The sequence below is a fragment of the Heptranchias perlo genome, chromosome 31 (assembly GCF_035084215.1).
Source record: "Heptranchias perlo isolate sHepPer1 chromosome 31, sHepPer1.hap1, whole genome shotgun sequence".
Taxonomy (NCBI): Eukaryota; Metazoa; Chordata; class Chondrichthyes; order Hexanchiformes; family Hexanchidae; genus Heptranchias; species Heptranchias perlo.
The window spans coordinates 35,249,880-35,509,879 of NC_090355.1; the positions used below are offsets into that span (position 1 = coordinate 35,249,880).

At 51.2% G+C, this 260,000-nt stretch overlaps 8 protein-coding genes and 1 non-coding gene across 13 annotated transcripts in view; 2 read left to right on the plus strand and 7 right to left on the minus strand.

Annotated features, from left to right (window-relative positions):
• Positions 1-13,278: 13,278 nt before the first annotated feature.
• On the plus strand, positions 13,279-37,390 carry LOC137300721 (paired mesoderm homeobox protein 2-like). Its single transcript, XM_067969990.1, has 4 exons — positions 13,279-13,518; positions 31,906-32,090; positions 33,773-33,951; positions 36,509-37,390. Exons 1-4 carry the CDS (start codon positions 13,296-13,298, stop codon positions 36,639-36,641), a joined length of 720 nt encoding a protein of 239 aa, XP_067826091.1. The 5' UTR covers positions 13,279-13,295; the 3' UTR covers positions 36,642-37,390.
• Positions 37,391-45,794: 8,404 nt separating this feature from the next.
• Positions 45,795-66,715, minus strand: card9 (caspase recruitment domain family, member 9). 3 transcript variants are annotated; one of them, XM_067969987.1, is made up of 13 exons: positions 66,617-66,712; positions 64,028-64,221; positions 63,119-63,256; positions 62,290-62,615; positions 59,154-59,333; positions 58,215-58,358; positions 56,238-56,363; positions 53,409-53,600; positions 53,189-53,230; positions 52,492-52,537; positions 51,251-51,336; positions 46,614-46,696; positions 45,795-46,094 (listed from the first exon to the last, which is right to left on the minus strand). In XM_067969987.1, exons 2-13 carry the CDS (start codon positions 64,209-64,211, stop codon positions 45,965-45,967), a joined length of 1,677 nt encoding a protein of 558 aa, XP_067826088.1. In that variant the 5' UTR covers positions 64,212-64,221; positions 66,617-66,712; the 3' UTR covers positions 45,795-45,964. The 3 variants fall into 3 exon arrangements, with proteins under 3 accessions (XP_067826088.1, XP_067826089.1, XP_067826090.1); XM_067969988.1 differs by lacking the exon at positions 53,189-53,230; XM_067969989.1 differs by lacking the exon at positions 46,614-46,696 and having other exon boundaries at positions 45,982-46,094; positions 66,617-66,715.
• Positions 66,716-67,210: 495 nt separating this feature from the next.
• On the minus strand, positions 67,211-111,593 carry snapc4 (small nuclear RNA activating complex, polypeptide 4). 3 transcript variants are annotated; one of them, XM_067969985.1, is made up of 23 exons: positions 111,504-111,593; positions 108,982-109,031; positions 104,165-104,343; positions 102,608-102,733; positions 100,369-100,447; positions 97,585-97,666; positions 95,405-95,509; positions 92,703-92,775; positions 91,961-92,125; positions 91,498-91,642; positions 89,715-89,821; positions 88,379-88,473; positions 87,689-87,783; positions 85,967-86,052; positions 83,957-84,424; positions 82,809-83,040; positions 81,980-82,050; positions 81,135-81,182; positions 80,452-80,479; positions 76,464-78,355; positions 71,606-71,729; positions 69,405-69,759; positions 67,211-67,298 (listed from the first exon to the last, which is right to left on the minus strand). In XM_067969985.1, exons 2-21 carry the CDS (start codon positions 108,992-108,994, stop codon positions 71,625-71,627), a joined length of 4,194 nt encoding a protein of 1,397 aa, XP_067826086.1. In that variant the 5' UTR covers positions 108,995-109,031; positions 111,504-111,593; the 3' UTR covers positions 67,211-67,298; positions 69,405-69,759; positions 71,606-71,624. The 3 variants fall into 3 exon arrangements, with proteins under 3 accessions (XP_067826086.1, XP_067826085.1, XP_067826087.1); XM_067969984.1 differs by having other exon boundaries at positions 71,606-71,732; XM_067969986.1 differs by lacking the exons at positions 97,585-97,666; positions 100,369-100,447; positions 102,608-102,733; ... (1 more) ...; positions 108,982-109,031; positions 111,504-111,593 and having other exon boundaries at positions 71,606-71,732; positions 95,367-95,455.
• Positions 109,517-109,612, minus strand: LOC137300759 (Z30 small nucleolar RNA). Its single transcript, XR_010958155.1, has one exon. It is a non-coding gene; the product is annotated as a Z30 small nucleolar RNA (small nucleolar RNA).
• A 4,518-nt stretch (positions 111,594-116,111) lies between the features above and the next one.
• Positions 116,112-125,630, minus strand: entr1 (endosome associated trafficking regulator 1). The gene is made up of 8 exons (XM_067969993.1): positions 125,553-125,630; positions 124,036-124,157; positions 122,902-123,324; positions 122,168-122,241; positions 120,953-121,064; positions 119,339-119,401; positions 118,401-118,540; positions 116,112-117,790 (listed from the first exon to the last, which is right to left on the minus strand). The coding sequence occupies exons 1-8, from the start codon at positions 125,572-125,574 to the stop codon at positions 117,682-117,684; spliced, it is 1,065 nt and encodes a 354-aa protein (XP_067826094.1). The 5' UTR covers positions 125,575-125,630; the 3' UTR covers positions 116,112-117,681.
• Positions 125,631-125,668: 38 nt separating this feature from the next.
• On the plus strand, positions 125,669-144,518 carry pmpca (peptidase, mitochondrial processing subunit alpha). The gene is made up of 14 exons (XM_067969992.1): positions 125,669-125,771; positions 125,921-126,120; positions 129,141-129,220; positions 129,902-129,984; positions 131,016-131,110; positions 132,107-132,207; positions 133,065-133,248; positions 134,969-135,048; positions 135,869-135,961; positions 138,935-139,053; positions 140,238-140,328; positions 140,480-140,542; positions 141,402-141,546; positions 142,443-144,518. The coding sequence occupies exons 1-14, from the start codon at positions 125,725-125,727 to the stop codon at positions 142,610-142,612; spliced, it is 1,551 nt and encodes a 516-aa protein (XP_067826093.1). The 5' UTR covers positions 125,669-125,724; the 3' UTR covers positions 142,613-144,518.
• inpp5e (inositol polyphosphate-5-phosphatase E) lies at positions 143,900-173,441 on the minus strand. Its single transcript, XM_067969991.1, has 12 exons — positions 173,286-173,441; positions 165,941-166,091; positions 164,187-165,224; positions 162,254-162,377; positions 158,042-158,139; positions 157,030-157,154; positions 155,675-155,794; positions 154,088-154,195; positions 152,760-152,921; positions 150,682-150,797; positions 147,140-147,276; positions 143,900-145,803 (listed from the first exon to the last, which is right to left on the minus strand). Exons 3-12 carry the CDS (start codon positions 164,996-164,998, stop codon positions 145,683-145,685), a joined length of 1,923 nt encoding a protein of 640 aa, XP_067826092.1. The 5' UTR covers positions 164,999-165,224; positions 165,941-166,091; positions 173,286-173,441; the 3' UTR covers positions 143,900-145,682.
• A 2,010-nt stretch (positions 173,442-175,451) lies between these two features.
• Positions 175,452-241,259, minus strand: LOC137300725 (protein transport protein Sec16A-like). Its single transcript, XM_067969994.1, is given in 32 exon segments — positions 175,452-176,640; positions 177,051-177,125; positions 178,316-178,381; positions 179,351-179,439; positions 181,167-181,248; positions 181,250-181,302; positions 182,587-182,704; positions 184,577-184,633; positions 186,512-186,583; positions 187,412-187,597; positions 189,276-189,323; positions 190,826-190,917; positions 192,805-193,056; positions 193,558-193,771; positions 193,862-193,975; positions 195,662-195,802; positions 195,958-196,063; positions 198,057-198,168; positions 200,449-200,566; positions 201,469-201,550; positions 203,870-203,967; positions 204,086-204,325; positions 205,688-205,826; positions 207,054-207,115; positions 209,554-209,696; positions 210,289-210,454; positions 210,972-211,164; positions 214,092-214,224; positions 221,245-221,342; positions 222,854-222,990; positions 225,163-228,703; positions 241,152-241,259. Coding segments are annotated over 31 exon segments (7,029 nt in total). The 5' UTR covers positions 228,637-228,703; positions 241,152-241,259; the 3' UTR covers positions 175,452-176,571.
• A 7,364-nt stretch (positions 241,260-248,623) lies between these two features.
• LOC137300726 (neurogenic locus notch homolog protein 1-like) overlaps positions 248,624-260,000 on the minus strand; it is a 17,384-nt gene continuing 6,007 nt past the window's right edge. Inside the window, 5 exon segments of the mRNA XM_067969995.1 lie at positions 248,624-251,956; positions 252,533-252,630; positions 253,246-253,393; positions 253,632-253,933; positions 257,888-258,052. Coding sequence (XP_067826096.1) covers positions 250,538-251,956; positions 252,533-252,630; positions 253,246-253,393; positions 253,632-253,933; positions 257,888-258,052 — 2,132 coding nt within the window. The 3' untranslated portion in view covers positions 248,624-250,537.

Here is a 260,000-nt window from a genome sequence, read left to right on the forward strand (position 1 = left end):
GGGGACATAATTAGCTCAACTGCCAATGTAGTTTTGTACATTGAAAGGCTCATGGCCCACTCCAGGGCATCAGGGGAAGGGCCCAGTCCCACAGGGCAGGACACCAGGGGAAGGGCCCAGTCCCACAGGGCAGGACACCAGGGGAAGGGCCCAGTTCCACAGGGCACCAGGGGAAGGGCCCAGTCCCACAGGGCAGGACACCAGGGGAAGGGCCCAGTCCCACAGGGCACCAGGGGAAGGGCCCAGTCCCACAGGGCAGGGCACCAGGGGAAGGGCCCAGTCCCACAGGGCACCAGGGGAAGGGCCCAGTCCCACAGGGCAGGACACCAGGGGAAGGGCCCAGTTCCACAGGGCACCAGGGGAAGGGCCCAGTCCCACAGGGCAGGGCACCAGGGGAAGGGCCCAGTCCCACAGGGCAGGGCACCAGGGGAAGGGCCCAGTCCCACAGGGCAGGACACCAGGGGAAGGGCCCAGTTCCACAGGGCACCAGGGGAAGGGCCCAGTCCCACAGGGCAGGGCACCAGGGGAAGGGCCCAGTCCCACAGGGCACCAGGGGAAGGGCCCAGTCCCACAGGGCACCAGGGGAAGGGCCCAGTCCCACAGGGCACCAGGGGAAGGGCCCAGTCCCACAGGGCAGGGCAGCAGGTGAATTGTCCTGTGAATGCATCCTAGTATCCTGTTCACTTTAGCTATAGCTTCACAGCATTGGTTATGAACCTTTAGAGAGTGATGGACTATAAAGCCCAGATCTCTTTCTTTCACCATTGGCTTTAAGTTCTTGTCTCTGAAGGTGTAATGTATGTTCAGGATTTGACCTGCCCTAACGCCTCTTATCTAAAGTTAAAGGACATTTGCCAATGGCGGGCCCAATCCTCCAGCTCACCGAGTAAGTCAAGCATCCTTTACAGTCCTGACTCTCGGTACATATCCAGCCACCATGTGCTACTCTCAGTATCTTCCCACTGATTGTTGCTTTCAGTTCGTTCCTCAGAGCGTTTTCCTAAAAAAGACGGAAGTGCCTCGGCCTGAATGCTACTCTCTCCCAGAATTCAGCTTGAAAAATCAGAGAATCGTAGGATCTTACAGCACAGGAGGAGCCCACAGGATGCTCTTAACTCCTCACCCTCTAACACCCATTCTTCATGAGTGAGTGTCAGCGGACTCTTCTCCCCAGCCTGATCATTACATGGAATTTACAGCACGATTTATGCTCCACACGAGCCTCCTCCCTCCCGACTTCATCTCACCCTATCAGCATATTCCTTTCTCCCTCATTTATCTAGTTTCCCCTTAAATCCATCTACACTATTCACCTCAACTACTCCCTGTGGGAGTGAGTTCCACATTCTCACCGCTCTCTGGGTAAAGAAGTTTCTCCTGAATTCCCGATTGGATTGATTAATGACTATTTATATTTATGACCCCTAGTTTTGGTCTCCTCTACATGCGGAACCATCTTCTCTACCCTATCGAACCCCTTCATAATTTTAAAGTCCTCCATCAGGTCACCTCTCAGCCTTTTCTAGTGAAAAGAGCCCCAGCCTGTTCAGCCTTTCCTGATAGTTATAACCTCTCAGTTCTGGTATCATCCGTGTAAATATTTTTTGCAACTTCTCCAGTGCCTCTATGTCCTATTTGTAATATGGAGACCGGGACTGTGCACAGTGCTCTTAAGTGTGGTCTAACCAAGGCTCTGTACACGTTTAACATAACCTGTCTGCTTTTCAATTCTGTTCCTCTAGAAATGAACCCCAGTGCTTTGCATTTTTTATGGCCTTGTTAACCTGCATTGCTACTTTTAATGATTTGTGTATCTGTAGCCCAGATCCCTCTGCTCCTCCACCCCATTTAGACTCTCATTTTCCAAGGAGTATGAGGCCTCCTTATTCCTCCTTATTCTCCTTATTCCTCCTTAACAAAATGCTCCACCTCACACTGATCAATATTGAAATCATTTGCCAATTACACGCCCATTCTGCAAGTTTATTCATGTCTTCTTGTATTTTGTCGCAGTCCTCCTCAGTATTAACTATAACACTCAATTTGGTGTCATCCACAAATTTTGAAATTGTACTTCCGATTCCCGAGTCCAAATCGTTTATGTAAATGGTGAACAGCAGTGGTCCCAGCTCCGATCCTGTGGAACACCACTCCCCACCTTCCGCCAGTCTGAGTAACTACCTTTAACCCTTACCCTGTTTTCTGTTTTGTAGCCAGCTTGCTATCCATTCTGCTCCCTGTCCCCTGACTCCACACGCTCTGACCTTAGTCGTGAGTCTACCATGCGGTACCTTACCGAAAATCCAGGTATATCACATCGACTGCATTACCCTTGTCTACCCTTTCTGTTACTTTTTCAAGGTATTCAATAAGTTTGGTCAATCATGACCTTGTTTTTTGAACTCCTGACCACACTCATTGTCCACACACGTCCCCAGCAGAGGTTGCCAAAGAGCGATCAGTAAGCTGGAGCCCCAGCTGACTGCTCTATTTCCCATCCCAGCTCGAGCCCAGGACTGTTGGACCAGGTGAGACCTGCCCAGGCCACAAATCAAATCCGGGCCCTTCCTGGTCTGAGATAAAAACGGAAAATGCTGGAGAAGCTCAGCAAGTGAGGCAGCATCTGTGGAGAAAGAAACGGAGTTAACGTTTCAGGTCGAAGACCTATCGTCCGAACCGGTCTGTATGATTCAGTGCTGCACCGGGCCGCAGATATACTGACCCTCGCAACCTGGCTTCAGCTCTATATAAAGAAAGGACTCCCATTTATATAGCGCCTTTCATGACCTCAGGACGCCCCTGAGTGCTTGACAACCAATTAAGTACTTTTGAAGTGAAGTCACTGTTGTAATGTAGGAAATGTGATAGCCAATTTGCGCACAGCAAGATCCCACAAACAGCAATGTGATAATGACCAGATAATCTGTCTTTTTTAAGTGATGTTGGCTGAGGGATAAATATTGGCCCCAGGACACCGGGGAGAACTCCCCCCTGCTCCTTGGGAGATCCACTGGTGTAACATACGTCTGTGATCCTCCCTGATCCCTGAGATCGGCTAACTCGGCTCAGGCCGGGGATCGAACCATGGGATTTTCCTGAAGAGTGGATTCAATGAAAAGATTGGATGACAGTGAGCGGAGTACGAGTCCCCGTGTTTATACAATGGATTATCACATTGAGTAGTCTCAAATATCCCACGCAGCGACTCACGTTTGCAATGCAATGACTCTTTTTACACAGGTTACCAGACTGCTCCCCTCTTCCAACATTGAGGCATTGGATTAACGTAGGCCCCACAGTCAAGTTCTTGAGGAATCTTTAAAGAAAGAAAGACTTGCATTTATATCGCGCCTTTTACCACTTCAGGACGTTCCAAAGCATTTAATTGAAGTGTAGTCACTGTTGCAATGTAGAGAAACAGCAAGATCCCACAAACAGCAATAAGATAATGACCAGATCATCTTTTTTGGTGATGTAGGTTGATATTGGCCCAAGGACGCCGGGGAGAACCACCCTGCTCTTTTACATCCACCTGAGAGGGCAGATGGAGCCTCGGTTTAACATCTCATCCAAAAGGCAGCACCTCCGACAGTGCAGCACTCCCTCAGTACTGCACTGGGAGTTACAGGCTCAAGTTTCCTGGAGTGGGATTTGAACCCACAACCCTCTTACTTAGAGGTGAGAGTGCTGCCCACTGAGCCACAGCTGACTACTACAATTTCTCCTATACCAGTGGTTTTCAAACTTTTCTGTACGGGGACCCCCTGTAAATACTGACACGCTCCCAGGGACCTCTGTAAATACTCATTAGGGACCAAAAAGGAGATCTTTTTGTAGAGGCAGAGTGCATGGCTGAGGTGCTAAATGAATACTTTGCATCTGTCTTCACTAAAGAAGAGGATGTCACAGCAAAAGAGGAGGTCGTAGAGAAATAGGATAGAATAAAAATAGACAAAGAGGAGGTACTTAAAAGGTTAGCAGCGCTCAAAGTAAAAAGTCACCAGGTCCAGATGGGATGCATCCTTGGTTGCTGAATCATAGAAAGTTACGGCACAGAAGGAGGCCATTTGGCCCATCATGTCCGTGCTGGCCGAGAAAGAGCTATCCAGCTTAATCCCACTTTCCAGCTCTTGGTCCGTGGCCCTGTAGGTTATGGCACTTCAGGTGCACATCCAGGTACTTTTTAAATGCGATGAGGGTTTCTGCCTCTACCACCCTCTCAGGCAGTGAGTTCCAGACCCCCACCACCCTCTGGGTGAAAACATTTCTCCTCAGCTCCCCTCTAATCCTTCTACCAATTACTTTAAATCTATGCCCCCTGGTCACTGACCCCTCTGCTAAGGGAAATAGGTCCTCTCTATCCTCTCTATCTAGACCCCTCATAATTTTATACACCTCAGTTAAATCTCCCCTCAGCCTCCTCTGTTCCAAAGAAAACAACCCCAGCCTATCCAATCTTTCCTCATAGCTAAAATTCTCCAGTCCTGGCAACATCCTCGTAAATCTCCTCTGCACCCTCTCTAGTGCAATCACATCTTTCCTATAATGTGGTGACCAGAACTGTACACAGTACTCAAGCTGTGGCCTAACTAATGTTTTATACAGTTCTAGTATAACCTCCCTGCTCTTATATTCTGTGCCTCAGCTAATAAAGGAAAGTATCCCGTATGTCTTTTTAACCACCTTATCTACCTGTCCTGTGACCTTCAGGGATCTGTGGACATGCACTCCAAGGTCCCTCTGTTCCTCTACACCTCTCAGTATCCTCCCATTTATTGTGTACTCCCTTGCCTTGTTTGCCCTCCCCAAATGCATTACCTCACACTTCTCCGGATTGAATTCCATTTGCCACTTTTCTGCCCACCTGACCAGTCCATTGATATCTTCCTGCAGTCTACAGCTTTCCTCCTCATTATCAACCACACAGCCAATTTTTGTATCATCTGCAAACTTCTTAATCATGCCCCTTACATTGGAGGGGAAGTAAGGGTGGAGATAGCGGAGGCTCTGGCCACAATCTTCCAATCCTCCTGAGATATGGGAGCAGTGCCAGAGGACTGGAGGATTGCAAATGTTACACCCCTGTTCAAAAAAGGGGAGAGTGATAAACCCGGCAATCACAGGCCAGTCAGCCTAGCGTCGGTGGTGGGGAAACTTTTAGAGACAATAATCCAAAACAAAATTAATTGACACTTGGAAAAATTTGAGTTCATACATGACGGGCAACACGGATTTGTTAAAGGCAATCGTGTTTGACTAACTTGATTGAGTTCTTTGATGATGTAACAGAGAGGGTTGATGTTGTGTATTTTTACTTTCAAAAGGCGTTTGATGAAGTGCCACATAATAGACCTGTTAGCAAAATTCAATCCATGGGATTAAAGGGACAGTGGCAGTGTGGATAGAAAATTGGCTCAGGGACAGAAAGCAAAGAGTAGTGGTGAACAGTTGTTTTTCAGACTGGAGGGAAGTATACAGTGGTGTTCCCCAGGGGTCGGTATTTGGACCACTGCTCTTTTTGATATATATTAATGAGCTGGACTTGGGTATAGAGGGTATAATTTCAAAGTTTGCAGATGACACGAAACTCAGTAATGTAGTAAACAGCAAGGAGGATAGTAACAGACTTCAGGAGGACATAGACGGACTGGTAAAATGGGCAGACACATGACAGATGCAATTTCATGCAGAGAAGTGTGAAGTGATGCATTTTGGTAGCAAGAATGAGGAGAAGCAATATAAACTAAATGGTACAATTTTTAAAGGCGGTGCAGGAACAGAGAGACCTGGGGTTTACGTATACCAATCTTTGAAGGTGGCAGGACAAGTTGAGAAGGTTGTTAAAAAGGCATACAGGATCCTGGGCTTTATAAACAGAGGCATGGAGTATAAAAGCAAGGAAGTTATGCTAAATCTTTATAAATCACTAGTTAGTCCCCAACTGGAGTATTGTGTCCAATTCTGGGCACCGCACTTTAGGAAGGATGTCAAGGCCTTAGAGAGGGTGCAAAGGAGATTTACCAGAATGATACCAGGGATGAGGGACTTCAGTTATAGAGTCATAGAATCATAGAAGTTTACAACATGGAAACAGGCCCTTCGGCCCAACATGTCCATGTCGCCCAGTTTATACCACTAAGCTACTCCCAATTGCCTGCACTTGGCCCATATCCCTCTATACCCATCTTACCCATGTAACTGTCCAAATGCTTTTTAAAAGACAAAATTGTACCCGCCTCTACTACTGCCTCTGGCAGCTCGTTCCAGACACTCACCACCCTTTGAGTGAAAAAATTGCCCCTCTGGACCCTTTTGTATCTCTCCCCTCTCACCTTAAATCTATTCCCACCTCGTTATAGACTCCCCTACCTTTGGGAAAAGATTTTGACTATCTACCTTATCTCGAAACAGTGAATGATATTTTACACAGTGAATGTGGCTTTGTGATGTTACAGCTCTCACTGATAAAATTAATCTTAACCTGCATCGCACTAAAGTTGAATTGTCCTTTTTAAAAAAAAAACTTATAAAATGAACTTGTATAATTGTTTCCCTGTACTAAACTAGGTTAGCCAATGGGGACTGAGTGCTGCGTGCCAGAAGACTATCCTTTCACCTATAGGACCGTGGTTTTAATCTAGCCCAGGCTGAAAGTTGACTGTGAAATCAATTCAAGTCTCAATCCAGTCCCCAGTTGCTTCACATTTACAGCACAAATTAGCAGTTTAACTCGAGAAGGTAACTAGTGTGTGACCTGGAAAGTTTCACACTGGTTCAAAGTGTCCAACCTGTGGTCCTCGAGTCACTTGTGGCCCCTTGGGCTCTGGCAATCTGGCAGTCTAAGCCCAGGCAACTCAGTCCTGTGTGCATTTATTGTTATTTTATGTGCTGAGGTTTGGAGAAGGCTGTTTTTTTTTTATGTGGAGAGACTGGAGAAGCTGGGATTGTTCACCTTAGAGCAGAGAAGGTTAAGGGGAGATTTAACAGAGGTGTTCAAAATTATGAAGAGATTTGACAGGGTAAATAGGGAGAAACTGTTTCCAGTGGCAAAAAGGTCGGTGACCAGAGGACACAGATTTACGGTAATCAGCAAAAGAACCAGAGGGTGAGATACATTTTGGCAGGAAGAATGAGGCGAGGCAATATAAATGGTACAATTCTAAAGGGGGTGCAGGAACAGAGAGACCTGGGGGTGTAGGTACACAAGACTTTGAAGGTGGCAGGACAAGTTGAGAAGGCTGTTAAAAAAGCATATGGGATCCTGGGCTTTATTAATAGAGGCATAGAGTACAAAAGCAAGGAAGTTATGTTGAACCTTTATAAAACTCTGGTTCGGCCACAACTGGAGTATTGTGTCCAGTTCCGGGCACCGCACTTTGGGAAAGGGTATGAAGGCCTTAGAGAGGGAGCAGAAAAGATTTACTAGAATGGCTCCAGGGATGATGGACTTCAGTTACGTGGAGAGACTGGAGAAGCTGGGATTGTTCTCCTTGGAGCAGAGATGGTTAAGAGGAGATTTGATAGAGGTGTTCAAAATTATGGAGGGTTTAGATAAAATAAATAAAGAGAAACCCTTCCCATTGGCAGAAGGGTCAAGAACCAGAGGACACAGATTTCAGTTGATTGTCAAAAGAACCATAGGCAACATGAGGATAAACTTTTTTATGCAGCGAGTGGTTATGATCTGGAATGCGCTGCCTGCGGTGGAAGCAGATTCAATCGTGGCTTTCAAAGAGGAATTGGATAAATACTTGAAGGGAAAAAATTTGCAAGGGCTACGGGGAAAGAGCGGGGGAGTGGGACTAATTGGATAGCTCTTTCAAAGAGCCAGCACAGGCACGATGGGCCGAATGGCCTCCTCCTGTGCTGTATGTACTTTGATACTATGATGTGCTTATCGAGCTTCCCCTTAAATGCATCCATGGTATTCGCCTGAACCACTCCATGTGGGAGCGAGTTCCACATTCTCACCACTCTCGGGGTAAAGAAATTTCTCCTGAATTCCTTATTATATTTATTAGTGACTATCTTAGATTTATGACCCCTAGTTTTGGTCTCTCCCACAAGTGGAAACATCTTCTCTAAATCTACCCTATCGAACCCTTTCATAATTTTAAAGACTTCTATCAGGTCACCTCTCATCCTCTTTTCCAGTTCTGTTCAGTCTTTCTGATAGTTATAACCTCTCCGTTCTGGTATCGTCCTTATAAATCTGTTTTGCACCTTCTCCAGTGCCTCTATATCTTTTTATAATATGGAGACCAGAACTCTGCACAGTTCTCTTAACGTTTCTTTCAAACTTTGACCAGAGAAACAGTTGGAAGAATGTCAGTGAATATACAACAGGAACACGGGCCAGGTTAGAATGGGAGCCAGAGAAATTCGATCATTTTATTTTTTAAAAAAAGTTCTGGGCGTCTGGGGGATTTAATTAAATTTGTGCTGTTCTTGTGTAGCTCACACACATGGTTTCAATATGTGAAACTTTGATGCCTTTTCTCTTTCCTATCTCATAGCATTTGGGAAGCTGTGGAGCTGCAGTGCATTTAATTCATTCAGATCTCTGAATTCCTGCCTCGTTTAACTAGCTGTTGGCTGGAATCTATTCCCATGTGTCCCCTCCTGACCGCCCCCCCACCCCACCAGCTCCAAAGGCAGGTTGGGACCAGCACTGACTGCTTTGAACTGCCGCAAACTATTGGGACAAGTAACAATGAGACGAGGAATCAGAGGGTGTCAGGGCCTGACGTGATGTATTGCAAGATCTACGTCTTAATGTGAGAAGTAGCTGCTTATCATGTGGTTGTGCGTATTTGTTTGCGTGTGTTTGCGTGTGTTTGCGTTTGTTTGCGTGTGTTTGCGTGTGTATTTCATTCATTCATAGGGTGGAAGCTTGGAGGTGGACGGTGGGAGGGGGAGGGGTGGACAGTGGGGGGGGGAGGGGGTGGACGGGGGAGGGGGTGGATGGTGGGAGGGGGAGGGGTGGACGGTGGGAGGGGGAGGGGGAGGGGTGGATGGTGGGAGGGGGAGGGGTGGAAGCTGGGAGGGGGAGGGGTGGACGGTGGGAGGGGGAGGGGTGGACGGTGGGAGGGGTGGACGGTGGGAGGGGGAGGGGTGGATGGTGGGAGGGGGAGGGGTGGAAGCTGGGAGGGGGAGGGGGTGGATGGTGGGAGGGGGAGGGGGTGGATGGTGGGAGGGGGAGGGGGTGGGTGGTGGGAGGGGGAGGGGGAGCGGGAGGGGGAAGGGGAGTGGAGCCTCCCTGGTCTGCCCATGATTCAGGTACAAACTGCATCAGCACAGAGCCACAGTGACTGGGGGTCTCGTTTATATCACCCTCTTAAGGAATATAGTTTGAGTAAATGTTTCTTCATTCATTTAGTAACTTTGAGAATGTTTGGTGATTGTGGAATGAACAAGCACGGGGAACAGGCCAAACCCTGATTCCATCTTTAATTGTGTGTTCTGGGGAGCTCTCGGTTGGGAAATGCCTCTGGATAGTAAACTGTGTATTTTCTTTAAATCACTGCCATCGCTGACCCTTTGATCAGCCAGGAGATCACGTTTCACCAGCATATCCGCAATCAAAGGGATCGGGATATGGAGACGGGCGGGGGCAGGGTCTTGGATCCCTGGGAGTCTTTACTTTAATTATAAGGCCGGCCGTGGTTAATTATCGGACAGGTCCCCTGTGCTCCAGGTACCGGACAGGCTCCAAAATATTGCCTTAATTAAAATTACTGAGCAAATTGATCAATCGCTCACATGGCCAATCAGCACTTTCATGAGCTGGGTCTATATCCCAGACCAGGGTACTGTTTACAGCGAGCTAGCAGCAAACTACGAACAAGGAGGGGTTTTTATATTAATACCTCCATGTGGATGGGGCTTTGCTCTGTTAGTTGCCCTCAGATTTCCCCGAGATAGAAAGGACCAAAATCAGCTCCAGACCCTTGCTGGAAAGGTCAGGTCAGGACAGAGTTCATTCCAGCCTGTAACTCACTCCCGGGTATCTGTAATTCTATATATAAACCCCCCGAACCCCTCGATTAGATTCCAGTCTGTAACTCACTCCCGGGTATCTGTTATTCTATATATAAACCCCCCGAACCCCTCAATTAGATTCCAGTCTGTAACTCACTCCCGGGTATCTGTTATTCTATATATAAACCCCCCGAACCCCTCAATTAGATTCCAGTCTGTAACTCACTCCCGGGTATCTGTTATTCTATATATAAACCCCCCGAACCCCTCAATTAGATTCCAGTCTGTAACTCACTCCCGGGTATCTGTTATTCTATATATAAACCACCCAAGCCCCTCGATTAGATTCCAGCCTGTAACTCACTCCCGGGTATCTGTTATTCTATATATAAACCCCCCGAACCCCTCAATTAGATTCCAGCCTGTAACTCACTCCTGGGTATCTGTTATTCTATATATAAACCCCCCAAACCCCACGATTAGATTCCAGTCTGTAACTCACTCCCGGGTATCTGTAATTCTACATATAAACCCCCCGAACCCCTCGATTAGATTCCAGCCTGTAACTCACTCCCGGGTATCTGTAATTCTAAATATAAACCCCCCGAACCCCTCGATTAGATTCCAGCCTGTAACTCACTCCCGGGTATCTGTTATTCTATATATAAACCCCCCGAACCCCTCAATTAGATTCCAGCCTGTAACTCACTCCTGGGTATCTGTTATTCTATATATAAACCCCCCGAACCCCTCGATTAGATTCCAGCCTGTAACTCACTCCCGGGTATCTGTAATTCTACATATAAACCCCCCGAACCCCTCGATTAGATTCCAGCCTGTAACTCACTCCCGGGTATCTGTAATTCTATATATAAACCCCCCGAACCCCTCAATTAGATTCCAGCCTGTAACTCACTCCTGGGTATCTGTTATTCTATATATAAACCACCCAAGCCCCTCGATTAGATTCCAGTCTGTAACTCACTCCCGGGTATCTGTTATTCTATATATAAACCCCCCGAACCCCTCAATTAGATTCCAGCCTGTAACTCACTCCTGGGTATCTGTTATTCTATATATAAACCCCCCGAACCCCTCGATTAGATTCCAGTCTGTAACTCACTCCCGGGTATCTGTTATTCTATATATAAACCCCCCGAACCCCTCAATTAGATTCCAGTCTGTAACTCACTCCCGGGTATCTGTTATTCTATATATAAACCACCCAAGCCCCTCGATTAGATTCCAGCCTGTAACTCACTCCCGGGTATCTGTTATTCTATATATAAACCCCCCAAACCCCTCGATTAGATTCCAGCCTGTAACTCACTCTCGGGTATCTGTTATTCTATATATAAACACCCCGAACCCCTCGATTAGATTCCAGCCTGTAACTCACTCCCGGGTATCTGTTATTCTATATATAAACACCCCGAACCCCTCGATTAGATTCCAGCCTGTAACTCACTCCCGGGTATCTGTTATTCTATATATAAACCACCTGAACCCCTTGATTAGATTCCAGCCTGTAACTAAGAAAAATTTATACTTTGGTTTAAAAGTAGCAATGCAGAACTGTCGAATCATCAGATAATCCAAGAATCAGGTAGGTGACAAAATAATAGTCCACCGTAATTCAGGTTAGAGAACTGAGGTGAGAGGAGATGGTCGAATGATGGAGAGGAGGAGAGATGGGGGTTGGATGAGATGTAAACACAGAGCAGGTCACTCAGTGTCTGTAAAAAAAAACTCGATGTTGAGGTCTTTAAAATTATGAAAGGGTTCGATGGGGTAGATGTGGAGAAGATGTTTCCACTTGTGGGGGAGACCAGAACCATGAATATAAAAAGATAGCCACCTAATAAATCCAATCGGGAATTCAGGAGAAACTTCTTTACCCAGAGAGTGGTGAGAATGTGGAACTCACTCCCACAAGGAGTAGTTGAGGTGAATAGTGTAGATACATTCAAGGGGAAACTAGATAAACACATGAGGGAGAAAGGAATAGAGGGAGATGCTGATAGGGTGAGATGAAGTAAGGAGGGAGGAGGCTCGTGTGGAGCATAAACACCAACACAGACCAGTTGGGCCAAATGGCCTGTTTCTGTGCTGTGATATGAATCATAGAATCATAGAAAGTTATGGCACAGAAGGAGGCCATTTGGCCCATTGTGTCCATGCTGGCCGAAAAAGAGTTAGCCAGCTTAATCCCACTTTCCAGCCCTTGGTCCGTGGCCCTGTGGGTTTCGGCACTTCAGGTGCACATCCAGGTACCTTTTAAATGAGTTGAGGGTTTCTGCCTCTCCCACCCTTTCAGGCAGTGAGTTCCAGACCCCCACCACCCTCTGGGTGAAAAAATTTCTCCTCAGCTCCCCTCTAATCCTTCTACCAATTACTTTAAATCTATGTCCCCTGGTCACTGACCCCTCTACTCAGGGAAATAGGTCCTCCCTATCCACTCTATCTAGACCCCCTCATAATTTTATACACCTCAATTAAATCTCCCCTCAGCCCTCTCTGTGATGTGCCCGACGGGAATCTTTCATTAGAACTCACCTGGTGCACTATCCTGGCCTTTCTTTTCACCAGTTGCTGACAGTCTGTGTAATTACAACATTTTATGTATTTTCATATAGAAACTTACTCCCTTCAGTAATTTGATGTCCAGGGAGATGGGGAAATCTCAGCAACTAAACCCAGAGGTTTGAAAGCTGAGATCGGGGCAGGATTCGCTGACGGGCGGGCTGGGATTCTGACACATCACACTGGGTCAGAATGATAAACTCAGCGGCTTCAGAACAGAAAGACTTCTTTAAAACTTTGTGTTTTTTTCAGCTTCGATTTTTTTTATTCATTGTCTTGGAGGCTCTGAGTGGAATTTAAAATCAAGTATTGTTCTTGCTCGAGTGGGGCGGGAGTTTCTGTATATTTAGACCCTTGTTAAACGCAGGCTGATTCGGGGCAGCGTTTAAAGTGGGCGGCTGAGCTGATCGTTCTTTTTCTCCCAAAAAATCCTTTTTTTCATGTGAGTTGTGTAAGAGTCCCGGGAGGAGAGAGAGAGTGAGAGTGAGCTGGGAGGGCAGGAACTGGCAAAACCCTCGAAAGGTTTTCTTCTATATACGTCAGCAAGACGGGTGTGTTTTGCAGCAAGAAAAAAAAGTTTTGGAAACTTTTGAAAAGTTTGAAAAAGTTTGAAAAAGTTTTTCCAAAGTTTTTGTGGGGAGTTGTGAGGGGCGGGGGTGGTCTCTGGTGGGTCCGAGAGTGGGACAGGCTGTGGGATTTTCTGGGAGGGGGGCGGGGGTCTGTCTAAACTGATGGAAAAGGCCGGCTCCCCGCGATCGGCCGGGTTCGACACGCCAGAAGCTGCTCAGAGCAGGAAGAGTTTTTCGGTCAGTCATCTGCTGGACCTGGGAGAGGCGGCTGGCATGAACGGAGTGACGGAGCCGGCCGGAGTGGCGAGGGAGGCCGGCAGGAGGCTGAGGGATCAGCCCGGGATCAGCAGCGGCGGAGGCGGAGGGGAAAGGGCTCGGCAGGATGGTGAGTGATGGAAAGAGGGAGCTCGGCTCGGTCTGAGGCTATTCCTGGAACCCGGGCTAAACCCAGGTTTACTTTGATAAAAACCTAATTTACTAGAAATCAGACAGTGTGAAACCAACTCCAAAATATTCAAACTCACTCATTTAGTTCGCTCAATAATAATTATAATGAAATAATTGATGTATATTAAACAATTGTTGAATTATGACAGAAATACAATAATTACTACATTGATTAAATATGACAGGGATCCAACTAAAATATCATCAATATAATTGAAATTATATAAATTTATTAAAGTAATTCCTGTATATTTATACATAAACATGGAATCAATATGTTTTAGATTCATAAATGTAAAAGTGAATTTACAGCCAGTTATCTGCTTGAGATCTGGTGAAGTGATTTTCTAGAATTTAGAATCTAGAATAGGTTTGTTTTCTAGAATTAGAATCACTCCGGACAGGTTTGCGATTTCTATTTAAGTTGTGTGATTTCTGAACACCCGATTATTTTATTGTTGGGAGAGGTTTAGGATAAATGAGGATAAATCTGTCCCACCCCCCCCACTGCTGTCCTGTCCTCCGCACCCCCCCCTCCGCCCCCCCCCCTCCGCCCCCCTCCGCACCCCCCCCCTCCGCGCCCCCCCTCCGCCCCGCCCCCCCTCCGCCCCGCCCCCCCTCCGCCGCGCCCCCCCTCCGCGCCCCCCCCCTCCGCGCCCCCCCCCTCCGCGCCCCCCCCCCTCCGCGCCCCCCCCCCCCTCCGCGCCCCCCCCCCTCCGCGCCCCCCCCCCCTCCGCGCCCCCCCCCCTCCGCGCCCCCCCTCCGCCCCCCCCCCCCTCCGCCCCCCCCTCCGCCCCCCCCCTCCGCCCCCCCCCCCCCCCGCCCCCCGTCCCGTCCCGCCGCGCCCCGTCCTCCTCCCCTCCGTGTACCTCTCCCACTTTCCTGTCCTTCTCTAACCAAGAGGCTGGGGGGAATAAGCGAACATCGGGATAAACAAATTCCTTGGTCGGGGCAATCCGGATAAAAACAGAGGGATTTGGGAAAAATAAACACAGAGGATCGGGATAACAACAGTTGGAATTGGGATTAAACGCACCAAAAATCAGGGAAAACAACAGGTTCACGAAAATCACCACAAATCGGGATAATTAGATGGAATTGGGATAAAGATACCAGGAATAGGGGATTCCTCAGCCTGTCTCTGTGGGGATTTACTTCATGCTGTTAATCGACTTCCATCCCTCATAATTTCAATTTTAAGGAGGATGCTCTGAAGATTAACTTGTCAGACTTGGGATAAACAGTCCTTGTTCATGGAGAACCTCTCCGATATACTTGGGGCAGGTTTGTGGTCTATTAAAGTTTTAATAAATGGTAGGATTGTTTCTGAAAGTTTAGAATAATTTCTTTTAAAGGTTTTAAAATTTACTAAAGACATTGAAACAATCCTAAAACTTTTTTAAAAACTAACTTTCTTAAAAACCTTTCTTAAACAAAATCAGATTGCTGTTTTTAACCCTTTATATAAATTGATTACAAGAATTCTACCCAGTAAAATGAAGAACTTTCATTTCTATAGTGCCTTTCACGATCTCAAGACATCCCAAACACTTTACAGCCAATGAAGTACTATTGTAATGTAGAAAACACAGCAGCCAATTTGTGCACAGAAAGCTCCCACAAACACACAAATGTGATAAATGACCAAATAATCAGTTTTAATGATGTTGATTGAGGGATAAATATTGGCCAGGACATACGTCCACCTGAGAGGGCAGACTGGGCCTCGGTTTAATGTCTCATCCGAAAGACGGCCCCTCCGATAGTGCAGTGCTCCCTCTGTGCTGCACTAGGAGTGTCAGCCTGGATTATGGGCTCAAGTCTCTGAAGTGGGGCTTAAACCCATGACCTCCTGACTCCGAGGCGAGACAGTGCTACTCACTGAGCCCTGGCTGACACATAGGGCATGGCTTCAGGCTACTCTGGAGAAGGGCCTGGAAACAGACTGCTAGCAGGGGCTTGGGGCTTGTACAGTCAATCCCTCATCCATCCTCTATAGGAGGGTCTCCTTCACAGACATTTTTTTTAACTACTTTTTATTGATCCTGTTCTGAACAGAGGAGATTACCAGTGAAAACTCTGCTGCCCCGTTTCCTAACTCGCACCGGGTCCCGTTCACCCATCACCCCTGGGCTCGCTGACTTACATTGGTTCCCTGTCCAGCAACACCTCGATTTTAAAATTCTCATCCTTGTATTCAAATCCCTCCATGGCCTCGCCCCCCTCCCTATCTCTGTAACCCTCTCTAACCCTATAACCCTCCGAGATCCCTGCACTCCTCCAATTGTGGTTTCTTGCGCATCCCCAATTTTAATCGCTCCACCATTGGTGGCCGTGCCTTCAGCTCTGGAATTCTCTCCGCCTCTCTCTCCTCCTTTAAGATGCTGCTTAATATCTACCTCTTTGACCAAGCTTTTGGTCACCTGTCCTAATATCTCCTGATGTGGCTCGGTGTTAATTTTTGTCTGATTAATACTCCTGTGAAGCGCCTTGGGACGTTTTACTACGTTATAGGTGCTATATAAATGCAAGTTGTTGTTCTGGAGGTGTTTAAAATTATGAAGGGGTGGGACAGAGTTGTGAGAAACAGATTGTTTCCAGTGATTGATGGGTCTAGAACGAGGGGTCATGGATTTAAGATTAAATGTAAGAGATTTAGGACAGGGAGCAGGAGAAACCTTTTTATGCAGAGGTTTGAGAGGCTGTAGAATTCACTGCCAGAGTTAGTGATTGAAGCAGAGAGATTTCAACATTTAATAGGTCAGGTAGGTGATTGAAGGGAAAGGGGTGATAAAGGAAAATGGGAGCAGGGCGGGTACATGGGATTAGGACACTGCTCTCGTGGAGGATGAACACCAGCACGGACTGGATGGACTCGGACGTGTTGTACATTCTCTGTGATTCTGCGTAATGAGTCGCCACTTTTTAATAGACCGCAGCAATTCTGTTAGAGAGTAAATACTAACAGTAACGCCGAGGGAGGAGCCTTCATGATGTTCTGCTGATGTGTACAGAGGTTATCTAGCGTAGAATCATAGAATTGAAGAATGATATAGCACTGAAGGAGGCCATTTGGCCGATCAGAAATAAAAGAGTGGGCAAATTAACCTCTTGTTGTTCCAGATCGGGTGGTTTCATTTGCATTGAATAAGTTCATTGTTTCAGTTCAAAAATATTTTCAGCCTGGAAGGAGGGAGGATTCATTTCAAAAACCAGCAATGTAGAAAAGTTTTAAATTCTGAACCGTGCAAACTATCCAGATTACATCCCTGTGTTACAAATACCAAAAACCCCACAAGACCCCCTGTTAGAAGAAATTGTTTCTTTTTTATTATTTACTCTTGGGATGTGGGTGTTGCAGAAATGGTAATAAAAGCTCATGGACAGGTACAAAAAATAATTTAAAAGGCTAATGGAATGTTGGCCTTTATCCCAAGGGGGCTGGAATACAAAAGGGTGGAAGTTATATTACAGTTTATATAAAGCTCTGGTCAGAGCCCCATCTGGAGACTGTGTTCAGTTCTGGGCACCGCCCCTCAGGAAGGATATATTGGCCTTGGAGGGGGGGCAGCACAGATTCACCAGAATGATACCGGGGCTAAAAGGGTTAAATTACGAGGACAGGTTGCACAGACTGGGCTTGTATTCCCTCGAGTGTAGAATATTAAGGGGTGATCTAATCGAGGTGTTTAAGATGATTAAAGGATTTGGTAGGGGAGATAGAGAGAAACTATTTCCTCTGGTGGGGGGAGTCCAGAACAAGGGGGCAGAACCTTAAAATTAGAGCCAGGCCGTTCAGGGGTGATGTCAGGAAGCACTTCTTCACACAAAGGGGAGTGGGAATCTGGAACTCTCTTCCCCCAAAAAGCTGCTGAGGCTGGAGGTCAATTGAAAATATCAAAACTGAGCGATAGATTTTTGTTGGGTAAGGGTATTAAGGGTTACAGAACCAGGGCAGGTAAATGGAGTTAAGATACAGATCAGTCATGATCTAATTGAACGGCGGAACAGGCTCGAGGGGCTGAATGGCCTCCTCCTGTTCCTATGTTCCTAAGGCATTTATTGCCCATCCCTAGTTGCCCTGAGAAGGTGATAGTGGGACAACTGAGTGTCTTGCTAGGCCATTTCAGAGGGCAGTTACGAGTCAACCACGTTGGTGTAGGACTGGAGTCACATATAGGCCCAGACCGGGTAAGGACGGCAGGTTTCCTTCCCTAAAGGACATCAGTGAACCAGTTGGGTTTTTACGACAATCCAACAGCTTCACGGTCACTTTTACTGATCCCAGCTTTTTATTTCCAGATTATAAAAGACTGAATTCAGATTCTCAAACTGCTCACGGTGAGAGTTGACTTCACGTTCTCCTGGATTATTAGTCTAGGCCTCTGGATTACTAGTTCAGTGATATAACCACTGCACTGCCATGGCCCTGGATTACTGACAGCTAATCCGATTGGTCTCCACCACTCACATTTTCCACTATCAGACTGAAAGAAGCCAAAAAGCATCAGTGAAATTTCTAAAGTTAGAGTGAAGCTCCAATCAGAAATATCCATTCATTTTAATGTAATGGGAATAAAGGACTTTTTGTAAAACTAACATGATGGGATGTTGTCCCTAATAGTTTGATTTAATCCACCTGTGTTAGTTTAATCCCACTCCAGGGATTTGAGCACAAATCCAGGCTGACACTCCCAGTGCAGTACTGAGGGAGTGCTGCACTGTCAGAGATGCCGTCTTTCTCATGAAACATTAAACCGAGGCCCCGTCTGCCCTCTCAGGTGGACGTAAAAGATCCCACGGCCACTATTTCAAAGAAGAGCAGGGGAGTTCTCCCCGGTATCCTGGGCCAATATTTATTTCTCAACCAACATCATTAAAACACATTATCTGGTCATTATCACATTGCAGTTTGTGGGATCTTGCTGTGCGCAAATTGGCTGCTGCGTTTCCCGACATTACAACAGTGACTACACCTCAGAAAGTACTTAATTGACATCAACATCCTGGGGGTCCCCATTGACCAGAAACTTAACTGGACCAGCCACAAAAATACTGTGGCTACAAGAGCAGGTCAGAGGCTGGGTATTCTGCAGCGAGTGACTCACCTCCTGACTCCCCAAAGCCTTTCCACCATCTACAAGGCACAAGTCAGGAGTGTGATGGAATACTCTCCACTTGCCTGGATGAGTGCAGCTCCAACAACACTCAAGAAGCTCGACACCATCCAGGACAAACCAGCCCGCTTGATTGGTACCCCATCCACCACCCTAAACATTCACTCCCTTCACCACCGGCGCACCGTGGCTGCAGTGTGTACCATCCACAGGATGCACTGCAGCAACTCGCCAAGGCTTCTTCGACAGCACCTCCAAAACCCGCGACCTCTACCACCTAGAAGGACAAGGACAGCAGGTACATGGGAACAACACCACCTGCACGTTCCCCTCCAAGTCACACACCATCCTGACTTGGAAATATATTGCCGTTCCTTCATCGTCGCTGGGTCAAAATCCTGGAACTCCCTTCCTAACAGCACTGTGGGAGAACCTTCACCACACGGACTGCAGCGGTTCAAGAAGGCGGCTCACCACCACCTTCTCAAGGGCAATTAGGGATGGGCAATAAATGTCGGCCTCACCAGCGACGCCCACATCCCGTGAACGAATTTAAAAAAAGCACTTTGGGATATCCTGAGGTCGTGAAAGGCTTTATAGAAATGCAAATCTTAAATAATTTTTAACATGTAATGACAGTATTATTCTTTAATGATTAGTGATGATTAGCTGATGCCAAGGTTGGGTTTTTACAAGGCCATGGATTCCAAACTGGGGGGAGGTTAATGTTAAAAAAACAGAGAGCGAGAAGGCTGTGTTATAACGAAAATCAGACCCTGCCACAATTTGAGTGAAGTTCCTTTAAGCGAGCGCAAAATGAAGACGGGCCTGGAGTTTTCTGAAACGGTGCAACCGGTAAGTTACGCTGAAATTTCCTGAGAGTCTCGTTGGCATACGCTGCAACTTAAAACTCTGCCCCGTATCCTAACTCGCACCAAATCCCGTTCACCCATCACCCCCTGTGCTCGCTGACCCACATTGGCTCCCGGTCCGGGAACGCCTCAATTTTAAAATTCTCATCCTTGTTTTCAAATCCCTTCCAGGGCCCTCGCCCCTCCCTATCTCTGTAACCTCCTCCAGCCCTTCAACCCTCCGAGATCCCTGCGCTCCTCCAATTCAGGCCTCTTGTGCATCCCTGATTTCCATCGCTCCACCATTGGCGGCCGTGCCTTCAGCTGCCTGGGCCCTAAGCTCTGGAATTCCCTCCCTAAACCTCTCCGCCTCTCTCTCCTCCTTTTAAGACACTCCTTAAAACCTACCTCTTTGACCAAGCTTTTGGTCACCTGTCCTAATATCTCCTTATTTGGCTCAGTGTCAATTTTTGTCTGATTTACGCTCCTGTGAAGCGCCTTGGGACGTTTTACTACATTAAAGGCGCTGTATAAATGCAAGTTGTTGTTGTTTATAATCTAGGCCAATGTTGTCCAATACATTAGCCACTGTCCACATGTGGCTATTTGGTATTCCAGATGTGACTAATTGCATTCCTGATTAGTTAACAAAAAATGAATAACAGACACCATTGCTGGGACATGTGATCTCAATACTTATATCGGCTCCGTGTGCACACGTGAACTTTAACCTTTTGTGCGTTTGTCGGTAAAATGGAGAGACAAAGAGCAGAGTGTGGGAGTGATTTTTGATCGTTGAGTGTTTTACTTCCTTGGTTACTGAACGGTGGGAGATGTTTGTTAAGTGAATATCCACGTGTGACGTGCGTTTACCCTGTATTGTGCGTAAGGTGTTATTGACTAAAATCAGTGCATGTGGCTAAATCAGAGTCACCATCACCACACCTGTGACATAAAAGGAGGAGTAGGCCATTCAGACCTTTGAGCCTGTGAGAGTCAGCACCTTCAGGAGAGGAGGGGACCTGTACCCCAGTGAGAGTCAGCACCTTCAGGAGAGGAGGAGGTGGAATTGCATAAAATGTTTTGACCTCAAACAAAAATCTGCAAATATTTTTTTATTCGTTCATGGGATGTGGGCGTCGCTGGCGAGGCCGGCATTTATTGCCCATCCTTAATTGCCCTTGAGAAGGTGGTGGTGAGCCGCCTTCTTGAACTGCTGCAGTCCATGTGGTGAAGGTTCTCCCACAGTGCTGTTAGGAAGGGAGTTCCAGGATTTTGACCCAGTGACGATGAAGGAACGGCGATATATTTCCATGTCGAGATGGTGTGTGACTTGGAGGGGAACGTGCAGGTGGTGTTGTTCTCACATGCCTGCTGCCCTTGTCCTTCTAGGTGGTAGAGGTCGCGGGTTTGGGAGGTGCTGTCGAAGAAGCCTTGGCGAGTTGCTGCAGTGCACCCTGTAGATGGTACACACTGCAGCCACAGTGCACCGGTGTTAAAGTGAATGAATGTTTATGGTGGTGGATGGGGTGCCAATCAAGCAGGCTGCTTTGTCCTGGATGGTGTCGAGCTTCTTGAGTGTTGTTGGAGTTGCACTCATCCAAGCAAGTGGAGAGTATTCCATCACACTCCTGACTTGTGCCTTGTAGATGGTGGAAAGGCTTTGGGGAGTCAGGAGGTGAGTCATTCACTGCAGAATACCCAGCCTCTGACCTGCTTTTGTAGCCACAGTATTTATGTGGCTGGTCCAGTTGAGTTTCTGGTCAGTGGTGACCCCCAGGATGTTGATTGTGGGGGATTCGGCGATGGTAATGCTGTTGAATGTCAAGGGGAGGAGGTTAGACTCTCTCTTGATGGAGATGGTAATTGCCTGGTACTTGTCTGGTGTGAATGTTACTTGCCACTTATCAGCCCAAGCCTGGATGTTGTCCAGGTCTTGCTGCATGCAGGCTCGGACTGCTTCATTATCTGAGGGGTTGCGAATGGAACTGAACACTGTGCAATCATCAGCGAACATCCTCATTTCTGACCTTATGATGGAGGGAAGGTCATTGACGAAGCAGCTGAAGATGGTTGGGCCTGGGACACTGCCCTGAGGAACTCCTGCAGCAATGTCCTGGGGCTGAGATGATTGGCCTCCAACAACCACTACCATTTTCCTTTGTGCTAGGTATGACTCCAGCTACTGGAGAGTTTTACCCCGATTCCCATTGACTTCAATTTTACTAGGGCTCCTTGGTGCCACACTCTGTCAAATGCTGCCTTGATGTCAAGGGCAGTCACTCTCACCTCGCATCTGGAATTCAGCTCTTCTGTCCATGTTTGGACCAAGGCTGTAATGAGGTCTGGAGCCAAGTGATCCTGGCGGAACCCAAATTGAGCATCGGGGAGCAGGTTATTGGTGAGTAAATGCCGCATGATAGCACTGTTGATGACACCTTCCATCACTTTGCTGATGATTGAGAGTAGACTGATGGGGCGGTAATTGGCCAGATTGTATTTGTCCTGCTTTTTGTGGACAGGACATACCTGGGCAATTTTCCATATTGTCGGGTAGATGCCAGTGTTGTAGCTGTTTGGCTAGAGGCACAGCTAGTTCTGGAGCACAAGTCTTCAGCACTACAGCTGGGATGTTGTCGGGGCCCATAGCCTTTGCTGTATCCAGTGCACTCAGCCGTTTCTTGATATCACGTGGAGTGAATCGAATTGGCTGAAGACTGGCTTCCGTGATGGTGGGGATATCGGGAGGAGGCTGAGATGGATCATCCACTCGGCACTTCTGGCTGAAGATGGTTGCAAACGCTTCAGCCTTGTCTTTTGCACTCACGTGCTGGACTCTGCCGTCATTGAGAATGGGGATGTTTACAGAGCCTCCTCCTCCCGTTAGTTGTTTAATTGTCCACTGCCATTCACTGCTGGATATGGCAGGACTGCAGAGCTTTGATCTGATCCGTTGGTTGTGGAATTGCTTAGCTCTGTCTATAGCATGTTGCTTCCGCTGTTTAGGGTTCAAGAGTTAAGTTACGAGGAGAGATTACACAAATTGGGGTTGTATTCTCTAGAGTTTCGCAGGTTAAGGGGTGATCTGATCGAAGTTTATAAGATAATAAGGGGAACAGATAGGGTGGATAGAGAGAAACTATTTCCGCTGGTTGGGGATTTTAGGAGTAGGGGGCACAGTCTAAAAATTAGAGCCAGACCTTTCAGGAGCGAGATTAGAAAACATTTCTACACACAAAGGGTGGTAGAAGTTTGGAACTCTCTTCCGCAAACGGCAATTGATACTAGCTCAATTGCTAAATTTAAATGTGAGATAGATAGCTTTTTGGCAACCAAAGGTATTAAGGGATATGGGCCAAAGGCAGGTATATGGAGTTAGATCACAGATCAGCCATGATCTTCTCAAATGGCGGAGCAGGCACGAGGGGCTGAATGGCCTACTCCTGTTCCTATGTTGGCATGCATGTAGTCCTGTGTTGTAGCTTCACCGGGTTGGCACCTCATTTTTAGGTATGCCTGGTGCTGCTCCTGGCCTGCTCTTCTACACTCCTCATTGAACCAGGGTTGATCCCCTGGCTTGTTGGTAATGGTAGAGTGAGGAATATGCCGGGCCATGAGGTTACAGATTGTGCTGGAATACAATTCTGCTGCTGCTGATGGCCCACAGCGCCTCATGGATGCCCAGTTTTGAGCTGCTAGATCTGTTCTGAATCTATCCCATTTGGCACGGTGGTCGTGCCACACAACACGTTGGATGTGAGGATGGGACTTGGTCTCCATGAGGACTGTGCGGTGGTCACTCCTACCAATACTGTCATGGACAGATGCATCTGCAACAGGTAGATTGGTGAGGACGAGGTCAAGTAGGTTTCTCCCTCGTGTTGGTTCGCTCACCACCTGACGCAGGCCCAGTCCAGCAGCTATGCCCTTCAGCACTCGGCCAGCTCGGTCAGTAGTGGTGCTACCGAGCCACTCTTGGTGATGGACATTGAAGTCCCCCACCCAGAGTACATTCTGTGCCCTTGCTACCCTCAGTGCTTCCTCCAAGTGGTGCTCAACATGGAGGAGGACTGATTCATCAGCTGAGGGAGGGCGGTAGGTGGTAATCAGCAGGAGGTTTCCTTGCCCATGTTTGACCTGATGCCATGAGATTTCATGGGGTCCAGAGTCAATGTTGAGGACTCCCAGGGCCACTCCCTCCTGACTGTATATCACTGTACCGCCACCTCTGGTGGGTCTGTCCTGCCGGTGGGACAGGACATACCCAGGGATGGTGATGGAAGAGTCTGGGACATTGGCTGAAAGGTATGATTCTGTGAGTATGGCTATGTCAGGCTGTTGCTTGACTAGTCTGTGGGACAGCTCTCCCAATTTTGGCTCAAGTGCCCAGATGGTAGTGAGGAGGACCTTGCAGGGTCGACTGGGCTTGGATTGCCCTTTGTTGTGTCCGATGCCAGCTGGTCCGTCTGGTTTTATTCTTATTGTGACTTTCTGTAGCGAGATTGTACAACTGAGTGGCTTGCGAGGCCATTTCAGAGGACGATTAAGAATCGACCACATTGCTGTGGGTCTGGAGTCACATATAGGCCAGACCGGGTAAGGACGGCAGGTTTCTTTCCCTAAAGGGGATGAGTGAACCAGATGGGTCTTTACGACAATCCGGTAGTTTCATGACCACCATTACTGATAATAGTCTTTTTTTTGGTCCAGATTTTATTTAATTAATTGAATTTAATTCCCCAGCTACCGTGACAGGATTTGAACTCATGACTCTGGATTATTGTTAGTCCAGGCCTCTGGATTACTAGCCCAGTAACATAACCAATATGCTACCGGGCCCATATGGACCTTGTTGGGTACAAAGTGTTTTTGCAGCTTGCGTTGTTAACTCGAGACTCGTAAATGATTGATTGCGTTTTAATAAAAGACAGTGTGCAGAAGAACAAATGGATTCCTGGCCAACCTTCCAGTGGAGATGGTGGACGTCTTTGTCAGTGCGAACTGGTTAGGAGGAGGCTGAGAATCTTTTGAGAGGAGGTGTGTAGCAGTCAGTGGGCTGTGGGTTAGACAGACGCCAGGAATGAGACTCCACACCATATGTGTGAGAGGCCCACATGCCCCCGCTGACTCCCTTCACACGCAGTCTGTCATAGCACATGTTCACCCTGCTTCTGGGTCTGTGCCACTCTCAGCTGGGCTGCGTGGGAGAAGGGTGAATTTAATTTAATTTTTAACCCTGTTGCTCCTCAGCAGACTGTGTGTGTGTAGTAAGCACTCCCTCCCCAATTTTTATCCCTCAACCAACATCACTAAAAAAACAGATTATCTGCTCATTATCACATTGCTGTTTGTGGGATCTTGCTGTGCGCAAATTGGCTGCCGCGTTTCCTACATTACAACAGTGACTGCACTTCAAAAAAAAAGTACTTAATTGGCCGTAAAGCACTTTGGGACGTCCTGAGGCTGTGAAAGGCGCTGTAGATAATGCGAGACTTTCCTTTAGGATGAGAAAGGACGGAGGGTGAGACACAGTTTGGTGTCGTTGACAGTCGTTGTGGGGATTTTCCAGATTCCGACCATGTTGTGATGTGCGGAGGGGCAGGTGTCTCTTCCCCCAAAGAAGGGAAACGTCACCCCTCATTGGGCACGCCTGCCTTGGGACATTTTGAACGGGCTGGGTTGCAGCAAAGAAAGAAGGAAGGTCTTGTGTTTTTACAGCGCCTTTCACCACTCGGGACGTCCCAAAGCGTCTCACAGCCAATGAAGTACTTTTGAAGTGTAGTCACTGTTGAAATGTGGGAAACGTGCCCAGCCAATTAGTGCACAGCAAGATCCCACAAACAGCAATAAGATAAATGACCTGATCATCTGTTTTTTTACTGATGTTGGTCGAGGGATAAATATTGGCCCCAGGACACTGGGGAGAACTCCCCCTGCTCTTCTTCAAAATAGTGGCCGCGGGATCTTCCACATCCACCTGAGAGGACAGACGGGGCCTCGGTTTAACGTCTCATCCGAAAGACTGCACCTCCGACAGTGCAGCACTCCCTCAGTACTGGCACTGGGAGTGTCAGGCACTCGGTTGCTTTGACGGGAGAAGGCACAAGGCATCTGGAGACTTGGGGAGGAAATAAACTCTTCCGTTCGTTCTGTTTGCTTGTATTAAACATCAGGAATGGCTTGAGAAAGAAAAACGTTCACAGAAAATGCTGGAAGTAAACAGCAGGAGTCCGTCAGCATCTGACCCGGTGAACAGTTGGGGACCCGATGGCTTAGCGGGTGCATGTGCTTCCCAGTGTGATGCCAAACCATTCACTCCCAGAAGGGCCCAGGTCACATCCTTCCTCTTGCTGTCCATCAGCCCTGTGCTCGCTGACCTCCCAGTCCGGCAACGCCTCGATTTTAAAAAGTCTCATTCTCATGTTCAAATCCCTCCGTGGTCTCGTCCCCTCCCTACCTCTGTAACCCTCCTCCAGCCCCTCACCCCTCCGAGATCTCTGCCCTCCTCCAATCCTGGCCTCTTGCACATCCCCCGACTCCCTTCGCTCCACCATTGGCGGCCGTGCCTTCAGCTGCCTGGGCCCTAAGCTCTGGAATTCCCTCCCTAAACCTCTCCGCCTCTTCCCCCTCTCTCTCCTTTTAGATGCTCCTTAAAACCCACCTCTTTGACCAAACTCTTGGTCACCTGTCCTAATATCAAATTTTTGTCTGATTTGCGCTCCTGCGAAGCACCTCGGGATGTTAAAGGCACTGGTTGCTTTTTCTAGTCTCACAGTCAGCTAACTAGCTCCAAGCATTAGCTGTAAAGAACACTGGCTGTAACTAACTGCTCCATCCCCGTGCGGTACTGACACATTCAGACCAGGAAGTACCCAGTGTCAGTCTCCGACCCGTGCGGAGTTAGTTGGGGCAGAGGTAGGGGCTACAATGGGCCTCTGTGCCCCTGGATTAGGGAGGCGAAAATCAGCCAGGGTTCCCACTCCAGATCGCTGCCCAGTGGATGTTGGGTGAGGTCGGGGCCTGCTGTGCTGCCCTCTGCAGTTCAATAGCCGATCACTCAATGTTCAGGCCCACACATGAAGAATGAACACTTGGATGAGGAAACTGGAGGGAGGGAGGGAGGGAGGGAGGGAGGGGAAAGATTACCCAAAGCAGCCACCTGCACCTTGTAAGGGCTGGGCCAGAGCAGCACCGCGCGAGGCCTAGGATTAGGCCTCATTCCACTCCCATCAACCGGGGTGGGTGCAGCACATGGTGAGCAGAGCAGTCAGGGGATAATTTTTAACAGAAATAAAAAGTCTCACCGTCCGAAATAATATCCACAACGCATTTAACGATGAGCAGCTCACGTGCACTAATAAACACCTTGATCCTCAAGGGTCTCGTAAACCGATGGATTCCTGAATTTATTGCTTGATTCTTGCCGCGGATTGTCACCTAGACTCAAACACTGACCGGCCGCCAGGGACACTGACTCTATGTCTAGGGTTGGCCAACCCTGCAGGATCGGCCTCGAGTCTCCAGGAATTAAAGATTAAATCCCCAGGACATTGCTGCAAGAAAAAAAATCATAGGGGATTAAAAAAAATGGTATGTTTTGTTTTTCCATTTTCTTTGAAAACTTTGGTTCATTAGTTATAAAAGTAATGGAGATGGGAGGAGAAAAGGCTGTTTGAGCGGGCGGGGCGATTAGAGGCTGGCGGTCACGTGATGAAACCTCCAGGAATATGTCCAACCAGAGTTGGCAACTCCGAGCTGTGACGCGAATTTTAAAAAGTGCGACAGGACCACCGATTTCAAGAGACTCTCCGTTTTGTTTTGATGAAGTGGGTCGCAGCGTTGGGGCCTGTAAGCTGGGCCTCTCCCTGCCTGCTGGAGTTTTATTCCTTTTGTGACTAAGGTGGCAGCTTATGGACAGCTCGGCCCTACTTGTGTTTACAGGTGGGGCTGTTCAGAGAGGGACAGATAGAGAGAAAAAAAAGGCAAAACAGAGACTGAGACGGAGAGAGAAAGACAAAAAAAGAACACGAGAGACAGGCTGGAATCAGCTGGAAGTCATCAACAGGGACCTTGACGGAAGCACAGGAATTGGTGAACTATAGAAGACTGAGGTCCATCTAATCCTCCTTCTACCCGCCTGGTATCGCGTGATACAATAAAGGAATTTTTGACCAATCGATCTCTATCAATGAGTCTCCAACAGACCCAGACGTGAGGAGAGGAAAACCCCCAGTGGGGGAGAGATTTGGGAACCAGAGGTCCAAAATCACCTGTTCCTCCCGAGCCTGTCACACTCCCACAGGGCGTGTGGTAAATTACTCATACACTGTACCCCAAAATTATTTTCGGAAATAAATTATCTAATTTGCATTTGAATGAATCGATTCTAACTGCTTCCACCTTCTCCCTCGGGAGCCTTGTCCCATAGATTGACCACTCACTCGCTGAAATATTGTTTCCGCAGATTAGTTTTGAGTTTACCCCACTTCGAGCGCTGGCTGCGTCCTCGGGTTCTACTGTTCTGGACAAGGTGAAACAGCTGGTCATGGTCGACATTATCCAGTCGCTTTAGAATCCTAAACGCAGCAATCAGATCACCTCAGAACCCTCTCTTTTTAACAGCCACTTGCATTTATATAGCGCTTTTAATGCAGTGAAATGTCCCAAGGTGCTTCACAGGAGCGATTATCAAACAAAATTTGACAACATAAGGAGATATTCGGACAGGTGACCAAAAGCTTGGTCAAAGAGGTAGGTTTTAAGGAGCGACTTAGAGGAGGAGAGAGAGGCGGAGAGGTTTTTCCAGTGAGATCATGTCCAATTTACCTGATCACTCCTCATAATCCAATATCTCCATCCCGTCACCCATTCCAGCTGTTCTCTTCTGTATCCTCCCAACAACTGCACTATTGTTTAAGGATAAATGTTAGTCGCCATCGTGATAACACCTGGTGATGGAAGGGAAATAAACCTGCTGCAGCTCTTCCAAACCAAAGAGGTTGAACTGAGCTGGTCGAGGGCATCGTCAGCCGTGGTTCAGTGGCCAGCACTCTCGCCTCTGAGTTAGAAGGTTGTGGGTTTGAGCCCTACTCCAGCGGACCTGAGCACAAAATCCAGGCCGATATTCCCAGTGCAGTATTGAGGGAGCGCTGCACTGTCAGAGGTGCCGTCTTTTGTGTGAGACGTCAAACTGAGACCCCCATCTGCCTCCTCCGGTGGATGTAAAAGATCCGGCAACTGCTATTTCGAAGAAGAGCAGGGGGGAGTTCTCCCCTGTGTCCTGGGGCCAATATTTATCCCTCAACCAACATCACTAAAAAAACAGATTATCTGGTCGTTATCATATTGCTGCTTGTGGGAGCTGTGGCGTTTGAAGCCCCTTTAACAAAAGATATTTGAAGGAAAGGGTTAACTGAGCCCCTTTTAAACAAAGGCATTTGAAAACCTGCCAACACAGTAATGTGGCAAACTGTGTTCTCACCAATCGTGTTTCTCCCTCACTGACGCTGATGGCATTGGAGAAGTCTGAGTTTCAGGATCGAAGACATTGTACTGAGGATCAATATCTAGATTATTAAATACATTAGTTGGATGGATAATATTGAGCTTATGGTGTTGTCAAGCTTTCAAAACACATAGGCTGTTAGAAACACAAGCTTTTCAACACAGCAGGGGGTAATGTAAGAAAAGGCAACAAGGACATACTTCAAAGGGTTTGTTTACTAGAATGATACCCGGACTTCAAGGGTTAAGTTACGAGGAGAGATTACACAAATTGGGGTTGTATTCTCTAGAGTTTCGAAGGTTAAGGGGTGATCTGATCGAAGTTTATAAGATATTAAGGGGAACAGATAGGGTGGATAGAGAGAAACTATTTCCGCTGGTTGGGGATTCTAGGAGTAGGGGGCACAGTCTAAAAATTAGAGCCAGACCTTTCAGGAGTGAGATTAGAAAACATTTCTACACACAAAGGGTGGTAGAAGTTTGGAACTCTCTTCCGCAAACGGCAATTGATACTAGCTCAATTGCTAAATTTAAATGTGAGATAGATAGCTTTTTGGCAACCAAAGGTATTAAGGGATATGAACCAAAGGCAGGTATATGGAGTTAGATCACAGATCAGCCATGATCTTATCAAATGGCGGAGCAGGCACGAGGGGCTGAATGGCCTACTCCTGTTCCTATTTTCCTATGATCGGGAAAGCAATGATAGGTGAGAAAAAAACATTGGGCCTCTCATTCCTATCTGGTAATCTGTTCAAAAGAACTGGGATTTGTAAAACATCAAATAGTTTTGCACCCAGCATATGGTCAAATGGTATAAGGAATGGATTTGAGGCCAGTGAAGCATCAAAATTGGAGATGCAAGGACCATTAAGAATGTATGGGCGTAGAAATGTAAGGAGCTATCTCTACATGAAAGGCCATAAACAGAGGGTAAAGGGGCCTTTAATAATCCATCGTTCGAGCACATGGTCTTTTCTACATCAAAGGGTCTCCAGTCACATGATCAAAGCCTATAATGTTAATGATTGAGGTGTGTTAATGATTGAGGCATAGCAACAGGGAGCGATTGGACAAAAAGAATGACCCGCCCCAATCCTACATCCTATCGGTAAAAAAAACAAAATATAAAGAAGACTTTGGGAGAAGAAGAGTCTCGTCAGTCTCAAGGAACGCACACTGCAGTCGAACATCACGCAAGAAGAGCAGGACCTCAGGGACTGAAGAGCTGATCAACCTTCAGGCCCCATGAGCAAATTCTTTGGTTTAAAGGTTGTAAATGTATTAACGATTGGCCTGATGTGTGTATGAATTGTTAAGTCATTACATGATAACGTTGCGAATTATTAAGTGTATAGCGGGATTTTCCAGAGGAAAGTCATGTGCCTGGTTTGATTTTGCTTCATGAATGCTCATATGAATGATGACATCATTAAACAATTACTGTTGACTAACGAAACTACCATGAGTGAGGGTGACTTTCTTTGCTTGACTATTCATCCGGTGTCCAAGAACCACACAAAGTAAGGAATTCCCTGCAGATTTTGCTGTGCGCAAATTGGCTGCCACGTTCCCTACATTACAACAGTGACTACATTTAAAAAAAAAGTACTTCATGGGCTGTAAAGCGCTTTGGGATGTCCTGAGGTTGTGAAAGGCGCTATATAAATGCAAGTTCTTTTTTTCCGAGCAATCAGGCCAAAGTAAAATCTGCAGTTGTGGTTTGAGTCAGCAGAACGAGTGTTAATCCAGGCCCCGGCTGAAGTCAGCTCCTGATTGAAAGTGTCTCCTGGCTAATGAGAACAAGGCGGCCAAAGATATTTTAATTGAAAAGCAAGGCTGAAAGTGCGGTTAGTTAAATGTTTGGCCGATCCCTCGATGCTTAATTGAAAACACTTTGGCTCGTGAAACACTTCACGAAAAATAAAATCTGACAAGCAACGAATGAGAGAGAGAGAGAGAGTTCGCATCTTATTTACACCAGCCTCAATTTACTTCAGTTCAGGCTCACTCCAGGAGTCCGGAGTTTAAAAAAATGATCGTTAAACCTTCTGCTTTTTTTTAATGATATCACGACCAGTGCCCTCCCTCCCCTCTGAGGATTGGCAGGTGAGCCCGTGAGCTGCATATTTACAACAACAGCTTGCATTTATACAGAGCCTTTAATGTAGTAAAACGTCCCCAAAAGTGCTTCACAGGAGCGTAAATCAGACAAAAATTGATACCAAGCCACATAAGGAGATATTAGGACAGGTGACCAAAAGCTCGGTCAAAGAGGTAGGTTTTAAGGAGCGTCTTAAAGGAGGAGAGAGAGAGGCCGAGAGGTTTAGGGAGGGAATTCCTCTGGGGTACGGGTCCCACAGACACTGACTCTCACTGGGGTACGGGTCCCACAGACACTGACTCTCACTGGGGTACGGGTCCCACAGACACTGACTCTCACTGGGGTACGGGTTCCACAGACACTGACTCTCACTGGGGTACGGGTCCCACAGACACTGACTCTCACTGGGGTACGGGTCCCACAGACACTGACTCTCACTGGGGTACGGGTCCCACAGACACTGACTCTCACTGGGGTACGGGTCCCACAGACACTGACTCTCACTGGGGTACGGGTCCCACAGACACTGACTCTCACTGGGGTACGGGTCCCACAGACACTGACTCTCACTGGGGTACGGGTCCCACAGACACTGACTCTCACTGGGGTACGGGTCCCACAGACACTGACTCTCACTGGGGTACGGGTTCCACAGACACTGACTCTCACTGAGGTACAGGTTCTACAATGCGGTTTTTAAATCTGTTCAGGTGATGCTGATTAACTCCCTTCTCTCCCCCCTTCTGCAGTTGTGAGACGGAGTCTCAATGCGAACCTCCAGAAACAGAGGAAGAAACAGAGGAGAAATCGGACCACGTTTAACAGCTCACAGCTGCAGGCTCTGGAGAGGGTCTTCGAGAGGACGCACTACCCAGACGCATTCGTCAGAGAAGAGCTGGCCAGGAGGGTCAATCTGAGTGAGGCAAGAGTGCAGGTCAGAACAAAACACAGGCGGCAACATCGTTAAATAATGAGTTTGATGGAACAGTGTAGAGGGAGCTTTACTCTGTATCTAACCCTGTACCTGCCCTGGGAGTGTTTGATGGGACAGTGTCGAGCGAGAGTTATTTGGCACCATGGCTGTCCAAGGCATGATGGTCATTTTTATAGAAAACTGCCCCGCTCTTGGCAGGAGGTGGTTAATCTGGTCAATAGAAACCGAGTTTGTCCTGATTGTTGCCCTGTCACTATGCTACTGAACCACTCCAAGTCTGCATTGCCTCAGCTTCCATCTCTGGGTTAGCTGATTTCAGCTGTGACCGCTTTAGGGGGGTACAGTTGGCCCTCAGCACCCAGTGTTAAAAGAGGGGAACAACATCAGCCGGGGTCACTGCTTCCGATCAATGTCCACTGACTCCTGCTGGAGAATGTGTGCGTGTGGACCGTGCCTCCCCCACGGTCGACCATCCCAACAAAACTCACTGTCTGGGCTCACACGGGGACTGATCACATGTACCAGCTGCTGCTCTGTGCCTGTGGAACCAAAGCCCAGTGAGAGTGAGAAGAGCAGAGGAGCAAATCCTTCAAAAAAATGATCAGAGTATACCGAGACAGGGAACTCGTACGTGGAATTACATCGAATCTACAGCATAGAAACAGGTCGTTCAGCCTAACCGGTCGATGGCGGTGTTTATACTCCACACAAACCTCCTCCACCCTCTGAGTACCTCCTTCCACCCTGCACCCCCATCCCTCTATTCCCTTCTTCATCATGTACACATCAAGCCTCCCCTTAAATGCACCAATGCTCAACCACTCCAAGTGGCAGCAAGTTCCACTCTCTGCTTAAAGAAATTCCTCCTAAATTCCTTACTTGATCTGTGAACTCGCAGCTTCCCTTGGGTAGTTTGCCAGAACTTCAAACTCAATCTGATTCCTAACACCACCACCCTTAACTTCAATTCCTTGATCAAAGGCCAGCTGGGCAGCGAGAGGCTGGAACTCGGTCAGCCCGATCCATGGGAAATCTAACGAGGCCGTGGGTCGATTTGAGGAGTGTTTGCAGTGGGACTGGGAGGATTGGTGTTGGGTGACACAAGGCAACTGCATCTTGGGTTCATCCAAAACTCTGCTGCCCGTATCCTAACTCGCACCGAGTCCCGTTCACCCATCACCCCCTGTGCTCGCTGACCTACATTGGCTCCCGGTCCGGGAACGCCTCGATTTTAAAATTCTCATCCTTGTGTTTAAATCCCTCCATGGCCTCGCCCCTCCCTATCTCTGTAACCTCCTCCAGCCCTACAACCCTCCGAGATCTCTGCGCTCCTCCAATTCTGGCCTCTTGCGTATCCCCGATTTCCATCGCTCCACCATTGGCGGCCGTGCCTTCAGCTGCCTCGGCCCTAAGCTCTGGAATTCCCTCCCGAGACCTCTCCACCTCTCTCTCCTCCTTTAATACGCTCGTTAAAACCTTCCCCTTTGACTGAGCTTTTGGTCACCTGTCCTAATATCTCCTTATGTGGCTCGGTGTCAAACTCTGTCTGATTTACGCTCCTCTGAAGCTCCTTGGGACAATTTACTACATAAAGGCGCTATATAAATGCAGGTTGTGGTTGTTATTATCTCTCCCCCCTCTTTCTCTCTCTCTCCCTCCCTCCCTCCCTATTTCTCTCGTAGGTCTGGTTTCAGAATCGAAGGGCCAAATTTCGCAGGAACGAACGAACCATCTTAGCCAGCAGGACAGTCTCGCTGCTGAAATCCTACAGTACTGAAACAGCCATCGAGCAGCCTGTAGCCCCCAGACACACCCCACTGAGTGCTGAATATCTCTCGTGGTCAGCACCCTCATCCTACAGGTAAGATCAGTCGCACCCATAGAGGGGAATCCTTCAGGGAGAAGGAGAATGGAAGTCAAAATAACAAAACCCCACACACTGCATTAACTTTCTCTCTAAAACGATATTAATAAGAGCTGAGTCTGCCCTCTCAGGCGGATGTGAAAGATCCCACAGCCACTATTTGAAGAAGGGCAGGGGGGAGTTCTCCCCGCTGTCCTGGGACCAATATTTATCCCTCAACCAACATCACTTAAAAAAACATTATCTGTACATTATCACGTTGCTGTTTGTGGGATCTTGCTGTGCGCAAATTGGCTGCCGTGTTTTCCACATTACGATAGTGACTACACTTCAAAAAGTACTTTATTGGCTGGAAAGTGCTTTGGGACGACCTGAGATTGTGGAAGTCTTTCTCTCTGATCTTGTGCTGCACAGAGAGTTACTCCCACCACTTGGTCCCTGGAAAAATGACCCCATTTATGAGAGAAGAGGTCAACGCCTCATCGAGGGCCTTTCGCTGCACATGGAATGCTCGAGGTGATTAGCAGGGAGCATTTAAAGGGAAGCTAGATAAACACAGGAGGGAGAAAGGAATAGAAGGAGATGCTGATAGGGTGAGATGAAGTAGGGAGGGAGGAGGCTCGTGTGGAGCATAAACACCGGGATAGACCAGTTGGGCCGAATGGCCTGTTTCTGTGCTGTAAATTCTATGTAACATTAGTTTCAGAAACACTAGAGCAGTGTAGAGGGAGCTTTACTCTGTATCTAACCCTGTGCCTGCCCTGGGAGTGTTTGATGGGACAGTGTAGAGGGAGCTTTACTCTGTATCTAACCCTGTACCTGCCCTGGGAGTGTTTGATGGGACAGTGTAGAGGGAGCTTTACTCTGTATCTAACCCTGTACCTGCCCTGGGAGTGTTTGATGGGACAGTGTAGAGGGAGCTTTACTCTGTATCTAACCCGTGCTGTACCTGCCCTGGGAGTGTTTGATGGGACAGTGTAGAGGGAGCTTTACTCTGTATCTAACCCTGTACCTGCCCTGGGAGTGTTTGATGGGACAGTGTAGAGGGAGCTTTACTCTGTATCTAACCCTGTACCTGCCCTGGGAGTGTTTGATGGGACAGTGTAGAGGGAGCTTTACTCTGTATCTAACCCGTGCTGTACCTGCCCTGGGAGTGTTTGATGGGACAGTGTAGAGGGAGCTTTACTCTGTATCTAACCCTGTACCTGCCCTGGGAGTGTTTGATGGGACAGTGTAGAGGGAGCTTTACTCTGTATCTAACCCTGTGCCTGCCCTGGGAGTGTTTGATGGGACAGTGTAGAGGGAGCTTTACTCTGTATCTAACCCTGTACCTGCCCTGGGAGTGTTTGATGGGACAGTGTAGAGGGAGCTTTACTCTGTATCTAACCCTGTACCTGCCCTGGGAGTGTTTGATGGGACAGTGTAGAGGGAGCTTTACTCTGTATCTAACCCTGTACCTGCCCTGGGAGTGTTTGATGGGACAGTGTAGAGGGAGCTTTACTCTGTATCTAACCCTGTACCTGCCCTGGGAGTGTTTGATGGGACAGTGTAGAGGGAGCTTTACTCTGTATCTAACCCTGTACCTGCCCTGGGAGTGTTTGATGGGACAGTGTAGAGGGAGCTTTACTCTGTATCTAACCCGTGCTGTACCTGCCCTGGGAGTGTTTGATGGGACAGTGTAGAGGGAGCTTTACTCTGTATCTAACCCTGTACCTGCCCTGGGAGTGTTTGATGGGACAGTGTAGAGGGAGCTTTACTCTGTATCTAACCCGTGCTGTACCTGCCCTGGGAGTGTTTGATGGGACAGTGTAGAGGGAGCTTTACTCTGTATCTAACCCTGTACCTGCCCTGGGAGTGTTTGATGGGACAGTGTAGAGGGAGCTTTACTCTGTATCTAACCCTGTACCTGCCCTGGGAGTGTTTGATGGGACAGTGTAGAGGGAGCTTTACTCTGTATCTAACCCTGTACCTGCCCCGGGAGTGTTTGATGGGACAGTGTAGTGGGAGCTTTACTCTGTATCTAACCCTGTACCTGCCCTGGGAGTGTTTGATGGGACAGTGTAGAGGGAGCTTTACTCTGTATCTAACCCTGTACCTGCCCTGGGAGTGTTTGATGGGACAGTGTAGTGGGAGCTTTACTCTGTATCTAACCCTGTACCTGCCCTGGGAGTGTTTGATGGGACAGTGTGGAGGGAGCTTTACTCTGTATCTAACCCTGTACCTGCCCTGGGAGTGTTTGATGGGACAGTGTAGAGGGAGCTTTACTCTGTATCTAACCCTGTACCTGCCCTGGGAGTGTTTGATGGGACAGTGTAGAGGGAGCTTTACTCTGTATCTAACCCTGTACCTGCCCCGGGAGTGTTTGATGGGACAGTGTAGAGGGAGCTTTACTCTGTAACTAACCCTGTACCTGCCCTGGGAGTGATTGATGGGACAGTGTGGAGGGAGCTTTACTCTGGGTGGGGGGAGGTGTTGTGAGGCATTTACCCCAAAGCATTAAAAAGAAGTTGCAGATATTTGTGCACAGATTCTTTTCTCGTTTGTTTTTCGACAGCCCGGTGCCTTACAGCTCGACCGGATCGAGCCCGAGTGGCGCAGGAGTGACAATGGCGGACAGTATCGCCAGTCTGAGACTGAAGGCCAAGGAATTCAGCCTCCAGCGGAGTCACCCGCCCCCTATCAACTGACCCGGTGCTGACCCAGGACAAGGTGCACGGGACACACACTGACCCAGGACAAGGTGTACGGGACACACACTGACCCAGGACAAGGTGCACGGGACACACTGACCCAGGACAAGGTGCACGGGACACACTGACCCAGGACAAGGTGTACGGGATACACACTGACCCAGGACAAGGTGCACGGGACACACTGACCCAGGACAAGGTGCACGGGACACACACTGACCCAGGACAAGGTGCACGGGACACACTGACCCAGGACAAGGTGTACGGGATACACACTGACCCAGGACAAGGTGCACGGGACACACTGACCCAGGACAAGGTGCACGGGACACACTGACCCAGGACAAGGTGCACGGGACACACTGACCCAGGACAAGGTGCACGGGACACACTGACCCAGGACAAGGTGCATGGGACACACACTGACCCAGGACAAGGTGTACGGGACACACACTGACCCAGGACAAGGTGCACGGGACACACACTGACCCAGGACAAGGTGCACGGGACACACTGACCCAGGACAAGGTGCACGGGACACACTGACCCAGGACAAGGTGCATGGGACACACACTGACCCAGGACAAGGTGTACGGGACACACACTGACCCAGGACAAGGTGCACGGGACACACACTGACCCAGGACAAGGTGCACGGGACACACTGACCCAGGACAAGGTGCACGGGACACACTGACCCAGGACAAGGTGCACGGGACACACTGACCCAGGACAAGGTGCACGGGACACACTGACCCAGGACAAGGTGCACGGGACACACACTGACCCAGGACAAGGTGCACGGGACACACTGACCCAGGACAAGGTGCACGGGACACACTGACCCAGGACAAGGTGCACGGGACACACACTGACCCAGGACAAGGTGTACGGGACACACTCTGACCCAGGACAAGGTGCATGGGACACACACTGACCCAGGACAAGGTGCACGGGACACACTGACCCAGGACAAGGTGTACGGGACACACACTGACCCAGAACAAGGTGCATGGGACACTCTCTGACCCAGGACAAGGTGTACGGGACACACTCTGACCCAGGACAAGGTGTACGGGACACTCTCTGACCCAGGACAAGGTATACGGGACACACACTGACCCAGGACAAGGTGTACGGGACACAAACTGACCCAGGACAAGGTGTACGGGACACACACTGACCCAGAACAAGGTGCACGGGACACTCTCTGACCCAGGACAAGGTGTACGGGACACTCTCTGACCCAGGACAAGGTGTACGGGACACACACTGACCCAGGACAAGGTGTACGGGACACACTCTGACCCAGGACAAGGTGTACGGGACACTCTCTGACCCAGGACAAGGTGTACGGGACACACACTGACCCAGGACAAGGTGCACGGGACACACTGACCCAGGACAAGGTGCACGGGACACACTGACCCAGGACAAGGTGTACGGGATACACACTGACCCAGGACAAGGTGCACGGGACACACTGACCCAGGACAAGGTGCACGGGACACACACTGACCCAGGACAAGGTGCACGGGACACACTGACCCAGGACAAGGTGTACGGGATACACACTGACCCAGGACAAGGTGCACGGGACACACTGACCCAGGACAAGGTGCACGGGACACACTGACCCAGGACAAGGTGCACGGGACACACTGACCCAGGACAAGGTGCACGGGACACACTGACCCAGGACAAGGTGCACGGGACACACACTGACCCAGGACAAGGTGCACGGGACACTCTGACCCAGGACAAGGTGCATGGGACACACTCTGACCCAGGACAAGGTGTACGGGACACTCTCTGGCCCAGGACAAGGTGTACGGGACACTCTCTGACCCAGGACAAGGTGCACGGGACACACTCTGGGGGATTCGGCATTACCATCGCCGAATCCCCCACCATCAACATCCTGGGGGTCACCATTGACCAGAAACTTAACTGGACCAGCCATATAAATACTGTGGCTACGAGAGCAGGTCAGAGGCTGGGTTTTCTGCGGCGAGTGACTCACCTCCTGACTCCCCAAAGCCTTTCCACCATCTACAAGGCACAAGTCAGGAGTGTGATGGAATACTCTCCACTTGCCTGGATGAGTGCAGCTCCAACAACACTCAAGAAGCTCGACACCATCCAAGATAAAGCAGCCCGCTTGATTGGCACCCCATCCACCACCCTAAACATTCACTCCCTTCACCACCGGCGCACTGTGGCTGCAGTGTGTACCATCCACAGGATGCACTGCAGCAACTCGCCAAGGCTTCTTCGACAGCACCTCCCAAACCCGCGACCTCTACCACCTAGAAGGACAAGAGCAGCAGGCACATGGGAACAACACCACCTGCACGTTCCCCTCCAAGTCACACACCATCCTGACTTGGAAATATATCGCCGTTCCTTCATCGTCGCTGGGTCAAAATCCTGGAACTCCCTTCCTAACAGCACTGTGGGAGAACCGTCACCACACGGACTGCAGCGGTTCAAGAAGGCGGCTCACCACCACCTTCTCGAGGGCAATTAGGGATGGGCAATAAATGCCGGCCTCGCCAGCGACGCCCACATCCCGTGAACGAATAAAAAAAAAGGACAAGGTGCACGGGACACACTCTGACCCAGCACAAGGTGCACGGGACACACTCTGACCCAGGACAAGGTGCACGGGACACACACTGACCCAGGACAAGGTGCATGGGACACTCTGACCCAGGACAAGGTGCACGGGACACACACTGACCCAGGACAAGGTGTACGGGACACTCTGACCCAGGACAAGGTGCACGGGACACACACTGACCCAGGACAAGGTGCACGGGACACACACTGACCCAGGACAAGTTGCACGGGACACACACTGACCCAGGACAAGGTGCATGGGACACTCTGACCCAGGACAAGGTGCACGGGGCACACTCTGACCCAGGACAAGGTGCACGGGACACACACTGACCCAGGACAAGGTGCACGGGACACACTCTGACCCAGGACAAGGTGCACGGGACACACTCTGACCCAGGACAAGGTGCACGGGACACACACTGACCCAGGACAAGGTGTACGGGACACTCTGACCCAGGACAAGGTGCACGGGACACACACTGACCCAGGACAAGGTGCACGGGACACACACTGACCCAGGACAAGGTGCACGGGACACACACTGACCCAGGACAAGGTGCATGGGACACTCTGACCCAGGACAAGGTGCACGGGGCACACTCTGACCCAGGACAAGGTGCACGGGACACACACTGACCCAGGACAAGGTGCACGGGACACACTCTGACCCAGGACAAGGTGCACGGGACACACTCTGACCCAGGACAAGGTGCACGGGACACACTCTGACCCAGGACAAGGTGCACGGGACACACACTGACCCAGGACAAGGTGCAGGCAGCTGCTGAAGACTAGTCCAGGACCAGACCAAGCGACTCTCCAACGATTCAGGTCTCTCCTGGATCTCACTACATCTCCTTGGATACCGCAGGGGTTGTCATGACGGCCACCTTTGAGGAGGGAGTGACCTGTCGTCGTGTCCTGAGTTTCGGTGGTGACCAGAATGGAGAGAAGGATTCCAAACGTCACTTTCAATGTTCCTCTGAACGTGTTTTTTCAAAAAAACTGTGGGGTGAGTGTTGATTGGTCGCTGGGCTCCCGTTCAACAGCTCCCCACCTCTCCCGTTCACCCACCGCACTGGAATCCAATCCTGCTCCCCATTGATTTTGCACCGAGAGAGGCGGGTTATTATCCGGCAGCAATCTGGCGGTGAGGGGGGATTTCATACACGACTCAAACACCGTCCAACACAACGAGCAAAAAAGATTGATGCTGGGGTATGGGTCCCACAGACACTGACTCTCACTGGGGTACGGGTCCCACAGACACTGACTCTCACTGGGGTACGGGTCCCACAGACACTGACTCTCACTGGGGTACGGGTCCCACAGACACTGACTCTCACTGGGGTACGGGTCCCACAGACACTGACTCTCACTGGGGTACGGGTCCCACAGACACTGACTCTCACTGGGGTACGGGTCCCACAGACACTGACTCTCACTGGGGTACGGGTCCCACAGACACAGACTCTCACTGGGGTACGGGTCCCACAGACACTGACTCTCACTGGGGTACGGGTCCCACAGACACTGACTCTCACTGGGGTACGGGTCCCACAGACACAGACTCTCACTGGGGTACGGGTCCCACAGACACTGACTCTCACTGGGGTACGGGTCCCACAGACACCGACTCTCACTGGGGTACGGGTCCCACAGACACCGACTCTCACTGGGGTACGGGTCCCACGGACACTGACTCTCACTGGGGTACGGGTCCCGCGGACACTGACTCTCACTGGGGGACGGGTCCCACAGACACTGACTCTCACTGGGGTACGGGTCCCACAGACACTGACTCTCACTGGGGTACGGGTCCCACAGACACCGACTCTCACTGGGGTACGGGTCCCACAGACACTGACTCTCACTGGGGTACGGGTCCCACAGACACCGACTCTCACTGGGGTACGGGTTCCACAGACACTGACTCTCACTGGGGTACGGGTCCCACAGACACTGACTCTCACTGGGGTACGGGTCCCACTGGCGCTGGCCGCCCTCCGGTACCCTACCCCCAATCTTCGCTCTTCTGGGACCTGGGATGAGATTCACTTCAGATTCGACCCTCGCAGGCTTCAGGAAGAGACATTTGCCCCATCCGTTTGGGCTGGATTTGAACCTTGTTCCCACAGGTGAAAGGTCACTGGTTGTGTCAGGGGCCCAAGTCCAACACGGAATAAAAATGTTTTGCTCGGATCTGAAAAAGATCAGGACGGAGACTCTGAGAGCTGACGCTCGGACAGTGCATTATTTCGCAATGAATTCCTGCATGTGAGATTGAGTTGTTTTTGTAAAAACAAAATATTTGTTAAATAAATAAAATTGAAATATTTTTCTGAAAACCAATGACGGACACACAGAGCCCCCTCCTGTCACTGACCATCTATTGGGCCATCTTTCTATAATTTTACCCAGTTCTTCATCTGCCAAGACAGCCAGTAAACTCACCGAATCGTTCCCGTTTACCTGCTGTGTGCTGTACAATGTACAGGAGCTGACACTGAGACACACACGGGCTGAACAGTCCCAGACAGGAGTGAATCGTTCCCTTTTACCCCCTGTGTGCTGTACAATGTACAGGAGCTGACACTGAGACACACACGGGCCGTACAGTCCCAGGCGGGAGTGAACCGTTCCCTTTTACCCACTGTGTACTGTTCCTCTGCCCGAGATCTGGGCCTCTCTGTCTTACGTGGCTACTCTTTCCCAGTCCTGAAGATTTTACTTGTTTAATAACTTTTGGCCTTTGGTAAAGATTCCCAAAAATCATTATTAAATCCAGTATCGGGCCAAACATTAAACAAAGGACAATTTCAGTCAAGACCAAACCCCCAAGAGAACAGACTGCAGCCAGAAAGGAACCAATCCTCGCCAGACACACAGGAGGGGGTTCGGGATTGGGAAGTCCTCCCAAGCTTCTGCTACTTGTGTGTTCCAACGTTGGCAGGGACTCCCTGAAAAACAATTTGATAAATCCCAGCGTTACCCATATCATAGGACTGAGTTATAGTTTCATTCCCCCCTCCCCTAGTGACTTGAGCCCATGCCCCAGGCCGACACTCCCAGTGCAGTACTGAGGGAGCGCTGCACTGTCGGAGGGTCAGTACTGAGGGAGCGCTGCACTGTCGGAGAGTCAGCACTGAGGGAGCGCTGCACTGTCGGAGGGTCAGCACTGAGGGAGCGCTGCACTGTCGGAGGGTCAGCACTGAGGGAGCGCTGCACTGTCGGAGGGTCAGCACTGAGGGAGCGCTGCACTGTCGGAGGGTCAGCACTGAGGGAGCGCTGCACTGTCGGAGGGTCAGTACTGAGGGAGCGCTGCGCTGTTGGAGGGTTAGTACTGAGGGAGACCCGCACTGTCGGAGGGTCAGTACTGAGGGAGCGCTGCCCTGTAGGAGGGTCAGTACTGAGGGAGCGCTGCACTGTCGGAGGGTCAGGTCTGAGGGAGCGCTGCACTGTCGGAGGGTCAGCACTGAGGGAGTGCTGCACTGTCGGAGGTGCCGTCTTTCAGATGAGACATTAAATTGAGGCCCCGTCTGCCCTCTCAGGTGGATGTAAAAGATCCCATGGCCACTATTTCAAAGAAGAGCAGGGGAGTTCTCCCTGGTGTCCTGGGGCCAATATTTATCCCTCAACCAACATCACTAAAAAAAGATTATCCAGTCATTATCACATTATTGTTTGTGGGATCTTGCTGTGCGCAAATTGGCTGCCACGTTGCCTCCATTACAACAGTGACCACACTTCACAATGTACTTCATTGGCTGTAAAGCGCTTTGGGGCGTCCTGAGAATGTGAAAGGCACTGTATAAATGCAAGGGCTTTCAATTAATTTGTTTTGTGAGTTTCTCCCCTTTGTCTGGCCCTCCCCAGCTCCCTCCACTCCCCTCGTTCGCCTCCTTCCGCTCTCCTCTCCCCTCCCCTCCCTCCAGAGAACAGTCACTGCTCCTCTCCCTGCCCCGTCAAGCACAGAATCACGTGCCTGGAGTATTTGACCATCTCTCCGTGTAACGAACAACTCTCTTCCCAACCAGATGTTTATTCAGCTCCTATTTGAAGCAGTTGTGGTCTCATCCTCAGCCGCTGTTACTGGGAGTCTGGCCCACTGCTCTGTGGGAATAAAAGTTTCTTCTAATCTCCAGTCTCGTGAGGGGGCTCCTTAATGTTAGCCGCGTGTTAATTTTAGTTTTTCTGCTCACGGTCCAACGAAAATAGCCGTTTTCCAGCTACATTTTAAAGACCTGGATCAAGTTTCTAATGAAAACAAGGTCGTGTTACTGGACCAATAATCCGGAGAATGTCAGTCCAAATCCCACTGTGGGCAGTTTGAGGATTTTGAACTCAGTTTTTAAAAATTGGGAAATAAAAAGCTCCAGTCCTGCACCAACGTGGTTGACTCTTTAACTGTTCTCTGAAGTGGCCCAGCAAGACTCTCAGTTGTTATCAAACGCTCTACCTGGGGAGGGGCAATAAATGTCGGCCTTCCCAGCGACACCCACATCTCGAGAATTAATTTTAAAAAAAATTTAAACTAAGTCTGTGTTTACAATTTGGAGCCTGAATGTGTGAGATGAGTTTATTGTCACGTCATACGTTACTACACCAGAAGGTGGCAATGTCGCACCACATTCTTTAGAATACATTGAATTTATCATCAGTGAAAGATAAGACACAGTTATAAACATCACACCGTACACAGAATAACGGCAACTTAAACCAGACATTTTGTCAACAAACTAGGCCATAATTCTTCGCACAAACCCTCTGATGCTTCACACTGGCTCCCGGTCCGGCAACGCCTTGATTTTAAGATTCTCATCCTGGTTTTCCGGAGGGGGGACTCGAACCCACGACCTCCTGACTCAGAGGCGAGAGAATGACGAACTGAGGCACAGCCGACACTAGGGCAGGTGGGTCTCGCCTCGGTTACAGCCCACCCGAGATCAGACACTTGGTGCCAGGCCTCACCCATCTCCCTGCCTCACCTGGCTCCGACTGACATTCGACAGGGAGCATGGTCTCGGTACGAAACCTGGTGAACCATTAAACTTTCGGAAGAGTATTTTATTTGTCTGAATTTACAGATAGTGTAACAACATTGTAGAGCGAGAAGCAGCGCCCGGAATAAACTAAAAACCAAAAGGGGCTCTTCGAGTCTGTGCGGGTTCCATGTTGACACAAGCAAAAGGGAATAAGGATGAGAGCAGTGAGGGGGGGTCCCACAGCTTCATGATTGTGGGGGGGGGGGGGGGGGGGAGAAAAAGAGAGAGACAGAGACAGATACACATAGAGACAGCAAGAGAGACACACAGTGAGGGAGACAGACAGTGAGAGGGACAGACAGAAACAGAGAGACACAGAGAGGGAGACAGAGAGAGAGAAAAGGGGAGAGAGAGAGAGAGTGTGTGATTGACAGACAGAAACAGAGAGACAGAGAAAAGGAGACAGAGAGAGAGACACACACAGAGAAAGAGACAGAGAAAAGGAGAGAGACAAATAGAAAACAGAGAGGTGATATGGATAAGAAGCAGAGAAAAAGAGACAAAGACTTGCATTTATAAAGCACCTTTCATGACCTCAGGATGTCTCAAAGCGCTTTACAGCTTTTGAAGTGTAGTCACTGTTGTGATGTAGGAAACGCAGCAGCCAATTTGCGCACAGCAAGATCCCACAAACAGCAATGAGATAAATGATCAGATGATCTGTTTTTAGTGATGTTGGTTGAGGGATAAATATTGGCCCAGGACACCGGGGAGAACTCCCCCCTGCTCTTCTTCGAAACAGTGGCTGTGGGGATGGGGCTGGGGGGGGAGGGGGCTCGAGGAGGAGGGGGCTCGAGGAGGGTAATTCACTGCTGCTCCCAGTTACTGAGTTATTCAATCTCCAGCACCCAGCAGTGATCTGAGCAGCTTTTCATTTGACAATTCTGCCACCTGCTGCTCAGATCAGCGGAGCTGCAGGTTTTACACGCTGCCCCTCTGGGTCACTGGACATAGTCCCAATGTGGCTAATGGCCGAGTGAGGGACTCCCGCCCAAAAAATAAACCAGACAGGCCGTCACCAAGAGAAAAGAATAAAGCGAGGGACAGAGAGAACGAGGGGCAGAGACACAGAGAGGGAGGGAGGGAGAGATGGAGAAAAAAAGCGAGGGAGAAACAGACAGTGATGAAGAGAGAGAGAGAGAGAAAGGACAGAAAGAACAAAAGACAGACAGAGAGAGAGAGACGCAGATATTAAGGTCCTGAAGTTTTGCAGTGGGAGGCTGGTGCACAGATACTCAAATGGAATTCCTTCCTCTGCCGTTGTGACACGTTAAACCCTTTAATTAATTAATTAAGGGTTTATCTCCCACCTGTAACCCCCCCCCCCCCCCAATAGATGAACCCCGCACCTTTATGTCGGGTGTGAAATTCTGTTTGATTTACGCCCCTGTGAAGAGCCTTGGGACGTTTTACTACATTGAAGGCATTTTGTGAATGCAAGTTGTTGGCGCACAGCAAGATCCCACAAACAGCAACGTGATAATGACCGGATAATCTTTTTTTATTGATGTTTGCTGAGGGATAGACATTGGCTCCAGGACACCAGGGAGATCTCCCCTGCTCTTCTTCCAGTACTGGCCGTGGGATCTTCTACGTACACCTGAGAGGGCAGAGCGATGGGGGTTCCCGCGTCTCCAGGTTCCGGGCAGCTCATCTCCCGACCTCGCTCTTCCCTTCCCCCTCGGAGAAGTCCGAGTCGGTATTCTCGCTCCCCGTTGTGTTCTCCCAGTTTTCCTTCTCCCGATCTCTCTCCTGTTTATTCAGCCTGATCGCACGCTTCCTGTTCAAACAGGTTTTTTTGAAGAGACAAAAAGAATTTAGATTCAGGATTTGATGAGGACCCTTCTCATCATCAGTTTTAAACACATCCTCTCCCCAATGGACAAATATACAGACAGACACAGAGAGAGAGAGAGAGAGACAGACAGACAGACAGACAGAGACAGACAGACAGAGAGACACAGACAGACAGACACAGAGAGAGAGAGAGACAGAGAGAGACAGAGAGAGACAGAGAGAGACAGAGAGAGACAGAGAGACAGACAAAGAGACAGACAAAGAGACAGACGAAGAGACAGACGAAGAGACAGACGAAGAGACAGACGAAGAGACAGACGAAGAGACAGACGAAGAGACAGACGAAGAGACAGACGAAGAGACAGAAGGGTGAGTGGAGGAAATGCCCCAAGACATTTTTTTTTCGATATAAGAGACGGATGGACAGACGGGGAGAGGGTTCGGCGGGTCGATAAGATTCACCAAATTTCTAAACATTTTTATTTTTCACGGCAGAGACTACCTTCTGTAGTCTTCAAAGCTTTTCTTCATTCTCCACCTGCTGCTCTTCACCTCCGACTGCTCCTCGGAGGTAACTGCCAGCAGCTGTGAAAGGGGTGAAAAGGAGTCAAGGTCAGGTCAAGGAGCACGACCCCCTCCCCCAGTCACTCCCATCGGGCGAGGTTAACCAGCCTGCTAATGTGCACTCTCTGGGCTCACAAACCAAGGCGTGACCACGAGGGCGAGGCACAGGACGCACGGCAGCAACTCGCCAAGGCTCCTCCGACAGCACCTCCCAAACCCGCGACCTCTACCACCTAGAAGGACAAGAGCAGCAGGCGCATGGGAACAACACCACCTGCACGTTCCCCTCCAAGTCACACACCATCCCGACTTGGAAATATATCGCCGTTCCTTCATCGTCGCTGGGTCAAAATCCTGGAACTCCCTTCCTAACAGCACTGTGGGAGAACCTTCACCACACGGACTGCAGTGGTTCAAGAAGGCGGCTCACCACCACCTTCTCAAGGGCAATTAGGGATGGGCAATAAATGCCGGCCTCGCCAGTGACGCCCACATCCCATGAACGATATTTGTAAAAATTGGGGTGGGGAAATAAATAACTTTTTAAAAAAAAGTTGCAGAATTTACAAATTTATTAAAAGAATAGAAAAATAGAAATATAACTGGAGACAGAACTGTTCAAATTGTGTTCAATATGTGAGTATTAGGAACATAGGATCAGGAGGAGGCCATTCAGCCCCTCCAGCCTGTTCCGCCATTCAATTAGATCAGGGCTGACCTGCATCTTAACTCAATCATTCCGCCTTGGTTCCGTAACCCTTAATACCTTTGCCTATAAGTGTGAGCTGGAGGAATAAGGAGGCCACATACTCCTTGGAAAATAAGAGTCTAAATGGGGTAGAGGAGCAGAGGGATCTCGGGGTACAGATTCACAATTCATTAAAAGCCATAAAAAATGCAAACAAAGTACTGGGGTTCATTTCTAGAGGGATAGAATTGAAAAGCAAAGAAGTTATGTTAAACTTGTACAGAACCTTGGTTAGACCACACTTGGATCAGTGAACAGTTCTGGTCTCCATATTTTAAAAAGGATATAGAGGCACTGGAGAAGGTGCAAAAAAGATTTACTGGGATGATACCAGAACTGAGAGGTTACAACTATTGGGAAAGATTGAACAGGCTTAACGCGCATCAAGGTAGATAAATCTCCGGGACCTGATGAAATGTATCCCAGGACGTTATGGGAGGTTAGGGAGGAAATTGCGTGTCCCCTAGCAGAGATATTTGAATCATCGACAGCTACAGGTGAGGTGCCTGAAGATTGGAGGGTAGCAAATGTTGTGCCTTTGTTTAAGAAGGGCGGCAGGGAAAAGCCTGGGAACTACAGACCGGTGAGCCTGACATCTGTAGTGGGTAAGTTGTTAGAGGGTATTCTGAGAGACAGGATCTACAGGCATTTGGAGAGGCAGGGACTGATTAGGAACAGTCAGCATGGTTTTGTGAGTGGAAAATCATGTCTCACGAATTTGATTGAGTTTTTTGAAGGGGTAACCAAGAAGATAGATGAGGGCTGTGCAGTAGACGTGGTCTACATGGACTTTAGCAAAGCCTTTGACAAGGTACCGCATGGTAGGTTGTTACATAAGGTTAAATCTCATGGGATCCAAGGTGAGGTAGCCAATTGGATACAAAATTGGCTTGACGACAGAAGACAGAGTGTGGTTGTAGAGGGTTGTTTTTCAAACTGGAGGCCTGTGACCAGCGGTGTACCTCAGGGATCGGTGCTGGGTCCGCTGTTATTTGTTATTTATATTAATGATTTGGATGAGAATTTAGGAGGCATGGTTAGTAAGTTTGCAGATGACACCAAGATTGGTGGCATTGTGGACAGTGAAGAAGGTTATCTAGGATTGCAACGGGATCTTGATAAATTGGGCCAATGAATGGCAGATGGAGTTTAATTTAGATAAATGTGAGGTGATGCATTTTGGTAAATCGAATCGGGCCAGGACCTACTCCGTTAATGGTAGGGTGTTGGGGAGAGTTATAGAACAAAGAGATCGAGGAGTACAGGTTCATAGCTCCTTGAAAGTGGAGTCACAGGTGGATAGGGTGGTGAAGAAGGCATTCAGCATGCTTGGTTTCATTGGTCAGAACATTGAATACAGGAGTTGGGATGTCTTGTTGAAGTTGTACAAGACATTGGTAAGGCCACACTTGGAGTACTGTGTACAGTTCTGGTCACCCTATTATAGAAAGGATATTATTAAACCAGAAAGAGCGCAGAAAAGATTTACTAGGATGCTACCGGGACTTGATGGTTTGACTTATAGGGAGAGGTTGGATAGACTGAGACTTTTTTCCCTGGAGAGTAGGAGGTTTAGGGGTGATCTTATAGAAGTCTATAAAATAATGAGGGGCTTGGATAAGGTAGATAGTCAAAATCTTTTCCCAAAGGTAGGGGAGTCTATAAAGAGGGGGCATAGATTTAAGGTGAGAGGGGAGAGATACAAAAGGGTCCAGAGGGGCAATTTTTTCACTCAAAGGGTGGTGAGTGTCTGGAACGAGCTGCCAGAGGCAGTAGTAGAGGCGGGTACAATTTTGTCTTTTAAAAAGCATTTGGACAGTTACATGGGTAAGATGGGTATAGAGGGATATGGGCCAAGTGCAGGCAATTGGGACTAGCTTAGTGGTATAAACTGGGCGACATGGACATGTTGGGCCGAAGGGCCTGTTTCCATGTTGTAAATGTCTATGATTCTAGGCTGGGACTCTTTTCTCTAGAACCTGATCGAGGTCTTTAAAATTATGAAAGGGTTTGATAGGGTAGATGTGGAGAAGGTGTTTCCACTTGTGGGGGAGACCAGAACTAGGGGCCATAAATATAAGAGAGTCAGTAATAAATCCAATCGGGAATTCAGGAGAAACTTCTTTACCCAGAGAGCGGTGAGAATGTGGAACTCGCTCCCACAAGGAGTAGTTGAGGTGAATAGTGTAGATACATTTAAGGGGAAACTAGATAAACACGTGAGGGAGAAAGGAATAGAGGGAGATGCTGATAGGGTGAGATGAAGTAGGGAGGGAGGAGGCTCGTGTGGAGCATAAACACCGGGATAGACCAGTTGGGCCGAATGGCCTGTTTTTGTGCTGTAAATTCCATGCAATTCTAACAAATCCCAGTATTGAATGGACAGGAGAAATGAGGTGGGATAGGACGATGAGCAGGGTCATAGAATCATAGAAAGGTTGCAGTACAGAAGGTGTCCGTGCCGGCTCTCTGCAAGAGCAATCCAGCTAGTCCCACTCCCCCGCCCTATCCCCATAGCCCTGCAAGTCTTTTCCTTTCAAGTTCTTATCCAGTTCCCTTTTGAAGGCCATGATTGAATCTGCCTCCACCACCCCCTCGGGCAGTGCATTCCAGATCCTAACCACTCGCTGTGTAAAAAAGTTTTTCCTCATGTCACCTTTTGTTTCTTTTGCCAATCACCTTAAATCTGTGTCCTCTGGTTCTTGACCCTTCCGCCAATGGGAACAGTTTCTCTCTATCTACTCTGTCTAGACCCTTCATGATTTTGAATACCTCGATCAAATCTCCTCTCAACCGTCTCTGTTCCAAGGAGAACAACCCCAGCTTCTCCAGTCTATCCACGTAACTAAAGTCCCTCATTCCTGGAATCATTCTAGTAAATCTCTTCTGCATCCTCTCTAAGGCCTTCACATCTTTTCTAAAGTGCGGTGCCCAGGACTGGACACAATACTCCAGTTGTGGCCGAATCAGTGTTTTATAAAGGTTCACCATGACTTCCATACTTTTGTACTCTATGCCTCTATTTATAAAGCCCAGGATCCCGTATGCTTTTTTAACCGCTTTCTCAACCTGCCCTGCCACGTTCAATGATTTGTGCACATTTACCCCCAGATCTCTCTGTTCCTGTACCCCTTTTAGAGTTGTGCCCTCTAGTTTATTTTGCCTCTCCTCGTTCTTCCTACCGAAATGTATCACTTAGCATTTTACTACGTTAAATTTCATCTGCCACGTGTCTGCCCATTCCACCAGCCTGTCTATATCCTCTTGAAGTCTATCACTATCCTCCTCACTGTTCACTACACTTCCAAGTTTTGTGTCATCTGCAAATTTTGAAATTGTGCCCTGTACACCCAAGTCCAAGTCATTAATATATATCAAGAACAGCAGTGGTCCCAGCACTGACCCCTGGGGAACACCACTGTACACCTCCCTCCAGTCCGAAAAACAACCGTTCACCACTACTCTCTGTTTCCTGTCCCTTAGTCAATTCTGTATCCATGTTGCTACTGCCCCCTTTATTCCATGGGACGCAATCTTGATAAGCCTACCATGTGGCACTTTATCAAATGCTTTTTGAAAGTCCATATACACCACATCAACTGCATTGCCCTCATCAACCCTCTCTGTTACCTCATCAAAAAACTCTATCAAGTTAGTTAAACACGATTTGCCTTTAACAAATCCATGCTGGCTTTCCCTAATCAATCCACACTCGTCCAAGTGACTGTTAATTTTGTCCCAGATTATCGTTTCTAAAAGTTTCCCCACCACTGAGGTTAAACTGACTGGCCTGTAGTTGCTGGGTCAGTAAATACAAGGTAACTTACTGCCTTTGTCCCCATGTGTCCAGTAGTTGCTGAGGGTGGCTCTGTGCCCACGTCCTTCAGGTTCTCTGTGCTCCAAGTCCAACATCCTGAAAGGCACAGGCTAGAGTTTAGACAACACAACCAGAGTCAGTGCTCCTGCTTCTCTCTCCCAGTTTCTCCACCCCCCCCCCGTCTCCCCTCGTACTCTGAAGGTCCCGAGACTCTCCAGGGAGTGCAGGCAACTTACGGTACCTCACCGACGTACCCACTCTTCGTGTGTTTGAGCGAGCTCAGGCGGTGAGTGCCCGCGGGATATTCAACCGTGAGGGAGACACCACAGCCAATCGCACGTGGTCCACACTTTCCAGTAGGGGTCACTGTGCGGTGATCAGGAGCAGAAACAGCAGATTGTCCATCTCCCTAACCTGGGCGGGAGGGGGGCGGGGCACTGAGGCCAATTGCTGCCCCCCTCTCTCTCTTTGCTTTGCTGCGATGCTCCCACAGTGGAACAGCTCCCTGACAACGACAGTTGAGGCTCACACAGGACGAACGGCTACACAGTCGGAGCAGTGACTGACCTTAGCAGCAGCAGAACTGAACCCCAGCGAGAGACAGGAAGAAACTCACAAAAACAAATTCATTGAAAGAAAAAAAGGATTTGCATTTCTATAGAGCCTCTCCCCACCTCAGGACGTCCCAAAGCGCTTTACAGCCAATGAAGTACTTTTGAAGTGTAGACACTGTTGTAATGTAGGAAACGTGGCAGCCAATTTGCGCACAGCAAGATCCCACAAATAGCAATGAGATAATGACCCAGATCATCTGTTTTTTTTAAAAAAGTGATTTTGTTCGAGGGACAAATATTGGCCCAGGACATCGGGGAGAACTCCCCGGCTCTTCTTCCAATAGTGGCCGTAGGATCTTTTATGTCCACCTGAGAGGGCAGATGGGGCCTCGGTTTAACGTCCCATCCGAAAGATGGCACCCCGACAGTGCGGCGCTCCCTCAGCACTGACCCTCCGACAGTGCGGCGCTCCCTCAGTACTGACCCTCCGACAGTGCGGCGCTCCCTCAGCACTGACCCTCCGACAGTGCGGCGCTCCCTCAGCACTGACCCTCCGACAGTGCGGCGCTCCCTCAGCACTGACCCTCCGACAGTGCGGCGCTCCCTCAGCACTGACCCTCCGACAGTGCGGAGAGTTGGCCTGGCACTGTCTGTATTACATTGAATTTAAAAATGAAGCATTACTGATGTAACTCACGATCGGCAGATGCCTGATCTTCATCCTGGATTCCTGTAACAGTGATCTGATAAAAGAGAGAACGTCAGTGAAATACTGCTCGACCTGCCTGGTGCCTCACTGTAAAAGTAGACATGACATTACGGCACTAATGCTAAACACACAGCCCCATGTGAGACGGAGACACAGCAAGATCCCACCTTCCATTTCTGATCTGTTCCATTCCCACATTGGCTGGTTGAAGGGGTACTAGAATTGGCCTCAGTACCTCTGGGTTAGTGAGGGGGAATAAATCAGTCGGGGTTCCTGGTCCCGATCACTAACCAGGGAGCCCCCCCACTGGAAAATACGCACGTGTGTGTGGGTGTGAGTGTGTACATGTGTGTGGGAAAGTGTGCATCTGTGTGCACGTGCATGAGTGCGAGCGAACATGTATTGGGTCTTGGGTGAAGGTGGGATCCAGTTTCGGCTGGTCTGTGATGCCCTCACAGCTGAATATCCTGCTGAAACACACTGTCTGGGTTCACAGATGGAGAATGGGCACCAGGGGGCGGTGTCTGCCTGTGGAACTGCACCTCAGTGACAGTCAGCACCTTCGGGGGGGGGGGGTGGAGGGAGGGGGGTCACAAAGGAGAAACACACCCGTTTTAGGGCAGGACAATAAAATAACGTCTGATCAATTTCTGCACCAATTAATGAAATGAAAACAGAGACTCACATCCTCGGAACCTATGGGTGACAATTCATCAAAATCTGAAGTCTAAAATAAAACAAGAAAGGTCGAGGGAAATTAATCACCAAACGTGTTTCCAAATATTTCAACTCAACTTATTTTCATCGTCTCAATACACATTCAACAGAACGCCGCAGGCCGAGCCCCGCTCGAGCCGCAGGCTGAGCCCCGCAGGCCTGAATAGGAAAGGTAAGCTGGACGTTACCGAGATGACTGGCAGCTGATTGACCCTCTTGAGCTTGGCCTGCAGACTCAGGAGCTGCTCCTCGTTCCTGAACAGCTCGATCTGCAGCTCGTCGCCCCTCTCCCCCAGCTCACGGATCTGCCTGCGGTGCTCGTCCTTCTGTTGCACAGTCTGCGAGTACAGCTTGTGGCACTCCTCCCTCGACTTCAGAGCCTGTGAGCGAGAAGGGAGAGCAGATGGAGACGCTAAGTGAGAGCTCGCTGCGCGTACCAGTGAGACACACTGAATTTTAAAGGGGGTTCAGGAACAGAGAGACCTGGGGGTTCATCTACACAAATCTTTGAAGGCGGCAGGACTGATTGAGAAGGCTGCTTAAGAAAAAAGCACATGGGATTAATAGAGGCACCGAGTATAAAAGGAAGTTATGCTAAATCTTTATAAATCACTGGTCAGGCCTCAGCTGGATTGTGTCCAATTCTGGGCACCACATTTTAGGAAGGATGTCAAGGCCTTAGAGAGGGTGCAGAGGAGATTCACTAGAATGGTACCAGGGATGAACAAAGGAACAGGAGTAAACCTTTCAATTCCTCAATTTGATTGTGGTTGATCTGTATCTTAACTCCACTTTCCCGCCCTGGTTCTGTAACCCTGAATACCCTCGCCTAACAAAAATCCATCACTCAGTATTGACATTTCCTATTGACCCCCAGCCTCAACAGCTTTTCGGGGAAGAGAGTTTCAGATTCCCACTCCCCTTTGTGTGATGAAGTGCTTCCTGACATCACCCCTGAACAGCCTGGCTCTAATTTTAAGGTTCTGCCCCCTTGTTCTGGACTCCCCTCCCCCAGGGGAAATAGTTTCTCTCTATCGACCCTATCAAATCCTTTAATCATCTTAAACACCTCAATTAGATCACCCCTTAATCTTCGACACTCGAGGGAATACAAGCCCAGTCTATGCAACCTGTCCTCGTAATTTAACCCTTTTAGCCCCGGTATCATTCTGGTGAATCTGCGCTGCACCCCCTCCAAGGCCAATATATCCTTCCTGAGGTGCGGTGCCCAGAACTGAACACAGTCTCCAGATGGGGTCTGACCAGAGCTTTATATAAACTGGAACATCACTTCCACCCCTTTGTATTCCAGCCCCCTTGGGATAAAGGTTAACATTCCATTCGCTGTTTTAATTATTTTTTATGATGTGGAGATGCCGGTGATGGACTGGGGTTGACAATTGTAAACAATTTTACAACACCAAGTTATAGTCCAGCAATTTTATTTTATTTTAAATTCACAAGCTTTCGGAGGCTTCCTCCTTCGTCATGTGAAAATGACGAAGGAGGAAGCCTCGTTCACCTGACGAAGGAGGAAGCCTCCGAAAGCTTGTGAATTTAAAATAAAATAAAATTGCTGGACTATAACTTGGTGTTGTAAAATTGTTTATAATTATTTTTTGTACTTGTCCACTAGTTTTTAGTGATTTCTGTACACGGATCCCTAAATCTCTCGGCTCCTCCACAGTTCCGAGCTTCTCACCATTTAGAAAATACTCTGATTTCTCTTTCTTAGGCCCAGAGTGGGTGACCTCACACTTCCCCACATTGATCTCCATTTGCCCCAGTTTTGCCCCCTCACTGAATCCATCAATGTCCCTTTGCAACTTTCTGCTCCCATCGACACTATTTACTGGGTCACCTCACTCAGTGTCGTCAGCAAACTTGGATATATGGCTCTCTATTCCATCATCCAAGTCATTTATAAATACAGTGAGAAGCTGTGGGCCCAGTACAGATCCCCGGGGGACACCACTGGTCACATCCTGCCAATTTGAGAACATTCCCATTATCCCCACTCTCTGTCTCCTACCTCCTGACCAATTCCCTCTCCAAGACAATACGTTGCCTCCAATTCCATGTGATTTCATTTTTCCGAACAATCTCCTGTGTGGAATCTTATCGAATTCAAATCTACATTGTACAATTCTCACCAACCGCATTCCAAATCAGGCTCCCGGGACTGGGACCAAAGTGTTTGATCGATGGCCTACTCCTGCTCTTAATTCGTATGTTCATATGACCCAGATCCATAGCAACAAATCTAAGGGCAGGTACAGCACGGGTTAGATACAGAGTAAAGCTCCCTCTACACTGTCCCATCAAACACTCCCAGACCAGGTACAGGGTTAGATACAGAGTAAAGCTCCCTCTACACTGTCCCATCAAACACTCCCAGGGCAGGTACAGGGTTAGATACAGAGTAAAGCTCCCTCTACACTGTCCCATCAAACACTCTCAGGGCAGGTACAGGGTTAGATACAGAGTAAAGCTCCCTCTACACTGTCCCATCAAACACTCCCAGGGCAGGTACAGGGTTAGATACAGAGTAAAGCTCCCTCTACACTGTCCCATCAAACACTCCCAGGGCAGGTACAGGGTTAGATACAGAGTAAAGCTCCCTCTACACTGTCCCATCAAACACTCTCAGGGCAGGTACAGGGTTAGATACAGAGTAAAGCTCCCTCTACACTGTCCCATCAAACACTCTCAGGGCAGGTACAGGGTTAGATACAGAGTAAAGCTCCCTCTACACTGTCCACCCTGTCCTGCCCTTGGGACCGTGCCTGGTTTTGGTTGATTTGTGGGTGGGAGGGAAGACACAATCCCACATCTCATCGCTACTTGACGCGGCTCCTCAGCCTCAGTGACTGTTACACCACAGCACAGTATCCCCATGGAGCACTTCACAGGACCACAGCGGCTTCGTCTCCGCGCAGTTACCCTGTCCGGTAGCTGCCGAGCGAGATTATTATAATGAGCGTCAGTTTTCCAAGGTCAAAGTCTGTTCTCATCACCTGATCCCTCTCTGCCGCCACCTCCTGCATCTGCTGCAGGATCGCCTCGATGCGATCCCTGTACAACTGGGAGTCCTTCCTCAGAGTCGTGCACTGGAGCTCAAACACCTCCTTCTCCTCCAGGTACTGCACAAGAGAGAGAACAAGACGAGAGTTAGAATCAGGAAGGAACAGGGAACCTGCTGTGGGATTGCGTCCTGGAATACTATCCCTGGTCCCTGCTGGGTCATGGGATCAAAGGAAAAGGCCATTCAGCCCCGCGAGCCTGTTCCACCATTCAATCAGATCATGGCTGATGTGTGTATCCTAACTCCATTTACCCGCCTTGGCTTCGTGTCGTTTAATACCCTTGGCTCGCAAAAATCTACCGACCTCAGATTTAGTGCTGGGAGTGTTACAATCAGACTCCAGGAATGGGGGTTGGGTACGTTGGCCATGGCTCCAGGATCTGTCCAACGAGACCCGGGAAAGAGAATGTCAACTGGCTGTTCAGCCACAGGGAGTATCACAGCCAAGCCGACTCCATGCCCTCTCCCTAGGCGCAGGAGGCAGTTAACAAGGGGAGGGACCCTGGCTGATTATCCCTCTCCCAATCCATTCCTAGGGAGCAAACGGCCTTCCCATCCCAACCCAGGGCCAATGAGGCCGATTGTGGGCCATGTCCCACACAGTGCTTCACAGACGCACAATCAAACCATGGACACTAAGACAGGGAGGGGCGACCAAAGGCTCGGACAATGAGGTGGATTTTAATGGGGCTTTGAAAGAGGAGAGGGAGGGGGGAGGGGGTCAGAGAGGGAATTCCAGAGCTTGGGGCCTAGACAGCTGAAGGCACGGCCACCAATGGTGGGGGTGGGTGCTGCACGAGGCCAGAGTCAGAGGAATGGAGAGTTCCCAGCCGAGGACTGGAGGAGGCTGCAGGGACAGGGAGGGCGAGGCCATGGAGGGATTTAAACACCAGGCTGAAAGTTTTAATTTTGAGTTGTTGGGGGACCAAGAGCCAATATAGGTCACTGGGGCGACAGGTGATCGGGACTTTGCGCAATATGGTCGACAGGATTTTGGATGAAGTTTATGGAGGGTGGAGGATGGGAGGCCCAGGATAACAATGGAAGAGTCAAATCTGAGGCAGGGGCAGAGACGGGCGATATTACGGAGGTGGGAGTAGGTGACCTTGGTGACAGAGAGGATATTGGACCAGAACCTCAGCTCAGAGTCGTACAGGACGCCAAGTTGTGAGCAGTCCGGTTTGGCCTAGGTCTGATGGGAGGGGGGGGGGGGGATAGAATCAGTGGCGAGGGAACGGAGTTTGTGCCGGGGCAGAAGACAACGGCTTCGGGCTTCCCAACGTTTAACTAGAGGACATTGCAGCTCAAAGACTGAATGTCGGACAATCTGATAACGCGAAGCGAGTGGAGGGCGGCGAGGAGGTGGAGCTGGGTCTCTCCAACCATCCATGTGGAATCAGACCTCACGTCTGTGGATGTAGATCCCAACACTATCCAGGCAGACACCGGCCGGCTGCTCCATCACAGGCCCGATAGAACCAATGGGCTAGTGGACTGTGAATTTCCAATTTCTGGAATCTTCAGTGCCATGAATTCTGCCAATGATTGCGCGTGCGTGTGCGTGTGCACATCAGCCGTCGCTCAGTGGGTAGCTCTCTCGCCTCGGGAGTCAGAAGGTCGCAGGCTCGAGCCCCCACTCCAGAGACTTGACACTCCCAGTGCAGCACTGAGGGAAGGAAACCTGCCGTCCTTACCCGGTCTGGGCCTATACGTGACTCCAGTCCCCGCACCAACGTGGTTGACTCTTAACTGCTCACTCAAGTTGGCCACTCACTTGTATCAAACCCGCTAGCAGTGGTTCAAGAAGGCGGCTCACCACCACTTTCTCAGGGCAACTCGGGATGGGCCATAAATGTCGGCCTTGCCAGCGAAGCCCACATCTCGAGAACGAATAACGATACATGTCTACCTTATCCCGCAGTTCTTCTACGTCCCGGAGGTCTTTGCGTAGATTGTAAATGCTGTTGACAAGTTCTTGATGTTCCTCCAGTGCTGTCCTCCGATCATCTTCCAGGATCTGGATGTACATCTTGTTATCATCAACTTTGTCAACCTTTAGTTTGTGCGACGATCAAATAAAAGCAGATTAGATCTTTCGACAGGTATCGCAGTTCGTTCCTGCCTCTTGCTTACAATTTACAGGTTAAGCAAGTCTATGTGGAGTGAATTATATAGCAACTGATTACATGGAAGTATCAGAAAACGGGCTGCTGTTTTCTCCAGTAGTTTTTCCCAGAGCAGGACACCCTCCCTTCAGCTCTTTAACTCTAATAATGTTGTCGCCCCATAATACTTAAAGAATATTCTAGAGGCTCAGCAGGTAAATGCCCCACCCGGTGTGACGCTGAGAAATGGGAGACCAAGAATGGTCCGTCTCCGCTCTGTGCTGAGCTCAGCTAGGACAGGAATCGAGTTCCCACTGGGCTACGGAGGGGGAAATCAACTAGATTGTTTTCCAGTGACTCCGGCCAGGAAATGGATCTCAGGTGAGAACAGGACCGGGTCCTTCGAACCTTCACCGCACGGACTGCAGCGGCTCACCACCACCTTCTCAAGCGCAATTAGGGATGGGCAATAAATGCCGGCCTCGCCAGCGACGCCCACACCCCACGAAACAAATTTTTAAAAAAGCCATGACTCCCTCTGCATTTGACAGTCGCCGTCTGGAGTCACCCGTGAAGAACGCCATTTTGGGTAAGGCGACTAAGTGATGTCCCTGCCCATGGGACAGTACCTCGAGAGTCAGCACCTTCAGGAGGAGAGGAGCTAGAGGGTAAAATCAGCAGAAAGAAACAGAGGAAGAAAAGTAATGGAAGCAAGATCCCTTCTCGCCCCAGGCAGTGATTACCTGCACGGGGCTCTCCAGTTCCTGGATCCTTGCTTTGAGCAAGTCGTTTTCCCGCTGGATCTCCCAGATCAGCTCCTGCTTTGGTCTCTGCTCCATGGCGTGTTTGAGTTTCATGGTATGCGTCCGTTCCACCTTATATCCGTCCTCCGCCAGCATTAGACTGTGCTTCAATTTCTCGATCTGCAGCAATATTTACAATTCTTCAGCCCATACGATTCATTTTCACCGGGTCAAAGTCAGAAGGTGAGGGACAAGTGCCTCAGGGCAAGTCCCCCCTCTATTGGGAAGTCGTCTCGTTCATTGCCGGACGGGTTGCACTTACACGGAGCCGGGACCAACGTCCTCGCGGGGAAGTTCGCTAGTGCTGTGGGGGAGGGTTTAAACTAATTTAGCAGGGGGATGGGCACCAAGATGTAGCATTGGAAAGGAAAAACAAGAGGCACAAAGGATCGGGAGACAAAGATAGCACTAGAGCAAGTAATAGTACAGTATTAGCTGGGATCAGGCTAAGTGAGAGTACAAGAAAGTCTAAGACTGGTTTACGGTGCATGTGTGTAAACACACGAAGCCTAGTAAACAAGGTTGGCGAGCTGCAGGCGCAAATAGCCACATGGGAATATGATGTCATGGCGATAGTGGAGACCTGGCTCAAAAAAGGGCAGGATTGGGGTCTAAATATTCCTGGATACAAGGTGTTCAGGAAAGATAGGGAAGGAAAGAAAGGAGGGCGGGGGGCTGGCAGTATTGATTGAGGAGAATATTGCAGTGCTGGAGAGAGGGGATGTCCTGGAGGGGTCAAGGACAGAATCTATTTGGTTAAAGTTAAGAAATAAAAGAGGTGCCATTACACTACTGGGTGTATTCTACAGGCCACCAACTAGTGGGAAGGATATAAAGGAGCAAATTTGCAGGAAATTATAGAGAGGTACAAAAGCCATAGAGTAGTGATAACTGGGGAATTCAACTATCCTAATATAGACTGGGATAAGAGTAATAATATAAGGGGCATAGAGCGGGAGGAATTTTTGAAATGTGTTGAGGAGAACTTTATTAACCAGTATGTTTCTGGCCCAATGAGGAAGGAGGCATTGCTGGACTTGGTTCTAGGGAATGAGGTGGGCCAAGTGGAGCAAGTGTCAGTGGGGGAGCATTTAGGGAACAGCAATCATAGTATCATAAAGTTTAGAATAGCTATGGGAAAGGACACAGACCCTCTAAAGTAAAAATACTCAATTGGAGGAGGGCCAATTTCAATGGGATGAGAGCAGATCTGACTCGGGTAAATTGGAATCAAAGATTGGCAGGCAAAACTGTAACTGAACAGTGGGCGGCCTTTAAAGAGGAGATGGTTCGGGTACAGTCTGGATATATTCCCACGAGGCAGAAAGGGAGGGCAACTAAAGCCAGAGCTCCCTGGATGACAAAAGAGATAGAGTAAGATGAAATGGAAAAAAGGGGGTGTATGACAGATGTCAGGTTGATAATGCAAGTGAGAACCAGGCTGAATATAGAAAGTTCAGAGAGGAAGTGAAAAAGGAAGTAAGAGGGGCAAAGAGAGAGTATGAGAATAGACTGGTGTCCAACATAAAAGGGAATCCAAAAGTTTTCTACAGGCAAGTAAACAATAAACGAGTAGTAAGAGGAGGGATGGGGCCAATCAGGGACCATAAAGGAGATCTACTCATGAAGGCAGAGGGGATGGCCGAGGTACTAAATGAGTACTTTGCATCTGTCTTTACCAAGGAAGAAGATGCTGCCACAGTCTCAGTAAAAGGAAGATATAGTTGAGATACTGGATGGGCTAAAAATTGATAAAGAGGAGGTAATAGAAAGGCTAGCTGTACTTAAAGTAGATAAGTCACCCGGTCCGGATGGGATGCATCCTAGGTTGCTGAGGGAAGTGAGGGTGGAATTTATGGAGGTACTGGCCATAATCTTCCAATCATCCGTAGATACGGGAGTGGTGCCAGAGGAGAATTGCAAATTTTACACCCTTGTTCAAAAAAGGGTGTAAGGATAAACCCAGTAAACATAGACCAGTCAGTTTAACCTCAGTGGTGGGGAAACTTTTAGAAACGATAATCCGGGACAGAATCAACAGTCACTTGGATAAGTGTGGATTGATTAGGGAAAGCCAGCACGGATTTGTTAAAGGCAAATTGTGTTTAACTAACTTGATAGAGTTTTTTGATGAGGTAACAGAGAGGGTAGATGAGGGCAGTGCGGTTGATGTGGTGTATATGGACTTTCAAAAGGCGATTGATAAAGTGCCGCACTGTAGGCTTATCATCAAGATTGCGGCCCATGGAATAAAGGGGGCAGTAGCAACATGGATACAGAATTGACTAAGGGACAGGAAACAGAGAGTAGTGGTGAACGGTTGTTTTTCGGACTGGAGGGAGGTGTACAGTGGTGTTCCCCAGGGGTCAGTGCTGGGACCATTGCTTTTCTTGATATATATTAAGGACTTGGACTTGGGTGTACAGGGAACAATTTCAAAATTTGCAGATGACACAAAACTTGGAAGGGCAGTGAACAGTGAGGAGGATAGTGATAGACTTCAAGAGGATATAGACAGGCTGGTGGCATGGGCGGACACATGGCAGATGAAATTTAAGGCAGAAAAATGCGAAGTGATACATTTCGGTAGGAAGAACGAGGGAGAGGCAATATAAACTAAAGGGTACAACTCTAAAAGGGGTACAGGAACAGAGAGATCTGGGGGTATATGTTCAGAAATCGTTGACAGTGGCAGGGCAGGTTGAGAAAGCAGTTAAAAAAGCATACGGGATCCTGGGCTTTATAAATAGAGGCATAGAGTACAAAAGTATGGAAGGCACGATGAACCTTTATAAAACACTGGTTCGGCCACAACTGGAGTATTGTGTCCAGTTCTGGGCACCGCACTTCAGGAAAGATGTGAAGGCCTTAGATTAGGGTGCAGAAGGGATTTACTAGAATGATTCCAGTGCTGAGGGACAAGGAGGTAGGAGGAAGGAATTTATTGTTCTTAAAGTAAGAGATGAACAGTAAGGTGGCGGGGAGGGAGGGGGGTGAATCCGTGGGGATGGGGACGCTGGAAGGAGTGGGATTGATGGGAAATACACAACAGGCTCGTATCCAAGCTCCAACCCACCTCCAGCTGCAGATCCCTGTTCTTCATCAGTGCCACGTTCTTCGCTTCACTCTGCATCGCAAAGTCCTTGGCCCACTTGTAATTCTCCTCCTTGCAGGTCTTCAGCTCCTCGCAGTAGTTGTCCCGCTCCTCCCTCATCTTCCGGAAACGTTCCTGGTGCTTCCGCAGCTCGCTGACCTTAACCTGCAGCTGTTTGATGAGATCGTCCTTCTTCGTTGCCTCGATGGTCAAGTCTTGAACCCTCCTGTGGCCCTGGATCACTGCCTGCTGCTGTTTCTGGACCTCTGCCATCAAGAGCTGGGTTAGACTTGACTCTCCTCCAGCATCTGAGCAAACACATGGAAAGACCCCCGTTAAAGCTCGGTCCAAGAGGTAGATTTAAAAGAGTGTCTTAAAAGGAGAGGTAGAGAGACGGAGAGGTTTAGGGAGGGAATTCCAGAGCTTAGGGCTGAAGGCACAGCCAGCAATGGTGGGAATCAGGGATGCGCAAGAGGCCAGAATTGGAGGAATGAAGAGACCTCGGAGGGTTATAGGGCTGGAGGAGGTTACAGAGATAGGGAGGGGTGAGGCCATGGAGGGGATTTGAAAACAAGGATGAGAATGTTAAAATCGAGGTGTTCCCGGACCTGGAGCCAATGTAGGTCAGAGAGCGCAGGGGGTGATGGGTGACCGGGACTTGGTGCGAGTTAGGATACGGGGACGGAGTTTTGGATGAGCTGAAATTTACGGAGGGGGGGGGGGGGGGGGGGGGGGGGGAGATGGGAGGCCGGCCAGGGGAGCACTGGATAACCAGACGAGGTGGTGAAGTTTTAGGGGCATTCTATCTTACCGAGGATGACGGAGAAGGTGCGAGTGGGATCCTGTCCCGTTATCCTCTGGTAAAGCTCGGGATAGTACAGCTCCAGGCTCTCCAGGAAGGCAATGTATCCCTTGCGGCCGGTTCGTTGGAGAATATCGAGCAGCATGCCTGTAAACGCATCAAGGAGATGGTAAGCATTCCCCGCGGGCAGTGCCCACTCCCTCGGGGCCTAACCTTTCACCTCCAGGACCTGCCAATGAACATCTGCGACCAGCTGTAAGGCAGAGCTGGTGTCCACCTGCTTCTCGATGGGCACAAGGTCACGTCACCAAAACCACACCATCGGTTCAGGAGATTGTGGGTTCCAGCCCAGAATCGAAAAGGCTTGCATTTGTATAGCGACTATCACCGCCTCAGGACGTCCCAAAGCGGTTTGCTGGCAGTGAAGCGCTTTTTGAAGCGTAGTCACTGTTGTAATGTAGGAAACACAGCAGCCAATTTGTGCACAGCAAGATCCCACAAACAGCAACTTGATAATGACCAGATAAGCTGTTTTTTTTAGCAATGTTGGTTGACAGATAAATATTGGCCCCAGGACACTGGGGAGAACTCCCCTGCTCTTCTTCCAATAGTGGCCGTGGGATCTTTTACATCCACCTCAGAGGGCAGACGGGGCCTCGGTTTAACGTCTCATCCGAAAGACGGCACCTCCGACAGTGCAGCACTCCCTCAGTACCGGCACCGGGGAGTGTCGGCCTGGATTACGTGCTCAAGTCTCTGGAGTGGGACTTGAACCCATGACGTTCTGACTCTGAGACGAGAGTGCTGCCCACTGAGCCGCAGCTGACACACTGAGGGACACAGGAGGCTAAGGGGGGGGGGTGTGATAATGCAGCCGGGTTGGTGCAACAGGCTATTGACTCCCCTCGCAGCACCCACCTACTTTCCGTTTTCGAATGACGAGATTGGGGTCGTTAAAGATTTGTTCCTCATCATCATGATTGATGACTTTGCACTGTCTGAGGTAAGGAGTGATTCTGTAGGGTTCGATCACAGAGGTCAGCCTGGCACGGTAATTCCCCAGCGAATCCCACAACTCCTCATCTTCATCGTGATCCGACATTGTGGATTCCCTGTAAACACAGACCAGCATCATCTCAAGTTAGGAATTCCACAATAAAATGGCGCTCCAAGTACTTTACTGTAATGGCTCCTCCCCCGCACCAGCCCCCCCTCCCCCCCCAACCTCCCAGCGCCCTGTGTTACTGACTGTATCTCTACTGATGTTAATCCCTCTCCCTCACACTGTCACTCAGTAACCCCTCTCCCCCAGCGCCCTGTGTTACTGACTGTATCTCTACTGATGTTAATCCCTCTCCCTCACACTGTCTCTCAGTAACCCCTCTCCCCCAGCGCCCTGTGTTACTGACTGTATCTCTACTGATGTTAATCCCTCTCCCTCACACTGTCTCTCAGTAACCCCTCTCCCCCCAGCGCCCTGTGTCACTGACTGTATCTCTACTGATGTAAACCAGACAAACAAACAGTGGGGTGGTGGGGCGGGGAAGGCTGGACGGCTTTGGGTTGTGGCTGACAGTGGGATAAGATACACAGGGTGACGTTTATCACGTTTCCACCACTGATTTAGCCCACTTCATCAAAAATGAACAAACGTTTTCCCATTTGCTTACGGACAAACGACTCAACTCCCTCCCCTAAAAAAAACATTTTTAGTGAATTTGGGCACTTTAAAACATTCACTCTTTGTTGCTAATTACTAACTCGTCCCTGCAGCTCAGCTGGACCATGCACCGGCCTGTGTGGTCCAACCGCATCCAGGGAACTGAGCCAAGTCCACTGCTCTCAACCAGGTTAGAGGTACAATCCACAAATATCCCCAGTGACCCCAGGGTTAGAGAGAGGGGAAATCAGCCAGGGTTCCTGCCCCTAATCACCGTCCAGTGACCCTAGGGTTAGAGAGAGAGGAAATCAGCCAGGGTTCCTGCTCCTGATCACTGTCCAGTAAACCCTGCTGGAAAGTTTGTCCATATGTGAATACGTGTGAATGCGAGCGAGTGTGCGTGTGCATGTGTGTTTGTGTCGGGTGAGGAACAGGCAGGGCTCAGTCGTGGAGCCCCCTTCACAGTTGAACAGCTGACTGATACTCACGGTCCCGGTTCACACATGAAGAACGGACCCTTGAACAAAGTCCTGGAGGGGACCCGCACCCCAGTGAGAGTCGGTGTCCGTGGGACCCGCACCCCAGTGAGAGTCGGTATCCGTGGGACCCGCACCCCAGTGAGAGTCGCTGTCCGTGGGACCCGCACCCCAGTGAGAGTCGGTGTCCGTGGGACCCGCACCCCAGTGAGAGTCGGTGTCCGTGGGACCCGCACCCCAGTGAGAGTCGGTGTCCGTGGGACCCGCACCCCAGTGAGAGTCGGTGTCCGTGGGACCCGCACCCCAGTGAGAGTCGGTGTCCGTGGGACCCGCACCCCAGTGAGAGTCGGTGTCTGTGGGGCCCGTACCCCAGTGAGAGTCGGTGTCCGTGGGGCCCGTACCCCAGTGAGAGTCAGTGTCCGTGGGACCCGCACCCCAGTGAGAGTCGGTGTCCGTGGGACCCGCACCCCAGTGAGAGTCGGTGTCCGTGGGACCCGCACCCCAGTGAGAGTCGGTGTCCGTGGGACCCGCACCCCAGTGAGAGTCGGTGTCCGTGGGACCCGCACCCCAGTGAGAGTCGGTGTCCGTGGGACCCGCACCCCAGTGAGAGTCGGTGTCCGTGGGACCCGCACCCCAGTGAGAGTCGGTGTCTGTGGGGCCCGTACCATACATATCAGAACATTCATCAGAAGCACAAGAAAAGTCGTTGGATGAAAGTTCATTAATTGCAAGAGCTGCCATGACCTCTCGACCACTCCCCCAAATCCATTTAAATAAAAACGATCCCCACCCACCCCTCTTGGAAAACAGTTGAACATAACTTGCTCTTTAACGGGACGTAACGTGCAAAGAGGCTTCACCGACCTGTGCGGTGGAACGGTTCACCGAGCAGGGGTTAGGGGGGGAGTTTGAAAGAAAGACTTGCGTTTATATCGCACTTTTCACGACCTCAGGACGTCCCAAAACGCTTTACAGCCAATGAAGTATTTGTGAAGTGTAGTCAACTGTTGTAATGTTGGGAAATGTGGCAGCAATTTGCGCACAGCAAGATCCCAGGGTCTCGGTTGAACGTCTCATCTGAAAGACTTGAACCGACAACTTTCTGACTCGAGGCGAGAGTGCTACTCACTGAGCCACGGCTAGAGAATGTGAGGACAGTCGCACTGCTCACACACTCCAGCCTGCACTTGTTTTTGCTTTGGGTACTAAAGTGGCTGCTTTTCAAAAACAAAGTACACATCTGCCCTCCCCTTGTGGGTCAGTGCCTCAGAACTGGTGTTACACAGAAAGCTCTCAGCCCCCTTCCCCACCCCACAGCTTAGGCCACCCACGGAGGGAGAAGTTTTAGAAATGACCACAGAAGACGCTTACCTTACAGCTCGGAGCAAAGAGGAAACTGCAGGGAAGCTGAGAGACAGCAAACTCCAGAAAGAGGAAGAGTTTGGGTTAATCGTGAGCAGGAACGAAGTGGGTGTGGCCACCTCACAGAGCATTTACTGCTATTCCACTGTGATCTAATCATGGAGTTGTACAGAAGAAAAGGAGGCCAGTCGGCCCATCGTGCCTGTGCTGGCACTTTGAAAGAGCTGTCCATTTAATGTAACTTTAACATTAATATGGGTTTGGTAGTGTTACTGGACCAATAACCTATCGAGAGTTCAAATCCAGAGAACTTGAATTCATGAAAAAAAATTCGGTAATAAAAAGCTCGCATCAGTGAAAGTGACCACAAAGCTGTCAGATTGTCTTAATCCTGTTCCTCCCAAGCCTACTACACTTACCTCATGTCTCAAATTACTCACACTGTATCCCAAAATATCATTTTCTGAAAGAAATCTATCTAATCTGCATTTGAGTGAATCAATACTATCTGCTCTCGCCGTCCCCCTAGGGAGTCTGTTGCATCGATGGACCAGGCACTCACTGAAATACTGTTTCTGTAGATTAGTTTTGAATTTACCTCCTTCAGGCGCAGGCTGTGTCCTCTGGTTCCACTGTTCTGGACAAGGTGAAACAGCTTGTGACGGTCGACATTATTAGTCCATTTAGAATCCTAGAAACAGCAATCATGTTACAGTGTACAGCTTTACTCTGTATCTAACCTTGTACCTGCCCTGGGAGTGTTTGATGGGACAGTGTAGAGGGAGCTTTACTCTGTATCTAACCTTGTACCTGCCCTGGGAGTGTTTGATGGGACAGTGTAGAGGGAGCTTTACTCTGTATCTAACCTGTATTGTACCTACCCTGGGAGTGTGTGATGGGACAGTGTAGAGGGAGCTTTACTCTGTATCTAACCCTGTATCTGCCCTGGGAGTGTTTGACGGGACAGTGTAGAGGGAGCTTTACTCTGTATCTAACCTTGTACCTGCCCTGGGAGTGTTTGATGGGACAGTGTAGAGGGAGCTTTACTCTGTATCTAACCTTGTACCTGCCCTGGGAGTGTTTGATGGGACAGTGTAGAGGGAGCTTTACTCTGTATCTAACCTGTATTGTACCTACCCTGGGAGTGTGTGATGGGACAGTGTAGAGGGAGCTTTACTCTGTATCTAACCCTGTATCTGCCCTGGGAGTGTTTGACGGGACAGTGTAGAGGGAGCTTTACTCTGTATCTAACCTTGTACCTGCCCTGGGAGTGTTTGATGGGACAGTGTAGAGGGAGCTTTACTCTGTTTTTAACCCGTACTGTACCTACCCTGGGAGCAACAGTGTTTGATTCCCTGCTCTGATATTGAAGACAAAAATTTAACACAAACTCTATCCGCCCCTTTCTCGTGTCTATACTATTTCTGGTCGCGCGCTATTAAGGGTGAGCATGAGATTACAGATAATGAACACGTGCCTTCCAGTTCTCCATTTCTGTTTAGATCATTTACCCTCACAGCCTGCTTCATTTTAACCCTTTGATTACTGAATTTATTGGATTTTTTTTTTGAGATCCCTGAACTGGGTACAAATGATCTGGATATCGAGCAGGTAAAGGTGTACTCTGCTTTGAAGGGAGAGGTCAGAGACCGTGAATCATATCTGGAGCAAACATCAAATAAAAGCCCAGCCATGACTCCTTCTGGAGTGGGCCTTCCCTCTTGGGAGGACAGGGACGGGGCTCGACTGTAACGCTCTGACCTCCTGCCACGAGGACAGGCACAGGCAGCAAAGCGAGGAACTGAATCCAGGGCGTGCAGGAGAAGACGGGGTGGGAGTGGGAGATAATTGGAGGGGGAAGGGAGTGGAAAATGCTGCACCAAGATTACACAACACACCAACTTTCTTTTATTTGCTGGGGTTTGAGAATTTAAAAAAAATAAATAAATCTTGGGATGTGGGCGCCGCTGGCAAGGCCGGCATTTATTGCCCATCCCTAATTGCCCTTGAGAAGGTGGTGGTGAGCCGCCTTCTTGAACCGCTGCAGTCCGTGTGGTGAAGGTTCTCCCACAGTGCTGTTAGGGAGGGAGTTCCAGGATTGTGACCCAGCGACGATGAAGGAACGAGCGATATATTTCCAGGTCAGGATGGTGAGTGACTTGGAGGTGATGGTGCTCCCATGTGCCTGCTGCCCTTGTCCTTCTAGGTGGTGGAGGTGGCAGGTGCTGTCGAAAAGAGAGTCAGTCAGTCAGGAGCTCCTGGCCACGAACAGGACTCAGTGGACTCCTGCTGGAAAGTGTATACAGCGGAATTAGAACAGGTTTGAGCTGCACTGTGATGCTCTCCCATGTCAAGTAGCCCACCGACACGCACTGAGTTTGCACATGAAGAATGGTTGGGTACCGGAGGGGAAGCCGGCACCTCCTACCGTAGGAAGAGTCAGGACCTGGCAGGAAGAGCACTGTCCATTCTCAACGGCGCTGAAGTGTCAGAACTGCCATCACTTCGAGGACCAGCTCCTTCTGCAGACTCCACTCCTTGGGGTGGGGGTGGGGGGGGGGGGTGGGGAGGAAGACCATGATCCTGCTGAGAAAATTCGTCACAATGTTTTGAAGAGCGGGAGGCTCGACGGTTAGTGGTATCTTGTGCCCTATTCCAATGTCCCATCTTAAGGCATCCAAGACACAGTGCCCACCTTTTGATCTCAAACCCCCTGCCCTCTCTGGATCACCGCTGGGTGGGTCCAACACAAACCACATATAATTTTTAAAAAAAAATTTATTTTTTAATAAAATACCTGCTGTATTCTGCCGCAGATATTACACAGAAAGGAACAATTGGGTGCAGGGAGCCGCAGAATTCTGCAGTCACCTCACACCGAAACTCCCTAAACATCAATCGTTTACAGCTCCCAAAACTAGGCCACAGGAACACAATGTCGCAGCTGCAGAAGGTTTTAAATAGTCAGTTTGAACATTAAATGTGTTTCCCTTCCCTCCAGTTGTTTGCATTGTATCCGCGTCAATCAATGCAGAGATTGAGTTGTTGGGGAGAGGCTCCTTCGTATTGTTCCTCACGTTCCACCCCGCAGTCTCCAAAAAATACACGTATCCCGAAGCGAAGGGAATCCATGAGCCCAGGGACCACCATTCCTGAAATTAAGAGAGTTTTCATTACATTTTGGCAGGGGAGAGTGAGAAAACTTCAGCAGAAGGTGAATATATAGAAACGCCGGGGGGGGGCACGGACACACAGCGACTGACCTTCTGTAATCTCTGCCTCCAGTGGGGACCTGCCAACTCTCGCTGGCTCCACTGTTGAGAACTTCATTTCTTCACTCGGTCTCACTGCCTCCTCCCATCTCAAATGGATTGACTGTATTTTTATTACTAAAGCTGTGTCCAAAACCTTTAGCTTCCTCCCACTAACTCAGTAAGGGGGGGGTGGGGGGAGGAGAGAGAGAGAGAGAGAGAGAGAGAGAGAGAGAGAGAGAGAGAGAGAGAGAGAGAGAGAGAGAGAAAAAAAAAAAGTGGGGGGGATCCAAACCAAGACCGATGTGCTCACCAGTATCAACTGTTCCATTCAAAGGTATTCTGGGAACAGGAAACAGCGGAGCGACTTAAACTGGCCAGTAAAGCAAAAATTACACACGGATTAACTCTAATCTCTAAGGATGAATTACTTGTCAGAATTTGACAATTCTTGTGATTATCTGGCAGCACCTACTGGCCAGTGTAGCTATCGGGCAAGGACTGGGCTCAGCTGTGATGCTCCCCATGTTCAAATAGCCCACTGACGCTCAGATTCTCTCCACCCCACACTGGGGACTAATCGCCCGCTGCATACTCTCTGCTTCTTGCTGCTGAGTTCGTGAATATCTGCCTGCTAAATTCTGCCACTACATCTGCCCCCTCAGGTGGAAGTAAAAGATCCCACGGCCACCGTTTTGAAGAGCGGGGGAGTTCTCCCCGGTGTCCTGCGGCCAATATTTATCCCTCAACTGACATCGCTAAAAAAGATTATCTGGTCACTACCTCATTGCTGTTTGTGGGATCTTGCTGTGTGTAAATTGGCTGCCGCGTTTCCTACATTACAACAGTGACTGCACTTCACAGAATCATAGAAAGGTTACAGCACGGAAGGAGGCCATTCGGCCCATCGAGTCCGTGCCGGCTCTGTGCGAAAGCAATCCAGCTAGTCCCACTCCCCCACCCTAGCCCCGCAAGTTTTTTCCTTTCAAGTACTTATCCAGTTTGCTTTTGAAGGCCACGATTGAATCTGCCTCCACCACCCCCTCAGGCAGTGCATTCCAGATCCTAACCACTCGCTGAGTAAAACATTTTTTCCTCATGTCACCTTTGGTTCTTTTGCCAATCACCGTAATCTATACCCTCTGGTTCTTGGCCCTTCCGCCAATGGGAACAGTTTCTCTCTATCTACTCTGTCTAGACCCTTCATGATTTTGAATGCCTCTATCACATCCCCTCAGAACCCCAGCTTCTCCAGTCTTTCCGCATAACTAAAGCCCCTCATCCCTGGAATTATTCTAGTAAAATCTCCTCTGCACCCTCTCTAAGGCCTTCACATCCTTTCTAAAGTGCGGTGCCCAGAACTGGACACAATACTCCAGGTTGTGGCCGAACCAGTGTTTTATAAAAGGTTCATCAAAAGTACTTTGGGCCATCCTGAGGTCGTGAAAGATGCTATATAAATGCAAGCTCTTTCTGTACGCCTTGCTCTCTCCTCAGTGCCTCCTTGAGTTTATATCATCTGCTACTGACTACACTAATCTCCTATTTCAGTACTAAGAACTTTACTGAGCAGATACAAGACACAAACCTCTCCCCTGGATTGTCAAGACTTGAACCAAACTCCAGCACATACGACACTAACTTAAACTGCAATCTTTTCCAACCACACACAAAGCCACAGAAATATTGCAACATTTTAAATCAGTTTCACACTCAGTCACCAGAATTTCTGCTGACAAGTAAATACCCGGTGCATCCTCTGGTTTTCAGGGCTTTTTCCTCAGACGACTGCTCCGTCTGGTCGGCATTTCCGTCCCACTCTCGGGGGCACCGGAAGGTTCTGGGGCAGTTTGATCTTCAACAATCGTTTCCTGCTAGATTAGAAATACAAAAAAAAAGGGTTTAAATACAGTGAAAATCACATGTGGGCCGAGAGCCACAGGGGGCAGTTCTTCACCTGATCCTCAACAGTAGCTATCCAACTGTGGGGGCATCACATCCAATCCTATCCTCAATGCTGATTTACCAGGAGTCACTGGACGTTGATCAGAAGCAGGAACACTGCTCGATTTAGTTCTTTCCCACAGCCCTGTAGCACAGAGGCCAATTGTGGCTCCAAATTGGCTGAAATAAGCCAACTCAGCACTGACCTGGGGCCTCTGTGGCCTGTGTGCATGGTTCAGTACCATACTGGACAGTTCAATGACCCACTGGAGTCACCTTGAACAGAAAGAGGAATTGTTTCAGCAGAGGATCAGAGTATTAATGGTGCTGGTGGAACATGGGAACAGGAGGAGGCCATTCAGCCCCTCAAGCCTGTTCCGCCATTCAATTAGATCATGGCTGATCTGTACCTTAACTCCATCTACCGGCCTTGGTTCCGTAATCCTTATACACACTTGCTTAACAAAAATCTATCAATCTGAGTTTTGAAATTGTCAATTGACCCCCAGCCTCAACAGCTTTTTGGGGGAAAGAGTGTTCCAAATTCCCACTCTCCTTTGTCTGAAGTGCTTCCTGACATCACCCCGGAATGGCCTAGCTCTAATTTTAAGGTTATGCCTCAGCTGGAGTATTGTGTTCAATTCTGGGCACCGCACTTTAGGAAGGATGTGAAGGCCTTGGAGAGGGTGCAGAGGAGATTTACTAGAACGGTACCAGGGATGAGGGGCTTGAGTTATGTGGAGAGATTGTAGAAGCTGGGATTGTTCTGCTTAGAACAGAGAAGGTTAAGGGAAGATTTAACAGAGGTGTTCAAAATCATGAAGGGTTTTGATAGAGTAAATAAGGAGAAACTCTTTCCAGTGGCAGAAGGGTCGGTAACCAGAGGACACAGATTGAAGGTGATTGGCAAAAGAGCCAGAGGCAGCATGAGGAAACGTTTTTTTATGCAGTGAGTTCTGATCTGGAACGTGCTGCCTGAAAGGGCGGTGGAAGCAGACTCAATAATAACTTTCAAAAGGGAATTGGATAAATACTTGAAGGGAAAAAAATTTAAGGCTATGGGGAGTGGGACTAATTGGATAGCTCTCCCAAAGAGCCAGCACAGACACAATAGGCTGAATGGCCCCCTTCTGTGCTGTATGAGTCTATGATTCATCCGGTTGCTCAACTCCACTAACTTGCAGCCAATAAACAGCTGAATCTAGGGGTCAGATGTGTCAAACAGTGAAGATTTATAGATAGTTTCATGCTGTGGTCTTGGATCCAAGAATTGGTTTGAGGCTGGCCCAAAAAGCTCGACAGCCAACACACACAGGCGCCTTTCAAACCATTGGAATGGGCTGGATTCAAATCAAACTCGGAAACACCCGTGATCACTACCCGATTGCACCAGTTAGTTCCCCTCCCTCATTCGAACCCCAACCCGTCCCCAGGTGCCCTTCCATGCTCCCCCTGTCCCCCAATCACACCTTGTAACCAGTGCAGCGTTCGAGCAGAACGCACCCTGGATCGGACAGAACACTTCCAGCTCCCTCCCACCCACTCTGCTCTGGGCTTTGATCATCAGGAAATCAAACGTTTGTTCAACACATAACTAACATTTTTTTCTTCCCACTTCCTTTTCTAAAAAGCCACTGTGACAAAAGAAAGAAAAGGGCCAGGACTTCCCTTATTCCTAGTGTCAGCCTCGATTACTGGCAGTCTCTCCCACTGCCTGGTCTTATTTAACTCTTTACTCATTTATCTTTTCTCAAATTACAAGTCACTGCTTGTTGAGGTGAATTGCCCGCATTTGAGGTTCGATCCCCCACAAGCCACTTCTTTTTTGGGATGGTGGGGTGCAAGTGTTCACTCTCCCGCGTTAAACACTGGTACGGGAGTGTAGTGGTTATGTTACTGGACCAGTAATCCACAGAACGAGAGTTCAAATCTCCACCATGGCAGTCTAAAAAAATCTGGAAAAGTGACCGTGAAGCTGTCGGGTTGTTGTAAAAACCCAACGGGTTCACTAATGCCCTTTAGGGAAGGAAACATAAGAACATAATAAATAGGAGCAGGAGTAAACCAATCGGCCCCTCGAACCTGCTCCGCCATTCAATAAGATCATGGCTGATCTGATCCTAACCTCAAATCTAAATTCATGTCCAATTTCCTGCCCACTTCACATAACCCCTAATTCCCTTTACTTCTAGGAAACTGTCTGTTTCTGTTTTAAATTTATTCAATGATGTAGCTTCCACAGCTTCCTGGGGCAGCAAATTCCACAGACCTACTACCCTCTGAGTGAAGAAGTTTCTCCTCATCTCAGTTTTGAAAGAGCAGCCCCTTATTCTAAGATTATGCCCCCTAGTTCTAGTTTCACCCATCCTTGGGAACATCCTTACCGCATCCACCCGATCAAGCCCCTTCACAATCTTATATGTTTCAATAAGATCGCCTCTCATTCTTCTGAACGCCAATGAGTAGAGTCCCAATCTACTCAACCTCTCCTCATATGTCCACCCCCTTATCCCCGGGATTAGCCGAGTGAACCTTCTTTGTACTGCCTCGAGAGCAAGTATGTCTTTTCTTAAGTATGGACACCAAAACTGTATGCAGTATTCCAGGTGCAGTCTCACCAATACCTTATATAACTGCAGCAATACCTCCGTTTTTATATTCTATCCCCCTAGCAATAAAAGCCAACATTCCGTTGGCCTTCTTGATCACCTGCTGCACCTGCATACTAACTTTTTGATTTTCTTGCACTAGGACCCCTAGATCCCTTTGTACTGCAGTACTTTCCAGTTTCTCGCCATTAAGATAATAACTTGCTCTTTGATTTTTCCTGCCAAAGTGCATTTTCCAATATTGTATTGCATCTGCCAAATCTCCACCCACTCACCCAGCCTGTCTATATCCCACTGTAGGTTTTTTATGTCCTCTTCACTCTCTACTTTCCCTCCCATCTTTGTATCATCTGCAAACTTTGATATGTTACACTCGGTCCCCTCCTCCAAATCATTAATATAGATTGTAAAGAGTTGGGGACCCAGCACCGACCCCTGCAGAACACCACTGACTACTGGTTGCCAGTCCGAGAATGTACCATTTATCCCAACTCTCTGCTTCCTGTTAGATAACCAATCCTCCACCCATGCCAGAATATTACCCCCAATCCAGTGATTCTTTATCTTGAGCAATAATCTTTTATGTGGCACCTTGTCGAATGCCTTCTGGAAGTCTAAATACACTACGTCCACTGGTTCCCCTTTATCCACCCTGTACGTTATGTCCTCAAAGAACTCAAGCAAATTTGTCAGACATGGCTTCCCCTTCATAAAGCCAGGGTGACTTTGTCCTATTAAATTATGCTTATCCAAATGTTCCACTACTGTCTCCTTAATAATAGACTCCAAAATTTTACCCACCACAGATGTTAGGCTAACTGGTCTATAATTTCCAGCCTTCTGCCCATTACCCTTTTTAAATAAGGCTGTTACATTAGCAGTTTTCCAATCTGCCGGGACCTTTGCTGAGTCCAGAGAATTTTGGAAAATTATTACCAAAGCATCCACAATCCCTACTGCCACTTCCCTCAAGACCCTCGGATGTAAGCCATCAGGTCCAGGGGATTTATCCGCCTTGAGTCCCATTATTTTACTGAGTACCAATTCCTTAGTGATTTTAATCGTATTTAGCTCCTCCCCCCTTAGAGCCCCCTGTTTGTCCAGTGTTGGGATATTCTTAGTGTCCTCTACCGTAAAGACTGAAACAAAATATTTGTTCAGCATTTTTGCCATCTCCATGTTTCCCACCATTAATTTCCCGGTCTCATCCTCTAAGGGACCTACGTTTGCCTTAGCCACCCTTTTTCTTTTTATATAACTGTAGAAACTCTTGCTATCTGTTTTTATATTTTTTGCTAATTTATTTTCATAATCGATCTTCCCTTTCTTAATCAATCCTTTAGTCACTTTTTGCTGTCTTTTGAAGACTTCCCAATCTTCTATCCTCCCACTAAGTTTGGCTACCTTATATGTCCTTGTTTTTAGTTGGATACCATCCTTAATTTCTTTACTTTGCCACGGATGGCTGTCATTTCTTTTACACCCTTTTTTCCTCAGAAACCTGCCGTCCTTACCCGGTCTGGGCCTGTATGTGACTCCAGTCCCTCGTGGTTGACTCTGAAGTGGCCTAGCGAGCTCCTCAGTTGTATCAAACCGCTAGAAAGTCCACCACCACCACCAGCATCTCAGGGAAACTCAGGGATGGGCAATAAACGCCGGCTTTGCCAGTAACGCCCACATCCCGAGAATGAATAAAACAAAACACTTTACAAAGGACTAGATACTCAATCCATGAGGCAGTAAATTGGAGTCACAAAGTTGGCCTCTATGCCCTAGAGAGGGAGGGGGAGGAAGGAGGAGAGGGGGATGAATAGGGGAAAAAGAACCCCACTCTGGTGGAATAATGTGCGTGTGTGGACCAGAGGTGAGGACGGGATCGGGACTAGCCTGGGCAAGTGGACAATTGCCACTCGCTGGCTACACAATGAAACATGGCGATGTGGGCGAGGGACTGCAGGGAGACTAGCAGGAGGACTCAACACCTTTCGAACAGAGGGAGGGAAGGAAACAAAGGACAGCAGAGTTCAGGAACATGTCTGCTTTCTCACTCACCAGGCTGCCCGCCAAGTTACAGTCAAACGACAGATCAGTAAAGGAGATTTCAAAGGGCTGGTTTAACTCTCTGTTGGCCACTTCATCCGTGTCACACTGCTCCTCCGATCCTTCACTGTCTTCCATGCTCTCGCCATCTGTTTCTGTACAGTCCTCGTAATCGCTTTCATCCGCAGACTCCTGGCCAAGGGCTCCCGTCGACTGGCCCACTGTGGTCCGAGTCCCCCTCGGTGGCAGTGTGGCTAGGAACGCAGGCAGCGTAAAGGCGGAGAGGAATCGGGCCTTCAGGAGCTGGTGGGCAGGGTTGTTCTGCAGGTGATCACCCACCAGGGCCCTGGCTGTCTCGAGCCTCGCCTTAGGGTCAGTCGCCTCTCTCCCGTCAGCTGGCATGAAGCCTGACAGGTTCCTCTCCAGGACCTTCTTGTGCAATAGGAGGTTTGAGAAGGCTCTCAAAGTCGAGGCAAATGGCGGCAAGTAGGGTAGAGTGGTGGGCAGGCCTGGCACGTGGATGCCACCTTCCCCGTGTAGCCAGTCTTTCATTACTGCTTCTTGCTCGTGAGACAGGAGCTTAAAGTCGATGGAACTTTTGTCGGACTGCGATCTTGCTGTGGGCGGATAGGTTCTCTCATGTTGGGCCAAGCTGCCGGGTTTTATACCCTGATTGGTGCTCAAACACCCGGCACCTGGAACCACCTCGGACCACGTAACCAGCCATGAACCTGCGGCTCCCTGGTTAAGGTTCACAGTCCGCGGAGGAGCGGAGACGGTGGGGTCGACACGGTTGGCCACTGGCTGTTGGATGGCTCCCAGCACGGGAAGACATGGGGTCAGCGACCCAGCATCGGATCGAGCCGGGGGGGCAGGCGCTTGTATTTGCCGAATCTGGAGTGAACTGGACAAGGGTGGGGTTGACGAACAGACTGCCGGTGAGGGGGAAGTCAATGGCAGCGTTGGCGCCGGTTTAGCGCCGGAGGTGGTGGGCACCGACTCGATCGGGCAGTCGACCGCTGACTGAGCACTCAAATTGGCCTCGCCGCTGGCAGGGATAGAGCCGGCCGGTGCCTGAACCGTGGTGCCGCTCGCTCCTCCAAGAGGTACCACGGAAATGACCGCGGCGCCGGCTTGGTTTGAAGAATGGGGAGCCACCTGGCCGGCCAGAGACCGGTTGTTTGATTTTGGTTGGCCTGCGTGCGTGGCTGGAGGTATACACAGCAAACCCTGGGGGGTGAGAACAGCCATGACGGGCATGGTGGAGTTGGGGAGCATCAGTGGCACCAGCACACCCTTGGGCTGAGGGGCTGGGGCTGGGGCTATCCGCTGTAACCGCTGTGCCCGGGGGTTGGCTGTGCCAGGCTTAACGGGAGCTACATTCATGTTAGAGGACGCCGGCTGGAGGTTTCTCGTTGGTTTCGCCGTGGCTGCCGGCTGGATCTGGCTGCACTGTGGTGGCGGTGGTGGAGTCGCTTCTGGTTCCTCTGCTGCCGCGAGCTGGCTCGACACCAGCACCCGTTTGGACCGTCGGACTGCAGAGGGGGCCACAGGCTTCACGTCCCTCCTCGACGCCCTGGTGTGAATCGGCGAAGTTGGGTGGGTTTGTTCAGACTCTCGGGGTGCAGGACCGACGGGACCCTCACTGGGCGATGCCGCCGGTTGTGCCAGCACCGCCTGCTGGATAATCAACTGCCGGGGGGCGCCCAGCAATCGGAGCGCGGTGACCCTTCGCTTCTCGGCCAGCATCTCCTGGACGGTTCTCGGTTTGACTGTCGGAGGTTCACTGGAGAGCTTAAACCGATTGATTTCCATGGTCCGCCCGTTCCCTATGCTGATGATGTTGTCTTTCACTTTGCGCAGGTAAGGGCCTCGTCTCACCTTCCCACCAGGCTGCTTGTTTTCTAGGGGGAGAAAAAATAAAGACAATCGAGAACGAAACAAGAAAGGAGAAATTGTTTAGGTTATGAGAAGTTAAAACCACAATTAAACTATTAGAATCATTTAACCTTACAACACAGGAGGCTATTCGGCCCAACATGCTCATGCTAGCTCTTTGAAAGAGCTAGCCAATTAGTCCCACTCCCCTCTCTTTCCCCAAAGCCCTGCAAATTTTTCCCCTTTTGAAAATTACTATTGAATCTGCTTCCACCGCCCTTTCAGGCAGCACATTCCAGATCATAACTCACTGCGCAAAAAAATTTCTCCTCATCTTCCCTCTGACTCTTTTGCCAATTAGTTTAAATCTGTGTCCTCTGGGTACGGACCCTCCTTGCCAGTAGAAAGAGTTTCTCCTTATTTACTCTATCAAAACCCCTTCATGATTTTGAACACCTCTATTAAATCTCCTCTTAATCTTCTCTCTGCTCTAAGGTGAACAATCCCAACTTCTCCAGTCTCTCCACATAACTGAAGTCCCACGTCCTTGGTACCAGTCTAGTAAATCTCCTCTGCACACTCTTCCCCCCACACCCCCCGGAGTTGCCCGTCTTCAATTTATCCGTTGGTAAATGCTATGGACCGATCACAACGACCAGGTTTTGCAAGATGACCTCAGTTAGGGGAGGGGTGAGGTCGCGACAATTGGCCGCTGCATCCCAGGGCGAGGGAGGGAGAAACCTCGTCACGTCAGCGTCCTGCTACTTATTACTATCAAAAGGTGTCGGCCGTGGCTCAGTGGGCAGCACTCTCTCCTCCGGGTCAGAAGGTCATGGGTTCAAGTCCCACTCCAGAGACTTGAGCCCATAATCCAGGCTGACACTCCCAGTGCAGTACTGAGAGAATGCTGCACTGTCGGAGGTGCCGTCTTTCAGATAAGACGTTAAACCGAGGCCACATCTGCCCTCCCAGGTGGATGAAAAAGATCACACGGCCACTATTTTGAAGATGAGCGGGGGGGGGGGGGGGGGGGGGAGGTGGGGATCTCCCTGCGGCCAATATTTATCCCTCAACCATCACCACTAATCTGGTCATTTATCACATTGGCACTATTTCGAAGAGCAAGGGAGTTCTCCCCAGTATTCTGACCAATATTTATCCCTCCACCAACAGATCATCTGGTCATCATCTCATTCCTGTTTGTGGGATCTTGCTGTGCGCAAGTTGGCTGCCGTGTTCCCTACATTACGACACTTCATTGGCTGTAAAGCGCTTTGGGATGTCCCGAGGTCGTGAAAGGCGCTATATAAATGCAAGTTCATTCTTTCTTTTACGAACATATGAAAATGACGGGCAGGAAAAGACCAGCTGGTCCATCAAGCCTGCCCCACACTGTGATGGCCGAAGTAACGTGAGCAGCCCCTTCCTAAATTCTTCCCCCGCCCCCCAATCACCTCTGCCCTGGAGAGGCAAAAAAGGAGGAAAACTCCAGGGCCATTAAGAGGGAAAAATACCCTGGAAAATTCCTCTCCGGCCCCCCCTCAGGCAATCAAAAGCAGGTCAGGAGATCACACTGACCAGTGGCAGCTGAGTTAAAGTGCATGCCTGTGGACATCAAGCAAGGAGAGGGCTGGGCTTGGCCATGGCGGGGGTCTATCGTTAAATATCCCGGTAGCATGCACTGTCTCAAAGAGGTAGAGACCCTCTGCAAATATGAATAGGTTTCTGGGGGGTGGGGCGGAAAAAGAGAAAAAGGGCCACTGCCCCAAGATAACATTCAACTACCCAAAGGAAAGCTGTGGGTTCATTGCAGGGCAGGATGTGTTAGTGTTTACAGCAACAACAAATCTGAAGACTTTGCGGATCCCCATTTGAAAATAATACACCTGGGATCGCACCTGAAGAATGGCCATTCGGGGGGAGGGGTAGCAGGGGCCTGCGAGTATCCAGGGACCCACAGTCCAGTGACAGTCAGAAGAGGAGCAGCCCACCTGGTTGGAGCCAGGTGCCCTGGTTTTGGTGGGGGGGGGAAACAATAGGCATATCTATTAAAATCCCACAGGTATATACAGTAAAGAGTTGGCTTGGGCTCATAGATGTTGTTCAAAAAATGATACCGTACCTGAAGACCTTTGAGCATCCCGGTTCATCTACAAGAGACAAGAAAGCACATGGTGAGGGCTGACTGATAATTCACACTTTCCCCAAACACAGTAGTCCTGTTCAAAGTAAGCTACACAACACAAGCAGAATCCCATTAGTACAGAGAGGAGATTTACGGACAATTACTGTTAAAAGAAAAAGACCCACTGAAATCCACTAAACTATTACTGAAAAATCGCACACTCGGGTCAACCAGTAGACGAGTGCTGGCGGGCTATTTGACTGTGTGAGGCGTCTCAGCCGCGACAAAAGTTCATTTTCCAGCAGGAGTCACTGGACGGCCCTCCGGTGAGGGAGGGGCCTCTGGCTCATTTCAACCCCCCCCCCCCTTCCCGCCAGCCCAGGGTCACTGAAGCCAACTGCGACCCCCAATAGCCCTGGCCGAGATCATCCAGTACAGGGACAGAATGTGGGACTCTCTCAGTCGCCATGGCTCAGCTATACTCCTGAATCACTTGGTTTGGATCTTACTCGGGACCCGACACTTGCCCCAGCACAAAACCTCCTCCTCCTGCTCCTCCCCCCACCCCCCAAACACATGCCCAAGGATCAAATCTCCCTCCCCCAACACGTGCACTCCAGCACCAAGCTGTCTCTTAGCCAAGTTGCTGTGACGAGTTCCAGTGATCTCAGTCTTATTACCTTGTCTCTTATGATCTTCATGCAGCCTTCTTTGTCAATCTGGAGCACCTAGACCAACACAAAAGGCAGAATTAGTGTCCTTCCTGTTCAAAGTGCCAACTCCTGCTGGCCACTCGTACCCATATTGCACACCAGTATAAACAGGCTATTCAAGTGTGGTAGGCATCACAGCTAAGCCTGCTCATTGGATGTCCACATGCATTCACCTCCAGCAGGGGCCATTGGGTGACCACAGCACGAGCCGGGGTTGATTTTTTTTGTATTTAGGCCAAATGCAGTCCCGCTATTTATCAGCGAAGAGTGGGAACCAAAGCAGAGTCTTCCTGGTCTGAAAGATAAAGTCTGCCCTTACCAACGGGATCATCGGGGAACCCGCCTCACTTGACTTTAACCAACAAGAATGAGCTTTAGACTCGGGGCAAGAAACATCAAATTTAAAGTAAAAGAAAAGAATCCAAATTTGTTTTTTAAATATACTTTTTTGGGCTGAATTTTAGGCCCAATGCTGTCCCATCAAACACTCCCAGGGCAGGTACAGCACGGGTTAGATACAGAGTAAAGCTCCCTCTACACTGTCCCATCAAACACTCCCAGGGCAGGTACAAGGTTAGATACAGAGTAAAGCTCCCTCTACATTGTCCCATCAAATACTTCCTGGAAAGGAATGGGAGCTGTCCCAAACTCATGACATGTAGACAGCTGCCAGACAGACAGTGGAAATTTTCATCCAGTCTGTCTCACCTGGTCCCAAACCCAGGCTCCTGGGCATTAAAATTCAGTGTCTGACCCACTATACTGCCCAGCCCAGGTATGCGCTTCTTTTAAAAAGAAACAGAAAATCTTACCTGTATCAATAGTGTGAACACAGGCGTACTGCTTAAACCAGTCGCCTCCAGTCTCTCACGTAGAATGTCAACTGGATAGGAGAGAAGGAAACAGCTTCAGGAAATGATATTAAGTCCTACTGCACCCGTGGTCCTTACACCAGGTGTATGGCTTCCCATTTAGATATTAACCGTCTGTGTACATAAATCTCTGTACGGCTCCATTGAACTGCAGGACTGTACTGCAAGAGCTGCGTCTCCCTCACTGCCAGCTAGACTTATTTTATCGCCCCCCCCACCCCTGCTTCAAGACAATGCCTCGAGGTTAAAAGAACAAACGCTGGAAATACAAAGTTGGCTCCAACGGTACGTGAAGAGAGAAAAGCCGGATTAACTTTTCTGGTGTAAACGCCAATCAGAATTCACCCGAAGCGTACACAGATCTCTCTCTCACGTTCCGACAAACCCGCTGTGTATTTCCAGCAATTCCTGTTTTCGTTCTACTAGATCGCCTGTGAAGTTACTCAGGGTAGGTCAGGTACCACACAGCTCAATATTATTCTGCTGCTAAAGGAGACCTGTGCCTGCTCCTTTAAGACAGTAAAGTCACATTGCGGTGAGTAAACACAGCCCGAGTTCAGCTATAAGCCAAGGCACAGCAGGTCAGGCAACATCTGCAGAGAGGCAGCTGGCGTTAATGTTTCATGTCGATCACCTCTCGTCAGTGTTCTGATGAATGGTCATCGCCCTGAAACCTTAAACCTACCTTCCTCTACAAAAAGACAAATCTCTCGACACACAGCCCCCGAGATTCCCATGCCAAGAGCTGTCGTTGAATTTTGCCTCTCACCTTCCCTCTGACTGACTGGCCTCGCTGCGGTCCAGCGGCTCATCTCCACAAGCAGTCTCTTGTCCAGGCTCTTCTCGGAAAGGCTCGCTGAGCAGGCCCTGCGTTTCGCCTTCTTCCGCTCCCCTCGAGTTTGCGGGGGCTCCTGCAAGACTTCATCCCCCTCCGCCGGGCACGGGACAGGTTCAGAAGGTGTGTCTGACTCCGGTGCTCCCGCTTGTGTGGCCGATTCTCTCTGCAAAAAAAAAAGGAACGGAGTACAGAAAACTACTGGAGATCTTTACAAAGCAGCTTTCTCCACACCCACCGCTCTCCAGCCAAGCAAGCAGGCTGCTCACAGGCTTCCTGGCACGCTCCTCCCCAACCAGCCTGGGGCAGGTGTAGGTCAACTCTTCCTGAATAGTAGCCTCACCTGGCTTCTGAGGCCTGAACCAGTAACCCAGAGAACGAGAGTTCAAATCCCACCATCGCAGTTTGAGAATTTGAATTCAGTTTAAATTCAGTAAAAGTGACCATGAAGCTGTTGGATTATCATAGAAACACGAATGGTTCACTAATGTTCTTTAGGGAAGGAAACCTGCCGTCCTTACCCGGTCTGGGCCTATGTGTGACTCCAGTCCCACACCAACGTGGTGGACTCTTAACTGCCCTCTGAAGTGACATAGCAAGACACTCAGTTGTATCAAAGCCGTCCAGTTTTTTAAAAACTGAACTCAAATTGTCAAAACTGCCCACGGTGGGGTTTGAACTCCCGTTCTCTGGATTACTAGTCCAGTAACACAACCCCTACTACCACTGTATCCACACTCTCACTCTCCAGGTTGAATGTCACACAAGGAGACGAGCCCGAGTGAGCTTATTAACCCACCGAGCACTGAAAACATTATTTTGGGGGAAGAGGAGGAGGTAAAAGAGGAGACTGACCCAGAACGCCAGTCTTAATTTCACCTCTCCCAAATCATCAGCGTTATTAGCAAACATTATCCCTCCAGGCAACCATTAACATTCAAAATAACAGGATCCATTTTATATAATTGAAAGAAATACACAACACATGAACAGGATGTATAGTAAAAAAAAACTGTTGAGAATAATTTAAGAACAAAGTAAGTTTGGAAAGTGTCCCAACTTCCTTCCGTGAGGTCACTCACCTCTTTCAGCCTCTCTCCCTGTTCGCTCACACTTGGGACAACACTCTTCCAAATCTTACTAGATTTCGGCCGTCCGAAATTGTTCTGACCTTCGACCTTCCAACTGCCCTTGAGCTGCCCCGTTGCAGTTTTGCTACCCTGGCAGTCTCCAGGTTTCTCACCCGGAGCCGCCGCCTCGTTCTCCACAACTGGGACCCAGCGGTCCACGTCCAACACGATCGACTCGGCCGGCTTCCTCCGTCTCACTCTCCGTTTCTTTCGTTCCAATTCCTGAGCTTCTTCTGGATCCTCCTGCTGCTGCTGCTGCTCCTCCTCCTCCTCCTCCTCCTCTTCCTCCTGGAACTTTACATCCTCCTCCTCGGAACTCTCCTCAGAACTCTCCTCCGTGCTGCTTTCCCATTTCATTTTAACGCTTCTCCTCCTCCTCCTCCTCCTCCTCCGACCCTTAGTCTTGTCCTTTTTGTAGCACTGAAAGTAAAATGATTGATTGTTTAAATATCCAGTGTTCGAAAAGAAAGGACTTGCATTTATATAGTGCCTTTCACAAGCTCAGGACGCCCAAAAGCCAACAAAGTACTTTTGAAGCGTAGTCACGGTTGTATCTCTACGAGAGCGAAACTGATCGAACTCATGAACTATTCATGAATTTCATTCTGTATCAGGCATGGCTCAGTGGGCAGCACTCTCGCCTCGAGTCAGAAGGTCGTGGGTTCAAGTCCCACTCCAGTGATTTGAACACAAAATCTAGGCTGACACTCCCAGTGCAGTACCGAGGGAGCACTGCACTGTCAGAGGTGCCGTCTTTCGGATGAGATGTTAAACCGAGGCCCCGGCTGCCCCCTCAGGTGGACATAAAAGATCCTACAGCACTATTTCGAAGAGCAGGGGAGTTCTCCCCGTCTTCTGGCCAATATTTATCTCAACCAACATGTAAAAACAGATTTATCTAGTCATTGTCACATTATTGTTTGTGGGACCTTGCTGTGGGCAAATTGGCTTCGAAAGTACTTCATTGACTATAAAGCACTTTGGGAAGTCCGGAGGTCATGAAAGGCGCTATAAAAATGCGAGTCTTTTTCAACGTGGGGGTTTCTCATCAAATCTCACTGCTGACCGATAAACGTACACATACATATTTAAAATATGGCCCAGCTCTGCCAGCCGTGCAGCTGCTATCAGCTTTGTGTAGAGCCAGACCTAGAGGTCTTTGGTTGGTACCTAGTTAGTACTGAGCTGATCTTAGCCCGGTCTCAGTGTTGCTGGGGCGATTTTGGGGGTGGGGGGGGGGGGGGGGGGGGGGGGTGTAGAATATCACTACACAGTAATCAAAATGCAGGAACCCTGGCTGTTTGCACCACCCCCTCCTAACCCAGGGGTGCCTGGGCCAATTGTAGCCCAATTACCCCCACCGTAGCTGACATCAGCTAACTCAGCACAGACGAAGGATTGAATGAGACCCTCTGGGCTGTATGGGTCGATACAAGTGTAGGTGGTTCATTCATCCACTGGGTCAATGGCAAGGTGTAATGAGCAGAGGACCATTTCAGGAAACGATCGACCATTACTTGGGAATGGAGACTTCCATTAATCTGAGACCCCCAACAACAGAAGAGCAGTGCCCAGATGTTCATCACAATAGGAACAGTCTACTACAACAACTTGCATTTATACAGCGCCTTGAACGTAGTAAAACGTCCTAAGGCACTTCACAGGAGCATAAATCAGTCAAAATTTGACACCGAGCCACATAAGGGGATATTAAGACAGCTTGGTCAAAGAGGTAGGTTTTAGGGAGTGCCTTAAAGGAGGAGAGAGAGGTGGAGAGGTTTAGGGAGGGAATTCTAGAGCTTAGGGCCTATGCAGCTAAAGGCACGGCCGCCGATGGTGGGGCAAAGAAAATCCGGAACATCATTACGGTACACCGTTAGAGACGCGAAGGATTTCACTACAAGCTAACTTTCAGTACACTAACTGCAAAGAGATCCCACTGTGTACAGACGCACTTCTTACCCGAAGGCCTGCTATACATTTCCATTTGCTGAGACACTGAGTTTCCGTTCTGACCGACAGCTCTGCAGCAATCTTGGACCACTTACCTGCAAAAATAAAGAGACATTCAAAGCGCTGAGTCCATGCATGGGATTACAGTACCATATAATAAACCAGCACCGTGAGCCCCATAGTGCAGTGCCTCAAGCAGTAGTCACTCGGGCATGTGTTGGCTGTACCATTCCTGCCCCCCCCCCCTCTCTCTTTCCCCGTGAGACTTGCTGCTCCACAGTTTGAGCATTCAGGGCAGTCACAATTTCAGGAAGCGTCTCCAGCCCTAAGTTACTGAGCTGGAGTAACAGCGGGAGATATTCTGGTCACATTTGGGTGGTTGGGGTTCCTGGAACACCATTGGGGCCCTGTTTGTGCTTTCCCAGTTATTGAGCAGCTGCAGACCGATCAACCCTCATATTTTGAGCGAGACTTTTGAAACCGGGTGATCAGTTTCAATGCCGTCGCTGTGGTTACTATTCAAAGTCCTCCGTAGCCGTGCCTAATTCCTCCGGCCATCGATGTCCACATGCGCCCTCCACTCCTCCATTAGAGGTCCCCCTTTGGGGTCACTATGCAGTTGCTCTTTGTACCACCCTCCGCTTTACCACCTCCCTCCCTGATTTCAAAAAGCCCTTTTCTTCAACCTCGTCCCATCTGCCCTAAAACCATCCCCCACACTCTCAGCACCCACCGTTCTCCCCCCACCTCGTGAAGTGTTTTCATGAATCCACCAGCGCACGGGGACAGCGGCAGAAATGGAGGTTGTTGCCGTTTTCAGCACCCAGAGAATGTTCAGCGACTTTAGTCTTTCATTCACTTTATTTTGCTGTTCAATGCTAGAAATTGTTTATTTGGTGTCTTACCTGTGGGCAGGTTTGAACCAGTAGCAGGCAAACTTCTTGAGGATGTGACTCGAGATAGAGTTAATACTAGATTAGGGAGATATGGGTGAATTAAGAACTGCCAGAACAGGAATTGTTAAAGGCAAGTCGTGTCTGACAAATTAAAGAGTTTGTTGAGGATTTAATGGAGCGTGGTGATAAAGGACATGCAGGAGATCTTGTATGTTGGGTTCGCTACTTTAGGGAGGATACCGAAGAGATTCTCTAGGACACCAGTGGTGAGGGAGCTTTACTTACAAGGAACGGGGGCTCGTTTCAATAGAACAGATCTGATGGAGGTATTTAAAATGAGGTTTTGAGAAAAAACGATTGGCACTGGTTGGTGAGTTATTAACTCGTGGGCATAAATTTAAGATCGCCAAAAAAAAAAATGGAGGTTAGGAGAATTCTTAAAAATAAAAGCAAAGGGTTGTTAAGACGTGGAATGCCTGACCAGGTACAGCCGGGGAAGCAGAATATATAACAGCTTTTAAAAGAGAAATGGATAAATATTTGAAGAAAAATTAAAAAGGGTGTAGGGAAACGGCAGGGGCCGGAGACTAAATGATTCGCTCGATCAGACGCACGATGGGCTGAATGGCCTCCCCTCCGTGCCATAAATTCTTCAATTCTATTCTACGGGTTCCCGATAGCTATATAGTGACCTCTGCATGAGAGGACCAGGTTCCGCTGTCAGCCATTGGCAGTTGAATAAGGGGCCAACTGGGCGAGGTACAGTTTGGGGGGGCTGCACACACCTGTACCTGAGCGAGTCACTACTTTAGGACGTGCGGGTCTCATCTCTTACCAACTCCATGCTTCTCTATCAGCGCTTTGAGATCTCGCTCTTCCTCTGGTGTCCATTTTCCTCTCCGCACCGTACGATTTAAGCCATTCAGGAACCTGTAAAAGATTGAAGGTAGTCACGGCCTGGCCTGCAACTTCGGTCCGCGAGGCCCTGCCCCCATGATTTGCCGCCATCCTTTGTTTAAAATCGACCACAACTGGTTAACACAACGTCTGTCCCCCCTCCCGGGCCCAACCAGGACAGTTTGTCTCACCCACCACCAGTCAATCACAGGGCCAGTTTCAACTGGCGAAAGGGACAGCCCAGCGTGTAACCAAGCTGCAGGCTCGGGAGGGCTGAGGTTTGATCCCAGATCCGTGTGGAGATTATTGATCTCAACCCGATTGGCAACGAAGGACACGCCATCAGCTCCAATGCCCCAGACTTGGGGGAAGAAGCTGGGGGAGGGCCTGACGAGAGGAGGAAGCTTCAGTGCCATGTACTGCTCCCAATCTCCATTTGGTGACCCCAATTGGAAAGTGCACGTGGATGTTGGGTGGGGGGAAACCGGCTCTAGGCTCCTAGGCATGTCGAACACAGTCAGATAACCTGCTGAGACCCTCAGGGTAGCGATCAGAAGCTGTGACATGAGCCCCGATTTCCCTCCCGCCCTGGCTTTGAGATTCTAAATGCAGCTCTGCAAAAACAGACCTGCCTCTGCACTGAACATCGACCCTCCCAGGAACGCCCTCCTGGATCTTGAACCAGTCACGGGTTCCGTATTTCGCCACTGCCTTCAGGAGGAGCTGGAAAACAAAAGAACCAGAATATTACCCCACAGAAGCAGCCCAATCGGCCCAAGTCTGTGCAGTTGTTTTTCCTCCATGAACCAGCCAGGCTAATCCCACTCTCCCCCCTCGCTCCCCACACCCTTTAATATCCCACCCAGTCTAATCCCACTCTCCCCCTCACTCCCCGTACCCTTTAATATCCCACCCAGTCTAATCCCACTCTCCCCCTCACTCCCCATACCCTTTAATATCCCACCCAGTCTAATCCGACTCTCCTGCTCACTCCCCATACCTTTTAACATGTCTTATTTTCAAGCAACCAATTCCCTATTAAAAAGAATGAAATCTGTTTCAACGGTTTGTGAGGATTCCACATTCTGACCTGTGTAACCTCCCCTTTAATTCTTGTTGTCACCATCAATTTGTTCCCTCCTGTTAACCTCTCACTACCCAGTGGGAGCAATCCATTACAATTTATATTATAACCCTGACCACCACCACCCCCCCAAATCTCTGGTAACAGCCTGGTCAATCTACACGGCACCTTTTCCACTGCTTTTATGCCCTTTCTATAATGGGGGCCCAAAGCAGTATACAATACTGCAACTGCAGCCTACGATCTTGTACCTGTTCAACATTACCTCCCTGCTTGTGTATTGTATAGCTCTAAACACAAAACTAAGTTTAACTTTTTATGTCCTTATCCACGTGGATTTAGGTGTGGAGATATTTTAAAAAGATTTGTCCGATGGCTGAGATGGTATGTACAAGCCCGAGCGTGGCAGAACCACACAGACCTGGACATTCCCAGACACCATTCAGTGTTAAGTTGGATAATACAACTGGCATCAGAACTCCTGGGTTGTGGTGAGGGGGGTGGTAACAGACAACGGCGAGGGCTACTGCTCCTGACTGCCATCCTTGGTGTGGGCTTCAGGTTAGCACAGGGCTGGGCAAGGTCAGGGTCAGGCTTGGCTGCGAGGTTCCTCACGGTTGAATGGACAACCAATACCTACCGTTCTGGTTCATGTATAGGAAATGGACGCTTGGTTGAGGTACTGGAGGGCAGCACCAGCAGGGGGGGGGGGGTGCAGAAAGAGGAGAGAAACAAAAGCTGTTTATTCGGGGGTGGGGGTTGTGTGGTTAAGAGAAGAGGACTAGCCAGTACTGCCAGGTGGTCCATGGCCTCTGCCTGGTTTTGGTACATAGCTTGGGGAGCGAGAGAGAGAAATGGCTGACAGCCAGAGAGAACCTACCGCATCTTCTGCTCGTGACCAAGGTCCCCTCTTCACCGTGGGGTCCAGTGACTTGGACCAGTGGTACAACAGCTGGCTGCTATTCCGCCCCTCCATAAAATACGCAACTGGAATGAAGCAGAATGACACGGAATTCGTATTTCAGGACGTTATCTGTATTCGCCTCAGAGCCATTCGTATCAAATACAAAAAACCTTCTAATCTGTGCCGGGGAAAGTTCCCATTGATAGATTAAAGTTATTTGGGTACATGGGGTGCGTTGTTTACTTGCCCCGATCCCCTGAAGACATTGACTTGTGCTGGAGTTCATCATCCCAGGGTCAAAAACCTTGGAGCTCCTGACCTATCAGCACTGAGGGAGCACCTTCACCACCACCTTCTCAAGGGGCAACTAGGGGATGGGCAATAAATACTGGCCTTGCCAATGTCGCCCACATCCCCAGAATTAGTTATTAAAAAAAACACCCAAAGTAGCCATTTTTCAGGTGCAGGCTATTTGGGCCAGGGAAATATTACAGCCTAGCCCGAACCGGACATCCACGAGTTACTGGATAGCGATTAGGAGCAGGAAACGGAGCTGATATTTCCCTCCCTAGCCCAGGGGTATGGAGGTCATTCAGTGCGCCAGCTGAGTTAAGCCATCCAGGCACAGACCAGGGATTGAACCGGGACCTTCCTGGGGCCAGTATCACCCATCAGGCAGGGCATTTACCCGCTGAGCCATTAGGGGAAGCTCCTATCACACAGATTTCTCAGTTGGTCAGCGAGCACCCTAGGAGCAGGAACCCTGGCTGATTTTACCCTTCCTGAACCAAAGGGAACGGAGGTCACCTGTAGATCCCAGATGCCACCCTGGGTTGAGAGCAGATGACTCAGAACCCGGGACCTTTCCAGTCTGAACAACTCAAGATAAATTCACTGGGGCCAACAGGTGAGTGTTTTTGCCAAAGGACTTGAGCAAATGCTCCACAGATCAAGACCCAGCCCAGCGGGTTTGAAGTGAGGGAGCTGACCCTCAAATGACAAATAATTTGGTTGCAACAGAGGGTCATCCAGGGAAAGCGGGGAAGGGGTTTCCTTGGCATCAGATCCAAAAGGTACCCAAGCTTTTGTGCATATTCTGACTTACCAACTGAAGCTCTCCCGAGCACTCAGGGCTGTACTGAGAGTGGAGATAGCTTCCAGGACACTGGTAGCAGTCTGTGTCAGGGTGCGAATATCAGCGAGAATTCCCATTACCATCCAATGCGTGGACGTCAGAGGCTTAGGCTTGGTGGTGATACCCCCCCATGGTTGGATTTCTTATCCACACTTGCTATCTGGGCTCGCATGTGAGTTTGGATGCTTTGATTAGGTTCTGAAAGTCGGCAGCACTCCTGGAAGTACACCTCAGCATTGAGGCAGTGGAGTGTATCTTTGGTCTGGCAGGAGAGGAAAGAGAGGAGGAATATGGTGGATTTCTGTGCTCATCGAGGTGGGGGGGACTCACTGCTGGTGCACAGAATACTTTCCGCTTCATACAACCAGTATCAGCAGCATGTACATCTACTGGAGGCAAGATGCAGGGCAGAGCTCTCTCTACACTGCTCCGGCAACGTCCCATAACTTCGACATAGAAATCACTTTGCACCGTGAGCTTCACTCTTCCCGCAGAAGACTAGCAAGCTGGGTACAAGTGAATCAGTACATCCCACTCCCAGCCTTTATAACCGAGCAGGTTCATCCTCGGATTCCGGGCTGGATTTGAACCCGGGTGCCAGCCCTGCACTCCAGACACACTCACTCTTGGTGTACGGGATGAAGTTTCCAACTCTCATTTTCTGCACTAGCTCGGTCAGCATTTGATCTTCTTCCGCGGTCCACTCTTTCCTCCGGTCCTTATTAAGCTCTTGATATTTCTGAAGGCACATGTAAGCAGTACGGTTCGTCTGTAGCAGGAACAGGAGGGAGGGAGTAGAGTGAGAGAGAAAAGGGTTAACTATGTCCGATTTTAAACTGTGGCTGGATTTGTTTTCTGTAGTTAGAAGCCGATTGTATTAAGGGTTACGGAACCAAGTTAAGATACAGATCAGCCAGGATCAAGGGGCTGAATGGCCTCCTCCTGTTCCTAAAACGCACCAGGATTCCACGCTGGCAATTGCTGCCCAGTGCCTCCCAGAGACAGGACGAAGCCCATCCACGATGTCAAACTGCCCCGCCAACACCCACACAAAGAGAATACCCCCCCCCACCACGACACTCCGTACCTGCAGCTCACTGGCAATCCACTGCCAGTCCACACAGCCGGCCCGCTCCACAATTTCCATCAGCCGCTCCACCTCCTCGCTGCTCCACTCTGCTCTGCTGATGCTTGGGTGCTCAGAGTTCTGCCAGACACTTTTAATATCTTCCGCCTTGCGACTCCCATCAAACTGCAAACACAAATGATCACTCTGTCACCACCGCATAAAAACCCAGCGTTGTATGCGGAGTGGGGGCCAGGCTAAATGTTGGGGGGCAACTTGGAAGGAAAGACTGTTTTATTAAAAAAGATATATATTTGATGCTCTTCCATGAGAGCCACCCCCTGAGGATTCAGTAGGCAAGTCACACAGACCAGAAGGTGCCAGGTTCAATCCCTGGTCTAGACAGAGTTAATTTCAGATAAGAGCACCACAATCAGCCTGCACACCACTGGATTAGGAAGGGGTTTCCTCCTGATCGCTACCCAGTGCCCCCTTGCTCAATCGACACGCGTGTGGACATCAGGCCACGACAGGATCGAGTGCTTGATTAACCCCCAGAGTGAAAGAATACCCGGTCAGTACTTGCTGTACAGTCTAAAGGCCATCAAGTGCCTCTGAAACTGTACTCAAGCAAGAGTCACTACATTCAGTAGATATCCGGAGGGGGTGGGGGGAACGTGCAGAGAAGAGGAATAGGGGGAGAATAATGGGATGGGGCAGGGAGAAACCCTGAACCAAATGGATTAACCCTAAACATACTTACATCGATGTTGGCAATCTTTATCCAGTCGTGGTCATCAAACCTGTTTCCCAACAACTGGCGTTGTGTCATCTGGCTATAAGAAAGTTAAGGAGTAACACTCTTTTATAAACCACAGCTAGAGTTACTAGCAACATACCTTCAAACCAGCTGTAATACTCAGTCACTTTTGTGTTTCAAAACAGTGAAATATTTAGATCACTTGTTGACAATAACTGTACCCTTAATAAGTTTAATTAAATACATCAGCAAAAACAAGAGACACAGCAAGAAAGGAGGCCTTGTTTAGCTCACTCCCCAGCCAAAATACTTAGTGGGGTATCAATACACACCATGATAATAATGACCCAAATAAATCAATATGTAGCTAAAATACAGTTCCTCACTTTCAGCAGACAACGCCACTGTGTCTGACAGAAATATCAACCAACGGGTACAGTACAGTAAATACTCACACACAAGATGGAAAGTTATCTCGCTGCTTGGCAGTTGCCAGCAAGTTTAAAGCATACCCTGGAGTACGATTCCCATTGTAGCGCCATCACAGGCTTCGTCAACACGCTCGTCCTGTGGGTTTGGACCCAGCATGTCCTAATTTGGTCACTGGTGGTCAGTGCTCCGTCTCCACCCCTTATTACCCCACCTGCGTGTAACATACGTCAGTGGCCCCACCAATCAGCTGGAGCCAGGCGCTCAGCTTTTGGGGTGAAGATAGGGTCCAGGATCTTCCTGATCCGAAGCTCATACACAATCGGAATTCAATACACTAATAACTAGAGAGTATCAACTAAAATCATTGAAAGCCATTTGTATTATTAAAAATCTTACATCTGCACACACTTCATATTATCCAATATAAATTCCTATGTCCATAACTGCCTTTGTAACCATAGGAACAGGAGGAGGCCATTCAGCCCCTGGAGCCTGTTCTGCCATTCAATTAGATCATGGCTGATCTGCACCTCAACTCCATAATCCCTTGATACCCTTATTTTTTCTTGGATATATCTATCTCAATCTTGATAACTTCAATTGTCCCCCAACTTCCAGTCTTTAGGGGGAAGAGTGTTCCAGATTTCCACTACCCTTTGTGTGAAAAAGTGCTTCCTGATTTCATTCCTAAACGGCCTAGCTCAAATTTTAAGGTTGTGCCCGCTTGTTCTGGATTCCTCCACCAGAGAAAATAGTTTCTATCTACTGTTATCCTTTTAAACACCATCATCACGCTGTCATTACACCCTCCTGTCAGTGGAAGCACTGCAGCCCCTCTATGGAAGGCGGTGGGCATAATTACAAGCTTACATAGGCAGTTCCCATCATGAATATAGACACAGGAATTTATAAAATAAGGACAGAATGTCTCACTTTAAAATGGGGACAATCACATGTGCTTTCTAGCCCAATTATTCCTCTGCCCTCGAGCTCTCCTTCCTCCAGGCTCCAACTTTGAATTGGGAGAAAGTTTGGGAAAACTGTGTTTTCCATTGGGCAAAAGCTTGCATTGCAGGTAGTTTTGTCTCAGGCAATCTGTACGACAGCAGATGGGAACTCACCTGTGGCACCAGAGAGGGTTAAAACAGGAAGATACGTGTAATACTCCTCTCCCAAATGAAAAAAAGAAAAATGAAGCACGTTCTAGAATACCATACCCCCCCGCTCCGATTAATCAAATTCTGCTCTGCTCCTCACTAGGAGGATATCCAATCCAATTCCACTCAAAAGCTGTTTCACTTGCCCGTATGAGTGAAAGCAAATCCCGAGAAGCCCAGCTTGCTCTGACACGCTCTGCTGACTGATTTAGAGGGGCACAGACACCATACCCCAACACGGGTCAGTGGGACAGGGAGCCGTACCCCAACACGGGTCAGTGGGACAGGGAGCCGTACCCCAACACGGGTCAGTGGGACAGGGAGCCGTACCCCAACACGGGTCAGTGGGGTCAGGTGCTCAGGCAGCAGCAGGGCACTTAAAGAAAGGTAGCAGAGAAATCAAGATAAAAATGAACATACATTTAAAAAAAGCAAGGGGACACATTTCAAGGAACTTTCAAATCAAGATCTCCAGGAAAGAAGAGCAAGGGAAAATTTAACATACAGCAGCTTACGTAGCATAACCTGCCAATTCTTGTGGCTCAGGTGGATGTTACATGTCCCTCGGCACTACTGAAAGAGCAGGAAGTTCTCCCAGGGTCCTAGGTAACTCTCCAGCCCCAACCAACACAAAGGCTGGTCATTCAACTTACTGCTGTGCATGGGATCTTGCTGTGCGCAAGAATAGCACGTCTTTCTTGCATGCTTTCAGCAGGTCAAATCTGTGAAAAGTAACACCCTAAATGATAGAAATTAAAAACAGAAAATGCTGTCAAAGTACGGGAAGTCGATAAACATCTGAAAAAGGGACCAACAGTTTGGCCACACCCCTTCATATGTTGATGAGACGACCCACTAGTCATCCCAGAAGAGAACACACACAATCCACCGCACACACACACCCCCAACCACAGTCACTCTTGCGCACAAACACACGGGCACCTCGGCAGTGAACTTGAGAAGTGCTCTTACTGACCCATGTGAGGGCCATGCCCTACAAAGAGGGCAAAACAAAATGAAGAGACAGCATAATGTGGATCGGTCGATACGAGGAGATGACTAACACTCGATTAGATACGCTTCTAAAAATGCCTGTTGCCAGGAAGATTATCTCACTTGATCTTGTCCATTCCTCGCTCAGTTTCACCAATCTGCTTCCTCAAGGTCTTTTTATCCGCTTCGACGCGGGACAGTTTCAGCTTCTTGTTCAAGTACTCAAGCCTACAAACAGAGGGGAAAATTAGAGAGTCCAAGGTTTGATCCATGGCCTGTGCTCTTATCAGCCAAGATAGCAGTAGGGGCATGTTTGGTCCCAGTGCCCCTGGGGTAGGGAAGTAAATATACAGCCAGGGTTCCAGCAGCTGATCACTGACCAGCGACCCCTGCTGGCCAGTGAACAAATGTCAAGACTCAACTGTGATGCCTCCTACGGTTGAATGCCGCACAAACACTTATCGTCTAGGCTTGGGTGAGGTGAACAGCAGCTGTGACTCAATGAGTCAGCACCTTCCCGGGGCAGGGGAGAACAGATAATTAATGGATGTGCAAAAAGTAATAGGAAAATGACAGGCAGGGAAAGACCAGCTGGTCCCATCAAGCCTGCCCACACCCACGATGCACGGAGCATGACCAGACACTCCATGTGCTCCCCTAGCAGCCGTGTAATCTCCTGGGAGGGGCAAAATATCAAAAACAAACCCCATAGGGCCAAAATGAGACTAAAAATCCTCTCCGACGCCCTTAGGCAATCGAAACCATCCAGATCACACAGACCATGCATATGGTAACTGGTAAATCGCTTACCTTCTATATAATGCAATCTCTGCTCCAGACAAGAACCGGTCCAGCTCCCTCTTGAAGGCAGAGAGTCAGCACCCATCACACCAGCCGGCAACACATTCCAGAGGCTCACTACTCGCTGGGAAAAGTGGAACCGCCCAACATCCTGCCTATTCTTATTCTTGAGTAGATGGGAATTATTCTTGTGGCTCTTCTCAAACCTTTTCCAAGGCCACGATATCAGCCCCTCCCACCCACCCACCCCCCCCCCCCCGGGAGATATCAACAACTCGCATTTATACAGCGCCTTTAACGTAGTAAAACGTCCCAAGGCGCTTCACAGGAGCGTAAATCAAACAAAATTCCACACCAAGCCACATAAGGAGATATTAGGACAGGTGACCAAAAGCTTGGTCAAAGAGTTAGGTTTTAAGGAACATCTTAAAGGAGGAGAGGTAGAGAGGCGGAGAGGTTTAGGGAGGGAATTCCAGAGCTTGGGGCCTACAATGGTGGAGCGATGGAAATCGGGGATGCGCAAGAGGCCAGAGATCTGGAAGGGTTGTAGGGCTGGAGGAAGTTACAGAGATAGGGAGGGGCGAGGCCAATGGAGGGATTTGAACATAAGGATGAGAATTATAAAATTGGGGAGTTGCCGGACCGGGAGCCAATGTAGGTCAGCGAGCACAGGGGTGAAGGGTGAATGGGACTTGGTGAGAGTTAGGAAACGGGCAGTCGAGTTTTGGATGAGCTCAAGTTTACGGAGGGTGCAAAGTGGGAGGCCGGTAAGCAGACAGATCTCCCAGTCACCACTTGAGTTAACGAGTAACCTAAGGAGAGAGCGCCATGTGACTGGTCAGGGATGGAGGAGTGTAACTTTGCATTCAGACATTGATGAAAACACTATGTAATTACATGCATTTTCACGCCCTCAAAACACACGTTGGCGCCAAGTGAGGACGGAGCCTCAGATTTTGCCCTTGCTTTACTGACCAATCGATCACTAGGTTGATTCCGGGTATGGAAGGGTTATGAGGAAAGATTGAACAGGTTGGGTCTATACTCATTGGAGTTTAGAAGAATGAGAGGAGACCTTATTGAAACATACAAGATTCTGAGGGGACTCAATAGGGTAGATGCTGAGAGGATGTTACCCCTCATGGGGGAATCTAAAACTAGGGGGCATAGTCTCAGAATAAGGGGTCGCCCGTTTAAGACGGAAATGAGGAGGAATTTCTTCTCCCAGAGGGTCGTGAATCTTTGGAATTCTTTACCCCAAAAAGCTGTGGAGGCTGAGTAATTGAATACATTCAAGGCTGAGTTAGACAAATTTTTGATCAGCAAGGGAGTCAAAGGATATGGGAAAAGGGCAGGAAAGTGTAGTTGAGGTAAAAATCAGATCAGCCAAGATCTCATTAAATGGGGGAGCAGGCTTGAGGGGCCGAATGGCCTACTCCTGCTCCTATCTCTTATGGTCTATCACCATAAGGTGAATGACAGATAAAAGAAAGAGATTTTACCTCAAGAGTTTGGGCTGTAGGAGACGCTGTGTCGAGTCACTTGCAATCGAGTGCCGGAGCTTCTCCTTGTCTCTCTGCTTCCCTGTGAAAAGGCAAATATCAAGACACCTTGTCCAGAAGCTGACCCTGTCTTTTGTAACTTATTATTGCATCCTTTGAACCTCAGGTCTGCCTGAAGCTCCATCAAGGGCCCCCCCGCCTTCAGCAAGTGTTGGGAGGCACCAGGTATTGGCCAAGCAGGAGGTCCCCAGCCAATGCCACCCTCTCAAAAAGGGAGACATCGCAGCCTCCACCCAGTACAGGCCCATCACACGTGGCTCAGACAAGGAGATGACCGTACCTGCAGCTTCCCTCCCCCAATCTGTGGAGAATCATCATCCTATTCCATCATCAACTTGATAAAAGGCTGGTATCAGTAAAAATGACCATTAAGCTGTCGGATTGTCGTAAAAATACAACAGGTTCACTAGTGTCCCTTTAGGGAGGGAAACCTGATGCCCTTACTCGGTCTGGGCCTGTGTGTGACTTCAGTCCCCACTAGTGGTTGACTCTCAACTGCCCTCTGGTGGCCTAGCAAGACACTCAGTTGCACAGAAGGGCCATCACCACCATCTCAGGGCAACCAGAGTTGGGCAATAAATGCCGGCTTTGCCAGCAGCGCCTCCAGCCCAAGAATGAAATAATAAAACATTTACTTTAATACCCTGCATCAGAACTTTTGCAGAATACATTTACACTGAAACATCTTAAGCAGCTTAACATACAGTGAGAAGCAGAGACTGGTATGTGGGCTGCCACATTGGAGTAGGACCGCTGAGCAGCCACGGTCAGTAACAGAGGCCCCACCCCTAACAGAGCCCAGCTAACTTAGCACACAGACAGTTAAACTTGGCATGTGGTCCAGTGCCAATGAGGGACTCAAAAGAAAAAGCAGGGAAGTTATGATAAACTTGTATAGAACCTTGGTCAGACTACACTTGGAGCATAGTGAACAGTTCTGGTCTCCATATTATAAAAAGGATACAGAGGCACTAGAGAAGGTGCAAAAAAGATTTACTAGGATGATACCAGAACTGAGAGGCTAAAACTGTCAGGAAAGATTGAACAGACTGGGACTCCTCTCTAGAAAAAAAAGACAGAAGTGACCTAATAGAGGTCTTTAAAATTATGAAAGGGTTTGATAGGTTAGACGCAGAGAAGTTGTTTACATTTGTGGGGGAGGGGGGTCCAAAACTAGGGGCTATAAATATAAGACAGTCACTGATAAATCCAATAGGGAATTCAGGAGAAACTTCTTTACCCAGAGAGCGGTTAGAATGTGGAACTCGCTCCCACAAGGAGTAGTTGAGGCGAATAGTGTAGATGCGTTTAAGGGGAAACTAGATAAACACACGAGGGAGAAAGGAATAGAAGGATATGCTGATAGGGTTAGGTGAAGGGTGGGAGGAGGCTCACCTGGAGCATAAACATTGACATAGACTTGTGGGGCCGAATGGCCTGTTTCTGTGCTGTAAATTATGTAATTCCATGTAAGATAGGACAATCGTTCCAGATTGCGCTCTCTCACCCCCTAGAGGGTAACCTGGCAGGGTGCAGGCTGGTCCCCTGCTCAGTCAGGAACTGTGCAGAAAGGTGTTTAAAATGTTAAAAGGATTTGATAGGTATTTGACGAGGAGAGGCAATATAAACTAAAGGGTACAATTCTAAAGGGGGTGCAGCAGCCTGGGGGTATATGTGCACTAATCGTTGAAGGTGGCAGGGCAGGTCGAGAAAGCGGATAAAAAAGCATACAGGATCCTGGGCTTTATGAATAGGGGCATAGAGTACAAAAGCAAGGAAGTTATGATGAACCTTTATAAAACACTGGTTCGACCACAACTGGAATATTGTGCCCACTTCTGGGCACCGCACTTTAGGAAGAATGTGGAGGCCTTGAAGAGGATGCAGAGGAGATTTACTAGCATGGTTCCAGGGATGAGGGACTTCAGTTACATGGATAGACTGGAGAAGCTGGGGTTGTTCTTATAGCTGAGAAGGTTGAGGGGAGATTTGATAGAGGTATTCAAAATCACGAGGGATCTAGACAGAGTAGGCAGAGAGAAACTGTTCCCATTAGCGGAAGGGTCAAGAACCAGAGTTCACAGATTTACGCAGCAAGTGGTTGTGGTCTGTAATGTAACTGCCTGAGGGGGTGGTGGAGGCAGATTCAATTGTGGCTTTCAAAAGGGAATTGGATAAGTACTTGAAGGGAAAAAATTTGCAGGGCTGCAGGCAAAGGGCGGGGGAGTGGGACTGGCTGGATTGCTCCTGCAGAGAGCCGGCACGGGCTTGTCGGGCTGAATGGCCTTCTTCTGTGCTGTAACCTTTCTATGATAGAGAAACTATTTCCTCTGGAGGAGTGGTGGGGGGGGAAAATCAAGAATGAGGGGGCACAATTTTAAAAATTAGAGCTTGGCCATTTAGGAGGGAAATCAGGAAGCACTTTTTCACACAAAGGATAGTGGAAATCTGGAACTCTCCCATAAAAGGCTGTGGACGTTGGGGGACAATTGGAGCTTTCAAGTCTGAGATCGATAGATTTTTGTTGGGTAAGGGCATCAAGGAATATAGAGCTAAGGCTTGAGGGGCTGAATGCCTTCCTCCTTTCCTATGCAGCACCTCAGGAGAGGGAAAGAGAAAGTACCAAAGGCATGGTCCGAAAGAAGAGATCAAAGCCTTTTTTAAAATATGATTAAAAGAAGACCTTCTCATGCTTCTGGCCCCAGTTTCCACTGTAATACTTACAGCTCATTAAGAAAAACTCCTCAAAGGTTTTGATGCCCTGTGTAGCCTTTTCCTTCGTGTCTTGGTTTGCTGGTGGACCCTGAGCACAAAGGGAGAGAGAAAGTTTAAGTAGAGATTTTAAACAGCACTACAGTTACAGGGAACCAGCTGTTGTAATTTGGCACGTTCCCCTCCAAGTCACACACCATCCCGACTTGGAAATATATCGGCTGCTCCTTCATCGTCGCTGGGTCAAAATCCTGGAACTCCCTTCCTAACAGCACTGTGGGAGAACCTTCACCACACGGACTGCAGCGGTTCAAGAAGGCGGCTCACCACCACCTTCTCAAGGGCAATTAGGGATGGGCAATAAATGCCGGCCTCGCCAGCGACGTCCACATCCCATGAACGAATAAAAAAAAAATTTGTTTGAGTGATGTGGGTGTGAATGACGCTGACGAAGCCTCATTTATTGCCCGTTCAGAGATCAGACAGTGATTGTTTGATAACTGAGTGGCTTGCTCGGTCACCTCAGAGAGCACTGACAGTCAACCACACAGTGTTGGACTGGAGTCACGTGTAGGTCCAGACTGGGTAAGGATGGCGGGTTCCCTTCCATTGAAGGACATTAGTGAACCAGTTGGGCTCTTAGTCTGTTTTCTGGTGGCAGCAACAAATCACCAGATTTACTGAATTCAATTTCACTATTTGCAATGGTGGGATTTGAACTCACGATCTCTGGGGTGCTAATCTAATACCAGAACCACTATGTTGCCACACCCGATTACATGGTTCAGGGGGTGGGGTCAGAAAAATGATTAGTTACACATTCAGCCCAGACCGAAGGCAACGTTCACAGCCACAAATATTTATGAAGGAGTTTATCTTTCTCAAAAATATGATCATACCTTCAGACCCCCATTACCAACTGGGGACATTGATGAAGTTGAGTTTTGAATGTAATTTAGCTGGTCCCCCGTGGCCTTTCTCCCAGTGGGGAAGGAGGTGCAGGAGTGAGGAGCAGAGCAGCAGTGGGAGGGCATGAGAGAGATGGTCGTGAGTCTGGCTGCTGCAATGTTAGGAATCTTACAACACCAGGTTATAGTCCAACAGTTTTATTTGAAAATCACAAGCTTTCGGAGATTATCTCCTTCGTCAGGTGAGTGAGTGAATTTGCCCATTTAGGTTCGGTTGGGTGGATCGATGTGGCCGGTGGATAATAGTGGGCAAGCTGGTCACTACAGGGCATGGTAAAAACATTGAAAAGTAGAACAAAAAAAAATGGCCCTTACACATTGTGGGGATCGAATTATTTCTGCTGCCCCGTATCCTAACTCGCACCAAGCCCTGTTCACCCATCACCCCCTGTGCTCGCTGACCTACAGTGGCTCCCGGTCCAGCAACGCCTTGATTTTAAAATTCTCATCCTTGTTATCAAATCCCTCCGTGGCCTCGCCCCTCCCTATCTTTGTAACCTCCTCCAGCCCTACAACCCTCCGAGATCTCTGCGCCCCTCCAATTCCTGTCACTTGCACATCCCCCGATTTTCATCACTCCACCATTGGCGGCCATGCCTTCAGCTGTCTAGGCCCTAAGCTTTGGAATTCCCTCCCTAAACCTCTCCACCTCTCTCCTCCTTTAAGATGCTCCTTAAAACCTACCTCTTTGACCAAACTTTTGGTCATCTATCCTAATATCTCATGGCTCGGTGTCAAACGTTGTTTGATAATCAGTCCTGTGAACGTTTTACTATGTTAAAGGTGCTATATAAATGCAAGTTGTTGTATTCTGTGGTCTCATTCACAGTCTTTGCTGAATTAACCGACCTCATCAGCACCAGTCACAGGGGCTCAGTGCCCCCTGGCTAAGAGAAAAAAAATAAGCAATTGCAAAGTCTGCATAGGTTCAGGGGAGAACAGGAGCCTTCTCCTCTCCCCTGCAGACAAACAGCCGGCCAACACTCACCGTCTCAGCTCAAATACGAGCGTTCACTTGCTCAAGGCAGTGGACGGCAGCTGACTCCAATAATAGCCCACGGTGTGTGTTTGGGGAAGGGGGAGAAAGGGACTGCTTCTCACCTTTACTTCAACATTAGAAAATGCCAGATATCTGGGAAGCTTAACCTGCTCACTTCATTCCAGATGAGAGGAGACAGTTTCTGCTGCTGCTCATTATACAGTCGAGACCGCAAATAACAACCGGCACCAGAAACAAACTTATACATTACAAAGTTTAATTGTCATACTTCAAAAATACTCACAAGGCCAGTGACTCTATCCCTGAAGTAGGGTTTCATGAAGTGTCCCAGGTACATGGTGGCAGCCTGGCCCCTTGTGGCTTTAGTTTTCTCCAGCCCGTGACCTGCCATGTCCCACATTATTCCAGTCTGTGGGAGAGAACAAGGACACCGTGTATTCGCTGCCAGAGTAAGGGGACATCGCCTGAATGTCAACACCGGGCATCCTCAGGAAGGATATATTGGCCTTGAAGGGGGTGCAGCATAGATTCACCAGAATGATACCGGGATTAAAGGGTTAAATTAAGAGGACAGGTTGCATAGACTAGGCTTGTATTCCCTCGAGTATAGAAGATTAAACGGTGATCGAATTGAGGTGCTTAAGATGATTAAAGGATTTGATAGGGTAGATAGAAACTATTTCCTCTGGTGGGGAGAGTTCCAAACAAGAGGGCAGAACCTTAAAATTAGAGCCAGGCCGTTCAGGGGTGATGTCAGGAAATACTTTTCACACAAAGGGGAGTGGAAATCTGGAACTCCCTCCACCAAAAAGCTGTCAAAACTGAGCGATAGATTTTTGTTAGGTAAGGGTATTAAGGGTTACGGAACCAAGGCGGATAAATGGAGTTAAGATACAGATCAGCCATGATCTAATTGAATGGTGGAACGGGCACAAGGAGCTGAATGGCCTCCTCCTGTTCCTATGTTCCCCACCGCCAACCGCCCGACCCCTTCACTGCCAACGCAGGTAAATCTAGCACGGTAATGAGGAATGACAGACATCGGTGTTTCCCCTTGCTCAGTCCCTGTGGTGGGATGGGGGCCTCTCTCCCTTCCAGAGAAGGAAGACAGACTGGGAAATGGTTTGGCATCTGCACTGCAACAAGCCTGAGGGGGTAGAGAGAGTCTCAATGACCTTGGCATCCCCCCCCACCCCGATCACATTTAGGATCGATGGGCAAAATACACTGATTGTGAAGTCACTAAACTATTGGTGACAGGAGCTCCCTGTAGAATTTGGGAAGTCGAGGCTGCCATCAGCTGCAGAATCGTATTGATCAAGGGATTCCCAAACGCCTCGACAGGGGGAAAGGCACACAGGTCCCAGGTTTCCATTCTTGCTCTGCGCTGAGTTAGCTGATTTACAATTGGCTTCAGAGCCCCAAGGGCTAGAACTGCCAGTGCCCCTGTAAGTGATCGCTAGCCAGAGACCACGGCTGAAGAGGCGTGGGTGGGGGTTAGGATCGGAATTGGCTGCGATGTCTCACATGGTCGAATAACCGGGCACACTCAGTTTAGGCCCCACACACAGGAGAATGGTCACTTAGATGAGGTACATTACTGCAGGAGTCAGTGTCGTCAGGAAAGGAGGGGAGGGAAAGCGGAAGAGAGAGGGGAGAGGCTGGGGAAAAAAACCCTTCCAGTTACAGGCAGCCAAGGAGCAGACATTTCGTGCTGAATCCTCTATTGCACCAACACAGGTTGGGTGGCCACAGACATCTCCCAATATAAAAAGGTGCAGGACCAGTGCAGCAATTCTACCCATCATGGACTCCCCCACCTCACCCTTCACACACCCACCTGTTGCTCTTTATTGTGGGTGAGCAGCAGCTCCAGGTCCTGCAACTTCTCCACAATCACCTCCTGGTACACCAAGTTCATCTGGAGACACGTCTCGGGGTCCTCGGGAAGGTCGTCCCCCTCCTCGCCCATGTTGTTGTCCGGGAGCTGAGGCGCGTCTCCCCGCTGGGAGCTTCCACCTGGATACAAAACAACATTTACTCAATTGCACCTCCCTCAGGTCATCACTGCAGTTCCTCAAAACAAAGGACACGGGAGAGTGTCTACGGATGTTGTCTATATAGACTTCGGGAAGGCATTTGGTACGTGTCTGTACAAGAGATTATTAGCAGAAGTAAAAGCACACAGAATGGAGGTAACTTTGATGGGTTGGTAATTGGAAAGTGGAAAGGTGGTTAGAAACAGAGTGTGGGGATAAAAGGCTCGTCCTGATTGGCAGGATGTGACAAGTAGTGTCTCCAGGGATCCGTACTGGGGCCTCAGCTTTTCACCATATTTGTCAATGACTTAGCTGAAGGGATAGAAAGTTGTATATCAAGTTAGGAGGCACAGTAAGTTGTGTAGATCGCTATCCCATGAACCCTGCTGGAAAGTGCATGTGGGGCAGGGAGAATTATTTTTTTTTTTTGAGTCAACCAGGTTTTGGGGGAGGTGGGGGGGGGGGGGGGGGGGGGGGAGAAGGGGGCACGCACAGGGGGGAAAGTGAGCGAGAGCTGCGGGTGGACTCACTGTGGAGCATCCGCGATGCAGAGAAACTCGTGGATAGCACGTTTAGCGAGTTGGTCACACCGCAGGTAAAGGGAGTACAGGCAGGAAGTGAATGGGTGACCACCAGGCAGAGTAAGAGGTGCAGGCAGGTAGTGCAGGGGTCCCCTGTGGCCATCCCCCTCTCAAACAGGTATACCGTTTTGGATACTGTTGGGGGAGATGGCTCACCAGGGGAAGGTGGCAGCGGCCAGGTTCATGGCACCGTGGCTGGCTCTGCTGCACAGGAGGGCAGGAAAAAGAGTGGCAGAGCTATAGTGATAGGGGACTCGATTGTAAGGGGAATAGACAGGCGTTTCTGCGGACGCAACCGAGACTCCAGGATGGTATGTCGCCTCCCTGGTGCAAGGGTCAGGGATGTCTCGGTGCGGCTGCAGGACATTCTGGAGGGGGAGGGTGAACAGCCAGTTGTCGTGGTGCATATAGGTACCAACGATATAGGTAAAAAAACAGGATGAGGTCCTACAAGCTGAATTTAGGAAGTTAGGAGTTAAACTAAAAAGTAGGACCTCAAAGGTAGTAATCTCAGGATTGCTACCAGTGCCATGGGCTAGTCAGAGTAGGAATGACAGGATAGCTAGGATGAATAAGTGGCTTGAGAGATGGTGCAAGAGGGAGGGATTCAAATTCCTGGGACACTGGAACCGGTTCTGGGGGGGGAGGTGGGACCAGTACAAATTGGACGGTCTGCATCTGGGCAGGACTGGAACCAATGTCCTAGGGGGAGTGTTTGCTAGTGCTGTTGGGGAGGGTTTAAACTAAAGTGGCAGGGGGGTGGGAACCGATGCAGGAAGTCAGTGGGAAGTAAAGTGGTGACAGAAACAAAAGGCAGTAAGGGAGAGTGTACAAAACATGACCGGACAGATGGTCTGAGAAAGCAGGGCAAAGACCAAGGGAAGTCTAGATTAAACTGCATTTATTTCAATGCAAGAAGTCTGATGGGCAAGGTAGATGAACTCAGGGCATGGATGGGTACATGGGACTGGGATGTTATAACTATTACTGAAACATGGCTAAGGGAGGGGCAGGACTGGCAGCTCAATGTTCCAGGGTACAGATGCTTTAGGAAAGATAGAGCAGGAGGGAGGAGTTGCGTTCTTGATTAGGGAGAACATCATGGCAGTAGTGAGAGAGGATATATCCGAGGGTTCGCCCACGGAGTCTATATGGGTAGAACTGAAAAATAAGAAGGGAGAGATCACTTTGATAGGATTGTACTACAGACCCCCAAATAGTCAACTGGAAATTGAGGAGCAAATATGTAAGGAGATTACAGACAGCTGCAAGAAAAATAGGGTGGTAATAGTAGGGGACTTTAACTTTCCCAACATTGACTGGGACAGCCATAGCATTAGGGGCTTGGATGGAGAGAAATTTGTTGAGTGTATTCAGGAGGAATTTCTCATTCAGTATGTGGATGGCCCAACTAGAGAGGGGGCAAAACTTGACCTCCTCTTGGGAAATAAGGAAGGACAGGTGACAGAAGTGTTAGTGAGGGATCACTTTGGGACCAGTGATCATAATTCTATTAGTTTTAAGATAGCTATGGAGAATGATAGGTTTGGCCCAAAAGTTAAAATTCTAAATTGGGGAAAGGCCAATTTTGATGGTATTAGACAGGAACTTTCAGAAGTTGATTGGGAGAGTCTGTTGGCAGGCAAAGGGACGTCTGGTAAGTGGGAGGCCTTCAAAAGTGTGTTAACCAGGGTTCAGGGTAAGCACATTCCTTATAAAGTGAAGGGCAAGGCTGGTAGAAGTAGGGAACCTAGGATGGCTCGGGAGATTGAGGCCCTAGTCAGAAAGAAGGAGGCATATGACATGCATAGGCAGCTGGGATCAAGTGGATCCCTTGAAGAGTATAGTGATTGCCGGAGTAGAGTTAAGAGAGAAATCAGGAGGGCAAAAAGGGGACATGAGATTGCTTTGGCAGATAAGGCAAAGGTTAATTCCAAAGAGCTTCTATAAATACATAAAGGGCAAAAGAGTAACTAGGGAGAGAGTAGAGCCTCTTAAGGATCAACAAGGTCATCTATGTGCAGAACCACAAGAGATGGGTGAGATCCTAAATGAATATTTCGCATCGGTATTTACGGTTGAGAAAGGCATGGATGTTAGGGAACTTGGGGAAATAAATAGTGATGTCTTGAGGAGTGTACATATTACAGAGAGGGAGGTGCTGGAAGTCTTAACACGCATCAAGGTAGATAAATCTCCGGGACCTGATGAAATGTATCCCAGGAAGTTATGGGAGGTTAGGGAGGAAATTGCGGGTCCCCTAGCAGAGATATTTGAATCATCGACAGCTACAGGTGAGGTGCCTGAAGATTGGAGGGTAGCAAATGTTGTGCCTTTGTTTAAGAAGGGCGGCAGGGAAAAGCCTGGGAACTACAGACCGGTGAGCCTGACATCTGTAGTGGGTAAGTTGTTAGAGGGTATTCTGAGAGACAGGATCTACAGGCATTTGGAGAGGCAGGGACTGATTAGGAACAGTCGGCATGGTTTTGTGAGAGGAAAATCATGTCTCACGAATTTGATTGAGTTTTTTGAAGGGGTAACCAAGAAGATAGATGAGGGCTGTGCAGTAGACGTGGTCTACATGGACTTTAGCAAAGCCTTTGACAAGGTACCGCATGGTAGGTTGTTACATAAGGTTAAATCTCACGGGATCCAAGGTGAGGTAGCCAATTGGATACAAAATTGGATTGACGACAGAAGACAGAGTGTGGTTGTAGAGGGTTGTTTTTCAAACTGGAGGCCTGTGACCAGCGGTGTGCCTCAGGGATCGGTGCTGGGTCCACTGTTATTTGTTATTTATATTAATGATTTGGATGAGAATTTAGGAGGCATGGTTAGTAAGTTTGCAGATGACACCAAGATTGGTGGCATTGTGGACAGTGAAGAAGGTTATCTAGGATTGCAACGTGATCTTGATAAATTGGGCCAGTGGGCCGATGAATGGCAGATGGAGTTTAATTTAGATAAATGTGAGGTGATGCATTTTGGTAGATCGAATCGGGCCAGGACCTACTCCGTTAATGGTAGGGTGTTGGGGAGAGTTATAGAACAAAGAGATCTAGGAGTACAGGTTCATAGCTCCTTGAAAATGGAGTCACAGGTGGATAGGGTGGTGAAGAAGGCATTCAGCATGCTTGCTTTCATTGGTCAGAACATTGAATACAGGAGTTGGGATGTCTTGTTGAAGTTGTACAAGACATTAGTTAGGCCACACTTGGAATACTGTGTACAGTTCTGGTCACCCTATTATAGAAAGGATATTAAACTAGAAAGAGTGCAGAAAAGATTTACTAGGATGCTACTGGGACGTGATGGTTTGACTTTTAGGGAGAGGTTGGATAGACTGAGACTTTTTTCCCTGGAGAGTAGGAGGTTAAGGGGTGATCTTATAGAAGTCTATAAAATAATGAGGGGCATAGATAAGGTAGATAGTCAAAATCTTTTCCCAAAGGTAGGGGAGTCTATAACGAGGGGGCATAGATTTAAGGTGAGAGGGGAGAGATACAAAAGGGTCCAGAGGGGCAATTTTTTCACTCAAAGGAGTGGTGAGTGTCTGGAACGAGCTGCCAGAGGCAGTAGTAGAGACGGGTACAATTTTGTCTTTTAAAAAGCATTTGGACAGTTACATGGGTAAGATGGGTATAGGCCAAGTGCAGGCAACTGGGACTAGCGTAGTGGTATAAACTGGGCGACATGGACATGTTGGGCCGAAGGGCCTGTTTCCATGTTGTAAACTTCTATGATTCTATGAAAAGAAAGGCACTTTTGCTCCTCTAAGATCCGGCTAAACAACAGTGTGACCAGAGGCCTGGGGACGGTGGATAACCCAGCCACTCAGTTGTGATAGTCATGTGGAGCAGGGAAACGACAGGAGAATAAAGAACTGTACAGCTTATGTGCAGCAATTGAGATTTAACAGCTGGACCCAGAGTCCAGTCACCAGGGGCTTGCTCCCAGCTCACCTGGCCCTCTACAAGCTGATGCAGTAGCGCCAGAGGTACACAGCCTGGGAGATAAGTGTGCAAATTCATCCTTACCGCAGAAATACATTCCTCTTCCTCATCTTCCTCTTCCTCATCCTCGTACCCTGTTGTGGGGGGGGAAAAAAGAAAGTATTATCCTATAGTCGCTGCATGTCAGGATGGGAGAGAGGGCAGAAGGAAGATTCTGTTTAATACTGGACGTCAGACATGCCCAAACTGCACAACGAGGCGTGTATGAAAGGGGATTACAGGACGTTAATCGAGACAAAGGGGTATTAGCAATAAAAATTGCCAGGCCTGATTAGTACAGTCCTGATATCCTATGGTGCTGCTTTTCTCACTATACATCCCCAGTCAGACCAGGACAGGGAGGCTGGATTTATACTGCAGGTGTTGGGAATTGAAACCAGTGAGACAGACCCAGTCACAGCTCTCACAACCCAGGGATATCATGCACTGGCTATTCTGAACTGTAATGCCCCTTTTGATTGTAGCTGTACAACATGGCTTTGGATGGGCAGAGTGTACAACATAAATCTGTGTTAAATATCACTCCACATCGTCCCCTGTTTATCTCTGGAATTTACTTTGGCTCAGAGAGAAGATTAAGTGCTCATCTCCTGGTCAGAGACACCCAGGAAGGGTTTGGCAATACCAGGTCGGAAAATCTCAACTCATCACGGCCTTCAAACCCCATTCAGATCAGTCTTCAGGCGATCAGAGGTGAGGGTGGATGACATTCGCATCTCCTGCCCTCCTCCAATAGTGTCTATTTCAAACACTCCCAGGGCAGGTACAGCATGGGTTAGATACAGAGTAAAGCTCTGGAACATTCCTTGTTCCAGCCCTACTCAGCTCCCCCTCCCTCACCTCTTTTTCCGGTACATTGATGACTGTATCGGTGCCATTTCCTGCTCTCGCCCCGAACTGGAAAATTTCATCAACTTTGCTTCCAATTTCCATCCTTCCCTCGCCTTCACATGGTCCATCTCCGACTCTTCCCTTCCCCAACTCCTCTATCTCCATTTCTGGGGTTAGGCTGTCAACCAATATCTATTATAAGCCCACCGACTCCCACAGTTACCTTGATTACACTTCCTCCCACCCTGCTTCCTGTAAGGACTCTATTCCATTCTCCCAGTTTCTCCGTCGCATCTGTTCTGACGATGCCACCTTCCACACCAGTGCTTCCGATATGTCTTCCTTTTTCCTCAACCGATGATTCCCCTCCACTGTAGTTGAGGGGGCCCACGACCGTGTCCGTCCTATTTCCTGCACTTCTGCCCTCACCCCTTCCCCTCCCTCTCAGAGCCACGATAGGGTCCCCCTTGTCCTCGCCTTTCACCCCACCAGCCTCCACATTTAACGGATCATCCTCCACCATTTCCGCCACCTCCAGCGTGATCCCACCACAAAACACATCTTCCCCTCTCCTTCCAGCATTCTGAAGGGACCGCTCCCTCCGCGGCACCCTGGTCCACTCTTCCATCACCAACACCCGCTCTCCTTCACACAGCACCTTCCCGTGCGAGCGCAGGAGATACAACACCTGCCCTTTCACCTCCTCCCTTCCCACCGTCCAGGGCCCCAAACATTCCTTCCAAGTGAAACGGCAGTTTACTTGTACTTCTTTCAATTTAGTATACTATATTCGCTGCTCACAAGGCGGTCTCCTCTACACTGGGGAGACCAAATGCAGACTGAGTGATCACTTTGCTGAACACCTCCGCTCTGTCCACAAGCATGACCCTGAGTTTCTGGCCACTTGCCATTTTAATTCTCTGTCCCATTCCCACTCTGACCTCGGCCTCTTACACTGTTCCAATGAAGCTCGAGGAACAGCACCTCATCTTTCGATTAGGCACTTTACAACCTTCTGGACTCAACATTGATTTCAATAACTTCAGATCATAACCACTGCTCCCATTTTTTCGGACAGAGGGTGCTGGTAACGGTCGTGTTGTTGCCATTTACAGCTCCTCTAAACCCATCTTTTGTTTCTTAACCTGTCCCCATTACCACCTTCTTTGCCTCACACCATCATCCCTTTTGTCATTTAATCACTCCTGCCCTCCGCCCCATCACAGATCTTCCCTTTTGTTCTTTCCTCCCCTCCCTCCCCCGCTTTGCCTGGCTCTGTACTCGATGAAGTTTAAAAACTGTTTAAACATCTTCTGGTTCGAAAGGATCTTCGACCTAAAACATTAACTTTGTTCCTTTCTCCACATATGCTGCCTCACTTGCTGAGCTTCTCCGGTATTTTCTGTTTTTAATCACAGAGTAAAGCTCCCTCTGCACTATCCCATCAAATACTCCCAGGGCAGCTCCCCTCCCCCTCCTCACACCACCTCCCCTCCCCCAACCCCTCCACTCCCCCAACCCCTCCCCTCCCCCTCTCCAACCCCTCCACTCCCCTCCCCCTCTCCAACCCCCCCATCCCTCCTCACTACCTCACCCTCCCCTCCCCCTCCTCACACCACCTCCCCCCAACCTACCCCTCCCCCTCTCCAATCCCTCCTCACTACCTCCCCTCCCCCCGGGCTGAGGCCATTCCCTGTTAGGCGCCCCTCACTCACCGCTCTCTTTCCCGCCTGCCACCCCCAGGCGGTGCTCCAGCTCTAGGATCTCCCGCCGGATCCGCTCCCTCTCCGCCTGCAGCGCTTCACTGCGGTCCTGGGCCTCCATCAGGGCAGGTCGGTGCCCGTCGGTCGGTCGGTGTCGCGGGGCCGGTGGACGAGTCGCAGCCTAACAAGCTCCGCCCGCCATTTTGTGAACCTGGTCTCCGAGGTGACGCACATTTCCGGTTCCGGTTCAGCCCTCGGTTCATTTCTCACCTGTTTCATTTTTTGTCTTCACCCCAAACCCCCCCCCCCCCAGTGCGCCCCCCAACCGCGCCCTCTCCCCAAACCCCCCCCCCCAGTGCGCCCCCCCAACCGCGCCCTCTCCCCAAACCCCCCCCCCAGTGCACCCCCAACCGCGCCCTCTCCCCAAACCCCCCCCCCAGTGCACCCCCAACCGCGCCCTCTCCCCAAACCCCCCCCAACCGCGCCCTCTCCCCAAACCCCCCCCCAGTGCACCCCCCAACCGCGCCCTCTCACCCCCAAACCCCCCCCAACCGCGCCCTCTCCCCAAACCCCCCCCCCAGTGCACCCCCCAACCGCGCCCTCTCCATCCCCCCCCCCAGTGCACCCCCCAACCGCGCCCTCTCCCCAAACCCCCCCCCCAGTGCACCCCCCAACCGCGCCCTCTCCCCAAACCCCCCCCCCCAGTGCACCCCCCAACCGCGCCCTCTCCCCAAACCCCCCCCCCAGTGCACCCCACAACCGCGCCCTCTCCCCAAACCCCCCCCCCCAGTGCACCCCCCAACCGCGCCCTCTCCCCAAACCCCCCCCCCCAGTGCACCAAACCCCCCCCCCCAGTGCACCCCCCAACCGCGCCCTCTCCCCAAACCCCCCCCCCAGTGCACCCCCCAACCGCGCCCTCTCCCCCTCTCCATCCCCCCTCCCCCAACCGCGCCCTCTCCCAAACCGCGCCCTCTCCCCCTCTCCATCCCCCCCCAAACCCCCCCCAACCGCGCCCTCTCCCCAAACCCCCCCCAGTGCACCCCCCAACCGCGCCCTCTCTATCCCCCCTCCCCAAACACCCCCGTGCACCCCCCAACCGCGCCCTCTCCCCCCCTCCCCAAACCCCCCCCCCCCAACCGCGCCCTCTCCATCCCCCCCCCAAACCCCCCCCAACCGCGCCCTCTCCATCCCCCCCCCCAAACCCCCCCCAACCGCGCCCTCTCCCCAAACCCCCCCCCAGTGCACCCCCCAACCGCGCCCTCTCCATCCCCCCTCCCCAAACCCCCCCCGTGCACCCCCCAACCGCGCCCTCTCCCCCCCTCCCCAAACCCCCCCCCCAACCGCGCCCTCTCCCCCTTTCCATCCCCCTCCCCAAACCCCCCGCCAGTGCACCCCCCAACCGCACCCCCCCCAGTGCACCCCCCAACCGCGCCCTCTCCCCCTCTCCATCCCCCTCCCCAAACCCCCCGCCAGTGCACCCCCCCAACCGCGCCCCCCCCAGTGCACCCCCCAACCGCGCCCTCTCCCCCTCTCCATCCCCCCTCCCCAAACCCCCCCCAACCGCGCCCTCTCCCCCTCTCCATCCCCCTCCCCAAACCCCCCCCCAGTGCACCCCCCAACCGCGCCCCCCCAGTGCACCCCCTCCTCCTCTCCATCCCCCCTCCCCAAACCCCCTCCCAGTGCGCCCTCTCCCCCTCCCCAAACCCCCCCCTGCACCCCCCAACCACGCCCTCTCCCCCTCTCCATCCCCCCCCAACCGCGCCCTCTCCCTCTCCATCCCCCCCCCAACCGCGCCCTCTCCCTCCCCCCCCAACCGCGCCCTCTCCCTCTCCATCCCCCCCCAACCGCGCCCTCTCCCCCTCTCCATCCCCCTCCCCAAACCCCCCCAGTGCACCCCCTAACCGCGCCCTCTCCCCCGCTCCATCCCCCCACTGCACCCCCCATCCCCCCTCCATACCCCCACTGCGCCCCATCCCCTTCTCCCCAAACTCCCACTGCGCCCCATCCCCTTCTCCCCAAACCCCCACTGCGCCCCATCCCCTTCTCCCCCAAACTCCCACTGCGCCCCATCCCCTTCTCCCCCAAACCCCTTCTCCCAACCCATCCCCTTCTCCCAACCTATCCCCCACTGCGCCCCATCCCCCCCAAAACTCTCCACTGCAACCCATCCCCCCTCCACAAACCCCCACTGCGCCCCATCCCAAACCCCCACTGCGCCCCACCCCCCTCCCCCGCTCTGCACTCAATTCCTACTTCATACTCCCCTCCACCCAATGTTCATCTAATATCTCAATCCCTCCTCCCCCAGTACCCCCCACCCAACACCCCATCCCTGCTTAATACCCCCTTCCACGTACACCCAAAACCCTCTCTGACTCCCCATCCTACTATCTGCACCCCAAGTCCCCATTCCTCCTTGATACCACCACCCCCAATACCCTCCTACCTCTTTGACTGTGCCTTTGGTCACCTCCCCCATGTCTTCTGCTACCCCTGTTCAGCGGCTGGGGTTTTGTCTCCGTGTTTTACTGCATTAAAGTTGCTGTGCTGGTTGTTGAAGGTGAGGGTTTGTGCTTGGGTAGAGTTCCACAATCTCCAACTGTCCTCACCCATTCTAAACATGTAACTCGATAGTGAGTGGCGGCAGGCTATATCACCAAAGGGAGGGGGGAAATCAGCTACTCACCAATGTCCTTCTCACTTGTTCACACATACACATGGATTTTGGGTGAGGTAAGGTTTGGATTTGGTGACGATGACTCTCCCTGCCAACGCTCACTGTTTAGTCTTGGAAGGGATGAACTGCCCAGGTGGCCATTCGAAAATGACGGATAGGAAAAGACCAGCTGGTCCATCGAACCCGTCGTGGTGCAACAATCATTGATTCGCCATCGCTCCCCACCCACCGGCAAATACGTTATCTCCTGGGAGAGGCGAAAAACACAGAAAATCCAAGGCCAACTCAGGGGGGGGGAAAAAAATGGGAAAATTCCTCTCTGACCCCCCAACCCCAAAGACGATCAAAATGAGTTCCAGGTGACCACAGTGACTATGAGAAATGTCGCCCAACACCCCACCTACTCTTTGTATGCTGTGATACCGGACCCAGCCAGAAACAAGGCCAGCTCCCCTTTTTGGACACCTGCAGTGAATCCACGCACGCTGCACGAGCCAGCAACTTGTTCCAAAGGTCGGGTACCCCCTGCAAAAATAAAAATCTCCCCGACATCGTAACTTATACTCAATGTATGGGGAGAGGGTGAGCGGTCCACGTGGACCTGTACACCAGCGAGGAGAAAAAAAGGAAGATTTGGAATAGACAAAATGGGGAGTCTTGTAAATCTGCATTGAGAAATAAATCATTTAAGTCTTCACTTTCAACAACTTAAAACACCTAAATGGTTTCAGATCATGGAGCAGCTGTTTCATCATCTGCTGCAATCGTGTTATGGGGCGTCTCTCACCGAGATTCTCAGAGCTCCAATTTCTCATGTATTTTTCTAATCTTCATTCAAATTTAAAATATTTACATAAAACTTATTGGTTTGTTGATATTTTCTGCCCCAATCACAGACCATTAATTGACAAGAGGAGCTGCTCTCAGACCTCCTCACAAGGCCAGTCTGTTTATCATTGTTAATGGGTTCACAGGTTTAGTCCCTACGAGACGGGAGGGGAACTCCCCGTCCAAACTCCCTCCCTGCCCACCCTCACCATCCAACCTCCCTCCCTGCTGGAAGCATCTGTTCTGCTGCCACCCCCCCCCACCAAACATCAGGAACCTGCCACAAGGAACAATGAATGAGACTGAGACTGGAAATCTGTTTGTTAATTCCTGACAGGTCACGGACGTTAATCTGAAATCCATTTTAGTTAGCTGGGGCAGAGTTTGGTGGTGGTGGGGGGGAGAGGCGCTCCATTTGGTTTCAGGATCTCTATGGTAGGGTGGGCAAAAAAAAAGCCAGCCCGGATTCCTGCTCACTGTCCAGTGATTTCTGCATGTGTGGACTGATTCAGGGAACAGTAATGTAGTGGTTATGTTACTGGACTAGTAACCCAGAGGCCTTGATTAATAATCCAGAGAATTTGAGTTTAAATCCCACCGCAGTTTGAGAATTTGAATTCAGTTTTTAAAAATCTGGAAATAAAAAGCTGGGATCTGTAAAAGTGACCATGAAGGTGTCGGATTGTCATAAAAACCCAAATGGTTCACTGATGTCCTTTAGGGAAGGAAACCTGTCGTCCTTACCTGGTCTGGGCCTGTACGTGACTTAGGGTTTAAACAGCTCATCCGAAAGACGGCACCTCCGACAGTGCAGCGCTCCCTCAGTACTGCATTCGGAGGTGTCGGCCTAGATTGTGCGCCTCAAGTCTCTGGAGTGGGACTTGAACCCACAACCTTCTGACTCAGAGGCGAGAGTGCTGCCCACTGAGCCACGGGAAAAGGGGCATTTGACAGAAAAGGTAACAAGAGTTTCTTGGACGCAACTTCGGTGACGGAGGAGACGTAGGAGTTCCACTTGAGACTAGAGGGGACATCAAGACCAAGAAGGTGGATGGATAAGGACTGAGAGTGGAACCAGCGAAGAAGGCAGCCAGGGGATGGGCTGAGAAACAGAGAGATTTTCATCAACCTGGATCCAGGAGGTTCTTTTACTTAATGCTGATATTTAAATGAATTATAAATTAGTTCCATCATTCCAGTATATTATACAAATTCTTAAATACATATCTCAATATTTTTAAAAATATAGTTTCTTCAAAACCAGTTGAGTGAAGAACATTTCACTGAAAATCCACATTATTCTTTTCTCGCTAATGCAATATTACACGGCATATGTCTTCACCATTGTACCAGATACCAGGGCTAAAAGGGTTAAATTACGAGGACAGGTTGCACGGACTAGGCTTGTATTTCCTTGAATATAGAAGATTAAGGGGTGATCTAATCGAGGTGTTTAAGATGATTAAAGGATTCGATAGGGTCGATAGAGAGAAACTATTTCCTCTGGTGGGGAGAGTCCAGAACAAGGGGGCAGAACCTTAAAATTAGAGCCAGGCCGTTCACGGGTGATGTCAGGAAGCACTTCTTCACACAAAGGGGAGTGGAAATCTGGAACTCTCTCCCCCAAAAGTTGTGGCTGCTGGGGGTCAGTTGAAAATGTCAAAACTGAGATTGATCGATTTTTGTTGGGTAAGGGGATTCAGGGTTACGGAACCAAGGCGGGTAAATGGAGTTAAGATGCAGATCAGCCCTGATCTAATTGAATAGCTGAACAGGCTCGAGGGGCTGAATGGTCTCCTCCTGTTCCTATGTTCTACCTCACCCATACGGATGGTATTGGTGTGTGTGCGGGTGTGTGTCAGGGGCTATTTGGTCTCGGTGGGCACCAAAGTTTGAACTGGTGCTGTCCTCAACTGATAGCCACACCAATGCACTTTCCAGCAGGGGTCACTGGACAGTGAGCAAGAGCTGGACCCTCTGGCTGACTCCCCTTCCCCTTCCCCTTCCCCACCGCCGAGGTGGTTGAGGCCAATTATAGCTCCAGCTGGGGTCAGCTGACCGAGCGGAGGTCAAAGATCAAGCCTGGGCGCCTCCTGGTCCATGCGGCCACTGAGCCAATGGGGAGCAGCGGGCAGTTAATCTACAGGAAGGGCGATTTATCGTCAGAGGGGGAGCGGGCAGCCTGGGGAGTGACCCTGTGTGGCATGGGGCAGGGGTGGGCAGTACCGTTTCCCCCACTCCTCCTGTATTCTTTTGAAAATGACCAAACAGGTTTCACCACCCCTTGAGACTGGATGGGCAAGCCCGGTTAGTTATACACTTCACAAAATTAAATTTAAAACAAAATATTTTTTTAAAACAACCAGCTGCAGCGATGGAGTATTTTTTCAGACAATGGTTAGAGAGACAAAGATGGGCAGAATTCACCACTGCTATTCCCATTTTACTCACTAACATCAATAGTGCATCTAAATTATGTTCATCTTCCTTTCACCTTCACACAATGAGGACACTTGGAATGTTGAAGGCTGGAAATGGATATCTAGGATCCCGCTGAATGAAAGGGGGCAACTGGGGTCAGGGGGCAACTGGGGCCAGCGCTGGGTGTGGTGTTCATAAATACTCTGGTGGGAAATGTACAGATTGGTGAGAGTGCAGCGCTGAGCTGGGACTGAGGGCTGAGCATTAGCTGGGTTCCTCCTCCTTGTCCTGAGGTGACAGCTCCGAGATTCTGTCGATGGTCCTCAGCAGCTCAGACACCAGACGTAGAGTTTCCGCTCCAGACAGGAGCTGTCTGAAATCAAGGGACAAAAAAGTTTAGAAGGCAGAGCCAGTACAAGCTTGAGGTAGTCAGCAAGTTTGACATTATTACTGATTATTCTCCACTGTAACTTTGAGTTGTATTTTACATAAAATTTATAGAAAGGCTTTTTTGCTAACTCTCTCCCCGTCCTCTCCCAAAGATGTTGATTCTGCTGGGATAGATCCACAGGTGCCAGGAAGCTTTCTATTACAGTGGGGCCGAAATCCAATTCCACCCTCTCCCAGTGTTCACAACGGAAGCACAAGAGTGTCAGCAAACTCAGGAGGGAGCCGTTTCGTTTTATTAGTGAGAGGTGAATGAGACAGAGTATAGGTTGAGATTGAGGGGTATGGGAGATATAAGGTGAGATTGAGGGGTGTGGGAGATATAGGGTGGGATTGAGGGGTGTGGGAGATATAGGGCGAGATTGAGGGGTGTGGGAAATAGTATAGGATGGTTTTCCACCCTAACCTCTCCCCTTTCCCCCAATCTCTCCATTCCCCTCCCCTTTCTCCATGATTAGTGTCCACCATATCCCTTTCCTTATTGTAAAGCATCAGAGGCCTTCCTGCATGTGAGGAGCAAGTTATCAGCTGCATACTTTACTGAGGTCTCTGCCCCTTGTGCGGCCTTCACTAGATAGTCTGATGCGAGCCGGGCATTGTTTTTTACTGAGTTCAGAGCAAAGGAGTCTCCAGATCGAAGCCTCTCGTTCTCAGCCTTCCTCTGCTGCAGTTCGGCCTGTTAGACAGAAAACAGAGAATCAGCGTTATCCACATCCACAGAGAGAGAGAGAGAGACAGACAGACAGACAGACAGACAGAGAAAGAGACAGAGAGAGAGAGAAAGAGAAAGAGAGAGACAGAGACATAGAGAGAGACATAGGGGGTGGTTTTAAACCCCAAGAACGGGTGGGTTGGGGGCGGGTGGGAGTTGAAAATAGTTGGTTTTTGGGTCGCGACCGCAACCCGGCTTTATTTCTGGATTTAACATTGACGCGTAAAAGTACAGGCTTCCCACTGGGAATACCAAGTCCGAAAATTTTGCGGTTACGACCCAAAAAAACAACTGTTTTCAACTCCCACCCGTTCTTGGGGTTTAAAATCACACCCCATTGAGAGAGAGAGAGAGAGAGAGACAGACAAAGACATAGAGAAAGAGACAGAGAGAGAGAGAGACACAGAGACATAGAGAGTCAGATAGACAAAGACTCACATACAGAGACTCATATACAGAAAGAGAGAGGGAGAGGGACAGAAAGGGAGAGACATTCACTCACATACAAAGAGACACACACATACAGAGAGAGAGACTCACACATACAGAGACAGAGTGAGAGAGACAGACAGAAACAGAGAGTTCAGCTGGAGTTCCTGCTTCCGATCACTATCCAGTGACCCCTACTGAAAACGGTGTGCATGTGTGTTTTTAAACACAATTACCACAGGAAATCATCAAGCTGTTAAGAGTGATAAATGAAAAGCTGTAAATGTTGTATTAATTGTAGAATTTTCTCTGTTACAGACTCCACTGCCGTACCTGCATGACTGCAAATTCCTGCTTCAATTTAGTCACAGTGTTCTCTGCTTTCACTGCCCGTTTCTGAAATAAATAAATAAATAGATGTAGCAACTTCACTTCCAAAACCAGTCACTTCATTGCAAAGTGCTTCCCACATGCAGCTCGGTTAGTCCAGAGATCGGTGAAGCTGCCTCCCACGCTCCACCCAGTGTGGTTCTGAGCCACGGCAAGTCCCAGCTTCCACCCCTGGCCTGTGCCGAGTTCACCGGACACAACTGAGTTGGCAGTAGGGGCGCTACGATTGGCTTCAATACTCCAGAGACTTGAACCCATAATCCAGGCTGACACTCTCAGTGCAGTACTGAGGGAGTGCTGCACTGTCGGAGGTGCCGTCTTTCAGATGAGGCGTTAAATTGAGACGCCGTTCGCCCTCTCAGTTGGACATAAAAGATCCCAGGGCCACTATTTTGAAGAACAGCAGGGGAGTACACCCCGGTGTCCTGGGCCAATGTTTATCCCTCAACCAACATCATTAAAAAAACAGATTAACTGGCCATTATCACATTGCTGTTTGTGGGATCTTGCTGTGCGCAAATTGGCTGCTGCGTTTCCTACATTACAAAAGTGACTACACTTCAAAAAGTACTTCATTGGCTGTAAAGAACTTTGGGACGTCCTGAGGTCGTGAAAGGTGTTACAGAAATGTAAGTCTTTCTTTTTCCTGGGCTAGAGGAAAGGGAACTCCCCTCACAAAAAAACCCTCTGCATTTCTCCTGGGAGAAATCCCAATGTTCCCCCAGCCATGCTGCAGCCCTTGGGAGCCTCACCAGCTGGAAATGTCAGCTTGGCTCCTTTAGTAGCACTCCTGCCTCCAAGTCAGCAGGTTTGTGGGTTCGAGCCCCTGCTCCAGGTCCAAGCCCATAGTCCCAGGCTGACACTCCCAGTGCAATGCTGAGGGAGCGCTGCACTGTCAGAGGTCAGACATTAAACGATCTCCTGTAAGGCTACCCTCCAGCCAACTCCTCTAAATATAACAGAGATATACAGGCCAATGAGTGGAACTGTTTCAACTGCAGCTCCAGCCCCCAAGCTCTTTCTCCTCTCTTCCCACTTCCTACAGTCTCTCCCTGAATCCTCACCGTGTTATAATCCAGACATGTCACACAGTCTCCCCGTCTAACTCACCCTCTCATAACGCAAATCTGCCCTACGGGGATACGGCGGAGGAGTGGGACTAGCTGGATTGTTCTTGCATTAAGCTGGCGCGGACTTGATGGGCCGAATGGCCTCCTTCCGTGCTGTAACCTTTCTATGATTCTCTACTACTCGCTTTTCCCCACTCTTTTCAGGTTGGGGTCTGGTCCTGCACCAGAACCTTCTCAATGCTCTCGCTGGGACCCCCGCTCTCTCTCACCGCACCCCCCCACCCGCTCACTGGCCCCCCCCAACTCATTCACCGAGCCCCCCCCCCGCGCTCTCGCTCACCGTTCCCCCCCTCCCCCCGCTCTCTCTCACTGGGCGTTCCCCCTGCTCTCTCTCACTGGGCGCCCCCACCTCCCCCACTCGCTCTCACTGGGCCCCCTCACCCCGCGCTCTCTCACTGGGCGCCCCCACCTCCCCGCTCTCTCTCACCGTCATCAGTTGCAGATTCTCTTCCACTTGCTGAACCATCAACTCTAATGCTCGCGTCTCCTTCTCCTCTTTGATTTTCCTTCTTTCCAGCTCCTCCTCCAGCCTCCTGACCCTAGGGAGTGACCAGTGGACACTCAGTGTTACAACACGCAGATACCTCCTGTTTACGTCTATCTTTGTGTCCCTCAAGGTGAGTGATGTATCTAGTCTGCCCCAATAATGACCCTCACCCCAATCTCAGACACATCCCTCCCCTCTGATACACCTATGTAGTAAATATGCTTCTCAGACCAGCCATTCTGCAGCCCCTCTGAGTGAGATGATTACCAGGCACGAGTGTGATTCTGCCCAGGCGCATTTCCTGTGGCACCACCACAGCTGGCACGCAACAGTTTCACCCAATCAGTCTGGGCTGAACCTGAACCCAGGCTGCATAGATGAAAGGTCAGTCTCCAACCCCTCCCCCAGCTACCTGGGGTTCATTAAGGGGAACTAGAATAAAATACACCGGTGTTTAACTTTGCTTTATGGTAGGGGAACTGCAATTTGCCCCTTTGCTGGAGGTGCAGGATGTCAGGCCAGGCCACGAACGGCTCGGCTGCGATTCCTCCACAGTTGAATAGCCAGCCGACACTCACTGTATAGACTCAGATGCATAATGGCCACTTGAGTGAGGTGCAAACGAGAGGGAGTGGGAACACAGTTGGCAGAGAAAATTATTGAAGGGGCAAAAAAGTGAAAACAGATTATTATTCTTTATAACAACTTGCATTTATATAGTGCCTTTAACGTAGTAAAATGTCCCAAGGTGCTTCACGGGAGCGTAAATCAGACAAAATATGACACCGAGCCACATGAGGAGATATTAGGACAGGGACGAGGTGGGTTTTAAGGAGCGTCTTAAAAGGAGGAGAGAGGCGGAGGGGGTCAGGGAGGGAATTCCAGAGCTTAGGGCCTAGACAGCTGAAGGCACGGCCGCCAATGGTGGGGCGATGGAAATCGGGGATGCACAAGAGGCCAGAAATGGAGCAGCTCAGAGATCTCGGAGGGCTGTCGGGCTGAAGGAGGTTACAGAGATAGGGAGGGGCGAGGGCCATGGAGGGGATTTGAATTTTAAAATCGAGGTGTTGTCCCTGTTATAACGCCATTTCCCATTCCCATTCCATCCCCTTTTTGATACCATTTCATAAACTCTTTAAACTCAGCTCTTCCCACCTCTTTGTCCAGTCCTTCGCCTGTTGCTTTGCCTCCTTGGCCTCTCTCCATAGCACAGCGTTTTCTTCTTTCAGCTGAAACGGGAACGAGAGTTATTCGAAGCGACTCCTGGCCTTGGTCGGCCTCCGGGCCAGGGAGGTGAAAGTAAAAAGGCTGCGTATAGTGACACAAATCCCGGCCTGAATGAAAACGATTGGGTAATTCCCTCATCCATCACGTCTGGAGGCTGCACTGCTGAAGTCACTGGGATTGAATTTACGCACAGAATTTGTATTCTGTAACTATCCTCCACTCACCGCAATTTGCCGGAGAAATAATTATCAGGAGCTTTTATCGGGAGACTTTGCTGTAGTTTCGGTTGTGAGATCTGTTTGCTGTAGTTTGTACAGGCTTTGTTTAAAAAGACTTTGTTTGCTGTGAGTCCTACCCTAAGTCCAGCCCCACCTCCAACTCATTGGCTGACACGGTGGTGTCAATAGACACATCGTAAAAAATAAATCACCCAGGGATCCCGCTGCTATCCAGTGACTCCAGTGGAAAGTTGCCAAGAGTGTGAAGATCGGGCGACAAAAGGACGACCGGGCTCGTCAGTTGGGGAGGTTCTGGAGGGCTGCCTGCGCCTCGACAACTGGACCCCCGCCCCGCCCCAAGTCCACCCCTTCGGGGGAGAAAACCGGAGAAACAATATTCCAGTAAAGTGAGGTCTAAAGTGAAAACAAATCCAGCAAACTTACCTTCTCGTTGCTTAGTAGCTGACTTTGATAAAGAACCTCCCCGACTGAATCAAAGTGTTCTGTCGGAGTGTCACGTTCGTCGCAAGGGGGACTGTGTTTTGAGGCAGGGTCCCCTTCAATATGATCCTCCTCCTCCTCCTGCCACTCAGGCGATGTGTACTGGGCGCTGTCCTGCAGCGGAAACAAAGGACTGCTCAGCGTTAGCGGGGCGTAGGACACACCGTGGAGAGAATCGGTGAAGCTGAACTCGTGGGCGGCCTCGATAACGGCGGGTCGGTACGTTTCACTCCAGTCATCGTCCTCTTCATCCAAAGAAGGACTCTGGGCCACCGGATCTGGGAAACAACGCTCTGGGAAATTCAGACTCAGGTTCAGTCCTTTGGGGGCAGTCACACCCCCCTCGAAGAGAATTCCTGCGGACTTCTGCGGGGGAAAGAGGGGGGACAGGCAGTGAAAAAACACGATTAAGTGGAACCTGCGGAAAATAAGAGCAGTCACTTTCCCGAGGATTTGCGCATATTATTTAAAAAACGAAAAGTCTGGTTGGTGGCGTAGATCAGTTTGACAAGACAACTAATACGGTGGCATCAATAATTTTAATGATTACAGTTCAACGAGTTAGAATTATAGAATGATACAGTACAGAAGGAGGCCAGTTGGTCCAACGTGCCAGCTCTTTGAAAGAGCTATCCAATCAGTCCCACTACCCTGCTCTTTCCCCAAAGCCCTGCAATTTTTCCCCTTCAAGTATTTATCCAATTCCCTTTTGAAAGTTACTATTAAATCGCCGTCAGCCCTACAACCCTCCGAGATCTCTGCGCTCCTCCAACTCTAGCCTCTGGTGCATTCCTGATTTTAATCGCCCCACCATTGGCGGCCGTGCCTTCATCTGCCTGGGCCCCAAGCTCTGGAATTCCCTCCCTAAACCTCTCCGCCTCTCTCTCCTCCTTTAAGACCCTCCTTAAAACCCACCTCTTTGACCAAGCTTTTGGTCACCTGTCCTAATATCTCCTTATGTGGCTCGGTGTCAGATTTTGTCTGATTTACGCTCCTGTGAAGCGCCTTGGGACGTTTTATTACATTAAGGGCGCTGTATAAATGGGAGTTGTTGTAAGAGCGTGGGCTGTACCGCACCTTCGGCTGTTGATGCGTCTGTTTTTTTATCCCGTCCCCCTTTGCTGTTGATTGACTTTTGATCTTAATAAATTCCTTAAAGGAGAAGGGGTTAGTTTCATCATAATCCTCTTCCTTTTCACCTGGATGCAAAATACAGAAGTAAAAGAAAATTAAATGATCCAGTTCCATAAATATTGTGCTCAATTAGTTGATCTCAGAAACATAGAAACATAGAAAATAGGAGTAAGAGTAGGCCATTAGGTCCTTCGGGCCTGCTCCGCCATTCAAAATGATCACGGATGATCGTCTAACTCAGTACCCTGTTCCCGCTTTTTCCCCATATCCCTTGATCCCGTTAGCATTAAGAAACTTATCTAGCTCCTTCTTGAATATATTTAATGACTTCTGTGGTAGAGAATTCCACAGGTTCACCACCCTCTGAGTGAAGAAATTTCTCATCCCTGTTCTAAATGGCATACCCCGTATCCTTAGACTGTGTAAAAATCGTTGTGTGTTTGAAGGACACAATGTCAGAAGTGGGACTTGGCTTCATTGCTGCTGGGTTAGGGAGGGCAAAAAGCAGCCTGCATTCCTCCTCTGGAACAGCGTCCAGTGGCTCGCGCTGGGAAGTGCCTATGTGGACAATGGGCTCTCTCCCCCAGCCCCATGACCAAATAGCCTAATGGTTTTTTTTTAAACAACATCCACCTTGGCTCAGTGGGGCGCACTCTCGACTCTGAGTCAGAAGGTTGTGCGTTCGAGCCCCATTCCAGAGACTTGAGCTCATAATCCAGGCTGACATTACCAGTACAGTACTGAGGGAGCACTGCACTGTCGGAGGTGCCATCTTTCAGAGGAGACATTATACCGAGGACTCGTCTGTCCTCTCAGGTGGACGTAGATGATCCCACGGCCGCCATTTCGAAGAAGAGCTAAGGAGTTCTCTCCGGTGTCCTGGGCCAATATTTATCCCTCAACCAACACCACTGAAAACAGATTATCTGGTTGTTATTTCATTGCTGTTTGTGGGATCTTGCTGTGCGTAAATTGGCTGCCACGTTTCTTACATTACAACAGTGTCCACACTTCAAAAAAGTACTTCATTGGCTGTGAAGCTCTTTGGGAGGTCCTGAGAATGTGAAAGGCGCTATAGAAATGCAAGACTTTCTTAGCAAACATTCCTGGATTGGGGACTCCCTCCAAATATTGACAAGTTCCCGGGGACCCCGTGTAAACACCGACCCGCTCCCGGGGACCCCCCCCCCCGTAAACACCGACCCGCTCCCGGGGACCCCCCCCGTAAACACAGACCCGCTCCCGGGGACCTCCCGTAAACACCGACCCGCTCCCGGGGACCCCCCCCCGTAAACACCGACCCGCTCCCGGGGACCCCCCCGTAAACACCGACCCGCTCCCGGGGACCCCCCCGTAAACACCGACCCGCTCCCGGGGACCTCCCGTAAACACCGACCCGCTCCCGGGGACCCCCCCCCCGACCTGATTTCTCAGTGACCCGGGGCCCGGGAATCACCCACCTTGCGCCCCCCTGGAACTCATCCTCGCCCCGCGGGGCCCGGGAATCACCCACCTTGCGCCCCCCTGGAACTCATCCTCGCCCCGCAGGCCCCGTCTCCAGGCGGGTTGTCAAGGAGCGGCTCACCCGGAAGCGCTTCTTTGGCCGGAGCTGGAAGTTCACCGACAGCCAAGATGGCGGCGCGCATGGCGAGGTTGAGGCCGTGGAGCCAACTCCGCAGGTAAAGGGGCGGGCGCGGCGGGCAGGGCCTCGGACTCCCGGCCCGCGGGGTACCTGAGGCCCGCGGCCACCTATAGGTGCCTCTCTGGGGGGGTATGTGTCGGTAGGAGAGGCCGTTAACCCTCCGCTCTCTCTCTCTCTGTGTTGCAGGTGCGGCCTTGCCGGCAGCAGGCGGTACAGCAGCGCCGGTTACCCCGGAGTCCCGCTCTCCGCCCCGCTGCCCAACGTGCCCAAACCGCTCTTCGCCACGGTCAGCGGCCACGACAAACACGAGACCCGGATCACGGTGCTGGACAACGGGCTGCGGGTGGCCTCGCAGGACAAGTTCGGCCAATTCTGCACGGTCGGGGGTGAGTTTGGGGGGGGGGGGTCAAAGGTCACCAGCAGCCTTTCCCTTAACCTGTCCCGTGACTGAAAATGACGGGAATCAAAAGGCCAACGGGTCCATCGAGCCTCCTCCACACACTGGGCAATCCTGAGTAAACTTCCTCCCACCCCTCCCTGCAGCCAAGTGAGAGACTTGAGCCCATAATCCAGGCCGACACCCCCGGGTCAGTGCTGAGGAAGGGTCAGTGCTGAGGGAGCGCCGCACTGTCGGAGGGTCAGTGCTGAGGGAGGGTCAGTGCTGAGGGAGCGCCGCACTGTCGGAGGGTCAGTGCTGAGGGAGCGCCGCACTGTCGGAGGGTCAGTGCTGAGGGAGCGCCGCACTGTCGGAGGGTCAGTGCTGAGGGAGCGCCGCACTGTCGGAGGGTCAGTGCTGAGGGAGCGCCGCACTGTCGGAGGCTCCGTCTTTCGGATGAGACGTTAAACTGAGACGCCGTTTGCCCCCTCAGGTGGACGTAGAAGATCCCACGGCCACTATTTCAAACAAGAGGAGGGGAGTTATTGGTGTCCTCGGCCAATATTTATCCCTCAACCAACATCACTAAAAAAGAAATTAACCGGTCAGAATAGAAGCAACAGGTTGTAAGAAAGACTTGCACTTATAAAGCACGTTTCACGTTATGCTAAACCTTTAGAAAACACTGGTTAGGCCTCAGCTGGAGTATTGTGTCCAATTCTGGGCACCGCACTTTAGGAAGAATGTCAAGGCCTTGGAGAGGGTGGACAGGAGATTTACCAGAGATGAAGGACTTCAGTTATGTGGAGAGACTGGAGAAGCTGGGATTGTTCTCCTTAGAGCAGAGAAGGTTAAGGGGAGATTTGATAGAGGTGTTCAAAATCATTAAGGGTTTTGATAGAGTAAATAAGGAGAATCTGTTTCCACTGGCAGAAGGGTCGGTAACCAGAGGACACAGATTTAAGGTGATCGGCAAAAGAACCGGAGACAACATGAGGAATTTTTTTTTAATACAGCGAGTTGTTCTGATCTGGAATGCGCTGCCTGAAAGGGCGGTGGAAGCAGATTCAATAATAACTTTCAAAAAGGAATTGGATAAATACTTGAAGTGGAAAAATTTATAGGGCTATGGGGAAAGAGCAGGGGGGAGTGGGACTAATTGGATTGATTCATAGAATCATAAAAGGTCACAGCACAGAAGGAGGCCATTCGGCCCATCAAGTCCGCACCACCTCTATGTAAGAGCAATCCAGCTAGTCCCACTCCCCCGCCCTATCCCTGTAGCCCTGCAAATTTTTTCCTTTCAGGTATTTATCCAGTTCCCTTTTGAAGGCCATGATTGAATCTGCCTCCACCACCCCCTCGGGCCGTGCATTCCAGATCCTAACCACTTGCTGTGTTTCAAAAAAAAAAGTTTTTCCTCATGTCACCTCTTGTTCTTGACCGTTCCGCCATTGGAAACAGTTTCTCTCTATCTACTCTGTCTCGACCCTTCATGATTTTGAACACCTCTATCAAATCTCCTTGCAACCTTCTCTGTTGCAAGGAGAACAACCCCAGCTTCTCCAGTCGATCCACGTAACTAAAGCCCCTCATCCTTGGAATCATTCTAGTAAATCTCTTCTGCACCCTCTCTAAGGCCTTCACATCTTTCCTAATTTGCGGTGCCCAGAACTGGACACAGTACTCCAGTTGTGGCTGAACCAGTGTTTTGTAAAGGTTCATCGTGACTTCCATACTTTTGTACTCTATGCCTCTATTTATAAAGCCCAGGATCCCGTATGCTTTTTTAACCGCTTTCTCAATCTGGGATAAGAGGGTTGTCTTATGAGGAGAGATTGAGTAGAATGGGCCTATATTCTCTGGAGTGTGGAAGAATTAGAGGTGATCTCATTTGAAACATATAAAATTCTTAGAGGGCCTTACGGGGTAGATGCTGAGAGGCTGTTTCCCCCGGCTGGAGAGTCTAGAACCAGGGGACATAGTCTCAGGATAAAGGGTCGGACATTTAGCACTGAGATGAGGAATTTCTTCACTCAGAGGGTGGTGAATCTTTGCAATTCTCTACCCCAGAGGGCTGTGGATGCTCAGTTGTTGATTATTTTAAAGCTCGAGATGGATAGATTTTTGGACTCGAGGGGGAATCACAGGATATGGGGATCGGGCGGGAAAGTGGAGTTGAGGTTGAAGATCAGCCATGATCTGATTGAATGGCGGAGCAGGCTCGAGGGGCCGAATGGCCTGCTCCTGCTCCTATTTATGTTCTTAATCGGATAGCTCTTTCAAAGAGCCAACACAGGCACGATGGACCGAATGGCCTCCTCCCATGCTGCATCATTTGCTGATTCACGACCTCCCAAAATGCTTTGGAACCAATGAAGTACTTTTTGAAGTGTGGTCACTGTTGTAATATAGGAAATGTGGCAGCCATTTTGTGCACAGCAAGATCCCACAAACAGCAATGCAATAAATGACCAGATAATCTGTTTTAGTGATGTTGGCTGACAGTGTAATTGAGATTTGCCCTCATTGTAACGACAGAATTGTATTGCAGTCCGACATTTCTTGTGCTGTGACCCTGACAGACCTCGAACAGGCCCTCGAATCTAGGCTTCATCACCATTGAGTTGAGTTATTGCCAGGTGTTGGGATTCCCGGCTGCAGAGCTGTATGATGTCACCCTGTGGTACTGACTGTTTTAGGGCTATGAACAACAGAAGTGTATTGCAGGTCATCGCCCCTGTTCCTACACTCAGCGAGGGGAATGGACACGTCCCTATTCCCAGTGGTTTCTCTCTTCCTCATTCCAGTGTTTCTTGCCCCATCTCCAGCCCCGTGTACATCCTGTGGCCCCCCCTCCCCTTCTCACCACTGGTGCCAAAGCCTTCAGCTGCCTCGGCCCCACTCACTGCAACTCCCTCCCAGCACACTGTCTGGGGGCATCTTCTACATTAAATGGGCTTTGTTATTGTTACATTAGGTGGAACGCTGGCTCGGAGTGTCTCCTGTTAACAGTGTCATGTCCTTCAGTTTTAGTGAATGCTGGATCAAGGCACGAGGTGAAATATCCCAGTGGAATCTCCCACTTTCTGGAAAAGCTGGCATTTTCTGTAAGTATTTATATACTCGTTCCAAGTTTTAAACAGAATCGTAAAGCACAGAGTCATAAGCACAGTTTTAAAAAAAGTATTTTTTTATATATATATCTATCTATCTGTCTGACCTGAAGTTACTGACTCTTGCTGGGATACAGTCGCTCATCCAAGTGACCACTCATCGTATGTGACCCTGGACAGTGTGTGTGTGGGCCAGACATTCCACCACAAGGAGCATTGCAGTCAATCCTGACCCTGCTCTGGCACCATGTCCGCACGCATGCAATTTACAGCACGATTGACCGGATAGTGATCAGGAGTGGGAATACTGGCTGATTCATTTCCCCTTCCCCCTCTCCAATTGGTGCTGTCAATACTGTTGCCCCAGTGATAGTCAGGGATTGAATCCCACACTTTCCTGGGAAGTTTATTTTAAGGTGGGAGCTAAATCCCAGCAGTAAATATTGCTTTTAATACATAATTTCCTCTTCACTTGCGCCCCGCGCCCCTGATCGCTCACTCACTCAATCGCTACCTCTGCTGCTGGAAGATTGTTTCCCTCTGCTCAACATTTCTTGATTAACGAGGCCACTGAGAACATTGGAAGTTGTGGGAGGTTTGCTGTGATTAGTTTTTAGTGTCGAGGATGAGATGGAACTTTTAAAATTGTAACTGGTTGTGTGTTTTTGTCAACAGTCCACAGCACAGTTTGGCTCCAAGGATGAAATCCTCCTCACTCTTGAAAAACACGGGGGCATCTGTGACTGTCAGTCTTCCAGGTAATGCTTGGTAATCTCACCGATCGCTCCCTCCGCCTGTGGGCTCGGATGGGACTTCCACTGATGTGACCGTTTGTAAAAAAAAAACAGTATTGAGCGGCGGGTCGGTGGGCGCAGTGCGTGGTGTGGTACTGGGCCGCACCCACTGGGAAGGATCCAGGTTTGATCACTGGCTGATCACTGGTGGTGGAGGCACTTCAGTTGGCCTCAGTGCCTTCTGCGTTAGGGGGTGTATGGGGGGGGGGTGGTGGTGGAAATCAGACACAGCCTGTGCTGCTGATTGCTGTCCAGCGATTTTCCTGCTGGTAAGTGCACGTGTGTGGCTATTGGGAGCAGAAAGGGGTTGGGTGTGATGCACCATGTGGTCGAATAGCCGGCTAGCAGTCATTGTGTGGGCTCACACGTGAACTTGGCTGAGACATCGCATGGACGCCTGAGGCCCATAGAATGGTTATAGTTGTCCCTTAACAGATAGGACAATAATCAGATTAGCTTGCCTCTCCCTCCCTCCATGAATCTCCCCTCACCACCCCATCCTACTCCGAGGGTTCTAGATCTGGCTCCCTTCTGTGCTCCAGAGATCCCGACTCCCTCTGTCTTCCATTCTTTGTCTCTCACTCGGTGAGCCTCAGCTCTCGGAGTGGGTATGGGGGGGGTGTGGGGGAGCGGGTATGGGGGTGTGGGGGAGCAGGTCTGGGGGCGTGGGGAGCAGGTCTGGGGGCGTGGGGAGCGGGTCTGGGGGCGTGGGGAGCGGGTCTGGGGGCGTGGGGAGCGGGTCTGGGGGGGTGGGGGAGCAGTGTGGGTCTGGGGGGGTGGGGGAGCGGGTCTGGGGGGGGGAGCGGAGTGGGTAAAGTGTCCGACGGAAGATTTAATTGGGGGTTAAAAGTGGGGACAAACTTGTTTCTCCTCAAATCTGTAGGCAGATGTCTAATAGCTTCATAAGATCAAAGACACTTTCAGTAATTTTGAAGGAAGTTTGAAGCGTTTCTGGTCAGGATCGGGGTGAAGATTTGTTTCTGATCCTGTTTCAGGGACACGACAATGTTTGCTGTTTCTGCGGAGGTGAAAGGTCTGGAGACGGTGGTCAATCTTTTAGCTGATGTGGTGCTTCAACCGAGGTTTACAGGTAACATAGCGAGAACTTGCATTTCTATAGCGCCTTTCACAACCTCAGGATGGCCCAAAGCGCTTTACAGCCAATGAAGTACTTTTTTGAGGTGTAGTCACTGTTGTAATGTAGGAAAAGCGGCAGCCAATGTGCGCACAGCAAGATCCCACAAACAGCAATGAGATAATGAGCAGATAATCTGTTTTAATGATGTTGGTTGAAAGATAAATATTGGCCCAGGATATCGGGGAGAACTCCCCCTGCTCTTCTTCGAAATAGTGGCCGTGGGATCTTTTACATCCACCTGAGAGGGCAGACGGGGCCTCGGTTTAACGTCTCATCCGAAAGACGGCACCTCCAGCAGTGCAGCACTCCCTCAGTACTGCACTGAGTGTGTCAGCCTGGATTATGGGCTCAAGTCACTGGAGTGGGGCTCGAGTCCACGACCTTCTGACTCGGAGGAGAGAGAGAGAGAGAGCTGCCCACTGAGTCACAGGACAATAGGGATGCTACAGGTCACCTCATTGGCCCCGAGTCAGGTAGAGGAAATCCCTGATCGGTGAGTGAGTACAGGGTCGGGTGGCAAATAGCCTGATTCAGCTCCCACGTAAAAAATGGCCACCTCGGTGAGGCGATCGAATTGAATGGCGAAACGGGCTCGAGGGGCTGAACGGCCTCCTCCTGTTCCTACAGTCCCTTTTCACCCCGAGGTGCTGCCTCTCACCAGGGTACAATTCCTCGCAACTACCACCCCCTCCTCCTCCGACCCACCGGACCTCCTCCAACTGTCCGACTGCCGTGGAAACCGTGCCCCGGTGAGACTCAACACCTCCAGGAGGAGGGAGAAATTGGGGGGTAAGGGGGCGGGGAGCTCTGAACGATTCGATGCCAGGCTGGGAGTCACGAGGGGAGGGTATAACCCGCTCTGAACCTCCTGCCTCTGCCAGCCGTGCTCCCGGCTGCATGGTTGCCTGGTGCTCGGAGGGCTGATGTGAATCTTTCTCTCTCGTTCAGACGAGGAGCTGGAGATGACCCGTGTGGCTGCTCGCTTCGAGCTGGAGGACCTGCAGATGAGACCAGACCCGGAGCCGCTCCTGACCGAGATGATTCACGCGGTAACGTTTATTTTCAAGTTTACCGCGGGTGATAGTTTAACGCCGCGTGTATTACTGAAATAAAGTGAGACTTGTAATTTCATAATTACAGCACAGAAGGAGGCCATTCGGCCCATCGTGTCTGTGTTGGCTCTTTGAAAGAGCTGTCCAATTAGTCCCAATCCCCCCTGCTCTTTCCCCGTAGCCCTGCAAATTCCCCCCTTCGAGTATTTATCCAATTCCCTTTTGAAAGTTATTATTGAATCTGCTCCCACCGCCCTTTCAGGCAGCGCATTCCAGATCAGAACAACTCGCTGCGTAAAAAAATTTCTCCTCATCTCCCCTCTGATTCTTTTGCCAATTATCTTAAATCTGTGTCCTCTGGTTACCGACCCTCCTGCCACTGGAAACAGTTTCTCCTTATTTACTTTATCAAAATCCTTCATGATTTTGAACACCTATTAAATCTCCCCTTAACCTTCTCTGCTTTAAAAGGAGAACAACCCCAGCTTCTTCAGTCTTATTTAACAGCCTTAACAACTTGTCCTGCCACCCTTAAAGATTTGTGTGTGTCCTCATAATTTAACCCTTTTAGCCCCGGTATCATTCTGGTGAATCTGCGCTGCACCCCCTCCAAGGCCGATATATCATTCCTGAGGGGCGGGGCCCAGAACTGAACGCAGTCTCTCCAGGTGGGGTCTGACCGAGGCTCTGTATTACTGAAGCATTGCTTTGTATTCCAGCCCCCCCCCCCCCCCCCTCGAGATAAAGGGGGAGACGTGTTTTATTTTAAGTGAAGTGGGAGAATCGAGGCTGTTCGGTAGTTTGAAGGTGCCGATCGGGAGTCGACCCTGACCGTGTGCTCCTTTCTCCACCAGGCAGCTTACCGGGACAACACTGTGGGTCTGCCCAGGTTCTGCCCCACGGAGAACGTCGAGAAGATCGACCAGGTGCTGCTTCACTCTTACCTGCGGAATTACTACACCCCGGACCGGCTGGTGTTGGCTGGGGTCGGGGTGGAGCACGATCAACTGGTGGAGTACGCAAAGAAATATCTCCTGGGTAGGGAGGCAGTTTCAAGCTGGCGCCGATAATCGGGACCTTTTGTTTAATGTGCCCAAATATTGGAATTCCAACAGAGGGCAAAAAAAAAATCTGTGAATGAAGTCGCTTCAGGTGAAGGAGCCCGTTTTGTGCCAAACATCAACCTTGCTCGTAGAATCTTACAACATAGGAGGAGGCCATTCGGCCCATCGTGCCTGTGCCGGCTCTTTGAAAGAGCAATCCAATTAGTCCCACTCCCTATAGCCCTGTAAATTTCTCCCCTTCAAGTATTTATCCAGTTCCCTTTTGAAAGTTATTATTGAATCTGCTTCCACCGCCCTTTCAGGCAGCGCATTCCAGATCAGAACAACTCGCTGCATAAAAAAATGTTTCCTCATCTCGCCTCTGGCTCTTTTGCCAATTATCTTAAATCTGTGTCCTCTGGTTACCGACCCTTCTGCCACTGGAAACAGTTTCTCCTTATTTACTCTATCCCCATAGTTTTGAACACCTCTATTAAATCTCCCCTTAACCTCTGGTGTAAAGAGAACAATCTCAGCTTCTCCAGTCTCTCCACGTAACTGGCTTTCCGCTACAGCTCGAACGTCCACCTGAGAGGGCAGACAGGGCCTCGGTTTAACATCTCATCCGAAAAACGGCACCTCCGACAGTGCAGCGCTCCCTCGGTACTGACCCTCCGACAGTGCAGCGCTCCCTCGGTACTGACCCTCCGACAGTGCGGCGCTCCCTCGGTACTGACCCTCCGACAGTGCGGCGCTCCCTCGGTACTGACCCTCCGACAGTGCGGCGCTCCCTCGGTACTGACCCTCCGACAGTGCGGCGCTCCCTCGGTACTGACCCTCCGACAGTGCGGCGCTCCCTCGGTACTGACCCTCCGACAGTGCGGCGCTCCCTCGGTACTGACCCTCCGACAGTGCGGCGCTCCCTCGGTACTGACCCTCCGACAGTGCGGCGCTCCCTCGGTACTGACCCTCCGACAGTGCGGCGCTCCCTCGGTACTGACCCTCCGACAGTGCGGCGCTCCCTCGGTACTGACCCTCCGACAGTGCGGCGCTCCCTCGGTACTGACCCTCCGACAGTGCGGCGCTCCCTCGGTACTGACCCTCCGACAGTGCGGCGCTCCCTCGGTACTGACCCTCCGACAGTGCGGCGCTCCCTCGGTACTGACCCTCCGACAGTGCGGCGCTCCCTCGGTACTGACCCTCCGACAGTGCGGCGCTCCCTCGGTACTGACCCTCCGACAGTGCGGCGCTCCCTCGGTACTGACCCTCCGACAGTGCGGCGCTCCCTCGGTACTGACCCTCCGACAGTGCGGCGCTCCCTCGGTACTGACCCTCCGACAGTGCGGCGCTCCCTCGGTACTGACCCTCCGACAGTGCGGCGCTCCCTCGGTACTGACCCTCCGACAGTGCGGCGCTCCCTCGGTACTGACCCTCCGACAGTGCGGCGCTCCCTCGGTACTGACCCTCCGACAGTGCGGCGCTCCCTCGGTACTGCACTGGGAGCGACAGCCTGGATTATGGGCTCAAGTCCCTGGAGTGGGGTTTGAACCCACGACCTTCTGACTCGGAGGCGAGGGTGCTGCCCCACTGAGGCACGGCTGACGTCTGTGTCGCGACTGTTCCAGTGCTGAGAGGGAGGGGGGGAGGGTCTCTGGATCCAGGTGGGTGCTGAGTTACTTACACTGATCGACTTTTCTCTCTCCCGTGCCGCACAGGAGTAGCCCCAGTGTGGGGTTTGGAGAAGCTCACTGATGTGGACCGGTCCGTCTCCCAGTACACCGGGGGAATCGTAAAGGTGAGGCACCATGTTGCGATTCATGTGGGGTTCAACTCCCCGGGGTCCGCGTGAGAAATCCTCGGTAAAATTCCAACCCTGCCCCCCACCCCCACTCGGAGAGTCTGCAGACGCTGCACTGTAACCGGCCACCAGATGGTGATGGAGATGGTGGGCGGCCTGGGCTTGTGACTCCCGATCAGCCTCGATTCTCCACTTTCTCTCTCTCTCTCTGCCACTTTCTCTCTCTCTCTCTCTGCCACTTTCTCTCTCTCTCACTGCCACTTTCTCTCTCTCTCTCTCTGCCCGTCTCCTGCCAGGCCTTGAGAGCTGACCAAGCGGATAGTCACTGGCACCAGGCGTGGTGTTCCACTGCTGCCGATGCTTCGCCTGTCTATCGGGAGCACGGGGTGGGGGGGGTGCAGGGGATCTGGGGGGAGGGCGGGGGCGGGGGAGATCTGGGGGGAGGGCGTGGGGGGGGGGGGGAGATCTGGGGGAGGGCGGGGGCGGGGGAGATCTGGGGGGAGGGCGGGGGCGGGGGAGATCTGGGCGGGGGCGGGGGAGATCTGGGGGGAGGGCGGGGGCGGGGGAGATCTGGGGGGAGGGCGGGGGCGGGGGAGATCTGGGGGGAGGGCGGGGGAGATCTGTCCTTTCTCCCACTGCTCACACGTAGCCCCTGGTGGAGATTCCGAGGGGTCGTGTAGAGGACACCGGGCGACTCTCCTGTCCTGTCCTGTCTCCTGTTGTTTTAGGGGTGGGAAAGGAGAGGGGGGAGAACAGGACAATGAAAATAGAATTGTTCCCGTGCAACGCAGCCCACTGTGTGTCTCTGATTCTCCAGGTAGAGAAGGATATGACTGACATCAGCCTGGGACCAACTCCCATCCCCGAGCTCACTCACATCATGATCGGGTTAGAAAGCTGCTCCTTCCTGGTGAGTAAAATGTAGGTTTTATAATAAAACTGAGTGTTTGAATCATTGCTCGTATGTGGGGACAGTAGTTACTGGACCAGTGAACCAGAGAACAAATCCTACTATGGCTATTTTGAGAATTTGAATTCAGCGTAAAATAAAATCTTACTTGGAATTTACAGCACAGGAACAGGCCATTCGGCCCGACTGGTCTATGCTGGTGTTTATGCTCCACACGAGCCTCCTCCCACCTTACTTCATCTCACCCTATCAGCATACCCTTCTATTCTTTTCTCCCTCATGTGTTTATCCAGCTTCCCCTTAAATGCATCTACACTATTTGCCTCAACTACTCCTTGTGGGAGTGAGTTCCACATTCTCGCTGCTCTCTGGGTTTCTCCTGAATCCCCTGTTGAGTTCAAATTTTTCTCTCCACATTCCACTGAGTTTCTATCTCGGCCACACTGCTCGGGACAGGCACCGAACCACAGGGCTCGAGAGACACCTGGTGGCTGGCTGAAGAACAACAGTAGTAAAGCTCCCTCTACACCGACCCTTCAAACACTCCCGGGGCAGGTACAGCACGGGTTAGATACAGAGTAAAGCTCCCTCTACACTGTCCCATCAAACACTCCCGGGGCAGGTACAGGGTTAGATACAGAGTAAAGCTCCCTCTACACTGTCCCATCAAACACTCCCGGGGCAGGTACAGCACGGGTTATAGAATCAGAGAAAATTTACAGCACAGAAGGAGGCCATTCAGCCCATCGTGTCCGCACCGGCTGAGAAACGAGCCACCGAGCCTAATCCCACATTCCCGCATTTGGTCCGTAGCCCTGCGGGTCGCGGCTCTTCAGGTGCTCATCCAGGGATTTTTTAAAATGAGTTGAGGGTTTCTGCCTCTCCCACCCTCTCAGGCAGTGAGTTCTAGACCCCCACCACCCTCAGCTCCCCTCTAATCCTTCTACCGATCACTTTAAATCTATGCCCCCTGATTATTAATCCTCCCTATCTCGGCCCCTCATAATTTTGTACACCTCAATCAAATCACCCCTCAGCCTCCTCTGTTCCAAGGAAAACAACCCCAGTCTATCCAATCTTTGCTCATAGCTAAAATTCTTCAGCCCTGGCAACATCCTCGTAAATCTCCTCTGCACCCTCTCTAGTGCAATCACATCCTTCCTGTAATGTGGTGACCAGAACTGTACACAGTACTCAAGCTGTGGCCTAACTAGTGTTTTATACAGTTCCAGGATAACATCCCTCCTTTTATATTCTATGACTCTGCTAATACAGGAAAGTATCCCGTATGCCTTCTTAACTACCTTACCTACTTATCCTGCTGCCTTCAGGGGGATCTGTGGACATGCACTCCAAGATCCCTCACTTCCTCTACACCTCTCAGTATCCTCCCATTTATTGTGCACTCCCTTGCCTTGTTTGCTCTCCCCAAATGCATTACCTCACACTTCTCCGGATTGAACTCCATTTGCCACGTTTCTGTCCACTTGACCAGTCCATTGATATCTTCCTGCAGTCTACAGCTTTCCTCCTCACTATCAACCACACGGCCTATCTTTGTGTCATCAGCAAATTTCTTAATCATGCCCCCCATATTTAAGTCCAAATCGTTAATGTATACCACAAAAAGCAAAGGACCTAGTACCGAGCCCTGCGGCACCCCACTGGAAACAACCTTCCAGTCGCAAAAACACCCGTCGACCATTACCCTTTGCTTCCTGCCACTGAGCCAATTTTGGATCCAATTTGCCACATTCCCTTGGATCCCATTGGCCTTTACTTTATTGACCAATCTGCCATGTGGGACCTTGTCAAAAGCCTTTAGATGGAGAGTAAAGCTCCCTCTACACTGTCCCATCAAACACTCCCAGGGCAGGTACAGCACGGGTTAGATACAGAGCAAAGCTCCCTCTACACTGTCCCATCAAACACTCCCAGGGCAGGTACAGCATGGGTTAGATGCAGAGTAAAGCTCCCTCGACATTGTCCCATCAAACACTCCCAGGGCAGGTACAGGGTTAGATACAGAGTAAAGCTCCCTCTACATTGTCCCATCAAACACTCCCAGGGCAGGTACAGGGTTAGATGCAGAGTAAAGCTCCCTCGACATTGTCCCATCAAACACTCCCAGGGCAGGTACAGCATGGGTTAGATGCAGAGTAAAGCTCCCTCGACATTGTCCCATCAAACACTCCCAGGGCAGGTACAGCATGGGTTAGATGCAGAGTAAAGCTCCCTCGACATTGTCCCATCAAACACTCCCAGGGCAGGTACAGGGTTAGATACAGAGTAAAGCTCCCTCTACATTGTCCCATCAAACACTCCCAGGGCAGGTACAGGGTTAGATGCAGAGTAAAGCTCCCTCGACATTGTCCCATCAAACACTCCCAGGGCAGGTACAGGGTTAGATACAGAGTAAAGCTCCCTCTACATTGTCCCATCAAACACTCCCAGGGCAGGTACAGGGTTAGATGCAGAGTAAAGCTCCCTCGACATTGTCCCATCAAACACTCCCAGGGCAGGTACAGGGTTAGATACAGAGTAAAGCTCCCTCTACACCGTCCCATCAAACACTCCCAGGGCAGGTACAGGGTTAGATACAGAGTAAAGCTCCCTCTACACTGTCCCATCAAACACTCCCAGGGCAGGTACAGGGTTAGATACAGAGTAAAGCTCCCTCTACTCTGTTCTGACCTCAGAGTGCCCCCTAGTGCACCAGTGCAGAATTGGGTGCCGTTATGTGCTGGGGTCTATGATTGATTCCTGTCTGAGCCACACATACATCAGCAGAGAGAGAGGAGACTGTGAGAATAGTCCCCCTCCGGGCTGGAAATGACCCCAGGCCCCGGCGTGAATGGCCAGTGAGTCAACCTCGCTCGTTTTACTCCAATACCCAGTGCTCCTTGTGCCTGGCGGGAGGTCAGCGCACTGTGACCGGAGAGTGTGAATGATTGGCTCTTTGTTTGGTTTCAGGAGGACGATTTCATTCCCTTCGCTGTGCTCAACATGATGATGGGCGGCGGAGGCTCCTTCTCAGCCGGTGGACCAGGCAAGGGAATGTTCACCAGACTCTACCTCAACGTATTAAACAGGTCGGTCCCTGAAACTGCTCCTACAGGCAGTCCCCACTGTACACCCGAGCCCCAGGGGGATGGGCCAGGACCGGGGGAGGGTGGGCCGGGACAGACGGACGGAGGGGGGAGGGTGGGACAGGGGTGGGGGGCAGGTCTGCTCCCAATGGGAGGGAGGGAAATTGAACAAATCTCTAGTGCGTCAGGGGCAGTGATCCAGGGCCGAGAGACTGGCACAGGACTGGTGATGTCAGAGCTTTGGGCCAGGGAATTGCTGCCTTCTGAGAGTTTAGTTACTGATGGACTTCAGTTTGGGGGTGGGGGGGGCAGAAGACCCCCTACCCCAGGGGTAGGTGGGCAAAGATCAAAGAGGGAGTCACCCCTCATGCCAGCCCTCTGTGGAACTGCCCCCCCTCGCACTTCCTGCCACATCAGCACTGGGCACGGAGCAGCTTCTTGCCCCTGAGACACGGGCGGTGCCAGGTGCAGGGAGATGGTGCTTGACATACAGAAGCTGATCGGAGCCCAGCGTATCCTGCAGGTTCCCTGGAATCTTAACCTGCAGCCACAGCTAACGCAACAAAATAAAAAATCAACTCCCGGCCAAACTCTTGGCGGTTTTTATTGCCGAGCCTGATGCTTAAAAACTGGATTGAATTGATAAGAAAAAGACTTGCATTTATATAGCGCCCACAGCCAATGAAGCACTTTTCTGAAGTGTAATCACTGTTGTAATGTAGGAAACACAGCAGCCAATTTGCGCACAGCAAGATCCCACAAACAGCAATGAGATAAAATGACCAGATAATCTGTTTTTAGGTGTTGGTTGAGGGATAAATATTGCCCAGCCCACCGAGGAGAACTCCCCTGCTCTTCGAAATAATGCTGTAGGATCTATTACGCCTACCTAACAGGGCTGACGGGGCCTCGGTTTAACGTCTCATCCGAAAGACGGCACCTCTGACAGTGCAGCACTCCCTCAGTACTGCACTGGGAGTGTCGGCCTGGATTGTGTGCTCAAGTCTGTGGTGTGGGGACTTGAACCCACGACCTTCTGACTCCGATGAGAGAGTGGGACCCACTGAGCTACGGCCGACACTGTGAATCGAAGTCCACGTTCTGACCGTTTGTGCTGCAGTTTAGTCCTTGTTTCTTGATCAATCTGCTGGAGAGTCTGATTATAAACATCTCACTCTCGCCCACAGACACCACTGGATGTACAATGCCACCGCCTATCACCACAGCTACGAGGACACCGGGCTCCTGTGCATACACGCCAGCGCAGACCCGAGACAGGTACCAGCCCTTCTCTATCTCCAGTCTCCTTCAGTATCTTCATTGCACCGTTATACCGTTCATTGCCTCTGCAGAAACCTGTTTCTTTTATAACTCCTCAGTGATTTATGGTTTATTTTCTCACCTCAATTACTTGTTTCTTCTGTCACAGGTCAGGGAGATGGTTGAAATTATCACTCGAGAATTTATACAGATGGCCGGGGCAGTGGGAGAGGTGAGTGGACGAGCTGGATTTTACAGGGAATATTGAACTTTACAGACCCCAGAGAGAGAGAGAGAGACAGGCACACAGTCAGAGAGGGAGACAGAGAAGCAGGCACAGTCACACAGACAGGGCCAGATGCTGCAGTCTCTGACTGATGAATGATCATCGAGGACGCAGTCTTGGGGAACCTGTGAGATTTCATCACCTCTAATTTAAAACTAAGAAATGAAATGATGAAACGCATAGGTGTTTGATGGGACAGTGTAGAGGGAGCTTTACTCTGTATCTAACCCGTGCTGTACCTGCCCTGGGAGTGTTTGATGGGACAGTGTAGAGGGAGCTTTACTCTGTATCTAACCATGCTGTACCTGCCCTGGGAGTGTTTGATGGGACAGTGTAGAGGGAGCTTTACTCTGTATCTAACCCGTGCTGTAGCTGTTCCTGGGAGTGTTTGATGGGACAGTGTCGAGGGAGCTTTACTCTGTATCTAACCCGTGCTGTACCTGCCCTGGGAGTGTTTGATGGGGCAGTGTAGAGGGAGCTTTACTCTGTATCTAACCCGTGCTGTACCTGCCCCGGGAGTGTTTGATGGGACAGTGTAGAGGGAGCTTTACTCTGTATCTAACCATGCTGTACCTGTCCTGGGAGTGTTTGATGGGACAGTGTAGAGGGAGCTTTACTCTGTATCTAACCCGTGCTGTACCTGCCCTGGGAGTGTTTGAAGGGACAGTGTAGAGGGAGCTTTACTCTGTATCTAACCCGTGCTGTACCTGTCCTGGGAGTGTTTGATGGGACAGTGAGATAGGAAGGTTTGTGTATCGGACACTGATTCACACCCAGCCTGTATTATCGCTGTGTTTGTTGTCAGATGGAGCTGGAACGAGCAAAGACCCAGCTGAAGTCGATGCTGATGATGAACCTGGAGTCGCGGCCGGTTATCTTTGAGGATGTGGGAAGGCAGGTGTTGGCAACAGGAGTCCGCAAACTCCCCCATGAACTCTGCAAACTGATCGGTAAGTGGGAGCTGGACAGGAGCTAGCGAGGACCAGTCTCTGTGTAAAGTGCTAATTCAGTCTTAAAAAGAAGTCTGCCTGGAACTTCTCACACGCCACCTCCTGCCTGGAATACTCTCTCATAGAATCACACAGCACAGAAGGAGGCTATTCGGCCCATCGTGCCTGTGCCGACTCTATGAAAGAGCGATCCAATTAGTCCCACTCTCCTGCTCTTTCCCCGTAACCCTGCAAATTATTTCCTTTTCAAATATTTATCCAATTCCCTTTTGAAAGTTATTATTGAATCTGCTTCCACCGCCCTTTCAGGCAGCGCATTCCAGATCAAAACAACTCGCTGTGTTAAAAAAAAAAATTCTCCTCATCTCCCCTCTGGTTCTTTTGCCAATTAATTTAACTCTGTGTTCTCTGGTTAGTGACCCTCCTGCCAGTGGAAACATTCTCCTTATTTACTTTATCAAAACCCCTCATAATAATGAACACCTCTATTAACTCACCTCTTAACCTTCTCTGCTCGAAGGGGAACAATCCCAGCTTCTCCAGTCTCTCCCAATAACTCCCGCATCCCTGATACCATTCTGGTCGTTCCCCTCCGAGCGCTCGCTAAGGCCTCGGCATCCTTCCTAAAATGTGGTGTTATCTTTTAACTCTCGGTCGACAGGACTCAGCTGAACACCTGAATCATTGGACGAGCAGCTGCACTTTAATGAACACTTAATCAGGACCACCTGGAAAACCCTACGTTTGCCCCAGCACATAGCCTCCTCCTTCCCCCCCCCCAACCCTCACATATGCCCAAGTATCAAATTTTCCTCCCCCAACACGTGGCCCCCAGCACCAAGCCCGACGAGGATGGGACGAGACACGGAACTAACGGCAACGCGTTGTGCTTGCAGGGGAGGTGACGGCAGACGACATTAAGAGCGTGACGGCGAAGATGTTACGCAGTAAGCCGGCCGTGGCAGCCCTGGGGGACCTGAGCGATTTGCCGACGTACGATCACATCCAGCACGCGCTGACCAGCAAGGACGGCCGGCTGCCCCGGGTTTACAGGCTGTTCCGGTGAGAAGCACTGGCTTCCAGCTCCAACTTTCTGAACAGCAAAGCTGCACGTATAGTCCAGGTGTTTTGTAGCCGTTTATAGAGTCTGTGAGCTGCTTGTATTGACGGGAAGGGTAATTGTGTGTAAATAGAGACGGGGGGGGGGGGCGGGGGGAGGAGGAGAGTGAAATGGTCTGATTTACTTTATTTTATATAAAGCGGGGAAATGAAAATGTGGTTTAAAATGGTGAGATCGGTGTTTACTTTGTGATGCTGCTGCAGTTCACCAGCACCCAGACAGTGATCACAGTGTCATTGCACGATTGAGTGTGGTATCCAGTTACATAAACCTTAAGTCGCACTGACTCGAGACGCCTGTCGTTTAATCTTTACCCCCTTCCCAGGGTTCTGCCAATCTTGCTGGGAGTTGCACAGGAGGATTCCACAACCCACTCTCTCTCCACCAGTCAATCCTGAGCCACTCAGACCGGGGCTGGTCTTGGGGGGGGGGCACGGGGCACTGCAATCGATCCTCAGCCCCACCCTGGGCTGGGAGGGGAATGGAATCAGCCGAGGTACCTGGTCCTGAGCGAGGTGACACATGCAGCCCCGGGCGCCCTGCCCAGCCCCACGGCACAGAGCTCTGGTACGCCCAGTTCACGCGGTTGCCTCTGGTACGCCCAGTTCACGCGGTTGCCTCTGGTACGCCCAGTTCACGCGGTTGCCTCTGGTACGCCCAGTTCACGCGGTTGCCTCTGGTACGCCCAGTTCACGCGGTTGCCTCTGGTACGCCCAGTTCACGCGGTTGCCTCTGGTACGCCCAGTTCACGCGGTTGCCTCTGGTACGCCCAGTTCACGCGGTTGCCTCTGGTACGCCCAGTTCACGCGGTTGCCTCTGGTACGCCCAGTTCACGCGGTTGCCTAAACGACTCCTTGTGGGAGCGAGTTCCACATTCTCACCACACTCTGGGTAAAGAAGTGTCTCCTGAATTCCCTATTGGATTTATTAGTGATGATATATTGATGGCCTCTTGTTTTGTCTCCCACACAAGTAGAAACATCTTCTCTACACCTATCGAATTTTGGGAATCAAGTGGAGTTGAGGTCGAAGATCAGCCATGATCTGATTGGCCTACTCCTATTTCTTAAAGACCTCTATCAGGTCACCCCCTCAGCCTGATCTTTCCTAGAGTAGTTGTGTGTAAGATGTTTCTGCATCTCACAATCCCACATGTTCTTGCCCCTGTGAGGCAGTGAGTTGTAACGAGGAGCAGATACATCCCCCCAACCAACCAATGCCAGACCAGGTACAGAATTCTTAAAAATCATTTATTTTTCATAAAAAGTCAGTGAAATCAAAATAAAAATCAATTTTATAATATATATAAACCACATGTTCAGGTGTTCTGGAAATACACAGCATGAGGTCCTCTGTATAATGTGGAGCCTGACTATTCCTGGGGGGAGGGAGTGCCTGCTCACCACCGCCCCCTGCTGATGGGCAGGTGTGGGTGAAGGAATAAAATTGATGGGAGTCAAATGAAGATTATTTTTAAAATTAGCAGACTCGAGTCAACGCTTGGCTCTCTGCCTAGAGGGAAGCCCAGTTTGTAAACGCTAAGATCTTCAATCACGCAATGCAAACATTGGTGCGGAGATGGGGACGGGAAGCACTTTGAATAGAACACACCCTCCCTCCCCCTCTAGATAACTACCGGGTCGAGTGGAGTCCTGTCCTGTACCCTCCGTCCAGGCTGGATCTCCGTCCAGGCCACGCAGGCTAAGGTGAGCAGATCGCTCGGCACACGGAGAGGCTGTGGGCAGCGGCTCAGACATCGACTAACTTAACCAACAGGGAAACCTCACTAAATTAAAAGAGTTGATCACAGCAGAAGCAGCGATATTAAAAAATAAATTTGGTTGAAATCCCAGGTGTGCGTGCAATAATTCCTTCGGCCCCAGTTTTCTATGTGTTTAAATAATAATTAATACTGTCAGTCAGTTCAAGGCTTCTCAACAAGATTACGATGGGACGTTCACTTGCACAGAATAGTTCCTGGGAACCCTGCACCCCCAGTGTTGGTGTTACGTACATGACGTGCCTGCCTCACGGAGTCCCACAGACCTAAAGGTGGCAGCTTCTGTCCCCCAGCCCCAATCACCCAAATCTTAGCTGGGAAATTACAAATTGGCATCAGAATCTCTTGTCGGGGGGGGGGGGTGCCCGCTGCTGGAAAATGTGTGTGTGTGTGTGGCTGTAGGTACGCCCAGGATCTGGCTCAGCGGTGATGCCCCATACAGTCAAATATCCATCTGACACTCACTGCACATGCTTGCATTTGAAGAATGGCCACTTGTGTGACATACCGGCGGGCAGCGAGTGTCTGTGGGACCCGTACCCCAGCGAGAGTCGGTGTCTGTGGGACCCGTACCCCAGTGAGAGTCAGTGTCTGTGGAACCCGTACCCCAGTGAGAGTCAGTGTCTGTGGGACCCGTACCCCAGCGAGAGTCAGTGTCTGTGGGACCCGTACCCCAGTGAGAGTCAGTGTCTGTGGGACCCGTACCCCAGCGAGAGTCGGTGTCTGTGGGACCCGTACCCCAGCGAGAGTCGGTGTCTGTGGGACCCGTACCCCAGCGAGCGTGCCTTCAGGAGGAGGGGAGACTTATTTGGGGAAAAAAAATGGTTTTAAACAATTTTCATAGGTCCAAGTTGCTCACAACATTTAGACATCACTTTAAAAAAAATCTGTTGAATAGCAAACATTTTTCAATTTCTTGTAAATACTGAAAGCCACAAAATATAATTTTAAAACAAAATGGCAATAATAGTGGTTTAATGCGTATACAACTGCTGTTTATAAGTGGGTTACACAGTACCCTTCCTGGCCAAGTTTCCTTTATAAACACCGTGGCATTGTACCTGTGACTGACTGCCTGAGCCAGGGGCCTGTCTGCTACGAGAGGACCAGGCATGTGAACGCCACCCCCTGTACAGTCTGCAGCGGCTGGCAGTCTGACCGTCCCGTCTGGCTTCGGCCCATTGCTGCAGGAATCAGGTGGGATTGAGAAAGCTCCCCGTTTGTCTCCGGGTTCAGTCAGGACACGCTGCAGACCATGCTGCCCTTCTGGTCCCGACTCTTCTGCTCCCTCAGGAACCGTCTTTTTATTCCCTCAATGTAGATATCCCTGTAAAACTGGCCTGCACACAATGGGATGCTGAAGGAGCAAGACAGAAACTTTATTACACCGACCCCCTACTATCCAGTTCTGTTTAATAAAGGAACACTCCCTATGCCCAGTTCTATTTAATACAGGAACACTCCCCAATGCCCAGTTCTGTTTAATACAGAAACACTCCCAATGCCCAGTTCTATTTATGATGTGGAGATGCCGGTGATGGACTGGGGTTGACAATTGTAAACAATTTTACACCAAGTTATAGTCCAGCAATTTTATTTTAAATTCACAAGCTTTCGGAGGCTTCCTCCTTCGTCAGGCCATTTTCACATCGTTCACCTGACGAAGGAGGAAGCCTCCGAAAGCTTGTGAATTTAAAATAAAATTGCTGGACTATAACTTGGTGTTGTAAAATTGTTTACAGTTCTATTTAATACAGGAACATTCCCAATGCCCAGTTCTATTTAATAAAGGAACACTCCCCAATGCCCAGTTCTATTTAATACAGGAACATTCCCAATGCCCAGTTCGATTTAATACAGAAACACTCCCCAGTGCCCAGTTCTATTTAATACAGAAACACTCCCCAGTGCCCAGTTCTATTTAATACAGAAACACTCCCCAGTGCCCAGTTCTATTTAATACAGAAACACTCCCCAGTGCCCAGTTCTATTTAATACAGAAACACTCCCCAGTGCCCAGTTCTATTTAATACAGAAACACTCCCCAGTGCCCAGTTCTATTTAATACAGGAACACTCCCCAGTGCCCAGTTCTATTTAATAAAGGAACACTCCCCAGTGCCCAGTTCTATTTAATACAGGAACACTCCCCAGTGCCCAGTTCTATTTAATACAGGAACACTCCCCAGTGCCCAGTTCTATTTAATACAGGAACACTCCCCACTGCCCAGTTCTATTTAATACAGGAACACTCCCCAGTGCCCAGTTCTATTTAATACAGGAACACTCCCCAGTGCCCAGTTCTATTTAATACAGGAACACTCCCAGTATCCAGTTCTGTTTAATACAGGAACACTCCCCTATGCCCAGTTCTATTTAGTTCTCGGAGGCTGCTGTTTTGGATCGTTCCAGGTGACAGCACCTGGTGGGACCTCCGTATTCCCCGGGGGAAATAATCAGTCGGAGCTCCTGTTTCAAGGTTTTTACTGATTTGAGAGATCACTAATGGTAGTCGGCATGCTGGGAAAGTGAACCAAACACGGTCGGTGCTGTCTCAGGATGCCCTCCACTCTTCGGTTGCCTGGACTCTCTCGTGAAGAATGGGCACTTGGGCACAGCCCAGGAGGATCCCAAACTGAATACAGAACGCCATCGTCAGCAGGACAGGAGAGAGGGGATAAAAAAAACACTCACTTATCTCTTCCGGGTCGGAGCCTAACTTGAAAGGAACAGTAGACGGGCCGGTGGTCTGAGGTTTTGATTGAGCTGCAGCATCCGTACTTAACCACAAGGACGTCACCTCTCTGTCGACTCTTGTATATAATCCGGTCCTGCAGGATGAGAAAAGTAAGCGATTTTGTGTCTGTGTGAAACACGCCTCTCACAGCAACATCCACAAACACCTCGGCTCGGTGGGTAGCACTCTCTCTCTCGCCTCCGAGTCAGAAGATCGTGGGCTCAAGTCCCCGCTCCAATGACTTGAGCACAAAATCCAGGCTGACATTCCCAGTGCCAGTACTGAGGGAGCGCTGCACTGTCGGAGGTGCTGACTTTCGGATGAGATGTTAAACCGAGGCCCCGTCTGCCCTCTCAGGTGGACATAAAAGATCCCACGGCCAATTGGATGAGCAGGGGAGTTCTCCCTGATGTCCTGGCCAATATTTATCCCTCCACTAACATCTAAAAACATTATCTGATTATCTCATTGCTGTTTGTGGGATCTTGCTGTGCGCAAATTGGCTGTCGCATTTCCTACATTACAAGTTACTACACTTCAAAAGTACTTCATTTGCTGTAATTCGCTTTGGGACGTGCAGAGGTTGTATAAATGTACATTCTTTCCTTCAACTCTACTGTCCTGTTATTCCCTCCCCCCACACCCCGAGTTGAATGCTTGGCCAACACTCATTGCCGAGGCTTATACATGTAGAACGGCGGCTTAGGTGGGCTACTGGACTGGCTCCTGTGGAACCCGTACCCCAGTGAGAGGAGAGAGAGAGAAAATCCAACCCTACCCCAGTGAGAGGCTGGGGGGGTTGGTTATTAAAGCCAAGCCAGACAGTCCAGTTCACGGAACGATGCCCCACTTCAGATCAGTCAATTGAAGACCCGACAGTCTCATTGTGTTGGGATGGCCCAACACATCAGAAAATTTATTTCTATAGGACTCTGTCCCTCTACCGAACGCTCCGGGTCTGTAGACTCTGTCCCTCTACCGAACGCTCCGGGTCTATAGACTCTGTCCCTCTACCGAACGCTCCGGGTCTGTAGACTCTGTCCCTCTACCGAACGCTCCGGGTCTGTAGACTCTGTCCCTCTACCGAACACTCCGGGTCTGTAGACTCTGTCCCTCTACCGAACACTCCGGGTCTGTAGACTCTGTCCCTCTACTGAACACTCCGGGTCTGTAGACTCTGTCTCTCTACTGAACACTCCGGGTCTGTAGACTCTGTCCCTCTATCGAACACTCCGGGTCTGTAGACTCTGTCCCTCTACTGAACTCTCCGGGTCTGTAGACTCTGTCCCTCTACCGAACACTCCGGGTCTGTAGACTCTGTCCCTCTATCGAACACTCCGGGTCTGTAGACTCTGTCCCTCTACTGAACACTCCGGGTCTGTAGACTCTGTCCCTCTATCGAACGCTCCGGGTCTGTAGACTCTGTCCCTCTACTGAACGCTCCGGGTCTGTAGACTCTGTCCCTCTACCGAACACTCCGGGTCTGTAGACTCTGTCTCTCTACCGAACGCTCCGGGTCTGTAGACTCTGTCCCTCTACCGAACGCTCCGGGTCTGTAGACTCTGTCCCTCTACTGAACACTCCGGGTCTGTAGACTCTGTCTCTCTACTGAACGCTCCGGGTCTGTAGACTCTGTCCCTCTACTGAACACTCCGGGTCTGTAGACTCTGTCCCTCTACTGAACACTCCGGGTCTGTAGACTCTGTCCCTCTACTGAACACTCCGGGTCTGTAGACTCTGCCCCTCTACCGAACACTCCGGGTCTGTAGACTCTGTCCCTCTATCGAACGCTCCGGGTCTGTAGACTCTGTCCCTCTACTGAACACTCCGGGTCTGTAGACTCTGTCCCTCTACCGAACACTCCGGGTCTGTGGACTCTGTCCCTCTACCGAACGCTCCGGGTCTGTAGACTCTGTCCCTCCACCGAACACTCCGGGTCTGTAGACTCTGTCCCTCTACCGAACGCTCCGGGTCTGTAGACTCTGTCCCTCTACTGAACACTCCGGGTCTGTAGACTCTGTCCCTCTACTGAACACTCCGGGTCTGTAGACTCTGTCCCTCTACCGAACGCTCCGGGTCTGTAGACTCTGTCCCTCTACTGAACACTCCGGGTCTGTAGACTCTGTCCCTCTACTGAACGCTCCGGGTCTGTAGACTCTGTCCCTCTATCGAACGCTCCGGGTCTGTAGACTCTGTCCCTCTATCGAACGCTCCGGGTCTGTAGACTCTGTCCCTCTACTGAACACTCCGGGTCTGTAGACTCTGTCCCTCTACCGAACGCTCCGGGTCTGTAGACTCTGTCCCTCTACTGAACACTCCGGGTCTGTAGACTCTGTCCCTCTACTGAACGCTCCGGGTCTGTAGACTCTGTCCCTCTATCGAACGCTCCGGGTCTGTAGACTCTGTCCCTCTATCGAACGCTCCGGGTCTGTAGACTCTGTCCCTCTACTGAACACTCCGGGTCTGTAGACTCTGTCCCTCTACCGAACACTCCGGGTCTGTAGACTCTGTCCCTCTACTGAACACTCCGGAGGAAGGGTAGGCTTCCGTGTTGCCAGACTGTAACCAATTCAATCCTCCATAGCAGACTAGGCTGGTCTACCGTATTCCAGGGCACAGGTGATTACCGACCAGGCAGGCTGACTCACTGGGGACTGGGATTTGTCCCGGTCGCCTCCGAATAACTCAGCAGGACGAAGCCCCAGTGGGCAGGCAGTGGGAAGACACCCAGCGATCTGCTTGTTTTTGCCGGTGAAACTCTGGCAGACCCCCCTCCGCACACTGGGAGGCAGTTAACCCTGGGCTCCATCAACCTGTATCCACACTCCCTGTACTTACGAAGGACGGTCCCTGTGCGGAGAGTGCACACTCCGTATCGGCAAACGAGCCCCACAGGAGGGTGTGGATTTCTCAAATAGCTTGAATTGGAGACTCGAACATGTGGACGGGATTCCGTGTGGATCATAGAATCACACTGCACACAAGGAGGCCATTCGGCCCAGCGTGCCTGTGCCGGCTCTTTGAAAGAGCTATCCAATTAGTCCCATTCCCCTGCTCTTTCCCCGTAGTCCTGCAAATTTTTCCTTTTCAAGTATTTATCCAATTCCCTTTTGAAAGTTATTATTGAATCTGCTTCCACCGCCCTTTCAGGCAGCGCATTCCAGATCAGAACAACTCGCTGCGTAAAAAAATGTTTCCTCATCTCCCCTCTGGTTCTTTTGCCAGCTATCGTAAATCTGTGTCCTCTGGTTACCGACCCTCCTGCCAGTGGAAACAGTTTCTCCTTATTTACTCTATCAAAACCCTTCATGATTTTGAACACCTCGATTAAATCTCCCAATAACCTCCTCTGCTCCAAGGAGAACAATCCCAGCTTCTCCATCAAACACCCAGCTGACCAAAAAATGAACCATGGAGGGACCTGGGGAAAAGAGTGGTGAAAGGGGGGCAGCCTGCAGCAAGAGGCAACAGAATCAAACTCCTTGCATCACTTCATTACCGTATAGGAAGGAGTCCTTTTCTTGGCACTGCTGTCATACACGTCACATCCGATGTCAAACTTGTAGGTCGGCAGGAAATTTATTTCAGCTTCTTTGAACCCTTTGAAAATGGAGCCTGTGTAAGAAGGACACCAGGTGGTCAGTGAGCTGCTGAAATGTTTTGAACTGTTCTCTCTCCATCACTCGATACACCAGCTGTAGGCAGGAACGAGCAGCACTGTGATGGGCAGCCGCAGTCACATCTCCTGCCGACACTCACTGCCTCACATCACACACAAAGAACGGGCGATTTACTGGAGGGTGCTGGTGACCCCTGGAACCCGTACCCCAGTGAGAGTCAGTGTCCGTGGAACCCGTACCCCAGTGAGAGTCAGTGTCCGTGGAACCCGTACCCCAGTGAGAGTCAGTGTCCGTGGAACCCGTACCCCAGTGAGAGTCAGTGTCCGTGGGACCCGTACCACAGTGAGAGTCAGTGTCCGTGGGACCCGTACCCCAGTGAGACTCAGTGTCCGTGGGACCCGTACCCCAGTGAGAGTCAGTGTCCGTGGGACCCGTACCCCAGTGAGAGTCAGTGTCCGTGGAACCCGTACCCCAGTGAGAGTCAGTGTCCGTGGAACCCGTACCCCAGTGAGAGTCAGTGTCCGTGGGACCCGTACCCCAGTGAGAGTCAGTGTCCGTGGGACCCGTACCCCAGTGAGAGTCAGTGTCTGTGGGACCCGTACCCCAGTGAGAGTCAGTTTCTGTGGGACCCGTACCCCAGTGAGTCAGTGTCTGTGGGACCCGTACCCCAGTGAGAGTCAGTGTGTGTGGGACCCGTACCCCAGTGAGAGTCAGTGTCCGTGGAACCCGTACCCCAGTGAGTCAGTGTCTGTGGGACCCGTACCCCAGTGAGAGTCAGTGTCTGTGGGACCCGTACCCCAGTGAGAGTCAGTGTCTGTGGGACCCGTACCCCAGTGAGAGTCAGTGTCTGTGGGACCCGTACCCCAGTGAGAGTCAGTGTCTGTGGGACCCGTACCCCAGTGAGAGTCAGTGTCTGTGGGACCCGTACCCCAGTGAGAGTCAGTGTCTGTGGGACACGTACCCCAGTGAGAGTCAGTGTCTGTGGGACCCGTACCCCAGTGAGAGTCAGTGTCTGTGGGACCCGTACCCCAGTGAGAGTCAGTGTCTGTGGGACCCGTACCCCAGTGAGAGTCAGTGTCTGTGGGACCCGTACCCCAGTGAGAGTCAGTGTGTGTGGGACCCGTACCCCAGTGAGAGTCAGTGTGTGTGGGACCCGTACCCCAGTGAGAGTCAGTGTCTGTGGGACCCGTACCCCAGTGAGAGTCAGTGTCTGTGGGACCCGTACCCCAGTGAGAGTCAGTGTCTGTGGGACCCGTACCCCAGTGAGAGTCAGTGTCTGTGGGACCCGTACCCCAGTGAGAGTCAGTGTCTGTGGGACCCGTACCCCAGTGAGAGTCAGTGTCTGTGGGACCCGTACCCCAGTGAGAGTCAGTGTCTGTGGGACCCGTACCCCAGTGAGAGTCAGTGTCTGTGGGACCCGTACCCCAGTGAGAGTCAGTGTCTGTGGGACCCGTACCCCAGTGAGAGTCAGTGTCTGTGGGACCCGTACCCCAGTGAGAGTCAGTGTGTGTGGGACCCGTACCCCAGTGAGAGTCAGTGTCTGTGGGACCCGTACCCCAGTGAGAGTCAGTGTCTGTGGGACCCGTACCCCAGTGAGAGTCAGTGTCTGTGGAACCCGTACCCCAGTGAGAGTCAGTGTCTGTGGAACCCGTACCCCAGTGAGAGTCAGTGTCTGTGGAACCCGTACCCCAGTGAGAGTCAGTGTCTGTGGAACCCGTACCCCAGTGAGAGTCAGTGTCTGTGGGACCCGTACCCCAGTGAGAGTCAGTGTCTGTGGAACCCGTACCCCAGTGAGAGTCAGTGTCTGTGGGGCCCGTACCCCAGTGAGAGTCAGTGTCTGTGGGACCCGTACCCCAGTGAGAGTCAGTGTCTGTGGGGCCCGTACCCCAGTGAGAGTCGGTGTCTGTGGGGCCCGTACCCTGCCCAGTTGGTGGATGGTTCACAGACTGGTTCCTACCCTCCTGTAGTTTCTTGGTTAGCTCATCGTAGTGCAGGATGGAGCTGAGACTGTCCTTAGTGCCGCTGCGCAGGAGCTCATCGATCACTGCTCGTTTCACATCCAGCCGGAAGTTAAAGTCACCGAACCAGAAAACCTCGTCAAATCGGGTCGTCACGTCATCTACAGCAAGCGGACGGGGAAAACAGGTTAGAAAAATACCCGATTTTACCTCCTCCCTCCACGTTTTCTCCCTTTCTCTAAGGTGTGGACTCCCAAGCATGCTTACTCCCAAGTCAGAAGGGAGTGGTTCAAGCCCCACTCCAGGAGTCGATCCGGACCGATACTCCAGTGCAGTACTGAGGGATCGCTGCATTTGGGCCTTTTGGATGGGATGTTATATCGAGGCCCCGCCTGCCCTCTCAGGTGGATGTGAAAGATCCCACGGCCACTATTCAAAGAACTGTTCCAACCGTCCTACTACAACCCACACCACAGTTTATCGGGTCATTCAACTCAACTGCTGTTCGTGGGATCTTGCTGTGCACATGGTGGCGGCCACGTTTTCCTACGTAACAACAATGACTGCACTTCAAAAGTAATTCATGGACTGTGAAGAGCTTTGGGACGTCCTGAGGATGTGAAAGGCGCTACATTAATGCAAGTTCTTCTTTCTCTCAGTCCCACAAGTGCTGCCTGCTCTCCAGTAGATCGGCTTAAGGACCCAATCCTCATGTGTGAGCCTATACGGGGAAGTGATCAGCGGTGAGCGTGGGTCCAGGATGCTGCCCCCGAAACTCCCACCACACTCGCTGTTAACGAGGGCCTGTACTGGCACAGACCCCAGCAAAATCACCTCGAGTATCGGCAGGTCACTGGACCAAGGGGGGCACGACACCGACACATCGTCACCCACCCATCTAATCACCCACCCAACCACACACCAACAGGAGCCTGACAACCCTCCGAGATCGCTGCGCTCCTCCAATTCTGGCCTCTTGTCCATCCCCCACTTCCTTCACTCCACCATTGGCGGCCGTGCCTTCAGCTGCCTCGGCCCTAAGCTCTGGAATTCCCTCCCTAAACCCCTCCACCTCTCTCTCCTCCTTTAAAACCTACCTCTTTGACCAAGCTTTTGGTCATCTGTCCTAATATCTCCTCATGTGGCTTGGTGTTAAATTTTGTCTGATTTATGCTCCTGTGAAGTGCCTTGGAACGTTTTACTGGGTTAAAGACACTGGATAAACGGGAGTTGTTATTGTTTTAATCCCCAGCTGAGAAGCACGTGCTTCAGACAGCAGTGTCAGTCCACACTGCCAATCATTTACCCTTCGAATGCGGGTACTCACAGGGGTCAGATCTGTAGACGTTGGTGTCGGGCACGACCCTCGGCAGCGCCAGGGCTTCTATTGTTTTATTGTAGTCCAGCATCCTCTCATAAACCTTCCCTTGTCCAGCTGAACGAGAGAGAGAGAGATTGAAGTGAGTCAGTGCTGTATCACCGTTCCCTCCCTCCGCAGCACATCACTAAACCACACTGCCACCCACATTGTCTGCCCCACTGTCCCTCCACAGCACATCACTAAACCACACCTCCACCCACATTGTCTGCTCCACTGTCCCTCCACAAAACATCACTAAACCACACTGCCACCCACATTGTCTGCCCCACTGTCCCTCCGCAAAACATCACTAAACCACACTGCCACCCACATTGTCTGCCCCACTGTCCCTCCACAGCACATCACTAAACCACACTGCCACCCACATTGTCTGCCCCACTGTCCCTCCACAGCACATCACTAAACCACACTGCCACCCACATTGTCTGCTCCACTGTCCCTCCACAGCACATCACTAAACCACACTGCCACCCACATTGTCTGCTCCACTGTCCCTCCACAGCACATCACTAAACCACACTGCCACCCACATTGTCTGCTCCACTGTCCCTCCACAGCACATCACTAAACCACACTGCCACCCACATTGTCTGCCCCACTGTCCCTCCACAGCACATCACTAAACCACACTGCCACCCACATTGTCTGCTCCACTGTCCCTCCACAGCTCATCACTAAACCACACTGCCACCCACATTGTCTGCTCCACTGTCCCTCCACAGCTCATCGCTAAACCACACTGCCACCCACATTGTCTGCCCCACTCTCTCACTGCCCTCATCGGCCAAGATTTAATGGAGCTTTATAAAATGACGAAGGGCTTTGGAAGAATGAGTAGGTAACGACTATTTCCTTAGGTGTCGGCCGTGGCCCAGCGGGCAGCACTCTCGCCTCAGTCTGAAGGTCGTGGGTTCGAGCCCCACTCCAGAGACTTGAGCACAATATCCAGGCTGACGATCCCAGTGCAGTACTGAGGGAGTGTTGCACTGTCGGAGGTGCCGGCTTTTGTATGAGACGTTAAACCGAGGCTCCGTCTCCCTCTCGGGTAGACGTAAAAGATCCCTTGGCACTATTTCGAAGAAGAGCAGGGGAGTTCTCCCCGGAGTCCTGGCCAATATTTATCCCTCAATCAAGACCACTAAAAAATGATATGGTCATTATCACATTACCGTTTATGGGATCTTGCTGTGCGCAAAATGGCTGCCGTGTTTCCTACATTACAACAGTGACTACACTTCAAAAAGTACTTCATTGGCTGTGAAATGCTTTGGGACGTCCTGAGGTTGTGAAAGGCGCTATATAAATGCAAGCCCTTTCTTTCTCTCTCTGGTTGAGCAGTCGGTGACGAGGGGCCATCAATTCCCGCTCGACCATTTACCTCAGCCCCCTCCTCTTAAAAACCTCCACATGCTTTTGAAGCTCGAGTTCTGTATCCCCTCGCTCCGATTGGTTACCTCTCCTCTTCCTAACCTTGCGCCGTGGCCCTCGGCCCGGGTTCAAAATCGAGTGAGAAACTGATTCTGGGAAACTTACAGGTAAAGTGAGAAGTAATGAAGAGGAAGGATGTCCCAAAAATAGTGAAGGCAATCCCCACGGCTCCTTTCGTCTTGATCTGGGAGACGATGCGCGTCGTCACCGTTGCCTGCTCTACCACTGAGGGAGGGACACGAGGCACATTCAGTAAACCTTCAAACCGGATACTCTCCACGCACATATTCTACCCAACGCAGAACAAAATGGTACAATTACTTTTAAATATATATGTTCCAGGAGCAACTTTGAGCTTCTAATCAAATCTCAGTTCACAAACCATCACATCGCCGCCTGACATGCAGAAACATCAAGTGATCACTTACAGGTCATCACTCTCCTCCACAATCAGTAATTCTTCAGTGAATGAGGGAGCTGCGAGGTTTCACATTCCCTTTACCATTCGGGCCTGGGCTCAAACCGGGTGTGAAAGACCAACACTTTCTGCGGTGTAATGAGTCCAGGGGAGTCTCGGTAGATCCAGTTTCAAATTGGCACGAGCCCACAGCACAAACCTCTCACAATCTTGCTTTACTCTGTATCTAACCCGTGCTGTACCTGCCCTGGGAGTGTTTGATGGGACAGTGTAGAGGGAGCTTTACTCTGTATCTAACCCGTGCTGTACCTGCCCTGGGAGTGTTTGATGGGACAGTGTAGAGGGAGCTTTACTCTGTATCTAACCCGTGCTGTACCTGCCCTGGGAGTGTTTGATGGGACAGTGTAGAGGGAGCTTTACTCTGTATCTAACCCGTGCTGTACCTGCCCTGGGAGTGTTTGATGGGACAGTGTAGAGGGAGCTTTACTCTGTATCTAACCCGTGCTGTACCTGATCTGGGAGTGTTTGAAGCTGACATTTTGTCCTCCTCTTCAGCTGGAGGTGTTGGCTTCTCACTGGGACATGCGAGTGTGTACATTCTACATCAAGTGAATTTGACTCCTGACACTCATTGCATGTGGGATCTTTATAACCAAAGAGGAGGTTTTTATTCTGTCCGCCTGAGCTGGGTTTGAACCCTGGTCCTGGTGCTGATGTCTAACCCACTGAAAGCTCCAGTCCCCGTTACATGGTAATAAACATCAGGTCTTAATAGAAACGGAAAATGCTGGAAACACTCGGCAGGTCAGGCAGCATTCGTGGAGAGAGAGAAACCGAGTTAATGTTTCAGAATGGTTCTGATGAAAGGTCATCGACCTGAAACATTAACTCGGTTTCTCTCTCCACACGATGCTGCCTGACCTGCTGAGTGTTTCCAGTATTTTCTGCGTCTATTTTCAGATTTCCAGCTTTTGTATCAGTTCTTAATGTTTGGTGACTATTAGGAGGGAGTGGCACTGGCCCTCGAATCCACAGAACCCACCTGAGCAGAACCAGATGAGGTCTCTCCTGATGAACACAGAGAGCTGCAGGACTCCGTGTGCTGCAGAATACAGCAAGACAAAGTGAGGCCCCAGGATTTCCTGCAGGCGAATCTCCCATTCTCTCCTTCACAAACACAAAAGCACAAGTCAGTCATTCAGGGAGTGGCCCTCAAACACAGCAGCGCTAAGACAAGAATGTAGAAATCCGGCAGCGACCGCTGCCCCCAGCTCGGCAAGGCAAACCATCCCCAAGGTCCCTTCAGACCTGGAAGGCCTCTAGTGCCCCCACGGTTGGAGCTGGGCTGGGTGGCGGTGGGAGGGGAGACTCAGCCGGAGTTGCCGACCCTGTCCAGCCACTGCTGCTGGGAAGAGCACGTGGGCGGTATCTGGGTGAGCAGAGGATCGGCTGAACTGAGGGTCGCTCAATGACTCAAGGAGAGGAGAAAGAGAGAGAGGGAGAAAGAAAATAACGATGCCAGACTAGCAGTGTGGCAAATCAGAGGCAGTGGAGGGCTGAGGGGTAGAGCTGGGTGTTGTCAGTGTACACGTGGGACGTGACACGTTTTCGGATGATGTTGCCGAGGGGCAGCACGTGGATGAGAAACAGGAGGGGATCAAGGACAGATCCTTGGGGACTGCAGAGGGGTAATATTCCCTCAGAACTGCACTGGAGTGCCAGCCTGGATTTTGTGCTCGAGTCTCTGCAGTGGGACCTGAACCCACGACCTTCTGACTCGGGTGAGCGTACTGCCCACCGAGCCATGGCCGACACCTGAATGACCGAATCACCCCGCTGACACTCGCTGCCTGGGGTCACACATGAAGAACGGTCACCGGGGTGAGGTTCTGGACAGAAGCTGACCGTCAGAACCAGACAAGAGTCACGGCATATTGGAAAGGATGGTGTGGGCGGGAGGTGGGGAGGTGGGGGGTGAGGATATGGGGCAAGAGAAGAAATGAGAAACAGCCAGAAATGGGATCAGGTGGAGTCTGACGTTGAGGTCACATTACCTGTCTGGAATCCCTTCCTGACTGCCGATGACATACAAATCCTGGGTGTAGGGAGAGTCGCAGGGCAGGAGAAGGTCATCCAGTTGATCTGGGAGCTCCTGTGGAAGAATGAAAACAGCACCAGTTAAACCAGGCTCACTCCCTACAGCAAAACCGGATCAGATCGAACCACCCAGCAAACTCTCGGGGGTTGGATTGGTTAGGTGTCCCACCCAGTTTGGGGGGGGGGGGGTAGAGGGGCCTGGAGCAGGGAGGTCCCACATTCAATCCCCTGGCCTGAGAGCCCGGTTATTTAACCTCAATCGAGGCAGGAGTAAGGAAGAAAGAGAAAGACAGAAAAAGAAAGAACTTGCATTTTCTATATCGCCTTTCACGGCCTCAGGACGTCCCAAAGCGCTTTACAGCCAATGAAGTACTTTTTTGAAATGTAGTCACTGTTGTAATGTAGGAAACACGGCAGCCAATTTGCGCACAGCAAGATCCCACAAACATCAATGAGATAATGAGCAGATAATGTTTTTTTTTAAATGTTGTTGGTTGAGGGATAAATATTGGCCAGGACACCGGGGAGAACTCCCCTGCTCTTCTTCGAACAGTGGATAGTGACGTGGGATCTTTTACATCCACCTGAAAGGGCAGACGGGGCCTCAGTTTAACATCTCATACGAAAGACGGCATCTCTGACAGTGCAGCGCTCCCTCAGTTCTGCACTGGGAGTGTCGGCCTGGATTATGTGCTCAAGTCCCTGGAGTGGGACTTGAACCCACGACCTTCTGACTCAGAGGCGAGAGAGAGTGCTGCCCCTCTGAGCCACGGCTGACACCTTAATAGAGACGCTGCAATTGGCCTTTTAAACGGGCAGGCAAAAAAAAAAACAATTGCCCAGGGCTCTCGGAATCTAGTGGCACCCGCTGGAAAGTGGGTGGGTGTGGATATGGAATGAGGACAGGGACAAGCTTGGCTGCGATGCCCTTCATGATCGCATAGCTTTCAAAGAGAAAATTGAGAAATGAAGAAAAAAAATATGATTTGATCAGCTCCGTGCTCTGAATGTACCAAGACAATAATTATACCACATGAGAACAACTAGCATTTATACAGCACCTTTAACATGGCAAAACCTCCCACGGTGCTCCATGGGAGCGTAAGTCAGACAAATTTTGACACCGAGCCGCATAAGCAGATATTAGGGCAGGTGACCAAAAGCTTGGTCAAAGAGATAATAAGGAGGAGAGAGAGGCGGAGAGGTTTAGGGAGGGAATTCCAGAGCTTAGGGCCCAGGCAGCTGAAGGCACGGCCGCCAATGGTGGAACGATTAAAATTGGGGATGTGCAAGAGGCCAGAATTGGAGGAGCGCAGAGATCTCGGAGGGTTGTAGGGCTGGAGGAGGTTACAGAGATAGGGAGGGGGGGCGAGGCCGTGGAGGGATTTGAACACAAGGATGAGAATTTTAAAACGAAGGCATTGCTGGACCGGGAGCCGATGTAGGTGAGCGAGCACATTTCACGGGTTTGCAGGCAGGCCTCCAGGCCCAGCTCCCTCTGCTCACTGCCTGTGGGGACAGCGCCAATCCGCCACGGCCACCAGTTGCACGGTGCCTTCGGCCACTGTTGGCGTCGTGGCAGCGGCGGCATTGCCCGGTAGAATAGAGGAGCACCTCTCAATGCCTCCCACGGGGCTTTGGGTCTGGGGCACCAGGACTCAGGAGACCACACATAGACCGACAGGCCCCCCAGAGGGATTGATCCCAATGTCACAGGGTCACCGATCAGGCGCCGTCATCTAAATCAGGTCTGGGACTCCGCAGGGCACAACCTGGAAACCAGCACTCCCACAGCCAACCTGTGCCTAACTCCTAGGGTCACCAACCCTCCAGCATTGGTCTGAGGTCTCCAGGAATTGCAGATTAATCTTCAGGACGATGCTGCGAGCAAAATCCAGGGAGATAAATTATAGGGAGTAGAAAAGAAAATCTGCATTTTTTTTTCATTTGTTTTGATCACTTCCATTTATTAATTATAAAAATATTGGAGATGGGGGAAAAAGGCTGTTTGACTGACAGTCAAGAATCAGCCGATTGGGTAACGGAAGGTTTGTTCGCTTTCCAATTGGCCATATCCTGAGAGGCTGGACGTGTCAGGCGACCAATGGTGGGAGTGTGGGGGCAGGGCACTGTGATGATGGATGTGTCGAGCAACCAATAGTGGGAGTGAGGGGGAAGGGCACTGTGATGATGGATGTGTCGAGCGACCAATGGTGGGAGTGAGGGGGAAGGGCACTGTGATGATGGATGTGTCGAGCGACCAATAGTGGGAGTGAGGGGGAAGGGCACTGTGATGATGGATGTGTCGAGCGACCAATGGTGGGAGTGAGGGGGAAGGGCACTGTGATGATGGATGTGTCGAGCGACCAATAGTGGGAGTGAGGGGGCAGGGCACCGTGATGATGGACATATTGGGCGACCAATGGTGGGAGTGTGGGGGCGGTGTGGTTGATGGCAGGAGGTAATGTGATGAAATCTCCAGGAATACGTCTAGAGTTGGCAACCCTACTTCCCCCCCACCCCAGGCTAATTTTCTCCCCTCCTGCAAGGTGCTAACTCATGCTGAGGTCTGATTCATGGTTGCCCTGGTAACTTGCCAAAGGGGTCATTCTTCAGGCGCGAGTCTAGAAAGTGACATCTGGCAAATTATTTGACCCCGGGGGCCATCGTCACTTTATTTGATCCTCCTGCAATGCCTGCAGACATAGGCCTTCCAACCGGGAGGGGTGGGGGGAGTCACTGGACAGGGTTCCCAACTTTTTAAAAAATTCGTTCCTGGGATGTGGGCGTCGCTGGCGAGGCCGGCATTTATTGCCCATCCCTAATTGCCCTTGAGAAGGTGGTGGTGAGCTGCCTTCTTGAACCGCTGCAGTCCGTGTGGTGACGGTTCTCCCACAGTGCTGTTAGGAAGGGAGTTCCAGGATTTTGACCCAGCGACGATGAAGGAACGGCGATATATTTCCAAGTCGGGATGGTGTGTGACTTGGAGGGGAACGTTCAGGTGGTGTTGTTCCCATGTGCCTGCTGCCCTTGTCCTTCCAGGTGGTAGAGGTCGTGGGTTTGGGAGGTGCTGTTGAAGAAGCCTTGGCGAGTTGCTGCAGTGTATCCTGTGGATGGTGCACACTGCAGCCACAGTGCGCCGGTGGTGAAGGGAGTGAATGTTTAGGGTGGTGGATGGGGTGCCAATCAAGCGGGCTGCTTTGTTCTGGATGGTGTCGAGCTTCTTGAGTGTTGGTGGAGCTGCACTCATCCAAGCAAGTGGAGAGTATTCCATCACACTCCTGACTTGCGCCTTGTAGATGGTGGAAAGGCATTGGGGAGTCAGGAGGTGAGTCACTCGCCGCAGAATACCCAGCCTCTGACCTGCTCTTGTAGCCACAGTATTTATATGACTGGTCCAGTTAAGTTTCTGGTCAATGGTGACCCCCAGGTTGTTGATGGTGGGGGATTCGGCGATGGTAATGCCGTTGAATGTCAAGGGGAGGTGGTTAGACTCTCTCTTGTTGGAGATGGTCATTGTCTGGCGCGAATGTTACTTGCCACTTACGAGCCCAAGCCTGGATGTTGTCCAGGTCTTGCTGCATGTGGGCTTGGACTGCTACATTATTTGAGGGGTTGCGAATGGAACTGAACACTGTGCAATCATCAGCGAACATCCCCATTTCTGACCTTATGATGGAGGGAAGGTCATTGATGAAGCAGCTGAAGATGGTTGGGCCATCTGGTTTGCTCATTCCTGAACCTGAGTATACCCGCAGCAGCCGGGATCAGCAGAGACCCGAGACTGAACCTCGGGGGGTGGGGGGGAACGCCCTGATCTGGACCGCTCGACAACACTTTGCTTTAACCAGCTGAGCCGTACAGAGAGAGCTACGATTGGGAAAGAGCAGGGAAATGGGTCCAATTGGAAAGCTCTTCCAAAAAGCCGGCACAGGCACGATGGGCTGAGTGGCCTCCCCCTGTGCTGTACCTACTATGATACTCTCTAATTGGGCGGTTTCCCCCTCCGCACAAGGGGTCAGCTCAGTAACCATGTCAACCGGTTTTATCACAGCTCCATGTTGTGGGGAAAAGGCCAAGTGAAGTTTCCTCTCCCCAGGGGGCTTTGCCTGTGGTCTTGGTCTCTCGCTCTGTTAACCCCCAGCACCTCGAGGGTTACAGTTACTCACCTTTTGGCCCTGCATGTTCCAGGTGCTGATAAACACTCGGATCCTTCGTTCAGGAAAATAACGGTCCAGTTCACTGGCTCCCAACAGCGCCCCACTGGCCAGGAGACTGCCCTCCAGGTAACTCCTGTAGATATACAGAGGTAGGTGTTAAAGTCCAGACACGGGACTGCGTTTCCTGCAGCTTCTGTCTCACTGTCACAGTCTCTCTTGGTTTCCCAAGCTCCAAATATTCCTTCCCACACACCCTTCTTCCTCTCTGAGTCTTCACGCTCTTGACATCAAGATCATTAGTAACCCACAAGGCTACGGACCAAGAGCTGGAAAGTGGGATTAGGCTCGATAGCTCTTTCTCGGCCGGCACAGATAGAATGGGCCGAATGGCCTCTTTCTGTGCTGTAAATTTGTATGATTTCTGTGAAGACCCATCACACGCTGTCTCCGACTCCCATCCTGGGAGCCCAGAACCGTGCCGTTCCTCACTGCCCTCCCTCAGTCGTCCCTTCCTTCTGCAACTGACAAGATATAAAACCCAAACTGCGCTTCTCTCAAACACCTCGTCTCTGCCCCATCATTTCAAGCTTTGTGTCCCTCACCCGAGTAGAGATGGGATCTGGGAAAAGGACAGTCACGTCGAACAGAGACGGTGCCAGTGAGAGCAGCACAATGCTGGAGTCAAAAGGAGCCCTGATGGTATGTTCCTGTGTGAACACACTCCCTAACCCTAATGCAGTGTTCAGGACAAAGGTGCAGGGCACCAGGGGAAGGGCCCAGTTCCACAGGGCAGGGCACCAGGGGAAGGGCCCAGTCCCACAGGGCAGGGCACCAGGGGAAGGGCCCAGTCCCACAGGGCAGGGCACCAGGGGAAGGGCCCAGTTCCACAGGGCAGGGCACCAGGGGAAGGGTCCAGTCCCACAGGGCAGGCCACCAGGGGTAGGGCCCAGTCCCACAGGGCAGGGCACCAGGGGAAGGGCCCAGTCCCACAGGGCAGGGCACCAGGGGAAGGGCCCAGTCCCACAGGGCAGGGCACCAGGGGAAGGGCCCAGTCCCACAGGGCAGGGCACCAGGGGAAGGGCCCAGTCCCACAGGGCAGGGCACCAGGGGAAGGGCCCAGTTCCACAGGGCAGGGCACCAGGGGAAGGGCCCAGTCCCACAGGGCAGGGCACCAGGGGTAGGGCCCAGTCCCACAGGGCAGGGCACCAGGGGAAGGGCCCAGTTCCACAGGGCAGGGCACCAGGGGAAGGGCCCAGTTCCACAGGGCAGGGCACCAGCAGGTTTTAAAGAATAAAAAGACAAGATAAATGTGAGCGCAGTGGTTAGGTGACACCGGACAGTGCAATGAACCATGGTAATACCACTGGGCTCACTATTTTCTCCGTGTTTTCCTGCACTGTGCTGCAGAGGTGTATGAACGGTCACTAAATGGTTAACATTTCTACCACATTTCTACCTACAACACACAGGAAAATTGGCACAGACAGAATGACAGTAAGAAAAGGAAGAACTGGCATTTATATAGCGCCTTTCACATCCTCAGGACGTCCCAAAGTGCTTTACAACCAATAAATTACTTTTGAAGTGCAGTCACTGTTGTAATGTAGGAAACGCAGCAGCCAATTTGCACACAGCAAAATCCCACAAACAGCAATGAGATAAAATGACCAGATAACCTGTTTTAGTGATGTTGGTTGAGGGATAAATATTGACACCAGGGAGAACTCCCCTGCTCTTCTTTGAAATAGTGGCCATGGGATCTTTTACATCCTCCTGAGGGGGCAGTCGGGACTCGGTTTAGCGTCTCGTCCGAAAGGCGGCCCCTCCGACAGACAGAAGGTGCAGACGAGGAGTACAAAGCTGCCCTACACGGCTAAGAGGATTCAACAGAAGTTATTACTCAGTCACCACCCCCGCCCCTTTCATCAGGGAGAGCCCCTACCTCTTCCGTAGATCCTCTGAGCGGACGGGAAACAAGGCGCTGACTGAAGGACTCATGGAGAAAGACGATCCGCTGTCCTCCGAGACCTGGGATAGGACGGGGAGATCGCTGCCCTGGCTCGTCATCTCTCTCCGAGTCACGTGAATGTAATCCACATAATCCAGGTCTATCCGATTACTGCTCCTTCCTGTCGACGAGTCCAAGTCAATGACTAGGGGTGGAAGCGGCTGGCTTGGCACCACAGGGGGCAGCCTCCTCTTGTTGGACGGCACTGCCAAACTGAGGCCTTTGCGGTGCTTGGAGTCTGAGTACACAGGGCTGTTGCGGTACTTTGCGATGCTGCCAGCCGACTCGCTGGTGTCGCACTCTCGCATGCTGCTGCTGGTACTGCTGCTGGTACTGCTACTGCTGCTGCTGAGGGGGAGCCTCTCGGAGGCCACAGCAGACCTGCCTTGGAGACACGGCACGGGGGAGCCAGAGAGATTGCCGTACAGGGAGCCGCAGGAAGAATCTGTGTCGACAGGCTCGGGCGAGCTGTCCTCGCTGTTCCTGACCCTCCCCTGGCGGACCGTCAGCTTGCCCTGCCGCCGAGGCTTGGGTCTCGGTGGGGGTCTCGGCGCAAAGGCCGCTTCCAGTCCTTGGACCCCGTGCCCCAGCTCCTCGGGGGGACGCTTCAGAGTATCGCTGAGAAACGGCGCCGAGTGCTCCTTGTCCTGTGGTGTGCTGCTCCTGGATTCTGAGCCTGTCCGGGGTGCGACGGTCGAGCTCGATGCACTGGGGACGGACAAGTTGGTCTGATCGCCCATTCTCATCCAACAGCTGCGGTGCTTGGCAAGCAAAGCGTCCGAGAGCGACCTATCATTAATAACCGTCCCGGGTCGGAAAAACCCTTAAAGGCGTCCTGTTCCCGTTGCGAGCGAGCTGCTGCATCCCTTGGCTTCCGCGGAGGAACGATGGGAGGGATCAGCGGCAGGAGGAGGTGGAGTGGAGTCCTGATCGATCTCTCAGAGTTCCGTCCAAGACCCTGTGAGGTAACACCTGCAGTAAAACAACCAAAACTGTGATCGGGGAGATTATGAACGGACGGTGTTAAATTTAAATACACAAAGTCTTAAAAAACAAGTGAAGGGTTTGGGAGCACGCTCTCCCGAGTTAGCCTGCCCATTTAAAAGGCCAATTGCAGCGTCTCCACTAGGCTGCAGCTGATTGGGCAGCACTCTCACCGCTGAGTCAGGAGGTCATGGGTTTAAATCCCACTCCAGAGACTTGAGCCCATAATCCAGGCTGACACTCCCACAGCAGTACTGAGGGAGTGCTGCACTGTCGGAGGTGCTGTCTTTCAGATCAGATGTTAAACTGAGGCCCCGTCTGTCCTCTCAGGTAGATGTAAAAGATCCCACATTCACTATTTCGAAGAGGAGCAGGGAAGTTCTCACCGGTGTGACACTCTGCCCAGCCCCCGGTCCCCTACTGCTTCCCCGGCCCCCACCATCTCCCCACTCGAAGCAACAGACCAAAATAAAACCAGCAGGACAAATACAGATCAGGGATCATTGAGGACAGATCAGCCATGATCTCGTTGAATGACGGTACAGGCTTGAGGGGCTGAATGGCCTCCTCCTGTTCCTATACATCGTGCACAAGCCAAAACATCTACCACTCCGCCCCTTGAGAGGATGCTGCCCCTTGGCCGGGGCCTGGCACATCTCTGGCTCCAGCTCACCGTGAGAACTGTCTCCGACTCCCAGACTCACCTTTTGATGTCTTTCTGGAGTCTCCATGGCAGCAGACCTGAGCGAAGGACATCACGGGGAGACGCCCGTCCAGACGGGTTGCTACGCATCGCTGTGAAAGTTACCGGGTCGCCCTGTTTCCGGGGTGAACGGTTTCAGGATCACGGGACTTCTGTCCAGAAAAAGAAAAGATTGTTGGTTTTTAGTTAAGACCATTTAAAGAGGAGAGGAAAGAAAGAAAGACTCCTATTTACATAGCACCCTTCAGGACGACCCAAAGCACTTTATAGCCAATGAAGGTGCGTGTGTGTAGGACCTAGTTCAGTCAAATAGCCTGTTGATGCTCACAGTCTAACCCCACACGTGAAGGATGCAGACTCCACCTATAGAAGCTGTCAATGTTTAAAGGAGAGATGAGAGAGCTGGTGAAACTCAACACTACAATTACACACATCGACCGTACAACATGCTAAACTCCCAGGATAGCCTTTCACACCAACCGGTCAGGGAGAAAAGAATGAGTCTCCTTTTGTTGCTGGTGGAAGGTTGCTCTGAACCGCTGGGCTGGATCAGTCACAGCTGTGGTAACGCTGCCCTGTCCATCCTGGCTTCCATGTCGGAATTCTGTCCCGATTAGGTTTCCACTTGGAGCTCATTACACCACACTTACAGCGAGCGACAGGCACAGGAACACAATACCCATCACCACGGTTACCGAGACAGGAACCTGCTCTGTTAGCCTCACAGCTTCATCGTGTAAAATGGCAACTGCGCTGATCATTAGCTTCGAACCCCAACCTGATTACGGCAGGAGTCTGTGTTAATTCATTTGGAAACGTGACTAGAGATGGGTCTAGTTAGAACGTAGTTGCCTGTTTCTGAGCTCAAGGTGAAACACTCTGCTCCCCTGGTCATATTTAGGCTGTAAATGTAACCTGCCTCAGAAATAAAACCTCAGTTTGGGGGAAACAGTCACCATAGTATTGTTACACTGTCAGAACTGCAACAACGGCCGGGTTTAATTTTCTCTGCTCTTTCCGTGAAAGCACCGACACTTGCTGGCTTCAGTTCCACGAGCAATGGCACCGCACTTAAATGCCGAATCTCCCAGTAATCGACTTGTCCGGCAGCTCACCCACTCCCTCCACCAGTGGCGCACTGTGTACCATTCACAGAATGTACTGCAGCAACTCACCAAGGCTTCTCCGACAGCACCTCCCAAACCCACTCCCTCCACCATGCAGGAACACCATCACTTCCAAATTCCCCTCCAAGTCACACACTATCCCGACTGGGGCATATATCGCTGGGTCACAATCCTGGAACTCCCAACCTAACAGCACTGTAGGAGATCCTTCACCACACGGACTGCAGCAGTTTAAGAAAGAAGTCTCACCACCACCTTCTCAAGGGACAACTAGGGATGGGCAATTAATGCCAGGTATGACTCCAGAATTCCCCCCCCCGCCCCCCCAATTCCCATTGACCAGTTTTACTCGGTCGAATGCTGCCTTGATGTCAAGGGCGGTCGCTCTCACCTCACCTCTGGAATTCAGCTCATATCCAAGTTTGGATCAAGGCTGTGATGAGGTCTGGAGCTGAGTGGTCCTGGCAGAACCCAAACTGAGCATTGGTGCCTAGATGGGCAAGAACCTGGGGACTGCCAGTCTCTACTTAACCATTCCAACATTGGTCTGCACCTTTCAGGAGGAGGGAGGTAACAAAACATATCAACAATTATAGCAATTACAGTGCCTGAAAATCAGTGTGACTTTCGGATAAGACGTTGAAGGAGCACAGTAATGTATTCTTAATGAGTACAGCAGGTCAGGAAACACAATCTCTCTTTACTTTTTAATGTGTAAAACAATGGAGCTGGTTAATGCGCACAGACGCTGGTCTTGCTAACCCTTCAGCTGTGAGGCAGATCCTTGTGTCATGTCTGGGGCCACCGGCTCTCATCCGTGCCTTTGTCACCTCCGGTCTCGACTATTCCAGTGCTCTCCTGGCCGGCCTCCCACCCTCCACTCTCCGTAAACTTCAGCTCCTCCAAAACTCTGCTGCCCGTATCCTAACTCACACCAAGTCCTGTTCACCCATAGCCCACTGTGCTCGCTGACCTACATTGGCTCCCGGTCTCCCAAAGCCTCCAATTTAAATTTCTCATCCGTGTGTTTAAATCCCTTCACATTCTCACCTCTCCCTATCGCGAAGCTTCTCCGGCCCCCAAACAATCCTCCCCCACACAACTCTCCATTCCTCTGTCTCTGGCTTCTTGTACATCCTCCATTCTCTTCGCCTCACCACTGGCAGCCGTGCCTTCAGTCACCTAGGCCCCTAGCTCTGGAATTCCCTTGTTAAACCTCTCCCTCCTCCTTTAGGCCGCTCTTTAAAACCTACTCCTTTGACCAAGTTTTTTCATTATGCTCCTGTGAAGGGCCGTGGGAGCTTTTTGTACGTTAAAGGTGCAGAATAAATCCAAGTTGTTGTCGGGCACGGTGGCCAACCTCCAGAGACCCACAAACTATTGGTCAGAGAATAACCGGTCTAATATCTGAACCACCCCCCACCCCCCAGTCACTGAACGGGTAAATATGGAGAGGGACTGAAGCACACAGACTAGCACGTTCCACATTGGGATCCCTTGTCTGTGCAGGCTCATCTTTTCTCAAACAAGGCTGGTGATGGGTGGGCTACAATTGGACTCAGTGTCCCAAGGCAAAATCCTCCCCCCACTGTGTTCTCACATCTGATCATCACCGAAATTGTGTGTGATGCCAAGGTAAGGGCAGGGTCAGCTCATCCGCAGTGCCCCCCATGGCTAACTAGCCCAACATTCACCACCCAGACACACTCACAGGGAATGGCCACTTGGGTGAGTCACCACTGGTCAGCAGGAGACATCAGCTTCAGGATTCCCCGTCGAGAGTGAGTGAGACTCAACTCTCCCTCCCTGTCGGTCTCTCTCCCTTACACCCCACACAATCCATCAGTGCGAGAGAGATTTTCACACAGGGCCAACTTGCCCAATGCACGAGAAGCAAATCGTCACGTACACACAGACAGACAGACAGACAGACAGACAGACAGACAGACAGACAGACAGACAGACAGACAGACAGACAGACAGACAGACAGACAGACAGACAGACAGACAGACAGACACACGCAGACAGACACACGCAGACAGACACACGCAGACAGACACACGCAGACAGACACACGCAGACAGACACACGCAGACAGACACACGCAGACAGACACACGCAGACAGACACACGCAGACAGACACACGCAGACAGACACACGCAGACAGACACACGCAGACAGACACACGCAGACAGACACACGCAGACAGACACACGCAGACAGACACACGCAGACAGACACACGCAGACAGACACACGCAGACAGACACACGCAGACAGACACACGCAGACAGACACACGCAGACAGACACACGCAGACAGACACACGCAGACAGACACACGCAGACAGACACACGCAGACAGACACACGCAGACAGACACACGCAGACAGACACACGCAGACAGACACACGCAGACAGACACACGCAGACAGACACACGCAGACAGACACACGCAGACAGACACACGCAGACAGACACACGCAGACAGACACACGCAGACAGACACACGCAGACAGACACACGCAGACAGACACACGCAGACAGACACACGCAGACAGACACACGCAGACAGACACACGCAGACAGACACACGCAGACAGACACACGCAGACAGACACACGCAGACAGACACACGCAGACAGACACACGCAGACAGACACACGCAGACAGACACACGCAGACAGACACACGCAGACAGACACACGCAGACAGACACACGCAGACAGACACACGCAGACAGACACACGCAGACAGACACACGCAGACAGACACACGCAGACAGACACACACAGACAGACACACACAAACAGACACACACAGAATGACTTCTGCACTTTAACCCCTTCTCCAAGAGCACTGGGACAGCTCACAGCCAGCTGCTCAGAGGGACTTCACTCTTCTATCTTCAAGGAGTGGGCACGGCCCTCCAAATAAACAGATGGCCAATCCACACGAATGACATCTCGGCAGGTTTTCAAGCTCATTCTTTATTGAACAAGTAATGACATCCCGACAGACTGACCCAGGGACTGGGGTCAATACAGAAACAAAGAACGCCTTGCATTTCCACAGTGCCTTTGGCGACCTCAGGACGTCCCAAAGCGTTTTCCGGCCACAAAGTGCTTTTTGAAGTGTAGTCACTGTTGTAATGTAGGAAATGCTGCAGCTAATTTGCGCACAACAAGATCCCACAAACAGCAATGTGATAATGACCAGATAATGTTTTAGGTGTTGGTTGGGGATAAATATTGGCCGGGACACCAGGGAGAACTCCTCTGCTCTTCTTGGAAATAGTGGCCATGGGATGTTTAACGTCCACCTGAGAGGCAGACGGGGCCTCAGTTTAACGTCTCATCCAAAAGACGGCCCAAATTGCTACTTTTTTAACCATCTCCTCCCCTCCTGAACCAGTGACTCTTCCAGTTCCAAAGGCTAATGCCACGTTACCCATAAGGTCATTTTTTGATTTGAAAGCCTGGATACAGGGTGTCACCAAGCTAATTGGCCGTAGGAGGCATCACAACCGGCCGTGACCCTACCTCTGATCTCTGCAATGCCCACTTTCAGGCAGGCGTCACTGGGTAATGATCAATAACAGGAGCCCAGGCTGATCGCTCCCCTCACTGTAGCTCCCAACTAGTACCCTCTCCTAGAACAGCTAACACTGCAGCCCAGAGATCAAACCCACCCCTTCTGGCTCAGCTCCATAACAGACAGTGTCCTTACCCACTGATAAATCGGGCAGGTTCATCGTTCCAAAAGCATCATTAACTCTACTCATTCATGTACACAACTCAGCTCCTACCATCAAGATGCTAACACATTTCACCTCTTAAGTAATGACATGCCTCACACCCAAAAAGTAAAGCTCCCTCTACACTGTCCCATCAAACACTCCCAGGGCAGGTACAGCATGGGTTAGATACAGAGTAAAGCTCCCTCTACACTGTCCCATCAAACACTCCCAGGGCAGGTACAGCACGGGTTAGATACAGAGTAAAGCTCCCTCTACACTGTCCCATCAAACACTCCCAGGGCAGGTACAGCACGGGTTAGATACAGAGTAAAGCTCCCTCCACACTGTCCCATCAAACACTCCCAGGGCAGGTACAGGGTTAGATACAGAGTAAAGCTCCCTCTACACTGTCCCATCAAACACTCCCAGGGCAGGTACAGCAGTTAGGATACGCGGTAGCAGAGTTGTGGACGAGCTGGAGTTTTCGGAGGGTGGAAAATTGGAAACCGGCCAGGAGAGCATTGCAATAGTTGAGTCTGGGGTCAGCATAAATGTTGCTGGTGGCCGAGGTGCCTGCAACACCAGCCCCGTCACATCTCAATTTTTGGGGATTGAGAGAGAAGTTGACTCTTTTTCCTGTGGTTTCCAGTTCCACTCGAGCTAGAGACAGACAGCAAATGTAAGAGATTAACATTCTTCTCCTCTCCCAAAGGTGGCGACTCTTATTGGGGGGCCAGAGCGCAACAGATTCCATCCACTCTCCCCCCATATCACCTCTATACTGACAGCGAGGGTCGGCCGGCTATTATACTGTTTGGGCATCACAGTTGAGCCCAATCCTGGCTTCACCTTGTTGTCCAGGCACAGCTGGAGTCACTGGATAGCGATCAGGAGCAGGAACCCTCTTCTCCGACCCATAGGTGCTGAGGCCAACTGCAGCCCCTGCCGCCACCCTGGCTGCGGTCAGCTAACTCGGCACAGACCGGGGATAGGACCAAGGCCCTTCCTGATCTGCGTGACTCGGTGCCACACTCGGACTCCTGGGGAGCATTTCAGGCACTTGGAGATGGAAAGACCGAGGCTCCATCCACCTCCCCTCACCCCGACACACAGACACCCCCAACCCCGACCCCACCCCACCACACAGACCCCCCCACACTCCCTCCCCTCACCCCGACACACAGACTCCCCCCAACCCCGACCCCACCCCACCACACAGACCCCCCCACACTCCCTCCCCTCACCCCGACACACAGACTCCCCCCAACCCCGACCCCACCACACAGACCCCCCCACACTCCCTCCCCTCACCCCGACACACAGACTCCCCCCTCCCCTCCCTCCGACACACAGACTCCCCCCAAACCCCCTCCCCTCAACGCACAGACCCCCCCACACTCCCTCCCCTCACCCCGACACACAGACTCCTCCCTCCGACACACAGACTCCCCCCAACCCCCCTCCCCTCAACGCACAGACCCCCCCACACTCCCTCCCCTCACCCCGACCCCACAGACCCCCCCACACTCCCTCCCCTCACCCCGACCCCACAGACCCCCCCACACTCCCTCCCCTCACCCCGACCCCACAGACCCCCCCACACTCCCTCCCCTCACCCCGACCCCACAGACCCCCCCACACTCCCTCCCCTCACCCCGACCCCACAGACCCCCCCACACTCCCTCCCCTCACCCCGACCCCACAGACCCCCCCACACTCCCTCCCCTCACCCCGACCCCACAGACCCCCCCACACTCCCTCCCCTCACCCCGACCCCACAGACCCCCCCACACTCCCTCCCCTCACCCCGACCCCACAGACCCCCCCACACTCCCTCCCCTCACCCCGACACACAGACCCCCCCACACTCCCTCCCCTCACCCCGACACACAGACTCCCCCACACTCCCTCCCCTCACCCCGACCCCACAGACCCCCCCACACTCCCTCCCCTCACCCCGACCCCACAGACCCCCCCACACTCCCTCCCCTCACCCCGACCCCACAGACCCCCCCACACTCCCTCCCCTCACCCCGACCCCACAGACCCCCCCACACTCCCTCCCCTCCCCCCGACACACAGACTCCCCCCAACCCCTACCCGAGCCCCCTCCCTTCACCCCAACACACAGACCCCCCCCACCCCCCTCTCTGAGTTGGTTGAAGTAACTCCGGGGGAACATTTGGCTTCACCCCCACCCCGGGCCAGGGAGGGGAGAGCCGGGGCTTCCGCACCTGCGCACTGCCCAGTGACCCCTGGGGGAGGGGGGAGGAGTATCTGTGATGCCCCACACGGTCGAATACCCTGCCCCCTCTCTCAGCCCCTGGAAGTCGGAGTCAGGGGAGGAGGGGGACTGGGACGGAAGTGACTATGACTACCCTGGGCCGCTGAAACTTCTCCAGACCCAGGCCTCCCCCGGGCCTGTGTTCCTGGTAACACAATCATTTCCCGCAGAGAACCCGCCGTCCGCCTGCGCTTACCTCACACACCGGCTCTCCTCTCCCACGGTCTGTGCCAGGCCCTAACGCCGGGGCCATGAAACCGCCTGTGGCCCTTAGCAACGCGACCGAAGCACCGGACGCGGTGCATTTCGGGGATGAGGACGACTCATCCAAGCGATGAAAGCGCAGAGCATTCCGGGATCCTGGAGGACTCCTCCCCAGCAGTCAGTTCGCAGTGCAGTCCGGGATACTGGAAGCCTCCTCCCAGCAGTGAGCTCGCAGTGCAGTCCGGGATACTGGAAGACTCCTCTCAGCAGTCAGCTCGCAGTGCAGTCCGGGATGCAGGAGGACTCCTCCCAGCTTTGACGGTAAACAGATTCCAATTGAAGGCAGAAGGCAGCCATCTTGGTAAAGGAGCCTCTGGCAGTAAAATGGAGTCAGTTTTTGAGAGGCCTGGCCTCCCTCCCTGGTGAAAAGTGTTTCACAAACACCTACTCTGGCCACGGAGTGAGTGGTGAGGGAGCCATGAGGAAAGGTCGGAGGCCCCGGGGCTCTTCGACCTGGAGATAGGGGTTACCAACCCTCCAAGATTGCTTGGAGTCTCCAGGAGTTGAAGACCGATCTCCAGGACACTGCTGCGAGCAACACGCAGGAGAAAAACCATAGGGGCAATGAAAAAAATTCTGAGTATGGACGACCAATGACGGCCGGGGCGGTTGGAGGCAAGCCACACAACACCGCCAGGACCACATCCAACCAGAGTTGGCAATCCTCCCTGGAGGGGGGGACCAGATAGAGGTTCAGATCAGAACGACCCGTATTTTGAGGGTGCTCCTGGCCGCTGGCAATAGCTCGAGCGTACAAACTCCCTTCGCCCCACCATTGGCGGCCGTGCCGTCGGCCGTCTATGCCCTAAGCTCTGGAATTCCCACCCTCAACCTCTCCACCTCTCTCCTCCCTTAAGATGCTCCTTAAAACCTACCTCTTTGACCAAGCTTTTGGGCACCTGGTCATCTCGTGCCTCGGTGTCAAATTTTGCCTGATTTACGCACCTTGGAGCATTTTATTTTGTTAAAGGCGCTATATAAATGCAAGTTGTTGTTATAAAGAATGAATATGTGGAATGGTGGCCAAAACCCAACAGAAATCAGACTTTTTCTGGAAATAGTAAACAGGCAAATTCCAATAGCAAAATGTGTTGTTGCACAAAATCATCATTTAGAATCAAAGAATTCAGTGCAGGAGGTGGCCATTTGGCCCATCGTGTCTGTGCTGGCTCTCTGAAAGAGCTCTCCATTTAATCCCATGCCCCCTGCATTTTCCCAGTACTCTTTTAAATTTCTCTACTTCAAATATTTATCCGGTTCCCTTTTAAAAGCTCTTACACATTCCACTTCCCCCACTGTTTCTGGTCAGGCTTTCTGTGGCCTAACACCCCAGGGAGTAGAAGATTCAGTGCCCGCTGGTTAATGGTTCCGCTGTTGCCATTTACACGTCCTCTGGACCCATCTTTTGTTCCTTTGCTCGTCCTATTACCACCCCTTTTGCCTTACACCATCATCCCTTTTGTCATTTAATTAACCCTGCCCTCCACCCCATCACAGATCTTCCCTCTGTTCTCCACCACCCCCCCCCCCCCAATCACCCCGGCTCCGCACTAGTTTCTAAACTGTTAAATCTCTAACTTCTTCCAGTTCTGATGAAAGGTCATCGACTTGAAACGTTATCTGTCTCTCTCTCCACCGATGCTGCCTGACCCACTGAGTATTTCCAGCATCTTCTGTTTTTATTTCAAATTTCCAGCATCTGTAATATTTTGCTTTTATTCCTTCTAGTTATCTGTTTACTGATCAGTGGAACGAGTTTATCCCGATTCACTCTCATGAACACCCCTCAATGTTCATCCCCATCTATCAGATATTCCTCCTAAACCTTACTGTTGTTTTTTAAAAAAGTACGCCCTAGTTTCTCCAGTCACTTCTCAGAATGATAGCCTCTCATCCCAGTGAATCTCTCCGAATCCCCTCTGTGACTTTGGCATCCATTCCAAGCTCGGGCGCTCCAAACTGGAGGCAAACGGCTAACTGCGGCTTAACCTGTGCCGATGTTTACCCTGCCCCAGCGTGGCCAGATTTCAAAGTGCGACCAGCTCAATGGGAGGTGCAAATCACTGGCTTATTAATAAAACGCAGTCCCAGCAAGAGGTGAAAGTGCTCCACAACGCAAAATATTTTATTTCCTTAAGAATTTACAGTGTGCATCCTTAAAACATTTAAGAAAATAAACCCCTCAGGCAAGAGAGGAGCCTCTGAATTCAAAATATTCTGCTGTCTACACGAGAAAAGAAAAAAAAACGCACAGTGCTAAACTATAGGAGAGAGGGGGAACGGGAGAGAGTTAAAGACAAGAGGGGGCAGGGGAAGGATCACATTGTTTGAAGGGCTTGGGATCAGCAGATTTCATTCTGTACAACACTATTCCCAAATTACACTGCATTTCTGTGGCGGTTTTAAACTTTCCCGTTTGACAAAGGCAAATGGAGTCATCACCTTTAGAATACTGTTTAATTTCACAAGACACAGGGAGGGGGGAGGCATTTCTGGCGACCCCCCCAAGCCCCTCGCTGGTCTGGGCCATCTCTCCTCCTCCTTCTCCCAGGTCCAGTCAGATCGTCTCTCGGAATAAGAGAAAGAGAACGTCTATATTACACGTGTTAAAATTTATTCACACAGTCCTCCAGATATTTCAAAGTATTAATGTACAACAGGTGGGTCTGGCTATACGATACTCTTTTACAGCAGCCTTTTATATATATTACCTAAATACAAAGGGTCAGGGACGGCCGGTCAGCATTCCTCTCCCGCTCCCACACCAAACACGCCTTGCTCGTTTAAAACTGAACAGTTACAGCAATCGAAAATTATTCGGCGCTGGGCATGCCAACATCTGGTTACGCCAATTCCAGAACGTAGTCGATGCCCTGACATTTACAGTCCCTTTCAGAAGGGGTGTGTTTTTATCTAACGTTGCACTGTGACCTTAGCCCTCGTAGCTACGGCTCCCTTTAAGGTCGGTTTTATTATTTGACTGGCAAGGTCTGGGAAAATATCACATTTCATATAATCTTCATTTTTAGTCCCTCAGCGGGATTGGTAGGTCAGTAAATCAGTGATATTTCAGAAGGCACCCTGCAATTTAAAGAACGGTTTAAAACACACACCCCCCTCTGGATCAATCGTCTGTAATTGCAAAAACGCCACAACATGTCACCTGGACCCGCCCCGATTAAGGGTTTACAATTCCGGTTATTATCAGGGTTCATTCTTCACTTTAACGCTGGATATTTCCTTTGTCCGAACCGTCCTGGTCTGCAAGCTGCGGTGCCGGCTGGGGGCTGTAAATCAGAGGTCAAATTGCCCATCAGTAAACCGGAAGATGGGGGAACAGAAGAGGGGTGGGGGCTCGTCTCCAACACTCCCAGAGCAGGTACAGGGTTAGATACAGAGTAAAGCTCCCTCCACACTGTCCCATCAATCACTCCCAGGGCAGGTACAGGGTTAGATACAGAGTAAAGCTCCCTCCACACTGTCCCATCAAATACTCCCAGGGCAGGTACAGGATTAGATACAGAGTAAAGCTCCCTCCACACTGTCCCAAATATTCACAGTGGAGAATTTCGCAGCCGGCTGATTCGGTGTCCGGCACACACCCCCACCCCCACTGCACACCGGGGAATAATATTTACTGCAGGTTTAAACCGAGTATTGTAAAGCAAAGCTCTTTTTAAAAAAACAAAGTACTTACTTGCGCGAACTGGGCAGGGTTGTAAAACTGAACAGCTCCTGGTGCAGGGACTCCCTGACTGGTCTGAGGGGGGGCCTGGAAAACAGAAAAGCATTTAACACAAAGGCCTCGACATATCAAGACAAGAAAAAAAGAACTCGCATTTCTATAGCGCCTTTCAAGACTCAGGACATCCCAAAGCGCTTTACAGCCAGTGAAGTACTTTTTGAAGTGTAGTCACTGCTGTAATCTCAATATCCCATGGTCAATCCCCGGTCTGTGATGGTCTCAACTAGGGCAGCGTAATGACTATTTCCTCATGTCAGCCGTGGCTCGGTGGGTGACACTCTCGCCTTTAAGTCAAAAGGTGGTGGGGTCAAGACCCACTCCAGGGACCGGAGCGCCGGTACCGAGGGAGCGCCGCAGTGCCGGAGGTGCCGTCTTTCAGATGAGATGTTAAACTGAGGCCCGGTCTGCCCTCCCAGGTGGATGTAAACGATCCCACGGTCATTATTTCGAAGAAGAGCAGGGGAGTTCTCTCTGGTGTCCTAGGGCCAATATTTATCCCTCAACCAACATCACTGTGCTGTGTGTAAATTGGCTGCTGCATTTCCTACATTACAACAGTGACTACACTTTAAAAAATACCCCATTAGCTGTAAAGCGCTTTGGGACGTCCTGAGGTGGTGAAAGGCTATATATAAATGGGAGTCCTTTCTTTTTAGGGGGAGACAAAATTACGGGATCGGTAAATTTAAATTTTCCCCAATGGGCCAGCTGGTTTAGGAGCATGAGCGGCTCGGGTTACACAGACCAGGGAGCTCTCCGTTCACTGCTGGGCTAGCCGATCACGGTCAGTGTCCTGGTGCCCCAGATTAGTCCCAGTGCCCCGGGGTTGGGGAAGGAAGATACATGAGCCAGGGATTCTGCTCCCACACGTCATCCCGCGGGGAAGTTTGGGTGCGTGGAATGCCAGTGAGGACAGGATCGGGCTCGGCTGCGATGCCTTCAATGGGCGAATAGCCCTCTTGCTACCTAGGCTCACGCATTAAGGATCGGCCACTTGGTTGAGAGGAGACACCGTTAGGGGGAAAAAAGGATTAAGTTTTAAACTTAAATAACTGTTTATTTGAGATTGTTGACTGAACGTCCCACAGAGGAGATGGGAGCCAGTTACCGTCAGTGGGAGGGAATAAACCGCAGGGTTATCGATGAAAGATGTGGCTCAATTCTCCCACTGACGGTAACCGGCCCCCATCTCCTCCGTTGACAGTCCTATCACTTACCTCCTCGGGCTGGAAACCCTCAGGCTCAGAAGGCGATGAGTCAGCGATTGGTGCTGGGTTAAAAAACTAGAAAAGGAAAAGGAACAGGTGAAGTATTTGGTTTAATTTTGGTTCCCATATTGTTTATCCCCCTCGGTCTGCGGGGGAATGCAGTGGGCAGGCAGCGTAATACAGGTCCATGCCAACTAGCAGGTGCGCAGAGATGGCCCGGTGTGGGAGTGAGCGCCACAGGCCAGGGGGGTCCTGGGTTCAGTCCCCAATCCCACATCAGCTGATCCCGGCTCGGGGAGCAATTGGTCTGGAAGGGATAGAAATCAGTCAGGGGCAGAATTCAGTGCAAGTGTGTGGCTGACGGGCGAGGACAGGTTCAGGGGCTGTCCCCGTGACGCCCCCACAGCTGAACAGCCCGCCAACACTTGCTGTCTGGATTCACACTCGGATGGAATGGCCACCAGACGGCACCCAGCTCCTGTGGAACCTGCACTCCAGTAAGACTCAGTGCCAGAGACGGGGAGGGGGAAAGAAAATAATAACAAAGGGGAAAGGAGATCAACGGTAACGAGTTTGAGAGTCCCAAGACTGAGGTTGGTTTGTAAACTGGGGCTCTCTTTAGAAAAGAGAAGGCTGAGGGGTGACCTGATCAAGGTCTTTAACATTATGAAAGGGTTTGATAGGGTAGGTGTGGAGAAGATGTTTCTACTTGTGAGGAGTCCAGAACTAGGGGCTATAAATATAAGATAGTCACTAATAAATCCAATAGGGAATTCAGGAGAAACTTCTTTACCCAGAGAGTGGTGAGAATGTGGAACTCACTCCCACAAGGAGTAGTTGAGGCGAATAGTGTAGATACATTTAAGGGGAAGCTGGATAAACACGAGGGAGAAAGGAATAGAAGGATATGCTGATAGGTGGAGATGAAGTAGGGAGGGAGGAGGCTCGTGTGGAGCATAAACAGCAGCATGGACCTGTTGGGCCGATTGGCCTGTTTCTGTGCTGTAGATGCGATGTAATTCTATGTAAACGGCACACTGGTACCTGGGGCTGTGTGCTTGTCTCGACGTTTGTCTGTTCCACGGGCTGTATACTCTCGGCTGGACTTCCTTCAGGAGGCTGAGGTCCCTCTCCTGAAAACACAAACAAACAGCAGCGTTAGTCTCCAAACAGGAGCGGCTGCTCCCGAGATAGTTTAAAGGGCTGACTGAGCCCCAGTGTAGAATCGGCCACAATACAGAGCATCAGCCTGGCTCAGTCAGATGCACAGTCACCTCAGAGTCAGAAGGTGGCAGCGTCGAGCCCCACTCTCTAAGACTTGAGCCCATAATCAGGATGGTCACCCCAGCAGAGCACGTCCCTGTCAAAGGGGGGGGGGGGGGAAAAGGAGGAGGGGGGGGGGGGGAAAAGGAGGAGGGGGGGGGGGGGAAAAGGAGGAGGGGGGGGGGGAAAAGGAGGAGGGGGGGGGGAAAAGGAGGAGGGGGGGGGGGGAAAAGGAGGAGGGGGGGGGGGGAAAAGGAGGAGGGGGGGGGGGGAAAAGGAGGAGGGGGGGGGAAAAGGAGGAGGGGGGGGGGGAAAAGTAGGAGGGGGGGGGGAAAAGGAGGAGGGGGGGGGGAAAAGGAGGAGGGGGGGGGGGAAAAGGAGGAGGGGGGGGGGGGAAAAGGAGGAGGGGGGGGGGGAAAAGGAGGAGGGGGGGGGGAAAAGGAGGAGGGGGGGGGGAAAAGGAGGAGGGGGGGGGGGAAAAGGAGGAGGGGGGGGGGGAAAAGGAGGAGGGGGGGGGGGGAAAAGGAGGAGGGGGGGGGGGAAAAGGAGGAGGGGGGGGGGAAAAGGAGGAGGGGGGGGGGGAAAAGGAGGAGGGGGGGGGGAAAAGGAGGAGGGGGGGGGAAAAGGAGGAGGGGGGGGGGAAAGGAGGAGGGGGGGGGGAAAGAGGAGGAGGGGGGGGGAAAAGGAGGAGGGGGGGGGGGAAAAGGAGGAGGGGGGGGGGGAAAAGGAGGAGGGGGGGGGGAAAAGGAGGAGGGGGGGGGGAAAAGGAGGAGGGGGGGGGAAAAGGAGGAGGGGGGGGGAAAAGGAGGAGGGGGGGGGGAAAGGAGGAGGGGGGGGAAAGGAGGAGGGGGGGGGAAAGGAGGAGGGGGGGGGGAAAGGAGGAGGGGGGGAGGAAAGGAGGAGGGGGGGAGGAAAGGAGGGGGGGGGGAAAGGAGGAGGGGGGGGGAAAGGAGGGGGGGGGAAAGGAGGAGGGGGGAAAGGAGGAGGGGGGGGGAAGGGAGGAGGGGGGGAGGAAAGGAGGAGGGGGGGGAGGAAAGGAGGAGGGGGGGGGGAAGGAGGAGGGGGGGGGGAAAGGAGGAGGGGGGGGGAAAGGAGGAGGGGGGGGGGAAAGGAGGAGGGGGGGGGAAAGGAGGAGGGGGGGGGAAAGGAGGAGGGGGGGGGAAAGGAGGAGGGGGGGGAAAGGAGGAGGGGGGGGGGAAGGAGGAGGGGGGGGAAAGGAGGAGGGGGGGGGAAAGGAGGAGGGGGGGGAAAGGAGGAGGGGGGGGGAAAGGAGGAGGGGGGGGAAAGGAGGAGGGGGGGGGGAAAGGAGGAGGGGGGGGGAAGGAGGAGGGGGGGGGAAGGAGGAGGGGGGGGGAAGGAGGAGGGGGGGGGGAAGGAGGAGGGGGGGGGGGAAGGAGGGGGGGGGGGGGAAGGAGGAGGGGGGGGAAAGGAGGAGGAGGGGGAAGGGAGGAGGAGGGGGAAGGGAGGAGGAGGGGGGGGGAAAGGAGGAGGGGGGGGAAAGGAGGAGGGGGGGAAAGGAGGAGTTGGGAGGGGGAATACTTTACAACACTAACACAATATTAAGTGTATGGCTGCCTGCAGCAACAACACATCCTACCTGGCATCGGCACAAAGAGATTGGTGGGGATAGGCATCGGAGCCAGGGGGGCAAACAGGTCCACCGGGGGTGGAAGACCCCCCACCGATCCGGGGTCCACTGGGATTCAGGACATCCACGTAACGAGACTTTGTACCTGCGTTTGGGGGGGTGAAAGAGAGGGAGGGTGAAAGAGAGGGAGGGGGAGAGACAGACAGAGGGAGGGGGAGAGAGAGAGAGAGAGGGCGGGGAGAGAGATCAGTTGATCAGGACTCTCACAAAGGCATTTTTCTGAAGATTACAAATCGGAATATTTTCTAAATGGTGAGAAACTAGAAACTGTGGAGGAGCAAAAAGATTTGGGTGTCCATATACACAAATCCCTAATGGACAGGTATAGAAAGCAATCAAAAAGGCAATGGGATGCTGGCCTTTATCTCGAGGCGGGGGGGGGGGGGCTGGAATACAAAGCAATGCTTCAGTAATACAGAGCCTCGGTCAGACCCCACCTGGAGAGACTGGGTTCAGTTCTGGGCCCCGCCCCTCAGGAAGGATATATCGGCCTTGGAGGGGGTGCAGCACAGATTCACCAGAATGATACCTATCCATATAATTTCAGATTGTATTTCCTTGAGTTTAGAAGTTTGATGGGTGATCTGATCGAGGTCTTTAAAATGATAAAAGGATTCGATAGGATAGATACAGAAAATCTATTTCCTCTGGTGGGGGGAGTCCAGAACAAGGGGGCATAGCCTTAAAATCCGAGCCGGGCCGTTCAGGGGTGATGTCAGGAAGCACTTCATCACACAAAGGGGAGTGGAAATCTGGAATTCTCCCCCCCCAAATGGCTGTGAAGCTTTCAAGACTGAGAGGGAGAGATTCATGTTAGGCAAGGGTATCGAGGGATTATGGAACAAATGGGGCTGAGCTACAGATCAGCCATGATCTGATTGAATGGCAGAACAGGCTCGAGGGGCTGAATGGCCTCCTCCTGTTCCTATCTTCCTAAATAACAGCGGTTATAGGTGTGATTACTTGTCTATTTTTGGGCTCATCAAGGTGAGGGATGTTAGTACGAGGGTGATTTCTTCTGTCAGGTGGACGAAGAGGAGCAGGGGGGAGTTCTCCCCAGTGTCCTGGCCAATATTTCTCCCTCAACCAACATCAGTAAAAACAGATGATCTGTTCATTATCTCATTACTGTTTGTGGGATCTTGCTGTGCGCAGATTGTGGGCTGCCATGTTTCCTGCATTACAACAGTGACTTAACTTCAAAGACATACTTGATTGGCTGTGAAATACTTTGGGACGCCCCGAGGTTGTGAAAGGCGCTGGAGAAATGGGAGTTAAGGAACTGACGGTGAACTTTATACAGTAACAGGAGGAGGCCGACTGACCCTCTCCCGGAGTCGGACGGCCCCGACCTGACCCCAAACCTCACCTGCTTTCCTGGAGAACCTGTTGACAGACGGAGGGCCACCTGCGAGGTTGGACGCGGGCACGGAACCCGAGGGATGGGCAGCCACGGGGAAGCTTGGCGGAGGTGGGGGGGGTTTAGTCTGCAATCATACAAGCAACGTTACGCCAACATCTGACAGCCGTCCACTCGCTTTACTGTCCCCCCACACCACCCCGCAATATCGGCTCCGAGTGGGAGAATTATGTTGGATGATTCCTCCCTCTCCCCTCCCCCAAGCAAAACCCTGCCCCCCACAGCGCCAAGAATCAATCCCAGGAAAGTTCCTCACCATTAATATACTGCGTGGATCACTCGACAGCAGGTGTCTGACCCCCAGTGGTTCGCCACATGGCCGGCTCCTGGCCGCACAGCTCACAGTCGGCCGTGACCAGACCGAGGAGACACTGCCCCACCACCCAAGGGCCCATTAAGGCAGTTTTAATTCCCATGAGGTGCTTGTACTTGCCGTGGGAGCTGGGCCACGATTGGAGCCGTCCGTTGGGAGCAGCCTGCGGGGACAGCAGTGAATCCCAGCCCCTGGCGGGCGGGCTGGAGAGGGAGGGAGGCCAGAGCCACAGAGCACAGTTGGTCGGCCCAGAGTAACAGGCCGGGGGGGGGGGGGAAGCGAAGCAGAGAATGGCCCCCGGATTATATCAGGAGCCTGTCACTGGTACAGTTAGAATATTAAAAATCAGCCATTTGATGTCATTTCAGGGCAAAATGACCTCCACCAGAACACAGACATCTAAATAAACAGCCATGATTGGTCGGATCTCCTCGCTGGTATCACAGCATCACTTCAGAGCATGGCCAACACTGCACCCTCTCTCTAAAGCTGCACCCTCTCTCTAAAGCTGCACCCTCTCTCTAAAGCTGCACCCTCTCTCTAAAGCTGCACCCTCTCTCTAAAGCTGCACCCTCTCTCTAAAGCTGCACCCTCTCTCTAAAGCTGCACCCTCTCTCTAAAGCTGCACCCCGCCTTCTCATTTCCTCTCCTCCTTTACATACCGACTCCTCGTGGGCGCACTCGCCCTCTCGTCACACACGCACGCCCGCCCTCCCCGTGTCTCCCACACACGCCCGCCCGCCCTCCCCGTGTCTCCCACACACGCCCGCCCCGCCCTCCCCCCGTGTCTCCCACACACCCTCGCCCCCTTAGTCTCCTTTAGGTGCTGACTCCTCCTAGCTGTGGTTCCAGAAAGGGCGATGCACCCTCGGGTAACCCAATCATGTGACAGTTTTTCACCTAGACAGTGAGTGTTGGCCGGATATTGAACCGTGTGGGGTACGCGGCCATCGCTGCCAAGCCCCACCCTTTCCTCGACTGTTCCCCACACCCTTTCCAGCAGGGGATCAGCTGAGCAGAGACCGGGGATGGATCTCGACATGGGCCCAGCCTGTGCAGGTCAGTCACAGTCCAGACAGGACACACACGCACTGAGCCAATGGGAGCTCCTCATACATCATTAGAAGAAGAATCAGGCATCATCCTGCTACTAGTGAATGCTAAGAGGGAACATTCCACGGGGCGTTCAGTCTAATATTAATTAACTACAAGGCTTTAATATCCATTTCACATCCTACCGTCGGCAGATTGAGATTTCTTGAATTCAGTTTAAAAAATAATCTGGAAATAAAAAGCTGGGATCAGTAAGTGTCCGTGAAGCTGTCGGATTGTCGTAAAAATCCAACTGGTTCACTGATGTCCTTTAGGGAAGGAAACCTGCCGTCCTTACCCGGTCTGGGCCTATATGTCACTCCAGTCCCCACACCGACGTAGTTGACTCTTAACTGCCTTCTGAAGGGGCCACTCAGTTGTAACAAACCCGCTACCAGTGGCTCAAGAAGGCAGCTCACCACCACCTTTCTCAGGGCAATAAATACCGGCCTTCCCAGCAACGCCCACATCCCGAGAATAAATAATAAAAAGTAATCGGCAGGAAGCTGGAGGATGTTTGGACTGGACGTTTACCTCCTCCTCTGGTTCATTCAGGTTCACCCAGCGCTGCCTCTTCTCGTCCCACACGATCTGTGCGTAAGACAGGAGACAGATAGTTCAGTTTTCATCCTCTTATTCTCCCTCTCCCGAGGGCTCCAACTATCTCAACCACAACTTGCGTTTATACAGAGCCTTTAATGTAATAAAACGTCCCAAGGCGCTTCACAGGAGCGTAAATCAGATAAAATTTGACACCGAGCCACAAAAGGAGATATTAGGACAGGTGACCAAAAACTTGGTCAAAGAGGTTCGTTTTAAGGAGCGTCTTAAAAGGAGAGAGAGGCGGAGAGGTTTAGGGAGGGAATTCCAGAGCTTAGAGCCCAGGCAGCTGAAGGCACGGCCGCCAATGGTGGGGCGATGAAAGTTTGGGATGCGCAGAGGATAGAATTGGAGAAGCACAGGGATCGCGGAGGGTTGTAGGGCTGGAGGAGGTTACAGAGATAGGGAGGGGGCGAGGCCATGGAGGGGATTTGAAAACAAGGATAAGAATTTTAAAATCGAGGCATTACCAGACCGGGACTCAATGTAGGTCAGCGAGCACAGAGGGTGATGGGTGAACGGGACTTGGTGGGAGTTGGGATACGGGGCAGGAGGGTACAGGTGGCAGATCACCCTCAGGTACCTCACCAAGGGGCCACTGTCCAGGAGAGAGCTCAGGGAAGGTCGGAGGGGTGTTCTTTGGCCGGGGAATCTCAGCCAAGTCCAATCCTGCCCTCACCAACACCCACCTTTGGCTCAGTGGGAGACGGCCCCGGCCGGCGGGGACCGGAGCTCCGGCTCTGAATTCCAGCAGGACACTCATGTCCGGTGGGAGTGGGTGGCTCCCCTTCATCGTATGGGTGGTGGGAGCCCTCCCCCCGTATAGGGCTAACCCGCCCATCGGCTGGAATGAAGACGGTTACAGCCATGCAAGGGGTGTTCATGTCACAGCCTGTCAGACTGTTAATCAGCCTGCGATTCCTTCCACTACTTCACACTAAGGTAGGACATCATTCACCAAGCACCAAGCCTCCAGCAGGAGCACGGCACAGTGATCAGGAGCAGGAACCCGGCCATAGTCCAGGAGCACCGAGAGGCTCGTTGTAGCATCATCCCTACAGCCCCAGGGGAGATCAGCTAGCTCAGCGCAGGCCAGGCATCGCACTGATAAATACATTTGATTTTTTACAAATTCTAATTTTAATACGTGGATGACACAGCTCCTCGAGGTTAAATAAAAACACCTGAAGAGGGGGGGGGGGGGGGGGGGAAGAGGAGAGGGGGGCAAGCAGCTCATCAAAGCCCCAGTGCGCCCCTGTAATTCACTGCAGGGCCAGAGGGAGGCACTGAGCAGAGGAGCTGCTCCCACTCCCTTCCCCCCACCGGCACGCAGTGGCTGCAGTGTGAACCATCCACAGGATGCACTGCAGCAACTCGCCAAGGCTTCTTCGACAGCACCTCCCAAACCTGCGACCTCTACCACCTCGAAGGACAAGAGCAGCAGGAGCATGGGAACACCACCACCTGCACGTTCCCCTCCAAGTCACACACCATCCCGACTTGGAAATATATCGGTCGTTCCTTCATCATCGCTGGGTCAAAAGCCTGGAACTTCTGACCTAACAGCATTGCGAGACTGCAACTGTACAAGGGGGCTCAACACCACCATCTCAGAGCAATTAGGGACAGGCAGTAAATGTCGGCTTTGCCAACAACCCTCATCCCCAAAACAAATTTTTTTTTTAAAAAGCGGGGGATGCAGGAGGCTCTGCACCAACAACTGTTCAAACATTCCCGGCAGGTGGTGAGAGCCATCTCCTCACTCTGAGGGGCAGCGTCTGTAACAGGGGTCAGTCGGTGGGTCCTGGGCCCAGTGCAGAGCCCCCACCCTCCCCCCAACCATCACCGGCTGGACAGGCAAGCACTCACCGATTTGTTTTTGTCGTCTGGTAAATGGGCCTCGTTCTTCCTGCCGGCTCGTAGCCAGCTCAGCCACCCGCCCTGAGGAACAGGAAAAACAAAGAATTAGTGCCTCTATAAAAGAAAAACTTATCAGGGGATGGGGTAATATCCTGATTCTGTACTCGGGGGGCCGGGGAATCTCACCCGCTGCGGGGGCACACACGAGGAATTCAGGCCCGTGACGAGGTCAAGCACTCACGCACGAATCTACAACGAGGTCCCAGAGGGCACGGTGCCCCCCCCACCCCCATGTTTGATGGGACAGTGTAGAGGGAGCTTTACTCTGTATCTAACCCTGTACCTGCCCTGGGAGTGTTTGATGGGACAGTGTAGAGGGAGCTTTACTCTGTATCTAACCCGTGCTGTACCTGCCCTGGGAGTGTTTGATGGGACAGTGTAGAGGGAGCTTTACTCTGTATCTAACCCTGTACCTGCCCTGGGAGTGTTTGATGGGACAGTGTAGAGGGAGGGAGGGAAATACACCCAAGTCCTCTGCACACCTGGACAGACACTTCCCTCAGCAACACCCAGGTCACATCAACAGCTCCTCCCTCCCCTGCGACCGCTCTCAGTGACATGCTGCATATCCGTGGAACGCCATCATCTGCAAGCTCCCATCCCGGGTTGGACATAAACCGTCCGTTCCTACACTGTGGCTGGGTCAATACATTGCGATTCCCTGACCCAGCACCGTCACCCACAGGGACTGCAGTAAGCCAAGGAGGCCCAGAGCCACCTGCTCAGGGAAATGGGCAAAAAGTGTCAGCCTTGCCAGTGTCGCCCACATCCTAGGAACGAGCAAGGAAAAGATGCAGCCTCCCCGGGTGCCCCCGTAACCCATGGGTCCCTGAAAGGCTCTCCCCTTACCTTTGCCTTTTTGCTCTGGGGTTGCTCCCGTCTGGATTCCTTCTTCCCCTCGGGGGTCGGGCTGGCGGTCGTCTCTGACGCCGGCTCAGGCGGGAGTGAAGACTGATTAGCTGCTGAGTGATGCCTCTCCTGACCCATACTGTGGGTGGACGATTCGGAGGTAGTGCGTGAGCGTCTCCCGTAGGGCTGAAAACAGACGATCCAACGTGAAACCGTCACAGGGCGCACGCGCGCGCGGAACCCAGAAATCTCACCCAGACCAAGACCCCCCCTCCCGCCACAACCCACTCCGTTACTCGACATAAAGCAGGGGGGGGACTGGGTGGCTTGGTGCGGTGAAAAACTCTCTTCTTCTTGAAGTCTCTCTTGTTGAGACCGGAAACCCTCCTGATTTGAATGCAGCACAAGAAGAACAACATTCTCCTCCCACTGTGGGCTGCAAAGGGGAAAGGAACGGAAATGCTCATCATCACTTGGTTTAACCATCCCACAGCACTTGGCCACGTGAATTACTCTCTCTCCCCCCAAAAAGCTGTCGAGGCTGGGGGGGGGGGGGGGGTCAACTGAAAATTTTAACACTGAGTGGTGGATTTTTGTTGGGTGAGGGTATTAAAGGATACAGAACCGAGACGGGTAAATGGGGTGGAGATACAGATCAGCCCCGATCTAACTGAATGGCGGAACAGGTTTGAGGGGCTGAATGGCCTCCTCCTGTTTCTATGGAATGCAGTGACTTATGCAGCCAATCCATACCTGCAACATCCCATAAATAGCAATCTGGTGAATGACCAACTTTTTTTTGGTGGTTAGTTAAGGAAGAAATCTTAGTCAGAACAGGTGACTTTGGACCTCTGGTTCCCAAAGCTCTCCCCCACTGGGGGATTTCCTCACCTTGTGTCTGGGTCTGTTGGAGATTGGTCATTGATAGAGATTGATCGCTCTGATTAGTCAATAACTCCATTATGGGATTGTGCGACTATCAGGACGGTAGAAGGAGAACGAGATGGACCTCCGTCTTTTTATCGTCCAGCGATTCTTGTGTTTCTCCAGGAGAACTCCCTGCTCCTTCTCTAAGAGTGCCAGGGGTTGGGGGGGGGATCTTTAACAGGAAGACGGGGCCGGAAGGACCATGAATTTGTGCTGAGTTACGAGCCAGCCCAAAAGTGCCAACAATTCAGGACCAATTTATACTCGGAGCGAAGCCACCAGGATTGGCTGGTGGGAGTGATGGAAATGCAGTGAGGGGCAATGGGTTAGGGTCGGAGTCGAGCACACTGCTGGAAGGGCCACAACCAGAGGCAAAAAGAGAAGCAAGTTCTGTTGCTGGCCACACACTGCCTCACACCTCGAGCAAAAACCTTTACCTTTTCCCTCCCCACACATTAAATATTTGTTGACGCTGCCCAGAGATAGAATCTGAGGGAATTATTGGTACCACTAGGCCCACAGCATGGAATTCAGTCACACACCCAAGAGAGGGAAGCAGATAAATTCGAGGGGCTTGGGCCCACCACATGCGGACCAGCACATCAGCCCACACCTTCCCCGCGATGGCCTGAGTGAGGTTCGGTCACTCGCCGTGTGGGGACAGGACAGGCCAGGCCAATCCCACCCCTCCACCCCCCACCCCCACCCCAGGCTCAGCGAGAGGAATATTTGGCGACACAACTCACTTTGCACATGCAGAGATTGTTAGTGAGTGCGCTGGTGAGCCAAGCTAAGAGTGTTATTGATTGGATGGCAGCGAGAGAGGAGGGTGAGGGAGAGAGGGAGAGAGGGAGGGGACCACCACCAAATGAGCACCGGTCAAGAGTGGGAAAGGAAGCACCAGAACCGTAACACGGAGGTGGCAGATATTGCGTACCATGTGCAAAGACGACTGAGAGGTCGATCTCGATCTTCTTCCTGGGGCCTGGTTCAGACAGAAATGTTCAGCTGTGTTAACTGTCTGTGCAGCAACATCAGGTTAAGCAGGTGCACCTTCATATTCAGACGGTCTGGCACACGCCCCTTTATCCCTTCCGACCAGACAGACTCCAGTGGAAATTACCAGCGTCCCCATTGCTAATTCTCTCTCACCACCGTATTAAAATCCAGCCCTCGCTATAATCGATGGGAGAGCACCTACTGACTGCACATTTAACATAAACCTCAAAACATCACTTTCTACAATAGGCGTCAGCTCTTCACCTCCAGCGGGAGATCACCCTGTTGGTTCTCCGGAGGGGTGTGGGGGGCGCGGAGCCGGAGAGGCAGAAGCCCGAGGGGCGGGGGGGGGGGGGCGAGAGTGCAAGTGAATGGCCTCAGCTGTGATGCATCCTATCGTCAAAAAGCCTGCTGACACTTGGTCCGGAGGCTCACAAGTAAAGACTGGCCTCTTATTTGCGGTACAGGGGTGTCTGTGGACTGTAGTCCAGCAAAGTCAGTGCCTTAAGTAGACAAGGGGATCTAAATCTGATTTGGGGCTTGCTCCTCCCCTCTGGAAGCTCAGACGAGAGGGAGGGTTGAGGTGCGTGCATCGTTAGTCAGTCAAAACAATGGTAGTGTCGGTCAGAAACCCAGCCAAACTCATGCAAAGGAGCGCTCGTTCACACATCCAGCCCCGAACTCAGGCTGCAGCTGGAACCTGGGACTGATGGCACGGAGCCAGACTGGGTCTGTGATCAGAGATCAGCTTCCGTGGCTGGTTAGTAAAAAGCAACTAAATCAGCCTGCGCTGGTAAATAACGGAGTTATTCTCAATGAGGCACAGTTCAGTTTAACACATTAAAAGATTGAAAGTAACCTTCCCGCCCCACCCAACATAAACTAACAGCGAGATTTTTAAAGTCAGGTAGATATACTGCGTTAGGCACATACATCACTGCACTGTGTCCTGAACTATCAGCTTCACTCTCACTGCCCTGCTCTCAGTGGATGATGCATTTCCCCATGAGGTCGTCTGGCTGAACGCTTGAGGCGGGGCCGGGGAGGGAATGCACGGCCGAGATAGGGAACTCAGCCACGTACGGGGAGCTTGCCCCACACAGGGTAACCTCAGGGATGCCCAGCAACAAAGAGGATGCATCGCCAACTTCCCCTTGCAGAGGGGGTACCAGTGTCTAGCCTCTCCCCACTACCCCCTGCACTGCGGAGGAGGTTTGTCTCCCAACGGGGGAAGCGGGGAGACCCGTGAGGTGTTGTCTCCCCCACCCCCCACCTCCACGCCCACCGGATCCCATGGTTCGTGCCCCACCTCACCCCAGCACCATTTCTCACTGCCCAGCTGAGTTTGAAGTTGGAAGGTCTTCTACCCAGATTTAACAAGGAGCTGCGCGTTCCACACCTAGCCCAGCACGGGATGGGACCGCCATATTACCAATACTCAGATTTTAACCTAAACATCATCCGAGACACGGATCCAGGCAGCATTACCATTTTGGCCATGTGATCGTAGAAATCCAGTTGTCCAGATTCCCCAAAGCTGTGTCTTTTAGGTGACATCTGGTGATTGGTGGAATTAAATTCTAGAGAGTGTGGGGAAGACAAAAGAAAGTTACTGCACAGGAAGTGGAAAGGATTTTTTTGTCCTCCAACCAAGTTCTTTTCTTTAATAACCATAGAAGATTACAGCGAAAGAGGCCATTCGGCCCATTGTGTCTGTGCCGGCACTTTGTAGAACAATCCAAAATGAATCGCACCCCCCATAGCCCTGCATCAATCCCAAACTAATCTCACTGCCCCACTCTCTCCCCATAGCCCTGTATCAATCCCAAACTAATCCCACTGCCCCACTCTCTCCCCACAGCCCTGTATTAATCCCAAACTAATCCCACTGCCCCACTCTCTCCCCATAGCCCTGCATCAATCCCAAACTAATCTCACTGCCCCACTCTCTCCCCATAGCCCTGTATCAATCCCAAACTAATCCCACTGCCCCACTCTCTCCCCACAGCCCTGTATTAATCCCAAACTAATCCCACTGCCCCACTCTCTCCCCACAGCCCTGTATCAATCCCAAACTAATCCCACTGCCCCGCTCTCTCCCCACAGCCCTGTATTAATCCCAAACTAATCTCACTGCCCCACTCTCGCCCTGTAGCAATCCCAAACTAATCCCACTGCCCCACTCTCTCCCAGAGCCCTGTATTAATCCCAAACTAATCCCACTGCCCCGCTCTCTCCCCACAGCCCTGTATTAATCCCAAACTAATCTCACTGCCCCACTCTCGCCCTGTAGCAGTCCCAAACTAATCCCACTGCCCCACTCTCTCCCAGAGCCCTGTATCAATCCCCAAACTAATCCCACTGCCCCGCTCTCTCCCCATAGCCCTGTATCTTCCTCCATTTCAAAGGTTTAGCAAACAGGACAATGTTGATTCTTTTCCCTGCCTAGCCAGGAGGTGCCAAAATTAATTGCACCGACCCCAGCTAACACAGCACAGACCAGGGCTGGAACACTTAGCACTGGTTGCCACGGCTTGGTACCACATGAAGCTGTGCACTGAGCTCTTGGTGTGGGCCGGGGGGTGGAAGACAGTTTAGGTGCTGAGACATCAGGAGAACATCCAAAAATAATTCTCACAATTTCAAATTCAGGAAATGTGGCTAGAGTGTTCACAGCGCCGAGCTCTGTCCTCAGTCACCAGCTTCCTGGGTCCGTGACAAACAGCACACTACCCACCCCATAAAAACAGCCACAGGCGCTTAAAGTACATGCAGCTGCAATAGGCCAGTGGCTCTCAGCAGCTTCTTTTTTGGACACTGCTGGACCCTCAACTCATGCACGGACACTTGGTTTGAAGCTTCTGCCCTGTTTTTGAAGGTGTCAGCCGTGGCTCAGTGGGTAACTCTCTCACCTCTGAGTCGGAAGGTCGTGGGCTCGAGTCTCCACTCCAGAGACTTGAGCACATAATCCAGGCCGACACTCCCAGTGCAGTACCGAGGGAGTGCGGCACTGTCGGAGGCGCCGTCTTTCGGATGTGACGTTAAACCGAGGCCCCGTCTGCCCTCTCGGGTGGATGCAAAAGATCCCATGACCACTACTTCGAAGAGCAGGGGCGTTGTCCCCGGTGTCCTGGGCCAATATTTATCCCTCAACCACTATCAGATTATCTGACTGCTGTTTGTGGGATCTTGCTGTGCCCAAGTTAGCTGCCGTATTTCCTACATTACAACAGTGACTACACATCAAAAAGTACTTCACTGGCTGTGAAGCACTTTGGGACGTCCTGAGGTTGTGGAAAGTGCTGTAGAAATGGGAGTTCTTCCATCCGGAGGAGCGGTTAAAGAAACGCTCACATTAACGAATCACCGACAGAAGCTTCGGAGTTTCATCTCCGCAACTTTTCAGAGGCTCTATTGCCCCCCCCCCCACCACCCCCCGCTCCGCTTCGCTTCCACTTTGTACTAACCTGGGTCCCCGTGAACCTGCTGCTCCGGCACGGTCTGCAGGGCCTCTGCAGGGGGTCCTGGAGGAGGGGCGGCCGGCCCCACGTACAAGGGGCCTTTGGCTGGATCGTAAGGCTGCCTGAAGGCGGAGTTGGGTGACTGCCCCGGGAAGCCGGGGGAGGTGTGGGTCGGCGAGTAGAGGGGAACGCTGCCGTCGGTCATCGTCTGCGGGGGAGGGGCCGCCATCCTCCCATCAAGTATGGCGTGAGAAGGAGCTGTAAGAGAACAAGCACGTGCTCATGAATACGACCAGCCGCGCCTGGACTCCCGACCAGCCGCACGTGGCCAGTGACTAACACGTTGGACAGCGCTGGCCCAGCGCCACTTGTGTACGTGTGGCTGATATCACAAACACAGGCAGTCCGGCCATGTCTCAGGCGTACAGTTGACCAAGAGTGGCGTCAGTCAGGGCACCATTCACATCCAGCTTAGAGTGTGACACAAAGGGTCTGGGGGCAAAAGGGGGATCGATTAGCAAAGATACATTTCAGGGGAAGCTCGATAAACAAATGAGACAGAAAGGAATAGAAGGAGATGCTGATAGGGTGAGATGAAGTAGGGAGGGAGGGAAGAGGCTCGCGTGGAGCGTAAACACCAGCATGGACCAGTTGTGCCGAACGGCCTGTTTCTGTGCCGTAGACTCGATGTAATTCTGTGTAAGGAGGCTGAGGGTGGGAAATGCACTCAGTGTCTGGCATCTTGTAGCCGTCAGATACCTGGTGGCATGAGCTGCACTCCGGGCATTCCTGGCGATCCTGCGTCTGGCACGAAGGAAGTCATCAGTGGATTCTCCATGGCCGTGCCCTCCTCCTGGAGACCGGCCGCAGCCCCCCCGTCCGAATGGCTGACCTGGTCGTACTCCGAGCTGGGGGTGCTGGAGCAGAACGGCTGGGGGGTGGCTCTGCCCGACTCGTAAACCAACGCACCATCCTGGAGGTGAAGAGAGAGGCAAGAGGGTGAGCACGCAGGAGGACGTCGGATCGTGGGATCGTGGGTCGGGGGGGGGGGTCAGCGCCTCACCTTCACCTGGCCTTCCGTCTGTCGGAGGTGGTGCATCCAATCTGGCTCCATGTGCAGCTCCTCTTCCGATCGCTCCTTCAACTGAGGGTCGAAGAATCGCAGCTGGGAGGAAATCTGCTCGAGGGAGGGGGTGGGGGGGGGGAAGACACAAAAAAACAAACGTTCAGCAAATGAGCCTTAGAAACCGTCCCCGCGAAGCAACCGGTTCCTGATTTGCTCTCGGGATGTGGGCGACCCTGGCAGGACTCGAGTGGCAAACCCCCACCCCAACCACCTCGCGTGCTTCACAGCAAACGACGTCAAGAGTCGACCGCTTGTGGACTGGAGTCACCTGTAGGCCCAGACCGGGTAAGGATGGCAGGTTCCCTTCCCCGAAGGATACTGGTGGAACGGTTGGGGTTTTTAAGGCAGCCCACAAGTTACCAGGTTTATTAAATGGAGTTTCACGAGTTGCCCTGGTGGGAACGTGAACTTACGACCTCTGGGTTGCTAGTCCAGGATCAGAATCACGACACTACCGGGGGAACAGCTCCACAGACACCAGAGGCCCACCGTGCCATTCTTCAGTGGGTGAGCCTAGCCGTTGGTAGGCTATTTGACCATGGGGGGGGGGGGGGGGGGGAAAGGGAGGCCGAGCCCGCTCCTGTCCTCACCCGACATCCACATACTTTCCAGCAGGGGACTGATCATTCCCCCCTCCCTAATCCCGCATTAAGGCTAACCGCAACAGGCACAACCGCCATCAGCTGACTGCAGAGATTAGCGGGGGGGGGGGGGGGCACTAACCTGCGGCCGTTCCTGGTCTGTCAGCATCGGTTACTGATCGCGTTTACCAAACGGAGCCATCGAGGGGAGGAGGGGGGCCTTGCGCACAATCTCCGTCACGTCGTCTCTCGGGAGCGTTCTGGAACACGGCGCCCGATCCGCTCTCATCTGTCTGTAGATGCACGTGTCCCTGCTCAGTGAGGTGCTGACCTCCACCACCCCCCCTCCAACCTCAGGCAGACACAACGGAGCAAACTCAAAAAATAAAATCAGGTCTCTTCCCCCACCCGGTCTGACATCACAATCAGTGACATCACACCCAGCGCCTGACGATATCTTTGGTATTAAATTGAAGAGAGGGGCAGCAGAGATTTAACAAAATCAAATAACGCACCCAGAACAAGGGCACCCCCACGATGCCAGGAGGGGACCCCAACGTCCAGCTCAGGGTGATGTCTGTCCTCAGCCCGCGCCTGTGTGCCAGCAGGGGGTCACCGGAGAGCTGGCAGGAGCAGGAACCCGGGCTGGCCTTTCTCCCCCTACCTCATCAGGGGCACTTAATTCAACTCGAGCACCCCCCCTTGCACCTCCCCCACAACAGAGATCAACAGATTCAGCACTGCACCTGGGTCAACACCACAATGTGCAGTGTATTCATTAGACTTTTAGAATTACATGGAATTTACACAGAAACAGGCCATTCGGCCCAACGGGTCCATGCCGGTGTTCATGCTCCACACGAGCCTCTCCCCTCCCTCATCTCACCCGATCAGCATATCCTTCTATTCCTTTCTCCCTCGTGTGTTTATCCAGCTTCCCCTTAAATGCATCTACACTATTCATCTCAACCATTCCTTGTGGGAGTGAGTTCCACATTCTCACCACTCTCTGGGTAAAGAGGTTTCTCCTGAATTCCCTATTGGATTTATTAGTGACGATCTTATATTTATGGCCCCCCAGGCTTTTAGGCGACTTTCTTAGTTTTATTTTTTTTAGATGAAGTAGTACACACACACATGCTGTCGGTCATCGTACCTGGATCAGCTGGCTTAAGAACACGGGTGAATAATAGGCTGGATTGTTGAGAACGGTTCTTGCGATGACCTCGCAGTAGTGAAAGGCTTGTGCGGTCAGTCCCATCTCCGCCAATCGGCACGCGTAAACAAACTTAAACACCTGTGATGGAAGCAGGGTGGTGGGGGGGGGGGGGAACAAAATTCTCGGTTACAGCCTGAGCTCGGACAAGACACGTCAACACAGTCCCAGATCGAATCACCGGGGAGCGGGGCGGGGAGGGAGACGCTAAATTCGAGCGGGAGTTCATCTCGTACCTGAAAGTTGGGCAGGAAGCAGGCCTGGCTGCCCAGAGCCTGTGCGTACTCGTAGGTCTCCGTGCGCTGGATGGATTCGTTCGAAGCAAACTTCAAAAACGACCAGCTATAAACGATAGAAAGAACCATTTCAGAACAAGACCTGCTCTTTCATTTAATGAAAATAATCTTTCCTTTCCCCCCCACCCACCCCAATCGCTTTGAATACGTAGGGTTGCAAGATCTCCAAGAGAGCTTGTGTTGCGAACGCACAGGAGAAAGACGAAGAGGAGTTTCACCCATCCTGGCCAGGACCTCTCCATACCCTTCACAAAAGACTTGACCACGAGCCAGGTACTGAGGGAGTGCTGCACTGTCGGAGGTGCCGTCTTTCAGATGAGACATTAAACCGAGGCCCCGTCTGCCCTCTCAGGTGGATGTAAAAGATCCCACGGCCACTATTTCGAAGAAGAGCAGGGGGAGTTCTCCCCGGTGTCCTGGGCCAATATTTATCCCTCAACCAACATCACTAAAACAGATTATCTGTTCATTATCTCATTGCTGTTTGTGGGATCTTGCTGTGCGCAAATTGGCTGCCGTGTTTGCTACATTAGAATAGTGACTACACTTCAAAAAGTACTTCACTGCCTGTGAAGCGCTTTGGAACGAGCTGAGGTCGTGAAAGGCGCTATAGAAATGCAAATTTTTCTTTCTTTTCACACTTAAAACATTTTGTCCCAGGGCCCTGTCTCGCCCGTGACCTCCGCTCTCTGCTCCCCCACTTTTGCGTTCAGAGCCAGGACCCAATCTCCACCGGGATTCATAGAGGTCCAGACAGCGAATGTGTGGGAGCAGCTCAAAGAATCGGTCGTAACCAGACAGTGCAATCCTAGACCCACATCTTCAGGGGTTTGGAACATAGGAATTGGAGGAGGAGGGTCGGTGCCGAGGGAGCGCCGCACCGTCGGAGGGTCGGTGCCGAGGGAGCGCCGCACCGTCGGAGGGTCGGTGCCGAGGGAGCGCCGCACCGTCGGAGGGTCGGTGCCGAGGGAGCGCCGCACCGCCGGAGGGTCGGTGCCGAGGGAGCGCCGCACCGCCGGAGGGTCGGTGCCGAGGGAGCGCCGCACCGCCGGAGGGTCGGTGCCGAGGGAGCGCCGCACCGCCGGAGGGTCGGTGCCGAGGGAGCGCCGCACCGCCGGAGGGTCGGTGCCGAGGGAGCGCCGCACCGCCGGAGGGTCGGTGCCGAGGGAGCGCCGCACCGAGGGAGCGCCGCACCGCCGGAGGGTCGGTGCCGAGGGAGCGCCGCACCGCCGGAGGGTCAGTGCCGAGGGAGCGCCGCACCGCCGGAGGGTCAGTGCCGAGGGAGCGCCGCACCGTCGGAGGGTCAGTGCCGAGGGAGCGCCGCACCGTCGGAGGGTCAGTGCCGAGGGAGCGCCGCACCGTCGGAGGGTCAGTGCCGAGGGAGCGCCGCACCGTCGGAGGGTCAGTGCCGAGGGAGCGCCGCACCGTCGGAGGGTCAGTGCCGAGGGAGCGCCGCACCGTCGGAGGGTCAGTGCCGAGGGAGCGCCGCACCGTCGGAGGGTCAGTGCCGAGGGAGCGCCGCACCGTCGGAGGGTCAGTGCCGAGGGAGCGCCGCACCGTCGGAGGGTCAGTGCCGAAGGAGCGCCGCACCGTCGGAGGGTCAGTGCCGAGGGAGCGCCGCACCGTCGGAGGGTCAGTGCCGAGGGAGCGCCGCACCGTCGGAGGGTCAGTGCCGAGGGAGCGCCGCACCGTCGGAGGTGCCGTCTTCTGAATGAGACGTTAAACCGAGGCCCCGTCTGCCCTCTCAGGTGGATGTAGAAGATCCCACGGCCACTATTTGAAGAGCAGGGGAGTTCTCCCCGGTGCCCTGGGGCCCATATTTATCCCTCAACCAACATCAGTAAAAAAAAAAATCTGGTCATTTATCTCATTTGCTGTCTGTGGGATCTTGCTGTGCACAATTTGACTCCCGCGTTTGCCTTAACTGGCTGTGAAGCGCTCTGGGATGTCTTGAGGATGTGAAAGGCGCTATATAAATGCAAGTTTATTCTTTATTACCGGGTTGGCAAGTACAATACACCAAACGAGAGCGAGCTCACCTGTGATTTGAGCCAATCAGAACGAGTTTGGTGGTTTTTCTGGTGTACACTCCAAATCCAACCTGTGCCATCAGGTAACAGAAGTGCGAGGCGTCCAACAGCCCCTTGGAAGCTGCAGAGAGAGTCAGTGCTGCTGTTAACATCTTCGCATCTTCCGCTCGGCCCGCAATCAGAGAACGCTAACATGGGAACAGGAGGAGGCCATTCAGCCCCTCGAGCCTGTTCCGCCATTAAATTAGATCAGGGCTGATCCGTATCTTAACTTCATTTACCCGCCTTTGCTCCGTATCCCTTACCCAACAAAAATCTGTCGATCTCAGTTTTTAAAGCTTCAATTGGCCCCCAGCACCCACAGCTTTGGGGGGGGGGGGGGGGGGGGGGGGGGGGAGAAAGAGAGTTCCAGATTACCACTCCCCTTTGTGTGATGAAGTGCTTCCTGACATCACCCCTGAACGGCCTGGCTCTAATTTTAAGGTTCTGCCCTCCTTGTTCTGGACTCCCCCCACCAGAGGAAATAGTTTCTCTCTATCTACCCTATCAAATCCTTTAATCATCTTCAACACCTCGATTAGATCACCCCTTAATCTTCTAAACTATGTGGGGAACTAACAAATGTTCAAAATGATCGAAGGGTTTGAGAGGTTACAAAGTGGCAGAATACGACAGTGAATCAGTAACAAGAGGCCACAAAGTCAGGATTGGTAATGAAACGTAGACGGGAGGCTCGGAGAGATGTTTTCCTGGTGGGAACACTGGTGGTATTTGCAACTTCTTATCACAGCCAATCGCGACACTTAGTGGAATTAAATGCTTGGGAGAGGAAAAATAATAATACAGGGTGTGGGAAAGAGAGGGGAACAGGCATTTACAAGCTAACAATTAAGATTAACCTTAAAATTAGAGCCAGGCCGTTCAGGGGTGATGTCAGGAAGCACTTCATCACACAAAGGGGAGTGGAAATCTGGAACTCTCTCCCCCAAAAAGCTGTTGAGACTGGGGGTCAATTGAAAAATTTCAAAACTGCGATTGATGGACTTTTGTTGGGTGAGGGGATTAAGGCGGGTAAATGGAGTTAAGATGCAGATCAGCCCTGATCCAACAATGGCAGAACAGGCTCGAGGGGCTGAATGGCCCCCCTCCTGTTCCAATTCTAGTGCTGACTGGAATCTATAGATTGTGCCAAACTAGAGTGTACACAACGAGAGCTGTCTGAACGAGACGGACAACGAGAGCGTATCAGAATTCTCACAACCCAGCCGCAACACAAAAAAAAACATTCGTCCCTGGACTTGTTCGCAGGAATGGAGACACTGCCAGAAGCGTTTCCTCCCCCTCCGCCCGACATGTCTGGTACATCTTATCACCAAACTTGCTTCACTCGCCTCTCTCCAACCTCCTCGCTGGAAAATATCAACATAGATAACCGGGGATTGACAGTGGGCCAAAGGACGAGGCAGATCAGCGAGGTCAGAGCCTACGACAACTCGCGGGAACAGGCTTATCGAGCCTCGCTCTCACAGCGAGGGCAGCAGACAGGTCCGTGAGACACCAACCCACAGCAGAATCCGCAGGCACGCACCTCTCCCGTGTAATGTGGCTTGCATCTTGGAAGGCTGCCTTTCAAATAGGACGAGTCACTGCCATCTCGCCCCCACCCCTCACAATCCTAGACCCCAGGGTCAGCGCTCCGCTGGCCGAGGGGATAGTGGGGACACGACGAGTGAAGCCGCCCCCTCACCCCCCCCAAACAGCACAATTCCAGACCCCGGGGTCAGCGCTCCGCTGGCTGAGGGGACATTGGGGACACTACGAATGAAGAGGCCCCCTCACAGCACGATCCCAGACCCCCGGGGTCAGCGCTCCGCTGGCTGAGGGGACAGTGGGGACACTACGAATGAAGAGGCCCCCTCCTCCTCACCCTGCCGCAGCTCACAGTCCGGGACTCTCACGTGAAGGGTGGCAGCTGTGAGAGGTACCAGGTGGAGGACGGTGCCTGTAGAGACTGCATACCAGTGAGAGCCAGCGCCTTCAGGGAGAAGAGGGGAGAAATGCGGATAGGAGGTTTAAAGTAGTGAGGGAATTGCAGACGTTGGGAGGCCCCAGCGTGATTGGATATGCAGTGTTACAATTTATTACCACACTCGCACCAATATCGCAGGAAATATCGCATGTCATTTTAACGCTGTGCAACACCCCTAAATCATCCCCTCAAATTGATCCAATTCAAAGCGGCACTGAGTGAAGGCGGCAGCAGCACGTGCTCTCACCCACAGCGGGGCGGGGGGGGGGGGGGGGGGGGAGAAATTAAGGCCCCAATGAAAGGGGAAGGGAGAGAAAATGCCCGAGAAAAAAAACAACAGAACTGTCAGAAACGGGTGGAGCTGCGACTTACCGAGCGTGTCTCCCATGGTAGTGATGGTCCGCCTGTCCAAGTCCGGCCCGTTGGAAAGGTTGGACAGAACCATGGCAAGGTGAGGTCGCCAGTCTCCCCACCTCTCGTCTCCACAACACTGCGGTGTGAAAACACAACACACTGGCAGGTTACAGGCCTGTAATCCCTTACTTATTCCTCCGAAGTTCCAGGTTTTATACAGCGCCCCTGAACAGTGCGTCAGGAACCAACATGGGGGGACGGGGGGGTCAAATCAGTTTCGCAGACAGCAGTCCCTGGTACCTCGTGTTGGGCCAAACTGGGCTGACAAGCTATTCGGCAACAGGAAGCATCATCGCCAAGGCTCCCCCATTTTCCCTCTTTCCCCAACATCCGCTCAGGTGCATTTTGCAGCAGAGCTCATTTGATAGGGAAATGCTTGTGTTGGGGTTATGTTACTGGACTAATAATCCAGAGAACAGGGAGTTCAAATCCCACCATGGGCAATTTGAGAATTTGAATTCAGCTTTTTAACAATCTGGAATTAAAAGCTGGGATCAGTAAAAGTGACCCTGAAGCTGTCCGTCTGTCATAAAAACCCAACTGGTTCACCAATGTCCTGTAGGGGAGGGAACCTGCCGTCCTTACCCGGTCTGGGTCTACATGTGACTCCAGTCACACACCAATGTAGTTGATTCTTAACTGCCCTCTGAAGGGGCCTAGCAAGTGGCTCATTTGCATCAAATCAAGAAGGCCCACCCCCACCTTCTCAAGATGAACTCAGGATGGCGATAAATGCCAACCTTGCCAGCAACGTCCACATCCCAGGAATGAATAACAAAAAATATCAGGAGCTGGAATCCTGGCCGATTTACTCTGTATCTAACCCGTGCTGTACCTGCCCTGGGAGTGTTTGATGGGACAGTGTAGAGGGAGCTTTACTCTGTATCTAACCCGTGCTGTACCTGCCCTGGGAGTGTTTGATGGGACAGTGTAGAGGGAGCTTTGATCACAAGTTCATTAAGAAGTAACTGAACTGACCGTGGCTGCAGCTGGCATGCGCCCGGACATCAGCTGGTACACTGTCTGCAGAGGGTCGTTGATGGGCAGACTGTTGGCAAATCTGCATACGGAGAAAAGAGCGTAAATCATCAGGCTATAAAGCTTACTGTGCAGGATTTCACACGCGTTCACGGCATTTTAAAGAGCTCCCCCTCCCTCCCACCCCCCAGCATGAACCGCACAACAGTGGGGCGCAGTGATGCATATCTTGGGAGCAGGGCCCCCCTCTTTTCTCCCATCCTGAAGGTGCCAACAGCCTCCTCAGGGGCACAGGATTGAAGACATCGGCCGCCTTCAGCCAAGCGGCTGCTTCTCCGCTCGCGAGCACCGGCAGGCTGTTCCTCCACGTGGGGCATCGCAGCCAAGCCTGACCCCGCTTTCACTCGATGCCCCCACACATGCAGTAGAGGTGGCTAGATAGCAGGAACCCTGGGGAATTTTACCCCCTCCTGGGTCAAGGCCATTAGCAGCACCCAGGACTGTTGAACCAGCTGAGATCAGCACAGACCAGGGTCCAAAGGGCTCAGTCGCACAGCTCACCATGCATTTACTCACTGAGCCACACATGCTGGCCGTGGCTCAGTGGGCAGCACTCTCGCCTCCAAGTCAGAAAGTCGTGGGTTCATGTCCCACTCCAGAGACTTGAGCACGCAATCCAGGCTGACACTCCCCGATGCCAGTACTGAGAGTGCTGCACTGTCGGAGGTGCCGTCTTTCAGATGAGACATTAAACCAACACCCTGTCTGCCCTATCAGGTGGACGTAACAGATCCAACGGACACTATTTTGAAGAGGAGATGGGGAATTCTCCCCAGTGTCCTGACCAGTATTTATCCCTCAACCAACATCACAGACAGATTATCTGGTCAACTTCACATTGCTGTTTGTGGGATCTTGCTGTGCACAAATTGGCTGCCGTGTTTCCTGCATTACAACAGTGACTGCACTTCAGAAATATTTCATTGGCTGAAAAGCACTTTGCGAAGTCCTGAGATTGTGAAAGGCAAGTTCTTTTCTTTTTAGGGGAGCTAGTGAGGAAGAGTGTTGAAAAAAAGCAATCGAGATTCAGCCCCAAGCCAGACCTGCACGCCTCGTGATCTTTGCCTGGCTACGGAGGAGGGTATGGGGGTAGGAAAAAGGGACAGGGGGAACTCTTCATACACCACCCCCCAGGACAGGGATACGTAACAAATGTCAGTCTAAAGAGGGGGCCACAGCCACCTTTTATATGTTAATAAACTTATGTCTGCACGCACTGCTCACCAGGTTCTGCAGTCAAATTCCTAGGTCAACATTTATAGTGGCGACTGTCTATGTAAACTCGTCACACTGTAAATACAGCCTCCTCATCCCCCTCCCAGTGGAACACTGCAGTGACACCACTGGCAAGAGGGTGTAATTACAGCGTGATGCGTTTACATAGTGATTTATAATGGAAATATATAAAATTAAGAATGTACTACTTTAAAACGGGGACTAAATTATGTCTGCATGCCCAGGCCCAATCATTCCTCCATCCTCTAACCCCAGCAGTAGGCCAACTAGTATATAGACTTGCATAGAACGTGTCAGAATTATGTAGAGTTTTATAGCACTGAAACAGGCCATTCGGCCCAACTGGTCTGTGCCGGAGTTTATGCTCCGCACAAGCCTCCTCCCACCCTACTTCATCTCACCCTATCAGCATATCCTTCTATTCCTTTCTCCCTCATGTAGCTTCCCTTTAAATGTATCTATGCTTAACTACTCCTTGTGGGAGCGAGTTCCACATTCTCACCACTCTCTGGGTAAAGAAGTTTCTCCTGAATTCCCTATTGGATTTATTAGTGACTGTCTTATATTTATGGGCCCTAGTTCTGGACTCCCCACTAGTGGAAACATTTTCTCTACGAATCCCCTATCAAACCCCTTCCTAATTTTAAAAACCTCTATCAGGTCACCCCTCAGCCTTCTCTTTTCTAGAGAAAAGCAGCCCAACCTGTTCAGTCTTTCCTGATAGTTTTAACCTCTTCGTTCTGGAATCATCCTTGTAAATCTCTTTTTTGCACCTTCTCCAGTGCCTCTATCCTTTTTGTAATATGGAGACCAGGATTGTTCACAATGCTCCAAGTGTGGTCTAACCAAGGCTCTATACACATTTATCTGTAATCACCAGGCATTGTTCTCTGACTATATATGCTGTGCCTATATGCATCTCTTCACTTCACCTGACGAAGGAGCAAAGCTCCGAAAGCTTGTGATTTCAAATAAAGCTATTGGACTATAACCTGGTGTTGTGCGACTCCTTACACATTTAATATAACTTCTCTGCTTTTCAATTCTTTCGCTCCGGTATCAAACACAAGTGACACAGCCGCTCAAGGTAGAACGTGGACCCTACCTGGTCATGACCTTCGCGTGTGTCCGGCTGTCCATCTTGCTGGCCAGTAACAGCGCGTGACCCCATAGTCCATGCTTCATGGCAGATTCCAGTGCATCCTGCAAACACACACACACACACAGCACCAATCAACAGCGGCTGGCTCTCCAGAACACAGACAGACAGACAGACACGGACGGGCCGCCGGGGGGTGGGGGGCGCGGCTCCGAGCCGTACCTTCTTGCGGCCGAAGAGCAGCAGCTCCCGGAAGCGCTCGGTGTCCTTGCCGGTGCTCTCCGTGGCGTTGCCATCGAGGAAGCTGTCGGCGAGGAGCGAGGTGCAGGACTCATCCTCCGCCCGCGGAACAAAGTCGTTGTTGAAGTCGATCAGGTTGGCTTCGTTCGGCGATTTGCCAGGAAGCCAGACGGACCGGTGCTCCCGTAGCAGCAGCTCTGCGATGTCCGTACCGATCACCGTCTGAAAGATACGTTAACGACGTTTAAGTAGGAGGAGAACAGAAAAGAAAGAACTTGCATTTCTATAGCACCTTTCACGACCTCAGGCTGTCCCAAAACACTTCACAGTCAATGAAGTACTTTTGAAGTGTAGTCCCTGTTGGAATGTAGGAAACACAGCAGCCAATTTGCTTTGCCAAGGTCCCACAAATAGCAATGTGATAATGACCAGATAATCTGTTTTTAATGATATTGGTTGAGGGATAAATACTGGCCACAGGACACTGGGGAGAACTCCCTTGCTCTTCTTTGAATACTGCCGCGGGATCTTTTACCTCCATCTGAAAAGGCAGACAAGGGCCTCAGTTTATGTAATGTCTCACCCGGAAGTCGGCACCTCCGACAGTGCAGCACTCCCTCAGAACAGAGTGTCAGCTTGGTTTATGGGCTCAAGTCTCTACAGCTGATAAACCAGGCTGATAGTCAGTGCAGCACTCCCTCAGAACAGAGTGTCAGCCTGGTTTATCAGCTCTAGAGACTTGAGCCCATAAACCAGGCTGACACTCTGTTCTGAGGGAGTGCTGCACTGTCTGAGGTGCTGACTTCCGGATGAGACATCCTTCCGACACAGAGGGGAAGAGAGTGCTACCACCAAGCCAAGTGCTGAGCTGTTCAGTGCTTTGGGCCCTGCTGCACTCCACCGGACTCTCACATCGTTCCCCTCAGCCTTGTTGTGACGGAGGTGAACCAAAGGGCTGGTCCTGGCACATCACAGCTGCTCTCCAACAGGCTCTCCCAGTCACTCCAAGGAGCCAGTGTGTCTACTCCCGTTCCTCACTCTCCTGGGAAGAGTTTAGAGACCAAGGGGGAGTGAGATAAAAGAGATGAACTTTCCTCTTTAAAAGCATTTGAAAGCGGTTTCATTGGCTCCCATGGAACACCTGTACACGTACTGTACACACTGGGCAACAGAACAGTACACCTGTACACGTACTGTACACACTGGGCAACAGAACAGTACACCTGTACACGTACTGTACACACTGGGTAACAGAACGGTACACCTGTACGGTACACTTGGTAAATGGAACAGTACACCTGTCAGCTCCTGTACAAATACAATACACATTGGGTAAAAGGGAACGATTCACTCCTGTCTGGTACTGTATAGCCTATGTCTCTGTCAGCTCCTGTACACGTACAGTACACACTGGGTAAAGAGAATTGTTCACTCCCTTCTGACACGCGGCTCAGGTCACAGTACAAGTTCCCGAGTGGAAGATGCTGTAACCCCAGCAAACTGTTTATCCACAGTAACAAATGAGCCAATACAAGTGGGACTTGGTCCTAGAGGACTTTAATTCTGGGAGGTGCAGAGACTCACCCCGTTCTGCCTGCACAGCAGCACAATCAGCTCCCACAGTAGGTTGGCAGACTCCTTATCCAGAAGCTGGTCATTTCTCAGGCATTCTGTGGCCTTGTTTTGAGCAAAGTTGATTACGTCAACTTTATGAGTCTCTTCCCTAAAAAAAAATCAGAAAGGAACCTTGAACCCTTAAAGTTCACTGATTAATACATACGCAGAGTACTGCTGTAGGCAGCAGGTGGACACGAGATTAGCAGCTCACAGAATTGGAGGTGATCTTGTGACTTGGGTTGATAATTGGTGGGGAGGTAGGAGACAAGAGTGGGGATAAAGGGTTCGTTCTCTGATTGGCGGGATGTGACCAGTGACGTTCCCCAGGGATCTGGACAGGAACCTCAGCTTTTCACCATAATTATTAACGCCTTGGATGAAGGAATGGAGAGTTGCATATCCAAATTTGCAGGTGACACTAAGTTAGGAGTTACAGTAAATTGTGTAGATGGGAGCAGGAAGTTACAAAGGGACACAGACAGACTAAGTGGGTAAATCTGTGGCAGATGGAGTTCAATGTGGGGAAGTGTGAGGTCATCTCCACTTTGGATCTGAGACAGACAAATCGGAATATTTTCTTAATGGTGAGAGACTAGGAGATGTGGAAGAGCAGAGAGATGTGTGTCCAGGTACACAAATCACTAAAAGCTAGTGCAGAGGTGCAAAAAAATAATCAAAGGATAATGGAATGTTGGCCTTTATCTCAAAGGGGCTGAAATTCAAACGGTAGGGAGGGATGCTTCAGTTGTACAGAGCCTCGGTCAGACCCCATCTGGAGAACTGCGTTCAGTTCTGGGCACCGCACCTCAGGAAGGATAAGCTTTTTCAACAAGCACAGGGCTTTGTTTGCATTTGGCTTTTATAGATTGCAAACTTTCAGATTAAGAGGGGCATGGTGAAACACAGACTTGCATTTACATTGTGTCTCATCACATCTCGCAAAGTGTTTCACTTCTGAGGCTGTGGTTGTTAGTAGACAGACTGTATCTGCACTGAACAAAACAGACCAAAAAGGTCCCAGGTCTAAAGAGAGTGACTTACTCGGCCACTTCAGAAGGAAGGGTCAACCGCATTGATGTGGAGTGACACATAGGCCCACACCAGGTAAGGACGGCAGGTTTCCTTCCCAGCAGGACATTAATGAATCAGTTGGGTTTTTACGACAATCCGACAGCTCCACGGTCACTTTCACTGATCCCAGCTTTTTAATCACCAGATCTTTTAAACTGAATTCAAATTCTGTTATTGAGCTCCCGTTCTCTGGATTACTGGTCCAGTAACAGAACCACTACACGATCGGACTCTCGAGGAGGTGTAAAGTTGAGAGACTTACTTAGCCAGTGGTCCTGGGAACTTCCTCAGCTCTTCTTGCTCGGGCATGTGCTGCAGAATCATCTGGGAAACGTAACAGTCCACGTGTCAGCCAGGATCACAAGCAGTTTCAAGACTTTTTTTTTTAAATTAACCAAAATGTCCAATTCCAGTCTGGAGCCAACGACACTGCACCTGCAGTAATTTAAACAGCTCGGCCCGTGCCAAGTTACTGAACTCCCTCCCTCACTATCCTCTGCAGTCAGAACAGGAGGGTTCGGCTGGCCGGAATCCCTCCACAACAGCAGATGCTGCATCCCTTCACAGGCCAGTTCCCAGCCCGGTTTCCTGGTTGACGCTGACCATCAGGAAACAGTGGAAACATACCACAGGCCAGGCAACATCTGAGAAAAGTACGTCTTTCTGGGTGGGATCTGTCATCAAAGGTGAAAGGTTAACCCCTCGCTCAGGTTCATAAGAAACAGGAGCAGGAGTAGGCCATACGGCCCCTCGAGCCTGCTCCGCCATTCAATCAGATCATGGCTGATCTTCAACCTCAACTCCACTTTCCCGCCTGATCCCCATGTCCCTTGATTTCCTGAGTGTCCAAAAATCTAATCGATCTCAGTCTTGAATATACTCAACGACTCAGCATCCACAGGTCTCTGGGGTAGAGAATTTCAAAGATTCACCACCCTCTGAGTAAAGAAATTCCTCCTCATCTCAGGCCTAAATGGCCGACCCTTTATCCTACAACTATATCCTCTAGTTCTAAACTCTCCAGCCGGGGGAAACAACCTCTCAGCATCTACCCTGTCAAGTCCCCTCAGAATCTTATATGTTTCAATGGGATCACCTCTCATTCTTCTAAACTCCAGAGAGTATAGGCCCATTCTACTCAATCTTTCCTCATAGGACAACCCTCTCATCCCAGGAATTAATCCAGTGAACCTTCGTTGCACCGCCTCTAAGGCAAGTATATCCTTCCATAGATAAGGAGACCAAAACTGTACACAGTACCCCATGTGAGGTCTAACCAAAGCCCCGTACAATTGTAGTAAGACTTCCTTACTCTTGTACTCCAGCCCCCTTGCAATAAAGGCCAACATGTCATTTGCATTCCTAATTGCCTGCATGCTAACTGTTTGTGTTTCTTGTACCAGGACACCAACATTTAATAGTTTCTCACCGTTTAAAAAATATTCTGTTTTTCTATTCTTCCTACCAAAGTGAATAATCTCACATTTCCCCACATTATACCCCATCTGCCACGTTCTTGCCCATTCACTTAACCTGTCTATATCCCTTTGCAGACTCTTTGTATCCTCCTCACAGCTTACTCTCCCACCTAGCTTTGTATCGTCAGCAAACTTGGATACATTACACTCAGTCCCTTCATCCAAGACATTAATATAGATTGTAAATAGCTGAGGCCCAAGCACTGATCCTTGTGGTACCCCACTAGTTACAGCCTGACACCCTGAGAATGACCCGTTTATCCCTACTCTCTGTTTTTTGCCCTTTAACCAATCCTCTATCCATGCTAATATATTATCCCCAACCCCATGAGCCCTTATCTTGTGTAACAACCTTTTATGTGGCACCTTATCGAATGCCTTTTGAAAAATCCAAATATACTCCATCCACTGGTTCCCCTTTATCTACACTGCTAGTTACATCCTCAAAAAACTCTAATAAATTTGACAAACACAATTTCCCTTTCATAAAACCATGTTGACTCTGCCTAATCATATTATGATTTTCTAAGTGCCCTGTTACCACTTCCTAAATAATGGATTCCAGCATTTTCCTGACAACTGATATCAGGCTAACTTGCCTGTAATTCCCTGTTTTCAGAAGTGAAAGATTAACTCCTTGCCCTCAGGTTCAGAGATGGTTAACCCCTCTCTCTCTCAAGTCCATTGGAGGTTAACCCCTCATCCAGAGATGAAAAGTTAACCCGAGTTTCAGAGGTGAAAAGTTAACCCTCAGATTCAACGGTGAAAGTTACCCCCTCTCAGGTTCAGAGGTGAAAGTTAACCCCTCGGTCTCAGGTTCAGAGGTGAAAGGTTAACTCCTTTCTCAGGTGCTGGGAATTTCCAGCATTTTTTTGCTTCTTCTTCCAATTTTCAACCCTCAACCCTGGGATTTAAATGTTCATTTCTCAGTCCAAACACGGCCGGCAGCATCGCACTTAATGGATCCCCTGCATGGTCTCAAAGAATTGGAATAAGCACATCAACACCCCATCCCCAAACCCCAATCTACAGCTCCTCACACAGTGAAAAACCATCCGTGGAAACCATTGTCTAAACATCTGCAGTCTGAACTCCCACAGACAACACTAGGCTCGTGGTGTACTATTACCACATACGCCAGACATCTGGCTGGGTCTGATACACGTGTTGGAGCAGCACTGGGGGCACAGACCAACACACAGCAATATCTACAGCAAGATTCCTGCCTCCTGTTTTTTTATAATGAACACACAAGCCCCCACCCCCCCACACTCCCCAAAGTACCTCCAGGCTGTGGATCTCCACCAAGGCAGGCTGTCCTTCAGAAGGGAGGTTGGGCAACACTTTCAGCAACTGCCCACCAGGGCTGAATCGGACACAGAGGTGAGGAACTGTGAATTTCTCTGGGGTCACAGGTCTTGGTGGAGCTGGGAAAAGAAACAAAAAACTTTAACAGGAACGGAACAGTCTTAACGAACCCCTCGATTAGATTCCAGCCTGTACCCCACTCCCGGGTATCTGTTATTCTATATATAAACCCCTCGATTAGATTCCAGCCTGTACCCCACTCCCGGGTATCTGTTATTCTATATATAAACCCCCCGAACCCTTAGATTAGACCCCAGCCTATAACTCACTCCCAGGTATCTGATATTCAATATATAAACCCCCCAATTAGATTCCAGCCTGTAGTTCACTCCCGGGTATCTGTTATTCTATATATAAACCCCCCGATTAGATTCCAGTCTGTAACTCACTCCTGGGTATCTGTTATTCTATATATAAAACCCCCGATTAGATTCCAGTCTGTAACTCACTCCCGGGTATCTGTTATTCTATATATAAACCCCCCGAACCCCTCGATTAGATTCCAGCCTGTAACTCACTCCCAGTTAAACTAGAGAGGTTTCAGTTCTATATACAACGTCCCAGTGTATTCCCCAGGAGTAATCCGGGCTAGATTATTTTAAGACGGCCATATTTGATGTGTTAAGTAGCATTCGGTGGAGAGAAACACACCTTTCTCCACAGGCTGCCAACCTGTTTCTGCCGGGTACCCGTACTGATAATCGGAGTAGACCTGGTGCCCCATGTTATCAGGGTACTGGCTGTAAGTGTAGTTGGCGGAGACTGCCTGATCCGGTGCTTCATAGGTCAGGTCCTGCTGACTCCTGTAAACCTGGCTCTACAAAGAAAAATAAAGTAGGATTAGAGGTCAGGGATAATCGGACCAGACGTAATTCAGTTCCCATTTTAAAGTCATACATTCTGTCCTTATTTTCATGCGTTTCTATTGTAAATTCCTACATCCACACTTACAACACTGGAACTACACCTTCCTGCCAGAGGGGATGCCGCTCTCACCACTGGCGGGAGGGTGGAATTAATGCGAGCAAGTTTACATAGGCAATTTGTATTATAAACGCGGACGCAAGAATTTACTATGGAAAATATTGACAGGAAGTGTGCGCAGATGTGAGATTTTTTAATATATCAGAGACGGGGGCCCCGGGCCCCGCGCCCAGAGACGGGGGCCCCGCGCCCAGAGACGGGGGCCCCGCGCCCAGAGACGGGGGCCCCGCGCCCAGAGACGGGGGCCCCGCGCCCAGAGACGGGGGCCCCGCGCCCAGAGACGGGGGCCCCGCGCCCAGAGACGGGGGCCCCGCGCCCAGAGACGGGGGCCCCGCGCCCCTCGCCCTTACCTGCTGAGAGCGGGAACTGAAACTGCTGCGCCGGCTCCTCACACTATGTGAGCTCACTGCGCTGTGAGCAGAGTGCTCGCTGTGCGTGCTGTGCCGGTCGAACTCGTCAGTGTACGGGTCCCGCCGGCTGCATTCGTCGAAGCTTGCGTCATACCGAGGGTCATACTGCCAGAGCTCCTCGTACCCATTCCGCCTTTCAAACAGAAAGAAATTGGGTTAATTTGTATTTTTTTTAAAAAAGGAAAGCAGCCTTGAAGAAAAACTCCGTCCCCCAGCCTCCCAGACTGGAAGAGCTACGTCCCCAATCGCAGAGGGCCCCCCACCCTACCCCACCCCAATCATGGAATGTGTGGATTGAGGGGAGGAGAAAACACCGGGAAGCCAGTTACCTTGGCGTGTGGGGCATGTGCAGAGAGTGACGTTTCAGCAAATAGCAGTGCAATAGATGGTGCCTTGCCCTGTTCTCCCGTCCTGTCGTGTGGGCGCTGACACTGGCTGGGTACAGTTCCCTGCCCCCCCCCCCCCCGTGCGTACGGCAGTGTAGTGGTTATATTACTGGACTAGTAATCCAGAGAACGTGAGTTCAAATCTCCACCAGGGCAGATTGAGAAATTAAATTCAATTTTTAAAAAATCTGGATATAAAAGTGACCGTGAAGCTGTTGGATTGTCAGAAAAACCCAACTGGTTCACTAACGTCCTTTAGGGAAGGAAACCTGATCTGGGCCTACATGTGACTCCAGTCCCACACCAACGTGGTTGTGTCTCAGAAGTGGCCTAACAAGATACTCAGTAGGGCAACGAGGGACGGGCAATAAATGTCGGCCTTGCCAGCGATGCCCACACCCAGAGAACGAATAAAAAAAAAGTTCAGGCTCAATTCCTGGGCTGTGCTGAATTAGTCAATCGGAGCTGGACCAGAGACCACATCTTATAAAAGGAGAGTTGTTTAACATTTAACACGCACGGTCCATGTGATCGCCTGGACTGGTTTCGATCGCCTGAGGGTCTCGGAGAGGAATATTACAGATTTTCTTTTCCCTTTCTGGCCCTGGGTTTTTTCTGGTTTTTTTGCCTTTCCCAGGAGATTGCATGGCGGCCGGTGGGCTGGGAGGAGGGGGTGGTGAGATGGTCTGGTCACGATGCTCCAGGTGTCGGGAATGTGGGGCAGGCGTGATGGACTGGCTGGTCTATGCCTGCCCGTCACTGCCATATGTTGGAGTAGGTGTGTTCCAATTACTCTCTATCTCTGTGTGTTAGGGATGAAGAGAACGATCAGCCAGAGGGCCCCCCCCACCACCCCCCAACACAGCGACCCACGTTGGAAAATGCACGCGGGCGGATCTCCGGGGACAGCACTGGACTCTGCTGTGACGCCGCCGATAGTCAAATAGCCTGCCGACATTCACTGCCCAACTGAAGAACGGCCACTTGGGTGAGGCAGCGAACTGTCCCCAGGTCGAGTCAATGTCCATGGTGGGTGAGGGGTAGAATAGGACTAAAAAATAAATACACCTGTCGCACTGCCATTTGCTGAAACATCACTCAACGCACGCCCCCCCCAGCCCAAGATAACCTGACTTCCTGATGTTCCCCCCACTCCACACCTTCCACGATTGGAGACCTATTCTCAGCCCTCCAGCTAAGGCTACTCGGATCCCGGTAACTAAACATCACAACCATTCTCCAAACCCCAGACTCCCCGAGGGAACAGCCACAGACCCCACAGCCCTCACTGCCCCTCCCACCTGTGGGGGGAGTATTGAAGCTCACTTAGCACCTCACTCTGGGCGATACGGTTCAGATGTGGAGGGAGCTCAGGGCACTGATCCGCATCGTGTCAGTCCAGTGCCCCCCAAGCAAGGATGTGCCGGGGGTGCTGGAGGCTGACAATTACATAGCACAGAAACAGGCCATTCGGCCCAACTAGTCTATGCTGGTGTTTATGCTCCACACGAGCCTCCTCCCTCCCTACTTCATCTCACCCTATCAGCATATCTTTATATTCCTTTCTCCCTCTTGTGTTTATCTAGTTTCCCCTTAGATGTATCCATGCTATTCGCCTCAACTACTCCTTGTGGGAGCGAGTTCCACATTCTCACCACTCTCTGGGTAAAGAAGTTTCTCTTGAATTCCTTATTGAATTTATTAATGACTCCCATTTTTATGGCTCCCGGTCTTTGACTCCCTTCCTTCCTCCTCCCTCCTCCTCCTCCTCCTCCTCTCACCATCTAACATCTCCTTCACACCAAAAATAAATTCACCCGAGAGAGAACTGAGCTACCAAATAAACTAGAGCCGGAAATGAAACAGGGAACTTCCACAAAGTTACGGGACACGCATCACACCAAACTGCATGAACAGAATTGGAGTTCTCATTTTGAAACCTCTCATTTTGGAGGTGCTGCCCTCTATAAACCACCCCCCCTCCAATTACATAGCAACACAGGAACAGGAGGAGGCCATTCAGCCGCTCAAGCCTGTTCTGCCGTTCAATTAGATCATGGCTGATCTGTACCTTAATTCCATTTACCTGCGTTGGTTCTGTAACTCTTAATACCCTCACCCAACAAAAATCTATCAATTTCAGTTTTCACATTTTCAATTGACTCCCAGCATCAACAGCTTTTTGGGGGAGAGAGTTCCAGATTCCCACTCCCCTTTGTGTGATGAAGTGCTTCCTGACATCACCCCTGAATGGCCTGGCTCTAATTTTAAGGTTCTGCCCCCTTGTTCTGGACTCCCCCCACCAGAGGAAATAGTTTCTCTCTATCTACCCTGTCAACTCCTTCAATCATTTTCAACACCTCAATTAGATCACTCCTTAATCTTCTATACTCGAAGGAATACAAGCCCAGTCTGTGCAACCTGTCCTCGTAATTTAACCCTTTTAGCCCCGGTATCATTCTGGTGAATCTGTGCTGCACTCCCTCCAAAGCCCAGAGTACCTGATCTGAGCCCCAACAAGGCTGTCAGAGACTCATTCTCTCTCTCCCCATTCCCATCACCCGCAATCGTCAGGGTAGCACAACATATCTTAGTGGAATTAAGACTGTACGAGGCCCCTAAGAAACGACAAGCTGCGGGAGAAGAGCACGGTCCCGGAAGGTTTGTTACTCACCTGTAGGGCTCCCGGTAATAAGGATCGGGCGCAGGATAAGGTCCGTAATACCAGTATGCCCGGTCGTATTCCCTGTAGTCTCTGTATCGAGGATCGTAGGCAGCTGAATCGTACCTGTCCCAGTGAGCTGGGTCTAGCAACAAAACATAGCAGACACGGACTTGCAATGCATTTTAAGAGGGAATGAACGAGAAAAGAACTTGCATTTCTATAGGGCCTTTCACGACCTCAGGACATCCCAAAGCGCTTTAAAGCCAAGAAGTGTAGTCACTGTTGTAATGTAGAAAACGCAGCAGCCAATTTGCACACAGCAAGATCCCACAAACGACTAGATAAATGACCAGATGTTGCTGGTTTTTTTTTTAAAAAGTGATGTTGGTTGAGGGAGTAATGTTGGCCAGGACATTGGGGAGAACTCTCCTGCTCTTCTTCGAATAGTGCCATGGGATCTTTTACATCCACCGGAGAGGGCAGAACCCTTAGTTCTGAGAATAGCAGCATGGGGAGGGGGGAGGGAGACACACCAGGGTTAACACAGCTCCACCTTAGCAGCTAAACATCGCAAACCTGCTCAGTTACCAGTGAACATCATCAGCTAGGCTGGTATAAATACTGGCAACACATCGCAGCTTAGGGAAAATTGGAACAGAAGGAGGCCATTCAGCCCCTCAAGCCTGTTGCGCCATTCAATGAGACCATGGCTGATCTGTATCCCAACTCCATTTACCCACCTTGGCTCCATATCCCTTAATACCCTTGGTTGCGAAAATTTATCGATCTCTGATTTAATATTATTAATTGAGCATCTACTGCTTTGTAGGAGAGAGTTCCACACTTCTACCACCCTCTGTGTGAAGAAATGTTTCCTCACTTCTCTCCTGAATGGCCTGGCTCTGATTTTAACGTAATGTCCCCTTGTCCTAGACTCCCCCCACCAGCGGAAAAAGTTTCTCTCCATCCACCCTATCAATTTCTTTCAAAATCCTAAAAACCTCAATCAAATCACCCTTTAAGCTTCTATACTCCAGGGAATACAAGCCTAGTTTATGTAATGTCTTCTAATTTAACCCTTGGAGCCCTGGTAACATTCTGGTGAATCTGCGCTGTACTCCTTCCAAGGCCAATATATCCGTTCTAAGCTGCGGTGCCCAGACGTTGGTCACCAACTGAAAAAAAGACAGGTTAATGTTTGAGACCCTTGATCAGAACTGGGGTGTGGAGTGGGAAGCCCTACAAAGGGGCTCTCCTGCTTGACTAGGTGGGCGATTAAAGGGGGCGGGGAGCGCGATTAGACTGGGTGGGATATTAAAGGGTGCGGGGAGCGCAATTAGACTGGGTGGGATATTAAAGGGTGCGGGGAGCGCTATTAGACTGGGTGGGATATTAAAGGGTGCGGAGAGCGCAATTAGACTGGGTGGGATATTAAAGGGTGCGGGGAGCGCAATTAGACTGGGTGGGATATTAAAGGGTGCGGAGAGCGCAATTAGACTGGGTGGGATATTAAAGGGTGCGGAGAGCGCAATTAGACTGGGTGGGATATTAAAGGGTGCGGAGAGCGCAATTAGACTGGGTGGGATATTAAAGGGTGCGGAGAGCGCGATGAGACTGGGTGGGATATTAAAGGGTGCGGAGAGCGCAATTAGACTGGGTGGGATATTAAAGGGTGCGGGGAGCGCAATTAGACTGGGTGGGATATTAAAGGGTGCGGGGAGCGCAATTAGACTGGGTGGGATATTAAAGGGTGCGGGGAGCGCAATTAGACTGGGTGGGATATTAAAGGGTGCGGGGAGCGCGATTAGACTGGGTGGGATATTAAAGGGTGCGGGAAGCGCAATTAGACTGGGTGGGATATTAAAGGGTGCGGAGAGCGCGATGAGACTGGGTGGGATATTAAAGGGTGCGGGGAGCGCGATTAGACTGGGTGGGATATTAAAGGGTGCGGGGAGCGCGATTAGACTGGGTGGGATATTAAAAGGTACTTAAAGTTGGCAGTAGAGAAAAAGTACTGGAGAAACTAATGGGATTAAAAGCCGATAAATCCCCTGGTCCTGATGGCCTACATCTGAGGGTTCGAAAAGAGGTGGCTATAGAGATAGCGGATGCTTTGGTTGTGATCTTCCAAAATTGCCTAGATTCTAGAATGGTCCCAGCAGATTGGAAGGTAGCAAATGTAACCCCGCTATTTGTCAGGAAAATGCTGGAATCCATTGTTAAGGAAGTGGTAACAGGGCACCTAGAAAATCATAATATTGAAGAAAATCATAATGAAGAAAAATAATAGCACTAAAGAGTGACAAATCCCCAGGACCAGATGGTTTCCATCCCAGGGTTTTAAAGGAAGTAGGTGAGCACATTGCAGATGCCCTAACTATAATCTTTCAAAGTTCTCGAGATTCAGGAACTGTCCCTCTAGATTGGAAAATTGCACATCACTCCGCTTTTTAAGAAAGGAGAGAGAGGGAAACCAGGCAATTATAGACCAGTTAGCCTAACATCTGTTGTGGGGAAATTGCTGGAGTCTATAATTAAGGATAGGGTGACTGAACACCGAGAATTTTCAGTTAATCAGAGAGAGCCAGCATGGATTTGTGAAAGGTAGGTCGTGCCTGACAAACCTGATTGAATTTTTTGAAGAGGTGACTAAAGTAGTGGACAGGGGAATGTCAATGGATGTTATTTATATGGACTTCCAGAAGGCATCTGATAAGGTCCCACATAAGAGACTGTTAGCTAAGCTCGAAGCCCATGGAATCGAGGGAAAAGTACAGACTTGGTTAGGAAATTGGCTGAGCGAAAGGCGACAGAGAGTAGGGATAATGGGTAGGTACTCACATGGGCAGGATGTGACTAGTGGAGTCCCGCAGGGATCTCTCTGTCTTGGGGCCTCAATTATTCACAATATTTATTAACGACTTAGATGAAGGCATAGAAAGTCTCTTATCTAAGTTTGCCAATGACACAAAGATTGGTGGCATTGTAAGCAGTGGAGATGAAAACACAAAATTACAAAGACATATTGATAGATTAGGTGAATGGGCAAAACTGTGGCAAATGGAATTCAATGTAGACAAAAGTGAGGTCATCCACTTTGGATCAAAAAAGGATAGAACAGGGTACTTTCTAAATGGTTAAAAAGTTAAAAACAGTGGATGTCCTAAGGGACTTCGGGGTTCAGGTACATTGATCATTGAAGTGTCATGAACAGGTGCAGAAAATAATCAAGAAGGCTAATGGAATGCTGGCCTTTATATCTAGAGGACTGGAGTACAAGGGGGCAGAAGTTATGCTGCAGCTATACAAAACACTGGTTGGACCGCATCTGGAGTAGTGAGTGCAGTTCTGGGCACCGCACCTTCGGAAGGACATATTGGCCTTGGAGGGAGTGCAGCGTAGGTTTACTAGAATGATACCCAGACTTCAAGGGTTAAGTTACGAGGAGAGATTACACAAATTGGGGTTGTATTCTCTAGAGTTTCGAAGGTTAAGGGGTGATCTGATCGAAGTTTAGAAGATATTAAGGGGAACAGATAGGGTGGATAGAGAGAAACTATTTCCGCTGGTTGGGGATTCTGGGACTAGGGGCAGATTCTAAAAATTAGAGCCAGACCTTTCAGGAGTGAGATTAGAAAACATTTCTACACACAAAGGGTGGTAGAAGTTTGGGACTCTCTTCCGCAAACGGCAATTGATACGAGCTCAATTGCTAAATTTAAATCTGAGATGATAGCTTTTTGGCAACCAAAGGTATTAAGGGATATGGGCCAAAGGCAGGTATATGGAGTTAGATCACAGATCAGCCATGATCTTATCAAATGGCGGAGCAGGCTCGAGGGGCTGAATGGCCTACTCCTGTTCCTATATTCCTATAATATGAATAGGCAGAGTCAACACGATTTTATGAAAGAGAAATCGTGTTTGACAAAATTATTTGAGAGTTTTTTGAGGGTGTAACTAGCAGGGTAGATAAAGGGGAACCAGTGGACATAGTAGATTTGGATTTTCAAAAGGCATTCGATAAAGTGCCAGATAAAAGTTTGTTACGCAAGATAACGGCACGTGGGGTTGGGAGTAACATATTAGCATGGATAGAGGATTGGTTAAAGGTCAGAAAACAGAGAGTAGGGATAAATGGGTCATTCTCAGGTTGTCAGGCTGTAACTAGTGGAGTGCCGCAAGGATCAGTGCTTGGGCCTCAGCTATTTACAATCTATATTAATGACTTAGATGAAGGGACTGAGTGTAATGTATCCAAGTTTGCTGACAATACAAAGCTAATTAGGAAAGTAAGCTGTGAGGAGGACACAAAGAGTCTGCAAAGGGATATAGACAGTAAGTGAGTGGGCAAGAAGGTGACAGATGGAGTATAATGTGGGGAAATGTGAGATTATTCACTTTGGTAGGAAGAATAGAAAAACAGAATATTTTTTTAAATGGCAAGAAGCTATTAAATGTTGGTGTCCAGAGAGACTTGGGTGTCCTGGTACAAGAAACATAAAAAGTTAGCATGCAGCTGCAGCAAGCAATTCGGAAGGCAAATGGCATGTTGGCCTTTATTGCAAGGGGGTTGGAGGACAAGAGTAAGGAAGTCTTGCTACAATTGTACAGGGCTTTAATAAGACCTCACCTGGAATACTACATACAGTTTTGTTCCCCTTATCTAAGGCATGATACACTTGCCTTAGAGGTGGTGCAACAAAGGTTCACTAGATTAATTCCTGGGATGAGAGGATTGTCCCAGAAAGAGAGGTGGAGTAGAATGGACCTATACTCTCTGGAGTTTAGAAGAATGAGAGGTGATCTCATTGAAGCATGTAAGATTCTGAGGGGTCTTGACAGGGTAGATGCTGAGAGGTTGTTTCCACAGGCTGGAGAGTCTAGAATTAGAGGGCATAGTCTCAGGATAAGGGGTCAGCCATTTAAGATTGAGATGAGGAGGAATTTCTTCACTCAGAGGGTTGTGAACCTTTGGCATTCTCTACCCCAGAGGGCTCTGGATGCTGAGTCGTTGAGTATGTTCAAGTCTGAGATGGATAGATTTTTTTGGACGCTAGGGGAATCAAGGGATATGGGGATCAGGCGGGAAAGTGGAGTTGAGATGGAAGCTCAGCCATGATCTTACTGAATGGTGGAGCAGGTTTGAGGGGCCGAATGGCCTACTCCTGCTCCTATTTCTTATGTTCTTATGTAGAGAGTGAGATTAGACTGGGTGGGATATTTAAGGGTACGGAAAGTGAGATTAGACTGGGTGGGATATTTAAGGGTGTGGGGAGGGAGGAGAGTGGGATTAGACCAGGTGGCTCCCGAGAAAAACCTTGGTATAGAATTGATGAGCCAAAGAATGTTCCAATACCGAAACACATATGATTCTGAAGTCAGCACAAAGCATTACATGGAGTATCTTATCTTACTGGTGCAGTACAGATTAAATATTAACAGTCAATATATCAGTTACGAAACCCACGTCCTTTCATTAAATAAATCCAGGCACAGTTTGATAAAGTTAACAGGAGTAAGAGTCAACGTACAGTCAGCAGTCATCGCCAGCAGTATCTAGCGGCCACTCCGAGGGCACACGCAGAGGTTTGGGAGCAGGCCATCCACTCTAACCCTCAGAATGACACACAAGCAACTACTTGCATTTATATAGCGCCTTTAATGTAGTAAAACGTCACAAGGTGCTTCACAGGAGCGTAAATCAGACAAAATTTAACACTGAGCCGCACAAGGAGATATTGGGACAGGTGACCAAAAGCTTGGTCAGAGGGGTAGGTTTTAAGGAGCGCCTTAAAAGGAGCAGAGGAGGCGAGGCGGAGAAGTTTAGGGAAAAAAATTCCAGAACTCAGGCTCGAGGCAGCTGAAGGCACGGCCGCCAATGGTGGAGCGATGAAAATCAGGGATGTACAAGAGGCCAGAATTGGAGGAGCGCAGAGATCTGAGGGTTATAGGTCTGGAGGAGGTTACAGAGATTGGGGGGAGGGGGACGAAGCCATGGAGGGATTTGAAAAGGATGAGAATTTTAAAATCAAGGCATTCCTGGACCGAGAGCCAATGTAGGCCAGCGAGCACAGGGAGTGATGGGTGAACGGGACTTGGTGCGAGTTAGGATACGGGCAGCAGAGTTTTGGATGAGCTGAAGGTTCTGGAGGGTGGAAGATGGGAGGCCGCCCAGAAGAGCGTTGGAATAGTCGAGTCTAGAGGTTGACCAAGCCAAATTAAGGAGGATGGGAGAAAAGGTACTTTAAAAAAAACACTTAACGGTCTGGTTCAATTTTTAAAAAGTCATTCTTGGGATGTGGGACAGCCGACATTTATTGCCCATCTGATGTTGCCATAACCGGCTAGGCCAATTCAGAGTCATCCACGTTGGTATGGGACTGGAGTCACATATAGACCCAGACCGGGTAAGGACGGCAGGTTTCCTTCCCTAAAAGGACATTAGTGAACCAGTTGGGTCTTTATGATAATCCAACAGCTCCAGGGTCACTTTTACTGATCCCAGCTTTTTATTTTTAGATTTATTTTAAAACTGAATTCCAATTCTCAAACTGCCCATGGTGGGATTTGAATTCATGTTCTCTGGAGTCCAGGCCCCTGGATTACTGGTCCAGTAACATAACCACTACACCACCGTACCCACGGTGCAGCACAATTATATAACCCAGCAACAGCCTGAGCAGGAAAAGGCCATCAGACCCAACAGCCTCATCCCTCCTTCGGTCTCACACCGAGTCATGGCTCAGTGATACCACTCTCGCCTGAGCTCGTTGCCGTGAGTTCGATCCCCACCCCAGGACTCGAGCCTCTAACCTAGACTGACAGTCCTGCGCAGTACTGAGGTACCGTCCTTCAGAAGGGACGTTAAACCGAGGCCCCGTTTGCTGGTGCCTCGGATGGACATTAAAGCTCTCAGGGCACGGGGTCCACGTCAGGGGAAGAACAGGAGTGGGTTAGATGTGATGCCCTCCACAGTAGAACAGCCTGCTGATGCTCAATGTCTAGCCTGAGCCATGAAGCACACAGTGGAGGGCAGCCAATACCTGCAAAACCATCTGGAGGAATTTAACATTCCTCAAAATTACTGAACATTTAACTGACCCGTTGCTAAGTGCAACAGAAACAGCTCCCCACAAGGAGAACAAGTGATCTCTCTTACCTCTGTACTGGTATTGTCCACTGTAATAATCTGCATAGTAACCAGCTTGGCCCCCTCGTCCTCCTCGTCCACCGTAGGGGTCTTCAGGGTACCCTTGCCTGAGGAGGTCATTAAGCAGAGAGGAGTGAAACTTTTACTGAAGGTTCTCACTTGATGCCTGTCCACGGTGAGGATTCGAATGTCGACTAAGTCCGATCCCACCCCCACAGCCCGTCCAGCCTCCGGTGCAGACACAACCCACCCACTGTCACAATATCGCACGGATTAACAACGAGAGGGGTATGAAGGGGGTGCACTCGAGGGGAGAAGAGGGAAGGTGAGCAACTACTTCACACCGAGGGTGTTGAATGAACGGAATGGACAGCCCAGAGGTAGAGTGGAGGCACATTCAAAACAGAGCCAGAAAATACTTTGGTGAAAAAAAAGTGATTAAGGGACAAGAGGGAGTACAGAATGAAGGGGCGCAGAGAGACCGGCTAAGGAGATCAGGGTAGGATTAAGGGTATTGGAGAAAATACGGGGTGGGGCTGAGGGGAGGGAGAGAGAAAGATAAAAAGAGAAAGAATACAGGGTGGGACTGAGGGGTACGCGAGCTGGTGAGAGAGTGTACTAGGTGAGACAGACAGCGTGCCCCCTCCTGCCCCCACCAACCACCTCACAGGGATTGCAGCTGGAAGGCTTAAAGGAAAACGAGGCCAAATACAAATGAGTGAACACATGCGTCTGCATTACTCCCCATCTCCTCCAACTAACCAGCTGAGAATGGGGGAGGTTTGTGAATGAATGCACCTGCTTGTGCCGTGCTGAGCAATGGAGAGCAGGTGGGGTGGGAGCTTCCAACCCGGCCTGTGCTTAATTATCACATCTGAGGTGCAGTTAGTGGGAGGGCGACAAACACCTTCAGTCAATGCCACCCTCCCACCCCCACTCCAAAGCTTTGGGGAGTGGAGACTCAGTAACAATAACAGCCGGGGTTCCTGATCCTGATTCCCATCCAGGGATTCCCGCTGGAAAGTACTTTTTAAAGAAAAATTCATTCTGGGGATGTGGGCGTCGCTGGCAAGGCCGGCATTTATTGCCCCGTGAGGAGGCGGTGGTGAGCCGCCTTCTTGAACCGCTGCAGTCTGTGTGGTGAAGTTTCTCCCACACTGCTGTTAGGTCGGGAGTTCCAGGATTGTGACCCAGTGACGATGAAGTTGAGGTGATGTGTGACTTGGAGGGGAACTTGGAGATGATGGTGTTTCCATCCACCTGCTGCCCTTGTCCTTCTAGGTGGTGGGTTTGGGAGATGCTGTCGGAGAAGCGACTTGTATGTGGAGAGATGGTGACAGCAGCAGTGGGTTCGGTTACGATGCCCTCAATGCTCCAAGAGCCTGTCTGACTGTCGAGACTCACAGCGGAAGGATAGCGAGTGGAGGAAGGTTTGACCCGTGGGACGCCGACCCCAGCAAGTCAGCATCTTTCAGGACAGGAGGGGGGCATGGAGAAGCAAACACAAGTTTGAATGCAACTTTTAAATCCATTTCCAATTGGACCATCCATTGAAGCAGCTTGTGTCAGCACCTGTAAAAATCAGAGCTAAAAACACTCCTGTTGTGAAGTAACCCACCTGGACAATGGTCTGTCAGAGGACTGACTCGCCCTAGAGCTGGGCCGACTGATCCTCTCCCTCTCTGGCTCCTTGTAACCCACGTTATTGGCATCATACCTGGCATATCGGACATTGTACCGCCGGTATGGGTCATCCTGAAGTAAATGGACATGAGTTAACACCAGGATCACCAACCATCGCGGTACCCTAACATCACCGGTGATCAAACATTAAACGCTTCAACTGGTTAGTGGTCCTGGGTCAATATTTATCCTTCAACCAACACCATTAAAACAGATCAGGTCAATAATCTAATTACTGTTTGTGGGATCTTGCTGTGCGCAAATTGGCTGCCGTGTTTCCTACATTACAACAGTGGCTACACTTCAAAAGTACTTCATTGGCTGTGAAGCGCTTTGAGACGTCCTGAGGTTGTGTAAGGTGCTATATAAATGCATAGACCAGGTTTGCATTCCCTCCAGTATAGAAAATTGAGGGGTGATCTAATTCACAGAAATCACAGAATATTTACAGCACAGAAGGAGGCCATTCGGCCCATCGTGTCCGCGTCGGCTGAGAAACGAGCCATCCAGCCTAATCCCACTTTACCGCATTTGGTCCGTAGCCCTGCGGGTCACGGCTCTTCAGGTGCACACACAGGTTTTTTTTTAAAATGAGTTGAGGGTTTCTGCCTCTCCCACCCTCTCAGGCAGTGAGTTCCAGACCCCCACCACCCTCTGGGTGAAAAAAACTTTCCTCATTTCCGCTCTAATCCTTCTACCAATCACTTTAAATCTATGCCCCCTGGTTATTGACCCCTCCGCAAAGGGAAATAGGTCCTTCCTATCCACTCTATCTGGGCCCCTCATAATAAAGGAAAACAACCCCAGCCTATCCAATCTGTCTTCATAGCTAAAATTCTCCAGTCCCGGCAACATCCTCGTAAATCTCCTCTGCACCCTCCCTATTGCAATTACATCCTTCCTGTGATGTGGTGACCAGAACTGTGCGCAGTACTCAAGCTGTGGCCTAACTAGTGTTTTATACAGTTCCAGGATAACATTCCTGCTTTTATATTCTGTGCCTCGGCTAATAAAGGAAAGCATTCCATGTGCCTTCCTAACCAACTTATCTACCTGTCCTGCTACCTTCAGGGGGAATCTGTGGACATGCACTCCAAGATCCCTCACTTCCTCTACACCTCTCAGTATCCTCCCATTTATTGTGTACTCCCTTGCCTTGTTTGCTCTCCCCAAATGCATTACCTCACACTTCTCCGGAGTGAACTCCATTTGCCACTTTTCTGCCCATCTGACCAGTCCATTGATATCTTCCTGCAGTCCACAGCTTTGCTCCTCACTATCAACCACACGGCCTATCATTGTGTCATCCGCAAATTTCTTAATCATGCCCCCTACGTTTAAGTCCAAATTGTTAATGTATACCAATAATTGAGGTGTTTAAGATGATTAAAGGATTTGATAGGGTAGATAGAGAGAAATTATTTCCTCTGTGGAGTGCATCGAGACTGCTCCTTCCCACCCAGTATGCACACACCTGCACTTTCCAGCAGGAGTCACTGGAGAGGGAGCTGGAGCAGGAACCTTGGCTGATTTGCTTCCCCCCCCCCCGCTCACTAGCCCAGGGGCGCAGAGGCTAATTGTAACATCCCAACCATCACCCATCCGGGATGGTGCCCGTGGGCCCTTCAGCTCAACGCCACATTGGGAGGTGCCTTTACAAATTCATCTATTGAAGGAACGCACCAAGTCCCATTCACCTATCACCCCCCTGGGCTCGCTGACCTACATTGGCTCCCGGTCCGGCAACATCTCGCATTTCAAATTCTCATCCTTGTTTTCAAATCCCTCCATGGCCCTCGCCCCCTCCCTATCTCTGTAACCTCCTCCAGCCCTACAACCCTCCGAGATCTCTGCGCCCCTCCAATTCTGGCCTCTTGCGCATCCCCGATTTCCATCGCTCCACCATTGGCGGCCGTGCCTTCGGCTGCCTGGGCCCTCAGCTCTGGAATTCCCTCCCTAAACCTCTCCGCCTCTCTCTCCTCCTTTAAGACGCTTCTTAAAACCTACCTCTTTGACCAAGCTTTTGGTCACCTGTCCTAATATCTCTATGTGGCTCGGTGTCAAATTCTGTCTGATTTTTGCTCCTGTGAAGCACCTTAGGACGTTTTACTACATTAAAGGCACTATTTTAAAAGCATCCAAAAATCCACCACCGATACCCCATGAACTGGATTACGCGCAAGTTACTGAGCTACAGAACGGAATGACAGCTACAACAAACAGAGAGAAAGGAGGCAGAATTACCTGGTAGTACGGGTGGTTGCCCATGGAATCCATTGGAGGGTAAGGCACCTGCTGGCCGGCTCTGGAGTCCAGGGGCGGGTAAGACGGGTATGGCACAGCGTAAGGATGTTGGGTGTCGGCGCTGTAGTCCTGATACGCGTACGGATAGGTGTAACCGTAGCCCGTGTGCGGCTGGGGGAGAGGGTACGGGTGCTGTGGCGTCACCGCCGATGGTAGCTGCGGCATCTCATGGTGCGAGGGCGGCTGATGTGCGCCAGCTGCCGTCACCGGAGCTTGAGTCGCCTGTTGCTGCGCCGGAGGCTGGGCAGAACCAGGCCCCTGGTACCCATAGCCCGCCGGCGGGTACTGGCCGCCGGGAGGCACCGGCAGGCGCTGGCCCAAGTCGTGAGCTGCAGGCGGCGGAGCAGCCTGCTGTCCGGTCACCGCGCTGATCGGCTGCTGCTGCTGTTGGACGTCTTTGGTGACCTGCAGATAGAAACTTGGTTTGTCATTGTTGTAGAACCCTGCTGTGAAAGTCTGGCACGCAGCAGGGTGCTGCGTGGTACCAGCAAGCGACAGGGAAGCGGTCTGATTAGTACCAGCGGAGGGCTGATTAGGCGGAGTGCGGCGCAGAGTGAAATCAAGCAGCTCGCAGTTAGCTTCGGGCCGATTAAACGCTCGATTCCTGGCGTCGTCCTTGCCATCGTCGCCAGGCGGCTGAAGATTGGAAGTCGGGGTGATGGCGGCTGCACTGGGAGCCCGGCTGACCGGGGGGCTGAGGGGGGTAGCGGGGTCCGTCGGCAGTCCTTCAGCAGCCAGCCTGAGGTGTCGGCGGCCATTGGCGGCCAGGTTGAGCAGTGATCCGAGCGCGGGATTCGGTGGGGCGGGGCTGGAGAACGGTGAGGCCCGAGGGAAGGGCGCTACACACTGGCCGTCACCCCGGTCTCGGAGGGGCCGGTCGGGGCTGGGCGCGTGAGCCGAGCCGGAGCTCTGTAGAGGCCGAGCGAGCAGCAGGGGCTGGCTCTGCGGGCTCGGCGTGGCCGGAGACGGGACCAGCAGCGTGGCGTAGCCGGGACTTGCCTGGCTTTTCAGGGCTCCATCTTCTGCCCCCTGGGGTGGGTTTTCCATGTTCCCTGGAGGCGCCTCGCCCCCAGGGCTGCTCCGCTGCGGCAGCTGCACGGGATAGCTTGGGCCCGTGGCGCTATCTTCCGCCAGTTGGACTACCTCGGCGTTTGGTTCCTTGGCTGCCACGTGCACCGCCGGCGCGGCCGGTGCCAGTACAATCCCAGCGCAGAAGCTCGGGAGTTCACTCTGCGCCCACAGGGTGGCGGCCGGACTCTCCGATTGGGCCCGGGCGTTGTGCGCTCTCGAGGACGGTCTCTTCTCCGGCGCCTCCAGCATGGGACGGGCGGGGCTTTCGGGGACCCCTGGGCCGGCATAGAGATTTGGGCGAAGACGCAGCGGCCCGCGGATGTTTTCCAAGTTGTCCGGTGGCTGTTCGAGGTTGCCGGGGGAGACGTCCAAACGGGCAGCCCCTTTCCCCTGCCCCGCTGTCTGGTGCAGCTCCATCACCATCTTCGCCTGGTCCACTTCGGCAGGTTTGACAGCCAGCTGGCCGTGCGACCGGACTGGTTCGAAGGAGCTGTTAGCGCTGGCTTGGAAGGTGGCCATGGGCTTTGGGGCGCTGGGGGTGGGGGGCTGAGACAGCTGACTGTAGTACACTGCCCGGCCCACCCCCTCCCCGCCGGGGTGCGAGGGGTCCCGGCCCAGGGGAGAGGAGTCGATCTGCTCAAAGAAGCGGGAGGGAGAGTCGGCGGGGGGCTTGCCGCTCTCTTGCTGAATGAAAGTGCTGGTCGGGGCTTGGGACCTCCTCAGGCTGGACCCGCTGCCATGACTGGTGCTGCTGTGGTTGGAGGAGATGCTGTCCGATCGGAGAGGATGAGGCGCCGAGTCCGGGGTCTCCAGGTTTGGTGCTCCTCCCCCTGCTGGAGTTTTGGTGACGTGCAGCCCTTGGTTTCCCAATCCTGGCACGGGCTGGAACGCTGAGGGGATCCTGCCGGGCTCGCTGGGCAGCACCTCCTGGTTCTGGATGTATTCGGAATTCTCCTCATTGTCCATCGGTGGTCCTTCAACTGCCCCCCGAGGGTCCGCGGCCCCACCAGGCTCCCCGCTGTAAACGCCATGCAGCACGGCCGCGTGCGGGACGAAGCCCCGGGGATCGATGCCAGCGGCTCCCCGGCTCACTGCCGGTTGCTGCCCGGTGCTGCTGGGGTCGGGCAGGGACGGCACGCCATACAATGGCACGGAGCCGGGCTGAACGGGCTCAGCGACCGGGCCTCCAGGGCCATGCCGCCTCTCGGCCTCCAGGGTCTCCTCGTTCTCCACCTCACCCCCTCTGAAAAACACCGAAACTGTCCCCGGGCCGGGGTCCGCCGGCGGAGACCCCAGGTGCCTGGGGTGGGGCGCAGCCTGCAGCGGGCACGGCTCTTGGGGGGGGCCGGGCGCCCACTCTTCCGGCCGGCCGAAGCCCGGGCTGGCAAAGTTGTGCTGCCGTTGAGGAAGGCCGTGGAAGGGAGTTGGCCGTCCAACGTCTCGTCGCTCTACTCCGCGTTGCTGCTGCTCCGTGACGGCAAACTGCGCCAGGGACTCCGGCGGCGGCTGGTGTGGCAGGTGATGGTTTTGGTGAGGCGTTACAGGGAGCTGGGGCTGAGGGACGCAGTAACCGCCGAAGCCCTGGGTCTGGGGGTCACTGGGCTGGAAGTAGTTTTGGACGGAGGGAGGCCGGCTGCCGTGACTCACCACCCACTGGGAGGAGGAGCTCGGCTGGGGCGGGAAAGCAGGAGCGCCGGGAACGGTGGGAGGGAAGGGCAGGGGCTCGCGGCCTCCCTCCAGCCCGTGGTGGGGCCTGGCATGCTGGGGGGTGGAGCCAGGGCGAGGCCCTGCTTCGCTGCTCTCCGGTCCCAGCCCCGTGTGAAAGTACGAGGGCTCGGGGGGCAGGCAATGCCCGGCCTCTGCGCCATGAGGGGGGGGCACAGGGGAAAAGCGGCCACCATCGCTGAACCGGGGCGTCGGGAGGGGCAGAGGGGCCGGCGCGCCGTACGGCTCGCACCGATCCCCCGCCGCGGCGGACGGACCGGGAACCTGCGCCTGGGCTACGTGCGCAGCGTCTGCGGGCCACCGAGGTGGGGCGTGATTCCCATCCTGCCGGCTGGGGAACAGCGGCGGGAGCAGCGGACTTCCGTTGGCAGCGCTCCGCGGCGACGGCAAATCTCCAGCGTGGATCGGCTGGCTGAACCCGAAGGGATTGGTGACCGGCGGAGGTGGTGGTGGTGGGGGGGCGGGGGCTCCTGACAAAGGGGTGTTGGGCCGCCTGAAGGGGGCGTTCCGGCGGAAGGCGTTGGGGGCTCCCCCGCCCGGCGGTGGCAGTGCTCCAGCGGTGTTGCCGATTCCTGGCGACGATTGAGGGGGCGGTGGCTGCATTGCCGGGCTCTGCATCGAGGCTGGCTGTGGTTGAGAGACGATCTTCGGGGGGTGCTGCGAGGCTGCCAATCAATCCCGGTACCTTACGGGGGAGAGAGAGACGCAGACGGTTAGTTTTCCAGGAATGAGCGCCCCAGACCAGCGAGTCGGAGCTTCCCGTCGCAAACTGTTCCCCCCCACCACCAATCAATGCAATGGGATATCAAACTAGCCACGACATTTAATTGTGATATGTTTAAAGTACTCCCACTGGCCCCTTTCTCTCCTCCTGTCACTACACCGCATTTCTCATCCGAGAATCTGAATAGCTATCTGGCCATGGGGGGCTTCACAATTGAACCCCATGCTGTGCTTGCCCAACACTGACTCATACATGTGCCTGCAGGGGTGGCTGGATAGGGATCAGAAGCAGGAACGCTGGCTGGTTCCCCCCCACCCTTCTCCCCATCACTGGCCCGCTGAGGCAGAGGCCCATCGTAGCCGCCCAGCTGTGTTCCGTCATGAAAAGGGGCTGTGACCCTGGCACCTACCTGCTGCGGCTCAGTGCTAACTCGCACCAAGTCCCGTTCACCCACCACCCCTCTCGATCTCTCTAACCTCCTCCAGCCCTACAACCCTCCGAGGTCTCTGCGCTCCTCCATTTCTGGCCTCTCGCACATCCCCAATTTCTTCGCCCCACCATTGGCGGCCGTGCCTTCAGCTGCCTAGTCCCTCAGCTCCGGAATTCCCTCCCTGAACCTCTCCGCCTCTCCCCTCCTTTAAGATACTCCTTAAAACTTATTTGACCAAGTTTTTGTTCACATGTCCTAATATCTCATGTGGCTCGGTGTCAAATTTTGTTTGATAATCGCTCCTGTGAAGTGCCTTGGGAGGTTTTACTAGGTTAAAGGCACTGTATAAATGGGAGTTGTTGTTGGGGAAATCTACCGACTGTGCCATGAGAAGGTAACAGACTGGGGGAAGGCCAGGGTAGGAAATGTCCAGCAGTACCCGAGGCAGTGGGTGCCCCGAGCACAGGGGTGAATGCTGTGGATCCTTGGGGTGTACTGGGTAATGTTTAAATCCCCACTCCCATTCATTTCCGGTGTTCCAAGTTGCTGACACTAAGGGATCTCAGTGATTTGAGATTTATCCACTAGTGAGGCAACAGCACTCGTCAAACCTCCACCGTTGGAAGGTTCGAGTGAGAAATACAAGCACAAATAGGGCCCCATTGCCTGGGCTTTGAGGGGTCGATCGCCAGGGCCTGGTTTAAGGGGGGGGGGGGGGGTTGGGAGCACATATGGCCCCTGCAGCCACAGGCTGGACATCCTGACTGACAGGATATCCCGAGTTTGGCTGCATTCAGACAGACAGAAGCAGGAAGTTAAATCTCCCAATGGGAGTTGGCTGGACCTTTAACTCGCTATCCATAGTTCACAAAAACAACCAGCAATCTGATCGGTGCAAAAAATCTAAACACATCAACCTTTTTTCTCTCTCCCTTCCCTTCCCTCTCCACTGCCTTCCAACAGCATAACCTATACCATGGGCCAGATCTTGCGGCAGAGGGGAACTCACACCCCACGTTGTTAAATTAGACTTTTATCTGCACCCTTCAACTCGAAAAATGTCAGTCTTTCCAGCACAGACCAGAAAGCAAAACTGGGAACTCCCTGCTTTTAACAAACCCCCACCCCCCAAAAAACAGGTTAACTGGTTGCTGATTTGGTGGGGGGAGGATCTTGCTGTGCACAAAATGGTTGCTGCATTTGCCAACAAAACAGTCACTGCACTTCATAATTTATCAGCTCCAACGCGCTTTGGGGTGTTTCCGCAAGATGTGATTCGATGATATAGAAACTGAAGTTTGTTCTTTCTTTCTACAGCTCTATATAAACCTGCATAAACTGCAGCTCATCCAAAACTTCAGCTGCCTTTGCTCTAAGGTCTGGAATTCCCTCCCTAAACCTCTCCACCTCTTCAGAACAGATCTAGCAGCTCAAAACGAGGCATCCATGAGGCGCTGTGGGCCATCAGCAGCAGCAGAATTGTATTCCAGCACAATCTGTAACCTCATGGCCCGGCATATTCCTCACTCTACCATTACCAACAAGCCAGGGGATCAACCCTGGTTCAATGAGGAGTGTAGAAGAGCATGCCAGGAGCAGTACCTAAAAATGAGGTGCCAACCTGGTGAAGCTACAACTCAGGACGACATGCATGCTAAACAGCGGAAGCAACATGCTATAGACAGAGCTAAGCGATTCCACAACCAACAGATTAGATCAAAGCTCTGCAGTCCTGCCATATCCGGTCATGAATGGTGGTGGACAATTAAACAACTAACGGGAGGTGGAGGCTCCGTGAACATCCCCATCCTCAATGATGTTAGAGTCCAGCACGAGTGCAAAAGACAAGGCTGAAGCGTTTGCAACCATCTTCAGCCAGAAGTGCCGAGTGGATGATCCATCTCGGCCTCCTCCCGATATCCCCACCATCACAGAAGCCAGCCTTCAGCCAATTCGATTCATTCCACGTGATATCAAGAAACGGCTGAGTGCACTGGATACAGCAAAGGCTATGGGCCCCAACAACATCCTGACTGTAGTGCTGAAGACTTGTGCTCCAGAACTAGCTGCGCCTCTAGCCAAATTGTTCCAGTACAGTTACAACAATGGCATCTGCCCGACAATGAGGAAAATTGCCCAGGTATGTCCTGTCCACAAAAAGCAGGACAAATCCAATCCGACCAATTACCAGCCCATCAGTCTACTCTCAATCATCAGCAAAGTGATGGAAGGTGTCATCGACAGTGCTATCAAGCGGCACTTACTCACCAATAACCTGCTCACCGATGTTCAGTTTGGGTTCCGCCAGGACCACTCGGCTCCAGGCCTCATTACAGCCTTGGTCCAAACATGGACAAAAGAGCTGAATTCCAGAGGTGAGGTGAGAATGACTGCCCTTGACATCAAGGCAGCATTTGACCGAGTGTGGCACCAAGGAGCCAGAGTAAAATTGAAGTCAATGGGAATCAGGGGGAAAACTCTCCAGGAGTCATACCTAGCACAAAGGAAGATGGTAGTGGTTGTTGGAGGCCAATCATCTCAGCCCCAGGACATTGCTGCAGGAGTTCCTCAGGGCAGTGTCCCAGGCCCAACCATCTTCAGCTGCTTCATCAATGACCTTCCCTCCATCATAAGGTCAGAAATGAGGATGTTCACTGATGATTGCACAGTGTTCAGTTCCATTCGCAACCCCTCAGATAACGAAGTAGTCCGAGCCCGCATGCAGCAAGACCTGGACAACATCCAGGCTTGGGCTGATAAGTGGCAAGTAACATTCGCGCCAGACAAGTGCCAGGCAACGACCATCTCCAACAAGAGAGAGTCTAACCACCTCCCCTTGACATTCAACAGCATTACCATCGCCAAATCCCCCACCATCAACAACCTGGGGGTCACCATTGACCAGAAACCACATAAATACTGTGGCTACAAGAGGTCGGAGGCTGGGTATTCTGCGGCGAGTGACTCACCTCCTGACTCTCCAAAGCCTTTCCACTATCTACAAGGAACAAGTCAGGAGTGTGATGGAATACTCTCCACTTGCCTGGATGAGTGCAGCTCCAACAACACTCAAGAAGCTCGACACCATCCAGAACAAAGCAGCCCGCTTTATTGGCACCCCATCCACCACCCTAAACATTCACTCCCTTCACCAACAGCGCACCACGGGTGCAGTGTGTACCATCCACAGGATGCACTGCAGCAACTCTCCAAGGCTTCTTCGACAGCACCTCCCAAACCCACGAACTCTACCACCTAGAAGGACAAGGGCAGCAGGCACATGGGAACAACACCACCTGCACGTTCCCCTCCAAGTCACACACCATCCCGACTTGGAAATATATCGCCGTTCCTTCATCGTCGCTGGGTCAAAATCCTGGAACTCCCTTCCTAACAGCACTGTGGGAGAACCGTCACCACACGGACTGCAGCGGTTCAAGAAGGCGGCTCACCACCACCTTCTCAAGGGCAATTAGGGATGGGCAATAAATGCCGGCCTCGCCAGTGACGCCCACATCCCATGAACAAATTTTTTTTAAAACTTGCTGCTTAAAACCATCCTATCGCCCTATTTGGCTCGGTGTCAAATTTTGTCTAATTACGCTACTGTGAAACACCTTCAGACGTTTTACTACATTAAAGGCACTATATAAATTCAAGCTGTTGTTGTACCCCCTGAACCAAGGGCACAAGCTAACCACTTCCCTTCAATGTATAATCTGATTACATACGGTGGTGTAGTGGTTATATTACTGGAGTAGTAATCCAGAGGCCTGGACTGAATGTGAGTTCAAATCCCACCATGACTGTTTGAGAATTTGAATTCAGTTCAAAAGAATAAAAAGCTGCAATCAGTAAAAGTGACTGTGAAGCTGTCGGATTGTCGTAAAAACCCAACTGGTTCACTAACGTCCTTTATGGAAGGAAACCTGCCGTTCTTACCCGGTCTGGGCCTATATGTGACTCCAGTCCCACACCAATGTGCTTGACTCTTAACTGCCCTCTGAAGTGGCCTAGCAAGCCAAGCAGTGATGGGCAATAAATGCCGGCCTTGCCAGTGACGCCTACATCCCAAGAATTAATTTAAAAACAAATAATCAAATAAAGCCACACGAGTTAAACGTCAACAGTTACTTGTACCACTTACAGTGGATTTCTGAACAACACAATACAGCGCAGTACTGCACCCAGTACAGTAACACAGCCGAACGTTCCGACAGCCATCTTACGGAGGGATAAAGCAAAATACGTTTCACAAGCAATTTCACCAGAACAATCTCTCAGTTTAGGCAGCATCTCAGGAAACAATAAATCAAGCAAGAGAGTAAATAGTGAATCAGTTGGTGAATCAGTAACAAGGAGACTGTTTTCATACACAGAGGATTGTAAGAACATGGACTTCTTAAACAAAGATGGCTATTGAGACAGAGACTGTAACGTCATTTAACACGGACAGGGATAACACTTTGAAAGGGTAGAATATAAAAAGGATGCAGACTGGGCCAACAGTAGAGAGATCCAGAGCTAGCACCAATTCAGGCATGATGGGCCGAATTGCTTCCTTCTGTGCTGTAGGTTTCTATGATTCTATGTCAGGATAATGTCTCAAGCCCATCATGAAACACTGAGCAGAGGTTTTACGTCTAAACAATGGACCATAAACCCCAGGGTTTAAGCTCCACTTTTCTGGCTATTTTTATCTCCGATAACTAGTTGTATTTTTGCAATCTCTTAAATAACTGTTTAAAAAGAAAGCTTACACAAGAGGTTGTAGTAAATCTCTCTCTCCCCTCCCACTTGCTGCACAGTGACCTGCACTATATCCCTGGCCATTTCAAGCTTCCTTGCATCAGTGCCCTTTCAATGTAGCAGTTGTGTTTTCTTTTGTTTAAATGCTTGCAGCAGCAATCTGACAATCCACACCAGTCAGGTTTTATACAGCCCGATATACTTTCTCCACTCGTGTCCAAACAGATAAAGGCCCCCATACAATGTGCTACACAGCCTGTTGGAGCAGGAAGCCTCCAGGCAGGGTCCATGCTCTGTGCAAAGTGGGCAGTGATGGGGGAGATACAGCTGGGCTTGGGTTCATTTGACTAAAGAGGGAACAATCAGCCAGGATGCCCGATCCTGGACACTACTGTTGGACCCGCAGGCATGGAGACCAGGTGAGGACAGGGTTGAGTTGAGCTGTGAAGCCCACTGCAGTGAGAAGTCTGCCAACACTCGCTCACATAATCAAGAACGGCTGCCCTTGCATTAAGCATAGTGCATGCCCTGCAACACCGACCCAGGGCTCAGCCTGGCAGCTGTTCAAATAATAACCAAGGGCTGTCGCTGACAGGTGCAATGGGACGTGAGCTACACCCACCCTGGCCCATTTAACACACAGTGCTGGCACGCCAGATATCCTGAACAGTAACTCATCCAGGATCTCCCCCACCCCGGCAGATGGTGTGTGTGGACACGTACACCAGAACGTCGTAATCCAGTTAGATACAGAACAGCTCTCCCAGAGTGAAGGTGCAGTCAGGCTGTGTCCTGAATACACACAGGGGACTGCCCACAAATATAAACTGATCCAACTGTCTCTGAAATTTGATTCAGAAAAAGTAATATTTTAGGATACAATATACAAGTAATTTGCGACATGACGTGTGGGGAGTGTAACAGACTCGGGAGGAACAGGAGACTTTGGACCTCTGGTTCCCAAAGCTCTCCAGCACTGGGGGTTTTCCTCACCTCATGTCTGGGTCTGTTGGAGACTCAGTGAGAGAGATTGATCGCTCTGATTAGTCAATAACTCCATTATCATATCGTGCGACTACCAGGATGGTAGGAGAATTAGATCATAGAAAATGTACGGCACAGGAGGCCGCCATTCGGCCCATCGTGTCCGCACCGGTAAAATGGTGACGGGGCAGGGCTCGTTCGGGATTTGAACCCATGACCTCTCGCACATTAATCACTGAAACCCCCCAAAGCAAGAATCATACCAACGAGTCAACGGTCATTGGTCTTTTCTCGTCCAGCAATTCCTCTGTTAAATCATTGCGCAGACGCAACATACCCCGAACTATTTACACTTCCCTCTCTAAACCACTAATAACTTGCATTTACATAGTGCCTTTAACTTGGTAAAATGTCCCAAGGCGCTTCACAGGAGTGCAATCGGGCAAAAATTGACACCGAGCCACATGAAGAGATATTAGGACAGGTGACCAAATGCTTGGTCAAAGAATCATAGAATGGTTACAGCACAGAAGGAGGCCATTCAGCCCATCGAGCCCGCACCGGCACTTTGTAAGAGCAATCCAGCTAGTCCCACTCCCCTGTTCTTTCACTGTTGCCCTGCAAATTGTTTCTCTTCAAGTATTTATCCAATTCCCTTTTGAAGGCTATGACTGAATCAGCTTCCACCGCCTTTCAGGCAGAGCATTCCAGATCAGAACCACTCGCTGCGTAAAAAAGTTTTCCCTCATGACGCCTTTGGTTCTTTTGCCAATCACCTTAAATCTGTGTCCTCTGGTTCTCGACCCTTCCGCCAATGGGAACAGTTTCTCTCTATTTACTTTATCTAAACCCATGATTTTGAATATCTCGATCAAATCTCCTCTTAACCTTCGCTGCTCTAAGGAGAACAATCCCAGTAGGTTTTAAGCAGCTTCTTAAAGGAGAGGTGGAGAGGCAGAGGGGTTTAGGGAGAGAATTCCAGAGCACAGGGTCTAGCCAGCTGAAGGCACTAGGGGTGTTATTTTCTGGCGCTCCTGGGGTTTTTTTCAACTCCCTGGATAAAGTGTGTGGGAGTGGGGGAGGAAGAGGGGAGACATCACAGGGCAGAGTCTACGGTTCAGTTTCATTCCTCCCCTCCAGAAGGCACGGGGGGTGGGGGTCGATTCCATGGCCGCTCCGCCCCCCCGCCCCCAACATCCAGTACTTCATCCACCTGGTAATTCCTCGCGTGAGCTTCGACAGTCAGCGTCGGCTGGTCACTCAACTGTGGGAGGCATCGCGCAAGAGCCCAATCCTGTCCTCACATGACGTCCACACAGTTGCACTTTCCAGCAGGGGTCACTGGTTACTAATCATGAGCAGGATCCTGGCTGATTTACCCCTCCACCCACCCACCCACCCAACCAACCAACCAAGGATATGAGGCCAATTCCAGCTTCTCTACTGTCATCCTGACTCAACAAAGTTCCTCCTGGCAGCAAGTTTACCAACAGGCACAACTTTGGTTATGCTTAATACCAGAACAATTGCAAGGCTACGGGATAGGGTGGGGGAGTGCGACTAGCTGGATTGCTCTTGCACAGAGCCGGCGTGGACTCGATGGGCCGAATGGCCTCCTTCCATGACTATGGTGCACTGGATTTGTCTTTGTAGAAAACCTGTCACAGCCTCCAGGCAAACCCTGCTCTCTCAGTCCCACAGGGGTTGTCAGGAAACAAAAGATAAGAAACGGTGATCTGCACATTTACATAGGAACAGGAGGTGGCCATTCAGCCCCTTGAGCCTGTCCCATCATTCAATTAGATCATGGCTGATCTGTATCTTAACTCCATTTACCCACCTTGGTTCTATAACCCTTAATACCCCTACCCAACAAAAACCTATCAATCCCAGTTTAGAATCAACAGATGTGCTTATTCCCACTTTAACTGCAGTTAGACCATGGTTGAATTCACACATTTATGCTGCTACTGTACACACCGACTCCCTCAACGAGCTGCTCTAGAACGATATTCTTTTCTTCCAGCCAGCACTCCGAACCACAGAGGCCACCAGACCCCACACTCCCAGTAACACGGTTCCAGTGAGTGGTGCATGAAATCACCACTATGGGGGAGGAATCCAGCAGTGAGCAGGAGTTAGAGGTCACCGAAGGCAAGTACGAGGAAGTAGATCGGGAGGAAGCTCCCTGAAGGTGGGCAGAAAGGAAAGACTTGCATTTATATAGCGCCTTTCATGGCCTCAGGACGCCCCAAAGCGCTTTACAGCCCATGAAGTAGTTTTTGAAGTGTAAACATTGCTGTAATGTAGGAAACACAGCAGCCAATTTGCGCACAGTGAGATCCCACAAACAGCAATGTGATAACAACCAGATAATCTGTTTTAGGTGTTGCTTGAGATAAATATTGGCCAGGACACCAGGGAGAACTCCCCAGCTCATCTTCAAAATAGTGCCATGGGTTCTTTTACATCCACCTGAGGGGGCAGACAGGGACTCGGACAGTAAGGGTGGAGGAGTCTACAGGTGGTGTGGGAGAGGGGGTGAGAGCAGGTGGGACTGCTGGGGTCGGGGAGCCTGTGGAGATCAGCGAAGACAGCATCCAATAGGTGAGCAGGACTTAGTAAAGGGTAAGATGTAGGCAGTAGGACTGGGAGCTGTTGAGCTTGGAGCAGAAAACCCCTGAATACCACTGCCTGGCATTCATCCCTTTCACATATAGCTCGTAACAGGTTCTGTTACATCAATGCTGTCTCAGGGCGAGCTGAGCTGTTAAGGGGTCGGTAGCCTAGTGGTTATGGTATCGGACTTAGCAACCCAGAGGTTGTGGGTTCAAATCTCACCAGGGAAAATCTGAATTCAAGTGAGAGTGCGGCTGGATTGTGATAAAAGGCCAACTGGTTCGTTAATGCCCTTCGGGGCAGGGAACGTGCTGCCCTTACCTGGTCTGACCCTCACCATGTGGTTGACTGGGCACTAGGGATGGGCAATAAATGCCAGCCTTACCAGCATCGCCCACATCCCGAGAATAAATGAAACAAAAAGTTCTAGGCTAGATGAGGAGGGGTGAAAGTTCACTAGGAACAAACCCGCCCTGTCCCGTATGGTACTGAGCGAGGCAGACAGGGAAGGTCCCTGGTCTGTGCGGAGATAGCAGCTCTCTTAAGGTAAGATGCTCAGTACCCTCAGGTTAATGGGGCAAAGAGGGAAGGAAAAAACAGCTCAGGTTCCGGCTCCAACTCACCCTGCTGGAAAAGGGCAGGCATGGACACTGGACAGGCCTGCGATGCCCTGCCCCTGCTGGAAACGACTGTCCAGGGTTGCCACTGGGCGAGACATCAGAGGGCAGTCAGCACCCGTTTAAATCCAGCACAGGTCAGAGTCTTCAGCAAAGGGCAAAGTGCCAATAGCATCGAGACAGCGCACTCTATAAGGGGGGCCACAGCACCGATAATTCAAGACCCCCAACGATCAAAACCCCACTCCCTGCATCAAGTGGACTGAGAGTTTGCTTCTAGAAACAGAAGGCCATTCAGCCCCTCGAGACTGTTCCTCCATTCAATTAGATCATGGCTGATTTGCATCTACCCACCTTGGTCCCGTTACCCTTAATACCCTTACCCAGCAAAAAACTATCAATCTCAGGTTAATGCCGCCTTTGTATCAACTTAGGTTAACAGAGGTTCTGGTTTATATTTTTGGATGAGTAGAGTTGTACATGAGGGGATTAGAGAATTATGAGGCTAGAATTTCATCAGTTGGTGCATTTTCCCCACACACAGTTCGTAAGGTGTGTATTTCATCGATCCCGGATATATTTATTTCTGTGTAATGATAAATCTAATATTTACAGTTTAATTACTTCATTAGGTCTGTTCATTTAGAAGCTGGGATTTGAACTTGTGCACTGGCAGAGTTAGAGAGCAACTAAAGGCTGACGCAGTTCCCCGACTCCTCGTAGCTCACGTGAAGAGTTGCCAGTGGGAATCATACAGCACAGGTGGCCCTTCGGCCCATCATGCCGCTGCTGGCTCTTTGAAAGAGCTATCCAAATAGTCCCACTCCCCTGCTCTTTCCCCAAAGCCCTGCAAATTTTCTCCGCCAGTAATTATCTAAATCCCTTTTGAAAGTTATTATTGAATCTGCTTCCATCGCCCTTTCAGGCAGCGCATTCCAGATCATAACAACTCGCTGCGTAAAAAAAATTTCTCCTCATCTGCCCCTCTGGTTCTTTTGCCAATCACCTGAAATCTGTGTCCTCTGGTTACCGACCCTTCTGCCACAGGAAACAGTTTCTCCTTATTTACTCTATCAAAACCCCTCGTGATTTTGAACACCTCGATTAAATCTCCCCTTGGAGCAGAGAAGGTTAAGAAGAACAATCCCAGCTTCTCCACGTAACTGAAATCCCTCACCCCTGGTTGGATGAGGTTCCTCAAGGCTGCCGGCAAATCAGGAGCGGCAGGGAGAAACTCCGGGGCAAAAGGCACACTGGCCATCTAGTCTCTGAATCAAAAATCCTGTGTAACTTTTGTACAGCTTAAGAGACACTCTAAGATACGCAGGACATTGCACAGAGTTTCATGTTACACTCCAGATAACACGGTGTGTTTTTTATGTGGTTTAGTGGGGAGAAACGTGTGTTTAAAACAATGATCTTGAGCACTATTGTACTGATTGGAGCAGATACCAGCTGGACTGTACCACAGAAGGGGTGGGGGAGGGTCACAGCTGATAGCTTCATTACGCTGGGGTAATGAACACATGATCAACTGCACCAGGGCCATTAGCAGTTTTCAGTGGAAGCTAAGAATGGGGCAGTCGCCCTGCAACAGAAACAGAGCCCAAGAATTTACCAGCAGTGTCATTCTCATTCGAAAGACACTTTGGGCAAACTCCCCTTCCAGTGCAAATTTTCTTCCTCCTTTCCTGAAGGTACAGTGAGTTGGGGTATAAATAATCTGACAGTGCTCTCTCCTTCACTCCTCACTGCTCCATTAGAAGCAGCTCATACAACCCACTACCTGCTTCCAGAAAGCTCCTAAAAACCCTTCTTGCTGACCCTTCAGCCCCCGTGTTTTCCCCCACTGCGTAAAGTGCTTTGAAGAAAGAACAAACTTGTAATTCTATCGCTCCTTTCACGGCGTCCCCAAGCACTTTATGGCCAATGAAGTGCTTTTTGACGTGTAGTCACTGTTGTAATGTAGGAAACACGGCAGCCAATTTGCACACAGCAAGATCCCACAAACAGCAATGTGATAACGAGCAGATAATCTGTTTTAGTGATGTTGGTTGAGGGATAATATTGGCCCCAGGACACCGAGGAGAACTCTACTCCTTGGTTTAATGTCTCATCCAAAAGACGACACCTCCAACAGTGCAGCACTCCCTCAGTACTGGCACTGGGAGTATCAGCCTGGATTATTTGCTCAAGTCTCCAGAGAGGGACCTGATCCCACAACCTTCTGACTCAAAGACGAGAGCGCTGCCCACTGAGTGATGGATGACACCTGAGCGCAAAAAGGCACGTGTAGCCCCTCAGAAAGGTTCACGCTGTGTAGGTGGACTGGGATTCACTCCTGTCTGTGGAACAAGCCGGCTGCACAGAGCAACGGGGAAATATTTTTAAATAATCAAGTGGAATAAAATTAGATTGAAGGGATCAGAGAAGCAAGGAATCGGAGTCCCTGAATAACCCCAGCCTGTGGCCATTAATCCAAGCCCCAACCCCCAGTCCCCTTCCCCCCCAGACCCCTTCCCCCCCAGACCCCCAGTCCCCTTCCCCCCCAGACCCCTTCCCCCCCAGACCCCCAGTCCCCTTCCCCCCCAGACCCCTTCCCCCCCAGACCCCCAGACCCCTTCCCCCCCAGACCCCCAGTCCCCTTCCCCCCCAGACCCCTTCCCCCCCAGACCCCTTCCCCCCCAGACCCCTTCCCCCCCAGACCCCTTCCCCCCCAGACCCCTTCCCCCCCAGACCCCCAACCCCTTCCCCCCCAGACCCCCAACCCCTTCCCCCCCAGACCCCTTCCCCCCCAGACCCCTTCCCCCCCAGACCCCCAACCCCTTCGCCCCAGTCCCACAGACCCCCAGTCCCCTCAGTACACCCTCCTCCCTTCGGGGCCCCGGCTCCCTCCTCCCGGTCAGGCCTGACCTGCAGCCGCTGGACCCCCCCGCCTAAAGAAGCTCTCCCTCTCCCTCTCAGCCCGCCGGGCCCCGGTTACGGAGGACGGAGGGGGGGGCGGCCTCACCTGGTCCGGGGTCCGGGGTTCGGCCGCTCCGCTCCGGCTCCGTCCCTACCGGACGCGCGACGCCATCTTCACCCGCCGGATCGGCGACGTGTACATCATGACGTCACGCGACGTAACGTGGCGCCGTACGGCCTTACGTCATCAACCCGCCCGAACCGAGCCGAACACGTTCGTCAGTTAACCTTTAAAAATATATATTTTTTTATTTTTAATTTCCACATATTAAATGTCGTTTACTTAATCATTTATCTTTTGATATTAGGCAATAAATTTTTTTAATGTAGTATATTTTTTTAAAACTCAATTAAGAAGCTTGACAGCTTCGGGTTTCTGACGGAAATTACCGAACTGAAGGTTCGGCCACTTAAAGGGGCTCGGAGCCCTCATTTAGTGGGGTGGGGGGCAGAACGTTTGGCAAATTTAAAAAAAAATTCCTTTCATGGTTATAAGGGTAAATGTTCACATTGCGCGGACCGGACGCAGAGCCTTGCCCCTGCCGGAAACATAAGAAAATAAGAAATAGGAGCAGGAGTCGGCCATTCGGCCCCTCGAGCCTGTTCCGCCATTCAATCAGATCATGGCTGATCTTCGACCTCAACTCCACTTTCCCACCCGATCCCCCATCCATTGCCCAAAATTGTGCCCTCGCGGTTCCCCCCCATGGTGGGGGAAGGGGTAACGAGGCTCCGGGCCCAGACCCCACAATTGGAAAATTTACCCAATAACTTCCCGTTGGAAGAGATTTACTGAGGGGTGAGAGACTTCAGTTGTGAGGAGAAACCAGAGAAACTGGGGCTCTTTTCATTAGAACAGAGAATTATAGAATAGAATCACACAGCACAGGAGGAGGCCATTCGGCCTATCGTGCCTGTGCTGGCTCTTTGAAAGAGCTGTACAATTAGACCCACTCCCCCCTGCTCTTTCCCCGTAGCCCTGCAAATTTTTCCTTTTCAAGTATTGATCCAATTCCCTTTTGAAAGTTATTATTGAATCTGCTTCCACCGCCCTTTCAGGCAGTGCATTCCAGATCAGAACAACTCGCTGCATAAAGATATTTCACCTCATCTCCCCAATGGATCATTTGCCAATTACAGTAAACCCTCCTGCCAGTGGTTTCTCCCCATCTACTCTTTCCCACATTACAACAGCGACTACACTTCAAAAGTACTTAATTGGCTGTAAAGCGCTTTGGGACGTCCTGAGGTCGTGAAAGGCGCTATAAAAATGCAAGTTCCTTCTTTCTCTACTCTATCAAAACCCCTCGTAATCTCAAAATTATGGTTTGAAAGAAAGTTAAGCAGAATCTGATAGAGGAGTTCAAAATTACGAGGGGTTTTGATGAGGTAAATCGGGACAAACTGTTTCCATTAGTCAGTGAGTCAGTAAACGGTGGGCACCTAATAAAGACCATCACCAAAAGAAAACACGGGAGGGACACGGAATCTTGACCAGAAGCAGTGGGGGAAACACGATCAATAATAGGTTTTAAAAGGTAAGTGAGTAAATATTGGAAAAAGAAAAATTTTAAAGGGCTTGGCGAATAGGCAAGGGAATGGGACGAAGCGGATCGCGCTTGTAGAGAGCTGGCAGAGGTGCGATGGGCCGAATGGCCGCCTTTTGAGCTGTAAAATTCTCTGTTCCTTTGATTCTACTGCACTGCTTTTTGCACTATTTTGACACGGCTGTTAACCATTGTACTTTGAGCAGATGAACGACTGCATTAACTACACCACATAGGAATTTTACCCCAGATGTGCGGAAGGTTCTAGACCAAATTTACCGGTGGCCAGGTGTTACGGATTCGTGTCTGCCATAGATACCTTTTCAGGTTTAGCAATGTCAGTCACTCCCGTAAACAGTCTGAGCATTTTACATTCATGGGAGCTGAACTATATTTAACTGTGCAAGAACATGACCAAGGGGTGTGTCGACAGACTCAGGACCGGATACATGTGTACCTCCTCAGTCTCTTTAATGGTGGACCGAGTTTCTCCTCTCCCCCACCTCAGTATCCCCTTTCCTTCAGTTTCCTCCCTCCCTCTCCCTCGGATTCCCCCTCCCTCAGTTTCCCCTCTCCCCCTCCCTCGGTTTCCCTCTCCCCCTCCCTCGGTTTCCCCCTCCCCCTCCCTCGGTTTCCCCCCTCCCCCTCCCCCTCCCTCGGTTTCCCCCCTCCCCCTCCCTCGGTTTCCCCCTTCCCCCTCCCTCAGTTTCCCCCTTCCCCCCTTGGTATCCCCCTCTCCCCCTCCCTTGGTTTCCCCTCCCTCGGTTTCCCTCTCCCCCTCCCTGGGTTTCCCCCCCTCCCCCTCCCTCGGTTTCCCCCCCTCCCCCTCCCTCGGTTTCCCCCTTCCCCCCTTGGTATCCCCCTCTCCCCTCGGTTTCCCCTCTCCCCCTCCCTCGGTTTCCCCCTTCCCCCCTTGGTATCCCCCTCTCCCCTCGGTTTCCCCTCTCCCCCTCCCTCGGTTTCCCCCCTCCCCTCCCCTCCCCTCCCCTCCCTGGGTTTTCCTCTCCCCCTCCCTCGGGAGGCCTCCTGCTCCTCGGAGTTTCTCACACAACAGCTGCTGTTGTGTAACTGTGATCACACACACTCACCGACCGAGGACCCGATCTTTATGTGGTAAATCCAATAAGATTTGCTGATGTCATGTGATCATGTCACGTGATCAACGCCATGTCCAGCTCACCACACCTGGAGGGTCCTGGTCCACATCTGGGGGAGACAGAACTAGGGGGCCATAAATACAAGATCGTCACTAATAAATCCAATAGGGAATTCAGGAGAAACTTCTTTACCCAGAGAGTGGTGAGAATGTGGAACTCGCTCCCACAAGGAGTAGTTGAGGTGAATAGTGTGGATGGATTTAAGGGGAAGCTGGATAAACACATGAGGGAGAAAGGAATAGAAGGATATGCTGATAGGGTGAGATGAAGTAGGGAGGGGGGAGGCTCGTGTGGAGCATAAACACCGGGATAGACCATTTGGGCCGAATGGCCTGTTTCTGTGCTGTACATTCTGTGTAATTCTAGGTATTGCCTTCATCACATCCCATTCACACCTGTCCCAACCCAGTCAGTGCATCTGCACCAGCTTCTCCTGTGCCCTCACAGTTACCTCCAGCACACCCCAAAGTTCTACCCTGCCCCTCCTCCTCGTTCTCATGTACACCCGACAACCTGGGCAATCTTGCTAAGTTGCTGCAGTGTGAGTGGAGGGGACCTGAACTGGGGCTTGGATCGCTCGCCAGTGTCTCAGTGACTTTGTTCCGGAAATGAATTATAGATTCCACAATAATGGACAAATTGTGGACTCTCTGGGATCTGTGGACAGGTCTATGGCCAATCACACAGGTTAGGGTACAGAGTGGGATAGAGAGAGAGGGAGACAGACAGACAGACAGAGAATGAGATGGAAAGTGGGAGGAAATCTGAGGTTCTGACGCAGTCCAACCCAACTCCAGCCGGGGGCGCCAGAGTCCATGTAACCGAACCCCATTGATCAGCAGCCCCTCACTCTCTGACCCCCAGTGAGCCCCTCACTCTCTGACCCCCAGTGAACCCCTCACTCTCCGACCCCCAGTGAGCCCCTCACTCTCTGACCCCCAGTGAACCCCTCACTCTCTGACCCCCAGTGAGTCCCTCACTCTCTGACCCCCAGTGAACCCCTCACTCTCCGACCCCCAGTGAGCCCCTCACTCTCTGACCCCCAGTGAACCCCTCACTCTCTGACCCCCAGTGAACCCCTCACTCTCTGACCCCCAGTGAGCCCCTCACTCTCTGACCCCCAGTGAACCCCTCACTCTCTGACCCCCAGTGAACCCCTCACTCTCTGACCCCCAGTGAACCCCTCACTCTCTGACCCCGAGTGAGCCCCTCACTCTCTGACCCCCAGTGAACCCCTCACTCTCTCTGACCCCCAGTGAGCCCCTCACTCTCTGACCCCCAGTGAACCCCTCGCTCTCCGTCCCCCAGTGAGTCCCTCACTTTCTGACCCCCAGTGAACCCCTCACTCTCTGACCCCCAGTGAACCCCTCACTCTCTGACCCCCAGTGAGTCCCTCACTTTCTGACCCCTAGTGAACCCCTCACTCTCTGACCCCCAGTGAACCCTTCACTCTCTGACCCCCAGTGAACCCCTCGCTCTCTGACCCCCAGTGAACCCCTCGCTCTCCGACCCCCAGTGAGTCCCTCACTTTCTGACCCCTAGTGAACCCCTCACTCTCTGACCCCCAGTGAACCCCTCACTCTCTGACCCCCAGTGAACCCCTCGCTCTCTGACCCCCAGTGAACCCCTCACTCTCTGACCCCCAGTGAGTCCCTCACTTTCTGACCCCCAGTGAACCCCTCACTCTCTGACCCCCAGTGAACCCCTCACTCTCTGACCCCCAGTGAGCCCCTCACTCTCTGACCCCCAGTGAACCCCTCACTCTCTGACCCCCAGTGAACCCCTCGCTCTCCGACCCCCAGTGAGTCCCTCACTTTCTGACCCCCAGTGAACCCCTCACTCTCTGACCCCCAGTGAACCCCTCACTCTCTGACCCCCAGTGAACCCCTCGCTCTCTGACCCCCAGTGAACCCCTCGCTCTCTGGGAGCCGGGTAAATGGAGTTAAGATACAGATCAGCCCTGATCTAATTGAATGGAGGAACGGGCTCGAGGGGCTGAATGGCCTCCTCCAGTTCCCATATTAGGCGCTATATAAATGCAAGTTGTTGTTGTTGATGTTCACCTTCTCCGATAAAACTCAGTCATTCCCGGCTCAGCTCCTGAACCTACTTCCTCCAACGGTCGCTTCACTGCCCCCCAATCCCACACGAACCCCCACCACCCCTTGGAACCCGTACCCCAGTGAGAGTCAGTGTCTGTGGGACCCGTACCCCAGTGAGAGTCAGTGTCTGTGGAACCCGTACCCCAGTGAGAGTCAGTGTCTGTGGGACCCGTACCCCAGTGAGAGTCAGTGTCTGTGGGACCCGTACCCCAGTGAGAGTCAGTGTCTGTGGGACCCGTACCCCAGTGAGAGTCAGTGTCTGTGGAACCCGTACCCCAGTGAGAGTCAGTGTCTGTGGGACCCGTACCCCAGTGAGAGTCAGTGTCTGTGGGACCCGTACCCCAGTGAGAGTCAGTGTCTGTGGGACCCGTACCCCAGTGAGAGTCAGTGTCTGTGGAACCCGTACCCCAGTGAGAGTCAGTGTCTGTGGGACCCGTACCCCAGTGAGAGTCAGTGTCTGTGGGACCCGTACCCCAGTGAGAGTCAGTGTCTGTGGGACCCGTACCCCAGTGAGAGTCAGTGTCTGTGGGACCCGTACCCCAGTGAGAGTCAGTGTCTGTGGGACCCGTACCCCAGTGAGAGTCAGTGTCTGTGGGACCCGTACCCCAGTGAGAGTCAGTGTCTGTGGAACCCGTACCCCAGTGAGATTCGGTGTCTGTGGGACCCGTACCCCAGTGAGAGTCAGTGTCTGTGGGACCCGTACCCCAGTCAGAGTCGGTGTCTGTGGAACCCGTACCCCAGTGAGAGTCAGTGTCTGTGGGACCCGTACCCCAGTGAGAGTCAGTGTCTGTGGGACCCGTACCCCAGCGAGAGTCAGTGTCTGTGGGACCCGTACCCCAGTGAGAGTCAGTGTCTGTGGGACCCGTACCCCAGTGAGAGTCAGTGTCTGTGGGACCCGTACCCCAGTGAGAGTCAGTGTCTGTGGAACCCGTACCCCAGTGAGAGTCAGTGTGTGTGGGACCCGTACCCCAGTGAGAGTCAGTGTGTGTGGGACCCGTACCCCAGTGAGAGTCAGTGTCTGTGGGACCCGTACCCCAGTGAGAGTCAGTGTCTGTGGGACCCGTACCCCAGTGAGAGTCAGTGTCTGTGGGACCCGTACCCCAGTGAGAGTCAGTGTCTGTGGGACCCGTACCACAGCGAGAGTCAGTGTCTGTGGGACCCGTACCCCAGTGAGAGTCAGTGCCTTCAGGAGGCAGAAAGTGAGAGAAATGTCACCCAGGATTAATGTGGACAGATAAAACTATTTGCAGTGTGTCTCTCCCCATATCCTGGGTATAGTAGAAAGCTGTTGCCATGGGAACGAAGATTAGTGTCTCACAAACTTCCACACCTGAGTGTGAATCACACTGAGGTGGGGTGTCACCTATTTGTGTGCACATCCTGCTGGGAGTGACCGTTCCCTGAGTCTGGGGACAATCCCCCTGTGGGCTGTTAGAGGTGGTCTCTTCAGCTCCCTGACTTCAAAGCAATTAGCTTTCAGATAATCTGCCAACACTCGCTGTCCCCGTACAGAATGGGCCGATAACACAAGGGGGCAGCTGTAGCTCAGTGAGCAACACTCTCACCGTCTGATTCAGAAGGTCGAGGGTTCAAGCAGGCAGTCCGGAGACTTGACCACAGAATTCAGGCCAACACTCCCAGTGCAGTACCGAGGGAGCGCCGCGCTGTCGGAGGGTCGGTAACGAGGGAGCGCCGCGCTGTCGGAGGGTCGGTAACGAGGGAGCGCCGCGCTGTCGGAGGGTCGGTACCGAGGGAGCGCCGCGCTGTCGGAGGGTCGGTACCGAGGGAGCGCCGCGCTGTCGGAGGGTCGGTAACGAGGGAGCGCCGCGCTGTCGGAGGGTCGGTACCGAGGGAGCACCGCGCTGTCGGAGGGTCGGTACCGAGGGAGCGCCGCGCTGTCGGAGGGTCGGTACCGAGGGAGCGCCGCGCTGTCGGAGGGTCGGTACCGAGGGAGCGCCGCGCTGTCGGAGGGTCGGTACCGAGGGAGCGCCGCGCTGTCGGAGGGTCGGTACCGAGGGAGCGCCGCGCTGTCGGAGGGTCGGTACCGAGGGAGCGCCGCGCTGTCGGAGGGTCGGTACCGAGGGAGCGCCGCGCTGTCGGAGGGTCGGTACCGAGGGAGCGCCGCGCTGTCGGAGGGTCGGTACCGAGGGAGCGCCGCGCTGTCGGAGGGTCGGTACCGAGGGAGCGCCGCGCTGTCGGAGGGTCGGTACCGAGGGAGCGCTGCACTGTCGGAGGGTCGGTACCGAGGGAGCGCCGCGCTGTCGGAGGGTCGGTACCGAGGGAGTGCCACACTGTCGGATTGTGCCATCTTACGGATGAGACGTTAAACTGAGGCCCTGTCTGCCCTCCCAGGTGGACGTAAAATATCCCACGGCCACTATTTCGTAGATGGGCAGGGGGGGGATGTCCCCGGTGTCCTGGGGCCAATATTTATCCCTCAACCAATATCACTGACCTGGTCATTTATCACATTGCTGTTTGTGGGATCTTGCTGTGCGCAAAATTGTCTGCCACGTTTCCTACATTACAACAGTGCCCACACTTCAAAATTTATTTGCTGTAACGGGCTTTGGGACGTCCTGAGGCGGTGAAAGACGAGATATAGTCTCTCTTTCACTGGGGGGGGGGGGGCGGGTGATCGAATCAGAAAGTGAAGACATTGAGACAAAACACGGAACAATCAGGAAAATGAAGTTCGGGAGACGGTTGAGATCTAGTTGCCCCTGGCACAGTTTTATTGTTACAAGAACCGTTTACAAAAAGCAGTTAACAGAAAATACACCAGATTTTCAAACTAGCCCCCCTCTGGCGGGGTGTTTATGTTATAATTACCAGAAGGTTTTCGATGTAAACTACACTGGTGGATCAAAGTCTGTGAAACGCCATGACAACAGACCTCTGATCATGGCTGGGACACGTTTAAACGTCTCACTTACGTCATACAGATTTCTGAAACAAAATCTTTTATTTAAAACACCTTTATTTACAATGTTTACAGAAATGGCCCTCTCACTCGCCCAGCGGAAAATAATCCTTTCACACAATCTCCTTCTAAAGGCAAAACCCCCTTCCACGCTGCCGATTGAGAGAACGCCTCATCACTCCTGGCGAAGGGTCGCATCGCCTCAACAAATCGAGTTTAAAGGCCCATCGCGTGTGGCCTGTGTCACCCCCCCACCCCCCCCCCGCCCCCCCCCGGCCCAACACCGGCCCTCCCGGAATCGGGACAGTTCCCTCCCCTCCCGTTAAATCCTCCCGACGGTACGGACAGGCGCGTGGCGGCGTGACGTCGCACGAGTATAATTTTCCAGACGTGGTCGAAGTGGGGGTGAGGTTGCTCCCCAGGAGCGTTGGTGGGGGGAGTGATAAAGAATAAAAGTGGGTGTAGAGCTCGCCCTGGGGGACTGAGTGAGACCCACCCCCCCCCGCGAGTTCACAACGCCCCACAAACTGATAACCTTCTCGTCCTCTCCGCACATCTCCCGCCCGCACTCAATAACTTATACTCCATTCTACTTTAAAACATAGTGTCATTATTGAAACAGGTCAAATAAACAAACTTTGCCACAAGTGGGTTACAAAAAAAAAAACAAAATTATAAATTTAACACTTTTTAAAATGAGAGTTGACTGCTCTGGGAACTTTGAGAGCTCAAGTGTCCCCTTTTCACCCCCTCCGTTTCAGGGGCCGGGAACACTTTCGTGAGATCTTCGGGATAGATGAACCCGGCCACCCCACAATAATACTGAAGGCCACACTCGCAGAAGATGCTGCTTTATTTTCAAACAGTGCCGTGTGCTGTCACTACTCGAACACTCAACCCGCCCCCCCCCGCCTCACAACACCTGTGGGCGAGAGAGAGCAGTGTGCATGTGCAAGAGCGAGTGTGCAAGAGTGTGAGAGAAACAGATTGTGAGTTGTGTGAGGGTGGGTGAGCGTGCACGCCCGAGAGAGTTAGCGTCAGTGAGTGTGTGTGTGTGTGTGCTGCGAGTGTATGCGTGCGAGAGTGAGTGTGCATGAGTGTGAGAGGCAGATTTTGAGTCGTGTAGAGTGAGTGAATGAGTGTGTGCACGCACACGTGAGTTAGTGTCTGTGAATGTGAGTGTGTGCACGTGTGAATATGCACACGAGTGTGTATTGGTGTGCACACAACCTTTACTCAAATTATTTTTACTCCTTTCTGTAGAAGATTCCGAACTAATATATAAATATAAGTCACACTATTTTTATACATTAATTATTAGCAACAAATCTGTCAGCTATAAACCCGTGTCAGGCTTCTACAAAAGCTACACAGTTCTCGAAGCACCTGGTCTTACGGCGGAGAATCACCATCCATAAAATAATCAGCAAACTTCTCAAAACACGACAAATTAAAAAAACGATCGACGTATTAAATTAAAAAAAAGAACCGCAGTAAAAATGGAAGTACATAAATAAATTAAACCAAAAAAAACCAAAAGAACAAAACTCAGTCTCTTCCTCATTCGTGTAAAACCCGACATCACAACAGAAACTCGAGCGATAGTTCCTTAAAGTCCAATCGAAGGGGGGCCTCTCACTGCCCCGTCAATGGTTGCTCCACGTTGCTAAGCTTCCTGAATCCGGTGGGGAGAGGGAGGGTTTTCACTTGAAGATTTGGTCGGAGAGGAGTCCCAGTTGTGAGTGCATGGCTGCTGGGGGGCTGGAGATGCCCTCTGACCAGTCCGACATGTTGGAGTGGGGCGAGGAGCTGGACCACTGGTCGGGGGACTCGGGCGAGGGGGTGAGGAAGGGGTGGTCGGCCAGGTGGAGTTGGTGGTTGGGCGTGTTGTCCATGGGGGAGGAGTAGCTGTGCTGCGAGGGGGGCGTCAGGAATTGGGTGGTGCCCATCGGCTGGCCCAGCGAGGTCTGGAGCAGCTGGGTCTCCTGAGCTGAAATCAGGTGGATGGGGAGACCGCTGCCCGACAACTGGGGCAAATCGGCCTGGCGCGGATCGGAGCCGCAGTAGTTTTGGCCTATGGAGTGACCGTTGCCATTGGGCATGGGATTGAGTGACTGCATGCTCTGTGGTTGCTGCTGAATCTGCTGCCCCTGCATTAGGTGTGGTTGCGACAGGCCGCTGCTATTGGCCAGGCCTGGGTAGCCTACTATCTGAGACAAGGAGGTGTTGGGCAGCCCGTTGTGCAAGGAGGTCATCATCGCATGCTGGAGGCCCTGGTTCTGCTGGGGGCCCTGGTTCTGCTGGGGGCCCTGGTTCTGCTGGGGGCCCTGGTTCTGGTTCCTCATTGGGTTGTAGGGGTTCTGGACCAGTCCCGCCTGCATCCGAGCCAGCCAATCGCACTGACCATTCATGGCCCCGCTCCCTCCTAAGCTCATGGGCATTGGACCACTGCCCAGAGGCTGCCCGCCGGAGCTGGGGAGGTGAGAGAGGTGAGGAGGGGCCCCTGATTCGAAGACCATCCTGTTGGCACCGCCCATACCCAGCTCTTGCTTCCCACCCATGCCCAGGTGACTCAGGCTGAGATGCACATCAGCCCCCAGCCCTTGCAAGTGGTTGAGCTGAATGGAGGGGGAGGGTTGGAAGGGGGAGGTCAGCAGGGGAGGGGAGGCCACGTCGGACAGGTAGGTGTGGGAGGACGCCATGGAGTCCACGGGTGACAGGACCGCCGAAGTGTCCAGCAAGCTACCCTTCCCCTCCTGGGACTTCTTCCTCCTGGCCTTGGTCTCCTTGGTCTCCTTGCCTTTGGCTCCGGCCTTGCGAGACTTCTTGCCGTGATGGGCCGGTTTGAGGTTCCCCATGTAGCCGTTGGGTGAGCAGATGGGCGGGGAGAGGCTGGTGGGGCCGCCGCCCCCTACACCCACCACCATCTGGACCTGCGGGCTCCTCACCAGGTTGTACTCGTCCAACAGCCGGACGATGTCGTGGTGCATGCGCTCCTGGGCGATGTCTCGGGGCAGCCGGTCCATGTGGTCAGTGATCTCCCGGTTGGAGAAGTGTTCGAGCAGGAGCTTGGCCGTCTCGTAGCTGCCTTCCCGTGCTGCCAGGAAGAGTGGGGTCTCCTCCTGAGGTGGGGGAACAGATGGAGAAAAGAGGTCAGCGAGGGTCAGTAAGTGTCAACATGGGTCAGCAAGGGTGAACACGTGTGAACATGGTCAGCAAGGGTCAGCAGGGGTGAACAGGGGTCAGCAGGGATCAGCAAGAGAAGACATTAGAACATCAAACACACTAAAAAAAAACATTGGGAAACAGTGCATAAAATCTTACAGCACAGGAGGAGGCCATTCGGCCCATCGTGCCTGTGCTGGCTCTTTGAAAGATCTATCCAATTAGTCCCACTCCCCCCTGCTCTTTCCCCAGAGCCCCGCAAATTTTCTCCCCTCCAAGTATTTATCCAATTCCCTTTTGAAAGTTATTATTGAATCTGCTTCCACCGCCCTTTCAGGCAGCGCATTCCGGATCAGAACAACTCGCTGCGTAAAAAATTCTCCTCATCTCCCCCCTCTCTGGTTCTTTTGCCGATTATCTTAAATCTGTGTCTGGTTCCCGACCCTCCTGCCAATGGGAGATAAATCTTCAGACCAAAGCGCCATCCCTCGCCACCCCCCGACCCCGTGTCAGTATAGCTCTGGTCTCCTCACCTTGTTGTCCTGCATGTCCTTGTTGGCTCCATTTTTCAGCAGGACCATCGTTGCCTCCATGTTGTTGACGGCAGCTGCCCAGTGAAGGGCCGACTTACCTGGAAACAGAAACACAAACCGTCAGTGCCAGCAAACTGGGGCTCAGCCCCAGGGGTCAATCAGTGACCCCTAATCCTGCCCTGCGCCCCCAATCAGGGACCCCTGACCCCGCCCTGCACTCCCAATCAGGGACTCCCAACCCCGCCCTGCGTCCCCAATCAGGGACCCCTAATCCTGCCCTGCGTCCCCAATCAGGGACCCCTAATCCTGCCCTGCGCCCCCAATCAGGGACCCCTGACCCCGCCCTGCGTCCCCAATCAGGGACCCCTAATCCCGCCCTGCGCCCCCAATCAATGACCCCTGACCCAGCCCTGTGCCCAGTGACCCCCCCCCTCGACCCACCCACCTCTTCCAATCAGCGATCTCCAGTAAACCAAGGCCCTCCCCCGGCCCTGCGCTCCAATCAGAGGACACTCCCCCAACCGTCCCCGCCCCCTCCCATGGCCCCTCCCCTCCCCACCCAGTCCCCCGCTCCGGCCCCGCCCACTCCCCCCCACCACCCCGTCCCTGGCTCCTCCCCCTCTCCGGCCCCTCCCCTCCCGTCCCCCTCCCCCGGTTGCGTTCCACGTTATCCCGAGTGACGGTTCAGAGACGCCAACGGACGAGTCCCGTACCGAAGTCGTCCACAGCGTTGACGTCGGCGTGGCAATTCACCAGCTCCTCCACCATGCCCTCCACCGCCAACCGGGCCGCCAGGATCAGGGGGGTGGTCCCGTCCTGCATTCGAGCATCCAAATCCGTGGCTCGGTTCCTGATCAGGATCTGCCAGGTAAACAATAAAACACGGATCAGGAACACCAGCACAGAGAGAACAGGAACAGGAGGAGGCAATTCGGCCCCTTAAGCCTGTTACATAGCAACACAAGGCGGCCATTCAGCCCCTCGAGCCTGTTGCACAGAAACAGGATGAGGCCATTCAGCCCCTTGAGCCGGTTCCGCAATTTCTAACTCCATTTACCCGCCATTTTGGTCGGAACGGTTCCCAATGCCCAGCTCCTACCTGGAAAACACCCTGGGCATCAGCAGCCACAGCAGCATGGAGGGGGGTCCTGCCCATGTTGTCCTGAATGTTGGCGTCTGCGCTGGATTCGAGGAGCCGCTTGGCAGCGTCGGAGCGGGCGTAACGAGCGGCCAGGTGGAGCGCGGTCTCGCCAGTCCGGTCCGTCTGGTTGTGAAGGTTGGCGCCCTGGTAGATGAAATCGGAGATGAGATTGCCAGAGGCGTCGTCCACTTCCTCCTCGCTGTTCCCCGTCTCCAACCCTCCCCCACTGCAGGAGGCAATCATCAGGGGAGTGAACCCGTCTGTGGGCAAACAAGTTACTGGGTTAGTGACTGACCAGGAGCAGAGTCAACAGGAATTACTGCAGGACTAACCCCGCCCCCAACAACCGGCCCCGCCTCCCACCAACCGGCCCCGCCTCCCACCCGACCGGCCCCGCCTCCCACCCGACCGGCCCCGCCTCCCACCCGACCGGCCCCGCCTCCCACCCGACCGGCCCCGCCCCTCCCCACCAACCGGCCCCGCCCCTCCCCACCGACCGGCCCCCGCCTCCCACCGACCGGCCCCGCCTCCCACCGACCGGCCCCGCCCCCACCGACCGGCCCCGCCCCCACCGACCGGCCCACCAACAACCGGCCCCGCCCCCAACAACCGGCCCCGCCCCCACCAATCGGCCCACCAACAACCGTCCCCGCCGCCCCACCAACCGTCCCCGCCCCCACCAACAACCGGCCCCGCCCCCACCAACCGTCCCCGCCCCCACCAACAACCGGCCCCGCCCCCACCAACCGGCCCGGCCCCCCAACAACCCAGTAACACACGGTGTGTTATTATATAATATATATACAGGAGTGTTATACCCGGTAACACACGGTGTGTTATTATATAATATATATACAGGACTGTTATACCCGGTAACGCACGGTGTGTTATTATATAATATATATACAGGAGTGTTATACCCAGTAACGCACGGTGTGTTATTATATAATATATATACAGGAGTGTTATACCCAGTAACGCACGGTGTGTTATTATATAATATATATACAGGAGTGTTATACCCGGTAACGCACGGTGTGTTATTATATAATATATATACAGGAGCGTTATACACAGTAACACACGGTGTGTTATTATATAATATATATATTATATAATATAATAATAAATATTATATAATATGATAATAAATATTATATAATATATATTATATCTGAATGCACGTAGCATTCGTAACAAAATGGACGAGTTAACGGCACAAATAACTATGTATGGGTATGATCTTGTGGCCATTACAGAAACATGGCTGCAGGGTGACAACGACTGGGAACTAAATATGCCAGGGTATTTAACAATCAGGAAGGACAGGCAGGAAGGAAGGGGAGGTGGGGTGGCTATGTTAATAAAGGAAGGAATCACTGTAATACACAGAAATGATATTGGGACAAAGGATCAGGATAATGAAACAGTTTGGGTAGAGATAAGGAATAATAAGGGGCAAAAAAACACTCGTGGGCGTAATATATAGGCCTCCTAATAGTTGCAACTCTGCTGAAAGAAGTATTAATCAGGAAATAGTCGGGGCATGTAATAAGGGAACAGCTATAATTATGGGGGATTTTAACTATCATATTAACTGGACAAATCAAATTGGGCAGGGCAGCCTTGAGGAAGAGTTTATTGAGTGTATTAGGGATGGATTTCTTGAGCAGTATGTAACTGATCCTACAAGGGGGCAAGCAACCTTGGACCTGGTCCTGTGTAATGAGCCAGGATTAATTAATAATGTCCTAGTTAAGGATCCCCTTGGAATGAGTGACCATAACACGGTTACATTCCATATCCAATTAGAGGGTGAGAAGGTTGGTTCTCAAACAAGCGTACTGAGCTTGAATAAAGGAGACTATGATGGTATGAGAGCGGAATTGATCAAAGTGGACTGGGAAAATAGATTAAAGGGTAAGACGGTACATGAGCAGTGGTGTTCATTTAGGGAGTTATTTTACAACTTTCAAAAAATATATATTCCACTGAGGAAAAAAGGGTGTAAAAGAAATGACAGCCATCTGTGGCAAAGTAAAGAAATTAAGGATGGTATCCGACTAAAAACAAGGACATATAAGGTAGCCAAACTTAGTGGGAGGATAGTAGATTGGGAAGTCTTCAAAAGACAGCAAAAAGTAACGAAAGGATTGATTAAGAAAGGGAAGATAGATTATGAAAATAAATTAGCAAAAAATATAAAAACAGATAGCAAGAGTTTCTACAGTTATATAAAAAGAAAAAGGGTGGCTAAGGCAAACATAGGTCCCTTAGAGGATGAGACCGGGAAATTAATGGTGGGAAACATGGAGATGGCAAAAATGCTGAACAAATATTTTGTTTCAGTCTTTACAGTAGAGGACACTAAGAATATCCCAACACTGGACAAACAGGGGGCTCTAGGGGGGGTGGAGCTAAATACGATTAAAATCACTAAGGAATTGGTACTCAGTAAAATAATGGGACTCAAGGCGGATAAATCCCCTGGACCTGATGGCTTACATCCCAGGGTCTTGAGGGAAGTGGCAGTAGGGATTGTGGATGCTTTGGTAATAATTTTCCAAAATTCTCTGGACTCGGCAAAGGTCCCGGCAGATTGGAAAACTGCTAATGTAACAGCCTTATTTAAAAAGGGTAATGGGCAGAAGGCTGGAAATTATAGACCAGTTAGCCTAACATCTGTGGTGGGTAAAATTTTGGAGTCTATTATTAAGGAGACAGTAGCGGAACATTTGGATAAACATAATTTAATAGGACAAAGTCACCCTGGCTTTACAAAGGGGAAGTCATGTCTGACAAATTTGCTTGAGTTCTTTGAGGACATAACGTACAGGGTGGATAAAGGGGAACCAGTGGACGTAGTGTATTTAGACTTCCAGAAGGCATTCGACAAGGTGCCACAGAAAAGATTATTGCTCAAGATAAAGAATCACTGGATTGGGGGTAATATTCTGGCATGGGTGGAGGATTGGTTATCTAACAGGAAGCAGAGAGTTGGGATAAATGGTTCATTCTCGGACTGGCAACCAGTAGTCAGTGGTGTTCTGCAGGGGTCGGTGCTGGGTCCCCAACTCTTTACAATCTATATTAATGATTTGGAGGAGGGGACAGAGTGTAACATATCAAAGTTTGCAGATGATACAAAGATGGGAGGGAAAGTAGAGAGTGAGGAGGACATAAAAAACCTACAGTGGGATATAGACAGGCTGGGTGAGTGGGCGGAGATTTGGCAGATGCAATATAATATTGGAAAATGTGAGGTTATGCACTTTGGCAGGAAAAATCAAAAAGCAAGTTATTATCTTAAAGGCGAGAAACTGGAAAGTACTGCAGTACAAAGGGATCTGGGGGTCCTAGAGCAAGAAAATCAAAAAGTTAGTATGCAGGTGCAGCAGGTGATCAAGAAGGCCAACGGAATGTTAGCTTTTATTGCTGGGAGGATAGAATATAAAAACAGGGAGGTATTGCTGCAGTTATATAAGGTATTGGTGAGACCGCACCTGGAATACTGCATACAGTTTTGGTCTCCATACTTAAGAAAAGACATACTTGCTCTCGAGGCAGTACAAAGAAGGTTCACTCGGTTAATCCCGGGGATGAGGGGGGCGGACATATGAGGAGAGGTTGAGTAGATTGGGACTCTACTCATTGGAGTTCAGAAGAATGAGAGGCGATCTTATTGAAACATATAAGATTGTGAAGGGGCTTGATCGGGTGGATGCGGTAAGGATGTTCCCAAGGATGGGTGAAACTAGAACTAGGGGGCATAATCTTAGAATAAGGGGCTGCTCTTTCAAAACTGAGATGAGGAGAAACTTCTTCACTCAGAGGGTAGTAGGTCTGTGGAATTTGCTGCCCCAGGAAGCTGTGGAAGCCACATCATTAAATAAATTTAAAACAGAAACAGACAGTTTCCTAGAAGTAAAGGGAATTAGGGGTTACGGGGAGCGGGCAGGAAATTGGGCATGAATTTAGATTTGAGGTTAGGATCAGATCAGCCATGATCTGATTGAATGGCGGAGCAGGCTCGAGGGGCCGATTGGCCTACTCCTGCTCCTATTTCTTATGTTCTTATGTTCTTATATACAGGAGTGTTATACCCAGTAACACACGGTGTGTTATTATATAATATATATACAGGAGTGTTATACCCAGTAACGCACGGTGTGTTATTGTATAATATTTAAGGGAGTTTACACCCAGTGACGTACCAGGGCCTCTCACATTGACGTCCATACAGTCGGAGTCGATTTCTCCCTGGGGTGGGGTCGGGGCCATCGTCGGGAGTCGCAGGTCAGCTGCATCCAGATGTTGTTGGGTCCACTGTCTGTGGTCAGTGTGATCTTCCCGATTCGATAGTATCGCCTGTTCCTCAAACTGCCGGAGATCACAAATATAAAGATACTTGGTCACACAATGTCAAGGTACTATTGAGAGAGAGACAGAGACAGACGGACAGACAGACAGACAGAGAGACAGACAGAAAGACAGAGAGAGAGACAGAGACAGAGAGAGAGACAGAGAGAGAGAGACCGACAGACAGAGAGAGAGACCGACAGACAGAGAGAGAGACAGACAGACAGAAAGACAGAGAGAGAGAGATAGAGAGAGAGACAGAGAGAGAGAGAGAAACAGAGAGAGAGACAGACAGACAGACAGACAGAAAGACAGAGATACAGAGAGATACAGAGAGAGATAGAGAGAGATAGAGAGAGAGACAGAGACAGAGAGAGAGACAGAGACAGAGAGAGAGACAGAGAGAGAGAGAGAAACAGAGAGAGAGAGAGAAAGACAGAGAGAGAAAGACAGAGAGAGAAAGACAGAGAGAGAAAGACAGAGAGAGAGAGACAGAGAGAGAGAGACAAAAAGAAAGACAGAGAGACACAGAGAGAGAGAGACAGAGACAGAGAGAGACAGGGACAGAGACAGACAGACAGTGAGACAGAGAGAGACTCACAGAGTGCGAGGGCAAGGGGCAGAGGGTGGGTGAAATCTCATTGAAATATGTAAGATTCTGAGGGGGCTTGACAGGGTAGATGCTGAGAGATTGTTTCCCCTGGCTGGAGAGTCTAGAACTAGAGGGCATAGTCTCAGCATAAAGGGTCGGCCATTTAAGACTGAGATGAGGAGGAATTTCTTCACTCAGAGGGTTGTGAATCTTTGGAATTCTCTCCCCCAGAGGGCTGTGGATGCTCAGTCATTGAGTATATTCAAGGCTGAGATCGATAGATTTTTGGATTCTAGGGAATCAAGGGATATGGGGATCGGGCAGGAAAGTGGAGTAGAGGTTGAAGATCAGCCATGATCTTATTGAATGGCGGAGCAGGCTCGAGGGGCCGAATGGCCTACTCCTGCTCCTATTTCTTATGTACTGATGTTCTTAGTGGAGGGAAGAGAGAGAGAGGCTGTGCTGGAGTGACCCAGTGGGAGGCAGTGACCCAGCGGGGGACGGAGTGACCCAGTGGGGAGGGGGAGGGGTGGGGACGGGAGAGAAGAGAAGGGAAGGGGTAGGGTGGGGTGGGGTGGGAAAGGGAAAGGGAGAGGTGGGAGGGGAGTGGTTGGAAGGGGGGGTTGGCGGGAGGGAAGCGAAGGGGAGGGGGGAGGAGGGGAGTGGAGGAGAGGGGAGAGGGGAGGGATATTTGATCCCCTCCCTGCCTGACCTCCACCTGCGGTGACCTTCCATCAGAGGGTCGCTTGATCTGGAGCAGAATAACCTGGTCGACTTTCCCTTTCTCTGATCAGTGCCGAGCCAGCTGAGATCAACTAATGGCACAGAGTTGGAATGGGCCTGGGATATTGCTGCCCCGAATGGAACAGTTACCCAACCAGAGGGGGGACAGTTACCCACCCAGAGGGGGGACAGTTACCCACCCAGAGGGGGGACAGTTACCCAACCAGAGGGGGGACAGTTACCCACCCAGAGGGGGGACAGTTACCCACCCAGAGGGGGGACAGTTACCCACCCAGAGGGGGGACATTTACCCAACCAGTGGGGGGACATTTCCCCAACCAGAGGGGGGACAGTTACCCACCCAGAGGGGGGGACAGTTACCCAACCAGAGAGGGGACAGTTACCCACCCAGTGGGGGGACATTTACCCAACCAGTGGGGGGACATTTCCCCAACCAGAGGGGGGGACATTTACCCAACCAGAGGGGGGGACAGTTACCCAACCAGAGGGGGGACATTTACCCAACCAGAGGGGGGGACAGTTACCCACCCAGAGAGGGGACAGTTACCCCACCCAGTGGGGGGGACATTTACCCAACCAGTGGGGGGACAGTTACCCACCCAGAGGGGGGACAGTTACCCACCCAGTGGGGG

Bases quoted from the DNA above. Each gene is read 5' to 3' on its own strand.
- entr1 (XM_067969993.1), bottom strand. From the start codon at position 125,574: ATGAGTTCCAGGGGGGCGCAAG. The intron at 124,158-125,552 runs GTGGGTGATTCC...TTTTGCATCCAG, and splicing joins GAGTTCCAGGGGGGCGCAAG to GTGAAAAGGAAGAGGATTAT. The intron at 119,402-120,952 runs GTGAGAGAGAGC...TATTTATTTCAG, and splicing joins AGAATCTGCAACTGATGACG to AAACGGGCAGTGAAAGCAGA.
- pmpca (XM_067969992.1), top strand. From the start codon at position 125,725: ATGGCGGCGCGCATGGCGAGGTTGAGGCCGTGGAGCCAACTCCGCAG. The intron at 129,985-131,015 runs GTAATGCTTGGT...ATCCTGTTTCAG, and splicing joins TGTGACTGTCAGTCTTCCAG to GGACACGACAATGTTTGCTG. The intron at 141,547-142,442 runs GTAAGTGGGAGC...TTGTGCTTGCAG, and splicing joins TGAACTCTGCAAACTGATCG to GGGAGGTGACGGCAGACGAC.
- card9 (XM_067969987.1), bottom strand. From the start codon at position 64,211: ATGTCGGATCACGATGAAGATGAGGAGTTGTGGGATTCGCTGGGGAAT. The intron at 53,231-53,408 runs GTAACGTCCAGC...GTTTTATTTTAG, and splicing joins ATCAGCTGCCAGTCATCTCG to ACTTCAGATTTTGATGAATT. The intron at 46,697-51,250 runs GTAAGTTACCTT...CCCCTTTCACAG, and splicing joins GACACATGGGGACAAAGGCA to CTGCTGGCAGTTACCTCCGA.
- inpp5e (XM_067969991.1), bottom strand. From the start codon at position 164,998: ATGAGAATGGGCGATCAGACCAACTTGTCCGTCCCCAGTGCATCGAGC. The intron at 157,155-158,041 runs GTAATGTGACCT...GTGTTTGTGAAG, and splicing joins CAGGAAGGGATTCCAGACAG to GAGAGAATGGGAGATTCGCC. The intron at 152,922-154,087 runs GTGAGTACCCGC...CGCTTGCTGTAG, and splicing joins CGTCTACAGATCTGACCCCT to ATGACGTGACGACCCGATTT.
- snapc4 (XM_067969984.1), bottom strand. The intron at 95,510-97,584 runs GTAAAATCTCTT...CTCTGTTTGTAG, and splicing joins CTACAGCCCAAACTCTTGAG to GCTTGAGTACTTGAACAAGA. The intron at 81,183-81,979 runs GTAAGATTTTCT...GTGTTGGTCTAG, and splicing joins TGTTCACACTATTGATACAG to GTGCTCCAGATTGACAAAGA.
- LOC137300721 (XM_067969990.1), top strand. From the start codon at position 13,296: ATGGAAAAGGCCGGCTCCCCGCGATCGGCCGGGTTCGACACGCCAGAA. The intron at 32,091-33,772 runs GTCAGAACAAAA...TTTCTCTCGTAG, and splicing joins TGAGTGAGGCAAGAGTGCAG to GTCTGGTTTCAGAATCGAAG. The intron at 33,952-36,508 runs GTAAGATCAGTC...GTTTTTCGACAG, and splicing joins TCAGCACCCTCATCCTACAG to CCCGGTGCCTTACAGCTCGA.